The sequence below is a fragment of the Ursus arctos genome, unplaced genomic scaffold (genome assembly GCF_023065955.2).
Source record: "Ursus arctos isolate Adak ecotype North America unplaced genomic scaffold, UrsArc2.0 scaffold_7, whole genome shotgun sequence".
Taxonomy (NCBI): domain Eukaryota; kingdom Metazoa; phylum Chordata; class Mammalia; order Carnivora; family Ursidae; genus Ursus; species Ursus arctos.
The window spans coordinates 43,753,379-44,041,736 of NW_026623089.1; the positions used below are offsets into that span (position 1 = coordinate 43,753,379).

At 37.9% G+C, this 288,358-nt stretch overlaps 1 protein-coding gene and 1 long non-coding RNA gene across 2 annotated transcripts; one reads left to right on the forward strand and one right to left on the reverse strand.

The window, feature by feature from the left end:
- Positions 1 to 57,963: 57,963 nt before the first annotated feature.
- Positions 57,964 to 179,617, forward strand: LOC130543019 (uncharacterized). Its single transcript, XR_008958018.1, has 3 exons — positions 57,964 to 58,131; positions 88,863 to 88,927; positions 179,465 to 179,617. It is a non-coding gene; the product is annotated as an uncharacterized LOC130543019 (long non-coding RNA).
- A 7,680-nt stretch (positions 179,618 to 187,297) lies between these two features.
- Positions 187,298 to 209,920, reverse strand: NRG3 (neuregulin 3). The gene is made up of 4 exons (XM_048219024.2): positions 209,733 to 209,920; positions 209,355 to 209,469; positions 198,206 to 198,333; positions 187,298 to 187,957 (listed from the first exon to the last, which is right to left on the reverse strand). The coding sequence occupies exons 1-4, from the start codon at positions 209,918 to 209,920 to the stop codon at positions 187,375 to 187,377; spliced, it is 1,014 nt and encodes a 337-aa protein (XP_048074981.1). The 3' UTR covers positions 187,298 to 187,374.
- Positions 209,921 to 288,358: the final 78,438 nt, after the last annotated feature.

A 288,358-nucleotide genomic window follows, 5' to 3' on the forward strand; every position in this document is an offset into this window, starting at 1 on the left:
CTTCCTCACCTTGATAATGAACATGTACAAAATACCTATAGCTAACATACATGTAAGAATGAGAAATTAGATGCTTTCTTCCCAAGATCAGGAACAAACAAGATGATCTCCTTTATTACTCTTTTTCAACAGGAATGTTGTAGCTACTAAAATAATACAAGAAAAGTCAAAGTTAAAAATGCAGGGAAGAAAGTAATAAGAATGGCTTTGTTTACAGATGGCATGATTGTCTATATAGAAAATTCCCAAGAATCAACAACAATAACAGAATACTTGGAACTGTTAAGTGACTATAGCAAAGTCACAAGATACATTGCTAACATACAGAAATCTATAGCTTTCTCACATCTGCAATGAAAAGCTAGAATTGGAAATGAATAAAACAATGCCATTTAAAAGAGCACAAATGTAATATACAGCTATAGATCTCACAAAACAGGTATAAAGTCTATGTTCCGAAAACTACAAAACACTGACAGAAACGTCAAAACCACAATGAAGGGAGAGGTCATCTTTTTCCATGGGTGGGAAGACTCAGTATTGTTAACATTTCAATTCTTAGCAACTTCATCTAATGAGCAATCTCAACCAATATCCCTATAAGCTATTTTTTAGCAAACTGATTGACAAACTGATTCTAAAGTTTATTTGGGAAGGCAAAAGACCTAGAATTATCAACGAAATACTAAAGAGAATGATAAAGTTGGAGAAATCACACTACCTGATTTCTTACTCTGAAGTTACACTAACTGAGATGATGTGGTATTGACAAAAGGATAGACACATAGATGAATGAAACTATATAAAGAGCCCAGAAATAGACCCACACAAATAGAGCCAACTGATCTTTGACAAAGGACTAAAAGCGATTCAAGGGAGAAGGGAGAGTGTTTTTAATGACTACTCCTGGAATAGTTGGATGTCGACATGAAAAATCAAACAAAACGTTAACTTTGTAACAAAACCTTTATCTTCCACAAAATCAACTCAAATGGATTATAGGCCTAAATGCAAAACACAAAATATAAAAAATTCAAGAAGAAAACATAAGATAAAATCAAGGCGATACTTAGCTTGGCAATGAGATTTTAGGTTTAACATCAAAAGCATGACACATGAAATTTTTAAAAATTGATAAATTGGACTTTCTTAAAATTCAATGCTTCTACTCAGAGAAAGTCCCCATTAAGAGAAAGAAACAATAAACTACAGATAGGGAGAAAATATTTGCCCAAAATATCTGATTATCTGATTATGCCCAAAATATGCAAAGCCCTCTTAAAACTCAACAGTAAGAAAACAAACCACCCCATTAAAAAAAGTAGTCAAAAGATATGAATAGACACTTCACAAAAGAAGATATCTAGATGGCAAATAACTACATAAAAATATTCTCAATGCAATTTGTCATTAAGGAGTTGCAAATTAAAATGAGATATGACTACATATTTTATTAGAATGGTTAAATCAAAAAATCGAACAATACCAATGGCTGACAAGGATGAAGAGCAACAGCAACTCTCATTCATTGTTGGTGGAATTGCAAAATGATACAGCCACTTTGAAAGATACTTTGCCAGTCTCTTACATAGCAAGACAGTACTGCCATCTGATTCACCAGTTGTACTCCTAGGTATTTACACAACTGATTTGAAAAACCATGTACACATGAAGACCTGTATATGAATATTTATAACAGCTTTATATATAATTGCCAAAATCTAGAAAACCAACATGCCTTTGAATTGATGAATAGAAAAACAAACAGCTATACATCCATATAATGGTGTCTTATTCAGAAATAAAAAGAAATGAACTATCAAGGCAAGGTAAACATAGATCAACCTTTAATATATATTGCTAAGTGAAATAACCCAGTCTGAAACAGCTACATGCTATGTATTTCTAACTATATGAAATTTTGGAAAACACAAAACTATAGAGATAGTGAAAATATCAGTGGTTGCCAGATGTTTGGAAGTAGGAATGATAGATAAATAAGTGAAGCATAGTGGATTTTTAGGGCAATAGAACTATTCTGTATAATACTGTAATTATGGATACCTGAGCTCATGCATTTATGCAAATCCTTAAGACTGTAAAGTACAAAGAGCAAACCTTAATGTAGACAAATATTCAGGGTGAATTTGGCAAAATAATCTGTGTTACCCATTTATGAAACAACCCTACTTAAGGAGGTATATTTTGGGGTGGGGGAGTTGCTGACCTAAGTAACCTTGGAAATGATGGGGTCTATAAAACTAAAGGCAAAAGTAACTGTACATAAAGACTGTACCCTAGTTGATAGAGTTGTTTCCCACAGGAATATGGATTAACAATTCTGTATTGCTATACATGTATACTGGAATTGAACAATTAAGCAAGTGGATGAATGAGGTGGGATCCAGACTTCTCACTGTTGGAATAGGAGTTTACAGATAAGCTAGGGGAAGAGGCTAGACTGATCCATTGTTAATGGATTAGATTTACAAACATCGATATGAACTTATGTCAAGCTAAATATGATTACAGTTACATATAAAAATGTTATAGATATGAGTAGATATGCAAGTTAGTATGCATGCATAGATTTCCTTGCTCTGTCACTGAGAGGGCCTAGTAGCAACAACCATACCTAAGCCCAGATGTAGTTTCTAATGCCATAGCCCAATAAAAGGAACCAAGGATCATTGGATAGATGACTGATTCTGGCATGGGGGCAGGAAATATACAACATAAGCCTGGAGTATTTTATAGTGCTAGAAAGTAAGGAAGTGCTCAAAAAGAAAAAAAAAATCCACGATGATGAGGATTTTTCAAAAGGAGATGGGGGCCAAATTAAAGAGGCCCATTGGAAAAGGTAGGACAAGTTGAGCAACAAAATTTGAAAACAGGATGAGATATAAACCAAAGTATAAATTTTATATATATATATATATATATATATATATCCATTAGTCCATATAGATATAAGTAAGTGATTGGATAAATAAATACATGGAAGAAAAGAGACAAATTTCACATGCAACAGAATCCCAAATAATTTATGTAAGTATTACACCTGCTCAGAGATGGAGCATAACTCCCCATTCGTTCAGTGTGGGTTGTGCATAACAATATCTTCCAAAGAGTACAATATGAAAAGGGAAGAAAGAGTGACTTTACGATGGAGAAATCTGACAAACACTATCTCAAGTTAAGTGATCAAGGTTAATATCAATATCCGTAAGTCAAATTGATAGTATATATTCCTGATGTGATGTGATGTAAATGGCATGTTACAGCTGTAGTCTTATTCACAGTAAACCATAACCCCCATTTAATCACAAGAAAATCATTAGACAAATCCCAATAGAAGGACATTCTACAAAATACCTGTTCAGTGTTTCTCAAATTTTTCAAGGTTACTAAAAAATAAGAAAAATTTCAGCAACTATCGCAAGTCTAGATTTGCCTAAGGAGACATGAAAAGTAAATTTAATGTGATACACAAGGAAGAATAGAAAAAGGACATTAGATAAAAACTAAGGAAATCTGAATAAAGTAGGAATTTGACCAATAATGTATCAATATTGGTTTATTAGTTATAACAGATGTATTTTACTAATAAAAGATAATAATAGAAAATTGGTATAGAACATATGAAATCTCTCTGTACTGTCTTCTCAATTTTTTTGTAAATCTTAAACTCTTTGAAAGAATACACTATAAAAAATGACTTATTACCAATTTCCACAAGAACATAAAATGTTAAGTGCTCAAAATATTTAAATATCAAAAGAATTTGTTATAATTTCTGACACAGGTGTTAAAAAGTATATACAAAATATATTTGGAGAAATTAAGTTCTCCACATTCTAATAAGTATTTCTATAATTCAAGGTATTCTTGAAAATCGAAATATGTAGAGGGAAACTTTTAAAGAGGTTGGGAATCCTGTGCATTTTCTTAAAGAGAGAAATAAAGATTACCAAGAGTAGTTTGTTAAAATAGCAGGTGTACATATACACATATGTGTGTGTGTGTATAGCAGGTGTACATACATATATACATATATATGTATTTTATGTATACATGGATAGATGGATAGATAGAATGATAAATGAAAAATAATTTAGCCCCTAATATCCTAATTTATAGCAAGGCCATGTTTAATATTTATCTGTCCTACTTCAGAGGTTTGGAGTTACTGGGCTCAGGGCTAGAAAGTTCCAGAAATGGGCTTTTCAGAAAACCCAACCTGACAATAAAGCTGTTTCATTGTTGTTACATCTTCTTTCCTTCCAAGGAGTATTAGAGAAATCTATATAGATCCTGCCGTGAAGAAGCAGCTTAACCTTGATCAACATAGTTTCATGGCTGTTAGTTGATAAAAATATTTTGTTCCTGCAACTGCATAGACTTGCTTTGAGGATGAAATGAATATCACATATACTATATATATATATATATATATATATATATATATATATATATATATATATATATAACATATATTCATATATAGCATATATTTGATGAACTGCAAGAAAAGAATCTTTGAATTCCCTCTAATTACTATCTTTTTAAAAATTTTATTGATTTATTTGAGAGAGAGAGAGCGCACATGAGTGGGAGGAGAGGCAAAGGGGGAGAGAGAGAGCAAAAGAGGGAGAGGGAGAAGGAGACTCCTCCCTGAGCAGGGAGCCCAACAAAGGCCCCAATCCCAGGACACTGAAATCATGACTTGAGCCGAAATCAGATGCTTAACCGACTGAGCCACCCAGGTACCCTTCTAATTACTATCGTTTTCTCTTCTTTTTTTTAAATTCTAATCTAGTTAGAATGATCTAGAAACTGTAATCTCAGGCATACTTTCAAAATATTATTAAAATCATGGCACACCTAGAAGATAGTATAGAACTAATATTCCAGGCTTTTTAGGATAAATACACAAGCTTCCATTATCCTAAAGGACCTAGAGCCTCTGTGCCCCAGGCCAAGACCAAGTAGAACGAAACAGTATCTGGGCACACCTGCAAATCAGTCTTAGGTTCCCAGCATGCTGAGGCAGACAGGGTAGTAAAATGCACTCTGAATACCTTGAATTTCTCCACCCCCAGGCCTTCAGTCAGTTCATTCTCTACCTACACTGTCCCCCTCCACTCATGGCATAGCACTTTAATATCCAGAACCCAACTCCAATTTTCATTTTTCCACGTTTCTTCCTGAATACTTAGCCATGCATGCTTTCTTCATTTCCTAAATTTCCATAGTATTTGCAAACATCTCACTAATTAGCTCTCATATCTTGACGAAAGTTTTTATTTTTTGTCTTTATACATGTTTGTGTTTTTCCCCAACAAAATAAAACTCTTAGAGGAGAAGAAAGCTTGTGCTTATAAATCTCTGAGTTCTTCATGGGAACTTAGCCTATAGCAGAGACAAAATTTTTTTGAGAATGTTATTTTAAATATAACCTCACTACCTTAAACTTGTAGCTGTGTGTGAAGAATATTTCAATGGATCCTGGTATCATTACCTGTGAACGGAAGTAACTGGCCTATATGGATTGTGTATGTGGATTACAACCCTGCCCTCGACCCTTGCTCCAATAAACATCAAAAGGTGCTTTTTAAAATTTCTGTCTGCTGAAAACTTTCAGCGTACCTGAGTAATCAACCGTTTTCCCAGTATGACTTTTATCAGAATATGTGGTTCTGATTTTCTGGATGAGAGGTGAATCGTATGCTATCACATGTCACAAGATTGTCTTAATATGTAAGATCAGGTAGGATAGAGAAGGAGATATTTTACCTATTGCCTAGAGTGCCCCGAATCTGACAAATGAAGGACATGGCAAGTTGCAGATTAAAGTTATGACAAAATGGAAATAGCAGTATGGGATATGCTTACAACATATGGTCGTGCATCTTTCCAAATTAAAAAAAAAAAAGGAAAAAATAGGGCAAAACCATAGCATTTAGGAATTGGAATGTGGAAATCAGCCTTCATTAGAATGACAATCTGAGACTTTTTTTTTGTTGAAGTACAAACAAAAAATCATATTAGCATTTGCAGCATGAAATGTTATTAAAACTAAACCAGATGTTACATTCATATTCAAAGTTGTGAAGTCTTCTTAGCAGTGACAGCGCATTAGCAAACAAAGTAAAATAAACAGTATGATAATGTTGGAATGTTGGGCTTGCTGCCAACAGAGGTAAAACATAATCTCAAAGAAAATCACCCAGAATAAGGAAACCAGAGAAGACTCTTGCTGATATTTAACTGAGGAAATCTAGACAGATGAAAATATAGATATGGCTCCAAGAAGAATGTTCTCTCAATTCATAAAGATAAGCCACATTGGGTTTTATTCATTTGTTTTCTCTTATAGATGATCAGAAATAAAAAATTCTCTAAATGAACACGTAAGAACAATTAGAATGCATTTTATGAGTTCAAAACATTGAAATACTTCGTTTCTTTATGGCACTTTGTTTTTGGATATATGTACCACCTGAATACACCTGGGGCAAAGCAACCTAGGGAGAAAGAGGAGGACTTTGGCATCAAATCTCATTTCAAATCATGATATAAAATGTAATTGTAAGGTAAAATCAAATCTGAGTGTTCTCATCCTTAATATGGAAATAATAACTATCTTATAGTGTAGGATGAGGGTATCTGAAAATTACATAATGTATGAAATGTGTCAAGCCAGGCCCTGGCACCCAATAGACAGACACTAAATATTATCTGTCATTTTATTGTTTTGATTACAAAATCATAGCCAGAGAATGAAGAGTAAAAGAACCAATTTAGCAGACAGAGATGTAAACACACAAAACAATTTCAGTGGCCACCAAGCTTCCCTGAGTGCCCCAGGTATCCCAGTGGGAATGCCTTCTCCTGGAGCTAGCAAGCCCTCAAGGGACCAAAGCTGGGTTATGTTGTTTTGTGAACTGATGCCCCATTTTTTGTGTGTTGTATTTGGAAATATTTGCTAGCATTGTGTGACATACAATATTGAATGCTTAGCAAAACAGTGCTTTCATATTGAAGTTAAAATCCCCTTATGCATATAGGGTTGGTACATGAATCTGAGGGAGATTAATGAGAAGCAAAGCTGATTGTCATGTATTATCATGCTGTATTCAGAATTCCCCTGTCCCCTCTATGGCTTAGTTATGGTGCCAGGTTCATCATGCCTGGCTCTCTCTACTGCTGGGTAAAGTTGTTTCTCAGGAGACTCTTCGATCTTTTATTGAAATTGACGCTTCTCTGGCATTCCCCTCCCTCATTTCAACTGATGAGTAAGGGATTTATTTAAAATTTCTATTTTAATCATCCACACCAAGAATATGACAGTTATAAGCCTTTATGTAATTAACAACATGATACATAGCAACATTGAAAGCCTACACTGCTAGATGTACAAAAAAACATCATAATTGTCCTAATATCTGATACTTCTGGAGTACTTACTAAATGTCAAGCTCTATTCTAAGTACTGTATTTGTATTAATGTATTTCATCCTCCCAATAGTCCCATGAAGCAGACACCTATCTTACTCCTATTTTCAGCACAAGGCACAGAGATGGTGATGTAATTGATGACTGCAGGATTTTGACACAGCCGGTCTGACTCCAGAGCTTGCTGTCTGAGCCACTACGTTATGGTCTAGTCATAGCACAACCCTTCAACACACCACAGTAAAATCAGCAGAGCTCACCAGAGATCTCTTCTGTTCTCTTGCCTTCCTCAGGCCTCGTGCAGTTAGGTGGGGCTATGTGCCTAGTAACGGGCAGAGGGCAGAGGTGTTGGGTATCACTTCCAGGCTGAAGTACAGAAGAGCAGCATGTCATTCTCCAGCAACTGAGAAGGCTCTGTGTTCCAGATGGAGTGGCCACAAGAACGTGGGGCCTCTCGGTCTAGGGCTTGAGTGGCCGGGTGCAACTGAGACACACTCCAATACATATACGCTATGTGTATAGAGATGTGGCATGAATAAGAAATGAAATATTAAGAGATTATTACCTCAGTGTAGCCTCGCTTATGCTAAGACACTCCTTACTCTTGAAGCAGAAGAGCGAGGTTCTTGTCTCATGGAGTTGAAGAATGAATCTCACAGACAAAGGAGAGGGAGTAAAGCGACAGAAATTTATTAAGCAAAGATACAGAAAAAAGCTCTGAGGAGTGGGAGGGGTCCCGACAGGGTTGCCACTGAGGACTTTTACGGTTGGTCTTTGATAGAAAGCTAACCAGAGAACTTAAATCTTTTTGACTTTTCTACTAGCAGCACCATTGATTAAGGACTAGTGATAACATCTTTAATGGCTTACTTCTTTTTAGGGTCTGGTTTTTTCGGTTGACCACAGGAGAAGGTCATAAATAAGATTTCCCCCGCAGACACCTAGGGCAGGGTGGTCTGGTGTGTTCCCTTATCTCTGGTTTCCTTACACCTCCACATTTTTGGGATTTCTGTGAGCCTGATCCTGGAGCTCCTATTTTTCTCTCCCTACCTAGCCCTGCCTGTCCCTTTCTCACTCTTGGAATTGAAAAACTCTTTGAATAAAACAGCACAAGCTTCACTATTTGTCTACCTGTCAGTCAACTTTGTATGTGCAAAACAGAACATACGTTATAAATATCTATGAAATATCATCTGACCATAATGAAAAAAATAAACGAATATAAAAGGACAACTTCTCAAGCCCCAAAAGAAAAAAAATAGAAATTTTAAACCAAAGGCAACAAATTTAATTTCAAGTACATTATCTGTTCTGTTGAAGAGAAAGTGGAAATAAGTTGGATGTAGGACTTTAGCCTAGCATATAAATAGACTATTCTGGATCTAAACTCACTTTCAGGGGCGCCTGGGTGGCTCAGTCGTTAAGCATCTGCCTTCAGCTCAGGGCGTGATCCCCGCTTTCTGGGATCGAGCCCCGCATCGGGCTTCTTCACGGGGAGCCTGCTTCTTCCTCTCCCACTCCCCCTGCTTGTGTTTCCTCTCTTGCTGGCTGTCTCTCTGTCAAATAAATAAATAAAATATTTAATAAATAAATAAGTAAACAAACAAACAAACAAATAAATAAATAAAAAACTCACTTTCAGGGGCACCTGGGTGGCTCAGTTAAGTGTCTGCCTTCGGCTCAGGTCATGATCTCTGGTTCCAGGGATTGAGACCCCTGTTGGGCTCCCTGCTCAGCAGGGAGTCTGCTTCTCCCTCTCTCTGTGCCCCTGCTCCTCCATCCCTGCTCCTGCTCTCTCAAATAAATAAAATTTAAAATAAATAAATAAAATCACTTTCAATCTATTGTTACATATTTTTATTGATTTTGAAATTTTGACATAATTTTTTTAATTCTGCAAACTATTCTTTTTATTATTACTTTTTTTAACAGAATATTACTACATTTATTGAGTTTAATACCCTCTGTAATTTCTCTGAGGACACTTATCAGAATTATTTAAAATCCCATTTGTTCTTAGCAGAATTTCTTTTTTTTTTTAAAGATTTTTTATTTATTTATTTGACAGAGATAGAGACAGCCAGCGAGAGAGGGAACACAAGCAAGGGGGAGTGGGAGAGGAAGAAGCAGGCTCTCAGCAGAGGAGCCTGATGTGGGGCTCGATCCCATAACGCTGGGATCACGCCCTGAGCTGAAGGCAGACGCTTAACCGCTGTGCCACCCAGGCGCCCCCTTAGCAGAATTTCTTATGTCCTCCAGAGTCAGGTGTTAGTTTGTTCATTTTGGTTTTTCTTGTTCATTTATGCTTTTCTTAATTATCTATTGATCTTTGATTTATTTCTTCACTAATCAATATCATCTGATTTATATACATAGAAATTCTTCAACTTTTTTTTGGGGGGGGGTCTTTCAACTTTACCTCCTCCTGTTTTTGACACAATTTGTGAATTTATTCTTTTTCCAATACCTTTTTTGTTGATCCAGCGTCATTTGGGGAAAGAACAAATATAAACATTTATGCTTAGTTACTATCTTGATGTAGAATTCTGCTTTTGCACTCCTTTGGGTTGAAATTGATCCTGTTTTATGGCCTAAGGTTATCCTCGACTGATTGATGATTCCAGCCCATCAGTTCAGACCTCACACCTGGATCCTCAGTCATCAACAGTAACAGGTTAACTGCTGGATTCTAATGAAAAGAGAGCACCTACCAGTTTAATTTAGTGATGCCCCCACTACTACCACCAAATGTACCAGGATGCGTTTTGCTCTGATATCATTGCCTACACATTTTTTTGTAATTGAAATATTAGCTAATAGTCTCATTTTTTTTCAATTTTTATTTGAATTCCAGTTAGTTAACATACAGTGTACTATTAGTTTCAGGTGCACACTACAATGATTCAACACTTCCACACAACACCTGGTGGTCATCACAAGTGCCCTCCTTAATCCCCATCACCTCCTTCACCCATCCCCTCACCCACCTCCCCTCTGGTAACCATCAGTTTGTTCTCTATAATTAAGAGTCTGTTTCTTGGTTTGTCTCTCTCTTCTTTTTTTCCTTTTGCTCATTTGTTTTGTTTCTTAAATTCCACATATGAGCAAAATCCTATGGTATTTGTCTTTCTCTGACTGACTTATTTCACTTAGCATAATACTCTCTAGCTCCATCCATGTTGTTGCAAATCATTGCCTGCACATTTGCCTATAGAACCGAATAAATGTCTGTACAATTAAGCTACTGCAGCAACTCAGGTTTAAATTTGAATTATTGGTTTACTATCTTCTTCATTGTGTATAATTTGCCGAGAAAAATGACACCCTGACTGTGCCCTTTTTCTTGTTTTATAAATATTCATTTCTTCCTGGTGATTTGAAAAATGTTGAAATGAAAGTTTCAAATTTTCCTGGGGGGGAAAAATGACAATTTTCAATTACTGTGCTGCTTATCACAAAAGCAGTTTCATTTGCCTGATGGCTTCATTGACTGGTGTCAGGATAATGCCAAGCAGAATGTTTTGCTAGCTTAATGCCACCCACAGAGCTAGACAAAATATTGCTTTTCGCGTACTTTACAAAAATAGTAGCTATTAATTGTGCCGCTCAACCATAAACTGATCAAGCTAGAGAAAACAAGAAATGTGGCATTTACAATTTAGGAAGCCACTTTCCTCAGATTTTTAGTCATTAATTCAGTTTAAATCTTGGACTTAAGAATACTTATGAAATTCTTTTAAGTCTCCTGATTTACTGAATGTTTACTTTTTTGCATATCAGTGAAGTGAAGGTCTAAAGAGGCTTGAAGCTACTGACTGAGATTTGCTACATCATTATAACTGAATGTGGTGTTTTGTACCCACGTTTAATGTATTAAAAATTAAATTAAGGAATGGGATTCAAATTTTAACAACGGTTGGACATAGTCATAGACAGTTTTCTTCAACAAGCATTCATTGGTGTTTTTGCCAGGTCAGACACTGTTCTAGGCACTATGAAATACCAAATGGTAATTTCAGAATTATGTGTATTTGTTTTAAAGCAAGACCAGAGAGGTGCCTGGGTGGCTCAGTCAGTTAAGCATCTGCCTTCAGTTTGGGTCATGATCTCAGGGTCCTGGGATTGAGCCCCACATTGGGCTGCCTACTCAGTGGGGAGTCTGCTTCTTCCTTTCACTCTGCCCCCCCCCCAACTGATGCTCTCTCTCTTACTCTCTCAAATAAATAAATAAAATCTTTAAAAAAAAAAAAAAAGGCAAGACCAAAATTTAAGTTGCAAGGATAATGGTAAAATTTTCTAGAAAAGCATACCCAGACTAGATTGTGAGAAAACTTCAATGCAAGGCCCAGGGATGTAAATACAGAAGGAGACATGTAGACAGCACTCAGGACAGTGGCATCATAGTCCGTGCTTTAGAAATGTCGTTTTGGGGCACCTGGGTGGCTCAGTCGGTTAAGCATCTGCCTTCGGCTCAGGTCATGATCCTGGAGTCCCGGGATTGAGTCCTGCACTGGGCTCCCTACTCAATGGGGAGTCTGCTTCTCCCTGTGCCCTTCACCCCACTCTCGTGCCCTCTCTCTTTCTCACTCTCTCTCTCTCAAATACATAAATACAATCTTTTTTTAAAAAGGAACTCATTAAAAAAAAAAGAAAGAAATGTCATTTGGTCACAATTTGAAGGATGCCCAGGCATGGGATGCGACTGGATGGAAGGCGAGCGGAGGCTGCAGTGGGTTTATCATGTAATAGTGAACCCGTGCATGGCGAGCAATAGCAAACATGGAAGGGTGTGATCCCAGTGATCTGAGATCGAGCCCCACATCAGGCTCTTCTGCTATGAGCCTGCTTCTTCCTCTCCCACTCCCCCTGCTTGTGTTCCCTCTCTCGCTGGCTGTCTCTATCTCTGTTGAATAAATAAATAAAATCTTTAAAAAAAAAATAGCAAACATGGAGGCAAAAGAGTTTCGCCACTGATGATTACACTGAAACAGAGACAGATGAATAGATCATTGTTTGGAATCACAGGGCTACGTACAATGTGCCTCCTGAGAACTTATTTACATTGAAACTTATACTATCAGACTTGTTGACACTCACCCTTCAATACTAAGAGCCGGTTTTCCATGTAACAGAATGGAAAGATAGATAAATATGGCAGTTATCATAATAAGGGACCCTAAAAATAATTCTAGTTGTGGTATTTATAAACACAGTAAATTAAAATTAAAATTAAATTAAATTAAAATTCTGGCTATGCCACTGTAATTATTGAACCTCAGGCAAGTTACTTAATCTTTCTGGCCTGTTTCTTCACTTTTTGAAAGGAAGATGTGCATGTGAACATCATAGAATTGTTTTTAAATTTAAATGTAATATGTGGAACACATAAGGGGAGATTCTCGCAAATGATAGTGGCTCAAAATTTTAGTCATTGTTATGTAGACAAATGAATTTGAAAGTCATTTTATGATACCCTATTTTCAATTCAACTCCTATACAGGATTGCAATGTATAAAAGAGATCGAAGTAAAACTTAATTTCTATTATAAGTTCAGGTGTATGATTTTTTTCTTATTCTTGAGTAAATTATTGCAGACAAATAGAAATCCACATGGACTCTGATATAATAGTATTTGGCATAGCCCACTTGATTGCATGAAGTTTGTATTGAAGTTTTTAAAAATAAAAATAAAATATTGATGAATAAGTGAGGACAAGTTACAATAAAATGTTTGCAGAATCCTGGAAGCATTTCTGAGGAATTTTGATCTTGTCTGGAAGACCACTATGAAAAAAACAAAACAAAACAAAACCATGAATACAGTAAAACCTTCATCACCCTCATTTTGCAAACAGGAAACACCTTGAGAAAGAATAAATAAATGACTTGCTCAGATTGGCAGATTACTGGCAAAGCCAAGACTTGTCCTGTTTTGTTCTTGGAAACATGTAGATAGAGCAGGTAGCAGAATACTCTTCTGATAATTAAGGCATATTCCTTCAAGCAGCACCTTCTCTGTATCTTCAGCTTTGCTCTCCAGACCCCTCAATTGCTATTATCCCCATTTCATCTTAGAAAATCTATGGAGGAGGTCATGAGTGATGTGAGCAAAAGCCACAGAAACAGAAGCTCCCAAAGGCAGGATTTTTGTCTGTTTTGTTCACTACTGAACCTCTAATGCCTAAAACAAAGTCTGGCTCCTTACCAACTTCTTATATTCGTAGAATGGGACTAAGGGGTAGATAGGATTTCCATTAAAATAATGATAATAAAGATAAAGATATTAGTAACAATAATGATATTAATAGTAATAATAAATATCTGTCCAGCAATATTCTAAGCACTATATATATATATATATATATATATATATATATATAGACTCATTTAATCATCTCAGCAGACCTACAGGGTAGTCATTATTATTATCTGCATTCTACAAATGAAAACTTCAAGGATGTAAAGTTTAAATCATTTTTCAAAAATTACACAACAATTGAGTGGCAGGGCCAGTATGAGAACAAAAGAGCTTGGCTTTAGAATTTGCTCTCAAAACCATTAGAAAGTGATTCCAAGATAATGTCTGAAGTTTCATTTTCCTTCTGCAGATTTTCTGTTGTGTCAGAATAAGACTATACATGACATTGTGTAAGTTTTATATAGACAGCACAGCCAGAGGAAGAAGGTCGCCTTCTTCCAGAGTAAGGGCCAGTCTCTGGAGGAGGGCTTGGCATGGGCATCAGGACTAAAACCAGATCTGGCCAGAGATGACCTGAAGTGGGTGATTATCTGGCTGTGGCGCTTTTAAGCAAATTACCGATTATCTGGTGCCTCTCCCTTCAAGAGGTGAAGCCTTCCTGTGCTCAACTTGAGTGTGGCGGGACTTCGTGAATCACTGGTAACAGGTAGAATACAGTGCACTGATGGTATGTCACTGTAGAGATTGATTTAGTTTTGTGGCTCATGTCTTGGACTCTCTCTCCAATCACTTGCTCTCAGGGAAGTAAGCTGCCATGTTGTAAGTCTTGGAATGACTTACAAGACAAGGAACTTAGATATTCAGCCAACAGATGGTAAAGAACGGAGACCTGCCTGCAACCACATGAGTGAGTTTGGAAGCAGGTCCTCCAGCTCCACATGACTACAGGCTGGGCCAAGAGCTTGACTATGACCCCTGAGAAACCATGAGCCAGAACTAGCCATCTAAGTTGACTCTAACCCACAGAAACAGTGAGATAATCAATACTGTATTAAGATGCTAAGATTTGGAGTAATGTTTACATATCTATAGATAACTAATATACTGACCTAAGTTATCCAGGAAAGGAAATGTGTAACAGGAGTTGAAAGAAGGCAACGTTTTTTGTAGTGTTGGTTCGTTTCATCTCCTTGATCAGTTTAGTCTTGCCACAAAGTATGAACATTCACTTCCTAGAAAGGGTCCTTATCAGTCTGCAATTACATAAAGACCCCCTAGGAGGATCTTTATCCATGCCCCATACAGAGTTTGATATGGGTACATAAGAAGCATTTTCTACTCCATTTACTCTATTTATTGAAAACTCAGAGGCCCAAACCATACTCATCTTAGTAATTATTTTCCAATTGGGCCATTAATAAAGGGAAACAGTACTTGCTGGTCTGGGAGAAGACTAATTGAGAGGGGGGAAAAGAAATAAACAAATTAGAGTTGGTAATTCTATTGTGATAAAATGTCTTAATGGTAAAATTACATTGTAAAGCTGGGTCATATAATATCTGAGGGAGGCCTTTTAGTGTACATTGAACATTAAAATGCATTTGTATGTGCATTTTAATTTGATGAATGGTGACACCTTCCCATTCAAAATGCCAAGTGGTAGTTGACAAAGAGTTCAAGAGGGACCGAAACAAAGCAAAAGGAAAAAGTCTGTATAAAACATTTTGATCCCCCATCAGAACATGCTGAGGCCATATTCAGAAACTCTTACTAAGGTGCCCAAATAAAGGTCTCCCCCCGCCCCCCACAAACCAGAAGCATTATGCATTCTATGTATGCAGCCATAGAGAGAATTTTTTTTAATCTTAAAAATATTGTATTCCAAAGTGTACTGGCAAACTTAGGTCCTTGATGATAGCAGAAAGAAGAGAAAGTATTTATTTTTCTGTGATTCCATTTGCATGTAATGATAGTGGCTTGGGTGACAGCAATAGTTATAAAGGCTGTGAAAAGTGGAAAATCATTGATACTAGGGTGTTTTTGAAGGTAGTTGACAGACTCACGATCAGATGCAGAGCATGAGACAAATAAAACCAAGGCTGAACTAAAAGTTTCACCCGAGGAATGAGGATCACTAGTGCTATTAACTGTAATTGAGAACACTAGCAGATGAACAGGTTAGGTGATGGTGATGGACAGTGAGTCGGGAGTTCTATTAAGATTTCATTGTTTGTTTACACCTAAGTATAGATGTCAAGGATGCCGCTGGATTTACAAATCCATAATCAAAGGAGACATTGTCATTGAAAATATAAATTTGGGTATCATTAAATTGTAGATAGTTGTGGTAGCCAACCTCCACAAGAGCCCCAAATAATTCCTGCCCCCTGGTATTCATGGCCTTGTTTGGTCCCTGCCTTCATTTTACCAAGGTTGATCTGTGTGACTAATAGAATATACAAAAGATGGTATGTTACTTCTGAGATGAGGTGGTTGTATTAGTTAAAGTGCTTTAGAGAAATAGGAGAGAGAAGGAGAAATTCCTTTAAGAAATTGGCTCATGCAGTTATAGAAACTGGCAAGCCTAAAATCTGAAGAGTGAGCCAACAGGCTGGAGACCCAGAGAAGAGCTTATGTTGCAGTTGGAGTCCAAAGGCTGTCTGCTGGAATAATTCCTTCTTGCTTAGGACAGGTCACTCTGTTATAGTCAGCCCTTCAACTGATTAGTTGAGGCCCACCCATGATGTACATGGCAATCTGATTTACTCAAAATGTACTGATTTAAATGTTAATCTCATCTAAAAATACCCTTGCAGAAAAAAAAAAAAAAAAACAACAGAATAACATTTGACCAAATATCTGAACCCTGTAGTCCAGCCAAGTTGATACATAAAGTTAACCATCACAATTATAAAAGACATATGGCTTCTGCTTTGCTCTCTCTTGGGTCACTTTCTTCTGGGGAAGCCGGCTGCCATATTATGAGGAAACCCAACAGCCCTGTGAAGGAGAATATGTGGCAAGGAGCAGAGCCTTTTGCCACATAAGTGCCATCTTCAGAGTGTGTCCTTCAGCTCCCATTGAATACTCAGATGGGTCAGCTATAGTCCAGAACTTGACTACGACCTCCTGAGAGAGCCTGACTAAAACCACCCAGCTAAGTGGTTCCTGAATTTTCTACCCCTCAGAAAATGTGTAATATAATAAATGTTGTTTTCAAACTGCAACATTCTAGGATAATTTGTATGTAGCAATCAATAACTAATACAGCTTTGGCTGCCAGAAGTGTTTAAGTATTAACTAGTACTTAAAATGTGCAGCAGTTTTGGAATAAGTCAGCGAGTAGAAGTGAGGAGGGCTGATGAGGGTGTTCATAAAAGCCTGAAGAGCCTTGAGGAAATTTTGTAGAAACATCATTCCCCTTGAGGAGGCTGTGATTGATGAAAAGGGAGGAAAATCTCAGAAACTGGAGCAAAGGAGATCCTTTTATAGTGGCAGAATGTTTAGCAACACTCTTCCCTACAATAACAAGGAAAGTAGAAGATGTGCCTACTGAATTTTGTGATGTAGCTAAGATTTCCAGCCGGACTGTTAGAGGTACCACTTGTTTTTATCCGGCTGCTTAAAGTAAAACGTGAAATGAGAGAGAGAAAGTAACAGGAGGACTGTGAAACGTGAAGGAGCTGGGATTTAAAGGTGTTGAACATTCCCAGGTTCTCCAGGGGGAAAATGATGCTAAAATTAAGAAATGGCTTCTAAACAATGCTCCACCCCCCGGCACTACGAGGAAAACATGCGCTAATGGTGAAACCTATGGTGTGACAGTAACATCTTTTGTTAAGACCTCAGAAAAATCAAAAGTGGTGCAACAGTGTGGCGCCTGGCTGACTCAGTCGGTAGAGCATGCGACTCTTGATCTTGGGGTTGTGAGTTCAAGCCCCACATTGGGCATAGAGCGCACTTAATATAAGTAAATAAATAAATATATTAAAAAATTTTAAAAAGTGGCACCTCCGTGTTTCATTCTGTCAGACAACAGGTCCTCCACAGAGCTCATAGATACTCTTAATCAAACTTCTAAGTGCAAATCAAACTTCTAAGAAGCTGAAAGGCATTCCTCAGATGGCTCAGGATAAACCCAATGTAGAGAAGAACTTACCTCAAAGAGGCATGTAGGTATCTCTTTTGTCTAACCTGTGACAGGATGACTTACCTGTTTAGTTTCACAGGTCTTCAGATTTAGATAGAAATTGTACTTAAGGAGATGTACTTAAGGAATTAAATTCAAAGGGCACCATTTATACCTGGGCCTAATCCCTGCCTCCTGGTGTTCACAACCTTGTTTAGGCCTCTTACACATTATATTGAGATTAATCTGTCTGAACAATAGAAAATGGCAAGTCTTGATTAGGTCACTTCCACGCCTACGTTCTATGACATTGAAGCTTCTGCTGAGTTCTCTCAGGATCCTCGCTCCGGGGGAAATGCAGGTGTCATGTTGCGAGGATGCTTAGGCAGCACTGTGGAGTACCCTTGTCAAGAGGAACCAAGGCCTTCTTCCACCATCCAGGAAGGAACGGAGGCAGGTCTGTTTCCAAGAACCACAAGAGAAAGCCATCTTGGAAGCCATTGCCGGTCAAGACTCCAGATAAGCTCTGACATAGCTGACAGCAGGACTGTAACTTCATGAGAGATCTTGAATCAATACCATCCCCCAAAGCCACTGATGAATTCTTCCCTCTCAGAAACCATGTGAGATAATAAATAATTGTTGTTTTAAGTTGCTAAATTTGGGGTAATTTGTTACACAGCAGTAGCTATCTACTATAATGGTATTTAAAGCCATTGCTCTGGGGAGTGCTCCTAGAAAGTAAAGGTGGGTAGAGAAGTTGTGTTATCAGGGATGTGATGCCTGAAGCTTTCTGGAGTTTATCAGGAGCAGGGAGAAGATACAGTTACACAGCTTTGGCAAATTACTGGCATTTATTTTCCCAATCCATCAAATGGAGATAGAGCAGCTTATAGTGATGTGGGTAAAGATTAATGAATAACATTTGTAATGTGTTTAATATAGTGTGAAGCATTATAGAGTCTCAATTAGTATTTTCCTTCTTCTTTGTACCCTACTTACCATAGTTTTAGGTTTTCATTCTCATTAACAGAACAGGATCTCGGATGTCCAGATGAGCATTGTGAAGTGTGTAAAAATTTCAGAATTAAATTCAAATTAGGCTGACTATGCTTTTTTTTTTTTTTTCAAGATTCTTTATTTATTTATTTGACAGAGACAGACAGCCAGCGAGAGAGGGAACACAAGCAGGGGGAGTGGGAGAGGAAGAAGCAGGTTCCCAGCGAAGGAGCCCAATATGGGACTGGATCCTGGAAGCCGGGATCATGCCCTGAGCCGAAGGCAGAGGCATAACAACTGTGCTACCCAGGCGCCCTGACTGTGCTTTTTTAAAAATAACTTCTTTTCCGTTTAAATTGGTGCATTCCAAAGCCTATTTTCCAAGGACAGTAAGATTGTTATCAAAACATGCATCTATTAGAATTATATGTGAGAAATATTGCTAAGGAAGGGGCACGTTAAGGACTAAGCTACAGAATGATTTAGGTTTTACTTTTTGTATTATTCATATTCATTATTAGTCTGTCTATCTGATTGTTGAGAAATTTCTATTCAATAGTATATTTTTTTCTAAGTATAACATTCTGGGAATTTTTTAAGCAATGAGAAGTTAGAAGCTATCTATTCAAAGCAGATGGGTAGAAAATGTATTTTCCTCAGAAATTATTTGATGTCACATTTAGAAATACCATACAACTGAAATCCAAGATTGACCATCAGGCATCTGACAATTTTCATCCTTATCTGCCAGTCAAATGCTTCAAAAACACTTAATGATCTCACATTTCATAACGTACTGGCAAAATTAGGTTCCTATTGATGGGAGGAGAATGCAGGGAAATTATTCTTGTTTGACTCCCTTAGAATTTCGGAATGAGGTTTCTATAAAACTGTTTCTTATATTGTTGTGAAATAAACATTATGGACACATCACAAATTCCGTTTTAGACAATGATGCTTATATTTTGAAAAAAGTAGGCTCAAAAAATGTTTAAATCTTTTTTATACAAGCTTTCGTGGAAAGAGAAATGTAACCTTGTCAGGGTAACATTCCGCATCTTAAAAGGAGAATGTGTCCACCACGTGAGCATGGCACATTTGCACCGCTAACACCGATGTTGGAGTTACTTTTTATTACCCTTTGCTCCTGTTGCTTTTTTAATCCACTTCCCTTCTTCTTTCTACTGCTACTTTAAGCATGTGGAAAATATGATCATTCACTTTTTGCTTCCTAAAATGTAAATTTCATTGATAAGAAAAAAAAATGTTTAATGAGAAAAGAATAGATATCTTTTTCAGTGTTTCTACATGACCCTGGTTCAGTTCCTGAAAACAGATTTTGAGATAGAGATTTATGTTCAAGAAATTTATTAGAGATTTTCCAGGAACATACCTGAAGGGGGAAGGAAATGAGATTAGGCAGAAGGGTAGGTTAAACTGTGAAGCAGGGTAGCAGAGGCATTCTGGAGCTGGATTTGTTCTTCCTATTTGCCCCAATAATCCTTCATTGATTAGTCATTGGAGGCAACCTGCCCCTAAAGAGGAGCATGTAAGCCTGTAAACTGTGGAAGTGATGGAATCTGTTTGTACTGCCTCAAGAGAGCCAACTGCTAAATATCCAAGAATTTTGCAAGCTGGTTATTAAACTGTTGATACCTTGAAATTGGCCATGCTGGGAATATTTATTTCAGAGCTTTGGTTTTGGAGCACCAGTTTACCCACACAGGACTGGTGTATTCTTGGGCAAGGTGGTTTTCTTCAGCAGAAAGTAATGTCCAGAGAGATACTCAGCTGAGAGCCATTAGCAAGCAATCCCAGAAGCCAGGAAAATAAGTGTCCCAGTCATGAAAGGGGAGACTCGAGCAGTGCAGCATGACATAAAGTACACTTTACACCATTCATCACCCAGAGTCATGTGCTTTGTGTAGTAAGTTCACACCATGTGAGAAACATCTCTTCAGAATTCCAGGTCGTCTCTTTCCCTTGAGTAATTTAGAAAATAAAGGTTAGTTAGTAGACCTTGAAGCTGCAAATTGTACTCATCATCTTCCTTCCTCTCTCTTTTACAATCCCTTGTAAATTCCCCTTATGCATGGCTAGCACCTCTGCTGGTCTAAGAGGCATAACTGATTGGGGGGAGACTTATCTCCATAACTGGGAACTCTGTCCATGCATGGCTGCTATACTTCCATTTACCATCCAAATTAGGTAACAGAATACTAAATAATTCCCAAGTGGATCATGTAAGTACTATCCCTGCTCCCAGGGATAAAAAAAATATATATATATATATACCCCTACTGATGGATAAATAAATTTATCATGTACTGCTAGTTAGGGCAAATTACCCCTGGAAGAATGTTGACTCCTTTCTTTGCCTCTGTTCTCTTAGCACAAAGAATCAGGAGAGAGTAGGTGAAAGTTTGAAAATAGATTTGAATGGGGCTCTAATTATGTCCTCTGGTAGAAGTGTTACTCCTCTGGGAGTTAAGAGCTCTAGATTCTCAAAGTCTAAAGTAATAGAAAACAGAAGTACAAATTTCCAGGTCACTTGGGTGGCTCAGTCAGTTAGGCATCCGATTCTTGATTTTGGCTCAGGTCATGATCTCAGAGTTGTGTGATTGAGCGTCACATTGGACCCCATGCTGGGTGTGGAACCTGCTTAACATTCTCTCTCTCCCTCTTCCTCTGCCTCTCCACCCCCCTAAAAAAAAAAAGAAAAAGAAAAAAAGAAGTACAAATTTCCTACATGGGTTATTGCAAATCATAGTAATTAAGGCTACTCTTATTTCTATCCCCTTAGTTGCTATACTCATTCATTATACTTACTGAAGACCTCTTATACTCACATCTCCAAGTTGGTACCGCAGCTGGGTCAGGACATCAGCCTCGGGGTAGTTTCGTATGTGATATGAAATCCATGGACATGTGTCCACTGATATATCTCCTTTGGTGTAAAGTTGATCACTTGGTCTTTTGTGTTATTATGCAGGATTCTGTGTTGTACATCACACAAAGATACTCTGATATCTTTGGATAGTGTGTTAGCGAAGGCCCTATAGGCAAGAAAGAAAAATCCATACCCAAAATATATGCTGATTCTAGTCAGAATGAATGGCTGTCTTCAAGGTAGCAGGAATCCAATGTAATAAACTTGCCACCAAAAAGCCTTCCTGGCAGATAATATTTTATTAAGGTCTTGTGTGGGTTTGTGTTGTGGCAGGTTCAACATTTAGCAGAAGTAGTAGCTGTATCAGGCTTAGGGAGTTGGAACACATGCTCTTGGGACCATGTGTGTCCTGTATCTCTGATACAATGGCTACTCCACTCATGAACTCATGTATTAGGAATGACGTGGTAGATGACAAGGATTGACTGATGCCCTGACTCTTGGTGATTCAGTACTTATTCCATTGAGTTTGTTTTCTAGTGGGAATGAATATACAATACAAAGTATTTAAACATTGTTATCTTCTAGCTTTCTTCTAGGCCCACAAAAATCCAGCCAGTCTGCCATTGCCTGTTAGTCCATTTGCATTCTTAACATGGACTGCTTCTCTTTCCACACAAAGTGGGTAACCAGATGTCTGAAGCTGGCCTTTTTCTACTTCTACCAGCTGGCCAAAAACAATTCTCTCATGTGCTTTCAGGTAGATGCTGGGAAAGAATCATAGGTGCAATATTAGCAAATAATATGGAGATCTGGCCTATCTGCTCATGTAGCTGTGCCACCTTACTCATATTATATCTGAATATACCACTTTCATATTACAACACATTGCTCTTGAGCTCATCAGCCTAGGACCTCATGAATTTGACAGGATACCACTATGGCCATGTGGTCAAATGATGCCCGTGGTCAACATTTTACTGTAATGGATCAGTAGCAGACCAGCAGCTGTTTGTCAAATGGTATATAGTTCTCCATCGCAGAACAGGAACTTGCTGCAGATCCTCAAGGGTCTACTTGTGATTCTTCAATTGGGGAATTTAGTAAATGTTACATGGCATCTTTATTAATTGTACCTTTAAATTCGTGGCACCTTTTACTATTGCAAAATAGTGTAGAAATTTCCCTATAATAACTAATTCCCTAATTATAACTCACCTCATATACATAATCATATCACTATCTTTCATAACCATTTATCAAAACTAAGAACTTAATATTAGTACAGCACTACTAAACTACCGACTTTATTCAGATTTCACCAGATCTTTATAATGTCTTTTTTCTTTGTTGTTGTTCCAGAATGCAGTCCAATAGATCAAATTGCATTTAGGTGTCAGATCACCTTATGCAAATTAAAACCACAAGTTAATGAACACACGCCTTATAAAATGGCTAAAATGGAAAACAAAATTCTAACAATACTGAATTTTGACAAGAATGTAGAGTGACTGGAATTCTTGTACATCCCTGGTGAAAACTCAAAATGACACAACTTTGGAAAACAGTTTGGCGGTTTCTTATGAAGATAAGCACATTACCTAGCAATCTAACTAACTCCTAGAAATATGAAACTATATGACCACACAAAACCTTTCCTGGAATGTTCGTAATAATCCCAGATTGGAAACAACTCAAATTCCAGCAACGGGTAAATGGGCAAACAAATGGTGGTACATCAATGTAACAAAATACTGCTCAGTCAGTAATAATAACGACCTAATGACACATGCGTAAACATGAGTGAATCTCAAAATTCTTACACAAAGAGTATATATTATACAATTCCATTTAGACAACATCCTGGGAAAGACCAAACTATTGGAACAGACATTAGGACAGTGGATACTATGAACCAGAGGTTGGAGAAGGGGACTGACTGCAAAAGGAAGGAGGAAATTTTGGGGAGTGAGGAAAACATTCTGTTTTTACTGGGTTGGTGGTATTTACATGACTGTATATATTTGTCAAATTTGTCAAAATAAAACTGAATACAAAGGTCAATTTTATTATGTAAATTATAACACAATAAACCTGACCAAAAAAGAAAAAAGCAAAGAAAGATGTAGTTATCCACACCTATTGATTAGATTTTCATCCCTTAAAATTAGAGTATTTCATAAGAAAGCTTAACAGATCTTAAGAAATTAACAATTGGAACAGGGGACTACACTAAAAGCAATTGGCCAAAAGCACATGTTTGCTCTACTTCTCTGCCTCCCTGAATTACACAGACTTTTCTTCAAGGTTCCCAAGGAAGTTCATGCTCTTAGAGCCAGTAATTCTATATCACTAGCCCATGGAGGACCCCAAAGTGGCTGGTATCTAAGTTGTTTTATTAGTCAGATTTTTTCCAGCTCTAACAGTTGTAGTAAATATCTGTTAGGGTCAGGACCACTCCCCTTCTGTTCATATTTTGATCCTATTGTTAGATGAAAGATTCTCTAAGTTTTCCCATCCATGCATACAGTGAGCTTCCTATCCCCACTACTCCTTGCCCAAGAATACTGAGCAAAATGATATTTCTAAATTGCAGTGACAGAAGTCCTGATGAACCTGGCTTCTTTTTGTGTGTATGTACTCAAATGTGCCTCCTGACCCTGACATTTTATCTAACAAATATTAAATTAAAACTCAAAAGTAATCTCTTAGGTTGAGGGAGATCACCTGCTGCTGCCTGGCATTCTATGCAAGAGGCCGTACTCACAGATGAATACCATCTGAAAGGTATTTAAGAATTTTAAATTCAAATGGCATTATTTATAGGGCATCATATAGTATGAAATTCTGAAAGTTCTTTTGATAAATGGAAGAAAACGAGATTGAAACGAAAGTGAATAAAAAATGTGACATATTTGAGATACAAACATCTTGAATGACCAGGTTTGTCCATGTTTGACATCTCATGATGATTGCAATATGAATAATCTGTAGGTTTTTAAGCCTTTATAGAGGATTTGATGCCTGAAAAACTGGAAGCAAATCTCTCTGTGGTAAATTTAAACATGTTTTAATTGTGTAAAGTCACGTACTCTAGTAATTAAGAGTTTGGGTCTTATAGTATCACAGACCTTCATTGAAATCCTAATTCTGCCATTTTCCAGTAAGTGACTATGGAATAGTCATATCAAGTCTCTAAATCTCAGTTATTTTCTCTGAAAATGGGGCTGACAAACACCTAACAAGATAAGCGTAAGATATGCTTATCTTTTATATGTTATCTAACAAAGACAGCATAAAACACATGCATCTAGGGAGGAGCTGGCTCAGAACGAATGCTTAAGAAGTAGAAATCAAATTTTTATAATCATTAATACTATAATTTTAAATTTTACCTGCAAACCAGAAGGATGTGCCCATTCAGTTTTCAGCTGTTCATCTGGTAGGTCTGAATACTTTTGTTTGTTAATAAGTGTTGGTGGATGTTTTTTATTCATAAGCAAACACTCATTTACATCACCTAGATCTACTCAAAGGAAAATAAAGGTTGTGTCTAGTGAGAACAAACATCTCGATATTGAGACTATGGAAGATGAAATGTTCATACTATAAATATTTTATTCATAATGTATTGAAATCAATGTAAAAGAGCATGAATGAGTTATTTGTCAGACTAGCAAAATTAAGAGAACACAGAATAAAAATGTGAATTGTTAAAATTGCTTGAGTAACTGCTGAATCACAAGAAAATATTTTTTCTCTCTCCCAGTCCATCACATATTCAGACTACGAGCCCACAAACTGGTTATCAAAAAGAGGCCTCCATGTATTATAATATCATTAGAAATTAAAGAAAGTTATGAAAGGTCATTTTCTTTCTTTCTTTTATGGTGTTTCCTTTAGCAAAATGTAAATCATGAGTGTTCAATTTAGTGTTTTCATCTGCAATGATTCTTTGAAAATCACTAGGCTTACATGGCACATACAGGAGGAAATCTTCCAATTAAAGTCTATATTGTAGGATGACAGTATAAACAAAACAACTAACCATATGCCTCCCTATCCTGCCCCCATTAAACTTCACTTATATTTCAAGGAAAGGTTTTTCATTGGATGTATTTTACAGGCCAAGACTTCAAACATTTTCCCAATAGCAGAGATCTAATAGAAGGATAACCTTAACCAAGGGCTAATTTACACCTCTAACTTACCAAGAACTAAATAGAGGATATTCTCAAAGAATCTTGTTATACTTTTATTTTGTTTAAATTCAATTAAATAACATATAGTATATTATTAGTTTCAGTGGTAGAGTTCAGTGATTCATCAGTTGCATGTAACACCCAGTGCTCATTGTATCAGGTGCCCTCCTCAATGTCTGTCACCCAGTTATACACATACCCCTATCCCCCTCCCCTCCAGCAACCCTCAGTTTATTTCTTATAGTAAAGAGTCTCTTATGGTTTGTCTCCCTCTCTGACTTATTCTTATTTTATTTTTTCCTTATCTTCCCTATGATCCTCTGTTTTGTTTCTTAAATTCCATGTATGAGTGAAATCATATAATTGTCTATCTCTGATTGACTTATTTCACTTAGCGTAATACCCTCTAGATCCACCCACGTCATTGCAAATGGTAAGATTTTGGGTTTTTTGATGGGTAAGTAATATTCCATTGTGTATATGTACCACATCTTCTTTATCCATTCATCTGTGGATGGACTTCTGAGCTCTTTCTATAGTTTGGCTATTATGGACATTGCTGCTATAAACATTGGGGTGCAGTTGTCCCTTCAGATACACTACATTTGTGTCCTTTGGGTAAATACCTAGTATTGCAATTGCTGGGTCATAGCGTAGCTCTGTATTTTAATCTTTTGAAGAAACTCTATACTGTTTTCCAGAGTGGCTGTACCAGCTTACATTCCCATAATCAACAATGTAAAAAAGTTCCCTTTTCTCTACATCCTCGCCAACATTTGTTGTTTCATGACTCATTAATTTTAGCTATTCTGACCGGTGTGACGTGGTATCTCATTGCGGTTTTGATCTGTATTTCCCTGATGCCAAATGATGTTGAGCATTTTTTCACATGTCTATTGGCCATTTGTATGTCTTCTTTGGAGAAGTGTCTGTTAATGTCTTCTGCCCATTTCTTTACTGGATTGTTTTTGGGGTGTTGAATTTGATAGGTTCTTTATAGATCTTGGATACTAGCTTTTTATCTGATAAGACATTTGCAAATATCTTCTCCCGTTCTGTGGGTTGTGTTTTGGTTTTGTCAACTGTTTCCTTTGCTGTGCAAAAGCTTTTTATCTTGATGAAGTCCCAGTAGTTCATTTTTGCTTTTGTTTCCCTTGCCTTTGGAGACATGTCTAGCAAGAAGTTGCCTGGCCGAGGTCTAAGAGGTTGCTGCCTGTGCTTTCCACTAGGATTTTGATGGATTCCTGCCTCACATTTAAGTCTTTCATCCATTTTGAGTTTATTTTTGTGTAAGGTGTAAGAAAATGGTCCAGTTTCATTTTCCTAAATGTGGCTGTCCAATTTTCCCAACACCATGAGAGACAGTCTTTTTTCCATTGGATATTCTTTCCTGCTTTGTCGAAGATTAGTTGACCATAAAGTTGAGGGTCCATTTCTGGGTTTCCTATTCTGTTCTATTGATCTATGTGTCTGTTTTTATGCCGGTACCATACTGTCTTGATGATTACAGCTTTGTTATATAGCCTGGAGTCCAGAATTGTGATGCCACCAGCTTTGGTTTTCTTTTCAACTTTTCTCTGGCTATTTGGGGTCTTTTCTAGCTTGATACAAATTTTAGGATTATTTGTTCCAGCTCTGTGAAAAATGTTGATGGTATTTTGACAGGGATTACATTGAATGTGTAAATTGCTCTGGGTAATGTAGATAGACATTTTAACAATATTTGTTCTTTCAATCCATGAGCATGGAACATTTTTCCATTTTGTGTCTTCCTCAGTTTCTTTCCTAAGTGTTCAGTAGTTTTCAGAGTACGGATCCTTTACCTCCTTGGTTAGGTTTATTCCTAGGTATCTTATGGCTTTTGGTGCAATTGTAAATGGGATCGATTCCTTAATTTCTTTTCCTTCTCTCTCACTGTTAGTGTGTAGAAATGGAACTGATTTCTGTGTGTTGATTTTATATCCTGTCACTGTGCTGAAATCCTGTATGATATCTAGCAGTTTTGGGGTGGAGTATTTTGGGTTTTCTACATAGATATCATGTCATCTGCAAGGAGTGAGAGTTTGACTTCGTTGACAATTTGGATGCTTTTTATTTCTTTTGGTTGTTTAGTTGCTGAGGCTAGGACTTCCAGTGCTATGTTGAGCAACAGTGGTAAGAGTGGACATCCCTGTTATGTTCCTGACCTTGGGGGGAAAGATCTCAGTTTTTCCCTGTTGAGTATGATATTTGCTGTGGGCTTTTTGTATATGGTTTTTATGATATTGAGGTATGTTCCATCTATCCCTACACTGTGAAGAGTTTTATTCAAGAAAGGATGCTGTACTTTGTCAAATGCTTTTTCTGTATTGAGAGGAGCATATGGTTCTTGTCCTTTCATTTATTAATGTAGTATATCACATTGATTGATTTGTGGATGTTGAACTTGCAGCCCAGGAATAAATCCCACTTGGTGGTGGTGAACAATCCTTTTATGTACTATTGGATCCTATTGGCTAGTATCTTGGTGAGAATGTTGGCATCCATGTTCATCAGGGATATTGGTCTATAATTCTCTATTTGGTGGGGACTTTGTCTGGTTTGGGAATTAAGGAAATGATGGCCTCATAGACTGAGTTTGGAAGTTTCCCTTCCATTTCTATTGTTTGAAACAGCTTCAGAAGAATTGGTATTAATTCTTCTTTAAATGTTTGGTAGAATTCCCCTGGGAAGCCATCTGGTCCTAGACTCTTGTTTTTTGGGAGATTTTTTATTACTTCTTCAATTTCTTTGCTGGTTAGGGTTCTGTTCAGGTTTTCTCTTTCTTCCAGTTTCAGTTTTGGTAGTTTATATGTTCCTAGGAATTCATCCATTTCTTCCGGATAGCCTAATTTGTTGGCATATAGTTGCTCATAATATGTTCTTATAATTGTTTGTATTTCTTCAGTGTTGGTTGTGATTTCTCCTGTTTTATTTATGATATTATTTATTTGGGTCCTTTCTCTCTTCTTTTTGATAAGTCTGGTTAGGGGATTATTGATATTATTAATTGTTTCAAAGAACCAGCTCCTACTTTCGTTGATCTGTTATACTGTTCTTTTGGCTTCTGTTTTATTGATTTCTGCTCTAATCTTTATTATTAGGATTTAAGCTTTATTTGCTGTTCTTCTTCTGGCTCCTTTAGGTGAAGGTTAGGTTGTATATTTGAGACTTCTCTTATTTCTTGAGAAAGGCTTGTATTGTTGTATACTTCCCTCTTAGGACTGCCTTTGCTGCATCCCAAAGGTTCTGAACTGTTGTGTTTTTATTTTCATTTGCTTCCATGAATTTTTAAAATTCTTCTTTAATTTCCTGCTTGGCCCATTCATTCTTTAGTAGGATGCTCTTTAACCTCCATATGTTTGCATTCCTTCCAAATTTTCTCTTGTGGTTACGTTCAAGTTTTAAAACATTGTCATTTGAGAATATGCAAGGATTAATCCCAGTCTTTTGGTAATGGTTAAGACCTGATTCGTGAGCCGGTATGTGATCTATTCTGGAGAATGTTCCATGTGCAGTAGAGAAGAATGTATATTCTGTTGCTCTGAATATATCTCTGAAGTCCGTCTGGTCCAGTGTGTCATTCAAGGTCCTTGTTTTCTTATTTATCTCCTGCTTAGATGATCTGTCCCTTGCTGTGTGTGGGGCTTAAGGTCCCCTACTATTATTGTTTTATTATCAATGTGTTTCTTTAATTTTGTTATTAATTAGTTTATGTTATTGGCTGCTCCCAACGTAGGGACATAAATATTTACAATTGTTAGATCTTCTTGTTGGATAGACCCTTTAATTATGATACAGCGTCCTTCCTCATCTTTTATTACAGTCTTTGGTTTAAAATCTAAATTGTCTGATATAACAATTGCTACCCCAGCTTTCTTTTGATTTCCATTAGCATGATAGATGGTTTTCTACCCCCTCACTTTCAATATGGAGGTGTCTTGGGTCTCAAATGAGTCTCTTATAGACAGCATATTGATGGATCATGGTTGTTGTTGTTGTTGTTTTTAATCCAATCTGATAACCTATGTCTTTTGATTAGAGTATTTAGCCCTTTATATTCAGAGTAATTTTTGAAAGACATGAATTTAGTGCCATTGCATTACCTATAAAATCACTGTTTCTGTGTGTTGTCTCTGTTCCTTTCTGGCCTTTGTTGCTTTTGGGTTCTCTCTTCACTTAAAGGATCTCCTTTAATATTTCTTGAAGGGCTGGTTTAGTGATCACAAATTCTTTTAGTTTCTGTTTGTCCTGGAAGTTCTTTATCTCACCTTTTATTCTGAATGACAGCCTTGCTGGATAAAGTATTCTTGGCTGCATATTTTTCTCATTTAACACCTTGAATATATTTTAGTCCTTTCTGACCTGTCAGGTCTTATGGACAGGTCTACTGCCAGCCTTATCTTTCTACTCTTGTAGTTAAAGGACCTCTTGTCCTGAGCTGCTTTCAGGATTTTCTCTTTATCTCTGAAATTTGCAAGCTTCACTGTTACATGTCTAGCTGTTGACCTATTTTTACTGATTTTGAGGGGAGGTTCTCTGTGCCTCCTCATCTTGAATGCCTGGCTCCTTCCCCAGATTAGGGAATTTCTCAGCTATAATTTGCTCAAATATACCTTTTGCCCCCCCCCCTTTTCTCTTCCTCTGGGAACCCAGTTATTCTAATATTGTTTCACTCATGGTATTGCTGATCTCTCAAATCCTCCCCTCATGATCCAATTGTTGGATCTTTTTCTCAGCTTCCTTATTTTCCATCCATTTTGTCATCTATATCACAGAATCTCTCTTGTGCCTCGCTTATCTGACAGCTAGAGGCTCCGTTTTTGTTTTTTTTTTTTTATTGCATCTCAGAAATAGTCTTTCTGATTTTGACTTGATGAGATTTTAGTTCATTTATTTCTCTAGTAAGGGATTGTCTAGTGTCTTCTTTGCTTTTGCTTTTTTGGGGCCCAGCTAGTATCTTTATAATCGTCGTTTTGAATTTTAGTTCTGACATCTTACTTATATCCATATTTATTAGATCCCTGCCTGTGAGTTCTGACTCTTGTTCTCCTTTTTGGGGTGATTTCTTCCCTCTTGTCATTATGTCCAGAAAAAAAATAGATGAAAGTGAGGGAAAATATAAATATAGCAACAATTACACCAGAAAATTTTACATTACACAAATCAGAAGAGAACAGAAACCAAAAAGAAAGAAAAAGGAAAGAAATGGTAATAAAATCAGACAAGAAGCTGAACAAAACAGAACAATTGACTAGATCCTGGGTGTATTTTGGTCTGTTTGTTAGAAGAAACTAGATCCCAAAATAGGCAAGAAAGAAAACCTTACATAGATAGAAAAATGTAGTTGAATACAATGAAAGGAAGCCAAAAATGAAAGATATATATATAAACTGTAAGTGAAAAAATGAAAATTTAAAGGCTTAAAACAATAATTGATAAAATAAGAAAATAGATGAAAAATGTAATAAAATATAAAATGGGAGGACTAAAGAATAATTAAAAAAACATGAATGCTATATACTATTTTCCCCTAGCACTAGTGTTTTCAATTCTGTATGATCAGTAAACTTTTAGCCAGATGTTCCTGCTGGTCTCCTGGGGGAGGGGGCTGTTGCTCTGATTCTCAGTTGTCTTTGCCTGGAAGGAATTGGCACTGCCCTTGCCAGGGGGCCAGGCTCAGTGTAAGCAGCTCAGGATTGCTCTATGTGGCTTTTGTTCTCTGAAGGCTTTCAGCACTGCTTTGGGTGATGGAAATGAAAAAGAAAATGGCTGCACCTGGATCTCCAACCCTGGGAACAGAAATTTCACGCCCTCCCACTCCTCAGTGTACCCTCAGGGAAAAGTAGTCAGTTACTCCTGTCTCCTTGGTTTCTGTCCGAACTCTGTGTTTACCCAGCCTGTGACTGAGCATTTTTATCTCAGGCACATGACCCCATTCTGAGTCTACAAACTTTATGGACTCTTGTGGTGTGCACCCGTGCCACTCCTCCTAGGGGAGGGAGGGGAGTCTCCCATGGTTCTGCGGGTTGCTGGGCTGCTGCTTGCTGGGCCCCTGCTTGGAGAACAGTCACCCATGCAGTTCCCGGTTTATGGCAACACCAAGCAGAAAGCCCACGCCTGGGCTTGCTGTTTGCAGCCAGCTTCCCTGCTCTGATGCTTGGAAACTCTGCCGCACTCAGGCACACCCGTTCTTTTTTGTGACCCCAGGGATTCTGAGACCACACTGTCCCACCTAGGATTCCGCCCTGCTTTGCCTCCTGGGCGCCTTTCAGGTAAACTTCTAAAAGTTCTGATTTTGCCCTCCGCTGTGTATAACACTTTCCAGTAGCTGGCTTCCAGAGGCTCCCACCTGCCGGGGCTTATATGGTCTTGGATTCATGTCTCCGCACCTCCTACCTTGCAAAAAGTGGTCATGTTTCTATTTGTAGAATTGTAGTGACTATTTTCTCAGATTTCCAGTTGATTTTGCATTTTCAGAATTATTTGATAACTATCTAGCTGATTTCCAGGGACCAGACAAAACTAGGATCCCCTACTCTTCCACCATCTTGGAGGGTCTCCCCTTGGTATGGTTTTTAATCTAGAAAGGCAAGGGGCCAAAGGAAAGGACAGGTGGAAAGAAAAGCACTTGAGATCCCTCTTGGCACTGCTGATGGGTAACACTGGCATGTTTGTACTTTGGGGCAGCCCAGGGTTCATGTGGCATCCTCAGCTGCAGAAAGCATTCCTCAAATGGAGATTCTCTCTCTTGTGCCAGCAGTGGACCAGGAGGGACGCTGTGCTTCTGGTCAAATGAAAAAGGCATGTAGAGAAATCATGCCAGCTCAAAGATTTTTTCAATAAGAGTAGAAGTAAATATCCTAGCTAGGCTGCCAACATAGCCAGCTAATTACAATCTTTCTGGACCTCAGAACTCACCACATATATTTTCATCAACCTTCTGTTGAGCTTAACGTCTGATCAAAGGTTACTAACAGAAACTAAGTAGTACTGAAGGGGGAAAAATGATAAAGGAAACGAATCCACTCAGTTTATGGACAAACTCATAGGTGATCTGGATGGATAGCCTGTCATTCAGAATGATCATATAAACAGAAGCTGGGATTAGATCCATGGAAAAGTCCACATCAATAAGGAAGGAGAAATATATAATTAGCAAGATTCAAAAGAATATATATGTGTATACGTATCTCTGTTCCCATATCCATATCATGTTTATCTGTATATTTTCATGTATATGTATATACAGATCTATGAATCTATCTCTAAACCTATCTATAAAAGTTGGTTACCTTATACAGATTTTGTGTACTGATGAGATTTCTTTTTTTTTTTTTTTGAGATTTCTCAAAGTAGACTTTATTAGAGAAGGTTATGTAACACAATTTTAAGACTATTAATAAAAAATACAGAGACAAATGCATATCAGCATCAGACAAGATGCTTCTAGGTAATATTCGAATGGGATTTATCCTTACAGAAGGCTAGCAGCAAACTCATGTGAAGGAGGTAGTGTCATGCATGTATGTGTGTGTGTGTGTGTGTGTGTGTGTGTGTGTATGTGTGTGTGTATATGCATGTGTGTATATTTATGTGTGTGTGTGTGTGAATATATACACACATTTTTACTTATTGCCCACTCAAGTCAGTAATTTGTGATTGCCTACACACTATAAAAGTAGATCTTAACACTGTTTTTTTCTTGACTTATTCCCTGTTGTTGTTGAGACATATTTTAGGACAGGAAATGACTTCACCACAGGAGCCTCTTGCATTTAGGATTTTCCTTGCAGAGATGCAAGAAAGCATTGCCCCGTCATCTGGCTTTAGTACATTTTTTATTTTCTGTTAGAAAGAGTAAAGAAATGTCAAATAGCCAAATATGTTAGCCCCTAGCCACTGCTGTGTCCCCACATATGGATTTTCTCAAAGCAAAATATAAAAATGGCTGATGCTTTTAAAGTAGGATTGGCAAACTTTTTATGTAAAGGGTCAGATAGTAAATACTTTGGGCTTTGTGGGTTACACAGCTTGTGTCACAACGACTAACTGCCATTGTAGGACAAAACTCCCATAAACAATGTGTAAATGAATGAGCACTGCTGTGTGACAGAAACAAGCAGCGATACAGATTTGTCCCTTAGGCCATAGTTGCTGACCCTGACTTAGCAAGTATATGGACTTTATGGTACTAACTTTTTAAAAAAAGGTAACATGAAAAGACACAATTTTGTAGGGAATTGAAGTTTTTTGTACTGGAATAGAGAGGAAATTTAGATGATTAAAGAAAAGAGTACTCTAATCCAATAATGAGAATAATAATTTTTTCTTTAGAATCACTTCAGAATTGACACTTCAGGGAAATTAGCTGTGTTCCAGCTATGAGGTTCCAATACTTGACACCTTTGTCTCAATTTGGGAAATCTCTAACGAGTCATCCCAGTTCCAGAGTTCCTGATGGGAGCAGATGGTGCCCCCACCATGACTGAACTGGAGGTCAATTTTTCCCTCTGTCCGATCCGATCCTTCTTCTTTCATTTCTTTTAGGATTTGTTCTCAAGTATCCACAAATCACTGTCTCAAATTCTATTTCCAGGGAGATGTACCTAAGATAATCATCACCCAGCTTTATAAGTTAGCATTATTTCTTATTTGTTTTATTTTTATCTATTATTTTTTAAAGATTTTATTCATCTATTTGAGAGGGAGAGAGACAGATAGCACCAGTGGCGGTGGGGGGAGAGGGAGAGGCCAACTCCCCACTGAGCAACGAGCCTGACACGGGGCTTGATGCTTAAACGACTGAGCCACCCAGGCGCCCCATCTCTTATTTCTTTTAGATACGTTTTTTGTTTTCATTGGAGAATTAAATGTCTTAGCTATAATTCAAAACTCTTCCCTCTCATTATCTCTACAGAAATTCTCAATCTTTAATTCAGTGTTTATAATTCCCATGAACATTTTGGTATTTTAGTATATATTTAGGAATCCATAAACATTTACATAGTAATTTTTACAGGTATTTAAACTCTATATGTGGTACCATAGAATACACTCTGCAATTTGATTGCTGTTTGTGCTGAAAATTGTTTTTTGAGATTTGTATTTGCTGATATAATTAGCTCTTTAAAATGTGTTCTAAAGCAAATATGTCAAAATATTGATAGCTGATAAATTTTAAATGAAAGCACATGCATATCTGGCATATTATTTCCTGTATATTTCTTTATATTAAATCTTGTGAAGTAAACATTTTTATAAAGGAAAATAATAACAGAAATCGACTATGTCCCTCCTCTATTCCTGTCTAGTCAATAGAGTCCATTTTCTATTGCCCAAAAGCCTTTTGCCCTGTGACTCAGATTGACCTATCTAGCTCCATCCGCAGCTGCATGCTGGCCTGCTCCCTTGCTCTGGCCCCTCATTGGCCTTATATTCCACAGAAAGATAGTCCTGAAAAATGCTCACTAACAAAGGTACTTTCTGGTCAAATAACTTGCTAACTATGTAAGCCATAGGCCCCTTCCGGATGTGCATTCTCCATATTAAAAGGTGGCAAGAAATTCTACAGTAAATAAACCTATTTAACTATTTAACTGGTATTTCCCAATTTTCTTATTTTCATGAAATTTTTTGGCCTCAGAGCTCCTAATAAATTACCCACAGAACCAGTGTCCTGAGAACACACTTTGCAATCACCACTCTAATTATATTTTGTCTGCTCCTTGTCCGTCCTCAAACATTCCATGAGTTATTGTGTCTTGGTGTTTTGCCCTTTCTGGTACCTGTGTTGAGGATCTTTTTTTTTTTTAATCCACCCAATACAGTGCTTCTTGTCCTTCTAAAACAATTTGATACGTCACCTCCACTGCATGTCCTAGGAAAGGCAATCAGTCCCTTGTCCAGTAGAAAAGATCCTTAATTAATTAGAATCTTGGCTCCTTGAAGGCTGGGTCACCATTAGCCCTGTTCACTCAGTGACTGACCAGTACTTAGCACATAGATGGAATTCAGTAAATGTGTGTTGAGTTCCTAGTGGGCAGATGAGTGGCTAAATATGTGTTCTCATGGAATTAATGCACGATTGTCATATTTTATTAAAAGCATCTGTTTAAACATCCCTCGCACTAGACTGCACGTTCCTCAATGGCAGGGATTGCGCCTGACTTATGTGCATCTGCACTGCTTAACACCATGCCTGTCATGTCACAGATGCTCAAGAAAAGCTATTTGAAATTCTGGAAAAAGAAGAGAAAAAAATATAGAAGGAATCCAAAAAATTTATATGAAGATCAAGCCTGAAATGTTCTCCCAAAAACGTAATGGGGGAAGAAGTGAAAAGAATCTGCTTAGAACAGCTTGCCTAAAAAACAAACGAAAAAACAAAAGAAAGAAAGAAAGAAAGAAAGAAAGAAAGAAAGAAAGAAAGAAAGAAAGAAGAAAGAAAGAAAGAAAGAAAGAAGAAAGAAAGAAAGAAAGAAAGAAAGAAAGAAAGAAAGAGTTAAGAAAGAGCTAGCCAATTTCAAAATAAATGTGTATAAATTATCTTTAACTCTTTCATGCAATTTTCTTCCTTTCCCATTGCTCTTGTTTTTGCATAGAGAGAGTGGCTCTTAAAGATGAATGAATCAGAGGACCAAAGGTCAACTCTCAGAAGACACTTTATGAAAAATACTGAGTTTGTACAACATATAGGCAGCTTTCAGGTTTATAACAGTCTGGCCTAGCGTGAAGATTGCCCTCTCTCAGAGGCATAATATATTCAGGGCATGGATGACTTCTTCCAGAGAGGGGAAAATCCCACAGTCCAACAGTGAGTAGGAGCAAATGTGTTTAGAAATTATATAATTAGCTAACTTGTGATTGTTCAGATTGTCACTATTCTTATTTACTGCTCTTAGTCAAAAGTATGTTGGTTCAAAAATTCTCTCTGGTAACTTCAGCTTCATCATACTTCATAATTCTTTCTTCTTATACAACTATTTCATCCACCACTTCTACTCCTGGAACCCAATACTGTGTGGCAGAAACATTCCCTTGTATTTTCAATCTCCTGATAGAATTCTTTCTCCAACTCCATGCCTTTAGAAACATCTTCCAAGAAGATGTCATTCCTCCACTGCTCTCTCAAATAGATCACATGCATATCACACACCTGTCATAACCTAGAGTAGAGGAGTGAGTTTGGCACCTTCATCCATTGTGCTGTTTTTCTGGACCACCTCTTCTTCGTATTATGTAATACTCTCTACTGCATGCCAGCCTGCTGGAGCAGTGACTCCCTCTCTGTATTGAAGCCAGCTATTCACTCCAGTCTACTTCTCTTAGTCTTTTCTTCCTTCATCCCTGCCCATCCCCAGAGACTGAAGTAGGAGCTCTTCCAGTGTGCTCTCATAGAGCCCTGTAATTTTCCAAGAATGAATCAGCATATGGTTCTGAATCCACTTCTGTGTATTCCTTAGTGAAGTATAACTCCCTGAGAGTAATTACTGTCTTTATTGTTGTTGTTGTTGTTGTTGTTGTTGTTGTTATACCCTTGTGTTTGGCACAATGCCTGCCCCCAATTTTACGCTAGTAAATATTTGTTGAATAACTAAACTATTACAGGGTACAGGGCAATAAGATCTGGGTCTCCATCTTAAACATCGTTAATGTTGTTGATACTTTTCACCAGCAGTCCTCAGGTCTCCATAAAGCTTTCTAATTAATACTGGTTGCTGCGTTTGCCCCCTTTTTGCTCATTTATATTTGTCAGACAGCTCATCATGCTACATGATTCTTTTTTTCCCACTAACTTCCTGGCTCCTGGTTCAAGTTCTATGTTCTATCAAGGGTGAGCTGTAAGTCTTTAGGTGAGTTAAGGGAGAATATTTAGGTAGATAACTATTCATTCTGCTTGGAGAGGACAAAGAACCAAGTAAGCTAGAGACTTTTTGTTGTCCCTGACCACTTTAGAGAGATTGCTGCCTAACCCCACCAACCTGGTATGTTATCACATCCCAACTTCAGTACTTGAGCACCTATCAATGGACAGGTCACTTCACCCTAAACTCATACTTATGGGACATTTGTGTTCTAATTTGGTGCTGGATGAATAACCAACAAAATGGCCCCATATTAAGAAATTTGGTTCATAAAGACTGTTGGGTATCTTCCTCAATCTCACTGCTCCTTTGAGATATTACCAAATCCACATAACTTCTATCATTATCCATGTTACTTTCTATAAACTTCAAACTCTTATGCTAATTCCCAATTTGCCCCTTCTCTGTTCCTCACATCTGCTTATTCAGTGTTGAGTTCAATCCTTGGTCAGCACTTATAAAGTCACCAGTCCCTATCAAAGCTTACTGCTGATAAAGTCAGCCCTCTAAAGCATCCCTTCCTTCCAGTATCCCATAGATTTCAAGCCATGTCTGCTTTACTTGAAACTTACCTGGATTCTAATGAACCTGGATTAAACTGAATTTCAGTTAAAATCTTATAATTCAGCATTAATTCTTACTTATAATTTTGTCCCAAGCCACTGTGAATCAAAGTAAATCAAATCAGACACTCCTAAATTGAAGTTATTTAAATAAAGATACAAGGAGCCTAATTTACCATCTACTGCTGTATTCCCAGATGAGATATATGCACCATTATCACTTGCACCCTCTAAAGATATGGCAATAAGTATTTCATTCTCTTGACCTATCCCTGATCACACAGGGTCTACCCAATCATTTGTCTTGGAGAGAACTAAGGAGAAAAGTAAGGTCCTAGTTTCCTTTCCAAATGAACATTCTTAATACCCATATTCACAGTTGTACCTTGCTACGAGGCAACTTCCTAGCTAGACACTGACCATTCTCCATTGCCCTCATCTACTCTGCAGGATGGACTGATGGTTTCTATTGTGTGGTCCAAGAAGAACCCCTTGCTATTTTGTTGCAATGTCTGCCTTTATTTTTCAACTCTGGCAGGCAGAATCTGGAATCTCTTTAGTTTAGCTCCTTCATCACCCTCTTAAGAGGGCATCCATGGATGGTAGCCTCATTTGTCGTCAGTTTATCGAAATATTTTATTTACAGTGCTGTCTGTATATGGCCTTTTTTTGGTGCTCTCTGCATAGTATTTGGTAAAGAATAATATTATGGTAAATATTTTCCTACATATATCACATAAGACAAGAGCATATATACTGATAAACCATTCTACCTAATACAATTGTTCTTTTATACTACCTGAGCTGCAGATCATATTTTCCTCAATCCCTTCTTGAATTACTTGGCTCTTGTTTTTACATTCAGATGGACCCTCCTTTGGGACTCAGTGGACTTAGTCACATATTCATGTTCTGTTCTACCCCCTGAAATATCAAGTGCTGCTCTATAAAATTCCTCCCTGAACAACTTGTTCTTTGATTCCCAGAATATCAACACAGTAATGTTTCAAAGCTGGCTAAGATATAAATATGCACCACTTATATTCTTAAAAGAGCACCACTTATAAAATAAGGGCTTTAAATCATTATCAGGGGAAAGGAGCTGCTATTCCAAAGCTGAAAACTTGACTACTTACTACATTTAAGCATTCTGTATAACTCATATAATGACCAAAGCATCTTTACTAGTATAAAGATGTTGGTGTTTTGTAAAACCTAGGTGATAAAAATGTGCCTGGACAAGTCATAAAAGAAACAAACCAAAAAAGAAAAAATTGTAATAGGGGGACCTTGGGCATATATGGAGTGTGATAAATTTCACATATTGCATCCCAACACAGGGAGTAAGCTCAGTGTTTTTTATATGAAGCCACATTAATTTGAACTCAGATATAGTTTTGAATTCTGGCTTTCCACCTAATAAATTATATGACCTTGGGAGAGTAATTTAACTTCTTCAACCTAGAAAACAAGGAGTGGTTAGTCTGTAAAAAGTGTAACAGAGTTGGTGTGACTGTCAAATAAAACGTTTTGTGAAAAAAATTTAGCAGAGTAGTTAGCACATGTCAGGTGATCGATCATCATTAACTTTCTATAGTACATTAACTGCAAGAAGAAAATCCTTTAATATATTTCTTAGAAGATATCCTTATTAGTGAGAGAATCATTAAAAATAATAAAATAAGTATATGGGAAACATAAGCAGAGATAAATGCATTGATGAGAATGATGCCTCCACATAAGGCACATTTTTCTTAAGTCACTATAAAGGGGGATGAATTTCCCATTATTTCTACAGAATAGTCATTTATTCAAAACTATGGAATAGTAGAAATAGCAAAACACACAGAACCAGGAAGCTTAAACAAGTCCTAGACCTCCTCTGTGGTCTTCCTCATCTGTAAAATACCTAACTCACTGTTGTCTTGAATGGGAGTTAAAGATATCAGATAATAGGTGACAGTTCAGTGCAAAGCACAGAGTACTACAAGCCCATGGCATCTTTCAGGCAATCCATCAGCAAGCATTTAACACGTGCTTCCTAAGGGTTTCTTCTGGATTTGGTTCTGGCAAGCATTTTAGGAAAAACACTACCAGGTAAAGGTTCTGTAATTTCAACATACTTTGTCCATTGGAATACCTGATTAATGGAAAGTTAAATAAAAGTGTAATAACTGGTGTTTATTAACCTAGTGAAATACTAAACAAAAAAAGCTGGCACTTCAGAGGAAGGGCAGTTACTCATGGCTGGAGTGCATGGATGTGTCCTCATCCCATTAGATGTTGAAACATGAAGAGCTGCTTATGGGGGCTTATGCTGAAAATGTCTTTTCATTTGAGATGTTTTCTGGAGTAATTCATGTTTTGCAACCTCCATTTTGTGTCTAACCCATACCTCATCCAAAGTGATCATGGTTTTATTTAGACAGCTTTAATTTTCAACATAGTGCTTTAATACTTTTTCTTTCTTTTCCTAAATTAAAAAACAAAACAAAGTCGTTCAGAAGATCCATAGAATAAAAGTCTGGTGATATCACTTCCCTATTAAAATCAATTGATGTAATAGCAAAAGAATCATCAAGGAATGCAATAAATTTGGCCAAATTTGGGGCGCCTGGGTGGCTCAGTCATTAAGCATCTGCCTTCGGCTCAGGGCGTGATCCCAGCGTTTCAGGATCGAGCCCCACATCAGGCTCCTCTGCTGGGAGCCTGCTTCTTCCTCTCCCACTCCCCCTGCTTGTGTTTCCTCTCTCGCTGGCTGTCTCTATCTCTGTCAAATAAATAAATAAAATCTTAAAAAAAATTTTTGGCCAAATTTCTCTCCTGTAGAGACTCTAAAGGACTGCTTAAGAAATCCAAGCCATGCATGTTTTTCAATGCTTCATAAAAGACCTACAAATATTTTTCGAATGCCATTGGGCCCTTGCAAGATTGTCCAATCTCCTTGAATCCCTGCATAAAAATAGACAGCAACTGCACAGTGAAACCGAAAACACGCAGGCAACATTTACAACAAAACTACATTCCTCTCCAGGAACTGAAAAATATGCCAGTAGCCACAAGACAGGTATTGCACCTCTCTTTATGTGAGAAGAAAACAAAAGAAGCAAGGAGTGTGGCTTCTTTTGGAACTTAGAACAGAAGTGACCTTGAGGAGGCAACAGATGTTCTCTGTAAAACATAATGGGCCAACTTGAGAACAGCAGCTGCCACAGGCAAGGGAAGGGGTTTGCTCTCCACGGACTGGGTGAGTGCTGGGGGCCTAGGGTAAGAAGTAATAAAGAAGTACAGCAGCCCAACCCCCAAGGCTCAAAATAGACTCTGTAGGGATCCATGGTGGGGGGTCCCTTACTGAGCAGAAACCTCTGGGAGTTGAATTAAATTAAGCAGGATAGGACAAGAAAGAGGAGACATGAGAAGATCTGCATAAAAGTGGGAAAGGAAAACACAGAAATCCCAGAAAGCAAGGCACAGAAGAGGGAGCTCTGTGAAGTTAGAAAATCTTTCCTGAAAATTTTGCTTCCTTCTAGAAGATCAGAAAAAATAATTTCACCTAAAAATCCAGAAAAGCTTCAAATAGCCATAGAGCAAATGAAAGTTTATTTCTCTCTCTCTCATAAAATAATAGAGATACTAACAGAAAACACACTCATATTTGGAGTAATGAAAAAATGTCAAGCTTAAATCTCAATAGAAGCTCTTGTAAGAAAAGAATGAGAATCAGAGCCAACTAAGTTCCTTACAGGCCAAGGGGCCATACTACACAGATACACCCATAAAACAAGCTAAAACTGTCCCTGACTATTTCAAAATGAGCTAAAAGACATTAAGAAAATACAGGACATGAAGGGAAAGTATGAATAAGAATTAGCAAATGCACAAATAGGGTACTGAACTCAGGAAAGAATAAATAATTACATCAGCAATTAAGATGACTCTGGAAGAAATGGAACAAAAGAAAGGAAAAACAAGATAATGTCTTAAGAAATGGAAGATGAAAAGGAATTTTTTAATTAAAAAGAAATCAATCAATAAAAAGGAATTGAGACAGTGATAAATACCAGTGATGAGTAAAAGAGATTGCCCTAGAAATGATAGCCATCTCTGCAAACAAAGCCAAAGCAAGAGAACAAGAATGCTTGCTTGAAATTTAAAAGGAAGGAAGGAAGGAAGGAAGGAAGGAAAGAAGGAAGGAAGGAAACAGATTTGAAACTACATATTGACAAACTATAACATAAACCTGAAGACCTCCACCTAGAAATAGCCAAAATCAAGACATATTCTGATAAAATCACTGGATTAAAAATCATCATAATAAGCCTTTTTTAGAGCAGTTTTAGGTTCATAGCAAAAGTGAGCAGGAGGTACAAAGAATTAGCCCATCTTCACACAGGTGCAACCTCCCCCATCATCAGCATCTCACCCCACAATGGCACTGATGAATCTGCACTGGCACATCGTTATCACCCGGAGTCCATGGTTTACATTAAGGCTCACTCCTAATGTACATTCTAATGGGTTTTGACCAGTGTTACATGACATGTATCCACCATTTAGTATCATACAGAATAGTATCACTGCCCTAAAAATCCTCTGTGCTGTTTACTCCTCCTTCCCCCCAACCCTGACCACCACTGACATTTTTACTGTCTCCATAGTTTCGCCTCTTTCAGAATGTCATATAGTTGGAATCATACAGAACGACTGGCTTTTCAGATTGCTGTCTTTCACTTAGTAATATTGCCTTTAAGTTTCCTCTATATCCTTCTTTTTGTGACTGGACAGTTCTTAAGACTATATAATGTTCCATTGTCTGGATGTACCACGGTTAATCTATTTACCCACTCACCTACTAAAGGGCAATTTTTTGCTTCTAAGCTTTGACTGATGAGTAAAGCTTCCATAAACATTCATGGCAGGTTGTTTGTAGGTATGTTTTCAGTTCTTTTGGGTAAATACCAAGGAGCACAGTTGCTGAATCACCAGGTAAGACTACATTTGGTTTTGTAAGAAACTGCTAAGCTGTCTTCCAAAGTGGCTGTACCATTTTGCATTCTCGCCATCAGTGAATGAGAGTTCTTCTTGCTCCGCATCCTTGCCAGCGTTTGCTGTTGTCAGTATTCCAGATTTGGACCATCTTAATGTTACTGAAACCCAAGTTTGACTGCTTGCTGCTTGAAAGCCAACTCAAGAAACAAGTCTTAGTTGGAAAGTAAAGTTGGCTTTATTCAGGAGGCCGGCAACCTGGGGAGATGGCAGACTGATGTCCAAAGACCATCTCTAAGATTCTAGGTTAAGGAGTGGGATTTTTAAAAGGAAATTCAGGGTAGCAAACTACATACATATTGATGAAAAATGTATGCCTATTCATGAGGAAAGATGGAGCGTGTGCATTAAGCATACATATATGTAACATATAGCCTGTTTTTACTTTAGAGTGGAGACTTAACATTAGAAACAGGCAAAAGTGAGCTCCTGACATCAGGAAATTATCTTAGGACAAGGAGAAGAGGCTGTCGGCATAGTCTGAGAGCCAGTATAATATAATGGGGTCTTGGGCTCCTTATCTCAGGTCAGGAATACAGGGCCTTGCTTATTCATAGGCTGGAATGGTATCAGTTGACCTTGAGTCTACTTCTGCAGAGGCAGCTCATGGATTTGTTAGTGGGGTCTGAAAAGATACAATATCTGATTAAAGAGGAACAGTTTTCTGAGAAACAAGCCTTAAACTTTCTGCTAGTTTCAACCTCATTAACCCTTTGGGCATGGTTGCATGAATAGGTATGTAAGTGGTACTTCATTGCTGGTTTACTTTGCAATTCCATAATAACATATGACGCTAAACATCTTTATATACGCTTATTTGCCAACTGTACATCTCCTCACGTGAAGTATCTGTTCATACCTTTTCCCATTTATTTAATCAGGTTGTTTTTTTTATAGTTGATTTTTAAGAGGTTTTGTATATTTTGGATAACAGTCTTTTATCAGATTTATCTTTGCAAATATTTTCTCCAAGTCTCTGGTTTGTCTTCTCACTCTCTTGCTGTCTTTTTGCAGAGCAGAAGAGGCTTATTGATTTTATGTATATTTTCAAAGCTAGCTTTTGGTTTTGTTGATTTTTCTCCATTGATGTCCTATTTTAAATTTTATCAAGTTCTTCTATAATTCTTTTTTTCTTATTTTCTTCTCCTTACTTTAATTTGTTCTTATTTTTCTGGTTTCCTTTTTTTTTTAAGATTTTATTTATTTATTTTGAAAGAGAGTGAGTGCGAGTGGGGTGAGGGGCAGAGGAAGAAAGAATTCTCAAGCCAACTCCACACTCAGCAAGGAGCCCAGTGCAGGGCTCCGTCTCACAACCCTGAGATCGTGACGTGAATCAAAACCAAGAGTTGGACCCTTAACCAACTGAGCCATCCAGGTGTCCCTTATGTTTCTGGTTTCTTAAGATGGAAGCTTAATTACTGAGTTTAGAACTTTCTCCTTAATTAATATATAGATTCAATGCTGTTAATTTCCTTCTAAGCACTGCTTTCACTGCATCCTGCAAATGTTGATCATTTGCATTTGCATTTTCATCTAGTTCAAAACATTTTAAAATTTCTCTTGAGAGTTCTTCTTTGACCCAAGTATTATTTAGAAGTAGGTTGTTTAGTCTCCATGTATTTTGTGGTTTCCCAGTTATCTTTCTGTTATTTATTTCTACTTTAATTCCATTGTGATCCAAGAGTAGATTCTGTATGATTTCTAGTATTTTAAATTTATTGATTTTTTGTAGCTTAGAATGTTTTCTATCTATGCAAATTCCTATGTGAACTTGAGAAGAATGTATATTCTGCTGTTGTTGGATGAGTAGTCTAGCAAGCTGAAAACTTTCCCTCCAATATCAGGAACAAGGCAAGGATACGTTACTCTTCCCAGTTTTATTCAACACAATTTAGAGTTCTACCCAGAGAAATAAGATAAGAAAAAGAAATGAAACACATCTAAATTGGAAAGGAAGAAGTAAAACTGTCACTATTTACATATGACATGATATTATATATAGAAAACCCCCCATCAAAAAAACTACTAGAACTAATAAATGAATTCCATAAAATTGTAGAGTACAAAATCAATAAAAAATGTGTTACATTTCTATACATTAATAATGATCTATCAGAAAGAGAAATTAAGAAAACAATCTCATTTACAATTGCATCAAATTCAGTAAAATAATAGGAATAAATTTAACCAATGAGGTAAAAGACCTGTATGTATATTAAAAACCATAAGATACTAATTAAAGAAATTGAAAAAGACACAAATAAATGGAAAAATACTCCATGCTCATGGACTGGAAGAATATTGTTAAAGTGTCCATATTACCCAAAGCAATCTATAGATTCACTGTAATCCCCATCAAAATTCCAATGGCATTTTCACAGAAATAGAACAATCCTAAAAGTTGTATGGAACCATTAAAGACCCCAAATAGCCAAAGCAGTCTTGAGAAAGAAGAACAAAGCTGGAGGCATCATGTGTTCTGTTTCAAACTCTATTACAACTGTAGTAATTAAAGTAGTATGGTCCTGGCATAAAAACATAGATCATGGAACAGAATAGAGAGCCCAGAAATAAGTCGTGAATATATGGTCAAATAATTTATGATAAATGAGCCAAGAATAGACATTAGGGAAGGGACAGTCTCTTCAATAAATAGAGTTGGGATAATTGGACAGCCACATGCAAAGGGATGAAACTTGACTACTATCTTGCACCATACATAAAAAGTAACTCAAAATGCATTAAAGATTCAAATGTAAGACCTGAAACCCGAAAACTCCTAGAAGAAAACAGGTGGTAAGCTCCTTGACATAGGTTTTGGTTTTGATTTTCTGAAATCTGACACCAAAAGCAAAAGCAGTCAAAGTAAAAATAAATAAGAGTGACTAAATAAAACTTAAAGCTCATGTACAGCAGAGGAAACCATCAAGAAAATGAAAAGGCCACCTGCTAAGTGGGAAAATGTATTTGCTAATCGTAATCTGAGAAGGGGCTAATATCTAAAATACGGAAAGAACTCATGTTACTCAATAGCAAAAAAAAAAAAATCTATTTAAAAAAATGGGCAGAACATCTGAATAGACATTTTTTGAAATAAGACATATAGATAGACAATAAATACATGAAAAGATGTTCTGCGTTATTAATCATCAAGGAAATATTAATCAAAACCACAATGAGATATTACCTCACACCTGTTAGAATGGCTGTTATCAAAAAGATTAGAAATAACAAGTGTTGCAAGGATGTGGAGAAAGGGAATCCTTGTGTATTATTGTTGGGATTGTAAATTAGTGCAGTGACTATGGAAAACAGAGGTTCTTCAAAGAATTAAAAATAGAACTATCGTATGATCTAGCAATTCTACTAATGGGTATTTAAAGAAAGTGAAAACAGTAACTCAAAAAGATATATGCACCTCCATGTTCATTGCAGCATTATTTACAATAGCCAAGATATGGAAAAAACCTAAGGGTCCATCAATAAGTGAATGGATAGGGGGCGCCTGGGTGGCACAGTCGTTAAGCATCTGCCTTCGGCTCAGGGCGTGATCCTGGTGTTCTGGGATTGAGCCCCACATCAGGCTCCTCTGCTAGGAGCCTGCTTCTTCCTCTCCCACTCCCCCTGCTTGTGTTCCCTCTCTCCTGGCTGTCTCTCTCTGTCAAATAAATAAATAAAATCTTTAAAAAAAAAATAAGTGAATGGATAAAGACATTGTGGTATGGGGCGCCTGGGTGGCTCAGTCATTAAGCGCCTGCCTTCGGCTCAGGGTGTGATCCCAGGGTCCTGGGATTGAGCGCCACATCGGGCTCCCTGCTCCTCTGGGAGCCTGCTTCCTCCTCTACCACTCCCCCTGCTTGTGTTCCCTCTCTTGCTGGCTGTCTCTCTCTCTGTCAAGTAAAAAAAAAAAAAAAAAAAGAAATCTAAGTTTTCTCATTTAAAAAAAAGACGTTGTAGTATATATATACAACGGAATACTTTTCAGCCATAAAAACTGAAATGTTGCCATTTGTGACTACATGGATATATCTGGAGGGCATTATGCTTAGTGAAATAAGTCAGAGAGAAAAACAAATACCATACAATCTTTCTTATGTGTGGAATCTAACTCAATCAATCAATCAGAAGCTCATAGACGCAGTTAACCAATTGGTGGTTGCCAGAGGTGAGGGGTGAGGGGGTGGGAGAAATGGATGAACTGTCTTGGTGATTTTTTTGTTTGTTTGTTTGCTTCTTTAATTTAAATAAATTGAATAATAAGGGGGAGAAAAGATGTCAGTTAGAGGACAACAGCAAATATGCCGAGGAAGGCAGAGCAGAAAGCTGAAAATGACTTAGGGATTTCACTTGGTTGAGTCCCCAAATGAGCCAACTCTACAACTGGTCTATCTTCAAAGTTACTGTTACTTGACATAAAAAAATTCAATACATAAAATAATATTTATTGCATAAAAAATATAATTTGTGTTACACAGCACAAAAAAGATCTGTCATCCTTATGCAAAAATTCAGAAAACATTTTGCCATGAGGCCTTCTTTAAGATTCTGCTAGAAAATGAACTTCAAACTACCAAAGTGACTTGAGAGACATCAGCATAAAAACTGATGGTGAACAGGGGTGCCTGGGTGGCGCAGTTGGTTAAACGGCCAACTCTTGGTTTGGGCTCAGGTTGTGATCTCAGGATCGTGATCTCAGGGTCATGAAATCCAGCCCCACATTGGGCTCCTTACTCAGCATGGAGCCTGCTTCAGATTCTCTCCCCCTCTCCCTCTGCCCCTCCCACTCGTGCTCTCTCTCTCTCACACACATAAATAAATAAATCTTTAAAAAATGAACAACTGATGGTAAACGTTAAATATAGTTTCCTGTGCAGCTAAATAAATCAGGAGTCCCAAGTACCCTGGAGGACACATGTTCCTGAACATGTGAGTATTGACAATCATCCCTTTCAGTGGACAGATCTACTTTTGCAGCCTTCCCATGAAAGCCACTTGCCCTGGCTTTCCAGCCTTCAATATATATTTAAAAAAAAAAAAAAAAAAAAGACGATGAAGAAGAAGCAAAACAAACCAAAAGAAGAAACAAAGCTATAATTAGCTGTAGTTTCAATTAAATTGCTTCACTCAGGTCCTTTCATTCAAGGTCCTTTGAAAAGTGAATACCAGATTAGATTTATTGAGCCTCATGTCTCCTGGATCATACAATCTAACAATCCATAGACAATTTTCTATGACATATCTAGACTTTAAAAATAAAAACCATATTTACTGTCATTTTGGCATTCACCTAGGTCAGTCAGGTAATGTCAGAACTCAAATACACTTTCATTATTTTATAGAGACTGTTTTCTGCTCTCCACTTTTTCTTACTAAGGAAGAATAAGTGAAAGTCCATAATTCAGAGGTTGAAGTACATCAACAGTGCTAATCTGGTCAATTTAGAAATAAAACAGGACGTATGTGAATCTAGTTAATGTAAGAGGTGATAAAACATATCTCCTTATAATGAAAAAAGGCTCGTTTTGGAACATAGGTAAAGTAATATTTTATTTTCTGCATTATATTTCTGATGTTCGTGTAGTTCCCTAATCAAGGCTCAAAAAAGTTTAACTGCCCCTTAATAGTATAATTTCGCCCCCCAGTATATATTTTGAGGCCTCTCCTTAGTATGATGGATTAGTGATTTGATATTTTAAAGGAATTAGGTTCTGGCCTTCATTCGATAAGCAACCTCAGGCTGAGAGTTGAGAAATTCCGAAGAAGAGAAAAATATGGAAAATTGGGGCTTAGCTAGCTATTGTCGTATTAGCTACCTCCTGAGCATGCTCAAAAAGGAGGAAGGGAAAGTTTTCAGAATTTCTTTCTCAGTGGTCCTCATTGGCTAAGCCTCCAGAATGCCATGGGCACCGCCATTCTATCACCTCGAGAAGAAATGAGCCCAGTCCTGGGCACACTCTGCACGATGTCCTCCGCGGGTTCTGATCAGCTTTGCTGCGGCAGCATCTCAGTGAGTGCGCTGCTTGATCAACAACAAACAGAGTAGGAAGAGGTAAACAGGCAATTAAAGAAAGAAACATTGAATGTAAGTGGATCTGGAACGATACACAGCTTTTGATGACCACAGGTTTCTTTGCACTTTCATTTATTCACACATCCATTTAATGAACATTCATGAGTGTCAGTGATAAACCAAGGACTACTATTGGTGCTAGGATTGTAAAAGAGGATAAGCTGGTATTTATTACAAAGGAACAATAGTATGCATGGGGCAAGGGTCAAATGAAGCATATAAAAGCAGAGAAAGAAGCAAAAAGTACAATTATGCTGAGTTCTAATGGAGATATTTTAATACACTCTTTCAATTTAATGAAGTCATAGCTTAAGTCAGTCTGCTGGGGTCTGGAAGCATTTCACAGAGAAGGTAATGTCAAAGCAATGAGGTAATCTTCGGGATTAAATGTCATTGGACATAGGAGAAAAGCCTCAAATCACAGTGAACTTTACAGAAATGTATTTCTCTCTCTTATAAAATAATGAAGATAGCAATAATAGAAAACACACCAATATTTGGCTTGCTATGAGCCAGACACTATTCCAGCACTAACACATAATACCTTCTTTCATACTCAAATCAACCCTTTGAGGTTGGTGATATCATTGGCCTCATTTTAAAGATAAGGAAATTGGGGTACAGAGAAGTTAAGTAATTTAGCAAAGGTCACACAGATCTGGGATTTGAACCCTGACAATCTGTTTCCAGAGTCAGATGTTGGCCCTCACTTTCCTGTACAGGATGTGATTTTGAGGGAGTGAAAGAGACAAAAGCATGACATTTTTCTTGAAGCCTCAAATTCTACTGCAGCATATGGACATACTCAAAACTGTGTGATTGAGATCATCTCTCAAAGAAACAAGAGGCCACATTTTCTCAATGTGAGAAGCGCAGTAAGATGGATATCATGGCTGGTGTATGTCCTGCTGGATCCTTGTAGAAGAGCATCAAAGGGAAAACAAGATGCTTTATATCATGAACACTGTCACCATGTCATAAAATATGTATTCTGCCTCTAATGCCTATTAAATCGGAAATAAAGAGATTCCTGGTCTTATAAAATGGCACGATTTGGCAGAAATTTTAGAAGTTTCAACACTTAAATTTAGCAAGTAAATTGAAGGAGGGACAGAAGGAAATCTCCTCCTTCCAAATCTCTAAGCTTAAAAAACAATTGGTACGTTTGTGGATGAACATCTGAATATTTTACACCAATAAGTCTGCCCCATCGAGAGATTATTCCAGGTGGGGCTGCCTGGGGCAGTCAGTGTTCAACTGGTAAGTAAAAGTTCTGAGTATTAGTCATGTCTGCGATGGAGAGAAGCTCTAAAACAAACAATAAAATGGGCAAAGAGCCTATCTTCTCAAGCGAGGCTGCAGAAAACGAAAGTCCTTTCAATGTACCGTCTTAAACATGGGAGTCATACGATATCCACGGAGAGAGGTAGAGATGGGCTCAGCTACTTGTTCCCACCCACCCATCCCAAATTTAAGTTAATTTCCTGTCTAGTATTGATCGTGTTAGCTTCAGGCAAGTACACATGAGAACTTGTCCCTTTTTCATTAAGTGGGGTTTAATAGTGCTTTACGAGAATAACTTCTGACGGGAAATGAAATGGCAGGCTCTATATTTATGTGCAAAATGCCATTTAAATAACTCAAAATGGGGGCGCCTGGGTGGCGCAGTCGTTAAGCATCTGCTTTGGCTCAGGGCGTGATCCTGGCTTTCTGGGATCGAGCCCCATATCAGGCTTCTCCTCTGGGAGCCTGCATCTTCCTCTCCCACTCCCCCTGCTTGTGTTCCCTCTCTCGCTGACTGTCTCTCTCTGTCAAATAAATAAATAAAATCTTTAAAATAAATAAATAACTCAAAATAAGTACTTAAATACCTAGAGATATTTTGCAGAAGTGAAAACGTATTGTGGTGGTTTGTACATTTTATATGCTCCTCTGCAAAACCCATGTAAACTAAGGAAGAAGTTTTCTTTGATGGAAGGCATAGCTACCTTCCACTGATGACGCAGCGGGTAGAGACACAGGCAAATACCGCGTACCCCTTCTTGCGTACCCATTCTTGCTCTGGACCTGTACGTGCAGATTGCTGCTGTCTGCAGATTTCTTTCAGGCTAAATCTTTTGAGATTGCAGATTGCATACCTGCTATTTTCTTAACCTTAGTCTTATGAAAGCTCGTGAGAAATGGGATATAGTCATTAGTGTACAGCAATTGAAAACACTGAGATGAAGATGTAATTTCCACCAGTGGTCTGGACAAGGGTCTATTAGGTCACTGGTTCAACTCATTTTACAAGTGCGAAAACTGAGGCCCAAAGAGAGAAAGTGACTTACAGATTGTGGGTTTACGCAGAAGATAGCCAGTTCCTCTAACTGTTTAATGAGGGGGTAGATGTATATTTATTAATGCAAAACTGATTTCCACAAAGATACGAAGTGGTATGTTCATTATAATTCTGGAAAGATATATGTATCTCAGAATCTTTTTCTGAGTACTTCTTTCTTCTGAATGTAGTTTTCAGGTAAATATTTTATGATTTATTCAGTTTTGCTTGTTATTTTCTGATTGTTAGTAACAAATATGCATTACTGGTGTAATGGAGGAAGACAAATATATCTGGATATTGGTCTTCTTTATTAGCCATGAAATTAGCCAACGTTATAATGAGGTTAGACTGGCCAACCAGACGAGGCCTTTGTATGAAACTTTGGAAAATCAATTTGCATGACTGATGTCTAATAAGGCTTTGCTTGCAACTGGAATGTTCCAGAGGGCAGAGAAGACACTAGTGCTTTGCCACTCAAAGTGTGGTCCACAGAATAGCAGCACGAGTATTTTCCCAGAGCTTGATAGAAATGCAGAATTTCTAAACTCAGCCCTACCAAATCAGAATCTGCATTTTAACAAGGTCTTGACATGTTTCATACACACATGACAGTTGGAGAATCACTGTTCTAAGCCAAAGCATAATTCCCATTTGCATCAAATCACTGAGTATGAAAAGGCATATGGAGGAAAGACTTGGAAAAAAGAGAGCACAGCATATAGAACCAGAGAAATAGAAATTAGTTATAGGAGACTTGGGGTATGCTTTTAACCTAGCCCGGACTATATTTCTTTGTTTGACAGTTACCTTATTTGTAAATGGGGTTAAGAGTGCCTATATTGGGGGCACCTGAATGGCTCAGTTGGTTAAGCTTCTACCTTCGGCTCAGGTCACGATTCCAGGGTCCTGAGATCCAGCCCAGCGTCAGGCTTCCTACTCAGTGGGGAGACTGCTTCTCCTCTGTCCCCTGTTCATGTTCTCTCTCTCTCTCTCAAATAAATAAAATCTTAAAAAAACAAGGGTCCCTATATCGTATGATTACTTTGAGTATTCATCGCAGTAATATGTGTGAAACATGCAGCAATGTACATGACATGTTGGAGATAAGGTCTCATTAATGCCATTTTCTTTCTCCTTACCTTGAAAGTGTAAGAGCACGTTTGGTGGCTTTATAGTCCTGCAGCAAAGAGAGGATATTAAAAATATAACTAAAGAGACATAGTATGTTGCTTCGGGCTATAACCCTTATTTTCAGATTTTATTAAGTGTCTAGCAGTCAGTTTAATACAAAGTCTTGTAGAACTCAGATTTGGCAAGAAGGGCTTGGATACTTTCCCTTCCTAAAAAGGGAGGTAATGATGGGTTTTAATTGTAACACAATTAGAGCTTTTGATATCAAATTAATTTTCAGTGATAGTGTTAGTCTTGGCAGAGAGGGCAGAATTTATGAGATTAAAGCCCCATGAGTATATGCACATACTCATATAGCTTTTTATGCAAATTGAAATCCCTGCTTCATTTTCCAGTTCTAGAATCAAAGATTAAGGATAATAAAGCTTTTTAACTTAGCTAAATTAGTTAAATGCATTTTATTACATCAAGCCATACTTTATTATAGCCCATACCTGGCAAATTCTCTCCACTTTAAATAATTATTCACAAGATAATAATTTCATGAAATTTGTTTATACAGAAAATATGGAGACATGGTCCTAAATTAAAAGTACAGAGTTTTAATAAAATTTTGAGCCTGTATCTTACCTGTAACCATCGAGGTAATTAAGTCCACATGCTTAAGCTAGCATGAGTACTGAAACAAAATCTTATTTTTGTTGGTTAAAAAAACATATTTTTGCCAATAAAAGCAAGTGTTTTGGAATAAAACAAAAACAAATAGAAATGCATTTCATGTTGAACGAGCACAATCAACATGTGTCCAAAATTTAGATCCTTCTATCAAGATAGTATTAGTGTCATGACAACTACAATGAAAATGTAAAGCCAATAATTAAAATAAATATTGACAAATATAATTTGATATAATATTAAAGTATATACTCATCTGCAGTGGAATAGATATTTTTAGTGAAGTTGCCATCGGGACACAGCTGGGTAACAAGCATGAGATCTTTGAGATTTTTTTCTCCTTATAGAATAATAAAATGTTATTTTTGATTCGAATGTTTTTTTTCCCTCATCTCTTCTCTCCTATATTTAAAGAGCTAATACAGTCAGTCACACATAGCTCAAAATTCAAAATGTGTGCATTTATACAGTGCAAGTCTTGTTCCTACCCTAGCATCACACTCACAAACTTCCTCTCCCTAAAGGCAGTAATAAAAACGGCATTGGTTGAACTGCTTTTAAGCGCTGGACACTCTCCTAAGCCTTTTATTTATTTATTTATTTTAAAGATTTATGTATTTGGGAGAGATAGAGTGCCTTCACTTGCGGAGGGGGGCGTGGGAGGGGAGAGGGTAGGGAGCAGAGGGAGAAAGAGAATCTCAAGCAGACTCCCCACTGAGCGCAGAGCCTGTTTTGTTGCAGGGCTGAGGATCCCACATCTGAGATCATGACCCGAGCCAAAATCAAAAGTCAGATGCTTAACCAACGGAGCCAGCCAGGCATCCCTGTTCTAAGCCTTTTAAATCAAATGACTCCGTTGGTGCTCAAAACAACACTATCGGTAGCGAAAGTCATTTGCCGTTTCCCAGATAAGGAAACTGAGGCTCTGTGTGGTTAGAGGCAACTTTACTCTAGGACTTACAACTGGTAGTGAGAGTTAGAACTGGAGCTCAGGAAGTCTGGGTATAATGGTACAATGCCTGTGTTCTTAACTACCTACCTCCTAACATACTATCAATGCAAATAATGTGTCTTACATTTCCTTTCAAAGAAACACATATAGGAGTAGTTACAAATGTTAATAAAATTTTACCAATCTTGCCTTCTGCCTGTAACTGTTTTTAGATATTTAATATTATTGCTTAAAATACTTCCTTATTCTTTTATTTTTAAGTGTTTAATTGAATATGGTTTTATTTGTTATTTTATCTTATGTATTTTATTGTTTGTATCAACCAGTTCTCTATGGATGGAAATGCTTGTGATCCCTAGTCCTCCTGTTACCAATGATGTTGCAAAGACTATCTGTACACTTACCATTTTGCATGCAGGCAACTGTAACTGGAAGATAAGATCCCAGATGTAGATAGGCTGAGGCAAAATTTTAATTTGCATTCCCTAGAGATTTGAATTTTGATTCACTCCATAGAGATTGTACCAATTTTTACCCCCACTAATAATATATTAAGCTTTCTGTTTTCCCATATGCTGACGCACACTGTGTTATAGAAGTATTGGGTTTTTACTGGTATTATAATTTTTAAAATGTGAGGTATTTTTAATTATTAAAATTTAACTTTTCATTTAAAAAAGATAGAAACACAAGTGTTGCAAAAAATTACTAAATATCTGATATACACATCACCAGTATCGCTCTGATATTAACATCTTACATAAACACAGCACAATTGTCAACATCAGGAAATTAACATTGATACAAAATGTAACTTATATATCTTTTCATACCTTTTCAAAATTTCACTGAATAGCCTACTGATGTCTATATAATGATGTAGGATTAAATTCAGGATCATACATTGTGCATAGTTGCTATGACACCTTAGTGTCCTTGAATCTGAAAGTTTCTATATCTTTCCCCCCTCCTTCTTTTATTACCTTGACATTTTTAAAGAGGACTACCAGATATTTTTGTATCATGTTTCTAATTTTGGCTTGCCTATGTCTCTTTACCACTAAATTCTGTGGTAAGAATACAGCAGAAGTAACATTGTGTCTTTCGTTGTATCACAAAGCACATGATGTGGGCTTTGTTCTGCTACTTACAATGTCAAATTTGATCACTTCCTTCACATGGTAACTGATAGGTTTTCCTCGGTATTGGAATTCCCCCTTTCCAGTTATTGAGTATTTTCGGAGAGATGCTTTGAGACTATGTACATATTTTTAAGTCATGCATTCACTCACTAATCTTAGAATCTGTTGAAGCTAAATGGTGATTGCCACCATTCATTCCACATCAAGGAGCTGGAATTCTATAAGGAAGAGTTTTCTTTCCCCTCTTCTTTATTCAGTGCTTATTGCTTGATTGAGTCCCTTGTTCATATCAGTCTGGACTCATGGAATATTATATTATTCTATGGTTAGTAAATCATTCTTCCCACTATTTCTTTTGTTGCTCAAATAGTCCCACATTCGGCATTTCAGACCTTCTTTCTTTAGTCTCTGTGGACTTTTAACATGGCCCCATTGTTTTTGAGTCTTTGTTTTTCTTGTATCATCAGTGGGAGTAAGCCGCCTAAATTTTACTTTCAGTCAAAGTTTCTAATCTTTTGTCCATTTTTCCATTTAGTTGTCATTTTACTTATTGATAGGAATTCTTTTCTTAATTAGGCAATTCATTCCTTGTAATATGATTTGTGAAATGTATTGTAGTTGATCATTTATGTTTTGACTTTTTTATGTTTTTGCATTCTTAATTTATTTTTAATGTAGTAAAATCTACCTAATTTTAAGACTTCTGGGTTTTGTTGTCATAACTGGACAGGCCCTTTCCCACTCCTATATTATAAAACATTTTTCCCTGTACAGTATGTTTTTCCTTTAAGTATACTTACAGATTTTCTTATCTTTACATCTTTTCTCCCATTTGAAATTTCTCATAGTATAAGATATTAGTTATATATGAATCTTTTTTTTCCCTTAAATTGTTATTTTGAGAAAAAACCCACATTTATTATTTAACTCATCATTTGCTAATTTTTTAAAAAATTCTATACTTATAGTAATATTTTGTATGTATTTGATTTTATTTCTTCCATTACTTTATGTCTGTGACTTTGTATCACACTTCTGTATTTTGTCTAGTTTAGTAATGCATTTTAATACACTAATCAGGTAACCTCTTGTCACTTACCTTTTTCATATCTTATTTATTTTTATATAAAATTTAGTTTGTATTTGTTAAGTTAAATATCAGCTATTATTACTGAGATCACATTAAATTAGGAGGAATTAACATTTGTACGGATAATAGTCTTCTTATTCCAGATCATGGTAATTACTTTCTATCTGTTCAAGTCTCTCTTTTTGAGTCTTTCAAGAACATTTTATTCTTCATATCCAGAGAATGTATTTTTGTTAAGTTTATTAAGTGGTATTTTTATTGCTGCTTAAATTACTTCTGAAGGGATATTTTCCATGGTATGCTTTTTGTTTTTGTTTGTAAAAAAGAAAATTTGATTTTTACATATGGATTTTATACCTGGAAATCAATCTGAGTTTCTTCACTGTAACTGCTTTTACCCTTTGAATCATGGGTTTTTCAATTGTACATTCACATCAGTGGCAAATTGGGGAAAGTATGATTTTCTTTCTCATTTTCACATGTCTAATTTCGTTCACTTGTCTGTCTACAATGGCTAATGCTTTCAAAATGCTATCATAATTATGGTAATATGGCCATTCTTGTCTTAGAATTCTAATGAGAATGATTCTAATAGTTCCATGATTTAAAAAAAAAGAATTTGGGATTGAGATAGCTGTATTTCATCATGTTTAAAGAACATCCATGTATCCTTACTTTTTTTAATCGAAAAAGGATACTAAATTTTATCAAAGGCCTTTCAACATCTATGAAATGATCTATGTCTTTCTCCCATCATCCGTCATTAAGGTACAATTAATAGGCTTTTTCTAAATGCTAAAACATTCTTGCTGTAATGGAATCAATTTCACTTGGTGATGCCATAGTATTATTGTTTTAATATGTGGCTGAGTTGTGTTTGATAATATTTAGCATTTTCATTAATAATCTCAGCAATGTTTGGTCTGTTTATAGTCTTTGCTGGATTTCGATGTCATTGTAAGACTAGATTCATAAAAGAGACTTACATGGTTTCTTTCTTTATATTACTGAAAGATTTTTAATAGCTTTGTGATTTTCTGATCTATAAAAGTATTGTAAAATTTCCCTGAGAAATGTCTGAATTTGCTGATTGTAGATAGAGAGATAATACTTTCACAACTTTTTGTTTGTTTGTTTGTTTTTTAGTGAGTGGTTTATAGATATTCTGTTTATGTTGGGGTCAATTAATCTAGTGAAAATTCCTTTAGGAGGAGGAGTTAAGATGGCGGAGGAGTAGGAGACACCGTTTTCAGCCGGTCCCCCGAGTCGAGCTGGATAGGTACCAGACCAGCCTAAACAACCACGGAACCAGCCTGAGACGCAGGAAGACGCATCTGGATCTCTACAAATGAACATCTCCAGCGCTGAGTATTGAGGTACGAAGCGGGGAGCCATGAAACTGTGCACAGATATCGGAAGATAAACAGAAGGGGGAGGGAGCCGCCGCGTTCGGGCGCCGGGAAGCGGTAGCCACTTGCACGGGAGAGCGGGCGGGCTCGTGGTTGGCACCCGCAAAACAGCAGACTGAGACCGTGAGCCGGGAGCGCGGCCACCAGGCATCTCGCGGAACACCGGAATCCCGGTGCGCTCACTGGATCCAGACTGAGACCGGGAGATCCGGGAGCGCGCGCGGGGCGGCTGGCGGCTGGGGCTGGCGGCATTAGAAACACAAAGGACAGAGACGCGCCGGCCCTGGAAGTGAGGGCTGGGACGCCGGGTGTGGGGCGCACATCCCGGACGCTGCAGGGTTGAGCAGCACCAACAGAAACAGAGTTAAAGTGGCCAGAACATTAGTAGAGAACAGGCCGCAATCCCTCTGTTCTGTGACAGAGGCTGAAATTTGGCCGCTGCTGCTCTGACCCTCAGAAGAGGCACAGCAAACCGCCAGGGAAAGCCGCCAGAGAACAAAAGCCTGGAAAAACCGGCTCAGGGAGTGCCCATCCCCATCCCCCCTCGCAGGGGACGCGGAGACTCTACCCAAACATGGCTGCCTGAGTATCAGCATGGCAGGCCCCTCCCCCAGAAGGCAGGCTGAAAAATCAAGAAGCCCACAACCCGGGCGCCTGGGTGGTGCAGTCATTGAGCGCCTGCCTTCGGCTTAGGGCGTGATCCCGGCGTTCCGGAAAGGAGTCCCTCATCGGGCTCCTCCGCTGGGAGCCTGCTTCTTCCTCTCCCACTCCCCTGCTTCTATTCCCTCTCTCGCTGGTTGGCTGCCACATAAATAAATAAATAAATAAAATCTTTAAAGAAGAAGCCCACATCCCTAAGATCCCTATAAAACAAGGGGCACGGCCTGGGACCCAGTCAATAATTTGGGCTCTGGAAACCCCGCAACCTCTCCTCATCAGAATGACAAGAAGGAGAAGCCCCCCCCAGCAAAGAAAAGACAGTGATTCTGTGGCCTCTGCCACAGAAATAATGGATATGGATGTAACCAAATTATCAGAAATGGAATTCAGTGTAACTATGGTCAAAATGATGAGTAGAGTTGAAAAAACTATTAACGAAAAGGTTACTGAGAATATAGAATCCCTAAGGACAGAAATGAGAGCGAATCTGACAGAAATTAAAAATTCTATGAGCCAAATGCAGGCAAAACTAGAGGCTCTGACGGCCAGGGTCGCAGAAGCAGAGGAACGGGTTAGTGAATTGGAGGATGGGTTAATAGAGGAAAAAATGAAAATAGAAGATGGTCTTAAAAAAATCCACGCCCACGAATGTAGGTTACGGGAGATTACTGACTCCATGAAATGATCCAATGTTAGAATCATCGGCATCCCCGAGGGGGTGGAGAAAAACAGAGATCTAGAAGAGATATTTGAACAAATTGTAGCTGAAAACTTCCCTAATCTAGCAAGGGAAACAAACATTCGTGTCCAAGAGGCAGAGAGGACCCCTCCCAAGCTCAACCATGACAAACCTACGCCATGTCACGTCATAGTGCAATTTGCAAATATTAGATGCAAGGATACAGTATTGAAAGCGGCCAGGGCAAAGAAATTTCTCACGTACCAAGGCAAAAGCATCAGAATTACGTCAGACCTGTCTACACAGACCTGGAATGAGAGAAAGGGTTGGGGGAGCATATTTAAAGCTCTTTCAGAGAAAAACATGCAGCCAAGGATCCTTTATCCAGCAAGGCTCTCATTCAGAATTGATGGAGAAATAAAGACATTTCAGAATCGCCAGTCACTAACCAATTTTGTAACCACGAAACCAGCCCTACAGGAGATATTATGGGGGGTTCTATAAAAGTAAAAAGGCCCCAAGAGTGATACAGAACAGAAAGTCACAGCCAATACAAACAAAGACTTTACTGGCAACATGGCAACATTAAAATCATATCTCTCAGTAATCAGTCTTAATGTAAATGGTTTGAACCATCCCATAAAGCGCCACAGGGTTGCAGATTGGATAAAAAGAAATGACCCATCCATTTGCTGTCTACAAGAGACTCATTTCAAACCCAAAGATGCATTCAGACTGAGAGTAAGGGGATGGAGTACCATCTTTCATGCAAATGGACCTCAAAAGAAAGCTGGGGTAGCAATTCTCATATCAGATAAATTGGATTTTAAACTACAGACTATAGTTAGAGATGCAGAAGGGCACTATATTATTCTTAAGGGAAGTATTCAACAAGTGGATATGACAATTATAAATATATATGCCCCCAACAGGGGAGCAGCAAGATACACAAGCCAACTCTTAACCAGAATAAAGAGACATATAAATAAAAATACATTAATAGTAGGGGACCTCAACACTCCACTCTCAGAAATAGACAGAACACCCTGGCAAAAACTAAGCAAAGAATCAAAGGCTTTGAATGCCATACTCGACGAGTTGGACCTCATAGATATATATAGAACACTACACCCCAGAAGAATACTCATTCTATTCTAATGCCCATGGAACATTCTCAAGAATAGACCATGTTCTGGGACACAAAACAGGTCTCAGCCGATACCAAAAGATTGAAATTATCCCCTGCATATTCTCAGACCACAACGCTCTGAAATTGGAACTCAACCACAAGGAAAAATTTGGAAGAAACTCAAACACTTGGAGACTAAGAACCATCCTGCTCAGGAATGACTCGATAAACCAGGAAATCAAAAATCAAATTAAACAATTTATGGAGACCAATGAGAATGAAAATACAACAGTCCAAAACCTATGGGATACTGCAAAGGCAGTCCTAAGGGGGAAATACATAGCCATCCAAGCCTCACTCAAAAGAATAGAAAAATCTAAAATGCAGTTTTTATATTCTCACCTCAAGAAGCTGGAACAGCAACAGAGGGACAGGCCTAATCCACGCACGAGGAAGCAGTTGACCAAAATTAGAGCTGAAATCAATCAAGCAGAAACCAGAAGTACAGTAGAGCAGATCAACAGGACTAGAAGCTGGTTCTTTGAGAGAATCAATAAAATTGACAGACCACTGGCAAGACTTATCCAAAAGAAAAGAGAAAGGACCCAGATTATTAAAATTATGAATGAAAAAGGAGAGGTCACGACGAGCACCATTGAAATTGGAAGGATTATTAGAAATTTTTATCAACAGCTATATGCCAATAAACTAAGCAATCTGGAAGAGATGGAATCCTTCCTGGAAACCTATAAACTACCAAGATTGAAACCGGAAGAAATTGATTCCTTAAACAGGCCAATTAATTATGAAGAAATTGAGTCAGTGATAAACAACATTCCAAATAACAAAACTCCAGGCCCGGACGGTTTTCCTGGGGAATTCTACCAAACATTCAAAGAAGAAATAATACCTATTCTCCTAAAGCTATTTCAAAAAATAGAAACAGAAGGAAAGCTACCAAACTCATTCTATGAGGCCAATATTACCTTGATCCCCAAACCAGGCAAAGACCCCATCAAAAAGGAGAATTACAGACCGATTTCCCTAATGAATATGGACTCCAAAATCCTCAACAAGATACTTGCTAATAGAATCCAACAATACATTAAAAGGATTATCCATCACGATCAAGTGGGATTCATACCTGGGATGCAAGCGTGGTTCAATATTCGCAAATCAATCAGTGTGATACATCATATCAACAAGAAAAGACTCAGGAACCATATGATCCTCTCAATCGATGCCGAAAAAGCATTTGACAAAATACAGCATCCTTTCCTGATTAAAACCCTTCAGAGTGTAGGAATAGAAGGTACATTTCTCAATCTCATAAAAGCCATCTATGAAAAGCCTACTGCAAATATTATTCTCAATGGGGAAAAGCTGGAAGCCTTTCCCTTAAGATCAGGAACACGACAAGGATGCCCACTCTCGCCACTATTATTCAACATAGTACTAGAAGTCCTTGCAACAGCAATCAGACGACAAAAAGGGATCAAAGGTATTCAAATTGGCAAAGAAGAAGTCAAAATGTCTCTCTTCGCAGATGACATGATACTCTATATGGAAAACCCAAAAGAAGCCACTCCCAAACTATTAGAAGTTATAGAGCAATTCAGTAACGTGGCAGGATACAAAATCAATGCTCAGAAATCAGTTGCATTTCTATACACGAATAACGAGACCGAAGAAAGAGAAATTAGGGAATCCATCCCATTTACAATAGCACCAAAAACCATACGTTACCTTGGAATTAACTTAACCAGAGACGTAGAGGACCTATATTCTAAAAACTATAAATCACTCTTAAAAGACATTGAGGAAGACATAAAAAGATGGAAAGATATTCCATGCTCATGGATCGGAAGAATTAACATAGTTAAAATGTCCATGCTACCCAGAGCAATCTACACTTTCAATGCTATCCCGATCAAAATACCAAGGACATTTTTCAAAGAACTGGAACAAACAGTCCTTAAATTTGTATGGAAACAGAAAAGGCCCCGAATCTCCAAGGAACTGTTGAAAAGGAAAAACAAAGCTGGGGGCATCACAATGCCGGATTTCGAGCTGTACTACAAAGCTGTGATCACAAAGACAGCATGGTACTGGCACAAAAACAGACACATAGACCAATGGAACAGAATAGAGAGCCCAGAAATGGACCCTTGGCTCTTTGGGCAACTAATATTTGATAAAGCAGGAAAAAACATCCGGTGGGAAAAAGACAGTCTCTTCAATAAATGGTGCTGGGAAAATTGGACAGCTACATGCAAGAGAATGAAACTTGACCACTATCTCACACCATACACAAAAATAAACTCCAAATGGATGAAAGACCTCGATGTGAGACAGGAATCCATCAAAATTCTAGAGGAGAACATAGGCAACAACCTCTACGACATCGGCCAAAGCAACCTTTTTCATGACACATCCCCAAAGGCAAGAGAAACAAAAGATAAAATGAATTTATGGGACTTCATCAAGATTAAAAGTTTCTGCACATCCAAGGAAACAGTCAGAAAAACTAAGAGGCAGCCCATGGAATGGGAGAATATATTTGCAAATGACACTACAGATAAAGGACTGGTATCCAAGATCTACAAAGAACTTCTCAAACTCAATACACGAGAAACAAATAAACAAATCAAAAAATGGGCAGAAGATATGAACAGACACTTTTCCAATGAAGACATACAAATGGCTAACAGACACATGAAAAAATGTTCAAAATCATTAGCCATCAAGGAAATTCAAATCAAAACCACACTGAGATACCACCTTACGCCAGTTAGAATGGCAAAAATAGACAAGGCAAGAAGCAACAATTGTTGGAGAGGATGTGGAGAAAGGGGATCCCTCCTACATTGTTGGTGGGAATGCAAGTTGGTACAGCCACTCTGGAAAACAGTGTGGAGGTCCCTTAAAAAGTTAAAAATTGAGCTACCCTATGATCCAGCCATTGCACTACTGGGTATTTACCCCAAAGATACAGACGTAGTGAAGAGAAGGGCCATATGCACCCCAATGTTCATAGCAGCAATGTCCACAATAGCTAAATCGTGGAAGGAGCCGAGATGCCCTTCAACAGATGACTGGATTAAGAAGTTGTGGTCCATATATACAATGGAATATTACTCAGCTATCAGAAAGAACGAGTTCTCAACATTTGCTACAACATGGACGGCACTGGAGGAGATAATGCTAAGTGAAATAAGTCAAGCAGAGAAAGACAACTATCATATGATTTCTCTCATCTATGGAACATAAGAACTAGGATGATCGGTAGGGGAAGAAAGGGATAAAGAAAGGGGGGGTAATCAGAAGGGGGAATGAAACATGAGAGACTATGGACTATGAGAAACAAACTGAGGACTTCAGAGGGGAGGGGGGTGGGGGAATGGGATAGACCGGTGATGGGTAGTAAGGAGGGCACGTATTGCATGGTGCACTGGGTGTTATACACAACTAATGAATCATCGAGCCTTACATCGGAAACCGGGGATGTACTGTATGGTGACTAACATAATATAATAAAAAATCATTAAAAAAAAAAATAAAATAAATAAAATAAAATAAAATAAAATAAAATAAAAGAAAAGAAAAGAAAATTCCTTTAAAAAGGTGTTCTATTTTTTCCTGGAATATCAGTTGCTTTTGCAGAGTTGAAAAATATTATTTCTTGTCAATATTTTAATTTCCTCCAAATATGGTGGTTTACTCCTCATCATTTGTTGTTTTTGTATTTGTATTTTCTGCAAACCAATAAGGTTTGCTCAAAGCTTCAGTGTTCAGTTTATTTATTCTGCCGTTTTCCTTGCTTCTAATTGATTACATTCTGCTTTTATCTTTATTGAATCCATCCTTGTATCTTCCCTTTGTTGTTGTTTTCGTTTTTCCTATCTTCAATTAAAACTTTATGCCTTTACCTCATACTTTCTGATATGAATGGCTTCCATGATTGCTGCTTTTAGGCATTCTACAATTTGGTTTTACATTTTTTTTAAGTTATTTCAGAAAATTTTCCACAAGTTCCAGATTTTAAGGACTTTTTTGATATTTGGTTTTGTTATTACATTCTGGTTGAAGTTCAGTGTGATCAGAGAATACTGTATTATTTCTACTTTGTATCCATGGAGGCTTTATTTGCATCTTATTATTTGCAAACTTATGAATATTCTTTTATAAAAAGGTATCATCACAGTTTTCGAGGAACAAAGTTCCAATGTTTATACTATTTTAAGCTTTTAAATGAAATTTAGACTCATTTTGTGAAATTCCAAAATACACTTTGTGATTTTTTTAGAAAGATTAAATGGCAGATAATTTCAAGATCAATTGGTAGATAATTTATTTTTCATAAAGTTTACTTTTTTTTTTAAAATTTAGGAACATTACCTTTCTCTCTTATTCAAAATTTGTTTTACATTTCTTAGTGAAAGCCTTTTCTGTTTGGTTTAGGGGTTTTTATAAAGTCTGTTTATTTTCTTTTAAGGATTAGCTATGGTATTGGATATCATTAAGTTTCATAAAAGCTTTAAATGAAAAAGTAAAATGAGAAACTATAATCATAACATATATGCTTAACTTTTTGTCACTTTTCATGTATACACAGACATACGCAGACATATACATACATATTTTTATTTATTACATAGACTTTCTTTGTATGATTTTACCATAAATTTGTTAAGTCGATCTCTACTTGATTGCCATTTAGGTTGTATAATATTTTGTTATTATGAACATTCTAGCCAAATAGAAATGGTCGTATGTGCAAATATATAAATGTGCATGTGTACAATACACTCATACTCATATACAGAAAGTGCCAGTTTAATTCCAATGACTCATTTCTATCAGAAAAAAAAAATGCCTCTTCTCGGAATGCACATTTAAAATTGATAGCATGAAGAACATGGACACTTAGTGCCACATTGCCCCCAAGATACGTTGTATTTTGAAGTAATGTACAAAGTGGATCTGTTTATAAGTGGTCCCATTTCTTTTTCAGCCCTCCTGTAATCTCTTGGAATGAATGTATGTGAGGAAATGGAGTTTAGAACAGTGACACAGATCCCATCTCTATATGGCACTACCTATGGTGCACGTGACTTTTACATTTTAAAGTAGCTATTTTTATAAGGCTACAGCAAAACACTTGCTTCAAGAGTGTTTCTTCACAATATCTCCAGCAATACAAAGTCCTGGAAAAATGTCCGCATCAAATCAGCTACATCAAAATGTTCTATTCTGTCAATATCAATAGTCACCATTGTTGGTGTTAGCATTTATTATGGATTTTCTTTCCTCTGTGATGTGCTTTGCATTTTTCCTGCTTTCATCATGTACTCATATCATAATTAGAAAAATGCACTGTGAAATTGCAAGATTGTAAAGACAGAGTCTAGAGATACCATAGATGAGTAGCCACTGGTGAGCTGTGACCTCTGTAGCCCCCACTACCCACCAGTACTCTGAAGGGTGATCTACTTAAGTTGGAGGCAAATCTGGTTCTATTTACCTAAATATCTCTTTAGAATAGGGCTGCCTGTTTGGAGGATTGTGAAGACTTCAGATTGACTGAGTTGGCACACAGGCTAATATTTGTTACCCCAATTCCCAACCTCTCTGAACAGCTGAAATACAATCTTCATAGTCTGGTCTCATCTATGATTCCAAAACTCTTTGCCTCTATCACAGAATCTCCCAGCCAGTTCTCATACTGGACAGGTGCCAATTGCTCAGGCCTGAGAAGAGGGTCACAGGTCTGCTTCTCTTATAATTCCTCATTCAGGCTCCACAGAGAGCTCCCAAGAGGAAGAGTTTGAGAAATGGTTGTGAGTAGCACGTGAAATTTCACTGAGTGGGGTACATGGCAGGTAACACGAAAGCTCAGACATCTGGGGGAATTATTCAGTGAAAATCAGAAGGTGTCTTAGGTACTTTGCAGAATTTACTATTTGCATCCTGGACAGTGACTCCCCTATCATATATTTATAGCCACCACTCTGGATTTGTCTTGTGGACATGCATGTTACTCTCAGACACAGGTGTCAAAATAATCTGAGCAAATGGTGAAGGAGGGTGTTGTGTTGCTTCTGAGTTGTGCCTATCACGAAAAAAGGGAAAGACTCCTTTTGCCTTAGGATATCAAAATGTCAGGCTGTAACACCTCCGACTGTTGTTGTTACTCACTGAACCCACACACGAAAGAGGGAAATGCACAGGGAATCACAAAGAAGGGAGGATTTAGCCTTGATAGAGGATATTTGGATTCACCTCAACTTCAGACCCAGCACAGGCTACTGTGGTCTTCTAGGGAGGATGAGGTATAGATGGCCCCTCCCTCATAAGCTGACTAGAATCCATCTTTACAGACTTCTCTCTCATCTGGCCTCCACTTCCTGTCTTTTTCCACTTAACACAAGAAGTTCCAGAGAGCACCTTCCTGACCATGGCAGCTTTAAGCTTTCTCTTTTTGTGGGGGTGGGGGGGGGGTAGTTTACATCCACTGTTCCTCTACACAAAATGTCTTTTTCCACCTTGTTCTTTTTGAAATACCTACTCCTCTTTTTTTTTTTTTTTAATAATGGTGAGATTTGGTAATATGGTCATAGTAAATACACAATGAGATAGAGTCTTCCTTTAATCCAAACAACTTTTTGAAGTATTGATTTTTTTTATTGAAGTATAGTTGACATACAATATTATATTCGTTTTAGGTACACCACAGTGATTTGACAATTATACACATTATGAAACGTTCACCACGGTGAGTGTCGTTACCAACTGTCACCATATGAAGTTATTAAAACATTTTTGACATATACAACATATATTTCCTATGCTGTATTTTTCAGACTTGTGACTGACTTCTTTTATAACTGGAAGTTTACACCTCTCTATCCCCATCACCTATTTTGCCCATCCCCCCCTCCTACCTCCCCGCTGGCAATTAGCAGCTTATTCTCTGAAATACCTGCTCATCTCGAACATACAACATGACAACTCTGGTTGCTTAGAAATAGAACCTGAGAAAGGGATTGGTTGCACATCATTTATTAAAGGTGCCTTTTAGGGAAAATCTGTAAGACAGAAAAGTGGTGGAATGAAGGGGAAAGATTTGAGCAAGGAAATGGTCTCAGGTAATCTAGAATGTCCTGATGGACAGGGACTCTGGATCTCTGTCTCCACCTGAGCCAAGGGGTTTGGTGTGTTTTATTCTCAGAGCAGTCAACCTTTAGCTGTGGGATGCCTCCTGGGTAAGTTGGCGTCCAAAGGCTGAGAGAAGTGCTCCAGAGAAAAGGGACAGTTGTGAGTCGTTAGCATCAAATATTGATAGCAGCTGTCAGATGGTGCACCGCCTGGTCAGCAGGCTCTGGGTAGGACATTAACTGTGTTTTTTTGTGTGCTTACTGTGATCTATCATGTGTGGTACTGCGACAAGCAGATACAAGAAAAAAGTTAGTGCAAAAAAAGAAAAGGAGTAGAAATCAGTCTCAGAACCAGGTTAGTTTTCTTTTTGTTGTTTTCATAAAGATTTCCAAAGTCAGCTACCATGGCCATTACTTGAAAGTACTTTAGTCACAGTTCAGCATTTTTAATTTGCATTTTATAAAAATACATATTTTCTCAATTAATATCCTCCAGGTAAATGGAATTCTGCCTTTTAAAGTGCTTTAGACACACTGCATTTTGTTTTCCAACTAAAAATAAATAATCCATTTGCAGCATTTTTCAAAGAATGCTTGGTTGTATTTTCCCCAGATATCTCAAAGCAGTTCCTGGTAAAATTCCACCAAGACTGAATAGGACAAAAGTTATTCCAATTTCACTAGATGGTATGCCTTTTTCAAGATAGACCTAAGGCACTAAAGTAAGAGGAGATGGATCATCTTCCTCAGATATCTATTGGTTGATGAAAACAAAATTCATATGGATTTCCCAGGAACCTGTCCTGGGGTTTGATAATCACATTAACTGCTGAGAGGGCTAGAGAAATGGTTCAATATCTACACATTCCGTATTTCCCCCCACATCTTCAAGAAAATCTTTACTAGCTCGGTGAATACTCTCTCTGGGTAATAAAAGAACAATATCCTAAAGCAAAGAAAGATCTTAACTCTGTCACTGTCCCCATAGGACAAAGCTTATACGCTCAGCGCAAACACAGCTTGGACGGCACTGATAAAAAGGGGCAGTTTTAGAATCAGGAAATAGGATCCTTAAAGTGTTACTCATTAAAATTATCGACCTCTGAAGATAATTTCCAAGTAGAACTCTTCCCTTTTGTGCCTTTTCCACCAAGCTAATCGTTAACTGATACTAGGTCCCCTGGTTTCTTCCTTGGATGTACACGCAGGAAACTGCAAGGGCCACTTGCAGGGAAAAGGAAGAAGGCAGTAATACCTGCTTCTAGTGAGTTTTCTGCCTTTTAGATACGAAACAGCTTTACAAACCAACCACCACTCTGAGCTCCCTCTGCATTCCACTAAACAAATGCAAATTAACTTTTTTGTCATTATTGGGATTCGAAATCCTCCGGAGACCAGAAAATACCCTGGGGTCTCATAGAGCATCAACACTGTGGAGAGTTCCCTCTGTGTGTGTGTGTGTGTGTGTGTGTGTGTGTGTGTGGTTACTCATCCTCCTTGGAAACTCTTGAGGTAAATTTTATTTCACTATGTGCCATTTCACCACTGCTGCCGGTACTCCTTTTGAACCATATTTGTGTTGCAGGCTTCCTTGGGGATGCTCCGACCCCTGTGTCCTTGGTCCGCCTCTCCCTGACCATTACATTTTCAATACCTCTGAAATCTTGCCACCTTACCAAAGAACTGCCACCAAAGAGTTTGTGAGCTGTCCCCTGCCCTATGATGCTCCCCTGGGCCCTCACCCCATCTCACTGCAGCAAAGAGCCACTTGCTTCCTGTTTCTCTCAAAAGGACCCTCTTCTCCATAAGTAACAGTCTCTTCAATGAGCATAGGCTTTTACAAAGGTAGGAATGTGTATTGACTTCAAAGTCTTTTTCCTCTTCCACCCTGAAAAAAAGAGCAAGATAAGAGTAATTTAAAAATAGGGGCCCCTGGGTGGCTCAGTTGGTTAAGCATCTGACTCTTGATTTTTGCTCAGGTCATGATCTCAGGGTCATGAGGTCAAGCCCCACATCCTGCTCTGTGCTCAGAGGGGAGTCTGCTTGAGATTCTCTCTCTCACTCCCTCTTCCCCTTCTTTCCCCCCTCCGCCTCTCCCCCAGGAGCTTGTGTGCTCTCTCTGCTCTCTCAAATAAATAAGTGAATCTTAAAAAAAAAAAAAAAAAAAGAACAATTAAAAAATGAAAACCTGCTTTAAAAAGTATGAATTTAGGGAATGAGGTGGGAATGGGGTAAGATAGATTGGAAAGCGAAAATACAGATAGACAAATATTGGTCCCTCATATGTCCTCTTATCTTGATGAAAAATAAAATACAATAGGTTACTTTTAAAAATTATCAGTTATCCAATTAGGGGAGGAAAAAGCATAATACTAATTTGGTTTTATATCCTTCTAACCATTTGTTTTCCATTGCTGGAGGAATATATATCAGTGCAGTGCAAAATGGAGTGCAATTTGGCAAATATCTGTCTAAATTACAAATGCTCATGCTTTTACCTGGCAGTTCTGCTCTAGTAAATTCATTTTGCATTTCAGACCAATACTAAGGGAAGTATCTGTAGAGGCCGCTTTTACGCAACCAACTTGAACAATGAAAACCTGTGAGGAAGGTAGGAGGGCCTACAATGACCCCCAACCCCCTGGCTGGATACAAATAGATCCATTAGGCGACCAACCTCAAAATATCCATTAACCCTAGCTGACCAGTGGGTTAATTACACCCAGACACAGGTACCAAAAAAGGGAATTTCCATATGTTCCCATACCTCTTCACTCCCCCCCTTAACTACAGCCCCCCCCCCCCCCCCCCCCCCCCCGCCTCCCCACAGTCTCTCCTTTGCTGTCTTGCCCGCTGCTCCCTTGTGGTGTATTCAATACACTTCTATCTCCTTTGTTCTACTTCGGGTGAATTCCGTCACCTCTGGTGCAGCCAGCCTCCACCCCATCGGGTCACCCCACATTTGGTGGCCACCCAACCCCCCAGCCCACAGTATCTACAAGGATATACAGTGCAGCACTTTGTTGAAATAACAAAAGTTAGAAATACCATCAACAGTCAGCCAGTTCAGAAAATATGGTACATCCATATAATATAGTACTTTGTAGCCGTAGAAAAGGAGAAAGCTCTTCATATACTAAAATGGAGTGCTAGCAAGACATCAAAGCAACGTTTTTAAAAGTCTGGACTTTAAAGCTGAATATTCAACAAGGGAAACTTAACCTCTCTGCGCATCATTTTTCTTTTCTTTCTTTTTTTTTTTTTTTTAAAGATTTTATTTATTTATGTGACAGAGAGACAGCCAGCGAGAGAGGGAACACAGCAGGGGGAGTGGGAGAGGAAGAAGCAGGCTCATAGCGGAGGAGCCCGATGTGGGGCTCAATCCCATAACGCCGGGATCACACCCTGAGCCGAAGGCAGACGCTTTAACGACTGCGCTACCCAGGCGCCCCTGCGCATCATTTTTCTAATTTGAAAAATGAAGATGGCGATACTGTTCCCCTCTTAGGGTTGTTGTGAAGATTGTATGAATAAATACTTGAAGAGGACTTAGAATAGGAGCCCACATGTAGGGGCACCTGGGTGGCACAGCGGTTAAGCATCTGCCTTCGGCTCAGGGCGTGATCCCAGTGTTCTGGGATCGAGCCCCACATCAGGCTCCTCCGCTGGGAGCCTGCTTCTTCCTCTCCCACTCCCCCTGCTTGTGTTCCTTCTCTCACTGGCTGTCTCTCTCTCTGTCAAATAGATAAGTAAAATTAAAAAAAAAAAAAAAAAAAAAGGAGCTGACACGTAGATTAGTCCTATTTACCTTCCTGAGACAAATTAGTTGGGGGGGGGGAGGGCAAAACAATGTGAATGGTATGCTTTTATTTATGCAAAAATGGGAAATAACAAGGGCACATTTTTACTTTTGTTTGCACGTAATACATTGTGAAGGTTATACAGAGAACCATTAACCCTGATGTTCACGTGGGGAGAATTGGATTGGAGTGAAGAGGAAAAGAAACTTTTCGATGTATGCCCTTGTATGCATTTAAAATCAAGAATAATGTTAATCTGTTGTCTATTCAAAATTAAATAGATAAAAATAAACAAGAAGTCCTTCCCTGCAGCAAATTTAGAAAAAGTTCACGATTTATGCTTCTAATTCTTTCGCCGCTGTATGAGGGAGCGGTTTTTGCCAGCCGATGGAGATGAAAGTCCCAGATGTCTGTTTGGTCTTCTTTGAGCCCACACTGCTGTTGTTAGGGTGCCTCATTAGAGCTTCACAGTGGTGGAAATCAAAGCTCCCCTGTGTCCTTTGCTGGTGAAGGTGGAGGTGGGGGAACAAGTTTTATAGGGTTTGGTTGGTGAAGATTAATTGTTATCTAAGAAGGGCTAGCCTGCCCCTTTCCTGTTCTTTTGCTAGAGAAAACAGTCTTTCCCTAAGGTGGTGGTGGTGGTGGTGGTTCCCACGTTGGCATTTCGGGCTTGGCTTTTTCGGCTCCAAGTCTGGGCTATCTGAGGCCAAAAGAAAATACAGGGAATTCGCCAGGATGTCACTTTTCACATCCTGAGGTTTCTAGCTGGTCTGCCTTCTCTTGACCTTTCTGAGTCTTCTTATTACTGTTTTAAAGAATGTCCAGGGTTTTAATTGTATTTATCATGAGGAATGTGGGGGAGTATGCCTATACCATCTTGAAAACAGAAATCTCATGTATTTTTAAAATATCTTCATTGATCAATTTCTTATTATGGTAAATCCTGATAATTTATATTTGTGGTGCTCTTCTGATTTGGCTAATTTTCCAGTATATTCACGCAACAAATTATTCTGAATAGGAAAACCATTAACATAGTTTTGACATGACATTGACATGACAGAATATGTATTCAGCCATCTTACTCAACCGTGATAATTCAGTAGGATTCTTTAATTTTCTCAGATATCCTGGGAATATTTTTTTTCTGTTGATAGAGACTATTATCTTTTCTCCTAAATAACCCAGTAGTCAGTGATGTGGGAAACAAAGGCAAAAGAAAAAATTAAATTTCCTTACTACTTAGTCCCACTGACAAGTCCTTGAAATAGGCAGAGTGACCCTCTGGGAGCTCAGTTCCCGCAATGTCGACACTTCGCTAGGAGCAAAAGGCCATCTTGCTTAACATTGTTCCAACCCCGAGGATCCTGGGAGTTTACTTTAAACTAATGGAAATTCCTTTGGAAACTTCCTTTGTCTCTACCCCACAAAATACATGTTGGCAGTCATCCTCCAAGCATATGGCTCACCAGACTACATCCGAAGGGTCTCACTGATGTGGGGAACAAAGGCAGAAGAAAATGATTGAATTTCCTCACTACCTATGCCCACTGACAAGTCCTTGAAACAGGCAGAGTGACATTACTCCAGGAACTCAGCTGCCTCAATGTTAATACTTTGCTAAGGGCAAATGGCAATCTTAGCCCAACCCCCAGGATCCTGTAAATCTACTTTAATATATAAAAATACCTTTGGAAACTTCCTTTATCTCCAACCCCCAAGATACATATTGGCAATCACTCCCCCCCAGGCACATGGCCCACTGATATACATCTGAAGGGTCTCAGGACTCAGGTTTTATTAGACAGTAATAAATGACCTTTTCCCAGTAATAGTTAGCCTCCTCAAGGTCCCAGAAACCTTGCTTCCAAAATTCCTTAGAGACTTTCACACTATCTCTAACCGCCCCCCAACTTGAAAATATATAATGGACCACTCCTCATGACCCTGGTGCAGCTCTTTCTGCCCACGGGTCCTGTGCTTTAATAAAACCACATTTTTACACCCAAGATGTCTCAAGAATTCTTTCTTGGCTGTCAGCTCCAAACCCCAACATTTCCACATCAGTCAGGTTTTTGAAGTTTCTGTTTTATTTCATTGCACTGGAGAAACTACAGAAGAATGTTAAATTATTTTAATAATGCCAAACTATTCCCCCTAATTTAATCAAACATTGTGTCACTTCCTCGTCTCTCCTTCATTCCCCAGCCCACAGCAATCAGCAGTCAAATCCTATGATTAAGGAAACTTGCCATCCTAATGTTTCCACATTCAATGGGCCTTTTTTCTTTTTTTTTGGTCCTGAACTTACTGGTTCTCCATGCTTTAATACACATTCATGGTCAGTCTTTTTTTCTTGAACCTCTCCACCTTTTTATCTAGGAAGACCCTCTAGCAACTCTTTTATAGCCCGCTGAGTTAATTCCTCTTCCAGTCTGCAACCTTCACACATTGGTTTTTATCAGGGTCTGCCCATACACCCCTGCCCGTCTCCTCCATCCATGTGCTTTTCCTTACTTTGCAAATGTCTTTGTTGAACATGGTTAAACTATCATTGGTATGCTGAAATATATATATGGAAGTCATTGACTTTTTTGTACACAGGAAATAAAATTGACCATCACCACAGCAAAATAGAAAATACACAGAAGTTAGCATAATAAGAAATAGACAATTCCAGATCTCTTGCCTCAATTCTGACATGTATGCCAGCTATATAATATCCCTCCAGCTGGCCCAGATGTTCTTACACTCAAAATATCCAAAACTGACCTCTCATCTCATGCACAACCCCTTACCTCCTCTTCTACTCTTTCTTTCAAGTGGTGGCAACCAAGTGTTTCTAGTCAATTCTATTGATGTAACTCATTGCTAGTCTCCTGAGGGAATGAAGGCACCACCATCTGAGGCCCTCGCTCTGGTCATGTTGCTCTGTCTATGCTGCCTAATGCCATCTGCTAGCCTCAAAGATTAGGTTGGAGAAATGGAGTCTTCTCACATTAGAAGACTACTGGTAATACCTTCTGTTGCTTGTACTTCTCTACCACCTGAGCTAATACATGAGAATAGATTTGATCAGACAGAGGCATGTGCCCTGACTTAACATTTTCCATTTGTCTAAGAAAAAAGAGGAGGCTTTAAGCCTCTCTCCTGGCACCTGGAGAAAGTGCCAGGTCGCAGGGGGACAACAGTTCAGTGCAATGGGAGCATCCATAAAAACAGGTATTGCAGATGTGGTTTCAGCATTCATGGTTATTCTGAGGACAGTAGTCAAGGCTTCAGTGATAGAGCAAGGAGGCATTTATGTTTCTCCCAGGGCCCCAAAACTCTTCCCTTCTACTCTGTCCTGCCTTAGCCTTCATGCAGGTTGCTGCCCACTCCATGGTAGAAATAAGCAGCAAGGACAGGGGGAGAAAGGTGCTAGAGGTTCACCTGGGGTATATGTGGAGGGATGAGGTTAATGCTTATTCCACAAGGCCGACCCAGCTGGAACTCTAAGCAGAAGAGTGTAGTCAGTAAGAGCACAGACTCTGGAACCCAGACTCTGAAAACCACACCACTTGTGCTCGACTCACCTCTCTGCTGTGTGATTTTTGGTGAGTTACCTAAACTCTGAGCTTTGGTTTTCTCACCCGTAAAATGTAGGTTATTCTAGGACCTCTGTCACAGAGTTGTTTCGAGGATTAAATGAGTTACTCTGTGTAAAGCATTTACAGCAGTGGCTGGACATGTTCAGCTCTTAGAAGCTTTGGTTCTTATTTCCGTGGCATTGGGGCTTCTTTGCTTCCTGATTGATGGGCCAAAGAGAATAGTGAACTGTCTTGGAAAATCAGCCTCCTTACATTTTTTCTTCTCACTATAATTTGTGATTTCAAGAATCTAGAGACCATTTTGGACTGTCCCTTTTCCCTCTCTCTCCACTTAGACTCCTCATATTTCCAAGCACGTATCCTGCTGATGTTATGTCCTCAATCAGTCTTTCTTTTCTATGCCTTTTGCTCCTATTCTATTTAGGACTTCATTGTTGGTCATCTGAATTACTATTGTCACTTTCTTTAATCCATTCCCTTCAAATCCATCATCCACTTAGCAGAAATTCTGACCAGTTCCTTTCCCTTTAAAACCTTTCGCTGGCTCCCCATCAGCAATATAGTGAAGTCTAGGCTCCTGTCTGTGGCACATGAGGCTCTGCCCATCTCTTCTCTCCTGTCTCCCCTCTTGTCTTACACTCTGTCCCCCAGCAACACTGAGCTGCTTGTCGTTCCTTGCAAAAACCACGCTGCCTCTTGCATCTGTAGTTTTCTCAGGTGTCCGTGGCAATGATGAAATGGATTGAGTCTGTGTGTGTTTTCATAGGCAGGGATAGAAGTGTAGATAGGAGGGTGCTTTATGAATTTTTAAAAAATATTTTTATGTTTCTTTTTTCTTTTTTTTTAAGAGAGAGAGAAGAAGACATAGGGAAGAAGGGTTGAGGGAAAGGGAGAGAGAGAGAATCTTAAGCAGGCTCCACACCCAGCACAGAGCCTGACACGGGGCTCAGTCTCATGACTCTAAGATCATGACCTAAGCCGAAATCAAGAGTTGGACGCTCAACTGACTAAGCCACCCAGGCACCCCTGAATTTTTTAATTAAGTGTAAGATGAAGAGACAAAATGAAGCACCATCCTTTCAGAATACCCTTGAAGTTCAGTCTCCCAGCTAGGTTAGATGCCCCAGCTCTGGGCTCATTTATCTTTACTTGTATTGTTGCGTTATGATTATGCTAGGCTGACTGACTTGAGAACATGGGGTCTCCCACACCCCATGTGGGGGTATAGCATAGATTTTCAACTAAGAGTGGGGAGACAAATGAAACTCAAATGACTAAAGAATCTTAACCACGACAATGACCGGAAGAATCTTAGCACATGTCCCCAGCAATGGAATACCTATTCGTTTTTCTGTATTTTCTATTTACTATCCAAGTAACAAAATGAGAATTATATTTATTCTGTATTTTTTTTACTATCAAATCTGCCTCATCTATTGATTACTCACAAATAAGCTGTTGATATTTAGCACATGAATGAATTTTCCCACTTGGTCATTGTGTATAATGAAAATGGTGTGCATCTTTAGTAAAGGAGGGGATATTCTGGGTTCTATTTTAAATAATAAAGTCTTAGAAGTAATCACATTATAAATCATAGGAAGAATGCTCAAATGTATTAGTAATTAGAAAAATAGAAATGGAAATGTAAACATAATGATATATTAATTCAGTCTTAATAGTTTGACAAAAATTACAGTGCTCGACACTACCACATGTTGGCAGAGATGTGGGGATATAAGAACCGTCAAGTATGTTTGGTGCTCATGAAGTCTAGTGCAGCCAAGCAGGTTATATACTTTACTCGAAGTAAATAGTACGTGTTCACTGTGAACATGCCCTTCTGCTTCTGTATATATAGCTCTCTATATAATAGACAGGAGTCTATTAGTGAACATGGATAAAGACATTCAATGTTTCTGTGTCTTTGGTGGCAGAAATTTGGAGGCCATCAAGGGGTCTGTATGGAAGAAGTGCATAATAAGATACCATGCCATAATCAACACAACATGCACACAGGCACCAGTGTGGGTAGACCTAGAACTCAAAGTACTGATTGAAAAATGTAATGAGCAGAATGAGATCTATAGCTTAGTGTCATTTATGTACCCCTCCTTGCCTCAGTTTCCTTATCCGTAAGGTTTGGATAATGATAGTACCTGTCTTACAGGGGTTTTGTGAGCATTAAATGAGTCAATGCATGAAATGCAGTTAACTAAATGCCTGGGACATAGTAAATGCTCTGTGTACGAGATATCACTCATCTGATTTTTATTATACAAATTAGTGACACATGCAATCAGTACACAATCTCACATTTGACATAAATGCATACTAATAAAAAATGTGCATTAAATCCTTCAGATTTGTTGCTTGTGGGAATGAGGGTAGGAAATGGGGTTTAAAAAAAAGAGACATTGCTATGACAAGAGGAAGTCATGTGTCAGGAATTGAGGAATATGATTAAACCTTCTGCACCTGACTTCCCAAAAAAGATAAAAAGAACATATCCAAAGGGTTTGTTTCTTGAGAGCATGTAAGTAAAGGCAATTTCTGCTGCAAATGAAATAATGCCCCTACAAGTGACTTAACAAATAGAAGGTGTTACTATCACTCAAAACAAATATTTGGACAGATGACTGGATTAAGAAGTTGTGGTCCATATATACAATGGAATATTACTCAGCTATCAGAAAGAACGAGTTCTCAACATTTGCTTCAACATGGTTGGCACTGGAGGAGATAATGCTAAGTGAAATAAGTCAAGCAGAGAAAGACAATTATATGATTTCTCTCATCTATGGAACATAAGAACTAGGATGATCAATAGGGGAAGAAAGGGATAAAGAAAGGGGGGGTAATCAGAAGGGGGAATGAAGCATGAGAGACTATGGACTATGAGAAACAAACTGAGGGCCTCAGAGGGGAGGGGGGTGGGGGAATGGGATAGACCGGTGATGGGTAGTAAGGAGGGCACGTGTTGCATGGTGCACTGGGTGTTATACGCAACTAATGAATCATCGAACTTTACATCAGAAACCAGGGATGTACTGTATGGTAACTACATAATATAATAAAAAATCATTTAAAAAAACCCAAATATTTGGAGATAGATAGTCCCACTGTGAGTTCAGTTCTCAATGATAGCACTCTTCTGCCTCCAATCTTTAAAGCCCTGGCTTTCACACTCTGATTTTGCTATCATGGTCATAATAGATGCCATATCTCAGAGTCCAAATGGGAGGGAAAGGAAGGACTCACTTAGAGCATCTCTTTCTTTTAACCAAGAGGGAAACTTTGTCAGAATGTCCACCAACAACTCAGACTAAACCCATTACTCAGGATGGATTAGTCACAGTTGTGAGGAAAGGGAAATCTACTATCTGATGTGGACAGCCCCTCTGATGGAATGTTGACTCTTCCTATGAGGCAGAAGGGATTGGGAATGGCTGCTGGCTAGGTCCCCAAGAGCGTCTGCCATATAAGGAAGAGGATATGGGATGTATAAAAAGTGGGTTGACCCTAAGCTTCTTGAGTTAAAATCACCACTTTACCACTTACAGGTCTTCAACCTTGTGGAAATAATTCAACCTTTCTGTGCCTCATTTTTCCTCATCTGTGAAATAAAGAATAATAATTCACCTCCTGAGTATGTACTCAATAGATGTTAGCTATAATTACTATTAGTAATTATTTAAGTGATCAAGGGACCGGTATTCTTTTGGTTCTCCTTTAGGATCCCAGGATTGTCCCTTACCTCCAATGGTTATCCTTTTGTACTAATGTTCTTACCTGGGGTGATATTGCCCCTTAGGAGATCTCTAACAATGTATTTTTGTTGTCACAATTGGTAGGGGGCAGAGTCCTATGGGCATCTAGTACCAGATAGAGGCTTGAGATGCTACTAAATATCCTACGGTGCATAGGACAGACTCCACAACAGAGAATTATCCAGTCCAAAATATTAATACTATCAACACTGAGAAACTCTTTTATGTAAGTACCTGAGTCTCAAATAGGTTAAAAAAAAAGAACATTTTTTAACCACCTATATCAGTCATCATTTTTTGCCTACAAAATGGAGTTAATGTTTCCTTCTTATAGCATTGTTGAGAAGATTAAAAATCCAACATGTGTACAACATGCCAAACAGAGTGAGTTAACAGTTCACATCACTGTGGCTTAGTTTCTTCAACTATAAAATAATGGCTTAATCATGCTTCAATGTAATGTCCCTTGAGATTAAATAAAATATGCTTAAGGGAAGTTCCCAGCACACAGTAGGTAACAGTATCAGTTGCTTGCTTTCTTCTCTTCTCATTAATCTTCAAAAGACAGAACTTTGATCCTTTTAGGTGATTAGGTAATTAAGGAGGTACTGAGAAAAAAAAAATTAACAATGCAACCTAAATAAAAGGGATCCCTAGAGCCGCGAAGTTCTTTTGCTCTTCAGTTGTGACAAGATAGCACTCATGAATTGTATTAGATCAATTAGGTTGTAGTAAAAATTTGTACATCCAGTTCCAGAATCAGAAGCATGTATTACAAGAAGGGGAAAAAAAACCGGTACTTATTCTGTTTTTCATTTGATTTTTGCAAGGTCATTACTTCTTTAATGGCATTTATGAAAATTTGTAACATGGAAGTTCCACATGCTTACTGGTCAACTCACTGTCAACACCATCATGCATATTTACTAAATAAAACCCATATTATTTATGTAATGAGTCTTGGTAATAAAACAGCAACCAGTGATTCATTTCTCTGCGTTATTTCATGCAGTGCACTTTTGAGATCTGAAATATGGAAAGCATCTTCTTACAAAAGGAAATCTTACAGAGGAGAAAGGTACTGTCAGTGTGCAGGTTGAAACCAAATGAGACCTGAGGCTAATAAAAGCTCTGAAGCTTGACCTTGCAGACATCCTCACACCTTGCATAGTTTCCAACTCAGACAAGGCCTAATGGCCAACATAAACCATGCTCAAATCCCGTTACCACTTAAAGATTTCAAAATTACCACCCAATAAAACGGAAGAGAACCCGTGCATCCACATGTAGGAAATAAAGATAATAATTGGGTAAAAAACGTGTTGGTTAGCCCTGGGTGGGGGGCATGGAGGGCCCAAGGCAAGGCACCAGATGTAAGCAGTAAAATGGAAGAGAAAAGCTCACTGTGACCATTCTAATTGCCATGGACTCAAGCCAATAGGGTTAATGAAACCAGCCAGAGCTTTCAGTGTTTTAATTTTTGTGATTTGTACTATGTTTTGTCTGCTTTTTATCTTCCATAATGATTACGAAAGCAGACATCCAGTAAAACAAGGAATATGCAAAGCACAATAGAGTACATGGGTATTAGCCAGCAAAATAAATACTAATGATTTCTTTTTTCCTTCCTTTTCTGTTTATCTCTAGTGTTAGAGAACTTACAGATGCCACCAACCATCATCTCTTTCCATTTTTAGATACATTTTTCTCTTAAAAATTCTGCTTTATATTGAGCTACGACACATTTCTTTTTTTTTGTTTTTGTTTTATTCATTGGTCCTATTTTTAACCCTGGAGTTCGCATGACAGACCTTGAGTAATTTAAAGAAAACAATCCGTACTCTCAGTACCTCAATTTGTCTCTTGGCTAAACATTTCTATTCCTTGTGATGTGTCGAGTTTCCTTACTGTTCCAACTGTATTCTGTTGAAATTTTTCCAGGTAGCTGTGAGTTTTTTAAGAGAGTCATACTCTGAAGTAAAAGCAATATTTTAAGGGTGGCCTGAAGCAGCATTTCTTAATTCTGACTGTTCTAATCACTGGAAGGTCTTGTTAGGATTCCAATTCTGACTCACTAGGTAGGGTGAGGCCCTAGACCCTTCATTTCTACTAAGCTGACCTGAGATGCTAAAGCTGCTAGTTAACCAACAACTATTTCAGTAGTGATGGTCTAAGAAAGCAGAGTAGAATATGTTACTTTCCTCATTCTGAGTACTGTTCATCTGTCAACGCAGCATAAGACACGAATTTGTTACGCACGTGAAAGAGCCCCATCACCTTTCCTGTTATCTGTCGAGAGTATTTTTTTCATTTACTCATTCATTTTGTTTTAGCCCTATTGTATGTTCTCAGAAACATAAACATTACTCTTCAGGAAAATAGAGCTCACCCTCCGTCGTTACTCCAGGCAGCCCTTGAACCCACCTGCTCACTTTGCCACTGGTGTCAGTTGGCCTTTAAATTTTAAAGCAAAATTCACTCTCTTCCTGCACTGATCTGTTATCTCCAAGCAACACCATACACCCAAGTGCTCAAGAACGAAAATTTGGAAGGTACTTAATATTTCCCTCCACATTATATCCTTAGTCAATGAATTTATTGCCAAGACCTGATGATAGTACTTCCCAACCACCTTATAGCATTACACATGCTGCAGATGTTAGATTAAGTTGCTTTCTCCAAGGAACCTCCTTCTTCTTCCTTATGACCCACATCCACAACCACATCAACACCCAAATTGTTGGCTCCTTCCCCTCATTTCTCAGAGATACCCATGTTTCATCTCTCTTAATCTTAGCATATTTATGATTGTCGAGGCTTTATACATTCATTTTCCACTATCACTGCCAAGACCAGCAGAGTCTAGAACAGAGAAAATGTCTAACAAGAATCTATTGAAGGGCCAATAAATATTGAAAACCTGTGCTTGATTTAGTACTGTCTGTCTGTATCTAGGTGAATTGCATTGACATTCATTTGGAATGAAGCCTAACTTTACTTGCTTATCACAACACTTATTTTGCAGTTATAAGTGCTTTTCTATAAATGGAGATCATTAAAAATGATTTTTTTTCTATTAGTATGTGAAATCTTTTTAAATGGTGCTTTAACCTGAATAGTGTTAGTAGATAGCATTCACACATAAAATCTTTCACTTGCTTGTAACTACAAAAATAAAACAATAATCACAGCCCAGCATATTCCAGATTTTAAAAGATTATGATGAAGCCCAGTTTTTATTGAGACATGGAAGATGGATGACCGACATCATTTTCTGGAAACACTTTATCTTTGCTCTCACTGAAAAAAAAAGAAAAAAAAAAAGTTGTGCTGTCATCAGTTGTCCATGAAGATTGTGAGCCAGGAGTTAGAGTTAGATGATCCACTATCCCAGTCTGCCCAAGACTTAGGAGCTTCTTAGAATGGGGGACTTTCGGTGCTAAAACAAAGACAGTCTTGGGCAAACTGGAATGGTTGGTCACGATGGTCAGTGTTGGCTAGATCTGGGATCTACCTCTTCTAAGGCCCACCTAACTCCAAAGTCTGTAATAGCCAGGTCTGTTAAAAGAAGTCACAAAAGCTGGGGTAGCTGCTTTCTAGATACAAAGAAGAAATGTGATTTGGCAAGCATTCTTGGCCAATCTGGACCTTCTAAAAGATTGATTCCTTCTTACTTTATATTGGGCTCATTGCCATCAAAGTCCAGCCATAGTGGAAAGACACACTTTTTTTTAAAGCCAAAGACTTATTTTCTTCTATTTATAAAGAACCAGATTCTATCCTTTTCTGTAATATCAGCCATGGCAGCCATCTGATGGTAATAATTTAACCATCTGCAACTGCAATCATTTAGTAAACTGTTCGCAAAAAATAAACCATAAAATGAAATGCAAATTGGATGAATTCAGAGGCACATATTTCTCTAATTAATATTGCTTCCTTAGGGAATTATAGGTTTCTTTTGGCAACATTCATTTTACTGAACTCTTCTCTGAAAATGCCATTTAAAGAGTGGAACATTAAATTTTTAGAAGGAAATAACATGGTTTCTTCAGAAATGTCTCCACCTTAAGTCTGTAGCTTTCAAAACAGTGTTCTTTTAAGAAAAGAAGTTTACGTACAGGGTCTGTTCTCAAAAGAGAGAAAAGAAATATGGAACGGCTTCCTAATGCCTAATGGATGAAATTCAAAGTGTGTAGTCTGGTTTTCAAAGGCTTCTTGAGGTGGTGTGGAAATAACCATTCCAAAGTCTTTTCACCGTCTCCCTGGAAATTTTCTCCAATTCTGCCTGATGTGCCCACTGTTCTTCAGAGACTGACAGCACTATGTCTTGCACATAGTAGGAACTCAATAAATATAGATTGGATGGATGAATAAAGGTTGTAGAAATAATTGGAGTCAAGATTTTACTCATGAATTATTGTTCCTTATAATATATTATAATTAAAATATATTCTTTTTTCTGTTTATATATGCTTATATATGTTTATATATGCTCATCTTTTTGACTAGAACTTCTCTGATGTCTTTTAGTTTGGACATGTTATCATTTAACAAACTGTTTTTTTAAGTGTTCATACATATGGTGTAGGCTAAGTGCTTTTTAATTACTTTTAATCATGCTTCTAGCCCCCCATTTAGACCTTAAACCTCTTGAGGGAAATGTCCAGTGAATGCTGCTGAATATATGCATATCTTGTGTTATTGCACTTTGCTTTAATGGGCTTTGCAGATACTGTGTGTTTTTTACAAATTGAGGGTTTGTGGCAACCCCAAGTCAAACAAGTCTATTGGTACCATTTTTCCAACAACATTTGCTCACTTTATGTCTCTGTGCCACATTTTGGTAATTCTCACAATATTTCAAGCTTTTCAATAGTATTATATTTGTTATGGTGATGTGTGATCTGTGATCTTTGATGTTCTTATTGTCATTGTTTTGGGGTCCCATGAACTGACCCCATATAAAACAGCAAGCATGATCAATGAATGTGTGTGTTCTGACTGTTCCACTGACCAGCTGTTACCCCTGTTCTCTCCCTCTCCTCAGGCCTCCCTATTTCCTGATACAGAAAAATATTGAAATTAGGCCAATTCGTAACCCCGTGATGGCCTCTAAGGGTTTGAGTGAAAGGGACATTTACATGTCTTTCACTTTACATCAAAAGCTAGAAATGATTCTTAGTGAGGAAAGCATGTCAAAAGCTAGGCCTCTTGTGCCACACAAGTAGCCAAATCATGAAGATAAAGGAACAGTTTATGAAGGAAATTAAAAGAACTACTCCATTGAACCCATGAATGATAAGAAAGACTGTTGCAAAACAGTCATATTGCAAAGATGGAGAAAGTTTTAGTGGTCTGGATAGATCAAAGCAGTCATGACATTCCCTTAAGCTAAAGCCTCATTCAGAGCAAGGCCCTAACTCTTCAATTCTATGAATGCTGAGAGAGGTAAGGAAGCTGCAGAAGGAAAGTTTGAAGCTAGCAGAGGTTGGTTCATAACGTTTAAGGAAAGAAGTGTCTTCATAATGTAAAAGTACAAGGAGAAGCAGCAAGTACTAACATAGAAACTGTAGCAAGTTGTCTGGAAGATCTAACTAAAATAATTAATAAAGGTGGCTATACTAAACAGCAGATTTTCAGTGTAAACAAAACAGCCTTGTATTGGAAGATGTCATCTGTGGCTTTCATAATTAAAGAGAAGCCAATGCCTATCTTCAAAGTTTCAAAGGACAGGCTAACTCTCTTGGGAGGGGTCATGTAGCTGATGACTTGAAGTTGAAGCCACTTCTCAGTTACCACTCTGAAAATCCTAGGGCCCTTAAGAATTATGTTAAATCTACTCTGCTTGTGCTCTCTAAATGGAACAAACAAAGCCTGGATGACAGCACATTTGTTTACAGTATACTTTACTGAATATTTTAAGCCCATTATTGAGACCTACTGTGAAGAAAAGGAGATTCCTTTCAAAAATTACTGCTCGCTGAAAATGCATCTGGTCACCAAAGAGCTCTAATGGAGATATTCAATGAAATTAATGTTTTCATGGCTGCTAACATAACATCCATTTTGCAACCTACGGACAAAGGATTAATTTTGACATTCAAGACTTATTATTTAAGAAATACATTTGTAAGGCTATAGCTGCCATACATTGTGATTCCTCTGATGGATCTGAGCAAACTAAATTGAAAATTTTCTGGAAAGGATTCACCATTCTAGATGCCATTAAGAACATTCATGATTTGTAAGAAGAGGTCAAATATCAGCATCAACAGGGGTTTGGAGGAATTTGATTCCGCCCCCCATGAGTGACTTTGAGAGATTCAGGGCTTCATGGAGGAAGTACCTGCAGATGTGGGGGAAACAGCAAGAGAACTAGAATCAGAAGTGGAGCCTGAAGATGGGACTGAATTGCTGCAACCTCATGATAAAAGCCTAGGAGATGAAGAAATGCTTCTAATGGGTGAGCAAAAAAAAAGTGGTTTCTTGAGATGAAATCTAGTCCTGGTAAAGATGTTGTGTAGATTGTTGAAATGACAAGAAAGAATTCAGTATAGTCCATAAACTTGGATAAAATGACATCAGAATTTGAGAAGATGGACTCCGATTTTGAAAGAAGTTCTACTGTGGATAAAGTGCTATCAAACAGCATCTCAAGCTACAGAGATATTACTCATGAAAGGGACAGTCAATCAAAGTGGCCAAGTTCACTGTTGTCTTATTTTAAGAAATTGAGACAGCCATCCCAACCTCAGCAACCACCACCCTGATCAGTCAGCAGCCATCAACGTCACATCAAGACCCTCCACACCAAAAAGATTATGACTCCCTGAAAGCTCAAATGATGGTTAGCCCTTTTTAGGAATAAAGTATTTTTATTAAGGTATGCACACTGTTTTTTTAGACGTAATGCTTCTGCACACGTAATAGACTATAGTATAGGGTAACGTAACTTTTATATATACTGGGGAACCAAAATATTTATTTTACTTGCTTTATTGTGATATTCACTTTATTGCAGTGGTCTGGAACCAAACACACAATATATCTGAGGAATGCCCATGTTTAGTTTTATCCCAGATATCATTGCCAAAATGGCAGATTATCTCTGATTCTCCCCCTGCCATGTTCTACTCTGTCACCCTTTTCCTTTTTCCTAGCTTCAAAATACCCCAAACTAGGTCTTCCCTTGCCCAAAGGACTATATGGTGAATACTTGCCTCTCTCTACTCTTTTCCCTGTTTTACTCCCTAACTCAAATTCCTGCTTAAATATCTAATTGCTACCAAAAAAGTAGAAGAATTTGATTAAATTATCAAAGTGCTCACCAAGGTTAATGACACACCTGGAAGTATTTTCATTTTTAAAAGTCCATTATTAAACCAAATACATGTCTGTACAGTAAATTTCAAGTACTTGGAATTGATAGTTTTCAAACAGTTTGATGCAGTTTGAATGTACGTGTGTGCACATGCGCTCATGCTCTCTAAGGGACAGATATTTCTCTTTCATTAGAAAAGTCTGAAACATCAATAAGGATTAAGAGGCGGTGAGAGGGCATGGACCAATAATGGCTAGTAATAGAGAAAAATCTTAATCGAAGCTTCAATTAAGTGGATTGTTAGTGGTGAGGAGCAAGTTTTGCTACATCTTGCTTTTATTCAAAAGAGAGAAATTTAAGGGAAGAAAATAACCACAGGAAGATCCTTTTTGAATTCTCGGGAGTGCTCTACGGAGGTCAGAATATATTCACTTAATTGCCTACATTTTCTATTTCCCAAGTTCTGACAATTGGAGTAGATGTCCTAAATGATGACCCTGAACCCCAACATGAGCTGTAATGATGAGGCAATGAGATAATGTGGGTGAAAGCATTTTGTGAATTATAGTACACTGTGCAAATACAAGGAAGACCTTTTAATGCATACCTATCCCTAAAAATTAGTATTTCTCTGTAAAATTGTGACTCCCTCTGTATGGAATTATTTAACGTGGCTAGATGGCCATATTTTAAGAATGCTATAGAAAACGTTCCTTAAAAGGTCAGAGGTCTGCCTAAATCACTTCCATTATTCCTTCCATCTCTGATTTTTCGTAATATATTATAACATTAGTGGGAGAAATACTATTTCAACAATTAGCCTCTTGAACATGAAACAAATGTAATTTCTTTGATAGCACCCCACCTGCTTTCTGCCAAGAGATTTAGTCTTGAAACTGCCAGGTGACATGATCTACTCCAGTGAATTTCCATCAACTTGGGATGTATAAATCAGTTTCAGTTCTATGCTTCTCCATACCTGATACTCCCTTTTCACCACTCACTGATCTCTCCTAGCCATCAAGTGGCCACCACTGCCAGTCATAACAGTGAGCACTAGGTCTGGAGGGTTAGCTTTCAGGATTGGCTCTCCAGAGGGAGGAGTTCCCTGAGTGCTGGTAGGGTTCCTGGTGCTAGGCCATAGCTCATGTACCCATAGCACAGGAGATCCTTGATACTGGTGGAGATGGATGGGTAATGGTGGGCTCTTTAAAAACAGACTTATTTCCTGTTTAGCTCCCTCTACTTTAGGGATCATTTGAGAGATTGAGATGGAACTTCATTGCAGCTCAAGACAAGCAGCCTATCATGGCATTTCTCTAAAGAACCTCACTTTGTCTGGTACCCAGGGCTATATTCAAAATAGTACTTCAATTGGTATGGTACAGATACTAACAACCAGAGCAGATAGATGGTGGCCAGAGCAGTGGAATGGAGTCTGTGCCCATTATAACCCTTATGTCATGGCTCATGGGAAGTCCTCTCAGAATGGTGCTAAGGGAGGGGTTGGGTAGTGGGAGACACTCAGGGCCTGTGGCAGCTGCTGTTTTTCTGTCAGAAGGATTTCCAATTTAATAACCAGTTGAGATATACTGGGCACCAGCTAGGTATTAGTCCTGCCAATACTCAGGTCATCTCTGGAAAGATGATAGCTACACATTCCCCACTGCCATTCACAACTGCAACCCTTGGGAACCTTTGGTATCCCCCTCCATAAACCTGTGAAGGACAAGAGCGGTGGTCTGGGGACTCACTCTAAAGATTGCAAACAAAAAGGGAATTACAGCATAGGCTAGTTTCCAAATCCCAACTTCTCCATTTACTGTATGACCTTAAGAAAGTTACTTAATTGTATCTCCAGTCCATTATTTATGAAGTCAAAATAACACACACATATGGTGTTATGAGATTATATTAGTTAATATGTATAAAGTAATTAGAATGGTGCCTAGTACAGTAAATACTGTTAAAGTATAAGCTGTCATTACTTAGTCACTTTTGCCCAAAATTATGAGGAGTATCTTTGAAACTACTAATCTCATACCTTTTCTTGTAACTAGTACTGTAGACTCCCTCATACACATGTATACCTCTAAACCTTGATGGGTTCCTCTTGTATTTCTTTTATATCCATTGTTAGCACCTAGTCCAGTGAGGACAAAAAAAAAGCCAAGATTCTATACTGCCTTCATTTCCATATGCCTTCTTTTAATTCTTCCTTTTAAAAATTTATATTGGTATTCTTCAGAAGTTTGAAGTCTTTTTCTCTTTTCTGGAACAAGGGATGGAAAAAGTTCCGTTTCACTGTGACTATATGACAATCTAAATCATCTCATTCCCAGAGCAAGGCTAATTAAGTCTCGCAGTAGAGAGGGCCATTGCACTGAATGGTGCTCTGTCTCTATGAGAAGGAAGACTCCGTCATGTAGCCTTAGAAGGATGAGTGTCAACAGTGAAGTGGGGTGTACAAAATGAGGTATCCATTCATACTCATATTAATGGAAATTTTGGCTCCACGGTTCTCTGCCCCATGCTAAAGCAATGTTCTCAATCGGTCAATTGATCTCTTCCCATCTTCTTCCACCACAGATCTACAAAATCTTCATTCTCCCAGATTTTTAAATAACTGGCAAAGTCCTGGAGTGAAGAAAGAGGTAAGAGATGCATACACTCTAATTGTAAGCACTAGGAAAGAACCAATTGACCTAGATCAGTAATAATACTTGAGAGGGAACCACCTATGTGGATACTTACCCATGTCATGTATGAGTTAGAGAAAGAGAAATTACTGGAATTAATCTGCTTTTGGTTCCTGTAATCCTAAGTGTTACTAGTTTAAATATGAGCTATTGACTCCTATCAATTGTACTTTGAGGTGGGAGATGACAGAAAACATCAAGCAAATCTGATTTTCTTGGTAGGTCTGGCAAAGGTTTGGGGAATGTGTTCACCTTAAAAACATAGCATATGAATATTCTTTGTGACTTTTTTTCAGCTGTTGTGTGTATTTCTTCCACTGCATAAAAAAATATAGTACATTTCCAGTCTACTGTTGGGCTAGATGTTTATTTTGATTATCATAATAGACATGATATGACCAGGTTTCTTTGTTGTTCTTTTATCCAGCTCTGAATGGACCAATACCTATAAACCCTCCCCCTCCCTTCTATTCTGTGAGATGTAACATGGTACAATCTGTCACAATTTGAGTCCTGAGTTTCCTGAGCATCTATATACTGATTCCTTGTTTCTGGATGTGGTACAAGAGTCATCCTTTGACTAGAAAAGCAAATTTAAGGTAGAATTTGAGTGGTTAAAAGTATAGGAATAAAAACATTAGGTTTTTACCAAAAGTATTGATTCTCATATTAGTTTCTCTCTCTATGTATAATATATATGAAAACATAACATCTACAAATAGACAATATATATGAATAGATAATATATACATATATATACATATGTAATATACGAATATATGGATATATTTATATATATGAATATATTTCATTCTAGGTCATATAATTATATGTATATAATTTTTTAACCTACGATGACTCTTATTCTGGCTCTAAGCCTAGGATGCCTCATCTATGGAATGTAGTACTTGAACCAATTTATTACTTGTCATCTTCTAGCTCTCTAAGTTCTATGGTTCTATGCATCATGGTAAAGTATTAATTTTTTCAACAACCAAGAAATGAAGTTCTATCCAGCTTCGTACATTGTGAGAAAGTTGTAGATGCTTTACCTCCTTTCCCACTCTACATGGTATATATAAATATTTCGTGAAAACCACCAGTTGCTGAAGAGACAGTTCATTCTGATCATTCGTTAGTAGTATTTGCTCAATGTCATAAAACTTAGTGTTTTATACTGTTCAAACAAGGACCATTTGGTATGTTATTTTGATGGGGATATTATAACATTTTTGTTCAACGAATCTATAGGAAGATGCAAGGGCTCATTGTTTGGGGCTCAGTACAGTCCTGGCTGACAGTTCCCTTTATATAGCAGTGTATCAACTTAGCATATTAATGTACAATTCATAGATTTTACCTCTCTCTTTCTGGTTTATTTATACTCTTGAATGTCTACTCCAGATTATAATTCTGTCCCTAAATCTCAGGGTCATAATGCATGCCAACTGCCTTACTATAAATCAAATCTACAAAAGCCAGTTTTGTTTAAGGAGGGTTTTTGCAGGTTGGACAAGACCTTCCTGAGAATATTTAGACTACACAATATGGAACAATGGGTAATGGTTGATCTCAAAAGGTTTCTGAATTCTTTCTGCTATGATTTATTTGGTTGCCATAACACCCTATAATAATCATCTCTATAAATGAGGGAGGAAGAGAAGGAAAGAAGAAAGGGAAGGAGAAAGGAGGAGGAGAAGAAGGAGGGGGAGGAAGAGGAAGAGAAAGGAAAAGGAAGAGGAGGAGGAGGAGGATAAGAACAAGAAGGCTTATTATTTTTTTCAAGAATTTCTTGTAAATGAGTGGACTGGATGACAGTTTAACTGAAACTCCTGAGGGATCCCAGAATCCTTTGATGGAGTTTTGCACTCCAGGGACCAACCATTCCAGAGGAAACAGAATGACAAGACTAGATTGATGAAGAAGCTGAAGTTCAATCGAGTATGTGGTCAGCATGCACAGTAACAGATCTTTCCTTAATGGAGGTGTTATTTATTCATCCCATAAATGCATATTATGGAACAAAGTAACTATTCTCCTTTTCGCTTTTTAAGATTGTCAGCTGTGGTGCATTTGGGAAACATGCAGCCCTGAAACCAGCAAGCAGATCAGTGCTAGATGATTTTCTTACCCAGCGAGTTCATATTTCATGGTACTTTTTTTTTGTCTACCCAAAATGGCTGGAGAATGGATAATATTAACAAAATGTATTTATTTTTTAACAAATATTTCCTGAACACCTCCTACATACCTGGCACTGTCAGAGAATAAAGTTATCCCTAACTTGACAATCACAGTGGCAATGGATGTGATGACAAATTTTATGTCAGCTTGCTTGAGACATGGGGTGCCCAGGTATTTGGTTAAACATCACTCTGAGTATATTGATGAGGGTGCTTCTGCATGAGATTAACACTTAAATGAGTAGATTGAGTAAAGCAGATTGCCTTCTCCAATGTGGGTAAATCTCATCCCTTCAGCTGGAGGCCTGAGGAGAACAAAAGGCCGAGTAAGAAAGAATTCTCTTTTCATCTGGCTGTCTTCAAACTGAGACATTAGTCTTTTCTTGAACTCAGATGGGTACATAAACCATTGGCACTCCTAATTCTCAGGCATCAGGTTTGGACAAGAACTCCGGCTTGCAGACCACAGGTGGTGGGTCTTCTCAGCTTCCATAATTAGTTGAACCAGTTCCTTATAATAAATATCTGTCTATCTATCTATCTATCTATCTATCTATCTATCAATCATCTATCTATCCATCATCTATCTATCCTATTTGTTCTCCTCCTCTAGAGAACCCTGACTAATACAATAGAGAAGTGCGGATATACACAATCCTAACCCTATATCAATTATTTGTGAGTTATGCGATAGCAGATATAAACAGAGTGCCTTGGGAGCACAGACATGGAAATGAATGCTTTATTTGAGGGGTCCATTGGGAAAGATTCATAGAGGAGGTGACATTGAGCAGGCTTTTTTTTTTTTTTTTTTTTAATTTTTCTAGACAGAGGTGGGATATTATGTTCCAGGTACAAATATATGAGCCATCCATTTTATCCATTTCTTCAAGGAATGATGAGAGGTTCAGAATGGTTACATTTTACACCCTATAGGGAAATATCAGAAAGATGCATCGGGCTTTTGTAAAGTGAAAGGACCGTATTGTATTCCATAAGGAATGCAAGGCATACTTGAATCTAGTCAAACCAGACCTGCTTTTTTGGAAACTGAGCATCATTGCTTGGTTGCCTAATTTACCTGTAATGAATAATCTTGTTTCAAGTTCCTAAGAATTCTGTCTTCTGTAAAATATTCCCCACCTTTCCCTACTCAAACTCCTATCATTTTTTTACCTGGATAACTGTAAGCATCTTCTGTCTCTGCCAACACCTTGATTTCAGTCTTGAGACACCCTTATGAGAGGACCTAGTTGAGCATTTCTAGACTTCTGACCAACGAAACTGTGAGAGAATAAAATTATATAGTTTTAGCCTGCTCAGTTTGTTACAACAGCAATAGAGAATTAATCCACTACTGTCAGTTTTATGTAAGAAAGTTTGTGTTGTAAAAGAAAAGTAATGTATGGGGTGCCTGGGTGGCTCAGTCGTTAAGCGTCTGCCTTCTGCTCAGGTTGTGATCCCAGGGTCCTGGGGTCAAGCCCTGCATTGGGCTCCCTGCACAGTGGGTCGCCTGCTGTCTCTCTCCCACTCCCCCTGCTTGTGTTCCCTCTCTCACTGTCTCTCTCTCTGTCAAATAAATAAATAAAATCTTTAAAAAAATAAATAAAAATTTTAAAAAATGTAATTCTCAATGCGAGCACATTAGGGAATATAGCAAAAGCCTGGGCCAATGGTAACAGTATTTTGGATTATTGTAGTGGGAGTAGAAAAACAGAAAATTGTCGGATTTGAACGTTGGGAAGAGTGAGCTTCCAAGCTGGTGGTAGATCATATATTCTAGGAGAGGAAAAGTAACATGTCCACAATTAGTCTTTGGAGTCAAGCTTAAGCAACTGGTAAATGCTGTCTTCAGCCAAGGAGAGGGGTACCCTCTAGGGAACATAGGCTGAGTGGGAAAGATTTTCTGCCATTCAACTGACTGACTGACTATATATATATACAGTTATATATATATATATATATATATATATATATAGTTATATATATATATATATATATATATATATATATAGTTATATATATAGTTATATATATACACACACATACACACACACCTATATATATATAGATATATGTAGCTATACGCAAACACACATGTATAAAATTTCTTGAAATTTCTTGAAAGAAATGCTGTGTTTGTGGGAAAAAATATACCCATTTAACTTTGCAAATATACCTCTTCTGAACTATTCACCCGATGTTCTTTATTTTTAGCTATAAAAACGTTCCAACGCCTTTTTTATATTTCAACCTCTGAAAATTACAGATTTGCCCTTGGTTTTCTACAAAAATTAGCAACTCTTTAAATTCATTTACTCCATTCAGAAGTACATATCTTCAAACTAATAACCAGGGGAGATTAAATATATTTTTTTAAATATTCAGGGTGACATATTTATCTAGAGAAATTCTCCCCAAATACATTTACCTGTGGGAAATGTAATGGGAATCAAGCCCGGGGAACTGTGTATCAACCATGGTCCAATTATCCAGTTTTCTGAGTTGAACAGTTTAGTGCCCGTCAAAACATGAGACTATTTCACTTGGCTTGGCATGGCTTGGTTTGGCTTATAACAATAACAATAATTAATATAATATAATATAATATAATATAATATAATATAATATATTAATGACAACATATTATATAATATATTATATAATTAATATATAATTTTATTATATATAATTCACATATTATATCCTATAAAGTGATATGCTATATTAATTATATCATTATAATATTATCTTTATTATACAATATTAATTATATGTGAGACATGTTATCTATTATATATGAGATACATATATATATGAGATATCTATGTTATATTAAATGTTTTATTGGTCTTAGCAGTTCTTTCCTTTTGCCATTCTTTCCATTGATTAGAGACCCTTGGAAATGGGAGAGTGTAAGGTTAAGGGAATACTCACTGGTATTAGCTTTCATTTGAGTCATGCATTGATTTGGTGGTTGTATGATTTCGGGAAGTGATCTCTCTGTACTTCAGTTTATTCATACATACAATGGGGATAAAATAATAACTAACTCAATGCATTCTTGCTTAGTTCTAAATGAGTTAATGCATGCAAACCCTTAGCACAGAATTTATCACCTAGAAAGCATTCGGAAACATTTTTGTAACTATCCTAAGGATTATCTGATCAAACCTATTTAATTGACATATGAAGAAATTAAAATACAGATGGTGAAATCTTTATGCATACTCATACTCACATGCACTAAATCTGGGTTGCCTGAATCCTAACCGAGAACACTGAGATACCAGGCTGCTAATCTATGCCTTTGTTTGTGCTTGAAAGTAGCGCGAATCAGAATCACCTGGAGCTGAAACCCAGGTTACTAGGCTCAACCCTCAGAGCTTCTGATTCAGTAAGGGTTCTAGCAAGTTCTCCGATGCAGCTGCTGTGCTGACTCAGGCATCACATTGTGAGAATTAGTGCCGTTGAGGCAAAGAGACCAGTTGAGAGTGTATCTCAAAGTGTGCTGACATCAAGGATTTAAGGGGTGAGATAGATCAGAACTTAATGACCTATGGGAGGTGGGAGAGAGGGATGAATGTTGAGATGGCTGTTTTGGACGGATAGGAAAATGTTATTAATTTCGATTAGGGAAACAGTGGGAGTAATGGTATGGGAGGTGATTGTGGGCTTAATTTAAGATGGGCCAAATGAGGTGAGGTGCATGTAGACTGAAAAAGAGGAAGAAGCGCTAAGTAATCAGTTAAAAATTTCAATCTCTAACTTTGGCAAAAGCACTGAGCGAAGTTAAAGCTTGTAGTTGTGTATATATGTGATCATTGAAAGTGTGGAAGTGAAGGAAACTGTGTATACACGGAAAAAGAGGGGTCAGAATATGAAGGTCACTGTTGAATAGGAGCACAGAGTAGGTACAATGAGAGACTAAGAAATGTTTGTCAGACACAGAATTAGGGGAGAGCAGTAGGGTGAACGTCCAGACATGAATTTCATGAAGATCTTGGTCCCCATAAGCAGAAACTGCATCTTAGAATACGGGGGACGGGGAGGGGGGATTACATCTATATGACTTTAGGGTTTCAAAAAATTCATGGGATGGAAGCCAGACAGGAGGTGACATGTCCTACCAGTGATTTTGCTAGGGAGCTGCGACAGCTTAATTAAAAGAAGAAATTAGATTATGTCCAACTCTGGATTTACTCCAAAACTCCAGTCACAGTCTCATTTGCCTACTGAATCTCTCTCCTTGGATGTCTCACATTTAAGGACCTCTTGAGTCTTTCAGGTCGATGTTACTTAAAAATTGAAAAGGTCCACAGATAAACTGATTATTTGAGCTCATTCGCAAGCTGACAATGGCATGGAACGTCCAAACCGGAAATCTGAAAACACAAGTAGGCTTTTTTCTATCACTATCAAACCCCAGTTCCTAATGATTACCATAATGATTCTGCCACTCTAGCAATTATTATACCCATGTTTACCACCTGCCTGATGCCACCAGCTTAGTTGGATTTAAGTATGGCTTGTATTTCTGCAGTTGTCACTCACCGTGTTACTCTGCTTCTAACTCCAGTCCCTTCTAATCTGTCAATCACACAGTTGACAAGGTGATCTTTCTAAAAGGGAAAACCCGCTGCTGCCACTGACCTTGGGTAAATTCAAAACGGTTTCACCTATCCTACAAAGTCTTCCTTTCCTCCCCAGCTTTAGTTTACATTACAATTCCTTTCACAATGTGAACTACTTAAAGATAAAAATAGTTTCTATACTACAATAAGAGCTGATATTTCGTTTCCACTGTGTCATAAACTCTGATAAGTACTCTTTATACATTATAATATTTAATCCTTAGCGTGTCCCACTGTACCCCATTTCTGCCCCTCTAGGCCACCAAACAAATTAAGATCTCAGACACTATTCCTAATGCCCAGGCCCAACTTAAGTAGGGCCATCCAGAATAGATAGCCAGGTCTTAGAAGCTTAGACCCAGTTCTATTATTGATTAGGACTTAATGGAAGGCACAATTTGGGAAGCTGGCATTCATGTCTATCATCTCATATTCTGGGGTCAGGCTAAAAGGAAATATCATCTAAAAATAATATACCAGTTAGATGAGAACTGGAAGAGGATTTGCATTTTCAATTCTGTGAATAAATTTCAACAACTTTTGGTATTATGCATTTTTATTGTAGATGAAGAAATAAACAGGACATTTAGGTGACTGCACAAATATATATAGATTAAATAGGATTCAGACAGAGCCATTTGTATGTTTTTATAATTTACTTTTTATGGTTTTCAATATTTTTTAAATTGAGTGAAAATCTAATTGTGAACTACATATATCTTATGAGTATAGTACAATGAGCTTTGGCCCATGTAATCCACATCCTAATCTTGATTGCTATTACAATGCTTGGTCAGAAATTTTGAAGTCAGGTAGTATAAGTCTTTTGTTTTTCTTCTTCCAAGCTGTTTTGTCTAATTTAGGTGATTTGTATTTCCATGTGAATTCTAGAATCAGCTTGATAATCTCTACAAAAAAAAAAAAAATCCTGCTGGGATTTTCATTGGTATTTCGATTAATTTAAAGACAAATTTAAGATAATTGACATCTTTATACTATTGGGACATCCAATCCATAAATATGGAGTACCTTCTTATTCAGTTAGGTTGTCTTTAATTTCTATTAGAACTGTTTTATAGTTCTCAATGTAGAGTTCTTTAAAGTATTTTATTAAATTTATTCCTAAGTCCTAAATGCTTCTGAATATTATATATTTAAATTTCTTGTTATAAATTGTTTATTCATAATCTATGGAAATATGATTGATTTTTATATATAATTGGTGTTGTATATTGAGACCGTGTCTTGTAATATTGCTAAATACTAGTCCCCCCAGCCCTTTTGGATTCCTTGGGATTTTCTAAATACACTATCAAATCATTTGCAAATAAAAACAATTTTATTTCTTCCTTCCTAACTGTAATTCCTTTAGTTTACTTTTCCTACCTTACTGAACTAGCTGGAACTTATGGCACAATGTTGCATAAAAGTGATACCAGTAGACGTTTGTTTTCTCATTATTGATCTTAACAAGGAAAGCCTGCTGTATTTTGCCTTAAATATAGTGTTAGCTATAGGCTTCACATACCCTGTTTCAGACTGAAGAAGTTTCCATTTAGGAAACTGAGATATTTTATTTTGAAAGCATGTTGAATTTTGTCAAATGCTTTTTCTGCATCTTGTTAGATTATCATATGATTTTTTTTAACCAGTTAATGTGGATAACTACCCTGAATAACTTTCCAACATTAATTATATTCTTATCATAAACCCTACTTGATTATACATTTTGTATCCTTTTTATGTATTGTGTAATTGGTTTTCTAATATTTTAAGTTTATTCTTAATCTATAGTAATGAGGCTGTTAGGTCTATAATTTTTGTTTCCTGTAATGTCCATTTTTGGTCTCACAGTTTCACTGGTCTTATGGAGTAGGCAAGTGTGCTTCCTCCTTTATTTTTCGAAGTAGTTGTGTTAGGTGGGCATTATTTCCTTCAACACAATTCACCAGTGAAACTATCTGTCCCTGGAGGTTTTATGTATTAGAATTTATTTTAATTACAAATTTAATTTCTTTAACAGATATAGCGCATTCCTATTTCCTATTTCTAGGTGTGTTAATTTTGATAAGTTGTTTTTAAAAATTCTGTCCATTTCTTGTAACTTTTTGAATTTATTAACATAAAGCTGTTCATGATATTCAAGCATTATCTTTTTTATTCCTGAGGAATAGTAGTATCTTTTATTTCTAACATTGCTATTTTGTTTTTCTTTATCTCTTTCTTCATCTGTCTTGCTTGGAGGCTTAACAGTTTTGAACTCTTTCCAAAGAAGGGACTTTGCAGGGGGTGGGGTGTCTGGGTGGCTTGGTTAAGCTAAGCATCTGACTCTTGGTTTCTGTTAAATTCAACTTCTGAACCTTCTAGGCACTGGTTTCTATTATCTATTTTTTGTTGTTATTTTGATTGTGTTCACTTTTTCTGCATCTTTTTACATATTTCTAGCTCTCTATATATCTAATTATATATTTTATGCTAAATACTGAAATACGTTGTAGAATTATATTGTTTCCTTTAAAGAACATTATTTTATATTCTGGCAGACAGTTGTATCCCTGGCTGATTCTTTTGGTTGTCAAAGTCTATTTTTGTTCTTTGTTAACATTGCAGAGGTCTCTTTTGGTTTTTTGTTTTGTTTTGGTTTGTTTGTTTAAAGATTTTATTTATTTATTTATTTGACAGAGAGAGAGAGAGAGCTAGTGAGAGAAGGAACACAAGCAGGGGGAGCGGGAGAGGAAGAAGCAGGCTCCCAGCAGAGCAGGGAGACAATACGGGGCTCGATCCCAGGACCCTGGGATTGTGCACTGAGCCGAAGGCAGACACTTAATGACTGAGCCACCCAGGCACCCCTCTTTTGGTTTTGTTCTTAGAGAATGGCCCAAACTCTATGACATGTCTCCAATTTCCAAAGATTATGACCTATCTGGAATTGTAACTGAATGGCCAAGGCCACTGGAGTCTCTCTGCTCTGGCTGGAGCACTGAGCTTTCAGCCTCATAGAATCTCCTTTCTTCTGGGCTTAATGGAGTATTGCTCTGTTCATACACAGCCCAGCAGCTTTCAGCTCTCCTAAATCCTGCCCCACAAATTCTGACTGCTTCAGCATTACAGAAATCGAATGTCTTCTACCTCCATTTAACAAAAATGGCCCTCTACTTGGGCTTCTCCACCTTGCAGCAGAGTAGGGGAAATACCCTTAATTAGAGAACAGGGCAAATTCCTGAGCTTCTTTTAAGAATTACAGATACAGGCTTCCTGCTTTTTCAATGTCATCCATGAAAATAGTTGCCTTGTTATGTTTTGTCCAGCTTTCCAGTGTGTATGGCAGAAGGGCAAGTTCAGTGCCAGTTACTGAGCATAGCTAGAGGTTGAAGTCTCCCTCAAGCAGACACAGTTGACTTCAAGTAAATGGTTTTCCATGATACGTTCCAAGAACTGTCATCTAAGCCCTCCTAGTACTTCAGACTCTGAAGACTCTGGGAGAAATCTGTTCCCTTGCCTTGTCTGGCTTTTAGAGGCCGCCTGCATGTGTTGGCTTTGGCTCCTTCTTCCATCTTAAAACTAGCAGTGTAACATCTTCAAATCTACATCACATCATTCTGACACTCTGCTTCTGCTTTCACATCTCTTTCTTTCTCTGACCCTTTGGCCTCTCTCTGTTAAGGGCCTTTAGGATTCTATTGAGCCCAGCTGGATAACCAAGATAATATCCTGTTCTCAAGATCCTTAATCACATCTGCAAAGCCCTTTTGCCACATAAGGTAACATGTTCACAGGATTTGACACCATTATGACAGGTGGAGATAAAATGAGCACCCAAACCAGGAATGTAAAGAGTCACATTGGTAAGAATGATTTGGCCTCTTTTGGTGATTAAGAAGAAACTAGATAAGGAGGTTCCTCTTCACTTATTTGAATCTTTGCACAAATGTTTCTTTTCTTTTTTTTTCTTTTCTTTTCTTTTCTTTTCTTTTCTTTTCTTTTCTTTTCTTTTCTTTCTTTCTTTCTTTTTATTATTGGGGGGGATGGCAGAGGGAGAGGGAGAGAGAGAATCTTTAAGTAGGCTCCATGCCCAGAGCAGAGCCTACTGTGGGGCTCAATCTCATGACCCTGAGATCATGACCTGAGCTGAAATCTGAAGTCAGACGCTTAACCGACGGAGCCACCCAGGTATCCCCCCTTTTTTTTTTTTTTTAGAGGTTTCTGTTTCTTTCTCATTCCTTTTCAAATAGTCCGAATCAGAGACTATAAACCTATAGGTAATTAAAAGAAAAGAAAATAAAAATCTTCATATGTAAGTTCCCAGGCTCTGGGCAAAAAATACATCAGCAGTAAAACTCCCAAACTATTTAGATATTGAATGAGAGATTTTGATGATTTCTAGCTGGTCGGATTTAGAACTATTCCATTGAGCAGCAAAAGCATATAGGCACCTTTACTCTTGTTTCCCAAGTTTCTGGAAGCCTGTTTGAGTCTATTGCCTTCCTCCTGCTTATTTCTTATAGAACCTAGTTGTCCATCAAGTTGATATGTTATAACCTTACCAGAATTTGTACTATATGCATGAATGCTAATGATCCAAAGGAATATGAAAACAAATGAATGCATCTAGTTGAAACTATACAAAAATGTATATGGCCATCGATATGGGGTAGAAATTAAATAAGCAGAAGGAAAATATGGTAGGCAGCAGATATTTTCTGATTTTATTTATTCATTTAACTTTTAAGTCAAGAATTCTTATTGGATTCCTAATACGTATCTTATGTTATGATGGGTACTAAGGAATCAGATTTTAAAAATACAACTTCTACCTTAAGGAAGCTGGGCAAATTGGCAGACAAGACAAACAACAACAATTACAAAATATATGACAGTTGTTTATGAAGGCTTTCACGTAAGGTATAATTGTAAATCAGAGATAGGGCTTTTAATAAAGACTGATGCGTCATAGGGCTTCCAAGTAAAATTAAGTCTTAACGAAAGTATAGTGGTTCTTCGTGTAAGGTTAGGGAATGATTTGTGAAACAGAAAACAGGGAAGTACAGAAGTATGGAGTCAAATCGACATAGAGATAAACTTGGGGAAGTGTTTCTCATTGAGGATGACTGAAAAAGGCTCTGTGTGGTGAAGATTGGTAAAATGACACTCTCAGCCAAGAAGAAATATAGAGAATATGTTAAAAACTTGGGTTTCGAACTATTTCCTTTAATATTAACTACCGACTTTTATAATACATAAAAATAATCAAAGAAGATGGTTGCTGAGTATTAGAGCCATGGCATCTCTGTAGCTCCTTAAATGGGAGGTAAGCTCATGAGCACATTCCTTTACTCCTCACAGTACCTTCTGCACTGTCTTGGAGCTACCATTGCATCTTGAGCCATAAAGATTTTCATTTCCTTCCATTGGACTGATACCAAGGAAGAACAAATTCTTGAAGCTAAGGAACACCATTTTGATGATGTATTCATATTTAATTTTAAGTTCCGTTTAGAAGTCATGTGGCATTTTCTACTTATTTTATTGGATCGAACACAACTCCTAGTATCCAGGGGGCATTATCAACATTCACTTATTCTTTAAAATGCCACTCTCCATTGGCAATCTCATCTCCCCACCTGCAAACTAAATATAAAGTATTAGGAAATGAAAACTTTGTTGACTGTGGTAGCATGAATTAGTCATCGAAGGTTTTCCTTGAAGAGTGGAAAGAAGTCAGCCTTTAGAGTCAAACAGATCTGGTTTGCATCCCCGCTTTGTTGGTTTGCCTCCCAGCTTTGTAACTTTAATATATGACCATCAGCTGATCATTTCACTTCCCTGAATTCCAGTGTCTTCATCTTTGAAATTAGGATAATAATGTCTGCCTTGTTTAGGTATTGTGTGGTATGGAAACAACATACGGACAGCATGTAACACTAATTATTAAGTGGCAGCTATTATTATCATTATGGTCATTTTCCACATTGAAGAATTTAGTCTCTTTCCCTTAAAAAGTATTAATCTCTAATCCCCTTTATAAAGCATCCCCATAAACTTGAAGGAGTGGGCAGTCACTGAAATAATTACATGCATGCACTTTCCTTCTGCCAGCTATTCCTAGTGATTAAACATATTTGCATATGCAAATTAAAACACTGTGTACTCATTACTTTAAATATGTTTTTCATTAGGTAAATGAAATGCTTATTGAAGATGATATAAGGCTAAAAGCAGAATATTGTCAAAACAAGTTACAGGATGATTTTTTTGAATTTATTTTTTAAGTATGGCAACACCACTTTTACTTTTAACCATGTTAGATAGATAAATAGATAACATAGTTAGATAGATATTACCTATATTACCTGGTTAAAAGTAAATCAAATATATATAATAATATTTATTTTTTTCAATATCTTTTGTCAGTATATATACTAGTCTATAACTAAATTCCACTAATAATTATGGTTCTTCTAACAGCATTATAGATGTGATTTAAATTTTCTGTAATGCCATTCTAATTATAAAAGAAGAAATCAAGTATTTTCTCTTATGCTTGACCACAGGATAAAACAGAAAAATAGACAAGGTCAGAAAATGCCCTCTTTGAAAACTGAAGCCAATAAAATTCTATTAAAAAAAAAAAAAGTACAAAATGGGAGGGCTGCCTGGCTGGCTCAGTCAGTTAAGCATCTGCCTTTGGCTCAGGTCATGATCTCAGGGTCCTGGGAACAGAGCCCTTTGTAGGACTCCCTGCTCAGCAGGGAATCTGCTTCTCCCTCACCCTCTGCCCCTCCCACCTACTCATGTGTGAGCACTCGCTCTCTCTCAAATAAATTTTTAAAAGATGAATAAATAGTACAACAAAGTATTCATCTACACAGCATCTCCACCAAAAAGACTTGAAAATTTCCCAAATGTTATCAAAATAATTGGAATCGCTAGTTTTCATTGACTCTCTCAACACCTCAGTCAACGTCTCCCGTACTGATTCTATCTCAACATATGCACGCTTTCATTTACCTTCCTTATTACTGAAATAAGCAAGCAAAATTGTCTTCTGGTTTCCCCTCCTCCCAGGTGACTGCCTGAACTCTTTCCTGATGATCTTCTATATACTTTCATATATAAATGCTGGCCCTATGTTCATGCTTTTCTGTCTTCTCAGCTTTCTTGGAGGAATCTACATTAACTACTTCCCAATTTCCCATGTCTCAACCAGAAGCCCTCAACTCACCTGTGCTCCTCCCTTTTCCATAGCTTTTCCCATCTCCAATCTAAACCATTCCATACTTAATGACCTGTTCTGGTTGGAGAATACAGTTGTAAAGAAGAACCAATTGTTCCTTATTAATTTAATTTATACATTTAATGTGCCAAGCTCCACACAACTTGCTTTTTATTGTTGGTTATGAGGTTGACTGCCTGTTGTGGGGTCCTTTTTTTGGGAGTTAAATACCCTCATGTGCAGGCCACATTATCCTGCTAATAAGGGTCATCTTTTTTTTTTTTTTTTAAGATTTTATTTATTTATTCGACAGAGATAGAGACAGACAGTGAGAGAGGGAACACAAGCAGGGGGAGTGGGAGAGGAAGAAGCAGGCTCATAGCGGAGGAGCCTGAGGTGGGGCTTGATCCCATAACGCCAGGATCACGCCCTGAGCCGAAGGCAGACGCTTATCCGCTGTGCCACCCAGGTGCCCCAAGGGGTCATCTTCTTGGAGTGAGTCATTTTCTAATGGTGGTTCCTTGGACTTTGCCATTCCAGTACGAGATTATCACAGCCATACCTGAGAACACTAAAGATTTCATGTAAGCAACACACATTAAACAGGAAAAAAAGGGGAAAGGAGATGAGAGTCTCTAGATATTCATTAGAGAATGAGAGAACCAGGGAGAATTTAACGGTGTCCTCTCAAGCAAGATGCCATCTGAATTCGCACCACCATTCCCTGCCCCTCACTGCGCTGCTTTGTTTGCTCCATTGATATTTGTCCTCAACCATGTTTTAAAAGGCTGTTGAAATTGATTAATTATGTAATATCTGAATCTCGTGAGTCTTTCACCTTGGATTTCTCACCTGGGAAAAGAACATCTGGTTTATTTTTCCTGTCTTTCATTTCTCTCTCTCTTTCTCTCTCTCTCTCTTTCTCTCTCTCGTTCTTTTTGTTCCTATTTTTTTTCTACTTTTCTCTCACCTAATTCTGCACCATCCCTTTCCTCTGAATTTTTAAATTCTGATTTGACTTCAGTCTGTTCGGGCATTAAAAGCTGTAGTATAAGTGCACTACCATCTCAGAAGCTTTTATTGTCCTTGCTGCGTGCTCCGGAGCAAAGGCAACACAAAGTCGGACTAGTGTGATATTTGAAAAACAAATATGGCATATCACAAAGGATACTATATATGTGCTATTATTTCAAGGTCTCTGTAACTTCTCTATGGTGGTTTTTGGTTTTTAATCCCAAATAACTCAAGTATTCATCAAAAATATTTTGGATCTGTGTAGAACTCTAAAGTAGCCTGAAAGTTCCTAGGGAGTTGTTCTGTTCTTACTGAATTCTCATGAGGACAATATAAAACAGGGGAAAAAATTGGAAGCATCTCCCAAAATGTTTTGGATGGAGCAAAGTTGTACTCTCACAGCCTCAAACAGGTAATATGAGTTCTGTGCATTCCATCTGGAGAGAGGGTGTGAATCTGTGAATGCCTGATTCATAGTGCAGTCAACTTGCTCAGTGCCAAAGGCCCACAAAAGACCACTCTGCATGAAGGGAGTTCGGGAGATTTCTTGGGACAAATGTCCTGGAAGTGCAAATACACAGATCATGCCAGTTCTTCATTGTCAATATACATTAAAGTCTAGGTCCTCTGCCATCACTAATTCTGGAAATATACTTATTGAAAAAAAACTCATCCTAACTATGTCTAAGGCTCCCCAGAGATGTTGGATAATTTCTTGTCCTCACGTGAGTCTCTCTGCTTATAAACATCACTTTCTCTATTCTCCAACATTTTGGTGACAATGCAAACAAGGTTATAGCTAACATCCTCCAGAACAGAAAGACTTCAAGTGGTACTATTGAGCTCCATGTTATTTCCAAGAACAGGAACATTTTGGTCGGCTAAAACTTCTACCTGGGATTTTTTAAATGATGGCAATTTTTGCAGAGGTTAAAATCACAATGATCCAGATTTTCCCCTTAGGTTTACATCTCACTCCTCTGTGAGGTTAGAACTGATGCGTAAATAGGTAGAAATTATCCAGTAGGACAGGAGATCCAAAGAGAAGGAACACAGAGAAAAAGATTTATTTGGATGATGTAGATGCCAGCCAGAGCCCTAGATGAGAAGAAGCTTGCAGTCCTTCATGTAAATTTTCCCTCTAATATTGATTCTAAATGTTTTTGGGTGATTTTCATCATGTATTCCTTCTTTCATTTATTCAGTCATAATTTATTAAATGCTAACTCTGCACTAAGGACATAAGGATGGGCTCACTTTCTATAAAAAGCTTATAGTCAAGGCATCAAACAGCCACTTTATCAAACACGTAGACTGTTGAGTCAGCCAATTACTGTAAGAAAACAAATGGCACAGTCAATTTAGGGTAATTTGAAGAGGGTTAGTTTACAAAGGGACTATTTATAGAGGTGCAGTCAGGGGGAAAACAACACTGATAGTTCAGCCCGCTGCAGCCGAGATAGTTGTTATCACCCAAAAAGATGAGAAGAATAAATGGTGAACAGAAACAGAAAGTAATAATTCCACAGAGGAGGCAACCTTTAGAAAAGCCTTTGGTCAAGTAAAACAAAACAAAACAAACAAAACAGTCCAAAATAACTTTGAAGGAAAGCCAGGGAATAAAAAAAGATGTCATTCTTCCTCACTCTCCTAGAGTGACTCTCATTGACTGAAGCAAACCAGAAGAGAGAATAAGAAAGCCCATCCATATGTCTGTGCAAGGCTATCACCTAGGAAGTGAGCTGAAGGAAGAAAAGTGGAGAGTAGGTCTGCAGTGCAAGCGAAGACATCCGTTATAGTTTACCCTTGTACTGCATAACACCCTGTCTTTCCCTTTGTCTGGAGACAAGTTTTTAATAAAAAAAATATATATATATATAGTTAAGTTTCTGTTCCAGTGAGGGAGAGTATGGTCGTCCCAAACTGTACCACTTTGGCATATGGATATTTTTGAGCTGAGGGCAATTAGGACCCAGTAGACTCAGGAAAGATTCTGGTTGTTGTTGCTTTGTTTTGTTTTTTGTGTTCTGGGGGTTTTGTAGTTGTTGCTTTTTTCTTCTTTAACCTCTTCTTTAACTGCCTGAAAGAATTTAGATAGAGGGCCAAAACTAGAGACGGCTTTTTCTATCAGCAACTTATCTGCATGGCATGGCAAACATTTGTTTACCAAACATTTTTTTCTTCTCACCTTTCTGTGAATTGCCTTCCTCCCCTCTGAAACCCCAGACCCTTCCCCCCTTCTCCTTAGCTAAGGATGGCAGATAAGCCTCAATTGCCTGACTGTCTTTGAGCTTCTCATGTCTTGGTGGCTCCTGTACTTATGAAATTAAATTTTACTTTTGTTGAACTTCTTGTGTCAAATTAATTATTAGATGAGCCAAAGGGCCTAGAAGGGGAAAAAAAGAAAAGTTTTCTACCCCGACATCAGCCTCTACATTGTGAGATGAATCAGTTTGGTCCTACTAATACCTGAAACTTAAATCGTCTACTACTGGTGCTCTTGGCAAAACATCGTGGGGGGCGAAGGGGGAGAAAACGGTAATAGAAACATTAAGTAACATAAACTGCATCTGCTGTATTTAGTGCACAGCTCTGTAGAACATATATTTTATTGGGATCACATACAGCATCATATATCAGAAACATCTGTGTATGTTGCTGCTAAAATATTAAAGAAGTCCACCACATACTTCTATCTCTTTCTTTATGGTGTACAGAGCAGGGTTTGGCAACTTATCTTTTACTCTGAAAGGGATATTCCATCATGCTCCAGACTACTACCTCCTTTGCAATGTTATCAACATGACAGCACCCTTAACTTCCTCTGGGTCTACTGAGTCTATCAGTAATCTATCGCCTAGTAATGCTACATAACAAATAACAGCAAACTATCAGGGCATAATACAACAAACATTTCCTGCTAAGTTTACAGATCAGCTGGGGTGGCCCTGCTTTCACCTGTGTCAGTGTGAGGGTGTCAGGTTTGAAGGGCAGCCCCTGCTACACAGCTATCTCATCCTTTCCCTGGTATTTAGTGTGTCAGTGGGGGCATGTTCTGGTGATGACAGACGAGCAAGATACCAGGGAGAAGCACACAAGGCCTCTTAAACTGTAGGTCAGAACGAACATTCTGTCATGTCTGCTGCCATGCCAGGGTAAGGGATGTGGTTGAGTCTAATGTCAACAGGTAGCAAAAAATAGTCCACTTTTATGGAAAGAACACAAAAGTCACATGGCAAAAGGCTTAGAAAATAGGAGGGGTAAAAATTTGGGACAATGATGTCATCTACAACAAGGATCCAAAGGGTATATCATGTCATCAGTTACATGGACCAGCATTAAATTCTATGGGATGTCAAGAAGATTGAAGTCATTGCAGACTACATATGACATAGAAGCTGGGATGTTGAAATAGCTCTGGGACATGATAAAAGTCATGTACTGCTGTCTCTGCCATTAAAACTAAAAGTACTACTACATTTCTTAAATAAGATCTTGTAACTTTTATGGTGGATAGGCGATTTCTTCCTCTACTGTTTAATCTAGGCTATGTTAGGGTCTAACCTTTCTTATAAAGGAGAAGCAAAAGGATGATACAGGCAAGCTTGTAAGGCAACCTCCCAGCTCTAGAGTTTGGAAAGCTCTTTTGCAAGAGAGAGCTGCTTTCCTCAAATGAGGAAAGAGCTGCTTCTGCCAGAAGAAATTTTACAGAAAATTTTACAGAAAAATTTGGAGACTCAAGCTTTCAGCTTTATCTACATCTGCCCAAATATCTCCATCTCTTTTCTCAGAATATCCTATTTTTTCTTGACTTAGTTTGAAAGACTTGATGAGATTGACTTGGTGCAACTTTCATCATTATTGCGTTACTGTCTGCAACTCTTATGCCCAGACCGTGGACTGGATCTAAGTCATTTCTGTCATGTGACTGCAGAAAATAGGGGTTTGTCAAAGCTACCATGGAGCGCTCAAGTTTTCGTACGTATTTTTAGTTATTTGTAGATTTTATTTTCTCTTTGCTCTTAACAGTTGCTCTCTAGCATTATTAGAAAGCTTATGATTCCACAAGTTTATAGTTTCTATTCTTGCCATAGCAGCTAATGATCCCATTCAATGACCCTCCAGTACCTTGCCTTCTACCTGCTTTGCATCTAATATCACTACCACTGATACTGTGATTAATCATGATGTAATTATACGCACTAGATAATTAATATCCCATTTCCTCCTGTACAAAATAGATTAACTTTGTACCCTCAAATATATGATTAATTAAAAATCAAAATCTCACTTTAGAGATCCGTTTCCTGAAGCCTCTTATGATACCCATTACTGTATCAGTCGAGGTCTCAACAGAAAACAGATGGCATATTCAAATTAGGATCATTTTTTCAAAAGTTTGTTTATAAGATTGTGGTAGATTTAAAAGGGTTATCAATTCTTTGAAACTCCATTTCCACTCTCTTTGACTTTGACGATTTGAGTTCTGGGCCTAGCCTTTGAGAGGACGAGCAGCTTCTATCTTACTTTATCCAAATCCCAGACCACTGTTTAAGAAGTAATGCTAGCCTGCAGGAAAGACCGCATAGATGCTCTGAGACCATGTCGAAAGAGAGACGGGCTCAGGCAGTCCACCTTTCCAACCATCCCAAAGTGTTGGAAATGTTAGTGAAACCTTAGACATCCCAGATAAGAATAGTTACCCGGTTAATACCACTGGTTAAAGTCACGTGGTGCAGAAGAACAGGCCAGCTAAGCCCTGCCCGAATCCCTGACCCACAAAATTGTACAGAATAACATAACAGTTGTTTGAATCCACTAATTCTGTGGGTGGTTTGTTATGCAGCAACCAGTAAGAGGAACAGATTTGGTGCCAGGAAACGGGTCCCCATCCTGTCAAAAAACAAGCCTATGTTTGACATTGGCTTGGAACAATTTGCAGAATGGAAGCTGGAAGTCGCTCAAGAGAGCCTGTGCAAGTTGGGAGGGCTTCATGGAGGCTGCTAATGAAGGCTTGGAGGACATAGGAAAATGTTTTTAAAGACTGAAGGAAAAAAGACCCTTGTGACAGGAGGTAACTGCACTTTGCCATTGGGAGCATGGAAAATATGCAAGGTATTTCACATACTTGTGGAGGCTAGAAAATCTAGAAAGTGGTAACTTGCATTTTCTAGCTACCTATGAGAAGGGAGGGTTTTAAGAAGAGAGAGAAACTAAGAGGAAATTTTAGTTTTTAGTTTTTAAGCAGAATTTAGAAAGCATGTAGCTTTCTAAAGCATAAAGCTTTCTAAAGCTTTCTAAAGCTCTAGAAGCTTTCTAAGCTCTAGAAGTAAGAACTGGCCTCAAGGCAAAATTCCAATCCGGGGCATTAAAGGATGACCTCAGGGTAAAGATAAAATCAGGGTGTGGCTCTAAGACCCTTATTAAGACCATAAAAAGACTTAGCTTCTAAGAGTATTACAATTATGCCATATAGGTGGCTTCAGGGATAAATGAGGGCTTCTAAGAATACTAAGCACAGTGTTCCTGCTGTGGGTTGAACTGCGGTCTCCTCAAATTCCTATGTTGAAGTCCTAACCTGAAGTACTTCAGGAGTGTGCCTTATTTGGACATACTCTCTTTACCAAGTTACAATGAGGTCACTACGGTGGTCCCTAATCTATTATGACTGGAGTCCTTATAAAACAGATAATTTGGAGACAGACTCACACACAGACATGTGAGTGTCAAGGCAGCAATTAGAGTGATGCCTGCATAAACCATAAACACCAAAGATTACCTGCACACCACTGAACACCACTGAAAGTCAGGGGAGAGGCAGGGAACAGACTTTTCCTTACAGCCCTCAGAAGGAACCAACCCTGCCTTGATCTTGGACTTCTGGCCTCCGGAACTGCGGATAGTAAATGTTGTTGTTGAAGCTACCCGGTCTGTGGTACTTTGTTAAGACAGCCTGGGCAAATTAATAGAGCCCCACATCAACCTCACAGGGAGCCCAGGGATAGAAAAGGTTATCTGTGAGAGATTTGTGAGCGCAGTGTGTCTAATGAAGTGAGTTACAATTTGACAAGAAAGGAAGCCAAAACATTTTTTAAATGACTCAGACTGGAAGGGACAGAGACAGAACAAAATGAAAAGAAAGATCTATTAGGGGCAGGTAGGTAATAAGCTGAGTTCTCAGCTGCAAACACCAGCCATTTCTTATGGGAAAGGATGGGTGATTCACAGGGTGGAGACAAAATCCACAGGGAACCCTCCCCAGGAATTGGGACTGAGCCTTAATTAAGAGTTGACCAGATGTGCCCTGCTGGGTTTTTTGAAATTATTATGGATCGGTTAACTGTTAGGTGCCTTCCGTTCCCCCTCTTTTGGAATAGAGATGTTGATTATGATTATCGTGGTGTTGGTTTGCTTGTTTGTTTGTTGTCACCCCATTGTAAGTTTTGACATGTGAGTAGAAAACATCTATTTTTCCTACTAGGAGGAACCACATTCAAAGAACTGCACTCAAGGAGTTTCCTTTACCTGGGCCTAAGTGAAATGAGGAGACCCTGAACTTTAAGCCAATGTCAGAATGGGATGAGACTCTGGGGCTCTTAGTGTTACCAGTCGAAAGAGTGGTGGGCAGCAGACAAAGTTTATTGAGCTATAGTAAAGTGATAGTACAAAGCTCTGGAAGAGGGAGGGGACCCGAGAGGGTTGCCACTAGAGTTTCTAAGTCTAGGGGTTTTTATGGGCTTGTTGGCAGACTGTTTTAATCTGATTAACCCTCCCTGAGCCTGTCATCCAATCAGGTTTTTGTCACGTGGAAAAGGGTGGAGGGCTCCTTCTAGGGTGGGTGTAAAATCCTCTTAAGGGTGGTTTCCTCTTACAGTGGGGGCCCCTTGTCCATGCTTGCTTTCTTCCAACTATCCTTCATCATTAGAAGAGGGTGAGAACATTCTGCAGGTTGTAGGAATATGAATAAATTGTGGCCAGAACATGGACTGAGGTAGGTTCGAAATGGCCACACATACTTTGAGATAACCGCCGTTGAAAGGTGAGGTCTTTTCCCTTCCCCTTGAACCTGTGAACCCTGTGACTGCTTTGACTAAAAAACTCGATAGAAATTGCATGTTGCCAGTTGGTAGGTGAAAGAGACATACAGGCATCTCCTTCTATATGCAGCATATATAATATCCCTCCCTTAAGTGTGAGTAGGACTGTGGATATGATAGGTTATCACTCTGGTGATTCTATTACATATTGAGGGGAAGGGATTTTGCAGATGCAATTAATACACCACAGAAGTTGACTTTGAGTTAGTCAAAAGGACACTATCCTGGGTGAGCCTGAGCTAATCAGGTAGATCTGAAAAGGGAGAGGTCTTTTATGAAGAGATTCAAATCATTAGAGAAATTCTCTTGCTGGTTCTTGAAGCTGCAGCGAGCTGTGTTGTCAGCGGGCGTATATGGCATGAGACGCACGGCACGCAGGAGCCCCTGAGTGATAGTCGACAGGAAAACAAGACGCTTGGTGCTATAACCACAAGGAAGTGAATTCTGCCAAAAACTTTAATGAACTTCAAGAGGATCCTGAGCCTCAAATGAGACCCCAAACCCACCAATATCTTGATTTCAGCCTTGTGAGACCCTAAGCAGGGAACCTGCCATGCTGTGCCTGGACCTCTGACCTACAGGTCTCTGAAACAATAAGTTTGTGGGGTTTTTTAAGCATAAATTTGTAGTAATTGATTACACAGCAATAGAAAATGAATATTGATTTTGACATCAAAATAGGTTGCGGCTGTAACAAGTGCCTAAAATATGTTAGCAAGTTTGCAACTAGGCGATGGGTAGACACTGAAGAGTATTGGAGTGAATTAGAGAAATTCTCAGGTGCCTTGGACATACTGTTAATAAAAATATGGACATTAAGGATGCTACCTGTAAGGATTCAGAAGGAAATAAAAACATTACTGGAAACTGAAAGAAAAGGACCTTTGTTATGTAGCATCAGTAATCTCCTAGAATTGTTCCTGCAGCTATGTTGACAAAACTCATAAGTGATGAGTGAAAATATATAACTGATGAGATTTCTAAGCAAACTGTGGAAGATTCCACCTGGTTTCTTGCTGCTTATAGTAAAATGTGAGAGACATAAATTGAAGGAAAGGTTATTAAACAAAAAAGAAACAGGACTTAATAATTTTGAAAATTTTCAGCCTCTCTAGGTAACAAAAATGCTAAAAATAAAATGCCAAAAGTAAAATAATATTGCCAAGAGTATGGCATAATAGTATGGCTGAATGTTCTGTGTTCTTTTATATGATGGTCAATCGGGTGGCCACAAGAGGAGACAAGAGGCTCAGGAAAACAAAAGCTTATTATATTTGCAGGTCCTAGAAAGAGGGTCACCACATGCCACACAGGGTCACAGGGGAAGCACCAGGTTTGAGTCAGGTGGCAGAATGGAGGAGCAAGGGGGAAGTTTAGGTCAGAGACTTCATTGGGATTTCTGCAGGAAAGGTAAGGCAGGACAGAATCAACATCTTACGAGTGACTCTTTGATTAAGTCCAGTGGACTTTGGGCTATATGGGGTGGTCTCCAGGTGCCTGGTACCTGGCCCTAGGATGATAAAGCAGAGAAATATTGTCTGCTGGGGTATAAGAGCCAGATAGAGGAGGCTTGGCTCTGGAATGGTTAGATTGCATATAAAAGGCATGCTCCTTTGCTATCTCTAAGAATTAGCAAGCCCTGGGAAGGGAAGTCTCTCCCCAGCCAGAAAGATTTTTAAGATGTCAAAACATCACAATATATAGAAAGTAAAAAATATAAACAGTACACTGAATGTGTGACTTTACAACTTCCTGCTAAATCTCAGAAAGATAAAAAAGATTGGTGGGTGTAGCTGTAGCCTAATGGAGTGAAACCCAGTAAAATCCATTGAAGACTCCAATGTACTTAAGAAATTTTTTTTCAGCAGAATACTGCTAACTTAGATTGAAAGGGACAGACAGAACTTGAAATGAAAGAAGGCTTCCAGACCCCCCAAAATTTTATTGGCAGTAAGCAGGCTGATAAACTCCATTTCCAATACTTGCTACTTTTCAGGGAAAAGGATGGATGGCTCAGAATGGAAACAATGGCCCAGAGGGCAGAGCCTAGAAACCCAGAGGATTATTCTGAATCTTTGAAACTGAGTCCAAAAAAATCCCACCATTGCCCAGCTGTATTACAGAACTTCCAGGAACCAGTTGCTCCTTAGCACCTTCTATTTTTTCCCCCTTTGAACTGGAATATCTGTAACTGTTACCAAACACTCGTCTCGCCATTGAATGATGAGAGTGTTAGGGCTACAGAATGTGTCTCTTTAGTTTCACATATCCACAAATGGAGAGAAACTTTGCTCCAAAAGCTGAATTTAATGGATTACTTATTACCTGGAGTTTCATATTTACCTGATTTAGATGATGAGTTCTTGGACTTTGAGTTAATGCTGTAATGAGATTTTTGAGAACCTTTGGATGGGATGTGAATATATTTCTCATTTCAGAGGGATAGAAATCCTTGGGAGGGCTGTGATAAGCAAACTTCTAACACAGTCCCTAAGATTCCTCCCCTTTGGTGCACATGCTTCTTATAATCTCATCCCCTTGAGTGTGGTTGGGACACATGAATATGAAGGTAGGTTTGTTATGTAGCAGTAGAAAACTAATAAAGCCAGACACTAGTCTCATTTTTAAGAAGACTAGTAGCTTTTTTCTTGATCCAATCAAGCTGTATAAGAGAGAATCTCTTCAAGCCATGTATAATCCACCATGTGAGAAATCTAACTACCCTACTGGGAAGACAAGGTGGAAATGCTCTGAGAACACATGGAAAAGGGAAAGGCCCATCCTCGCCTACCCTTCCAGCTGGCCTTACCAATGCTCCGGGGATATTAGTGAAGCCCTCTTAGATACTCAGACTAGTCCATATTCCGCTGAACACCACCAGATGAAGCCAGTCAATGCTACATGATACAGAAGAATTGACCAGCCAAACCTTGCCAGAATTCCTAACCCAAAACATTATGAGGAAAAGTAAAATGTTTGTTGATAAAGTCACTAAACTTGGGAGAAGTTTGTTATGTAGAATGGATATCTTGAAGGGGGGCTGTTTATAGAAATAACAATATGGGGGCACCTGGGTGGCTCAGTCAGTTGAACATCTGACTCCTGATTTTGGCTCAGGTCATGATCTCAGGGTCCTGGGATCCAGCCCCAAATCAGGCTCCATGATGACTTGGAGCCTGCTGAGCATGGAGGCTGCTTGAGGTGCTTTCTCTCCCTCTTCCTTTGTGCCACTCCCACTCTCTCTCTCTCTTTCTCTCTCTCAAAGAAAAAATAAAGGAAGAAAGAAATAAGAATGTGGCATGATCATAAGACATAAAGCCATAACTCAAAACTAGTAACCAGGAGATTTATAAAAGTACTCTGCTAAAGGGATAGGGGAGGAAGATTTAGTGTAGCCCTGTAGTGAGTGGTCATTTATAGGAGACCACCTTGAATGAAGTACTGATTTGGGACTGAAGATTATGGTTAGTCCAAAGAGGAATCCATGGGAATGAAACCCCTGACCTTATTCTCTTTTCTTCCTCTGGTCTCCTGTCCTGGCTTCCAATTAGTACTTCCAGAAAGTACAGATTATGACAGTCCCTTGTAATTTATACAAGTTAGCCTTCTGGGGCCAACATGAGTAGTAGATGTGGAGGGAGTATAGGGATGATACTTACCCCACCTTGTAATCTCTACTGTGATAGAGGCAGACACAAGATGTGTGAACATTAAAGATCAATGAACGCATCTCAGGGACTGGAAATTCAGTGGGCTTTCCTGAGGAATTGTTGCTTGAAAGATTGGTAAGCATTCAGTAAGTGAAGAGTTCAGGAGGAGACAATTTATAAAAAGGGAACAGCAGGAAAACCCATGGAGAAAAAAATAAAGATACCATATTTTATTATAGTTCTGGGTAATTAGAGTAGAGCGATTAGCAGTAGCATTTACCACAGCACTCCATTACTATTTTTGTTTATTGCTAAATCACTTATTGATGAAATAGGTTGAGTGTCAGTTTTTCAACAATCTACCCCATCCCATCTGTCATGTAATTGATACTTTCGAAGCTGGAGCTTCAGCAAATGGAATCCTTTGGGGACACTCTTGCTCTTGCTATGATACAGACACATTTATTTTATCTTCCTCCCTTTTATAAAGGGTTTATTGGCAAATCAACATTTATAAAAAAAAAAAAAAAGGAAAGGAAAAACAGCAGGATTCAGTGGGACAGAAGGTTGATAGTGTGATCAGAGATCCAGCTAGGAGTTGGGTAACAGTTTATTATTCTGGACCTTTCCAGCAGAGCAGCACTTGTTAAGGGGTTTTTGTTGGGTCTCTTTCACCGTATTCATGAGATCCACTTACTGAGCAGGATGGCAGGTCCATTGTCACAACTGCTGAGCCCATGAAGCAAAACAGATATTACATCTGTAAAATGAATGCAGCAATCACAATTTAATTAGGTCCCCTTTCAAAAGATAAAGTTAGAAAAAAAATTGTTTTTTCTGCACCAGGGTACTGATGTGGAGGGACACAACAGGAGATGCCTAGTTTGTTGAGCCAAAAGTATGAAGAAGTGATCTGTGTTTGTAAATACTTCACTTCACATGCAGCTTCCGTTAAAAGCCATAAAGTTTCTACATTCTGCCAGATTTAATAAACACTTCTGTCTAGTGTCTGTGGTCAGATGCAAAAAGGCAATGGATTGCTTATCTGCTTAGGGGCTATTTTCTGTCATCTTCTCTCAGCTGTTATGGGTCTCCATTGGCAAGAAGCCAAATATTCAGCATACATTTATTTGTAGGACAAAACAGTTACAAAAGGCCTGGCCTGTCAACACAATGACGGTGATTGCGCCCTTAAAGAGGCAAATTGGGGTTGTTCTGGGTTTGGTCTTTTTGTTTGTTTTCCTTTGGTTTTTTTGCTGAATGACTTTAGCTGAGAGCACTGAAAGAATTCTTGTATAATGCCCCGAGGAAAGTTTTAAAATTTCTTTACACATTTCCTCATATTTAAGCATTTCTTATCTCCCCAGACATTTAGAATATCTTTATGCTCACACCATTTATCATTTGAAAGAACAACATGCTTTTATCCCTCCCACCACTACAAGACAAGAGCAATGTCTTATGTTATATTAGTATTCTGGTAAACAAATTCAACCATAGAATACATAGAAAACATAGAATACATAATGTACAAAGCCAAGTTATCTTCACATACCTCCCCACACATGGGCCCTCACCTTTCTCCAGAGATGACCACCATCATCAGTTTGGTGTGAGTAGAGCGGCTCTGAATAGCCCTGAAAGCTTGCTCCCTTCCTCCTTATGGTGTTTATTTAGCTCAGCCGGTCTTAGCCAACCCCAAGAGAAGTAGATATTAACATCAGCTGATGAGCTCACGAAGTTTCTCCTTTCTAAAAAGACTATTGCTCCACTGGGAGGCTTTCGTTGGGATCTGTTGTTTGACTAGATGTTCCGTGCAAGGCCTTCCAACTTCCCTACAAATTTGTGATGTTATGGGGTATAGTTCTCTCTCCCGGATCCCTTCCCACGAGGCATCAATGCCAGGACTAAACAAACCTTTCTGTGGGAGGTTCTGCCTATTCTTTTTCCACAGTCAACTCCACATTTATGTTTCATGGTCCTGGATATGTGTCTGCATAAAGTGTGTATTTTTTCAAACATTATCCATACCATTTGTAGCTATCTATCTGAATCTATATCTATATCCAGCCATAATAGTGTAAAAGAATAAATAATGTTATTATGGTTTTATTTTTTACATACATGGACAATATAACATAATTTGTATTCCCACTAACTATGTAGTGGGGCATCCTACTATATTCACATTAATCATCATTGTGATAGTTTATATTTTTTCCAGCCTGATGAGAAGAAACACACACACATCAATTTTTGCATTTTCCTGGTTGCTAATGAAGTTGACCTTATAGCTTACTGGACGTCTTATTTTTTTCTGTGAAATTTTCTTTCATTCCCATTGATTATTCCTTAATAAGATTTACTAACAGTGGAAATAATGTGGCTAACAAATTTTCCCGAAGTCATTTATTTGCTAGAGCATTTCCCCTCACAGAATTGAACTGAGTGTTGTCATATGATGCATTCTTTCTTGTCAGCAGATATATTTTTCTACTCTTTGTTCAGTATACTCATATATTTATCCATTCTTGTGCTAGTGCAAGAACGTTAAAATTACTCCAGCTCTTAACATTTTCATATCACACTACTTGCCTGACCTTACTGCTCATCTTAATTTCACAGCATCTATAGAGTTTCATATACAGTATAAGTAGAACCATCCGAATTTCTCAACTATTTTGTTGAGATTCTTATAGTGATTGAAATAATATTCTTCACAAGAGTAGCATAATTTTCTCTGTTAAGGTTTTACATTGTTCTATTTAATTTACTCTTATCTAAATTTTTATTGTAGCTATAATCATTTCTTTTCTTTTACATTTTCAAATTGGTCATTGCTGATATATAGTATAGATATATTTACTCTATACAGTGTCCAGGCATCCTGTGATAATAATTATAATTTTCTATAAAGGTAATCATCTTCTCTTCAAATAATGCAATTTTTCTTATCTTTTTGATATTTATCATTTTTTATTTTTCTTTTTTTCTTTTCTTATTATATTTGCATGGATACCTAATACTAAAAGAGTGGTGGTAATAGCAGTCATTCCTGCTTTTCTTTCCATTTTGATATAAAGATTTTATACAACTTGGACAAAATATTTTTTAAGAAATAATTTTTAAACCTTTGGTGAAAAGTAAAGTTGAAGTGTTCCTGTGTTCCATATCCAAGCAATACTTTGTACTCTCCAGTTCTCCCAATTATTTTCAACTGATGAATTTAAAATTTTATTACATATTTCAATTGGTCATAGATTTAAATATAAAATTTCTAAAAGGAAACATGGGGAAAAAAATCTAAATAACCTGTATTTGGCAATGAAAGTTTAGATAAGACATCAACAAACAGCACAATGTGTAAAAGAAAAAAACTAGTAATTTGCACTTTATAAAAATTAAAAACTTTATCTTTATGCAAAACATAGGAAGATGAAGAAGTAAACCACACAATGGGAGAAATTATATATAAAACATGTATCTGTTTAAGGTCTTGTATCCAAAATATATAAAGAATTCTTAGGACTTAACAACAGGAAAACAGCAATTTCATTTAAGAATACACAAAAGATTTGAAGATACACCAATCTAAAAACCTGACAACTTCAATTGCTGGCAAGGATTAGCAGCAGTAGGAACTCTCATTTAATGCTGGTGGGAAAGAAAAATGGTGCAGATATTTTGGAAGACAGTAAACAGTTTCTTACAAAGCTAAACATTGTCTTGCTACATGACTTGACAGTTTTGTTACTAGGAATTTACTCAACTGATTGAAAATATGCAAATACTCAAATGTAAATGTTTGTAGCAGCTTTATTCATAATCACCCAAAATTGGGCATATCCAGTATGACCTTCTACAGGTGAATGAATGAGCAAACTGTGGTATATCCACATAAGGTGAATATTTTTCATCTTACTTGCAAGCTACTAAACTAGACTGCCACATTTTCATGGATGCTGATGGAGGATCTAAGATTCCTGGTTCGAAGACAAAGGATTTCATTAGTCATGGCATGGCGTCATCATGAGCTTCACATTCACGTTGGTTCCTCTTGATCTCAGATGTTATCCAGGCAACACAGAGCTGCTCAGACAGATGCTATGCATGTAATGAGTTTATGTCACAAAGATTCTTAAGCTCAGGAAATTCAATCTTTTAAAACGAGATGTAAAACAAATGGCCCAACCTTTGCCCTACCTGGAGACTATGTTTTAATATGGTGGATAGCAAATGAACCTACTGGTAGATAACTATATTTCTATCTGATCTCTATATTGGCATGGTTGAAAAGGTGTTTGGACAAAACCTGTCCGTGTCTCTGCTCCTGAGATTGGAGAAACATGAGAGACCCATGGAGAACTGACTCAAAGCAAATAATAATTTAAGCTTTAAAAATATGTAACCTTTTCAATTACTTGGGCTTACAATTACACTCTAATATTAATCCATTCCTTCATTCCTGGGTTAACTTTGACTTTCTTACTTTCATTTCTAAGAAAACTTGCAGAATGAAATATTTATTTCTGGTATGTGATATACTCATTTATAATAATAATTTTATTCTTTTATATATACATTTAACTTGTTATTTTAACTCTATTTTCTCAGATACCAGTTTTGATTGCTAAGGTCATAACCTTTCTTTTGTTTTATAATTTTAATATTTTGTGATTTCTTTTTGTTGTGTGTTTATCTTTTATTTGGTATTCTCTGTTTCCCCTGTTTTCAAATTATATATATTTTTTCCAACCCTGACCACAGTAATCTTGAAGAATCAATATGTGGCTTATACTGATTAACTTCTCTTGCCTTATTTATTTGCAGTGAAAAATCCCCATTCTATTTGTGTGTTATTGTCTGCCTTTATTGTCTGGTGCTCACAACTTTTTTTTTTTTATCCTAATGCAACAATCTATATTGTTTCCTGCTTGCTACAAATTGGGGAGGAAAAGAAATTCACACTTCTAGTTTCTTTGCATTAATATTTTATTTTATTTTTTTAAGATTTATTTATTATTTATTTATTTATTTATTTATTTATTGACAGAGAGAGACAGCCAGCAAGAGAGGGAACACAGGCAGGGGGAGTGGGAGAGGAAGAAGCAGGCTCCCAGCGGAGGAGCCTGATGTGGGGCTCGATTCCAGGACTCCGGGGTAATGCCCTGAGCCGAAGGCAGACGCTTAACGACTGAGCCACCCAGGTGTCCCTGCATTAATATTTTAAACCACAGTTTTAGACATTTCTACTCCTGAATATTCTTATCATACATACTTTCATATATGTACACACATCTATGTATTCTGATAATTATTAGGAACTTAAGGTAAAAAGATAAGTCTTATAATTAAATCCAGCATCATCAAGACTGTGATAACATTTTACATATATTTGTATTTTCTATATTTTTTCAGTCCATGGTATATATTTAATAATGAAATTCTTTTTTATTATATCTACATGAAAAGCAAAGGTGGTAGGATCAGTAGCTTCCTCCTGTATAAAACAATTTATTCTTAAATCATATTTCCAATTCTGGAAATACGACAATATATCCAGAGAAATATTCATACTAGAGAACACATAAAAATTCTGTATGAAATATAAAAGAATATCTATATCAATATCATTTCCATATCCAGTCTACACACAGAAATTTGTATCTGTAGATAGAAATTCCTCAGTGGCTGGAAACAGAGTTTGAATTTGGAGAGGTCACATTTCTGCTGTGAATAACCCTACAGATGTAGACTAATCAATGATGGCTAAAGCCAATTTTTAACATCTACAGAAGGAGGGCTGACAAATGTGTTAGGTCTATACAGAGTGGTATTTCAAATTAGAGGTCTTTGAAATATTTGAAAGACACCTGCTTCATTCTTAGTTTTTGGCAAATGGAAAGAAAAGCCAAATCCAAAAATGTGACTCAGTGTTCTTGCAATGTATCTGACAGAAGCGAAAACAAATACTATATTGAAGGGCAAACTTTAGGCCCACAGGGCCTTCTTTGAATTTCATTAAACAAAACGCCAATCGGAATGAGCTCAGAATTTAAGGGAATTCTAAGGCCCCTGAGGAAACATGGTACCATAGGCAAGAGTCAGCAAAAATAACCTGCTGAATTGTGCCTGCAAAATCTTGAAATTGACTTTATCAGATTTAAAATATAAAACAATGAAATTTAGGGGCGCCTGGGTAGCGCAGTCCTTAAATTTGGCTCAGGGCGTGATCCCGGTGTTCCAGGATCCAGTCCCACATCGGGCTCCTCCGCTGGGAGCCTGCTTCTTTCTCTCCCGCTCCCCCTGCTTGTGTTCCCTCTCTCGCTGGCTGTCTCTCTGTCACATAAATAAATAAAATCTTTAAAAAAAATGACAGTGGCAGGATTATGATCCCCTCTATTAAAAATAAATAAATAAAAAATAAAAAAATAAAACAACAAAATTTTATAAGAAATTGTCTTAGTTCATTTAGGCTGCTGTAACAAAGTGCCACAGACTGGGTAGCTTAAAAGCAACAGAATCTTTTCTCACAGGTCTGGAGGCTGGAATTCCAAGACCAGAGTGCCAGCATAGTCAGGTTCAGGTGAAGGCCCCCTTCTGAGTTGCAGACTGTCTTCCATGTAGAAGATCTGGGGAGATCTGTGGGGTCTCTTTCATAAGAGCATTAATCCTTTTCAGGAGGGCTTCACCCTCAGGACTTAAAAGCTTCCCAATGGCCCCACCTCTTCATACCATCATACTGGCCATTAGGATTTCAACGTATACATTTTGAGGAACATAAATATTCAAACCATAGCAGAAAAAAAAAGACAGAATCAGAAATATGATTAATGAATAAAACACTATCAACTCTGAAAAGGGGACTTCTTTTTAAAGAAATATACATTTCCTTTGAATGAAAAAATATTGTTGAAGTTATAATTATAGACTCAATGATTATTTTGCAACAGATTAAACATAGGGAGAGTAATTAAAAATCCAGAAAACTGGCTTGATTATCCATAATGCAACAAGAAAAACTTGTGAATTTGAAATAGAAATTAGGATATATAAATGGGAGAATGATAAAGTCACACTTAGCACCAATTTGATTTTCAGGAAGAGAAAATAGAAAGAACAGAGGATATATAACTATTTGAAAATGAAATGAATGAAAATTTTCCTTATTGAAATTTGCTAATGAGTACTAGGCAGAATAAATGAAAATAAATACCTTAAAGTGATAAGTGAGTGGATATATTATAATAAAACTGTGAAACTCCAAAGAAAATGTCGTTAAAGCAATCACAGGGAAATAAAATTTATACAGACACAACGAGCTTCCCAATAGCCTCATTAGAAACCAATAAATGGAAATAATAGCTTGAAAAGACTAAGAGAAGCAGTTATTTTTTAGAGATTTGGGATTCTATTTTGTGTCTATGCATAAAAGCAGATAGTTTGATTACAAGTAACAAAAGCACACATGCTCCATCCTAAGCAAACAATGAGCATTTATTGCAAGGATGCTAGGATGTTTCGTGAAAACTCAAGAGCCAGCATGTACAACAGGCCTCCAAAGGAAACAACCAAAAATGGGGAGGGAACGTTAGCAGCTTGTTTCATTCTCTCATCTTTCTTTTGCTCACTGGCTCTCTCTGCTCTGCATGACCATGGATGATCTCAAATGCTCTGTGAGTATTGATTTTGGGTTTACAAATAAATTTTAGCAAGTAGATGAATTCATAAATATGTAATTCATAAATAATGAGGATCAATTGTATAATTCAGTCTCAGTATTTCATGTCCTCTGTTGCCTTGTATATTCTCTTGAATAATGTCAAAGAAAACCGTAGGTACTCAGTCATGACCTATGACAATTTTTCTCCCTTACCTTTACTTTTCTACATGTCATTCACTACATTGACCTCATTAGTGTTGGATGAACCAATATTCTGTATTGCGAACTTCTTTCTGGCAAAAAGAAGAGAATCAGCTGCATATATGATTCTTTTTTTTTTTTTTTTAAGATTTTATTTATTTATTTGACAGGACAGAGACAGCCAGCGAGAGAGGGAACACAAGCAGGGGGAGTGGGAGAGGAAGAAGCAGGCTCCTAGCGGAGGAGCCTGATGTGGGGCTCGATCCCATAACGCCGGGATCACGCCCTGAGCCGAAGGCAGACGCTTAACCGCTGTGCCACCCAGGCACCCCTGCATATATGATTCTTACACCATCACTGTGAAGTTCACTTTACATCTGTTTGGATTAATATTAATTAACTTAGTGATACATATGTTTAAGAAGACATGACTTAATATGAGATATAACCAATTATCTAAAACAGTGGAACAGCTTATTTCCATGTTACATTTATTCAGTATATTTTCCGTTGTGGTGACTTTTTCTTTCTTTTTTTTTTTTTTTTAAAGATTTTATTTATTTATTCGACAGAGATAGAGACAGCCAGCGAGAGAGGGAACACAAGCAGGGGGAGTGGGGGAGGAAGAAGCAGGCTCATAGCAGAGGAGCCTGATGTGGGGCTCGATCCCATAACGCCGGGATCACGCCCTGAGCCGAAGGCAGACGCTCAACCGCTGTGCCACCCAGGGGCCCCATAGTGACTTTTTCTATAGCTGTTTTTACTGACTACAGCCTCCAAACTTTGATGCAGCACTTTAAAGTTTAATTTCATCTTAATCATGATGAACAAATTGTCCCTTAATGATTTTCAAGCCCCAAAATTTGCATTAAAAAGTCTCATTGACCATTGGAAAGTAATGTAGAGTGTGCTGTCATTAATTCTTAATTGTGGCTTTGCAAAAAGAGTAATGGCACACAGATTTCCGCCTTTACAAAAATGTGTACGTCACCATTAAAGAATAAATACTGGGGTGCATGGGTGACTCAGTTCATCGAACGTCTGCCTTCAGCTCAGGTCATGATCCGGGGTCCTGGGATTGAGCCCCACATTGGGCTCCCTGCTCAGCAGGGACCCTGCTTAGCAGGGACCCTGCTTCTCCCTCCGCCTTTCCCCTACCCCACAACCCCTGCTTGTTCTCTCTCACTCACTCTCTCTCAAATAAATAAATAAAATCTTTAAAAAAAAAGAATACAAAAAATTATCCATTCATTATACTCAGGCTTTCCTCAATATAACTTGTTTGCACTTGTATTTTTAAAAATAATATTATAGAAAGTTTACAAAATAAAGGAAAAAGTTACCCATGAAGACATATTTGGGGATGCCTGGCTGGTCAGTTGGAAGAGCATGTAACTCTTGATCTTGGGATCATGAGTTTGAGCCCCATGTTGGGTGTAGAGGTTACGTAAATAAAAACAAAACAAAACAAAAAATGAAGACATAGCTATACTTAACGTTTAAGAATATCACGAAAAGTATATAATTTCAAAAGGGAATATAAATGAATATAAAATGTAATATACCATCAACAAAGAACGGTTTTTTGTTTTTTGTCTTTTCCCAAAATCATCAGTTGCATATTTTATGTTAAAATTAGGACTAGTCAACCCGGGGAATGCCCATTAAAATTGCTAATAAAATAAATTATCAAAATCTGTAGAACTTAATATTAATCAAAACTTATTCAACTAGATGAAAAGGAAACAAAGTTATATCTAAACAGATAGTAAATTCATTACTTATTGGATTTATGGGGAGATGGTCAATAATTTCATTATTCACTGATTATATGGTTATTACCTTAAAAAAACAAAGAGATTGTTTAAGAACATTATTATATTAAAGTGAGTTAGTGTCTGGTTAGAAGATAATCACGTGGAATCATGATTGTGTGATACATGTCCCAGCAATAACCAGCTAGAAAATAAATGAAAGTAAATGAAAGAAATTATAATAGCTCTAACACCAACTAAAAGTATTTTGAGATACCCATACTGAGAAATAAGTACTACCGAAAAGAAAAATCCACACATATTCACAAAGATAGTAAATCAGAGTCGTGAAAATGGGAAAGCACAAGTTTAGCAGTGAGATCAGACATAGGGTCATATTTCCTTGGTGAGTAATGTCAGCTGTCCTACAGCTTTACTTTTTCTTTTTTTAAAGATTTATTTATTTGTTTATTTTTACACAGAGAGATCTCAAGTGAGGAGAGGGGCAAAGGGAGAGAGAGAATCTTAAGCAAATTCCCTGCTGACTGGAGCCCACCAAGGGACGGGATCCCAGGACTCAGATCCTGACCTGAGCCAAAATCAAGAGTCAGACATTTAACCCACTGAGCCACCACTTAACCCACTGAACCACCCAGGCACCCCGTCCTGCATTTTTCTTAAGAAGTCTGTAAGCAAGCACATCAGAGAGCAAAATCCGATAGAGAACATCTTAAGGCTCTTTTTTCCATGTTCCCTTCCTGCACTCATCTTTCTCTTTTCAAAGCTCTCATGACCACGTCTTCTCCACACCTTCATTTTTTTTTCTCCCTGACACCACTGTGCTCAATGCATTTCCAATATCTCGGAGATGTACTCTCACACCTGATCTGGTAGTATCTCTGGATATAATTGGCAACCCCTTCCTTCTGGTGTTCCCAATTTTAATTCCTAAGTCTGGTAAGTAATACCTATTTCTTTCCATCATGTACTCTCTCTTCTTCTTCTTCTTTTCTTTTGAGTAAAAATCATAAGCATATTTCAATGTCAACATATAATCATCTGTCATATGATATTTTAATGGTATAGGGACCCTCCATTGTATGAATATTTACTATTACATCTAACCAGTTCTCGGTTGTTGAAAAATTTGAAGTTTTTCACTACTACAAATAACTGTAAAACAAGCAGCCGTGCAGTTAATTATGCTAAAAGTTTGACCATACGCTTAATTACTTCCTAAGGATACATTTCTAGTAATTGAATTTTTGGTTCATTGTTTATACATATTGTTAAGGCTTTTGATACACATTATCAAATTACCCTGCAGATAGTTTCTACACATTTAAATTCATTCCAATAGAGACTGAGTGATAGTTAAAAAAAAAAAAAAGAGAGAGAGTATCTCATAGTTATTTAATTTGCATTTCACAATAAGGTGTGAAATTGTTTGATCACTTTACTTTTGCCAAAAAATGGAGCGAGTTATCTTCGCAACGTTTGTTGATTATAACAGTTGAAATTGAAACTATAACTACATAGTAGGTATACACGAATACACATGTACCCAAACACATATAATATTTCCTATGCATTGAATAAACACACATGTACACACATATTTCAAATCACTGGCTTGATCACTTGAAAAATCAAAAGGCAGATGCCTAACTCCTATACAATAGTATTAACCACATAAAGCAGTGTTTTTCCATCTGTTTTCAAGCCCATGAGTGGTTTGTGTAATGAATATGAGAGCTCAAGATCAACATTTTCCCAACCACTGTAGAATAGAACAGAATGAAATATATCTGTGAGTGTATGTTTCCTTAGTAGTATATAAAATGTGTTTCTTGCTGCAAGTTGTGATCAAAAAAGTTTGAAAGCCACTGATACAATCTGTAGCATTAAATGTGCTAATGCATATAGTGAGCTTTCTATAAAAGCACTACGAAAAGCACTAAGTACCTATTTTTTTTTAAGTATTATGATCATTACACACAGGCATTTGTGTAAGGCTTTTTAAATGAAAACATGCATTCTGATATATACATAACAAACCTCTTTTTAGAGCTTCAGCACTGATGACTTCTACAAATAGTTGGTCCCTCTTGAACTTAGGGCTTCACTACATGCTCTTTGAAAAAGTCTTGTTTCTGTTAATTGAGTCCTGCTTTATGTTAAGGTTGTGAGGATAGGCTTATGCAATCCATAACACCCAACTACTTACAGGTATAACTGGAGGCTGGAAAGTCTCCTGTGTACCACTGACCTTCCAGAATGGTCATAACTATTCACAAGAGCCAAACTAGCACAATTCTCCTCACTTAAGTCCAAGGCTTTTACCTTGATTTAGGAAGAAGCAGAGATCAAAGAACAGGTGTCTCGGTAATTTCAAGATGCTTGAGTAGCAATAAATCATAAATATTCATATTCTTGAGATAACTATAGACATAACTCATTTTTCTAGTTAATACTATTCTTTAAAAATACATATTCTTAATCAATTTAGGAATTAGAATTGTGAGCATTTTGCCCTTGGAAAGGATGTGTCTTCCTATTGATATTCCTAATTTAGATTTAAATGAGACCATCCATTTTTCAATGATTTGATGCTAATAATCCTTTGCTTAGGAACAGGCTTAAAATACATTAATTCTGCATTCTTAACTTGAGTATCTACCACATGATAAATGGTTTACAAAAGTTATGCTCATTAATCAAAGGCCCAAGGCATAACCAAAGCAGGAAGTGTGGTGATGGGCAATTTGAGAACCACTGGAAAAAAATGGCTCCCTCTTCTAGTCCAGACCATCTTCTTAACCAGAAGGGTGTTGATCTATGCAGTAGGGATCCTTAAGAGGTATCGGAATATAACTTAGAAAGCCCTGCATGATCAGATCACTTTTTACATCTCTATTGCTAATTCTGGCATTTTATTCTCCCACAATCATGCTCAAGTTATAATCTATGATTCCAAGCTTCTCGAATGTTTCTTTTTCCGTCTTCCTCTGGATCCTAACTTCTGCTTTTCCCCTATGCTGAGTCTATGTCTCTGTAGATGTGAGACATGTCCCACAAGTGGTATGAGAAACCATTTTAGCTTGATGCTCAGATAGAGCTTTGACTATTCCTGTATCACAGTATAAGAAAAGTTACATATCTTCTTTTTTTAATAATATTTATCTTGCTATATTAGTCACCATACAGTACATCCCCAGTTCTTGATGCAATGTTCCATGATTCATTACTTGCATATAACACCCAGTGCACCATGCAATATGTGCCCTCCTTAATACCCATCACCGGCCTATCCCAATCTCCCACCCCCCTCCCCTCTGAAGCCCTCAGTTTGTTTCCCAGAGTCCACAGTCTCTCATGGTTCATTCCCCCTTCTGTTTACCCGCCCCTTCATTCTTCCCTTCCTTCTCCTACCGATCTTCCTATTTCTTATGTTCCATAAATGAGTGAAACCATATGATAATTGTCTTTCCCTGCTTGACTTATTTCACTTAGCATAATCTCAAACTCAATACATGTGAAACAAATAATCAAATCAATAAATGGGCAGAAGATATGAACAGACAATTTTCCAATGAAGACATACAAATGGCTAACAGACACATGAAAAAATGTTCAAAATCATTAGCCATCAGGGAAATTCAAATCAAAACCACCTTGAGATACCACCTTACACCAGTTAGAATGGCAAAAATTGACAAGGCAGGAAACGAATGTTGGAGAGGATGTGGTGAAAGGGGATCCTTCTTACACTGTTGGTGAGAAAAGTTACATATCTTCTGATTAGATTGCATCAATGAGAAAGGCTCACTTTTATACTCAGTGAATTTATTTGTTTGCCTAACATTAAGATTGCTAATATCCCCTTTTAAGTGGGACAGAAAATCTTAGGTTCAGAACTTTCTGCAGGAGGCAGTAATTAGCTAAGATTTAATTACATGTTTTGTATCAATGTATTTGTTTTCAAAGATACCTCTGTCCATAATACATGATCTTGATTTTCTTCTTGTGAAATTGATATAAATTTGTCTTTTAAAACAATTTAAATTTAAATTCTGAAAACTAAGTTCATAAAAATAAGCATTCGGTAGATAATATTAATGGATGTATATAAATATGGCAAAAGTCATGATCTTGGTAGGTATACAAGTAAAGTTTTGGGAACTCTGACATAAAATATTCTTCCCCACACTCTTTCTGTATCTTCAGTTCTCGTCTGAAATATCACTTTTGTCAGAAAGACATCATTGACTCTCTAAAATCTGGTTCCATTACCTCTTTTTGTCCGGGAGGTCTCCCTCTCTTTCTCATCTATCAAATGATTTATTCCTTTATTCTTCAACATGGCCTATTTACTTATCTTTATCCCCTGTATCAAGTTCTGTGAAGGTAGTTGTCATTTAAAATGTCACATGATAAATATTTATTGAATCATTGAATATAGAACTTAGATGAACAAGCACTTAGGCTGTTAAAAGGGTGGAATTGTTATGATTAGTTTTCTAAAACATGGACTCTTTTGCTTTTTTTTCAAGGCTTAGTTCTTCCTTTTAAGAAAAAAAAAATTACAATTAATCTTGAGATAAAGAGGTTGTAACTCTAGACTCAGTAAACAGTGGGTATAAAAGGAGGAGGCTAATTCCAGGCTTGACTTACTGGCTGGAAGGGGATTCACAATATTCCATCAGCTTGAGTTCACAAACTCAATGTTTGGTTGAGCTGAGTCACTAAGAACCCTGTCATACTAACGATGTGGTTGGGACTGGGACAGAAAAACAACCATTCGGTAGATAATTAGTCTCAGAGTTTTTGCAATTGTTGTTGGTATCTTGCTGACATTCTAGGCATGTTAGACATCCATGAAAAGAAGCCTGATCTAGGGTGGGTGTGACTGTGAACAGAAACTTATAAACCAGGGCTATGAATAGAAATGAATGGCAGAGATTTAAGAAATCCCTAATTTGAACAGGAGTGTGATGGATGCTGAGGGAGTCAGTTAGCCTGGGTAATTGCATTCAGAGAATGTCTGTTATTGGAGAGATGACAACTTATCAGTCAGTAATTGAGAATTTGATTAGCCAATCAATAATTTACTACCTTAACTGTCCATAAAATATTTCATTGCAAGATCTTAAATGAATTTTGAAATTACTCGTGCTAATTAAATTTCTTTCTTAGGCAGTGCCTATGAAATCATAATATTCCTTTATTACAGCAAACTAAGAGCTATTTAAAGAGAAAGGCCACTGCACAGAGGGAAAAAAAATATATGGTACATTTCATGCACTTAATATATATATATATATATATATATATATATATATATATATAATTGCAACATATAAATCAAATTACTATTGTATTTTGCAACATAACATATCTCTTAATGAACAGATTATCCCCACAAATATGTGGGTTTTTTTTAATTCTCAGGGTATTCAAAGTTAAAAAAGGTAAGGTGTGGTTTTAAGAAGCCTAATTTGTCACCCAATGGAACCACTATATTGATGAATATACTGAATTTGCAATTGATAAGACATTTGTGGACACATTGTCCAATCACAAATATTAAAATATTACTCATTTCCAAACTAAAACGAAAAAATGGAGCAAACATGGAAATGATACATGATCCCTTATCATTTTAGAGATAGGTAGAAAGTTGTATTCCCTCATTCATTCAACAAATATTTATTGGGACACCTGGGTGCTCTGTCGGTTAAGTGACTGACTCATGGTTTCAGCTCAGGTCACGATCTCAGGGTCTTGAGATCTGGCCCCGTGTTGGGTGCCGTGCTCAGAGGGGAGTCTGCTTAAGATTCCCTCTCCCTCTGCCCCTCCCCCCACTTGCACGTGTTCTCTCTCTAAAATAAATAAATCTTAAAAAAAACAACAAATATTGATCAGCACATGTATTATGTACTATACTATGTGGTCTCTACTTCCTTGGAAGTTTTGTTTTTTGTTTTTATTTTTTATTGGCAGTTTAATTTTTCTATACTTATTTTGGAACATGGGTTCAAAGGAGGCCACTGTGACAGAGACTGGTAGCTGTGTCTCTTCTCAGCACACACTTGGACCATATTTTCCATTCTCCCCTGTAGTTAGATATGACCAAGGCACAGAGATGTCGACAGTGGAGTGTGAGTAGCCGTGATAATGCCTGGCCCGTGAAAACTTCATGTTCTTTCCCCTCTACCAACTGGATACAGACAATAAGTCCTGGGAGATGTAGGATACTGGATCCTTAATCATTGAGAAGTGAATATCTCATCAGCAAGAAGAACCTCACCTTTGTTAGATGGAAAACAAAACAAAACAAAGCAAAACAGAAAACCCTGAGCTCTATTTAATGCTTTCTGTCACTTTGGGCAATTGTGTAATTTTTCTCCATTTAATTTACCTCATCAGAACATGAGATTAGGGGCGCCTGGGTAGCGCAGTCGTTAAGCGTCTGCCTTTGGCTCAGGGCGTGATCCCAGCGTTGTGGGATCGAGCCCCACATCAGGCTCCTCCGCTAGGAGCCTGCTACTTCCTCTCCCAGTCCCCCTACTTGTGTTCCCTCTCTCGCTGGCTGTCTCTCTCTGTCAAATAAATAAATAAAATATTAAAAAAAAAAGAACACGAGATTAATAATTATAGCCACCACTTAATGGTTGTTGAGAAGAAGAAGGGGGTTTATACATGTGCAGGGATTAAACTAGGCCCTGATAAATAAAGAGGTTTGGCTATTTTTATTCCCATTTCTCAGAGGATCCTTAAGAATCTAAGAGGAAAGCTAAAGTGGACTCATGATGTTACACAATGAGAAGTAAAATCTCCCACAATCTTGGACTGGTTGGCTGGAGCAGGTGGGACATATAAAAGAGGTATAGGATCAAGAACATGCTTTCCGGGGGCGCCTGGGTGGCACAGTGGTTAAGCATCTGCCTTCGGCTCAGGGCGTGATCCCGGCGTTATGGGATCGCGCCCCACATCAGGCTCCTCCGCTATGAGCCTGCTTCTTCCTCTCCCGCTCCCCCTGCTTGTGTTCCCTCTCTCGCTGGCTGTCTCTATCTCTGTCGAATAAATAAATAAATAAAATCTTTAAAAAAGAAATAAAAAGAACATGCTTTCCGGTAAGAAAGCTGACAATATACCAAGCTCCTCGTGTGATGCTGTAAAATTCTCAGTTCACCATGGATCTCTATATTTCAAAGATTGTCTGATATGGTTATACCTTTCTGAGGGGAATAAACTCCCCACAATTCCTAGAAAATCACACGTTCCTGTAAAGGAAATAATACAAATGGCAGCAGAGAAAAAAAAAGAAGAACAAGGGAAGGAATTCAAGGGGAAGAAGGAAAAATTGCCTCAGCAGTGGCAAAACAATGAAGAGAAAACTTGAAATCCTGAATCCTTCAGGGAAGGGACAGAATTGAGGTGTCACGGGAATCCAGAAGGTACAGCAACAACCCTTCTTCCCTTACTTTGTCAGGGTCAATGAACTGGAGATGTATTTTTGGGGGGACCAACATGTATGAGCATTACTATACCCGTGTCCACTAGTCAGAGAGTTGTGCATTCATGATGTCTATGATACTACCCACTATGGCAGGTATAATTACAAGAAAGAGGAACATTTAACATCCATCTTGAGATAAATGCTGGACTGCCTTATAATAATTATGTAGATTTACTTAATACATATTTCCTCAAGATGGTAACCTTAGGTCCACAAAATAGAAATGTTCTTATTGTGCTCTCACTTATTAATTTTTATATACGGAAGCAAAGCACTTTAAGAAATTTTCTATTAACCACTTTGACAGCACTTATCTGAGTGATCCTGGTTCCGGGAAGTCAAATGAAATTTTTGTATTTCTCATTTTCATTTGACTGAAATCCTTCTAAGTATTTCTAAGGACTATCCTCCTGGCTTTTTAGATCTTGCTATGACAAGTTTTCCTTCTAAGAACTGGGCATTCTTGCAGATTCATGTTCGAGAAGAATCAGAAGAATGGGAGGTAAATGGGGAGTGGTGAGAAGCGCTGGGCTTGAAGACAGCCACCTTGGATTCGGTGTTCAGTTCTGGCCCCAACACAAGTGGTTAAAGTTACTGCCCCACACGCTGACTTTGAAGTTCTCATTTAAAGCAGGTGGGGGAGGCTAGGGATGTTACTTTTTACCCAGCAGCCTTCAGTGTCCTTCTGAAGTACTGCTCCTCTTTCATCTGATGGGGCTCTCGAATACATGAGGTGAACATGTGACCTGAAGGAAACAAATCAGAATCAGCCCTGGGATTTTGCTTCAACAATCAGAAAGGAGGTCCTTCTTCTCTGGGATGTAGTTGCTCTGGCAGTTACCTAAGCTAAGAGATGCTTCTGGTGGTCTTTGCCTGAAAATGAGTTCACCACAGATGAAAGCAAAGCCAAAGATGAATAAAGTGAAATTATGTCGTCATGAAACATTTGACTTCCTAGAGCCAGCTCTCCTTTGTCTACAGACCATTTGGTTACATCAATGATTCTCCGCGTGGCCCCCAGAGCAGTAGCAGCAGCAGCACCTGGGAACTTGTTAGAAATGCCAACTCTCAGGCCCTAACCAAAAACCTATTGACTCAGACTCTCTGGGACTGGGGCCATACAGTCTGTGTCAGAACAAGCCCTCCGGGGGATTCGATGCCTGTTAAAGTTTGAGCACCCAGGCTTATGTGAATCTCTGTACTTCATTTGCTTTTTAAATCTCATATATACCCAATATCTATATCTAATCAATCTATCTATCTTAACAGAGAGTCTATTCCCGATTTAGCATGCCATTCATACATTCACTGGTTCATTTGACAAAATTGACTAAGGTCTTGGCACCTACAATATGTCTCCAGAGGATGAGAATGAGAAATAAATGAGAAGTTTTCTCATTTCAGGGAACTTGCAGAATATAAGAAAAGTAGGACTAATAAATATTTGAGCTGCCACTCTTCTACACCCATGACAGTCACTCTTAAATAAATGATTGTCCTAGTTCTTCCCAATAAAGTACTTCAGTCAGGCAATACCAACCAAAGCAGAATTGGCTCAAGATGATACACGAGCCCTCTCTGGGAATGAGAGAAAAACAAACCATTTTATTATTAATTTTTAATATAACATATAAATTGTATTTTGATATAAAGTGGTTTGGGTCACAGATACATGTATAAGGGAGCTTCTCAGTGTGAGTCAATAAATTGTTGGTTTATCTTCTTGGAACAAGATGCTTTATATTTTATTACCATTATACACATATATATCTTCAGAGCACTGAGATGTTTTTTATTTGGAATTGTATTTCATTTACTCAAGGAACTTTTAGATATGTGTGATGTAGAATAAAATACCAATTTTACAGATGTGGGTATTGATGCCAAAGAGAAGGCCACTTGCACCTATATCCCCTGCACACTCACTGCACTCCAGGTTACCAATGGTATGTGGTGTGATAAAACTTCTAATATGAATGCACTTAGAAGTCCCAGAATGAGGGCATAGAATGTCAGGTCTTGTAGATCAGGTCAAGAAGATAGTCATTATCAAGGAAGTGGAAAGTGTGGGTGGGACACAACGGGTATAACATGACCCAGTTTGTACTTGGATAAGACCATTCTGGCTAAACAGATTGAAAGACACCAGAGTCAAGGACAAAAGACCCGTTAAGTGCCTCCAACTGCTAACTGAAGAAATAAACAGTCACTATATAAATGAGTGACTAACTAAATGAAAAGAGTGCTCTCTGCTTTTTGTTAGACATTTTTTTGGCAGGAGGAGTGGCCAGTTTGAGCTTTAATTTTTTAAAATTGTAACATCTACATTCTCTCTCCATTGGACAGGGTCAGAGTGGTATCTTGGAAGGTACTTTTGATTCAGTGGTTCTTGAGAGACCAAGATAGAACTTAGGGCTGAAGATGCAAAAGGAAGAAGCATCAGAATTGTCAAAGAGGTCTCTTAGTTTCCTTCATAATTGTCCAGTCCAGCTTCTCACAACTGACGTAGTAAAGGAAAGGGGCGGGGAGACTACAAACAAATAAGCAAAAAAACCGCACCCTGTCCTGTCCAGGAAGAAAGCTGTGTTTTGAGTGTTAGGTACCCATGGGAGAATAGAAGGCAATAGAACATAATGGTAAGACAGTTAAAGATGGCCACAGGAGTTAAACAGAGGCCAATTACAAAGTGAATTAGGTTTGTGTTTCCTCTGGAAATGATGCCGCAGCACCAATGGAGTAAGCTAATCTCAGATTGCCAGCCAGACTGTAGGCATTCTCTTTGACTCTATGAGGTTTCTGTCCCGGGATCATCTATCTCTTCTTTGATATAGGGATTCTGCTTGAGAAAATTGGAGAAAACAGACAAAAGTGGAGAGAAAACATGGAGATTTAAAAAAAAAAAACCCACTAAGGGTCATCCAGTTCTGTTTCATACCTTGGATTTACCAACAGTTTCTTAAATATGATGCCAAAAGCACAAACAACAACAACAACAAAATAGATAAGTTGGATTTCATAAAGATGAAAAAAGTATTCATTAAAGGACACTGTAAAGAAAGCAAAACTATAACCCACAGAATGGGAGAAAGTGTATGTAAATCACAAATCTGATAAGGCTCTGAATTCAGAATATAAAGAACTGTAATAACTCAACAACAAAAGACAAAACAATAGAAAAAGATGGGCATGTAACTTCAATAGATATTTCTCCAAAGAATATATAAAAATGACCAACAATCACATGAAAACATGGTAGCATCATTAGTCACTAGAGAAATGCAAATCAAACCACAATGTGATGCTGATTCAAATTCCCCAGGATGCCTATAATAATAATTTAAAAAATAGTTAACAAGTGTCAGATAGCATGTAGAGTAGTTGGAAGCCTCATACATTGCTGGTGGGAATGTAAAATGGTAGATCTGTAGAAAACAGTTTCGCAGTTCCTCAAAAAATTAAATATAGAATTACCATATGACACAGCAAGTTCACTCTTGGGTATTTACCCTCAAATGGAGGTGGAAACAACCCAACTGTCAGTTGATCAGTGGATAATCAAACTGTGGTATATCTGTACACTGAAATTGTGACCATAAAAAGGAATGAAGAACTCATACATGCCCCAATGTGGAAGACTCTTGAAATCATTGTGCTAATAAGCAAAAGAAGCCAGACACAAAAGGCCACATTTTCTGTGATTCTACTTATATAAAATATCCAGACTGGACGAGTCCATAGAGACAGAAATCAGGTTAGTAGTTGCCTAGAGTTGCAGAGAGTGACTGCTTAATGGGTAAGGGGTTTGCTTTGGGGGTGTTTAAAGTGTTCTGAACCTAGATAGAGTTGATGTTTGTATTCACATTGTGAATATACTAAATGTCACTGAGGTGTATTTTTAAATGGTAAATTTTGTCATCTGTATTTTATCACACACACACACACACACACACACACACACACACACACACATATACACACAAATTATGAGAAAGAAAGTCATCTGGTTTTTAAGACCAAAACTGTGAAGGATTGGAGATGCCCCCCCCCGCCCACCCCCGCATACTAACAAGTTAGACTTCCAGTGTTTTGTATATATTCTCACAGACACAAGTTCTCTACAGAAGGGAACAGATCTTTTTATTTACACACAGAGTGAAAATAAAATAATTGCCTTACTCCTCAAATTCCCATGAGATGATGCAATAAAAGCCAAATGTCACCTGAATAAGCAGCGGGATTTTCACCACAGGCAAGGGATTCCAAAATTTAAAAACTCAGAGTGTATATAGAGCTGCTGGCATACCTGCCATTCTATTTTCGTCTCTGGAGATAAAGACAGAATCCTTATCTTCTACTCTGGAATGTAAACAAATCCTCTCTGGGAGAGGAGAGAAAGATCTCTACCCTAGCATGTAAGCAATTATCTCAGGGGAGATTAAAAAAAAAGAGGAAGTCATCTGTAGACTTTATTACTCTTAGAATGGAAGCAAAATAGCTCTTGAGAAAAAAGACAAGTGTCCTGAGTCTATCCCCCTCAGAATGTGAGCGAATGACATTCTTTGTCTTTATATCCTGTCAATTTCCATAATTCAGAGAGCCTGGACCATTTTGGAACATAGGGAAAACCAGTTAGAACTGTCTTTCAGCTCTGGTAAAAAAAATAAATAAAAGCTGTCTAATCTAAAGTTCCATTTTGGTTTCTTTCTCACTATGCATCCCTCTTTTCTGTTTGAATACTTCCAAGAAACTCATTACCCTCTGGAGTCGCTTGCTGTATCTTTGAAACAAATTAATCTTTAAGACAGGTTATGTGCTGGATTCTGAATATACTTAGGTCATTGAGAGATAAGGGTTTGTTATATATAGAATATAGATATATAATAGTATTTTATATATAGATGAATAGTATTTAATACCTTCTAATATTTACTATATAGACAAACAGTATTTAGCAGTTTATGGAAACCACTACTATCATATGAAATTAAATTAATTCCTAATACTATACAAATTTTTACACTACCTCCCAGTTTCATTTTACAGTCAGTCAATTATTTGATGAACTGTAATGGTTACTATTCTTCAAATTTTTGTTTCCATGCTCAAAGGGTAACAAAGAGTCTTAGACAAGTTTGCTTTGAAATCTAGCCAAATATAATTGGCTCTGAAAAGTCTGGCCCAAATGCACATTTCAGCAAATTTCTATATTAATCAGCCTATTTTTAATTGTAAAGAGTGAAGAGTGGTACTGTACTAGAAGACAAAACAAGACAAAACCATTTAGTAAACAGACAACTTGGGTCATAAGAACTTTTAATAATTCAGGCACTTCTCTTTAATGCTCCATTAAAATGGAGGTAGGGTCTGTCCCCATAAATTGAGATTAGAATTGCATGACAAATGTTTGGAATTCAGAATTAAGATTTTAGATCAGAGAGTATTTACAGAGCCCTTTCTTGCCTCTGTGATATTTCCCCTACCCTAAAGAGAAAACAGAATGTATTAGGAGCTCTGTGTGCCATAACTGAGGACACCTTTAAATGATGATGCATCACATAGCTGAACCCCATTTGTTCTATTCCAATCTTAAACTTCTTTAACATGGGAAGGAGAGAGATCTCTTTCTAGGATGCAGAACATGTAAGTACCATCAAGGTAGGCCCGGTTCGTGGCCCAGACACTCCTCTTCTTTAAGTAAGTCAGTCACCTTATTAAGGTGGTAAAAAAGGGACAGAGATTGTCAGGGATGAGGGGACGCTTGCACATGACAAGTGAGCAAACCAATTAGAATGATTTAGTCTAGATTAAAAGAGGTGAGAAGGGCCTTGATTGAAGTGTGCAGAATCATGATGTGTATAATAAGAATTGCTCATACTCTTCGCTCTCTGGCCTGTAATCATAGAGTAATACAGTCATAGTGACCTGCGATCACAGAGTGCTAATAGTTCATTTATCAGCTCTTCTCATAACATTAACCTTTTCCCTACCTTATTGGCATGAGACATGATAGTAAATGTTCCAGTTATCTTCAAAATAAGAATGGACAGGTTTAGTGGGACAGGGAGTTGGACTGTTTTTAGAGGGAGGAGATAACTTTTATAATATGAATGCACATTTTATACCCAGTGTCCCAGATCAGAGACTAACACAGTCATTTGAAGAAGGAACTATGCTCCTTTGGTAAGAAAGTTACAACCAATCATTCTTTTTTTTTTTTTTTTTTAGATTTTATTTATTTATTTGACAGAGAGACAGCCAGCAAGAGAGGGAACACAAGCAGGGGGAGTGGGAGAGGAAGAAGCAGGCTCCCAGCACGGAGCATGGAGCCCGATGTGGGGCTCGATCCCAGGACCCTGGGATCACGCCCTGAGCCGAAGTCAGACGCTCAATGACTGAGCCACCCAGGCACGCCTACAGCCAATCATTCTTGAAAGACTGGGGAGTGAACTTATGATTTCAGCTAAGTGGGGTAAAAGCTATACACATAAATCCCACTCCTTCATATGCATTCATGTGCCAAAATTCCTGAGGAAGGTATGCAAAGTAAGACTTGCAACCTTGAACGCTAACCAACAACATTGACCAATCATTTATACTCTGATTATTCACCTGCAAAATGGGAAAATTACACCTGACTTGCAGAGGCATTATGCAGATGAAATAAGAAAAGTGCCAAAGATAATAAGTCAGTATTCTTCCCACTGTCTTGAAACGGATTGCTTTTCTTATGGCACCCTTTATCATCCCATATATCTTGGCTTTAAAGAAACCCCTCAAAGGAAATTTTCCTGACCCCCTCACTAAGAGTTCTCCACCATATTAGGCTCTAATATTACACCATGTGTTTTCCTTATGGACCAGATCAAAATGCATGACTATATAATTTTGTGATTACTTATGTTTTGATCTCTCCTCTACTAGACTATAAGATCCATGAGGGACTAAGACTACATCTGCCGGCCTAACTAATGGATTTCAATCACATTTCTTTTACATTTAGGTGCCCAGTAAATATTTATTGCATGAATGAAAAAGTTTATTAATTATAAGTAAATAGCCTTTTAGAGGAGAAAACACAAAGACATTCAACAGAGCTGCTGGCAAAATGAATATTTTTAATAATTACTCATGGGAGGAAAGGGACAAAGCTTAAGGCATAAGTCAAGTCTTAGGGGAAAAGGTAGTCCTCATGTGTAGTGTTCTTTTTTTCCAACCTAAAAGGCATGGGGGAAAAATCATGTTGAGCCCCAAATTGGTTATTTTATAAATAGATACTCCACTGGAAAAGGTGTTATGAAGAGCTTCCATATCAATGTAATTAACTTATTGTCTGTATGTGTGTGACTATCTGAGGAAGAGGAAGTTTATCATCTATTTACTCCCTTTACCAGGGGAAACTCCTAGGAGAAGGAAAAGAAAGATAGGTAACACAGTCTAATATCTATAAAAGCCCAATAACTGGACCGTGAGCAAATAGACTAATAATATTTGTTAAGAAAGAGGGTCTTACCTATTGAATAAGGAGGTCCGTTTTTTAAGGATTGCTTGTAATAGAAGCACAGGAAGGAAGAGGGGGAGAATAGGAAGAGGAAGAAGAAGAAGCCCGGGTATAAAATGGGGATGATTCATAGACTAATTGTTTTCTACTTCTGTAACTAATTTAGAGACCTGAGGTATTCTGGACCAGTGAGTATGTGTCCAGTGAAGAAATTTTAAAAAAGAGAGAGAAAGCGAGGGAACAACTGAGGAATTGCCTTGATTTCCTATACCTATGTATGCTTCCTCTGAGTTTCTTGATTGTATTGTTGAGATTACTAAAGGTGATGTTCGGGGTAAGATTCCTCATTCATTTGAGTCTTATTTGACATTGGGTGCTTTATGTTACCTCACTATCTATGACCCACTTCTGTCAAAGCACATTCCAACTAGAGATGTCCATGTGCAATATTGACTCTGGCCCAGTAGGCATTAAAAAAAAAAAAAAAAACCTCTGTGGGCAAGAATTCCACAAACATTTTGCTTTCTTGACAAAAGGAAACATACTACTCGGAAAGTATATTTGACTCTTGCATTTTCCTTTTCCAGGAATGTAGATATGATTCCTATAGAAGCCGGACCTGTTTTGTGACCACAAGAACAAAAATTTAATAAAATCAAAGAGTTTAAAATAAGTATTACTCTTGATATATAGAAGGTGCTAGAATAATGTCATCAACCACAAAACTGTAGAATTATTGTTTAGGATAAGCAGATCTCTATTCAAGCTACTGTAGCCATTTTTGGTTACTTGCAATGAACAGAAAAGTATTTCTAAATTATAGAGTACCTATTAAAGTGACAGAATCATCTCAGTTAATGTTTTGGAAGATCAAATAAATTTTGAAGTGTTATAGAGACAAAATCTCAATAAATCCATGTGATTGTTCAGAAACCCTTAACATAGTCCAGAAGTGTATAGTAAAAGACATACCCAAAAAGGAAACAGTGGTTTTCTTAACTGTGTATTTCCAACATTTTTATCCACTGAATAAACTACTTAATCTATGCAATCCGTCTACATGGAACTTATACTATATATTCCCTATGCACATACATATATTGAGTTTCTGTGAGTTTTCTCAGCAAGCTCAAGAAAAGAAAAAGCTCTCAGAGGGAACTTTTATCAACTCTTGATTTTCACATTAATTGTACTTCACGGGACAAGGCCATGTTTTTCGTCTAAAATTTACTTTTTGTTCCACAACTACTTGAAAATTCCAGGATGCATCAGATAACTTTCTCCCCCCCCCCCACCTCACCCCACTTCATTTCATTATGTGGATTTGGAATCAGAAAAATATCTGATTCAATGGTGATTTGACCCATATTCCTTTATCCGTTGTTGATTAGTTTACTTATGTCTAAAATGGTGGCAAAGAGTCCTACCTCACTCCTATTTTAAAGATTAAAAGAGAACATCCATTTACAGAGTATCTTTTTCCCTTTTGTACTTACTGATAGAAATAAACGCAAAGTTGGTAGCCGAACTCATGAATTTTGACCTGTGATTAGTACTTAAGGTTTCCATTGTTCACTCAAATGGGAAAAGGGGAAAGGTCAAAGAATCAGAGAAGCATAGGCCGAACTCCATTAATTTGTAAGTAACTGAATCAAAAGAGAAATGTAAATGGCGTCCCCAAATGACTTCATCATTATCTTCTTAGAGGTATAAAAGTCACACTGTCTTTTGTAGTAGGCAGCATTTATATGGAAATGAGGGTGGCTCAAGAAGCAAGAACAGTATGGCTTTCTGCCTGGATGTACTGACCCTAAAAGCTCTGTGTAGGGAGCTCTGTGCACATGGTCACTGAAACTTCAGATGAGACCACAGTTATGTAATCACAGAAGAAGTGGCCACTGGGGCTCTTACCTGGGGATCATGATCAGACATAGGATATATTCAGACATGCTCGGAAATGCACTCTTCCCGCATAAGGGAGTACAATATAAAGAGCACAGTGTAAAGGGATCTCATTAAAAAAAAAAAAAAGCTGAAAATAAATTTTCTGGCTTTTGGAGTACCTAGATGTATGGAAGGTTCAAATGAGAAGAGATATTAGAAGTCATAAATTCAAAAGTCTTCATTTTACAAATGAAAAGTAAAGAGTCCAATGAGAAGTAATAACATAAATCACATAGAAAGTAGTTAATGGTTAGCAGGAGAACCTAGGTATCCTAACATATAGCTCTGTACTGGTTTTACTTTCTTTCTTACCATTATGTTAGAATAGTATCCCTTTCTAGGTGAATGTTAAGCCATGGATAAACGCTGGAGGCAAGAAAACACCACATATGCTTCTGGAACAAATAAATAATATCGTAAATAATATTACCTCTATGAGATGGCTTTGCAAGAAGGATAGAGAATAGAGGACTTGAATTTGCTTAGTATTATAAATGGAATATGTGGTCTTAGAGTGGCAAGCCACTAGAAATGTTTAATATCACTGAGCTGATGCCCTACTGCCACTCTCATTTTGTGTGTTCCTCTGGCTTAGGTTTAGCTTTGATTTTCTGAGCCTCTTCCAGCTTATTTGCAGAGACATCAGTCTGCCTGATTGATCAGTGTGCTAACCCTAGTTCAATCTTTGTCAGTCTTCACTCAACATTTCTGAACCTCTGGGTGATTTCAATGATAAATCTTCACAACCACCTAGAAATTGGTAGCCCCACTTGAATTAGTATGAGCCTACTCTAAGTGAAACATATTCACAAAAATATGTGAAGACCACAACTCACTTGGATCAATCTCAAATTTATCAACATACATTAGACATTATACTTTGATCCATGCTGGTTCCACAACTTGGATCTCCACTTGAACATTCGTTACCAATCCCTAACTTAATTATCTTCTTTCCTTAAGAATGTCACTGAAGTCTTTCCATGGTCCACACACACTATGGTGACAAGTAGTGATGATATTGTATGGTATTCTGCTCTATCATAATAGCTTTATAATTCTTCCAAATAAAGCCAATTTGTTCCGGGGGGTGGGAGTGGATAATTCCAACTACACTCTTTGTATTAATTAACTTCCTGTTGTTATTAAGGACTTCTGATGATATCATGAACTGTAGGGCAATGATTATTTCCTAATATCTAGTCTTTCTTAATAAGTTTTTTCCTTTATAATAGTGTTTTGATTTAAAGGCAGTGATATGCCCAACTAAAAGTCTACATTTCCTAGCCCCCATTGCAGGCAGGCATATCTGTGTGCCTAAATTCTGGCCACTGAGAGATAAGAGGATATGAGATCGTTCTGACTTGAAAGAAGCTTCTTAAATGGGAAGAGAAACTGGGAGGAAGAGTTATTATTCTTGGAGGATAATGGACATGCATGATACATAAGTGCATGCATACATACAGACTTCCAGAAAGCAAACACAGAGGAATCAAGAAACGATAACAAGAGGGTATCTTAAGAGACTAGAACATGAGGCCAGACTGTGGGCTAGCCCAGGCAGTGTCTACATGGTTTCCCAGCTGGCTGTGATTAGTGGATGACTGGGGACTAGGAATGCTTTCCAATTTCTCTTTTCCTGAGGGGATTTTGTAATATGATAATCCTAGGCTCCACCCCCTATCATTGTATATTGAGTGAGTTGGACAGAGATAATTTGTATCTTAGCTTATATAGGTCACTGGGTCACTAGAACTAATGAAGACATCACAGATATTGAGGAGATAAAATTTTGAGGTTGCTATGTATGAAGAAAAAATTTCCCCAAAGGCACTGATTATGGCAGACTTTGCTTTAGTTTACAATACACAGTATTTCCTGTTACCTCCTTACTAAAACTCTGACCCCCGATGACTACAAATCCATCTTGCTATCGCTGGGGCTACCCAACATCAGACAATTTTTCATATATAGAAAAAAGGAAGCCACTTTTAACTTTCTTTTCTGTTACTAAGAATTGCAATTATTTTCGTACTGATACTACTCTGCATCCAGTGTTCTTTTCATCTAGAGCAAGTTCTCATATTCAACCATCTTTGTAAGTATGTGAGATTAACTACTTCATGATCATAATTCCTTGTGCAGTTTTCTTTAAGTTTTAACATACAGATACACACCTGTTCCTACCTTGATAAGCTTTGTCACAAATCTACTAATTAACCTATTAAATTATTACTCTATTAGTAAAAATATGGATCAGTGTGTTCCTGAAATAGAGGATGAAAAAGAATAAGTCAGTCAGAGAAAGACAAATACCACATGATTTCCCTCATAGGTGGCATTCAAGAAACAAAATAAATAAGCAAAGGAAAAAAAGAGAGAGAGAGACAAACCAAGCACCAATAGGTAAATTTCACTGGGTAAAATGTTTTGTGTATAGCATTAGGAATTGCTATAAAGAGCAAAGAACATATTATCAAGTCACTGGTGTAAAACAACCCTAAGCGTTCATGTGATTTTTTTTTTTTTTCTAGTTTTGCTTTAGACCCAGGTAAAACCTTCATCATATACGGAAGATGGCAAATTAGTAAAAGGTGCATTGTCATCTGTGGTTGACTGCATGCCATGTGCTAAATGCTCTTGTTATTTTCCTCTCTATATAGATTATTATACCAAGATCAAGAGATCAAATCACTTCTAAATTTTTACACATCCTGTAATGTTAAAACTGGAATAAGAAAGCTATTTTTTCTAATTCAAAATTAGAATTCATTGTTTTTACTACTTCAGATTTATTATAGAGGATAGTGATTGTGGGGTATTGCTAGGAATAAGAGGGCTGGCACTTTCTGGAGGGACTGAGACCAAGAACTAGATCTGCACCCTGAGGTGGGGCAGGAAGCAGGTGATTTGATCAGATGAGTTAAATATGTGGAAGATGCTCCTGGAGGAGATCTAGTGTGCCAGGGAAAGTTCTCAGATGACCACCATGATATCCACCTGCCGGTGTTTCAGCCTGGATAATCCCCTCCCCCTGAGGTTCTGGGAAGAACCTGTTATTTTCTTCTAACCATAGAATATGGCAAAGATGATGGGAGGCAACTGCCTTGGCTAGGTTACGTGATGCAGCTAAGGTGAGGGGATTTCGCTCCCATGATTATGTTGAGTTATATAACACTCTGTCTCGAGAGACTAGAGTAAGAGACGCTCCTTCTTTCCTTGAAGAAGCCAGCTGCTGTGCTCTACAATGCCTATGGAGAGGGCCATGTAGGGAACTGTAGGTGTCTTCTAAGGTCTGAGGGCCTTGTACTATAGCCACAAGAAATGAATTCTGCCTAAACCTGTATGAGCTTGGAAGCAGATATTTTATGCAGTCGAGCCTCCAGCTGAGAACACAGCCCAACCAACATCTTGATTTCAGCCTTGTGAAATCTTGAACAGAGCATCCAACCAAGGCATGCTCAGACTCCAGCACCAAAGAAACTGTGAGATAATAAATATGGATTGGTTGAAGCCACTGAATTGGTGACTTATTACAAAACAGTAGAAAGCTCATACAACTAGTGAAGTGGGTAACACTGAGAGGCCCAGTTCACTGTTTCTGGGTAACATGACAGGAAGAGGGTACTGGCTGGGAACTCTTTTCTGGAAGGACTAGAGTGCTAGATTCTAAATAAATGACCTAAATAATGACTCAAGAACAATGTAGGGCTTGAATTATCTGCACAAGGGCACAATACATGGGTATAGATTAATAGTAAAGCAGGCCCAAATGAGCACATTTGTTCATGCATTCAGAAATATCTACCAATGACATAAGTAATGATAGAGAATAAATGAACTAGAAGAGAGACCTGAAGAAATTACCCAAAATGAGGCAGGCAAAGGAAAGAAGATGGAAAATATTGAAAATAGGTGAAAACATACTTCTCACTCTAGACCCATGAATCATTAAGTCTGGGGTAGGGGTGTGGCAATCTGCTTTCCCTCCAACTGATTCTGATGTCTACTACGGTTTGCAAAACACCCATAAAGATGAAGAGAGGTAAAAGGAACACATTTTGACTTTAAAAAGTGATAGGTTATGAAAACAATGGTCTTAATTTTATTATTCTTTTATCTTTTGGCAACAATATAAAAAAGATAAAAGAATGTATGCTCAATAACTGTAACATAGAAAATAAGAGCACACTTTAAACTTTGTTAGACGTTATAGACTAGGGCACCTAGGTGGCTCAGTCGGTTAAGCATCTGCCTTCGGCTCAGGTCAAGATCCCAGGGTCCTGGGCTGGAGCCCTGCATCGGGCTCCCTGCTCAGCGGGGAGTCTGCTTTTCCCTCTGCCTCTGCTCCTCCCCCCGCTCATTCTCTCTCTCTCTCTCACTCAAATAAATAAAACATTTTTTAAAAAAGTTATGGACTAAACGTTCATGTCCCTCCAAAATGCACATATTGAAGTCCTAATGTGATGTTATTTGGAGCTGGGCCTTTGAGAGGTAACTAGGTCATTGGTAGTAGAGCACCTATGATGGGATCGTGTCCTTACAAGAAGTGAAAGAGAGCTAGCCATTCCCAGTATGTGAGCATACAACAAAAGGATGACATACAGGACAAGGCTGTAAACCCTCACCAAGAACCTGACTGAGCCGGCACCCTGATCTTGGACTTCCAGCCTCTAGAACTGGGAGAAATGGATTTATTGTTTAAATCAAGCAGGCTATGGTGTTCTATTATAGTAGCCCAAACTGACTAAGACAGAGGTAGAGAGAACCGGTTTGCAAGTGAGTCTGAAGAAAAAAAATAAATAAAGGATATGGGGAAGTATTGAATTTTTACCTTGTTTTAATGTCACACTGCCATAAAGCCATTAGATAATCTATATAAAGCAACCATTTTTCTTTTTATGGTATTCGTAGCGTAAGGGGCATTTCATTTTATAACGACTCTTTCCATTTTAAAATATCACTGCTCTCTTGGGACCTGAAATTTTTATTCTGCAGATTTTTATTTGACACTGTAGTCAAATAGCTGCATATTCTTTGATGTGTACCAGAATAACAGTGGATTAGAAACTTCCCAAACTGCAGGCATAATTAATGAGTACAACTGATACAATATGTAAAGTCAAAAGAGTGGATGCTTCCTCCACGCATCCTGGCCAAGAAAATGTCAGACTCCTTTTGTTTCAGAGCTTGCTAATATCAAAGATTACAAGTACATCACCTCTCAAATAACTTTTAAGTGCTGATTTTTGCTTTTTAATATGTCAAATACTTCTCGCATTTTAAAGGCAGTCAGTTTTGAAGATACATTCTAAAATCTTGAAATTAGGAATCAGATCCTGGCAATAAAGTTAATCAGGTGTTGGAAAGTTAAAAACTGGAAAAACTTTGCATCATTAAATTCATAAAACTACTTTTATAGAATTTATAGAAATACTTTTTGAGCACCTGGATGGCTCAGTTGGTTAAGCGTCTGACTTCGGCTCAGATCATGATCTTGGGGTCTTGGGATCAAAGCCCAGTCCCAGTCTCCCCACTCAGCAGGGAGTCTGCTTGTCCCTCTGCCCCTCCCCCTACTTGTACTCTCTCTTTCAAATAAATAAAAATCTTTAAAAAAGATTTTATATAAATACTTTTTAAATATTAAAAATCAGAAGACCTGCATTTGAAATCCTTTCTGTGACATTGAGCATTTTAAATATTAGAAACTGATGCTCTTCCTAAATCTTGCTTCATTTGGAAAACAAATATTTTACAATTTCCTTAATATAGACCCCTTTTGAGGAAATATAATTCTATGATAACTTTGCTTGTATGGTTTATGGACTGAATTGTATTCCTCTCCCAAATTTATACGTTGGAGACTTAACCCCTGATGTGACTCTATTTGGAGATAAGACCTGTAAGGAGGTGATAAAAATTAAGTGAGGTCATAAGGGTGGGGCCCTAATCTGATAGGACTGGTGTCCTTATCAGAAGGGGAAGAAACACCAGAGTTCCCTCTTTCTGAAAGCACCAACAGAAGATCAGCGCGAAGGCCCTCTCTGCAAGCTGAGGAGAAAGGTCTCACCAGAAACAAACCTTGCTTACACCCAGATCTTGAACTTGCAACCCCAGAACTGCTAGAGAGAAAAAAAAAAAATCTGTTGTTTAAGCCACTCAGTCTGGGTCAAGGCATCCCACACCAACTAATACATGTGGACAGACATTAATGTATCCAGAACAATGCCTGGTACAAAGAAGGTGCTAAAAAGATACTTATTGAATCAAGGAATAAAAGCAGAGGGTGTTCAATACTCATACAACCACAGATGTCCTGACTTCACATCTCAAGGATATATTTATTTTCTATAGTAGCCAATCCATAAACATCTAAGGAATGGCACTTCAGGCTGTTTTATAAACTGTGCACATGTGTTTTTTTTTAAGTGTGCAACTATGCTTATGTAATTATGAAGAGTAAATTCTTACAGTATAAAATGTATTTATATTGCATTCAAAATATAAGTAAGATAAAATAAGAGTAAAATAATCACCCTTGACCCACACTGGGTTGTAACAACAGGGCCTCACTGCAATATTGTTTCAAGTACTAGAGCGGGACCCCCAGGGCAAAGCCCTGTTTTGCCAGGAAATAGACAGCAAAATGATTTAAATATATCCGCCACATAATCAATCTTAGGTTCCAAGTTTTTGGTGACGTTTATTGAGCCTCTTTTGGGACCAAATACTCATGAATCATGGTTTGCTCAAGAAAATATTTTAAGGATTTAGTACAAGAAATTAGGTACTTAAATATATTTGTATGGGATGATATAAAGGTCAGTAAAAACCAACAACAATCTCAAGGCAGCAAGACGTTTACAGATTCTTCTTTGTGAGCTCATGTTTTGATTAATATCTCTTTTAAAACCTCCAGCTGACTTATGAATTTACCCGGATACATTAATTTTCTCTTTCACCGCCTTGCAGTCTAATCCCTATGATGTTGTTTCTACCTTCCCTGGTAGTGCTACCTGGCAGTTTTCTGAGAAAACGTTAGTATGTCGTTTTCCTCTTCAGCCATTCCAAGTTGTTCTCAGTCTCTCGTGACTATTTCATTGCCTCTTTCCTCCAAAATTCCCCCTTCTCACATTTAAACAGAACTAACTATACATTTCCCCTTAATATTTCCTGATGTTGATATGGTATGTATCATTCTCAACTTTTTTTTAAATAATTTTTTATTATGTTATGTTAGTCACCATACAGTACATCCCTAGTTTTTGATGTAAAGTTCCATGACTTTACTTGCGTATAACACCCATTTAAAGGGCTCATATCATGCTACTGTCTGAATAAATTCATAATTTATTTATTCACAAAAATATATGATGAGAAAAAAGTCAGATTACAGTCAATGGACATTTGATGCAGAGCTATTTTTATGCGACATATGTCCGAGGCGCACATGGTCGTAGCAGCTGTGGTGTGATTCCCATAGTAGGCTGTACATGTTTCTCAGTCCTCGACCACATTGACTGAATTTCCCTCTCCATTGGATGCTTAAAATCTTCGTGCGTAGTGGGCAGCACAGCTAGTACTTTGTTTAATTTACAAGTGAGAAAACAATACATTACTTCATAATGATGGAAAAATGGTGAATCCTTCTCAGACATACTGACTCCAAATTTAGTAAATTTCATTTAGACATATTTCTATTAGCTATCATACCACATATTAAATATATATGTATATACTGTATGTGTAAATATATATGTGTATGTACATATTCTAACTTGAAGAAATGTACAGTGCAAGAGACACTGAATGTAATACAAAGAGTGCCATTTACAGTGACACAAAAACTCACTAATGCTCTGCTAGGAAGTTAGAACTTAAAATTTTTTTTGATTCAGCCATACAATGCAAGAAGTTTCCAAACAGAATATTAGTTTCCTTTGTTATAACAACTCACAGAGAACTCAAATCATTAAATCCATTATCTATAATCCACGATAGACAAGATTCTAAAATCGAGAGATTAAATGATTTGTTAAAAATCATAAAAAATTTGGGGCTCCTGAGTGGCTCAGGTGGTTAAGCATCTGCCTTCATCTCCGGTCTTGATGGTCCTGGGATCAAGCTCTGCATTGGGCTCCCTGCTCAGCGGGAGCCTGCTTCTCTCTCTGCCTCTCTCCCTGCTTGTGCTCCCTCTCTCTCTCTTTCTGTCAAATAAATAAATAAAATCTTTAAAAAAAAATTGATGGCGAAAGCTAGACTAGAACCTGCCTTTAAAATACAAATCTTTGACAATTTCACTACAACGTATTTCTTTGAGCAGAGGAAAAGTTAGTCTTTTTCAACATCAGTAAACTCTTATGATGTGCAAAACAAGCTCAATGAGCCATTGGTAGGAAGTGGTACCATTAACTGAAATGGAAAAATCTAGAAGAGAAACATGTATGGGGTAAAAAAAATTTTTTTATGGACATATGGGAATACATAAGAAAATCAAGGTACTTGTGTATTCCTATTAATACATTCCTCTATGCAATTGTTTTCTTTTAATATATTGAAGAGCTATCTTCCTGAATCAAGACATACAAACCCACTTTCTTTATAATATTTGCATGGTATTCCATTATAAGAATGTGCCATAATAAATTTAAATAGTTTCCTATTTATGGGAAGTTAGGTTTTATTCAGATTTTTGTTAATATAAATAATACTGCAGTGAAAATCCATGTTCCAATAACTCAGCATACTTTCGTAAATATATCTAGCACATTACTATTGGTAGCTTTATTTACATACCATAAAATTTGCTGCGTAATGTGTGTGATTGAGTTTTGACGGATGTACTTTGTCATGTAACCACTGCCACAGTCTCGGTATAGCTCATTTCCATCATCCCAAAAGTTTCCTTGTGGTACTTTGCGGTCATTCCCTTATCATTTCCTCTGGTACCTACCAACTACAGATCTGATTTCTGTCACTACAATTTTATGTTTCTATAATTTCATATGAATGGGATCATAGAGTATATATTCTTTGATGTCCTTTACTTAGAATTCTGCTTCTGAGGTTCAACTGCTTTTCCTGTATTACACTAGCTTGTATGTATGTATCTATCTATTCTGTTTTATATATAATATATAGTAATATAGTCTATTATCTATAACCTAGTCTATTTTACTGTGGGTCATCGTAACTTTTGGTTGATCAAAAATTGAGCAGAGGTTGTGTTCAAACACCTCGCGCTAGTAAGGTTTCCAGTCTATGCTGATTGATCTGTGGTGTTTGCTGGAAAACAAATGCAAACATAAAAGTCTATTCCAGCTTTAACTTTCCACCAGTCTCTCTCACTTTTTGTCTGCATAGGCATGTGGGTTTTGTCAGCAAGGATGTGTTGGTGCCCTGGGCCCTGTCTGATCTCTGTTGCACGTGCATACTGATCTCAGTCAACCTGGGGTATCCACTGGAGCTTAGCAAGCCCACTATGGCCATCTCAGCTCCCAGAGCTCCCTGTTTAACCCCCAGCTCCTCCATTGTTGTGTTGCTTTCTGCCAATTAGGCCTCTAAGCCTTTGGCTCTCCTTGTCTACCTGCCACTTTGCCACCTGCTTTGTTACATTGTTATTATTTAGTTAGTTAGTTAGTTATTGTTTCTTTAAAGAGAGATAGAGAGGAACACAGAACTTTCCAATTAAGTTTTCTTTATGACCCGTGGCATGTTTAAATTTTCTTCATATAGGTCTTATGCATTCTTGGTAAGTGAGTTCCCAATCATTTTATATTTTTGGTTACCATATAAAGGGAATCATTTGTTTTCTCATAACATCATATTGTATATTAATCGATCAAGAAAACTCCAAATATAAAAGGGTAACGTTTCAACAATGGAAAGATCATTATTTTCACAACCCAATCCTCTTATTTCTTGCTTATAAAATACTTTAATTATAAGCCAAAATCAAACACAACTTCAGAATAAGGGTAATATAAACTCTATTCAAATGTCAGAAATATTTTATTAGGCATTTAATTTCCTGTTTATGTTTTTATCACATTGCCTTCAGAGATATGGGTATCAGGACTCACCTTGAACAGGGAATGATTTTCTTTAGCATACACTGGAGTTTGTCAATGGAGACTAACCATGAAACTCTACCTGAAATTGAACCCTCGCATTTAACAGATGAGAATTTTAAATATTGACAAACAAGGATATAAGATCACAAAGATAGAATTTTAGTTACAAAATAATTTTGAAGACTACAAATTCTTCTGCCCTTCAAAGCACAGTTTTATTAATAATCATAAAATATAAGAAATAAGATTAAGAAACAAAAGAGGAAATTTCTGAATTTCCTGGAAGCCAAAGCCAAACTGTAACCACAAGCAATTTTGTATCAGTCACACGTGCATGCATGTCTGCACACATTTATTTTCTGTTTCACACCAGGAATGTTCTCCACTTGCCTCTATCCTCTTGTGTGTGTTTCAGGGACTGGTATGAAAGTCTGAGAAGTACATTTCCCGGAATTTATTGCCAGTACTTTCTAGTTTGCATTCCATCATGGAGAGTTCCTGCCCTGAGATTTGGAAGTCGGATGTGGCGGAATCCGCATACCTGTAACTTCACTGCCGGGTGTAGACTTGGGCAGTGGGCACACGTGAGGCTTTGCAGCAACTTCCCCAAAATTTAAGGCGAACCACCTGCTTCAGGACTGCAGGATCTGGTATCCTTGAAGAGTCATACAAGTTCTTGCTGCCCTGAAACTGAAACCTGGGCAGTGAGTGTGCTGCTCATTGTTGGGGTGCAGCTACTCCCAGCTCAATTTATTTTTATTTCTATTTAGATTGAAAACTGAGCCTTTACACAGATACTTTGATTTCCTATTCTACACAATAGAATTGATTCTAGTTTTCTCTCTTTTTGTATTTGTACTTCCTCACTCAAACAATGAGGAACGCGACTCCCAATATCCCCGGAATATTTACTTGTTTAATCAGACCCCCTTGTCAGGCTCGGACACTGAACCCTGAGTTACTCCAAAGCTGCTTCTCGTAGAGCTGCCCGTCCGCCCACTCTTGGGCTCCATCCTCCTGCTCTGGGCTCCCTCCCCTCTTCCCTCTATGGAGGGCCCCCAGCTCTGCACCCTGGCTCTATCACCCCTCCTCCTAGGGCCACACCTGGGGAGTTGGCCAAGGGGGAGAACAGAGGATTCCCTTAAGAAACGCTTTGGGAATAATTAATCTTTGTTTCCTCACCCAATTCTCTCCTCCCCATAAAAAGGACATTCTCTAACTTCAGTGGAATAAATTCTCTTTTTCTAACATCTGTATTCTCCCATGGCTGACATCCCCTCTGATGGAAGGCTGTATTTGTGTCTTTACAGGCTCTATCCTGTCATTCTTCTCTGACTCGTTAAAAGTGGAATGTCCTAGTTGTCTGAAATAGAAAGACAATTTATAAAAATACTAAGGGCCAGGGGAACACTGCTGCTAATATTTAAAGACATAACTTGCCACACATTTTTAAGATCATTTAGTCTTTACACCAACTCTGTAATATAGGAATTATAGTATTAATTTGATAAACGAGGAAGCTGGCAGCACTCCCAAGGTCTTACAGTGCATCTGTGGTAGAGTTTGATTGACAATCAGGTCAGCCTGATAAGAAAGGGCTCGCTCCTTGCATTACGCTATGCTCCCCAGATCTCGGTTTCTTCAGCCTGCATATTACAGGTTCCAAATGAATTCCTCAGGGTCTGCTTCTTAAATGAACTCGATATTGATTTGTTCTCTATCTACATAATGGGGCTAAGGTCATATATAAATGTATTCTTATAAGGCATCTTATGGAAGGATTTCTACAAAAGAGAATGTTATGTAAATCCTCACTAAGATTACTAATGTCCAGAATTCATACTCTGGGAAGGGTAAAATTATCCATGGAGATGAATGGTTATCAACCCAGGACCAGAGAAGATTTCTGAAACATTTAAGACATACATGCTTTTCGTGAAACATGTCTGTCAGATTGGACATTTAAATTATGGCAATTAAGGACACTTGCACTATTTAAGAATAGAGATATAAAACAACTTTTACTCCCCCCCACCCCGTAACATGAGTTCAGGGTCCCTGCTGAGCCTCTTGAATGCCCACTACCAGATATTTTTAACTATTTAGATATCCTTTTTTTTTGTTAAGTTATGCGCTATCTAAATATTCTCTGTTCATGCCTTAGCAAAAAATCTTGTGTGATCTCAGTTAAATACATCAGCCTTTTTACCCATCTCTTCTCCTAGCATTCAAGTTCCAAAATACAGAGTTTTGCTTTGTTTATACACAGTTATGACTACAGATTTATACAATCCTATTTCTGGTAAAAGATAAATGTTACCTGAATTTAAGAGTTGATACTGACAGACAAATAACAGCTACAATTTGTTGTTATTACAAACACAAGTTATTTTTTATGTATAAAACTAAAGTATCCTTTAATTCTGAATGTCGAGAGCTATGTATGAAGACTACAGTTTATGCACACAGACATTGGATTCAAGTAACAGTAGGTTTGGGACAGTATGCTGAGTCAGCCTGCCAAGGGTAAGTGTGATTAGCTCACAGCAAACAAGGGCAAAGGCTCAGAGTTCTCTAGAAGTCTTGGTTTATCTTACATCTCCGCACATCTGTGTGTGCTGCTTCCTGAGTCTGAAATGTTATCCTTCCCTTTGCATGAAAAGTGAATTCCTAAAAGTCCTTCAAAACTCAGATGCAAAGTCATAAATTCTTCCTTTCTTGCCTGACCTCTGCGGTTAACCCTCACCTTTGACTCTCACCACATGCGTCTCCTAGCACTCAGAATGTTGTACTTAATTATCTGTCACTTGTCTATCTCACTAGATGATGGTAGAAATTTAAGTTGTGCATTCAGATACATTCTCTTATGAATTTTTCATTTATTCACTTGTTTAACATGTTATCTGTTGAGCATGTATTTTGATGCAGAAACAAGGGAGCAAGGTTTGAGAAACAGACAAGGAGTCTAATCTGAAAAGTCTTATATGCCCTGTCAAGGATATGGGGTACTTTTCCTTATCCAAAGTATGATGGAAGCCATTATGTAAGAACAGAGCTAGGAAACCATTGTTAGTTTTCTTGAACCATGTGAGTTCACATCTTGAGGGTCAACATGACTTTTGAGCCTCCTGGATTGGAGGCTACCTATATCCAATGTCATCATCGTCATCATCTTGGTAGCAGTATAAAAGGGGTAATACTTGTGCAAGAGAAGCATTTAGCCACCCCAGGACAAAGATTTTTAAAAATGCATAAGACAGAGTGAATGTGGGTGGTTCAGGTTAAGTATCTGCTTTCCGCCCAGGTCATGATCTCAGGGTCCTGGGATGAAGCCCCACGTCCAGTCCAGCTCCCTGCTCAGCAGGGAGTCTGCTTCTCCCTCTCCTCCTGCTCTCTCTCTCTCTCTCTAGAGCACACACACTTGCATAGTATCTCTCTCAAACAAATAAATACAGTCTTCAAAAAAATTTAAAAAATAAGGATCTCTGTCCTTAGATTTCAAAATTTTTTTATTTTGAAATAATTTTATCTTTGTAAAGTAATTGAAGATGCTAGAGAGAGCTTTCATATACTGTTCACTTAGTTTCCTCTAATGTTAACATCTTCCATCTTAATATCTGGTACATTTATCAAAACTAAGAAATTAACATGTGCATAGTACTATTAACTAAGTTTTTCTACTAATGACCTTTTTGGTTCCAAAATACAATCCAGGACAATTTGTGTATTAATTTTCTAGGGCTGCCATAACAAAGTACGACAGACTGAGTGGCTTAAACAGCAGATATTTTATTTTCGTAGAGTTGTGGAGGCAAGAAGTCCAAGATCAAGGTGTAAACAGGGTTGATTTCTTCTGAGGCCTCTCTCCTTGACTTGTAGATGGCTGTCTTCTCCCTGTGTCCTCACCTGGTCTTCCCTTTCTCTGTGTCTGTGTTCTAATCTCCTCATTTCATAAGGATACCAGTCATATTGGATTAAGACCCACCCCAATGACCTCATTTAATCTTTTTAAAAAGTTTTTACTTAAATTCCAGTTAACATACAGTGTACTATTAGTTTCAGGTGAACAATATAGTGATTCAACACTTCCATACAACACCCAGTGCTCATCGCAAGTGCCCTCCTTAATCCCCATCACCTATTTCACCCATCCCCCCCCCACCCACCTCCCCTCTGGTAACCATCTGTTTTTTCTCTGTAGTTGAGTCTGTTTCTTGGTTTGCCTCTCTTATTTTCCCCTTGGCTCATTTGTTTTGTTTCTTGCATTCCACATATGAGTAAAATCATATGGTATTTGTCTGTCTTCGACTGGCTTCTTTTGCTTAGCATAATACTCTCTAGCCCCATCGGTGTTAAAATTGGCCAGATTTCATTCTTTTTTATTGCTGAGTAATAGTCCAGTGTGTGTGTGTGTGTGTGTGTGTGTGTGTGTGTCTGTGTGTGTGTCTGTGTATCTGTGTGTGTGTGTATCACCTCTTCTTTATCCATTCATCAGTCGATGGACACTTGGGCAGCTTCTATAATTTGGCTATTGTAGATAATGCTGCTGTAAACATCAGGGTGCGTCTGTCCCTTTGAATTAGTATTTTTGTATTCTTTGGGTAAACTGCTGCATTGTAGGGTAGCTCTATATTTAACTTTTTGAGGAACCTTCATAGTGTTTTCCATAGCAGCCGCCCCAGTTTGCATTCCCACCGATGGTGCAAGAGGGTTCCACTTTCTCCACATCCTTGCCAACACCTGTCGTTTCTTGTGTTCTTGATTTTAGCCATTCTGACAGGTGTGAGGTGATATCTCATTGTAGCTTTGATTTGCATTTCCCTGATGAAAAGTTATGTTGAGCATCTTTTCATGTGTCTGTTAGTTATCTGTATGTCTTTGGACAAATGTCTGTTCATGTTTTCTGCCTATTTTTAATTGGATTATTCAGTTTTGGGGTGTTGAGTTTTATAAGTTCTTTATATATTTTGGATACTAACCCTTTATTGGATGTGTACTTTGCAAATATCTTCTCCCATTCCACAGATTGCCTTTTAGTTTTGTTGCTTGTTTCCTTCATTACCCAGAAGGCTTTTATTTTGATGAAGTGCCAGTTTATCTTTGCTTCTGTTTTCCTTGCCTCAAGAGACCTATTTAGAAAGAAGTTGCTACAGCTGATGTCAGAGAAGTTACTGCTTGTGTTCTTTTCTAGGATTTTTATGGTTTCAGGTCTCACATGTAGGTCTTTAATCCACTTTGAAGTTATTTTTGTCTGTGGTGTCAGAAAGTGGTCCAGTTTCATTCTTTTGCATGTTGCTGTTCAGTTTTCCCAACACCATTTATTGAAAAGACACTCTTTTTCCCATCGAATATTCTTTCCTGCTTTGTTGAAGATTAATTGACCGTGTAATTGTGGGTTCATTTCTGGGTTTTCTTTTCCATTCTATTAATCTACATGTCTACTTTTGTGCCCATACCATACTGTTTTGATTACTACAGATTTATAATACAAGTTGAAATCCAGAATTGTGAATCTCTTGCTTTTCTTTTTTTTTTTTTTTTCAGAATTGGTTTGGCTTTTGGGGATCTTTTGTGGTTCCATACAAATTTTAGGATTGTTCTAGCTCTGTGAAAAAATGCTCTTGGTGTTTTGATAGGGATTGCATCAAATGTGTAGGTTTCTTTGCATAATATAGACATCTTAATGATATTTATTCTTCTAATCCATGAGTGTGGAATGTCTTTCCATTTCTTTGTGTCATCATGAATTTCATCAGTGTTCTATAGTTTTCAGAGCACAGGTCTTTCACATCTTTGGTTAGGTTTATTCCTACATATCTTACCATTTTTGGTGCAGTTGTAAATAAGATTGATTCCTTAATTTCTCTTTCTGCTGCTTCATTATTGGTGTATAGAAATGCAACAGATTTCTGTACATTTTGTATCCTGTGACTTTACTAAATTGGTTTATCAGTTCTAGAAGTTTCTTGGTAGGGTTTCTCAGGTTTTCTGTATAAAGTATCATGTCATCTGCAAGTAGTAAAACTTTTAATTCTTCCTTGCTGATTAGGATGCCTTTTATTTCTTTCTATTGTCTGATTCCTGTGGCTAGGACTTCTAGTACTATGTTAAATAAAAATGGTGAGGGATGCCTAAGTGGCACAGTCTGTTAAGCGTCAGGCTCAGATTGTGATCTCAAGATCATGAGATCGAGCCCTGAGTTGGGCTCTGCACTCAGTGTGGAGTCTGCTTAAGACACTCTTTCCCTCTCCCTCGGCCCCTCCCTCCCGCTCACAGGCTCTCTTTCTCAAATAAATAAATAAAATCTTTTTAAAAAGTGGTGAGAGTGGAAATCTCTGTCTTTATTCCTGACTGTAGAGGAAAAGCTCTCAGTTTTTTCCCATTTAAGACGATATTAGCTATTGGTTTTTGTATATGGTCTTTACTATGTTGAGGTATGTTCCCTCTAAATCTACTTTGTTGAGGGTTTTTATCATGAATGGATGTTGTACTTTGTCATATTCTTTTTCTGCACCTATTGAAATGATCGTATGGTATTTATCCTTTCTTTTATTAATGCGATATGTCATATTGATTGATTTGCTAATGTTGAAGCACCCTGGCAACCCAGGAATAAATCCCACTTGAGCTAATATTCTGTTATAATTGTTCGTATTGCTGTTATTATTTCTCCTCTCTCATTTATGATTTTATTTATTTGGGTCCTTCTCTTTGCTTTCTTGGTAAGTCTTGCTAGTGGTTTATTGACTTTGTCAGTCTCTTCAAAGAACCAGCTTCTAGTTTCATTCATCTGTTCTATTAATGGTTTTCATTTGTTGTTGTTTTTTTAGCTTGTATATAATTTATTTCTGCTGTAATCTTTATTATTTCCTTCTTTCTGCTGGCTTTAGGCTGTTTGTTGTTCTTTTTCTAGCTCTTTTAGGTGTAAGGATAGGTTGTTTATTTGGGATTTTTCTTGCTTCTTGAGGTAGGCCTATATTGCTATATACTCTACCCCCCACTTAGGGCCAATTTTGCTGCATCCCAAAGGTTTTGGACTGTTGTGCTTTTATTTTCATTTGTGTCCATGTATTTTTTTTTTTTATTTCTTCTTTGATTTCCTGGTTGATCCATTCATTTTTTTAGTAGCGTGGTATTTAACCTCCATGTATTTATGGTTTTTCCAGCTTTTTTCTTGTGGTTTCATAGTTTCTTCTAGTTTCATAGTAATGTTGTCAGAAAACATGCATGGTATGACTTCAGTCTTCTTGAATTTGTTGAGGCCTATTTTGTTGCCTAATAAGTGATCTATTTTGGAGAATGTTCCAAGTGCACTTGAAAAAAATGTGTATTCTGCTGTTTTAGGATGGAATGTTCTGAATATATCTGTTATGTCCATCTGGTCCACTGTGCCATTCAAAGCCCTTGTTTCCTTGTTGATTTTCTGTTTGGATGATCTGTCCATTGATGTAAGCGGGGTATGAACGTTCCCTACTATTATCATATTATTATCAATTATTTCCTTTGTGTTTGTTATTGTTTTATGTATTTTGGTGCTCCCATATGGGGTGCATAAATATTTACAATTGCTATATCCTCTTGTTGGATTTTCCCCTTTATTCTATAGTGCCCTTTTTGTCTCTTGTTCAGTCTTCGTTTTAAAGTATATTTTGTCCAAGATAAATATTGCTACTCTGGCTTTCTTTTGACATCCATTTGCCTGGTAAATGTTTCTCCATCTCCTCACTTTAAATCTTTTAAGAATTTTTCTTTATCACTACATTTTGCAAATTTAATTACAATATGTCTTGGTGTGGGCCTGCTTTTGTTGATTTTAATGGGAGTTCTCTGATCACCCTGGATCTGGATGTCTTTCCTTCCCCAGATTAGGGAAGTTTTCAGCTATTATTTTTTCTTGTCTTTTCTTTCTTTTCTTTTTCTAAGGATTTTATTTATTCACTTGAGAGAAAGTGAGACAGAGAAAGCACAAGCAGGGGGAGAGGCAGAGGGAGAGGGAGAAACAGACTCCCCACTGAGCTAGGAGCCTGATGTGGGGCTCCATCCCAGGACCTGGAGATCATGACCTGAGCTGAAGGCAGATGCTTAACCATCTGAGCCACCCAGGCACCCCATCATCTATTATTCTTTCAAATAAATTTTCTGCCCCCTTTTCTCTTTCTTCTTCTTCTGGGATTCCTTTAATACGAAAGTTATTACATTTGATGGAGTCACTGAGTTCCCTAAGTCTATTCTCAGTGTTGTGTAATTCTTTCTCTCTTTTATTCAGCTTCATTGCTTTCCATTGCTTTGTCTTCTAGGGTCACTAATTCATTCCTCTGCTTCTTCCAGCCTGCTCTTCATTGCATCAAGCATGTTTCTAACCTCATTTATTACACCCTTCATCTCTGATGGATTCTTTTTTTTTAAGATTTTATTTATTTACTTTAGAGAGAGATAGAGAGAGTGTGTGCAAGCGGGGTGGGGGGGGGGAGAGACAGGGAGAGAGAATCCCAAGCAGACTCCACGTTGAGCATGGAGCCCAATATGGGGCTCAGTCTCAGGACCCTGAGATTGCGACCTGAACCAAAATCAAGGATCAGATGCTCAACCACTGGCCACACAGGTGCCCCTGATTGATTCTTTTTAAACTCTTTTATCTCTGTGGTAAGGGTCTCACTGATGTCTTCCATTCTTTTCTCAAGCCCAGTGAGTGTCCTTATGATCATTGCTTTAGATTCTTCATCAGGAATATTACTTATATCTATTTCATTCTCTGGCCATGGCCTCATCTTGTTCTTTCATTTGGGATAAATTCCTTTCTCCATTTTGTCTCATTTTGTCTAAGTCTCTGTCTGCTTCTCTGTGTTAGAAAAACCAGTTATATTTCCTGCTCCTGAAAGTAATGGTCTTATGAGTAGTGCCCAGGGCACTGGTGCTTAAGGTGGTGTCTCCAGCATGCTGGGTGCACTCTGCCATTGTGTTTTGGCTGCCCTATGCATCAGGCCAGTCATCTTCAGAAAATCTCCTTGTCTGCTATGGGCAGCCTTGGTCCCTGGCCAGAATGTGGCAAGTTTTAACTAGGTGTGCTCTGGACTGCTTGTTAAATGAGACCTGTCACCACCTTCACCAAAATGTATTATCTGTAAAACTCTGTGGTTGGGAGACATGGTGTGGGCAGGGGTTTGTGCTGGTCTTCTGGGGGATGGGGGGACAATGTGCTGGGACTGAGGCAAGCTTGACTGAGAAGGGAAGTCCCACCAGACTGCAGGGGGGTTGGACTTGGTATAAGCAAGTTAGGCAGCCAATGTTGGGGTATGCTGCTTCCCACAGGTGGCTCTGTGTTTATGCTGAGGGGCGGGGGAGGGAAATGGCACTGACCAGCTCCTTTGTTTCTGGAGAAGTATCTCAGTGAATGCTGCCTCTCAGGGACACAGTCTAAAAAGAGTAACTATCTCCCCTCTGTGTGCCCCAGGCTATCTTCAGATCACTGTTTGCACACTGTCTGCCAGGGTTGTTTGCCTGCCTTCTCTCCAACAGCATCACTGTGCCCACTGGGCTCTATCCCAGTCAAGCTCTCTGACCTTTAAAACTCCAGGCATTAAGCCACCCTGGTTGCAAGAACTCACCAAATTCAGCTCCTCTCATTTCTCAAGCCAGTGGCTTTGGGGAAATATTCTCCTTGTACTTTGCCCTGTGTGCTCCTCTCTCTCAACCACACTCCCCTGCAATCACAGCTCCCTCCCCTCCACAGCACCTGTGGTCTCTTTCTCCCCTGAATCACATCTCCGCACTTCCTATATTCTTCAGTGTGGCCTCTTCCCTCCCTTTAGTTATGGTGTTTGTTCTGCCAGTCTTCAGGTTTATTTCTGGGGCACTGAGGATGATTTGATAGTTATCTAATTTTATCTATGGGACGAGGGGAGCCTAGGACCCTCCTTCTCTGCTGCCATCTTCCTGTCTCTGACTTCATTTAATTTTGATGACCTCTTTCAAAGACCTATCTTCTAAAACAGTCACATTCTGAAGTGCTGAGGATTAGCAATTCAACATATGAATTTGTGGGAATGCATTTCAGCCCATAACACTTGGTTTTATTTCATCATCATATCTCTTTAATCTCATCTGTGACAGTTTCTCGGTTGCCCCGCATCCCCCACCTCCCAGGTTAATGGTTTTGGGAAAGAATACCATAGAGGTGAAGTACCTTTCTCATCACATCCTTGGGGTGGGGTCACATGACTTATGACCTTGACCCTGATTGTTAAGGTGATATCTGTGGATATCTCATTCTAAAATGAGTTTTTCCTCCTTTCTGTAATCAATTCATTAGAAATGACTCACTAAGTCCAGCATCCACACTAAAGAGAAGATAATTAAGTTCTACCTCCTAGAGGGAGGAGTGTCAAATAATGTGTAAAAATATGATAAAGCCACCAATGTCATTAATAAATATTATGGGAGAAGAAACTTGAAGCTCTGCAAATATCATTTGTCCTTAACATTTCACCTTAATTCATATATTCATATATTTTGATACTATTTAGTGACAGTCTCTTGAATAAAAAAGGGGAACCCAATCTGTTCTAGGGAGGCAAGTCACTGAAGATCTGTTGTCAGCAGCCATACTGAAGCTTACGTAATGTAAGGGGATCTCTTTAAGAAAGAGAATACAAAATTACTAGTGCATAATTTGGTACTAAATAAAATCCATTTTGAATGAGGAAAAAGAATTGCAAGCATTTATTGGCGTTTCAGATATCCACATTCCTTTCTTTGGGGATTTCTTTAAACAATTTGTCAGAAATGCTTATGTAGAAATGCAACCTAATTTCTTCTTTCCAAAATACTGTACTACTCTTAGGAACTGGCCTCCCTTACTGGAGACTTGGCATGTGAGGGGCCTTGAAGCTTAAGGTTTAGGCCCCTCTGCCAATGATGCTTTATGGGATAGAGATCTCAAAGTGACAAAAGCAAAGCAAACCTAAAACCAAGATGCAATTCCAAGTCAGATTTGTGCAAGGACATAATTAAGTCATCAAAACTACATATACATGAAGTAAAAGTGGATATCTGAATGAGGGGAGGTCAGAAATGGAGTAAATACAGGAATCATAATGCCTGGGAAGGAGGCAATGGGATAATTGAGTCTGGATTAAAATATAAAAAATGGGTCATGAGAGCATGCCACAGAGGCAAAGGAAAGGAAACAAAGACACAGGTACTTGGTGTGTCCTTGAATTTCAAAGTGTACTTCTGAGTTTGGCTCTATAATCAATGCATTGATTCCAAAATGAGGTGGTAGGGAAATTGCTACTTAAAATAAACATTAACTACTAAGCTTTGGTCTTTTAGGAGAGTGGAATAATTCATATTGAAGTCAGGTGGGTTTATTGTCTTGGAAAGAAATACATAGTCTCTTTAAGTATAGAAAATAAAGATTCTAGGGGAGGGATAAATTTCTCTGTAGAACGAAGAAACAAAAATTTTGAGTTTTGAAGGGACAGACTTGGAGAAAGAGAAGAGTTTTATAAAGGAGGGTTTAAAAAGTATGAGAGAGAGAGCAAATATAAAATATGAAATTAATTTAAAATATAAAAAATGGGTCCCTCACACGTAAGGTCTCCAGTAAGGACAGCCAGTTCCAAAGAAAAGAGACAGAGAAAAGGGGAGACAAGGAAAGTGAGACAGCAGGAGACTGACACTATGTGAGAGGAATGGAAGCCAAGAAGAGTCTTAGTCACTTGAGAACATTCCTGTGGCAGCAAAAGGTTAATAAGTCAAGCAGAGAAAGACAATTATCATATGATTTCTCTCATCTATGGAACATAAGAGCTAGGAAGATGGGTAGGGGAAGAAAGGGATAAAGAAAGGGGGGGTAATCAGAAGGGGGAATGAAGCATGAGATACTATGGACTCTGAGAAACAAACTGAGGGCTTCAGAGGGGAGGGGGGTGGGGGAATGGGATAGACCGGTGATGGGTAGTAAGGAGGGCACGTATTGCATGGTGCACTGGGTGTTATACACAACTAATGAAACTTTACATCAGAAACCAGGGATGTACTGTATGGTGACTGACATAATATAATAAAAAAACCATTTAAAAAAAAAGAGTATATTAAAAAAAAAAATGTGTTCTTAGAATAGAGATATCAGAGCCTAATCCAAATTTCCATCCTGCTCTTCCTTGTAATTGTTCATTGTTCCCCTCAAACTGTAAGTAGAAGTGACCCATACATAATCACCTTGTGTAACAAATATGCCAGGGGAGTATAACATGGGTGAAGCCGTGCCCAGAAATACAGGATCATCAAATGTCAGGAAGAGAATAATAATGTAAAAGTTGACTCGAGGTGACCAACTGTCCTAATTTTCCTGGGACCAAGCGATTTCTTAGGACATGGGACTTCAGTTCTAAAACTAGAACCGTCATGGGCAAATTTGGACAGTTGGTTACCCTAGTAGTGTGTACCTTTAAGCAAAATTTATTTACTTGCCTTAAAAGAATAATAGAGATATCTATCCTTATATATGGATAGAGAAGAAGAAAGCCATATATTGAAAAAGATAAAGGGAAAAGACAAGAGAGAATTATACGGAGAGAGGGGAAGAGTCCTGCATATAAATGTCACAGATATTTGTATGTTTGTATGTATGTATCTTTCTATGGGTATATTCATACATGTATCTCTCTATGCGTATGTAGATATTTTTAGAAGAGGAAAGAGAGAAGGAGAGAATGATCTTAGCTTCAGTCCTCACTTTGACACTTTATATTTAATCTTTGGTAAATCATGAATTATTTCTGAGCCTTGGTTTCCTTATCTGTATAGTTTCTTTGTAGGATTGTAGTAAATATGTAATATAATATGTATATGTTAGCTATTAATTATATAACACGCAGAGCACAAGAAAATTTTTATATTATATATTTTTATTATCTATATATACATATAGATGTATATATATTTAATATACCAAATCCATCCCATATCATTTGTTGCCAAGGTCAAAGAGAAGTCCATCACAGCAATTCTTCTGTGCTTTCCTTCTTTTTTTTTGGCTTATACATGAAACCTGCTGTGTATCAAATCTATGAAATCATGAGAAAGGCCTAGGCTTTAGTCCTCTGAAATTACTATTGCCTCTTGTTACATGATTTCATGGAGAATGTCCTACCAGTTCTCAGAGCACTGTGCACCCAGGCCCGCTCTGCTGACCTTATGTGAAGTACTGGACAGCCAGGTTAAGAGTTGACAGCTCATAGATAGCCAAACAGCTTTCACCCAGCCAAGATCCTGGCTCCTGCAGGGTGTCCTGTGGCAGAAAAGTACACTGCCGCCTCTTGTGGCACCCACAAAATCCTGGCCGCCTTCTTGTTCAGAGAGCTTTTTATCACCTTGGCTGCCCCCCTTGCAGCAAAGCCTTCAACACGTGCCAACTCACTACTGGAGTTTGTCCTAATCCCTTCAGAAGCCAGAATTCTGAAAATTCTACTCAAGTGAAAAACGAAACCCAGAACTCAAAGGCAAAACATCTGATGGTCTCTTGACAGGGCAATTTTATGTGCTATAAACACATATTTTGCTGATGAATTTATAGCAACTCCCCCAAGGGTGATGCAAATTAATAATTTGTGAATAATTTATCCTCTACTTTTAGTACTGTTATAAAGTAGATATTCAACACAATTTTAGTAGATTTTTCTTTCCAACCCCTGCACATAAAACATATCCAGAACTATTTCTGCTTCCTCTGAGAACTGACTAATGAGATACTTGGGAAAGAAAAAATGCTGCCTACATATCCATTAGTGAGAACAAGTTTTTAGTCACCTTAATGGTACTGATGATATGTAATAATTAATGCAGCCACTTACGGTGATTCTTTAAAAGACTTCTCAATTCCGTTTGAATTTAGCACCCATTCTAACATGGTGTAAAAACAATTTCCTGTTTGGAATCCATCTTTGTGTCCATATTCAAGGGAAAATATTGACTTCCTAACACCCAGGTAATTCCCAGGTAGTTGAGATGTTGTCAGAATTGGGAATTACAAAAGGAATTCTAGGAACAAACCCAAGATCTAGAAAGTTTTAATATCAGTTCTAACTTGTTCGATATTCTTGAGTATGTTCATTTTAGTTTCCTGGTAGACACCAGTTTGTTTTGTTAATTTTCTGCCTTCAAGTTATTTTGCAAGAACACCCTCACAAAAATATAAGAGGCAGTAGTCTGGGAGTATGGAGAGACAAGTTCTTACTGAAATCAGAGCTTAGAAATTAGAAGGATGTTTCTTCGAGATAGTAAGTGTAGACCCACAGTAAGAAGGACAATGTGAGGGTTATCTGCTCATTCTCTCTTCTGAAGAAACTGCCTCTCATCACCACTGCCCCTTCTACAGCAAACATTTTGTACAATATAATCTTATGGTGAGCATCTAACTCCCAATTACTCCCTTTTCCAAGAATTTGGAAAACTCAGTTTCGAGATAGGGTCGTATACTCAATGGAGCAGATGTACAATCTCAGAAATGGAGGCAAGACATCATCAGCTGTTGTACTCTCTCCAGGGCAGATGAAGTTGTTGGCACAGAGAAAAGGGAGGCGCAACCTTCAAAGATGGCTTGATAGCGCTAGTGGTTTTCCCTACATGCCTCCTGCCCCTTGTTCCAGGCTTTCCTATAGCCCGGTTGCATTAATGCCTTGGGTTCATGAGACATCCCTGCATGATTATAATAAATTCTTATTTGTTCAGCAGTGTTTGAGTTAGAATGTGTTAAGCTGAAAGCGAAAGAGTCCTGCCTAATACATACAACTGTTGCAGCAAAGGGAGCACCAGCACCTCTGTAATTGCTTATCAGGTACCCTTCGCTTCTTTCAACCTCAGTTACACACATTCTTCATCTAGGCATTAGCGTCAACACCTGAAGTTATGAAGCTTTGACCTCCCATGTCTTACCCTCAGACCACAACCTCTGACCTGTCCAAATGTTTTGTACCCATTTCTATAGCTTTTGATTTCTTAGAAAATTCCAGACCCTTGAGAGGTCGTAGATATTGGAGTCAGACAGATCTGGGATTTAATCTTAGGTATAAACGAAATGATTTTGGAAATAAAGTTGTTCAACCTTTTAAGGCTAAATCGATCCAGCTGGCCAGGGGGAATAATACCAATCTCTGGGCTTGGAAAGCATATTCAGCGAGATGATGCTTTATGCAGCAGAGCATCTGGTACATAGTAGACACTCCATAGACGTCACCTACGCAATTCTCATGTTGTTATTGCTCTCTCCATTTTTCTTCAGTCTTCCTGGTTTTTCTTCCTTACCTAGCCGGTTGTGGATGCACCAGTTGTGTGCACATAACTCATATTCTCAACATCAACTCTTGCGGTCCAGTCCTTCTGTCTTAATTATGAGAGAAAACTCAAACACGGGATGCATTTTCCAACTATCTTCTCTCCCTTCTACTGCTCTCCCATGAAGATTCAGATTGACAGCCACTCCAAGTCTGTGGTCTACAAACTCAGCGTGGTTTCTAGAATTGCCTTTAAATCATTTTATTTGATCATCATCTCCCATCATTCCTCTCAATTTCTATGTGAAACGTTTCCTGCATTCCTTCAGACCTCTGCCCAACGAAGCTACCTTACTTTCCACAAATCGATTCATTTAGATTCACTATGAATGTAATTTTACCACCACATCACATTCTAACATCTACATTCATATCCATTCTCTCTCTCTTTCATCAGTCATGGAGAATGATGTGTCTATTCTCCCACTGCAGGCTGCTACTTCCACTCTTCCCAATAAGCCCATCCTTTCACCTCCTCCAGACGTTGCTTTGCATTAGTCTTACCTTTTATTTCCTTCATCTTCAACCTTCTATCTTCCTGCAGGCTTCTCTCTACACTAGCAAAAATTCTCAGGTAATTCTTATCTACATATATAAGCTAAATTAGTTAGCCTCTATCTTCCTGCAGGCTTCTCTCTACACTAGCAAAAATTCTCAGGTAATTCTTATCTACATATATAAGCTAAATTAGTTAGCCTCTATCTTCCTGCAGGCTTCTCTCTACACTAGCAAAAATTCTCAGGTAATTCTTATCTACATATATAAGCTAAATTAGTTAACATACTTTTGACTTCAGTAATATAATACTGAAATAAAAGGGATTTAACCGATAAGGAGTGTTGTTGTTGTTGTTTTTCTTTTTTTAATTTCATAGAGTAGGAAGCATGAGGATAAGGGTCTTATCCTAAATATAGAGAAGAAAGCTCTAAGGCATCTGATTTGCTGGCACTATGAAGCCTCCTTAGCAGCCCTGATGTAGGCAATATTTGGTGGTGGTGGGTGCATTGCTCCTGTTTTGAAAATGTACATGCAATTCCTGACTGGTGCAGGAATTGAGATCACTGTGACAGTGTTTTCTGTAGCAGTATGTCTATCTATTGAGCCAGTGGGTATTCTAAAGTTAGCTGAGATCATCCCAGACCCAAAAGGGCATTCTTGTTGGGAACCTATCTATACTGTTGGAGAAGAACAAACAAAATTAAGAATATGCAAATGCAAAATCAATTGATTATAATCATTTCAGGCCAATAATTGCTCATGACCAATCACTCACCAATGAACAATGAAACTCAAAATTGACTGAGATTAAGTTTTCACCTTTGACTTTACCAGTGGAAGGGTGGCTCATACCAAAAATTAAATTTGGTTTACAAGGCAGAAATACTTATAAGGCAAATTTTGAGGAATATCCGAGGTTTGAATTGAAAAATGTACCTACTATTTCTTAAAATGGAAATCTAATAATCCTACCTTTTAAAACATTTTAAAGCTTTCTCATTCCTTCGGAATACAGTTCAGATTCCTGACATGGCCAACATAGGTAGTATAGTTAAGGGTGTAGCAGAGAAGCTCTGAGTTCAAATGATGGCCTCCCTATTAACATATGTGTCCTTTAACTTATCTAAACCAGATACCCATGAACACCTCTAAATTTCAGTTTCTTGTGAAGTGGGGATGAAGAGTACCAACCTCACAACATTATGAAAAGATTAAATGAGATAATCCAATAAAAATATAGCAAGTAGACAAATAGTCATTAATGTGATTCACAAAGCATTTTCAGTTCTCCTGGAAACATGACTGGCTTACCCTTCCTCAGTACCCTGTAGTTACATGCAGCCATGTGGCTTGCTGAGGTCAAGAAAAGTAGTTGAGGTCGGTCATATGTGTAAACTTTTGTCAAAAGTTTGAAGAACTAGGGTGCAATTTGTTATGCCCTCTTGTCCACTGTTACGATGACTGGCAATCCCTCAAATGGTTGCTGCTCTATCATCACGGGTCTCAGAGACAGACAAGAATAAACTGAGCCCCCAATTGAGCTAAAACACACATGAAGCATGGGTGAGAAATATGCCAGTGTTGTCCTAAGCCACTGAAATTTTGGTGACTTTTGTTAGTAGTGCATAACCTAGTACATGCAACTAGTGCAAAATGGCTAAAAAATATTTGAGCTATTGTTGCTGTGATAGTGGCCATCGTCATCCCTGTCAGTATCATCATCACCCTCAATATCATCATCATCATCTTCTCCATCATCATCATCATCCTCATCCACATCCTCCTCATCATGATGCCCTCTTTCAGCTGTTCTCTTCTTTGTAAAATCTTTTACCTTTTGTCTCTCTTGCCTCTTCTGCTGCCTCAGCCATGACAGTCTCTATTTTCTTGATTGATGCTTTACATTTAAGGTTCTAATATTGGATATTTTCTTTTTTTTCTCCCTGCTTGGATCCCTCTTCTTACCATCTTTAGCTAACAATAAGAGGTTCTTAAGTTAAACTTCACTTTCTCTTAATAGCATTCAATGACACTTTGGAATTATTGGTCTAAGCTCTTTTGCTATAAAGCACTGTCGATTTTTCCTACCAGATCTTTTCTCTCAGGTTTTATTTTCTTGTAAAGCGGCACTCTTATCTACCATTCCTAAAGTGAGAAGCCCAAGAGTTATCCACATTTCCTTTCTTTCCCTCACTTCATATTAAGGAAGAATATTGTCTTATTATTAATTAATTCTATCTGAAAAACATATCTTTAATATACCAACTTTTCCCATATATCCCATATCTCGTGTGAGTCAAGCAACCATCACTACTCCTTGGAACACAAAATAGTCTTTTTATTGGTCTACACCTTTCCAACTCTTGTCTTCTTCTACCCTATTATTTATATAGTAACCAGAGTAATTGGGGGGAAAAAACCCAACAACACATAAATCTGTCATGATGTTTGCTTCCTTAGGCCCTCTGTTGTCTTTTTCATGCCTTGAACTAAAATCCAAACCCTTACCATATCTGTAAATCTCCACTGTGATCTAATTACTGCCTGTTCTTTAGATTTACTTATCTATTTGTCTGCAGCCTTACTGGCCTCCTTTCTCTTCCCCGACCTGCTGAAGTGCATTCCTATTTAAGACCTTTTGTGTATGAAATTTCCTCTACCTAGAATAATACGCCCTCTACTCTTCATATGTTTGAAGCATACATGGGCTTATGTTTCTTCCCAAGGGGGGACTTTGAATAACCATCTTCATGAATGGGTGCCATGTCACCTCTGCTCTCTGTTGTGACCTGTTCGTATCCTTCATGACACTTATCACCACACACACACACACACACACACACACACGTTTCTCTATTAATTTTGTTATCTTAGAAACTTACTGTAAGCAGCGAAGGTTGGGACCATTTCTATTTTATTAACCAATGTCTTACCAAGTTGTTGAATGAATAAATGTTGGTCACAATTTCAAAGATCATCATATAATTCTTGCAAAGCGTTAATTGTTTAGAACAATAAGGGAGGAATTCTTAAACTCTGCTCCTCAATATTACCTTTATTACCCATATAACAACATGTCAGCTATCATACATAGATTACCATCACTTTCAAGTTATCCCGGCTGAGAAGCCACCCATGCATTCTAGCTCCAGAGAGTATGGGACTGAAAACAATTTGAACTGTGAGTTAAAACCAATGAATTCCAGTCTAAAAATGGATCTTCAGCATGTGAAACAGCAAAAATGAATAATATGCTCAAATTCTCTGATATTTAAAATTTGAAAACAACATTTAAAAATAGATATATACTGGGACAGACATGGGTAGTGCAATTCTACCATCACATGTGTTATGATGATTTTGGAGAATGAAAAAGTTATTGTTGAATCCCCCTAAGGTCATAAATGATTAACATCCAGATTTGGGGAGTTGGAAGAGAACTTAAAGATTATTTGAGATAAAACATGAGAAATTCCTCTGTAAATATAAGCTAATAACGAATCATTTTCTTTTCTGTCATTGTGTAATTGTTTTCCTATGCCCCGTCCCACCAACCACCATCTCTCATCTGGGTTACTCCATCCACCTCTCATCAGGTTCTTTCATCCATTCTCAACACCCAGAAGCCATTTTCTACACAGAAGCTAGAGTCATCTCTTTAAGAAAATGTGAGTAGATTCCTCCTCTCTCCTTAAACTCTAATGATGCCTTATTGCACTTAAATTTAAATCAAAACTTTATACCATGTCTTATGAGACCCTATATGACATGGCTGTGGCAGCCTATCCTATATGACCATCTCCTTCAACCCATCCTAGTTAACTGTTGCAGACACTCTGGCCTCCTTAATCCTGCTCTAGGTTGCCAACCTTAATCCCACCACTCGCTATTTCTTCTACCTGGGTTGTCCTCGTATCAGGTCTTGACTGTGTGATTCCTTTTCATTATTCAGTCCTGTTTTGTCACATGTGGAATTCCTCAGAGGTGGCTTTTCCAATTACCCTATCTAAAATAGCTGCTTTCTCTCCATTCTTACCAAGCAACTCCCCACTTCCTTAGGTTTTTTAATAACAAGTTGAAGTTATATTATTTAATTGCTTATTCATTTATTGGTGGTCTCCCTCAGTGACTTCCAGCCCAATGAAAGTAAGGAGCTCATCTGTTTTGTTAACCACTGTATCTACTGCTGTTAGAACTTGACCTCACACACAGTAAACACCCAATAGATGCCTATGGAAGGGAGGGAGACGAGGGAGGAAGAAAACACATGAACATGTTTACATGTAGGGGACATATGTGTGGAGAATTTTGTTACCTATTGTGTCTCTCCAGTTTCTGCACAGGGAAATACTTGGTCACCACAGTTTTTAAGGGAGAAGTGAGTAGGCTCAGGGGGTGAAGCCAGTGCTCTCTTCCTCACCGTATGGAAAGCACCATGGTGAGCAGCACAATATTTTTTCTCCCCTGTCACATGGCTCTGCTCCTTGATGACTGATCCCCCCGCTGCCCTTTCTGGAGTCAGACTTCACATTGTCAAAGGGTATAAATACACATTGTAGCTTTGCTTCAGAGAGCAGTAATAATTAATGTCATTTTATTGATGATGAATAGAATTCTATGAACCAGCTCAGTATCACATATGATTTTAAAGATTTTTTTTTAACCACCCCAAATCCATTCTTAGCTACTAGAATGTCAAAAGCTTATACAGCTCTTCCGTTTGCCAGGGGCCAACAGTTTTCATGGATGGTTTGATGCTGGGGGCTATCTGTCAAATATTAAATAACGGACAAAGTATGCGTCAGCTTCCTGAGTTGGAAAGTGACAGACAAGAAAGTTGCCATTTGCTCCTGGGTATAAGGGAAATGAGAAAGAAATTGTTACAGCAACTTGGTGCTGTTGAGCAAATATGTCTAATCTCTGGAAAATAGGAAGCCTCGGGGGAGAATATAATAATATTGTCCTGCTTCTTGTTGCCTCCTCTATAACAAACACTCAATTGCAATGCAGAGGAGCGGAACAGAAGCCCCAGTTAATCAAACCAGAGAGGCATGCCAAAAACTAAAAGGCAAATCCCTTCAAAGAAAACACCATAAAACAATGTACTAATTAGGATTTGTAAGGATGGGAACAAAGCCATTACTTTTAATGGACTATTGAAATGGGTTCCCCAAATTGGACTGTTGAAAATTATATTTAACAAATTTTCTTAATATAAAAGTAAAACATGTCTGTCATAAAAAAATAGAACATGTTGAAAATTCTATAAAATTCTCAACATCTTATTACACATAAATAACCGTTGTTAATATTTTCATATTTCCTTCCAATAGCTTATATTGAGAACATTTTCTAAAGCAATCAATATTCTCTCAAAGCATGGTATTTAATAATTCAATACTAGTGCATCTTATTGTCATATTGTAATTTGATTGTTTCTCTGTAGTTGTATTTTTGGGTATCTTTCAATTGCTATTATTAGGTTTGTTTTACTGTGTATGTATATATACACGTAGGAAAAAGATGGGAAGGAACACATGATATATAAATGTATTACTTGTGCTATACAGTTGTAATTCAATTTTATTCTATACCTTAAATTCTGTGTAACACTGAGAACAAAATCGAAGAATATTTTAACTTCATAGGATTTAATAGAATTTTATCATTACATAAAATATCGTTAGTTGTTTAACCATTTGGCTTTTTTTTTTCCTTTATAAATAAAGGCATAGTGAATATTCTTATACATGAATTCTTGTGTGATTTTCTATATGAAATATTCTAGCCACAAATAACTTTTATGTATTATTTTTAAGATCTCTTTAAGACAGTAAATTTTAATAATCTATTTTGTGAACATTAATCCAATTTCATTATATATATTTTTATAAATACCAAACTAAAAATGTATTCCTATAAATATAATTCAATTTTGAGTTTTCTCTTTGCTTCTTTTTCTAGAAAGCTCTTCCAACTATATTTCTTCTGGATCATTTATGGTTTTATCTAGTACATTTAACTCTTTAGTTCAACAATATTTCATCATAGTATATGGTATAAGGGAGGAACCTATATTTCTTTTTTAGTTTAGCCAATTTCCTAGCAACTTTTCTTAAATAAGGTGAGCTTAACTTATAATTTATTTATTTTTTAACTTCTAATTTAAAATGTTCTGAATTTCTATTAGTTTTTTTTTTGTTGTTTCCTAGTGTGTTTCTGGGCTGTCGCTTATGTTTCTCTTCTTTCAATACCTGCATCAACTCAGTAAGATTTAATAATTTTAACATTATAACATCCTTGATTATGTACTAAACTCTCCCTCATTTTTTCCATACAGTTTCATTTTTCAAACTGGTTTTGGCTATTCTCATCCATGTGTTCTCCAAAATATTCTTAGTATGTCTTTCATTTGGCTGCATTATATTTATGAACGAAACTGCAGAACCTTGACAAGTTTAAAATATGGAATTTTCCCACTAAGAGGAAAATTATATTCTCATTTATTTAAGTCTTCATTAATGCTATTTCATTTGCCTCCTCTTAAGTTTATTTTAAGGTAATGTATATTTTTGTTAATACTGCAAATCGGATCATATTTAGCATATGTTTTCTAGCCATTTATTCTATTTTGTTTATAGGCTTACTGCTAAGGTCATTTACAGTATCATTCTGTTGACTCTTGAATTCTCTTTTGGATCATTATGATTCTACCTCTGCTATAGTTATATCTATTTTCTTATTCTTTTCTTATTCCTAGATATTGCTCATTTTGTTAATTTAGTTAATAGTATTAATAGTGAAAGACTGGCCTTGTTCTTTACTCAAAGGGAGATGAATCTAATGTTTAATTGCCGTGTCTCAAACTGATGATTGGCTTTATGTTGTTAAGGAAGTGAATTTTTTTCCTCTAATTAACTTAATGTTTTATTCCAGATTGGAAATTGAAACGTATCTGATTTTTGCTATTTATGGAGATAAATCATGTTACTTAAAACACTAATATTGAAATATCTTTAAATTGCTGAAATAAAACTTATGCTATCATGGTGATTTCTTTTTTTATTAATACTAGTATAATTCATTTGCAATTATTTTACTTAGATGTTTTCATACATATTTACAAGTGACTTTGGACAATATAATTTTCCCAAAGACAGTTTTGCCAGATAATAGTGAATACTATAAATGTTTATAGATTGATAAAAGGTTTTGTGATCCAAATATTTATCAAAAATAGAGCTAGCTGTCTAAAGGGAGAGATTGGCTGAACTCCCTCTTCCTTGCTCATCTTTCCCACTTGCTGTTTATGGTATCTGACCCAACGGTTAAAACCAGGTGGTGAGGAAATAAGAAAAAGAAGAAGAAAGTGAACAAGCGTAGTTACCACCCTTTGAATGAGGCAGATGAAAAAAATATAAAAGCTTTCTTTCGGGGAATACTTTTTTGGGGGTTTGCTGGAGACCCTCTGCTTGACAGAGCCGATGCCTCCTGGTGGCTATGACCTCTCCTTAGCCCTGTCCCAATCCCACAGACTGTTGGGTCCTCTTGCTGCCTCAGGCAGTCCTTCCTGCTATCGACCCTCACAGGGGTGGAGGGAACATGTATCTTTACTCTGAGACAAACACATGGATCTCCTCTCCTCATGTCTGTGTGTCTCCTCAATCTAGCAATTGGCAGGCAAGCTTCAGCCAGAATTTTGTTCTTCCAGTTACTCAGGCTAGAACTTCAAGGGGTCATATACCATGGGCTCACGGGAGGTTCTCTGAATGCCCATGTGAGCGGAATCCATCCTTTCTCCATTTGAAAATTAGAATGGCACAGAATTCTGTCAATTCTCTCAGAAGGAGCTATCTCTCCTTTCAAAGCTTACATTTTTATAGGCAGGAGTGAGTGATGGCTAACATGGCAGAAATGGCTTTAACATTTAATGGCACATCCTTCTGAGGTGATCTAAAGATTAATCAAGAAAGTAGAGGGATAAGGCGCCTACCGCACTTGTCTCTCAGTCAAAATTTGGAGAGAGAGAATCACATTTTAACATCTTGTGGTGTGTATGTTTGTGTATAAATTACATATTAATTACATAAGATGTAATTAACACATTTTATATGTGCATATGTACTTACACATTATATATAGACATTTAAGTACATACACACACACACACATATATATATATATATATATATGTATATATATATATATATATATATATCTCAGTATATAGATATGAAGAACTTACATACAAATCTATATGGACCTGAAAACTCATTGTAAGTAATTAAGTAATTCTTGGAAGGAAACAAATTTTTTTCTATTTATTCCCCCATTTCTATAACTCAAATTCTCCGTTTTTAAGCCATTTGGTACATTTTATTTTCCATGAAAAATCCTAATTTTCATTGAGATTTTCATAACAATGAACAAAGACTTATTTATACTGTCCAACAATAATTTAAAAAATATTTTCCATATTTGTGATTTATATACTTTCTTTTTGCTTTCTGTATTTATTTCTCATTTTAAAATTATTCTTTTCTTAACTTTGTACATTTCTTTTTATTTTTCAAAGTGTTATTATTTCCGCTCTTTTTCTTATTCCAAATATCTAATTTTCTGCCTTTACATAATTTCTTTTATTTCAAAAAATGGATTACATTATCTCTAGCTTTCTCAGTTGAATCCTTAAGTCAACACTTCTCTTTTTTTTAATGTTGAATTTATTTAAGACTCTGAGGGTTCCAGTAAGTACAGCTTTAGCTAGTTTAAATATTCTTTTATGTCTTGCTTTTTATTTTCTAAATTTCCTTTAACTGAATTTTTGATTTCCTCTTTAGAACAGTAGGATTATTTTTGTTTGCTTTTATAACATTAAAAATGTTTCTATTTGTTATTATTTTTAAATTCTGAAATAACATATGTTAGGAAGGAAGAATAAGAAATTAGACAGCTGTGTTTCTAAGTCCGATCCTATTGGAGCATAAATTTACATTTATCCAGTTCTCCTGTTTACCAGTTCTGTCAAATTTTAGTTCTGCTTTCATTATTTCTTCTTCTGTAGAAAAAAGTTCCTTGACTTGCTTCTTTATATAATGTTTGTCTTTTTAGTGAGTCTCTGCCATTGCCCTTGGTTTTTTATTTCATCTGTGAGTATAAATTTTCTTGATATAATAGTTGATAATTTCTAAGGTGCAACATGAGAGCAAATCTCATTTTGAAAGGAGTCATGACTTCTACATATTGAAAGCAGTATGTTTGGCCTTTGTTCTTGCCTGCAAATGGCTTCACTATGCTCCTGGTGGGATATTTTATAATCTCTTTTCCTTGACTGTGCAGAGATTCCTCTAGGGCTTGTGTCCATCTAATAATGGTGAGTGTAGGATAGATTGAATGTATCTTCATTTCTTCTGTTGACCATGTGTGTGCAAAAACAAAATCTTTCTTTCAGATCTTAGGCTGGAGGGATGATTAGTATAGATTTATACTAATGTTTCAGTGATATGGCACCTTGCAGTGAAAGAACAGCGAAGTAGAGTCACACAAGGCACCAACTCTTGCTCTGTTGAAGCAGATGACCTGAGGACTATCATTATGTACTCATTCTTCACTTAATGGGAACAGTGGATGTAGCCAAGGCCATAGGTATGATCTCTCTGGTCTTCTTGCCACTGTTACCTGTCATATTTGGGAGGAGGAATAGTTTTGGTAACTATCTGATCGCTATATTTCATATGTGAGAATTTCAAATAACCCACAAAATTGGATGTATAGAGTCCCACTCATTAGTTCTGTGCTCTGCCCTCATTTTTAGCACTTGTAATATGCATTTGCTGGATTTAGTGAACTGAAGTCAGGATCATCTTCACTTAGCCTTAGAGATTCTACCCTATCATGGACATTTGAACTATGATTGTAAGAAATTCCTCAAGATAATAAGATTAGAAAATAAAGGTATGTCTGCATGAATTCTGGCTGGAAATCCAGCCCCTTACAATTTGCTATCTGTGAAATCTCAGGCAAGTTTCTTAACTTCTCTGTGCCTTGACCTCCTCATCTTTAAAATGGGAATTATGTGCATACCTACTTCATAGGGTTATTATGAAGACTAAACAAGTTAATATATGCAAAACATCGAGTGCTGGGCATATTCTCAGTTCTTTATAATGGTTTGCTTTTATGTTAATGTCACTCCACCTCAGTTCCAAAGCCGATGGCAATTTTAAAACCATCATCTTATTTTTAACACTTAGTTTTTTTAATGTGGATTGGGAGAGGTGAATGTAGTAAGCTCTACAGAGGTTTCTCTAGGGCTTATGTCTTTTTACCCACCTGTTTACATTAGCAAATATGGTGATTTTGGTGATCAAAATCCCTCAGGGAACTCCGCCAAAAGACAGAATTAATACTGTGAGGGAGCCTAATATCTTTGTCTGCCTATACTTAGAAATATGCTTATGCCAAAAAAAATTAATGCATGTATGTATACATATAATATTTAAACATTGACACAAGTAAAATGTAGGTAAATTTAAAAAATCATTTGAATAATACATGTGATAAATGTTTAAAGAGCTCTTGTGTGAATGTTTCATCCATATAATGTCACCATTAAAAATATGTGTAATATTTTACTAATTGAGGAAATTATCAGAGACCATGTGTAAAGTTAATAAAACAGAATAAAATGTTTTAAATACAGGATGACTCCAATTTTGTAAATGACATATGGTGTCTGTATATTTATTCAATTAAAAATATTGGAAGGAAATATACTCAAATATTAATAATGGTTATCTCCTGGTGGTGATTTTTATTCCTCTTCTTACATATTTTATGTGTAAGCATGTAACATTTTTCTAATTACAAGTTAAAATTAAGCTTCATTAAAATGATGCTTTCTGATGAGGCCTACACCATTGTAACTACAATGTGTTTTATTGCTATGGAAAGTAAATAAGCAAACAAAAATTCAAGTAATGTTAAAATTGTGTCTATTAGCCACTTCTAGAAATTGAGTAATGTCTAAAAATAAATTTCCAAACTGCTCAAATGGAGACAGTAAAAAGATCAGTGGTCGAAGGGGTTAAGGAAGAGGGAGAATGAAGAGGTGGAGCACGGAGGATTTTTAGGGCAGTGAAAATACTCTGTATGAAACATAATGATAAATAAATGTCATTATACGTTTGTTGAAACTCATAACATGTACAATTACAAGAGTGAACGGTAGTGTAAGAACTATGGATTTTTGGTGACTATGGTGTGTCCATGTAGGTTCTTCAATGAAAAGAAATGTACCATTCAGGTGGGGGATGTTGATCAAGAGGAGGCTATGTGTGTGAGGGGGTGGAAAGTATACGGGATATTTCTGTACTTTCCCCTCAATTTTGCTGTGAACTTAAAGCTGCTCTAAGAAAGTCAAAGTCTTATTTAAAACATAGTAATAAAATAAAGTAACTAAAAAAGTTACACTCATTGACCCAACCATATAAACTTCTTGCAGTGAATAACGGGAAATTACCTAAAGGAGTAATTCATAACCATTGAAGTTCACACGTTTCTTTGCTAACTTTATGAAATTTTTAGTTAGAGACCTTTCTGCTCCACCAAAAATAATGCACATACTAACCTATACACTAGCACAGCTTACGCTTTCAAGTATTTATAGACCCTATGAAACTTGTTCATGGACCTGCAGTTTCTCCTTCCAAAAGAAAGAAAAAGTAATGTGTATTCTATGATACTAATTGTGGAGTTACTTATGGTAGTGAATAAATCGAAGCAATTTGAATGTCAAACAATAATAAAATGTCTAAACAAGTCATAACATAGGAACAAACTGGAATTTATGTAGCCTTTAAATTAAATGTTTATGAAGACAATGTATTACCATGGGACAGTATGATGTATTATTTTTAAAATTATAATGCAACATAGCAGGAAAATAACAATGAAATATGCACATATGTGGAAAATAAGAAAATCTACAAAAACATTGTTCAGTATGGTCTTGGCGTTGTTGAATTCATGCTGATCATTTTCTTATTTTTCACACTTTTAGTGACATTAATTTTAAAATAAGATTAAAAAAAGCAAAGCAAAAAGGAAATCCGTTAAATCTAACTGTTGTGCAAATGTTCGTGGCATCAGGTGTCTGTCTCTACTTTCTTACTGGAGGAAGGCCTCATAGTAATACTTCATTCATTTTTTCAGCTGGAATGGTCGGAATTTGCAGGACAAGCTACCTTATCACTGAAGGTAATTTTTTTTTAAACAAATGAATAACCCATTTCTCAAACTCTATGGTATACTTTTCAGTTGTTTAGGTTTTTGATCCAAGGAAGGCTGAGACTTCTTCTTTTTTGTGTGTGTGTGTCTTCTAACTTACTAGTGTTTTTACTGATGAAATTATACAATGACTGGATTTTGCTTTAAAAATAATACTGCAAAGAAGAAGAAAAAGTGGAGGATGACCCACAGAAACAAAGCTGGTCACATAGTGATTGAACCTGTTTTTTTTTTTTGGGGGGGGGTTGCCTTAATTATTAACTTACTTCAGTAGGCTCTTCTCAGATGCTAAGAGTACCTGCATCTCTAAGTTTCCTAAGGCATTCCAAGTGAGCTTGCCCTTTCCTGTACTGCAGTTCCATATATCTGTGCCACACATTTTAATTTCGGAATGTGTTGGCATCTGTCTCCATATTTGAATCAGTAGCTTCATCTATGTTTAGCTTAAAATATGGAACATTCAGTGAAAACCGTCAATAAGAAAATAAGAATGCATTAGTAGATAACGATTTTGTTCTATATTTTTTCCCATCTTAAACACAGATTTTCATAAATTTAGTGTCAAGTTGAAAGAAATGGCAAAAGTGGAGATTTTAGTATATTTAAATGTTTGAGCTCAGTAGGCATAATTAATGCCTACCGGAAATTCTAAAATATGAACTGTTATTATGGAAAGAGTCCAATTTACAGAGAATTATTTAAAAAAAAATTATTTTGCAAAGCATTTACCTAATATTTCTTTACATTATTTTAGCCTTAGATTTTATTTTTAGTTGTTAGTATTTTACGTGAAGCCTTTAAAAATGTTGCTATTGGTTTATTTTTTATTCCATGCTTAAAAGATGATCATTTTATTTATTGTTTTGTTCTTTTACATAAATCGATGGTTTTCTCTTTCTTTCTTAGAAAACAGAAAATACTGTTGTAAAAAAACAATAATAATAAGGTTGAAAATTCTGTTAATAATATTTGGAAAATTAAAGAGCCTTGGGCTATGTCTATGTATGAGAAGGTACTGGGTAAAGTCATGAATCTTGTTATCACTTACATTGGAAACATTACAAGTTTAATTCTCCACTAACACAACTCAAAAGAACAAAGCTGTTTTTCTCTACAAAATCACATTAGTCTCTCATCTTAGCTGAGAATTCCCTGTTTAATAAACGAGAAGTAAGATAAAAGTAACACGCAGTACGAACCCAAACTAAGGGAATCTGAGCGTCCAGGTTCATCAAAGACAACGAGAACATGTAGCAGAAAAACAAGAGTCCAGGATTCCCTCCACAGATGAAAACTTACATGACAAGGCAAGATTATTATTAAATTGATTAGTAATATCGTTATTTTTAATAAGAAGTGTGGTGTATTTCCCTGAAATGCAGTGCCACATATTGTAACCAAACTTTACTGGGGTGCCAAGGGACAAACAGCTAGTATTATTTCCCATGGTCTTCATATCTACTCCACAGAGTAGAGAACAGCATTTTGGAATGTTTTCTTGGAAGGAGAAACATATACACTCCTAAGACAAAATTACTATCACAGGCACAAGAGATTGTTTCTGTTTAAAAAAAAATTTTTTTTTAAATAACAACTGAAGATATTCTGCTGACCATTTGGTATGTATTCTTCTCTGTGTGATTTACATTATTTAAAATATGGTCAAATGAGTTAATAAAATATATTAATTATGAAGACTAGGGAATTCATTTTTCATTTAGATTTAATGTGTACAATTGCATACTTGAAAAAATAAGAGGGAATCAAGGTATTTCCCTCAAATTATCTTTAAGATATACACAGTGGCCACTGGTAAATATGTAGAGATTTTAAGGTGAGTACTATGTTCTTCCATTTATTCCAGTTTGAAAGAATATATCTATTCTCCAGACTTTTTTTTTTTTTTGATAGACAGGATTCCAAAGCAGGCTGTGTAGAACAAGCCTTAAAAGAGAATCACTGTATTTTTTGCTGTCTGCATTTCATATGAAACATATATGAATCCAAGGTCATCCACATCATGAGAATTTGGACACATTTGAGTGAGCTGTAAGAGAAAACTCTAAGGAAAAGGAGGACAACATTGAATTTTAACATACTCTGTGTGTGTGTGTGTGTGTGTGTGTGTGTGTGTGTGTGATTAAGACTTTCAACTTCAGTTCATTTCGGAAAGGACAATATCAGGTATTAATGTACGGTGGAAGAAGGCTATGTGAATGGTTCATCAGACCTCTAACTACAACAACAAGTTTAAAAAATGTGCGTTTTTTTTCTATTTTGATTTTGTAAACAACTACATGGAATCCTTATAACTTTAAAAACACAACACAACTTAATGAGGTTACTGTTTTGATTCACCAGTTTTAACATTCTGCAATTGTTTTATTGAAGACTAAAGAATTCAGACTTGGGATCTTGATGAAGAAAAATTATATGTAAGAATTAATGCTAGTCAGGATGCTATTGGAAGAGCAAACAGATATTGATTTGTCAGAAACAGCAATTAAAACCAAAATTAAATAAGTAAACCCTGCATTTTTTTGTCTGTTGTGCCCCCCCACGGGACAGGATTATTTCCGACTATAATGTGAACGTGTCCTCAGAGAATTTATTCACTTGGAGGGTTTGTGTTAAGGAGTTTGATGTGCAAATAATTGAGAATATAAAGAAATATCCTGTGTATCCAGTGAGAGTGTGTCATTGCATCTGTGAGAGGAGAACATCTTCAAGGTATCATGCCTTCTCAGAAGAGCTCCTTACTCTGGGTTTGACAAAGATTCACAAAGGATACACTTAAAACAACAACAACAACAACAACAACAACAAACAAATCCGCAGCAAATTTTAATCCAAAAATTTGGGGCGAATTTTGATGCTCAAGCTTTGTAGTTAGGTATTTTCTTGGCCATCCTTTATTCTTTATTACCTGTCCTAGATAAATTTACTTTAACAATGACAAAAGTGATCCTGTCTATTTCTCTATGGAAATTAAATGGAATATTATAAGTGTAATATATAGAGGTTGATATGCAGGTTCCAATAATTGTTGAGTCTTACAAGACGTAGCTATTAACCCTCCAAGGAGGTCGTGAAATGATTGGATGACAAATGACCAGGTTAAGTCTGAGTTAGAGTGATTGGATAACAGGGTATTATTTGATTTGGAAGGAAATTGAAGATGAACTAGATCATCCCCCTTATTTGACAGATGGGGTCATGAAGCTACCAATAGGTATAGGTAAGTCACAAGCTTTCACAAAGATGACTCTCAGCATGAATTGTTTGCCATCATACAATTAATTATTTCAAAGGCAACAATACCCGGGCAATCAGTGTTTATGACAAAAAGTTTTCAAAGTACTAGAAGCCCGTTCTCTAGTTTATCAAGATGGTATCTGGTCACCTCTGCTACCATCTGCACATCTTCACTGAGGTATCCAATATTAACATGTAATATTCCCCCCACCACCACCACTCTGCCTTGACCTCAACTCCTCACTAGAGCCCATGGGCTCTTGAAGCCAAAGGTGCTTGTGTAGGCACCTTTGGGAGAACTTGTGTCTATATTTGTAAAAAATATATTTAAGACCACTTTATGCTATAGGGACAGCAATCATATATACCCATAGTTTAATCTTCATGTCTAAGAGATAATCTAGCAGAGATTTTATTCCAGGGTCTTGTGAATTCTCCAACCCGAGGATATTTCTGCTTAGCTAAGAAAAAGAAAGAACTGAAGAAAACGCTTGTGTTATCTAAACATTGCCAGTTTGGCTGAGCTCTAAATGATTTGATTTCATTGACATTCACTTAAATATTTGTCAAATTAAGCAAAAATAAAGCTAACAAAATAATCAAACACCTACATTTAATTTACGTATTTTATATATACATATACGTTTAGATATGTATATACGTGTATGTGTGTGTGGAATCACAGTAGAAAACAGATAATTATAAGAAAACAAGGTGGACCTAAAGGAATGAATTTCTTCCTTTACCCTCACTATTTCTTTAAAAGGGAAAGAAAAAAATAAAAGAGGAAGAGATAAAGCTTATTTAAAGGCATCATTTCCCACAACATATTGGGATGCATCTAAAATTGAGAACAGCCCAGAAACATTGTGCTGATCTTTCCTGGATGAAGACTGAATTTCTGAAGACTAACGTACAAACACAGTAGAGATATGCTATCATCAAATACACTGTACTGAATCTATATAATCGAATAATAATAAAAAAGTATTCTTTATATATAAAATGTTTCCCAGATACCAAAAGATCAAATAAAAATCCCACCCCTCCTGCTGTGTTCCTAAGTATAGTATATACTCATTTGGGAAATGTTTCACAGCACTTGTCTCAGGGCGATATTTTCTGGCTTACAGGGCTGGGATCAAAGGAACCAGCATCTCCCCTCCCTTAGGGAGCCATGGTTTCCTATAGCACCATACAGCAGATGGGTGTGCATGACTGCTGCATACATCAAGCGTATTCTGGTGGAGACCTGGTTATTGACAGCCTTCGCCACGGTCGCCAGAGGCCTCACTTAAATTGTAGCTGTCATTCAATTTGGAAGCCAATGGGCATTCTCTCAAAGTCAGCTTGGCCCTACTTTTCTCTTTTTGGTAGGTCTGATATGCTAATATTATCAAAAGAGATTAATTTGTGAAGTCCTAAAATCAGCACTTTTCCTCCTCCAGAAGACCTTGCTATTGCTACTTAAGAAATGATGTGAATCATTGGAAATGTGATAAATTTACAAATATTTAGTCCTTGGCCCATAGCAAGGCAGATACTGGGTTAGAGTGTAAAACATAGAGCACTGAATAACATACATGGGAAAATCGGAAAGAGAATTTGGATGCCAATTCTCCAACATCATTTCTATTATTTCTCATTAGCATAAAATTGGTCATATATTTTGAACAACAGCATTCCATAGCATCTTAGAATAATATATGCCTTATATAAAAAAAAGACTAATCAGAAAATGATTCAGAGTAAAAAACTCATGAATGACATTCATTCTTCAATAAGTAACTAATATGCAATTTACTTAGTTACAAATCTCCAAATATCTATTCACATAAAAAAGACAAGGAAAATGAAGCAAAATCAAAGGTGTCTTGTAGAAATAAGCACCTCTCTGTAGGCACATGAGCTTGAAGGACAAGGTACCGATGGCTCTAGGTGTTTGCCATATTAGATCACCTTTGAAAGTCTTGATACTATCAGCACTTGTCAGCTGGTGCCCAAAGATGTGCATTTTGAGATTGGGCCCTTTTCAAAGGAGAGCTTCATATTCCAAAAGGAGACAAATAACCACTGAAAGAGTCACGAATACCTATTCTTTATGGAAGATTTTGTCTTGGTTATCAATTAGGAAGTAACTGTATCTCTGAACTTTACATCAGACTACCAGTGGGTGTGCCCGATATTGGTTCTACTTAAAAAAAAAAAAAAAAAGAAAAGTGGGGGTTGGATCAGGGCTTAAGTTTGATTGATAATATTCAATCTTTTCAGCGTGAATAATATAGTAAAATAACTGCTGCAAGTCACCTAATGACTACCTCCTAATTAGGTGAAATGTGTATGAATCCTTTTGGTATGCCACAAGGAACCTTTTGATGAAAAACCCAAGAAACAAGGTGGAACTTCAACAGACTTGTGAGGTCTTCCAGTTAATGTTTGATAATAGTGATAAATTTCAACACAGTAATATATTGGACTATGCAACTTAGGGGGGTCATGTACCCTTGCCCCAAAGATACAATATTTTTAAATGGGAGCCTAGACGGTCCAGACATTAAAAATTTGTGATAATCTTTTAAGAGTCTAACAACATTACCTCTATATTCAAAATAATGTAAGTATAATAGGACAATTAATGAATACCAAAAACCTTTTGTTAAATGTAAAATGCATTCCTACCAAAGTGTTTTCAACATCTGAGACCTTGAAGTTCCACTAAACAGTGTTGGTAAGAACACAATGTTTTCCTTCCCTTGCATGACATTATGTCTATTATTAAAGAATGTTCTCAAAAAGCAATTTGCAATGTATTTTCAACAGAAACAACTTAACCTCAATAAGAATTGTATATATTCAATATTTGATTCAGAAATAGTTACATTCCCTTTCAATGTAATGTGACTTTTCCACATGGAAATTTTAACCAAAGTCTTCCCACACTGCAGTAAAAGAAATCTTTTATATACTTTCAAATACTGTGCCTTTTTATTTAAAACAGTGTAAACATAACAACTCAACACCACCAATAATCGGAAAAAGACTGGTTATGTGAACACTAATTTCCTTGAATGCCCCATGAAAATAAGGGTAAATAAAACAGACAAATCTTCAGGAGAAGTTTCAGTTCACCTTAGCAGTGGTAAAAATATTGCTTTATTCCAAATGAACATACAACACAATTTACTGTTCTTTTGGGGGCTTCCTGTGAACTGAAAAGTCTGGGCTTTGTGATTTCAACAATTTATTCTTTCCATATTAACCACAGAAGCCAATGTCTTGGTCCACAAATAGTAGACTTGCTACAAAATAAATAGTAACGAGGATGACGAGAAAGCAAAGGGTAACTGTCAATCTGATAACTGGCTTGTGTAAATCATTAAAGTATGCATGATTCCAAATAAACACACATCCTCAACTCGCCTTGTGATACTGATATCATTAATGAGCCAATAGTTGTTCCTCTCAAAAGTATTCACACTAGAAAATGATCTTGACGTTGTCAAGAGTTTTATAGGACCCCGCCATGCAAGTGACCTTGGTTTAAGAACTTACTAACTGAACTTTATACTTAGTGGATAAATTTAAAGTGAACAAATCTGAGAGGGAAACTTTTTTTCTGAATATTAAATTCCCTGATGTTTCAGAACAAATTTTAGCAAGCTTAATATGCACACACATGCACACACATACACACATTGAACACATTTGCATACAGCATACCTGTGCTCGGAGCGAGCAAGCCCATACCGACACACGTTTGTGTACGCACACGCGCACACACACACACACACACATACACACACGCGCGCGCACATACACACAGGCACACACACTGAAAAATGCTCCTTTGGAGCCCCTACACAATCTCAAAGAAAAACACTTCTATTCGCATGATTTTAGTGACACGACATTGTGATTTTTCTCATCTCTTTTTCTATAATAATTTCCTTCACACCTCCCTCTGAGATTCTGCGCCTTCAAATTTCAGAGGGAGCTGGCACAGACGAGTAGCTAAGACTGCCCCCGATTACTCCTTCTATCTCCTGTCCTCCCCCTTCCAGAGTCTTTGTGCCATTCTTCAAAAATGAAATAGAAAACACTACATTGGTTGACATGACATCACCTGTGAGGAGGCTGTCGCATGAATAGAAATTTAGGGGTTGGGACAAGCAAGCCAAATGCAAGGGCCACCTGCTCACTGGCACATCCGCCCTCAGGATACAGCTTGTCTCTTTGAAACCTGGCCAGTGCTTTTTTATGAGGACACTGGTGCGGTGGGGCTGAGGGTCTGAATCACCCACATCTACTAAGAGCCAAAAGAGGCCGGTGTTGGGACTAACTGAAATTGTATTCAGAATTCTACCCAAAAGCTTTAGTTGTAAGCTTTATCCCTCCTGAAACGTTTCTTTCCCTTTAAAAAAATATTTTGTTAAAAAACAGTATGATATGAGGGCGATAGACTATTTGGTTTCTTCTAAGTAGATGCTCTTAAATTAATGCATATAAATAATTTGTGTTTAATTTCCTCTCTTTTTCCTGTTGAGCAAAGCATAGAATGCACAGATTCCCTCCATCTCAAGTCACTTGGTCAATGCGGAGTCTCTTTGTATTTCATTTCTTAAGACAAATTGTGCCTCTCGTTCTGATTTGGCCGTGGGGCTCAGGGGGAGAAAGGCTGTGTTTTCACTTGCACTGTCCTCGGTTTCTACGCTGGCCAGTTCGTAGTCCTCTGACCGCCTGGCATCGGTCAGAATTCGGATCTGCTCCTGGACAGTTTCTAGCAATATTTTCACTTCTTGTTGTTCTGCTATAAGACAATCGCTGACTGGGATACTCACATTGACAATATCAGCAGAGTAGGAGTTTTTGTACCATTTGATGCTTTTGACTTCAGAAATCCCTGGCATTTGCATGCAGGTTTCCTCTAGACCCACTGAAGGGATGATGGGCACGGAACTGGCCCGCGTGGATGAATAGCCCATCAGGTCTTTTTGATCCAAGCTATTAAAATAGGAATTTGTCTCTCTTGAAGGCAGTTGCATATTTATGGATGCATTTTGTTGGGTTTTTAAACCAGTGGAGGAATACCTGAAAAAGAAACACGGTGTGACATATTCTGCTTTCTGCTGTGCCTCCTTAGAGCAATATTCAGTCAACAAAGCACTTCCACATGCACCATCTCACTGAATTCTCACAGCAACCCCATGAGACGGATAATATGCTCCCAGTTAAACAGAGAAGTAAACTGAAGCTCAGAGAGGTGAAGTGACTTGCCCAAGGTCACACAGAAAATAAGTGACAGACTGAGACTCAAACCCAGATCTTCTTACTTGAAGTCCAGGGATCTTTCAACACACCACAGCTGTATAGGCAGGTGGGGTATAGTCTTCCTGACCTCTATCCTAGAATACAAAGTAAATGGGGATTGAGCAGGTAAGTGTGGCCTTTCCGTAGTGACAAACAGGAAACCCATAATGGCATTACTCCACTCCATCCATGTGACCACCCTCTCAGCCCGGGTTTAGTCTGTAGACTCGTGGCCACACTAGTTGGGGGTGATCAGAAAGCCCAACATGAAGCATCAAGGTGCTATCGTCCTGAGTGTTTCTGCTTCACACTGACTTTGGGGGAACCAAATCCAAATTTCATTGGCTCTCTTCTCTGAAGAAACTGCCTCACTGCCAGCCAGATTGCTGAGCCTACAAATGGGAATGGAGGCGTACAGCTCCTCGCCGGGGATGAACATGAAGTGAGCTCCATTGGGCCTCTACCAATATGGCAACTTTCCTCACATGGTTTCTGCAGCCACGTAAGGTAGTTCGCTGGTGCACGGCAGTAGCTTGTCAAGAATGCCAAGGTACCATTCCAGGTCATTTGAATATGCCAGGATCTGGCTAGCCCTCTTACTGCCTGTTCAGAGCTGGTGAATTTTCCAGTGCCAGAGATGGGGCAGGTATGTTGTGGATTCACAGAAAATGTGGTTTGGGGTCCTGAACAGTAGTCTCTATTCTCTCAGTTATTTGTCCTTAATTTAAATGTTAAATGAAACACCAAATTTAAGCATAATCTAAACATAGCCACCTTCCATATAATAGGTCTTATTCCCCTTGTCTTGCATTATGATGTAAATAACGATCATGTTTATAAGTGGAAAGAATAATTGCAATGAAGTGTCTTGCATACTAAATAGAAGTCTTTATTGTAAGGACACAATCAGAGAAATTTAGGTCTGTCTTTCCATCAGACAGAAAAGATGAGGATCCAACTTAGGTGTCTTTATATCTCCATCCTGTCTTACTATGCCTAGTACAGAGTTGGCAATCAATAAATCCTGATCAAGTGGATGCATGAATACATGAACAAATCTTCAAGGTAAGTGCTCCCTTTATATCCCAGTTAATGTCCATTTCAAACATCATAACAGCTGACATTTGCAAAATGTTTTTTAAAAGCATGCTTATGTCTAATTACCTCATTTAAAATTTTAAAAACCCGTAGCTTATTTATTATTATTACCATGCAATGGATGAATAAACTAGATTAAGGGGCACTCAAGTGACTTCCCTCAAATTATACCTTTGGTAAGCAGCAGAGGAACAAGTTAATCCCAAATTGTCTGACTGTAATTCTTCTTATCAAAGCCAGAAATGAGTGGGCATCCTAAGGTGCACTACAACACCTTTTTAGGGATGTATAATCTTTTTACAATTACAGTCTAATTGTATAGTCATGTACAAGGAAATTCCCTGGGGGATCTTACACTGACTTTCACTTAGGTGTTACATGGTTGAAAATCTGACCCTAAAGTTTCTGATCAATGACTTAATTGCAACAAGAAAAAAAGGGGCATATGTCATCCTGTTAGCATCACTGATATGCATAAAGAGAGACGATGTTGCTTATCACATTCACCAATGGCACAAAGCCAAGAAATGTAATTGGGATAAAACTGTATTCCGCATAGGTATCTTCTGGGTGTATCAGTGGGTAGAATCTAACAGGTTGAAATGTGATGGTGACAGGTGCAAATTCTTATGTCAGCATCTAAACATTCCTTGTAAAACTGCTGGGTAAAGGCATAAATATCTCAGAGGACTTGGTAAATTGTAACCTCAATACTACATTGGCATGACGACGATGTAATCAAAGGCAATTCAAACCAAACTTGGGGCAGTCTTCTGAATAACGGACTGGGTGAGAAAGAGGAATTGCAGTTAGCTTATGTGTCACCTTGCAAGTCAGGAATGGGGCACATGGCTGGCAAAAACTGAAATCTAGAATGTTACCATCACATGGAGATGACTTCGAACAATTAGAACTCTCCAAAAATGTGATTTCGTTTTATATCTGACATGATTTTAAGTCCCAGTGCTATGACAAGCTCTGCGACATGTGGGAATACTGACCTAGGGGGATTCCTCTGGGGACTAATTGAAGTAATGCCTCTGGGCTATTTAACCAGAGACCTCTCTTCCTTCTCAGAGTTGCTATGAGGGTCCCAGCACTGGTATTTGAGTAGAAGCTATAGACCACTCTCCAGAAGTTTAAGTGAGAGCTAAATTTCTAATGTGGTTCTGGATTAGAAGACAACTCGGAGTTCTGTGTCCCTTAAGATTCACTTACTCTTTCACAAGTTTGACCCATAGCTTGTCATTCAGCGACTTTAAAGTACCAGTTTGAGCTGTCCTTCCTCCAGAAATCACATGTGCATTTTATTTGTCACTAGGGGAGTCAAGGCATCCTTTTAAAGGATGAAGGAGAAGTTCCAACAGTTAGTCACTTGGTTTGGTTCCCGGGGACTCAGCGGTCGGGTCAAGGAATCTGCGTTTCTACAGGGGACTCCAAGCCTCAGGTCCTGGTGCGTGTGGCATTGAAATCAACTGGCTAACTTGAAGAAATCTGTTTTTCCCTCTGGAGCCATCCACGTAGCTATTCCATTTACACATCACCATCCATGAATGTGATTTTCTTCACATTTCTTTCCTGGTTTAGTGGTTCATTTAGTCAGAAAGGCCAGTATTCAATCTCAGTCCTTTTTTTTTTTTTTTTTTTAAAGATTTTATTTATTTATTGGACAGAGAGAGACAGCCAGCGAGAGAGGGAACACAAGCAGGGGGAGTGGGAGAGGAAGAAGCAGGCTCATAGCGGAAGAGCCTGACGTGGGGCTCGATCCCGTAACGCCAGGATCACGCCCTGAGCCGAAGGCAGACGCTTAACCTCTGTGCCACCCAGGCGCCCCTCAATCTCAGTCCTTTTACATGGCTATGCCACCCTAGGTTGGCCATTTAAACTCTGCTATCCTTAGTGTGCTCATTTTTTAAATTCGTGAAGGATCACTTAGGTCTGTGAAGTTGCTAGCTGAGTGAGGTAGTATTCTGTGCGGTTTGGAACCCTTCTACTTTGGAGGTGGCCATCTACTTCTGTGATTCCATTCCTTTCTGTCCTGGCATATGAATACATCAGTTTGGTTTGCCTGACAAACCCTAGTTCAGAGCTCTGGAAGCCATTGCCACCCTTGTCCCAGGTCTATCGGTCAGGGGTGACGCTCCTGAGGAATCTCCTCTCCATCTCATTCTTTCCTCAGATATGTGCTGGGTTCAAGCTGGGCTGACGTAAGTGCCGAGGAGAGAAGTCACATCCACCAGGAGCCTAACTAGCAGACAGCGCCCACACGCTTGATAAACAAGCAGCAGATGGCTGATAGCTCTTGTAAATTCATTCACTCCCCCTCCGGGCTTGGGCCAGATTTGAAGAGGGCCTTTAGCTGTGAAATTCTATTACCAATCCCATTTCCAGTCCGGAGAGACGGTCAGTCCCCCAGGAGTGGAAAATAGCTGTTTTCAAGAACTGAGAATGAGATTGCTCCCTGAGATTCATTGTGCTGAGCGCACAGTGACTTCGAGTCACCATTTATCAACATCAGGGGCATATCACACACAGGAAAATACACGTGGCCAGCCAGCTGCAGAGAATAATCCAAACCCAATGATGATTGAACCAAAACAAAACTACTACTATGCAGACAAGAAGTGTAAGTCTTCCAGGAGGTGAAAGAAAAAGCAGTGCTTGAACATGCGTGGAAATCTGAGCCCCTGAAGATTTGTGTAGGGAGGGTTCAAGCCTATGCGTGGCACAGGCTCAGAGCATCCTTATACCTGGGACATATGGGGTGAGAGCCATAAAGTGCCCAATGAAAAGAAAGACAGCATGGGCTGGGTTCTCTCCCCACCCACAAAATCTCTGAACTTGATTTCCCCTCACTCATTCTCACCCATATACATATTCCTAAGTAACAGACACTTTTAGTGATTTAAGAATCACTATCTGTGCTTAGTGATTCAAGAAGAAAAGTAATTATGAAACATGATTAATTATAATGAGGGGCTAAATGCAAGCCTCTTTTTGATACAAGGCAAAGAGAAATGCAAACTGCTTCTTGACTTGCATTATACATTTTGGACAACGTGGCTGTTATGCTGAATTTGCAAACTGTCACCCCAGATCTGTACCAAAGGTATTTTACAGTCCGTTTGGAATTGCTTCAAAATTACAAATGTCTTTCTGAAGAAATCTGTTGCTGAGTTTTGTCAGACAGGGCATTGCTGTATGTGTATCTTGCCAAGAAGAAAAGGAAAAGGTAAGGCTCTGTGATAGATGTCTCCTACCTGCTGTGGCCCTCAGTTTGATACAGACAGTCTGGAAAGATCATCCAGGCCAAAGCAACATAGAAACCTGGCCTGCTTTATCCACAGTGATAAAAACCAGATGTAACAAGAACCTGGCTTGAGTGAGGAAATGGATTCCTGACATTTCTGGAATAAACCCTGATTGCATTGCTCTTGAAATTAATAGTTCTCTAACAGTTCCCGTGACAAGAAATGCTAGACTACTTCTCTGCTTACTATGTGTCAGGTCCAAGCCCTTTACACGTGTAATTTTTTAAAATCTGCCCAACAACCCTTAGGAAGGTGGCATTATTTTGCCCAATTTATACATGAGAAAACTTCAGAAGATAAAATTTTTTCAAGATGAGATGCAAACTCCAGTCAGTTTAAGGAAGGGCTACCATGTTTGATTGGGCGATTTATGCCAATTAGGTGAATGCAGGCTCACCCTACTCCACTCCATGCCATGAGCCCTATGAGGGTCTGCGTCCACTGGAGGAAAGGGCACCTTTGCACTGCAAGAATGAACAGCAGCCCTGGTGTCCAAGCCCATCTTTCCACACCTACACCACAAATGAACCTAGAAATCTGAGTTTAGCAAGTTGTACTTTGACAATATGCTGTCAGTATTGACTGAGACACGTTCAAGAACACTCTGGACAGAAGTAGATACTATGTATAAATTTATATACATTACAGGTGACTGTCGAGGGTATTGATCAGAGAATTGAGTAATTGTTTTTCAAACCTAAGAATGAGGGAACACATTAGTCCTCCTAAGAAATCTCTCTTTTTCTTTTAAATCAAAAACAAATCCCCGGTTGTTTTAGCAACTATATAATATACCGCCTAGATAGCTACGCACTTACTTGCTCCCTAGTGTTATTTTTCTGTCTCACATTTCCCCAATATCTATTTTCATTGTACCTATTCTTTTTAGTTTATCTTTTGTGGAACAAAGATAGAAGTAAGCATTCATAGACTATTAATGACAAAAATCAATGAAGAAAACCCCAAGGAATATAATAACTCAATTTAAAGTTTGAGCATTCATGATACCCTCCCTAAATTCCATTGCTTTTAAGACCTACCCTTGACAAGGTATCATATCCTGGTCTGGGATCCTTGATTCCTCAAGTTGCTGATATGCTGGTCCCACGATGCCACCCAGCCTACTTCGGGGCGAGGGGGGTGTTCTCCTGAAGGCATTCCTATGGAGCATACCACTCCTTTGCCCTGGGCTGCAGCAAGAGGAGAGATTCCTGCTGGGATGAAAGAAAACCAACAGATTGATCCTAGCAAGAACCTTTCATGTGGCTGCTCCAACTTCCCAAACACTGCCTTTTCACTCCAGGTACTCCAATTCTAGATTAGGCTTTCCATCCATGACTGTAGAATATCTGCTAGGAGGAGACCGGAAGTCATTGAATCCATTTACCCTTGTAGGAACTGAGACAAAGAGAAGTTCCCATGTTTCTGGCTTTCTAGTCTGGAGCACAATGTACTAAAACAATAGCAGCTTTCCAGCCAAAGATAAGAGGTGGGCTTAAGGAATTCTCAAGCTCCTCGTTCTCAGCCACCCTCATTATCCAGGATACAGTAGCTATCTCTCTAATAAAAATAAAAATGGCTTTGTTATTAGACACTGACAAAAACTAAACACAGGAACTCCGAAGGGATTCACGGGGAAAAGTTCACTTGTATTAGTGGTAGAATAAATAAACCTCATTTGAGTTGGCATCCTCTGCTTAACATATGTGCTAAATTCCCAGTTCACTACCTCAAATTTTCATCAATATTGAGAAACTAAATTGGTTTTCTTTTGAATTTGCTTTTAATAAACGTCTGATTATATATTTTCCTTGGCTCATACATCCAAATACCCAAATAACCATGTGTTTTCAGATGCCATCACAGGGCAAAAGGCATAAATGGGATATATCTTAGGTGACGTTGAGATTCCTACACAGATCATGCCGAGCAAAAGAGCTAGACTCTTTATATCAATTGCTAATTTGACTTGTTACCTATCCCATACCCATTTCCATCTTCAGCCCACTGAATGTACCCTACAGCCATGGGAAACTGGTAAGGAGATCTCTGTTCCTATGTAGACATTCCATCTGATGCCAGTTTATGTGGTCAAACATGTTCTGCGGTGTTCGGATAACAAGTGAAGTTAGAGTCTTTTGCTGTATTCTCATTTATCTCTAAAAATACCAACAAAGCCACATAGAGAAAGATGAAAAACATTTTCAAAATTTCAGCAAGCCTATCAAGCTCTAAAGGGACCAGTCTCCCAAAGTAATTTTACCCATGTCACTACATTATTTGGAGTTCTGGAACTTTCCCCCCTTCCAGCAATATTACTGTTATTTCTACTTAATAGATACAAAAGAAAACATCTCAAATATTATTTAAGATCAGAGTTCGAGAACCTGAGATTTGAGTGCCAGTAGACACTGCCATATTTTTGGCAAAGTGAATGATCAAAATTTACCTTCTTCAAGCCAACATTAACTTTTTGAGTTTGTGCAAACAATAGGTCATACCTTGTAACATCGTATACCTTCATTCTTTATCAAAGTATTTCTTGTATGTCGACAACATAGGACCTCTCGTTAGGTCACTAAGGCCACAAGTTTAAAGAGTTCTAATAGCTATTTTTTCCCCTCCCTTCTAGCCTCTATCTGTATTATCCAGAAGCTCTTACGGAGTCTGTGGGGTATTCAGGCTTTGGTGCTAGAATTCGCTGCATCTGGGGTTGTGTCTCAGGTCTGTATATTGCTAGCACATGACAATGGGGTAAGTATATCTACCAGTCACAATCCTGAAGAGAAAGAGATGATACTCTAACTTGGGTCATTGGGGGAGATTTCACTATTTACAAAGGTGTCTTCAGTGTTTGAAGGGAAAAAAAAAAGCCAACATGGGGTACTACTCTATGTCGGGACAAGTAACCACAGAAAGCTGTTACTGTCCCTGTAACTGAAGGGACGAGGGCAAGGGAAACTACCAGAATGGAGAGAGAAGGCGAGTTGTAAGGAGAAGACTACCTGGCAGGCACTGTGGCCGCAGGAAGAGGGACGAGGGACGTAGCTGAGGCGAGCAGGGAGGGAGGGCACAGAAAGGCCAGGACTTCAGTCTCCTCCCATCCTTCCACCTCCTTCCTGTGCTTTGTATTGACAGCAGACAAGAGAGCCTGCTGCTCTTTCAGTGCACAGGGCAAGGCAGAAAAAGGTAAAAACTAAATATGGGTAGGAGAGGTGCCAAAGTGAGGTATTAGCATGGTGCTGCAGTATCTTCATAGGACTGCTGTGGGGCTAAAAGAGAGAATTATTCATGGAGCCTGGCAGGGAGTAGGGGCTCAGTGCAATGAGTTCCCCTGACTCCTCCTCCACACCTGACAACTCAACTCGAAGGCTAAAACCCTGATCTTATTTCACTCTAAAAACCTCCCATATGTGCTGTCCATAAAAGAGTTATATTGCTAAAGTGTAATATAATAGGTATGACATAACATAATAGATTTTTCTTTAAAAAGCAAGAGGATTGTTTTCCCTTTGAACTAAACATGAGAAATAATGGCTTTGAATTAATAGCTTTGTTATAATGAGTTATCCAAATAAGTCATGTTTGCAGTGCACGAAAAAGAAATTAATTATTCATAGCTAGCCAAACTGTCACAACAACAAAGTCTTCCAGTATGAACTAGTGACCCATCTTCAAAAACAGTTCTACACCTATTGATCAATCAACTATTCAAGCCTTCTAACCCAGTGGCATTCGGGAACTTATGGAGCAGTTTGCAGGATAGATAAATCAGCGACCTGGTTATCAATCATGAAAACGTTTAAGTCTACTGCATGTTTTACAAAACAAAAGCTATGATATATTAAACTATAATTTACAAAGTTCGAAGAGTGCTTTATAAATCAACCCTTGCCTATCTATCAGGACACAATGTATGCCAACAAATACTGCAATGTCGCTGAACCAAACAAAAAGGAAAATCTCTTAAAGACATCCTTATTTAATTTGTGAGTGGTCCTAGAAACATAGCAGAAGCCAAGTTTAAGAGGGGGGTATATGTCAACGAACAAGGAATAGGGTAGGGTATTTGCAGCTCAGCTATCTTAGAAACTGTAATTCTTTTTTATTTCAACTTTAAAACATTGATGGCATAATACAGTCCTAGAGTAATATTATACATAATTATTTTACTTGACTGGATGGGACACCACTTCAACGTGTTATAATCAGCAGGAGAAAATGTTGTTTTGGAGCAAATATCCATCTTATAAAAGGCTGCTAATTTTGGACTTATTTACCTAATTAAAAAACTTCCATTAGATCCAGTGAACTAAAATGCTCTTTTAACAGGGAAATATCTGTAAATGCCTCAACTGATATAACCCCAAACTTGTAGTTAATAACTGAAGCAATAATCCAACAGCCAAATATATCTCAATTCCAAGTTGAAAATATTTAAACCATTAAAAAAAACTTTTTTGCAAAATTTTGGTATCTCAGTCTCTACTCACATATAATGAGAGAAAAAAAATCACTATCCCATAATGAGGATTAGTATACAGAGAGACTGAAAACCTCCCAGTAAATGGGGCCAGCATCAAGAAAATCCTTTTTTAGGGGACTCATTGAGAGTCAAGGAAGAAGATAGTTTCCTTGTATAATGCATGTTTCTGTCATGGAGGTTTTCAAAACATTGCCTAGGTATGTGAAAAACAAGGGTCAACAATATTTATCTGTCATTGTTGGGGACAACTGGTGGCTTTTTTAAGGTTTTTTTTGGTAAGTAATGTTATATTCCTTTCAGAGATACAACATAATGATTCTGCAATTCTGTGCAATACTTGATGCTCACCATGATAAATGACAACTCTTATTTTGTACCTTCTCCTTTTTTGAAATTTTAATCTTTTCATATATATATACACATATATATATTTAATTTTAAAATACTGTACTTCTCACTAAGAAAAGGATGCTTAAATCACTGCACAGCTTCCACAAAGACTGAGGCTATTACGTTCAGAGGCACGTACACACAGCCATCAGTCCCAAACTTTGGCACTTGGTTTAGAACAAAGACTGCATTTTCGGAGTTTCAGATTTTTTTATGTGAAATGCAGCACGTGACTAGAGGATGCTGAAAACCTTGCTTGGCCTCAGAATGTTATGACATTTATAAGATAACCTTATTTTTGGCTTTCTCCCCCAAAGAACCAATTTCTATGGTCAGCTTGCAGAAGAGTGCCACCCCACTGGTAGCAGATCTCATAAACCCAAGGAGAAGACCTGCCAAGCTTCCTCCCCCTGGAAAGTTTTCTCTGTGTGAGAACCATGTTGGAAGACCTGGAGCGTGTCACATCAGCTGCCTAGGGAAGAATTAGTCATTAAATTTGCAGACGGTGCTAAGGCAGGCTAGGCAAAATCATGTTCTTAATAGTTTTTCAGAATGCAATTGTTTCATTCACTGGTCTGTGTCTGCAGCTTTGATGGGTGTTGTGAATAGTTCCTTCAGGCTTCTTACAGGGGCATGGCTGCCTGCCGTTAGCTTTGGTTTACGTGCTGTGAGCGGCTTGTGCATCCACTCCATGGAGAGCTACAGGGGAAGCAAGAGCAATCATCTCTCCTGAATCAGGCTGCCATTCGTTGGCATGTGTTGCCCAACGTTAGACGGAGTGTGAACGTGCCCATCCCCACCATGAGTAGCTACCTGTACCTGTGGTGTTTGACAGACTGGCTTCCTCTGTCAGGAGAAGGGACCTCTGGGAATGACTGGGGGCCGGCAAAACTTGACTCCATCATTTTCTCCAATGCAGTCACAGGATGCCTTTCCGCCTTTGAATACTGTGGGAAACCACATGCACAGAGATGAGCTGGAGGACAAATTAGGAGAGGAGGGCCTATAACACTTAGCTAGATATTGAGAAATTACTGAACTTGCCAGGAATTTGTCCACTGGGCACCTGATCAGGAGAATGATAGAGACATCAGTGGCATCCCATTTCTCCCACACTGAGTATGGTCTTTGTCCTTCCCCCAAACTCTCTCTGCTTAGATAAGGTCCATCCAGGAGGGTTCTTCACTTGAGAATTTTAAATATGTCTCCTCATTTCAGTCTACACCCATGGCACACTGTGCCTGACAGGCAAAAACATAAGTATTTTTTATTCAATATACATTTTATATACACAAAAATTAATTAGTAGCTGGATTACAAATAGTAGGGATTCGATAAATAGTGATTGAATGAACCTCAGAACATTCTCAGAATTACAAGGATATTAATTCAGAGTACCTGCCCTCGACTCTCCACCATTCCTCTCCTTCAGCCTTTGCCAAGCAATTACTGGGTTTAATAAGAGAAATTTGTGAGCTTTTCCGTTTTTATAGGTAGTAAGCCTTGGTTTCACCTTTGACTATGATATCTTATAAGGCTCAGGAGCCTTTGTGAAAACCTATAGAGTTGACACATTAAGAAAAACTTTGCCCCAAGGGAAATATCACATGGCATCTTAAACAGGCCGCAAGTTGTTAACTTTGATACTCCTGGGACACACAGCTCTTGAACAGGCAGCAAGGGTAGCAGGTTTCTCTTCTAGAAACTCTAGATAAAAACTACCCTGAGAAATGACAAATTTAGAATGCTAACCATTCCAGAGAAAATTTTGAAATCTGGATATTCATATCTAATGCATGAACAAGAATTTTACCAAAGAATGAAGACAAATATGCAATATGTATATGAAAAGGTGTACAACTGCATTCACTGTAAAGGGATACAAATCAGAATAGAGAAAATTAAATTTCAAGATTTAGCAAAGGTACAGATTCAAGAAAATTAGAGTTGGTGCTAATATACTGGGGGTACAAATTGCCAATGTGTTCCAAAATGTTAAATATACACTCTTTGATCCAGAATGTTACTTTTAGGACTTTACATCATTAATATGATTGTAAAAATTCAAAATAATATCATCACTAGAGTATGCCAGTGGTACAATTTTTAATAACGAAACAAAATAAATATAAAACAAAAACAACTGGACACAATAGAAATATTCACACATAAAAACTACACAACCATCAAAAAGAATAAAATCAAGGTACGAAAAAGTATGCATAATATAAATCCATTTGCATAAATAAGGAAAATGCAGTAAATAGATAATACATATATTACAAGTGTATATATGTGTATATACATATATGTATACATATACACACACATATATATTGTATGTACATGTACGTATACATTTTTGTGTGTGTGTTTGTGTGTCTGTGTGTTTCCCATGCAGCAACACAGGATGCAGATGAAAAAAATAAAGTATTAACTGGATGTTATCCTTGGGGGAAAGTGTATCAGTGAATACGGGCTATTGAGATTAGGCAAAAATGTCAAGGTGATGTAACTAACCTGAAGATTGCAATCTCTACTGTTTTCTTCTTAAGTACTTCCAAAATAAACCACATAGGGGCATAATAATCAAATGTCTTGAAACACAATATTTTTTTTTATAATAATACTTTTTTATTATATTATGTTAGTCACCATACAGTATGAAACACAATCTTAATTCTACAAAATGGACTCCGAGAAGCAGGTCAGACATTTTGCAAAATGGAGTAAACTGACACACAAAAAAGAAGATATGGAGATAATTTGGAAAAGGTGGCTATTTTCAATAATCCAAAATTACAAAGATATAAAAAATGATGTAAATACTTCCATGTGTGCTTTTTTATTGACCAATTAAAGTTAATTATTACAAACCATCCATTGGTTTAGAAAAGTGCATCAAGTAGACATGTAACTGTAATATAACTCAACATTCTGACTTTCCATCTGATCTTCAGCTTCTATAAAAGACCGAGTAGGGGTTTGTTTGTTTGTTTTTTAATACCAATTTCTAATAAATTGGTTTAGAAGACAAGCTTGGATGCCTGGAATGTTCAGCTACAGAAACACGTGAGATGATCTGGAGACATCTGTGGTAAATGGGAGGCGATAAGTCTCTGCTCCTGCAGATGTCTATGGGGGCAACATCAGCCAAGTGTTTCTGGAGCATCTAGATTTTCTAGAGAAATCACTGAATCATTAAAAGTCAGCAAGTCATTCTTTTTTTTTTTTTTTTTTTTTTTTTTTTAGCAATGTATGTCAAACAGCCTAATTATGTGTTGGGGCCATTAGTTCCGAGTCTCTGCTTTTTTTGGGGGTGAGGGATACCAGTCAGTTTTTATTTTTAATTTATTTTAATTCTAGTGTAGTTAAAATACAGTGTTATATTAGTTTCGGGTATGCAATATAGTGATCCAACAGTTCCATGCATCAAGATAAGTGTGCTCGGGGCACCTGAATGGTTCAGTTGGTTAAGCGTCTGCTTTCAGCTCAGGTCATGATCCTGGAGTCCTGGGATTGTGCCCTGAGTCAGGCTCCCTGCTCAGTGGAGAGCTTGCTTCTCCCTTTGCCTGCTGCTCCCCCTGCTTGTGCTCTCTCTCTCAATCTTGCTCTATCTCAAATAAATAAAATCTTTAAAAAAAAAAAAAGATAAGTGTGCTCTTAATTTCCATCACCTGTTTCACCGATCCCCTTACCCACCTCCCCTTTAGTAACCATCTCTTTGTTCTCCATAATGAAGAGTCTGTTTTTTGGTTTGTCTCTTTTTTTCTTTGTTAACTTGTTTTGTTTCTTAAATTCCACATATGAGTGAAATCATATGGTATTTGTCTTCCTCTGACTTATTTCACTTAGCATTATACTCTCTAACTCCATCCATGTTGTTGAAAATGGCAAGAGTTTATTCTGTTTTATGACTGAATAATATTTCTGTATGTGTGAGTATATATAGATATATCTGTTTTGTGGGTATCTCTCTCTCTCTCTCTCTCTCTCTCTCTCTCTATATATATATATATATATATATATATAATCTCCCATATCTTCTTTATCCATTCATCTATCAGTGGATGCTTGGGCTGCTTCCATAATTTAGTTATTGTAAATAATGCTGCAATAAACATATGAGGTGCATATAGCCTTTGCTTTGAATAAGACTTTTGATCCTGAAAGTTAAAAGGCTTTGTTCAAAATCCTGGATGAAAGTTTTGAACAGAATCAACCTCTGATTTGTTCTTCCTATTCATAGTATCTATAATAGATACAATGTTCTAAATCTTTTCTTTCAAATGATTGCATTGTTGTTATACAGTTGCTTTCAATTGTACTATTTTGGTCAATTAACACAAATTTATTTTCAAAATTTATTATTTTGGATTTTTCCTCTCTCACACAGACTTTATGAGAATCATTTTCATTTCAGTGGCCACATTTAACATGAGATTCAGGTTTAAGTTGCTGTATTCCTATCCAGGGTTGGTTGGAGTTCTCAGGAGAACCCAAAGACACAAACAGAGACAAAATAAAAGACACTAGTGGATTTTAAAGCACTTGGCATCTACAGCTACAGCAAACATTAAATGAAACCCACTGCTAACCAGATTAACATAAAACCTACACTAAATATCTGTTTACCTCAGGATTACCCAATGTATCATGTCTACCTTTTAACAAAGAATTATAAGGCATACTCTCTCTCTCTCTCTCTCTCTCTCTATATATATATATATATATATATATGCAAAATAAGCACCACAACTTGACTCAGATACCACAGAAAAGTTGGGATGATCAGACATGGAATTTAAAATAAGCACGATAACTATGCTTAGGGCTGTAAAGGGAAAGGTAGGCAGCATGTAAGAACAGATGGGTAGTGTAAGTAGAGAGATGGAAACTCTAAGAAATACTCAAAAGTAAATCTAGATATAAAAAATACTGTAATATAAATGATGAATGCACTTGATAGGCTCATGATTAGATTGGACACAACCAAGGAAAGAATCAGGGAACTTGAGTATTAATCAATAGAAACATCCTGACATGAAACACAAAACAAAAACAGTATTTAAAAAAAAAAAAGAAGAGAAAAAAGAAAGGAAAAAATGAATGATAAAATTGAAAAACTGTTGAACAATTTCAAATGGTATAACATATGCATAATTGGAATCACTGAAGGAAAAGAAAGAAAATGGAGCAGGATAAATATCGGAAGTAATAGTGACTGAGAACTTTTCAAAATTATGGACAGACACCAAACCATAGATACAGGAAGGTCACAGAATATCAAAACACCATACAAATGGCTAACAGACACATGAAAAAATATTCAAAATCATTAGCCATCAGGGAAACTCAAATCAAAACCACACTGAGATACCTAACCTTACACCAGTTAGAATGGCAAAAATGGACAAGGCAGGAAACAACAAATGTTGGAGAGGGTGTGGAGAAAGGGGATCCCTGTTACACTGTTGGTGGGAATGCAAGTTGGTACAGCCACTTTGGAAAACAGTGTGGAGGTCCCTTAAAGAGATAAAAGTTGAGCTACCCTATGATCCAGCCATTGCACTACTGGGTATTTACCCCAAAGATACAGATGTAGTGAAGAGAAAGGCCATATGCACCCCAATGTTCATAGCAGCATTGTCCACAATAGCTAAATTGTGGAAGGAGCCAAGATCCCCTTCAACAGATGACTGGATTAAGATGTGGTCCATATATACAATGGAATATTACTCAGCCATTAGAAAGAACAATTACCCAACATTTGCAGCAACATGGATGGGACTGGAGGAGATTGTGCTAAGTGAAATAAGTTAAGCAGAGAAAGACAATTATCATATGGTTTCACTCATTTATGGAACATAAGAAATAGCAGGAAGATCGGTAGGAGAAGGGAGGGAAGAATGAAGGGGGGGTAAACAGAAGGGGGAATGAACCATGAGAGACTATGGACACTGGGAAACAAACTGAAGGCTTCAGAGGGAAGGGGGGGTGGGGGATTGGGATAGGCCAGTGATGGGTATTAAGGAGGACACATATTGCATGGTGCACTGGGTGTTATACACAAATAATGAATCATGGAACACTACATCAAAAACTAAGGATATACCGTATGATGACTAACATAACATAATAAAAAAATATTTTAAAAAAACACACCATAAAGGATAAATACCAAAAAAATCTACATCACAGCATATCACATTCAAACTGTATTTTTTTAAAAAGGAAAAAAAAAAATAGCAAAATAAAATAAAATGCTGAAATCAAAACCAAAGAAAATAAAAAAAAACTGCTTTTAGAAGAAAAAGATTAACAAATACACTGGAATTCTAACCAGACAAGAAAAGACAGGAATGAAATACTTAAAGTGTTAAAAGAAATAAACACCAAACTGAAAATATATCTCTGGTTAAATTATCCTTCAAAAAGAAAGGAGAAATAAAGACTTTCTTAGACCAACCAACAAACTAAAAACAGGAAATTCATCACCAGCAGACCTGTCCTGCAAGAAATTTTAAGAGAAGCTCTTCAAGGAGAAACAAAATGTTATAGGTTAGAAACTCAGATCTACCCAAAGATGGAAAAATGCCAAAGAAGTAATAAGTAAAAGTAAATTAAAATATTTTATTTTTCTTATTATTAATAGATCAAGTTGAAAAAACTGTTCAAAATAATTATGTATTGTCGATATAGTATATACACAAATTAAATGATTGGCAGCAATTTTATAAAGAACAGGAGAAAAGAATTGGGAATACCCAGTTATAAAATACCTGGACTAACCAGGTATTTGAAAGTGGACTTCAATTAGTTGTAAATATATATTATAAAATCTTGGGTAACCACTAAAAAATGATAAAAAGAAGTATAATTGATATGTTAGAAGAGGAGAAAAAATGGAATCATACTAAATAATTAAAATCAGAGAAGGAAGAAATAGAAAATAACAAAAGAAACAAAGAACAGGTGCAAAGAACTGAAAATGGTTATAAATACAGAAGATATTAATTGAACTATATCATTAGTCACTTTATATATGAATGGTCTAAATACACCAATTAAAAAACAGAGATTATCAGCATGTATGAGGAAAAAACCCAACTATACCTTGTCTACAAGAAACCCACTTTAAATATAAAGACAGAGTTAGAATAAAAGTAATAGAGGAGGTAAAAATATATCATGCTAACACTGATCAAAAGAAAGCTGGAGTAGGTATAATCATTTCAGACAAAGGAGACTTCAGAACAAGGAAAAATTTTAGGGACAAAGAATGATTTAAAAAGTATCATTTACCTAATGATAAGGGGCCAATTCTCCAAGAAGATAAAACAGGGCTTAACATTTATACGCCTAGCAACATAGCCTCAAAATACAGAAGGCAGAAACTGATAGACCTCAAGGAGAAATAGAAAAATCCACTATTATACTTGGAGTGTTCAACACCCGTCTATTAGTAATTGACAGATTCAGCAGTCAGGGTATCATTGAGGATATAGTTGATCCACATAGCACTTTCAAATAACTGCATCTAATTGATATTCATAAAATACTTCTTCTAGAGCGGTAATCTTCACTGTTTTTTTTTTTTTTTTTGAGCTCACATAGAACATTCATCAAGATAAATCACATTCTTGGCCATAAAATACATCTTAGAAATGTTTTAAAAAGATTTTTAATTTTTTTAGTAACCTCTACACCCAGTGTGGGGCTCAAACTCACAACCCTGAGATTAAGAGTCTCATGCTCTACTGAAGAAATTTTTAGGAGATAGAAATCATAAATAGTATATTCTCAGACCATATTTGAAATTAGACTAGAAATCAATAAGAAAAAGATAGTTGGAAAATCTAAAACTATTTGGAAAGTAAACAACATACTTTTAAGTAACAGAAAGGTCAAGGAAAAGAAACGAGAAATTTTAAAATATTTTTAACTAAATGAAAATGAAAATACAACTTATCAAATTTGTGTTAGGTAATTAAAGCAGTGATTAGAGATAAATTTACAACATTAAGATCCTATATTTGAAAAGAAGAAATATCTAAAATCAGTCATCTGAATTTCCACCTTAGGAAAATACAAAAAAGAAGAGTAATTTAAACCTGAAACAAGCAGAAGAGAAATAATAAAAATTAGAGAAATAATAAAATTGAAAACAGGAAAATAGAGAAAACCAACAAAAGCAAAGTTGATGCTTTGAAATGATCAATAACATTGATAAATCTCTGGTCAGGCTAACCCAGAATAGAAAAAAAAAAGAGAGAAAAGATTATCAATAACAGAAGTGAAAGAGGCCATCACTACTACTCCCATGGACAGAAAATGGTTAATAAAGGACATTATGAATAACTGTATGCCTTCAAATTTGATATATTAGTTGAAATGGACCCATTTATTGAAAGACATGTGATCAAAATTCATGCAAAAGGAAATAGGTAAACTTAATCACCCTGTATCTATTAAAGAAACCTACCTATTAACAAAATAAGTATCATTTCGGAGATCTGGAGATTCCAGGAAGGCATACAAACTCTGCTAAAGGAAACTGAATTATAAATATATGAAAACGTTAGTGGGAGGTGGGGACTAGGGGGCATGCTGTCCTAAGTAACTTTGGAATCGAGTGAAATCTGCAGACTAAAGGCAAAAGTACTGCACAGAAGCAGATACATCTTTGATTTGTCTGCTGAGAGGGCCTGGAAACAAGGACACACTCAATAGAAACCTCCAGAAAACCTGTACTGAACTGACGAAGTATGTCAAAATGACACAGGGACCAACTGAGAGAGCTACCAATGGCCACAGCTGAATGAAGTTGATATAAAATAAGAAAAATTATTTATTGAATTATAACTTGAAGTATAAAATAAGAATCCATGAATTCATACTCTTAGATCAATGATGAAATTAATAAGTAAGTGAGGAACAAGAGATCAACTCTTTGCAGTAGCATTCCAAATAACTTATGCAGATACTCTGCCTTTACAAAGGGGGAGCATAACTCCCCATTCCTCAAGTGCGGGCTACACAGAGTCACTTCCTTCCAAAGAGAGCTCTATAGAAAGGAAGGGAAGAGTGAGATCACCGTGGAGACTCCTAGCAATTACTACGTCAGGTGACAAAGTAATCATCAACAGTGTTAAATCATATTGATAATGTGCACTTTTGATGAGTGATGATTTGGCACTTTATCTCGGTTCTCTTTCTCCCCAAACCCCATTCATTACTCCGATCGAATCATGAGAAAGACATCAAACTAATTCCAGTAGTGGAGCACCTACACAATACTTGACCACAACTCCTAAAAACTGTCAGAGCCGCTAAGACAAGGAAAATCTGACAAACTGTCACAGCCAAGAGGATATACGACAACCAAATGTAATGTGGTATCCTGGATGGAATCCTGGGACAGAAACAATTAGGTACACACTGAGGATACCTGAATAAACTCTGGATTTGAGTTAGTAACAAGGCATCACTAGGGGTTCATTAATTTTAACAAATGTACCTTGTTAATATACGATGCTAGCAGGAAAATGAGTAGAGTGTATAGGGGAACTCACTGTATTATTTTTGCAACTGTTCTGTAAATCTAAAAATGCCTTAAAAAACAAAGTCTACTTTAAAAAATAAAAAAAATATATATTTTTTTAAAGCAAAAGATACATACCCTAAAAAAGAAGCAGAAGAAGGAGAAGAAGAAGAAGGAAGAGACGAGGAGGAGGAAAAGAGGAATTTAGACTATAGGGCTATAGGCCCTCAAGGTGCAGAATCCACTCAGCAAACAGTCGGCAACAAATCTCCTTAAAGGTAGCTTAACTGACCACGGTTATAGCCTTTGGACATTTTTATGCTTTATGCTGAAAGCATTTCTTACGGTTCCTTCCAAAATTTAGACACTTCCATCCGTGGGAGGGGTTCCGGTCTGCATAATTTTATCCATGAGATAATATCTCCAGTAAAGCTGCCCGTCTGGCCCTTTCCAGTAACATTTCTGTGCACGGTCACAAGTATGGTAGTTGACTCCATGTTCTTTCCTTGCATTCATACAGATCTTGACTTTCTGCGTGTGTACCTGTTTTATTAATACCTCATTCGGTATAATGTACAAAATGTCACTTTAATACCTAATAAGGAGAGGCCACGGTCCATTCACTGGTCCTTTCAACATGAGCTAAGTTGATTTCCTTTTAAACACCCACAGAGGCCCTGCTCAGTACTGTTATTTCTTGGGGAAGCACTCATCCCAGTGAGTGGCCTTCCCAAAAGCCCATCTTGTGGGTGCTCCTGGGTGCTGAGGACCTCCACTGTTGTTTACACCATCACCTGCCTTGCTCCTAACACAGTGCTGATGGTGCACTGAAATCAACAGACATGTCAAATGAAGCAGGCTCATGTTGGAAGGAGAGCAGCGACATTGTTTCCAGGTCTGCCCGAGGCACGCCGCCGGAGTCAGAAGGTTAAATGGAAGTGTGTCTGTGTTGGAAAGCAATGATGACAGAGCTGATAATCACCTGGTCTGCAACCCCAGGCAATAAAGGCAGGAAGGAGGATATTTTTAAAGGGTTTTAAATGTCTGTCTCTCTGCATTGCTCCCAGCTCCTCTATGTCTGTGTCAAATGTTCTTTACTGGAAGTCTGACTTAGGAGCCCAGAGCATGGTGAAAATGAGTGGTTATGGTATATTTTAAAGCGTGATTTCTGATGCAAGTAATTAAAAACAATTTGACTGCTCTTGCTGTTAGGAACTTTGTACCATATCCCCAGCAGGAAGAACGATACTGATTGCAGTCAAACGTCAACCCATTTCCATGGAACAAAGGTACCCTTTCTACACACGGGTTACAGCAAGCACTTCCCCTCACTCCCACCCCATATGACCCACCTTCTCACCTCAACCATATGCCCCTCTCAGCCAGGGGGACTGAGCACATGCCATCATTCCCTCTTCTGAGAGCTCTTTGCCTTTCTTATATTGCCAGCTCAGCTCCCAGACCTGCCTTCTAGAAGCTCTAACAGGACTGTTCACTATTGACCGGAGGCCTTGGCAGATTCGTTTGTGGAATTATCTATCACCTACAGTAATCAGTAAGCTCCTTGAAAGTAAGGACACTGTCATTTTGGGTCATCATTATATCCCTGGTCCTTAATGCAGTGCCTGGTCCTTACTAAATATTTAATATATATTTGAATAGATGAAGGTATGCATCTATAGTGAATCAGTAAGTGAGAATTTGCTCTATACAACAAGAGATCAAGTTTTAAACTAGAACTATTTAAAGTTAACATTGATTCACGCTATAAAGAAATTACCTCTTCTGACCAATCCCCTGACAGCTATCTGACGAACTTCAACCCACTCCCAAGACTCAGTTCGTGGTAGGTCACCTACTTTGGGCAGGATTCAGTTCTCCCCCAGACAACCATGGATGTCCTTTTCCATTCTCTGATAGCTCTGTGACTTCACGTATCTACATTAGAGAACAACTGCTGTATACTATTACAACGCTTGTTTCTATCAAGAGCCTGTGAGCCCCAGGAGGTCACGTTCCATCTCTCCTGTTTGTACTTTGTAAGCTCTTCATACAGTGCCCGGCACAGAGAAGTGTTCAGTAAGTATTACGGAATAAATGGATTCCTCTCTCTACCAATTAACCAGGCTGTGTTAGGATTAAATTCTTAGGACTCTCCTAATGCGTGCAAATATTATCTGCCAATTCTTCCTCATTGAATGTTACTCCCATAAACCTATCTTTCCTGAAAGGGTTCTTGAAAAAAGGGTGGGAAGGAGTGTATAATTTTATTCCCTTATTTTTCACTTAGGTATATATTCTCTTGATTTTAAGAGAGAAGGGTTCATCTTTCTTTTAATGACTTGTCATTCTGCTCCCTGAACCAGGCTGAGAAGTGTCACTCAGTATGGAGGTTATAATGCTAGCTCCAGCTCCCTCTCTCACCCAGGACACAGTACATGAGGTCAGTTCATCTCTCCGAGTCACAAATGCTTCACCTGCAGATGACGGTAAGGCGCTAGATGCTTCTACGGAACTGCCAGGGCTAGTTCGGCAGCCTCTGAGTCAAGTGTTTCCAGAGTATCATGTTGCTTCACTGGACTAGGTGTTTCACATCTTGTTAAATGACTGTAAAGTGAAACCCTTCCCCATGAATGTTTAATGAACTTAAGGGAATGCCAGATGCAGACAATTCATTTGTTAAACACTGCAATTTGCGAAGAATTCCAAGTAGTTAACCTGGGCTTCCAGATAAAATAAAGACAGATTTGCCTGATACGGTGTCCGAGCAGGAAGTTTTCCCTCCCAAGGATTCGAGTGTACCTGGATAACCCATCATCCTCTGCGTAGTAGAAATAATGATGGAACACCTGCGCTGGGCATTCAGAATTTCCTAATGGATGCTCTATGCAACTGGAGCTTGGACTCTGGATGTCCTCACTACTTTTGATATTTGGGTAGGATAATTTTCCGTTGGAGGGAGGAGGGCTATCCTGTACACTGTGGAACATGTATCAGCCCTTCTGCCCTCTGCTCATAGATGCCTCTCAAGTTATAACACTTTGCCAAAAGTTCTCTGGGGCAACACTGCCCCCTGTTGAACCACTGAGTTATAAAGCCATGTCTGCCTTTCTGCTACTCAACAGGCAGTCTGTCAGAGATAAACTTTCTCAGGCTTTGAGTCCCATTTCCCTCTTCTGCACACAGGGGGTGTAAATTAAGTCGTTGCTGTTAGGACGAAATGAGGCGATGTATTTATATCATTTAGCATGATTCTGTGTATGTACTCAGTCTATGATGTTTGCTATTACGATGATCGCAATTTCATTTATCATTGTTTGCTTTTAACACTGACGTCGGTATTTCCTTACAGATCTTGCAGGAAGAAAATAAAATAGAGACCTACAAAAAAACCCCCTAATTTGCTAAATTTTTTTCAATACATTTGCTTTTTCCAATATTCAAGCAGAAAATTTGAGCCCCACCTCAGATTACTGCTTGCCCTCAGACCAGGGCTACCTGGCTTCCAGCTGCCTGGATGGTCTCTATACTTCTCCTTGCATATCTTCAGCATAAAATGGAAAGAGAGCAAATGCTCTTAAAAGTTTCTGTTCCTTTCCAATGCATTAGTGATATATATTCTCCATTACTATTTCCTCCCATAATCTACAACATGAAAAACTACAGTCCAATTGTTACTTGAGTCTTATAACAAAAGTAGGAGCGAGAGTATGAACAGGGACATAACTCACCAGACTGAACATCTGACTAGAAATATATGGGCTGAGATTATACTACATAGTCAAATAGTTAAATGTAAATTTAAAGAAGTACCATGTTCTCCTATTAAATTAGCAAAAGAAATGTTGACAAAGGTATAACAAAGCTGGTAGCGATCCACATTGCTTTCTAGCACTTAAATTGATATGTGCCTCTGGGAAAGCAACTTATTTACTCCAGTCTAGTCTGGTTAAAGAGACCCGCTCAGGCGGTCCCTTGGGCCCAGGCAGGCAAAGTGTACGGTGCTATGTCAAGCCTACACGTGTCTCCCCAATGCACCTCGCTCTCCTTCTTCACGGTCCTTACGAGCCTTCCTTTCCTATTGATTCTCTGCCTGAACTCCCAGCCCAGCCTAAAACTGATGATCCCTTGAAATGTATTGTCCTAGCTGACCACACACCAACTCAGAGGAAAAAAAAATCCTATATATACTCTCTTTATCCCAAAAGGAAGAATATAAAAAGACACTTTCCCACATCTTATCTTGGGCCCTGTGCGAATGATCCAGTTGAGCCCACCCTCTGCTTCCCTGGCTCACATACAAAATGTGGGTATGGGTGAGCCGGAGAGGGGAGGAGAGGGAAAGAAAAAGAAAAGAAAACCCAATGTGCCCCCAAATCTTTCAAGTGTTGCAACCCCTACACCGGAGGAAAGGCCCCTGACCTGCCTTTCTTGGAGCAATTACTTGAAAAAGGCTTATAAATGTAAGCTGCCCTTTGTCATTTTGAGATGTAGATTTATCTCCTACAACTCAGGAGTTTCTTTCTCAAGGACCTGAAAGCCAACTCTTCGAACTGTAATTAGGAAGGATAGGACCTCTGTCTCCCCGTCTCTGTGGAAGCACAGAATCCTAAACTCCGAAAATCCTCGTTGCCAGCTAACAGACGCAGCTGACTAGTACACTGACCAACTCTTTCATTTTTCATTTCCCTGACTCGTCACGCCCCCGCTGACTCCTCTCCCTATTCCCTCATTCTCTCTTGAAAACAACCAGTCACCTCTGTACAAATTGAAGATGAGTTCAGTTCATGCTGGACCTTCTTCCATAATGCAATAATACATTACTGATTAACATCCGTCCTCACTATCTTAACTAGTGGCTTGTTTATCGTCGGCAGGTCCAGTTGCTAAGGAATTGAAACCCCCCATCACTGCATTTGTGTTAGGGTGGTGAGATAATTCTCAGAAATCATTAGCAAAAGCATCCCTTCTGTTACAGAAAAGAACAGTCCCCACATAACTATGATTACAAGTTTAACAAAACTTTGCTGGGAAGCGATTCTGATTTATGAATTCCACACTAAACATCTAAGTACATCTGTTATGCATAGCAAATGGTGACTTTCTGGGTAATGATTTTTTAGAATCACAAATGATGTACAAATTCCCAGTGATTTATGCATTTGGAGGGGCATGAATATGTCCTGGGTGATTGCCTATTCTACTCAAATACTAGGTTTATACCACGGCCTTTGTTCCTTCCTTCTGTGTCTCAGAATCTGGAAGTGCCATCTTCTATGGGGGCAAAGAATTTCTACCCTGGGAGGAATATTTCAGGATGTCTTGGATGATATTTGCTTGTCTTTAATTAAGTGTTTTGCAATATATCTCAGAAATAATTAAAACAACTGTAGAAAGAATGTAGGATTCAAAGAGCTCGTGTTTCAAGTTCTGCTATCTATTTAAGGTCTGGTATTAGGACATACTGACTGTAACTTTGACATCTCTCAAACCCCTTACCTTGAAGTTGCTTGAATATAATACACATTCTCAGGATTCCATGGCTTTCTTTCTTTCTTTCTTTCTTTCTTTCTTTCTTTCTTTCTTTCTTTCTTTCTTCTTTTTTTCTGTTTTTCTCTTTTCCTTTGCTCTTTGACTAGCTGATGAACCTTTCACCCATCCACCTCCCTTTGGTTTCCTCTCCAATCTATCGCAATGTCAACCATCTCAACCCACATACCCCCTCTGGGTCTGGTGTCTGTATCTCTTACCACAGGTAAGTTCCCATCAGGTAGGGAACATTGCATCCCTGGTGCCCAGCACAATTTCCGACACAGAGTAAGAAGGTAATAAGTTATTATAGTACAAACAAGGGAAGCTTTTTTTGCTTCCAGAGATTAATTTATACTGCAGATTGTAATCAAAAGCTGAGATTTAATTTTTCTCTGTTTCAACCTGTACATCTGCACACACACAGAACTGCAAGATGATTTAAGGAAAAATCTACAAAGTACTGAAAAAAAAAAAAAAAAGACAAGTCTGATCCCAAGATGCCCATCCCCTCCGAACTGGAAGCACTGAGGTGGGCTGGGGGAAGAGAAGTATAGACGGGTAACTTACACTTTGCAGCTGGACATGATTTTTCACCAAGTTCTCTGCCTTTGCCACTGTGCTGGATGCTTTGAGGCTGTAGTTTTTACCATTTTGCGGTTCTTTCAGCTGCTCTTGAATTTGTTTAGCTTGTTTCCTGCAGGTTTAAATAAACAAACACATAACTAGTTGCATCAGTTTATTCTATTCATATTTTGGGGGTTCATTCATTCCCAACATCTATATTTGTCATTTGTTAAAGCTGGAAAACTCAGTTAACAAAGAAAATCCTTCCTTTGTTTTCAACCGAGCAACCGCATTAGATAACTTCTAATCTGGAGAGAAGCTGGTTTTATCCATCAACATCCCGGGATTCACACCCAATGGTGCGCCAAAGTCAGACAGAAGCATAATGCATCATCCTGGCCCCCAGGGAGGCAAGAGGTTCCCTAAGCCTTAGTGCTCAGCTGTAAAGGATTAGAAATGCTCTGAAGTAGCCAGTGGAAAAATTTGAAGCTTGGACCTAGCAGCCACATATAACATAGCAGCAAAGTTACATCTCTATTTGTTACATTTACATTTCCAAACATGTGTGGCTTAATGGCATGGCCTGCATATATTCCACGAGTATATTTCCTCTTCTACAATTTAGAAACAGCTCATTTATTGTTACCATTAGACCCGAATGTAAAGATTTTTATTTCTACTTTGTAAATAATAATAAAAAAATAGTTAACTTTTGAAAGAACACCTACTATGTGCCAAGCACATTTTAACTGTTTTCCATATATCGACTCACTTATTCTTCACGATAATTCTGTGTGATGAGGCATTAACCTATCCTCACTTAATATATGAAGAAACTGAGGCACAGAGAAGTTAAATAATTTTTCCAGAGTCCCATTGCTAGGACGTGGTGGAGCTGAATTTGAACCCAGCCCATTTGGCTGAATACTCTGTACTTTGAGCCACCACTTGGGATGGTCAAACCACGTGCCCATATTCCCACAGCTTCTCAGTGGGAAGATTGAGACTATTCTCGAGTTTCAGACTCTGAGTAAAGTACTCTTGTCTGCATATGTGGGTGACTGTTGCTTAAGTCATACAATGGCTACACCAGAAGGAAGCAACAAATTACCGCCTTATGAACTGCTCTCTTCCAAGGGCTTTATAGTAATTATCTATCAGCGGAAGACTCGGTACCCAGAAACACACACACACACACACACACACACACACACACACACACACACACATTGCAGAGTCATCCCGCCCACCCCAAACATTGAACTCTTCCCAAGGTCCCTGTCAAGGATAGAGCCTTTGGTTCACTATGTGCACTGTCTCCTGCAGAGAGCTTTTCCTGAGAATGGGCTTGGGTATCAGACGGACTGTGATTTGAATCCCAGCTCTGCCACCCATCACTTTGGCTTTGATTTCCTAAATCAAAAGGACTGTTTTCCTCAATATCTCTGAGCCTCGGTTTCCTCATCTGTCCATGGTGTCGTAAAAGCTAACTTCCATGGATACTGTGGAAACTAAATGTGAGAACACCTGTAAAGTGTTGATCTGCTCCCCTTCCCATCATTTAGCAAGCTTAGTTGTATGGGCAGATCCTAGAGAGGAATGAGAACACTGGCTCAAAGATATTGTATTAATTGCATCTCTCACAAGCAAGCGACAATGTTGGCTCCCGGATTTGGAGGCTCTGAGCATCATTAACTCCTTTGAATTTACAACAGCAGTCATGTAGCTCTGTTTGTTACAAAGTTTCTTTTATCTTTTCAATTGTTTGGGGAGCATTTATCTCCAGTGCTTTCAGTTGCTTTAATCCAGTTGTAATAATCTATTTCCTAACAGCTAATCTGTAGCCTATTGTTAAAAATAAATCTATCATATCAGCATTTTATGAAGCACATTATAGCCACAAAATCCCATCCGGGATTCATTGATGAAGGAAACAGGAGATCCGGAGGTTCTATCCGAGTAAATTATCGTGAGGAAGTAAAAGGGGGCTTGTCACAGAGTAAGGATCCAGTGACTCTCCTAAGGATTAAATAGTAGAAACATTAACTCTCTTTTCAGTAATTCTGTAATTCAGTGTATGGGAAATGCTAACTTCTAAAGGAATTTTCCTCATAAAAATGTGTGACTGCAGTTTCCTAAACCCTTTAATAATTTGCTTTCCTTTACTGGCTTCTCACTCAAGTCCTGACTCACTAATATTCCAGGATAAACAGGCCTTTCTTTCTGAACCAGCCTCCTTCTCTACCATCCTTACCCTGTCCCAAACACGCATGTTTTTCCTCTTTCCTCCCTCATCCAGGAAATGGGAACCAGGACACGACAGGTGTCTGATTACAATACCATTAGCTCTCTCGCAAGAGTCAATGCTCTGGGAAAGACAAGATAGGGGCATTGCACGCTGGAACCCTACTAGCCTAACAGTGTCAGTGTTAACATTTTATAGTTGGTGGAGTTTTAAGTTTCTCTGGTCCAGTTCATCAAAAAGAAATGACATGGAAGTTGTGGACTATCAGGTATCACAAGTCTGCTGGTTGGCATCATTGGGAGTTGTTGTGGGATGGGCTGAAGCGGCTTGAGAGGGAGACAGCATGCAGGATTTTTATTAGGCGAGGCTCCTTGGATCAACACCTGTGGAATCAAAGGAAGGGAAGCAGGGCTGGGTTGAGGGAGAAATTGGAACATAATGCAGTCTCAGGGAAGAGCTCAGCAAATCCCTTAGAGGGCTCTGAAACCAGCATGGCCTTGCACCCTAAGTTGGGGTAAAAATCTAGGCCTTCAGAGCCTCACGTTGACCTGTCATTGGAGGTGGGCTATCTCAGGTCAGAGCAAGGCAACTTTTATCATCTTTGTTTTAGCAACTGGAGGACTAAGATCTTCACTGCTCAAGAGAATCAAAGCTGCATATCAGAGCATTCACTGCCTGTCTTCAATGGGCTTTCCTTGGGCTAAAATCTTTGACTTCGGAGGGTGATAACCTATTGTCAGGGCTGGTTTTTACTGGGAGCACCATTTTTCTCTTTTCCTTCTGTTTTTCCCAGTTGTGATCATTATTTGTCCTAACTTCTGTTTCCTGGAACATCTCCTCTCCTATCTCAATTCCTTTTTTTTTTAGAATTGAATTGTGTCTTGCACTTCCCAAGTCTACTAAGAACTCCTACAGGCAGCCTCACACTTCTTGCCCATATGAGTTGAAGGTAAAAAGAAACCTAGAAGAATTTATAGTTGCCATGTGAGCCCCATCAGCCAGATTTGAATAGCTCAACTAATAGTTCCATTAACAACCTACGGGACTATATGGGCTTGTTGGAAGTGATGAGAAGAAAATTTCTTTCATTGTGTCCTATAGGGTTGTGGAGGTTCAGTTCACTCAGAAAATCCTCTAAATCCAAGAAGGTGTTGATCACTTCTACCTCATCATGTTATCTGCCTTCAAACTTTCACCTGTGAATAATTTGCTATAATATTCCATGTGGCAAGGTCATGCCATACCAAGGGTCCCAAGACAATGGACAAAGGACCAGAGTGGTGGGATCTGAGGGATTATGGGAAATAAAATACAGATGATCCAAGGGAATGGGAGCTTTTGGGTAACTCCCGATTTTCTCTGGCTAGGAGGTATATATCCCAGTCTATAGGATGCTAGCTCAAGTACATTTATTTAAAAACCAATGATGGAGAGTTCGGAGAATTCTAGAAGACTTGGCACTTCCAAGATGAAGTCAAACAAATGATACACATATTAACAACCTTATGGTATGTGTGAAAGTAAGGAAAAATCGAGGTAGAGTCTGCCTACGCTATTATCCCTGAGATCTGGGGATGGGAATTAGAATTCCAGGAATGGGTGGAAAGACACATGTGCCAGTGTGCTATAAAAATTTGCATTGCTTTCAGCTATATAGATTAGAAGCTTCGTGTGAGGTATAGCACTCTTCTCAGGCAGAGAAAAATAAAGGAAGACCTACCTGGAAATTATGCTAGAAGGAAATACACTCTAGGTCTCTACTGAGAAATGTAACTCCACTTGGAAAAGGCTTCAATTTTTATTATTACTTTATTATTCTCACATTTTCTTATTTATTTGATTTTTAATAAAAATGTGTCCCAGCTGGGCAGGCAGAAAGACAACATCCTGATTAGTGTTCCTCCCCTGGCTCAGTTCTTGGAGTCCCCCATAATGAATGATGTTGCACAGTGTTTCCATTAAACCCCGACACCTCACTGAGCCCCAGGAGGAGGTGTTCATCTCAGAGCCCACATGCTGCCTAGGGAGGGAGAGACTGACAGCCGTGAAGATGGAGGTCCTCGAGTTATCCAGCTGCTCTCCATTCTTGTGATTGTCATAATCAGTCTTTCCTTTACATGTGGTACAACTACAAATTATACTCTAAAAATAAGTGATTAACCACCACTTGATGGTAATTTGCTTATTGTTAAATACACAATTTCTTTCCTGTACACAGCACTTGCGGGGAGACCCTTCGAACGCCCTGCGGCGTGTGATTACCCCTCTCGTGCTCCAGTGCGTGCACTTCACTCTGTAGTTAGCCTCCAAGTTCCAGGGTGGAAAACCGGAGGTGTTAACCATAGCAAGCCTTCATTATTTACTCTTTGGAACACCATGCTGTGCTTGCTACACTGTTATCCCATTAATCCCTAGCAAATTCTATAAGGTAAATATTGTTTTCGGCTATATTTTACCAAAAAGGAAACTGAGGCTGAGGGACTGGATGCAATTTGCCTAATAATACATAACAGGCAAGTGGCTGCCTGGTGATCTGAATGCAGGTGTGAGTGACGCACGTAAAATCCTGAAAATACGCCACATAAGCTCCCTAGAGGACGCACCAAGCACCATGGGCTGTACCAGGCACGATATTCCTGATTCACCCTAAACAGTTTCGCCTTCCATCATCTAGCGGGAGGACCGTGGGAGCCAATGTGGTAGAGTCGTTTCCAGCATGCAATTTCAACAAGGACTGTGGAAATTCAAAGACCCCATCTGTGTGGCTTTGACAAATTAATATTTTAAAATTAAATTCCGTTATTATTTGAAAAATGCAGCAATAAGGAACAATTCCAATTGTTTTGAGGATTGGGGGATAATACCTGCGAAGCCCAGTCTCCCTGACAAAGAGTAAGTTCTCAAAAATGAACACTAATAACTGTCACAGCCAAGAATTGCCTAGGATATGTGACAATTAAATATGATGTGGTACCCTAGATGGGGGCCTGGATGGGGGCCTGGAACAAATCGCATTAGGTAAACACTAGGGATATCTGCAAATATGAACTTCGGTTAGTAATACAATATGAATATTCATTCATTGTGACAAATGCAACATACTAATATAAGACATCAGTATTAGGGGAAACTGGGTCTGGGTTATATGAGATCTATCTGTACTACTTTCACAGTAATTCTGAAAATCTAAACCTATTCTGAAATAGTTCATTAAAAAACAATAGTTACTAATTATGGATTCATACCAAGTTTCCATTATTTTTTAAAATCATAATTGCTGTTCTTTTTAAAGATCAACATATACAACATGCAGACAGGTGTCATGGACTATATCTGGAAATGGACCCATTTTTAGAAGAGCAAATGGGTAGACAAATATAGGTCCAATGAAAAGCAATTACACATTGGCTTGCATTTCACACAAGCTGTAAGAATAGAATCTGTGCCAACTTCTTAAGGCTTGCAACACTTAAATAAATTTCCATAAATAAAATACCTTTATCAAAGTTCACTTGGAATAAATATATTTGTATGTATATATAGGTATGTGTATATTTTATTATACTTTATTAGTCAAAATTAGTGCCTTTATCAGCAGAAGTTTTGGGTTCTTTTTTTTGAAGTTAGTGTATCTATTTATGTAAGTAATTTCTGTACCCAACGTTGGGCTCGAACACACAACCCTAAGATCAAGAGCCACATGCTCTTCTGACTGAGCAGCCAGGTACCCCAGAAGTTTCAATTTCTTAGCAGGGAAGTATATTCGAGACATGCTTACCAACTAATGAACCAAAGTAGATCTTATAGTATTCATATTTCATATTTGGCTGAAACCTTTAGGGGTATCAGGTGACAATACTACAAAAGGAAAAGTATTTGTTTCCCAGAAAAGTCTAGATATTTGTTGATAATACTTAGGTATACACCAATGGCCCCTCTGTTCAGAAGTGTTAACCCCTTAGTGACAGGCAGACACTGAGCCTTTCCTTTTGGCAGGTAATCAAAAACTGCAAAGAACATGGAGTGTTCATGATCACAGAGAGGAATGATCACTAGGTGCACCAAAGATAAAACACACACACACACACATGCACATGCTGCATATACTCCCCCCAGTCTATAAAAGATTCTAAGTCATTCATAGGTGTTTGATGGACCCATTTGCACAAGATCCCTCTGCCTGGAGCACAGACTGTAAAGTTAAAGAAAGACAAAGTGCTTTCTCTGAGAAGTAACCTTTTAACACTTGAGAGAGATGGTCTTACTTGCTTTTGAAGTAGAATGCTGCACAGAACATGCCCACGATGACAATTCCAAAGATGATACATGAAATTGACAGCACCTGCCTTTGATAAACTTCTTCACTCTCTGTGAATTTGAAAAACAGAATTAGAATGGATGTTAGAAGGGCACAATTTCCATCCTTGTACTTCTGAGTTGGCAGGAGCTTTTCAAAGCAAACTTTTTTTGTCCCTGTCATGAATAGGAAAAGACGAGGAAGTTATTATGATTCAATTTCTTTGCAATCATCTGCAGGCTAGCTGGTTGTTATTTTTTGTATTTGCATGGTTAAAACACACTTATACATAGATATCAGAATTACGAATCTTATTATCAAAAGACATTCCATAAATTTAGCACATACTGGGACATATGTTTTTGAAATTATGGTGGGGCCCAAAATAATCTAGAGAAACAAATGTGTCCGCCAGAATTTTTCTGTGCCAGTGATGACTTCCAATTTATTTTATGTGATACCGAAGCCACTATATTTTCTGATTTGGTCCTCGGCTGTCTGTCTCCCATTCATCCATCCACTACTATGATTGACGTTACTAACGAAAGAGAACCTCAATATGTATGTGAATATTTATTCACCCGTTCTTGACTTCCTCAATACCAATGATCTGGCACAGTAATTTCAACTTCTATTACCAAGGTTTTATATCTTATCGCTTCTTATCACAAAAAAATAAGAATTCAAAAATAAGCATATCACTTTTTTAGCCATTACCAGTTACACTCTCAGCTCATTTTTGAAATATGTTTCTAGAAACAGTTCTTCCAGCTCATCAAGACCTTTTTATCTACAGATCTCCTAACTTTCTATCTGTTAATGATCCTCTTGTCTTCATTTTCCTTCTTTACACAGCAGAGAGACTATGATCCATGATTACAGTCATTCACTCTCTTGGAAATACCCTCAACTACTGATCTCCTTCTCCTCTCCTTTTACCCATTTGGCAGAATAACTGCATACAAATCCAAGAAGCTGCCTTTTTCATACCTTTACCTTGAGCAGCTCAGAATTAGAAGAGAAGATTATACAATCAGGAAAATGGGCATCAATAAAAGTTGACAATGGCATTACTTAAGTAGACATCTAATAGTGACGACCTCATCAGCTTGCTTCTCCATTTTTCTAATGGTTACCCATACCTTCTCCATACTACCAAACATCTGACTTACTCTCCCTCACTTTCAGATCTCCCATATATGTTATAAAGAAAAGGAAATCTGAATAGTATAAATCATCTCTACTTATAACGCAAAATATACAAAATTCTCAAATTTTAAGGTGCATTGGAGTCACCTTGAGAACTACTGAAGGACAGATTGCCACCTACTTTCTCTTCCAGAGTTAATGACTTAGGAGGTATGAAGTGGGGACAGAATATTTGCATTTTTAAAAAACTTGCAAGGTTTCCAAGGTGATTCTGATGCTGCTGATCTGTGAAATACACTTTGAGGACCACTAAATAGAGTAAAAATCTTCAGAACATGCATCAACCATGTAAGAATAGGGGGAATTTTTTGTTGTCATTAATGCCAACATGGTATGGTATCCATTTTGGACCTTCTAAATCAAAATCTTTATTTAAAAGAAAGTTTCAGGTATACTGCATGCACACTAAAATTAGAGAACGATTCAGTGGGGGAAAGTGTTATATTTCTGTCAAAGACTAATTCCTTTGGATTCCATTGTCTTCTATCATCTTGGAGTCTTCTCATCACTTAAAATTGAAGGGAAGGGAACACATTACAACTCATTCTATGATACCAGCATTACCTTTATACCAAAACCAGACAAAGACATAAAAAGAGAATAGCATATTGACATATGTCCCTGATTGACACACAAAAATTCTTAACAAAATTTTAGAAAATCAAATCCAATAAGATGTTAAGAGTAATACATCATGACCAAATGGGTTTTATACAAGGAATACAAGGCTGGTTTAATATTTTAAAATTAATCAATGTGATTCACAATTTTAATCGTCAAGAAAAAAGTATTTAATTATCAGATGAGAGGGAAAAATTACTTAACAAAATATAACATTCATTCCTCATTAAGACTCTCAACAACTAAGAATAGAAGGGAACCTCCTCATCCTGATAAAAAGTATCTATAAATAATCTATACCTAATCAAAAAAGATAGGATGCTTTTCCCCTAAGATCAGGGATACAGCAAAAAAATCTACTTTTACCACTTCTATTTAACATTGTACTCGAGGTTTAGTCAATGGAATAAGGCAAAAACAAATTAAAGTCATCTTTAATGGAAAATCATCTTTGTTCTCAGACTATATGATCACCAATGCAGAAAAGCTGATGGAATCTACAAAGAGCTAGTGTAACTAGTAAGTAAGCTTAGCAAGTTTTCAGGATACAAAGTTGCAGGATGGACAATACAAAAATTAAATGCATGTCTATTTAGTAGCCACAAATAATCAGAAATTGAAATGAAAGTATCATTTACAGAAGCATTAAAATACATATAGTACAAAGAGGTAAATTTGACAAAAGATACACAAGGTCTACACACTGACATCTACCATACATTACTGAGAAAATTTAAAGAAGACCTAAATCAATGGAGAGATATATCACGTTTATGAATTAAAAGACTCAATATTATTAATATGACACTTCTCCCCAGTTTTATGGATAGATTGAGTGCAATTCTATTCAAAATCTCAGGAAGCATTTTGCTGTTGTTGTAGAAATCAACAAGATGGGGCGCCTGGGTGGCACAGCGGTTAAGCGTCTGCCTTCGGCTCAGGGCGTGATCCCGGTGTTATGGGATCGAGCCCCACGTCAGGCTCCTCTGCTATGAGCCTGCTTCTTCCTCTCCCACTCCCCCTGCTTGTGTTCCCTCTCTCGCTGACTGTCTCTATCTCTGTCGAATAAATAAATAAAATCTTAAAAAAAAAAAGAAATCAACAAGATGATTCTAAACGTAATATGGAAATAGAAGAGATCTACAGTAGCAAAACAACTTTTTCATAACCAAGAGAACAAAAGTAAAGTAGTCAAACTACTTTATTCCATGACTTATAATAAAACTATAGTAATCAAGGCAAGATGGTATTGGCCTATTTATAGACAGAAAAATCAATGGAACAAACAAAAGAGTCCAGAAATATATGCAAACATATGTGGCCGGTTCATTTTTGATACAGATGCCAAGGCATTAAATGGGGAAAGGATAGTTAAAAAAAAATCACATTGTTGCAATAGTATAGCCATATCTACTAAAATGAACCCCGACCCTAACTTCATACCTTATTCAAATATAAGTTCATGAGGAATAATAGACCTTAATACAGTATTTCATGCTATTAAACTATGAGAAGAAAATGTAGAAGGAAATCTTAGTAATCATGGGATTGACAAAGATTTCTTAACTGTAACACAAAAGATACAAGCTATGAAATTTTCTAAAACAATAAAATGAACTTCGTCCAAATTAGCAATGTTTGATCTTCAAGACCATTATGAAAATGAAAAAATGAAAAAGGAAAAAAACAACCAGGGCCCATTCTAGGAAAAATATCTGCAAGATACTTACTCAACAGCAGACTGTGTCTATAATATAATATATAAGGATCTCTTATTATTAATAGGAAGGACAAACAACCCAGTTAAAAAATGGGCAAAATATCTGAATGGACACTTCTTCAAAGATATATCGATGGTAAACACATAAAAAGATGCTCAACATCATTAGCAACTGTAGAGCTGAAAATTAAACTATGATGGGATACATGGCATCACTCTTAGAATCACTAATGTTAACGGCTGTATTCTCATGTACTTCTGGTAGAAATGAAAAATGGTATAACCACCTGAAAAATAGTTTCATAGAAAGTTGAGTACATACCTACCTTATGACACAGCCATTCCATTCCTAAGTATTTACCCAAGACTAAGGCAAGCGTATATTCATTATGCACATAAATATTCACAGCAGCTTTACTAGCAATAGCAAAAAAACAAAAAACAAAAACACCTGGAACAATCCAAAAGCCCATTAGCAGGTAAATGAATAAACAAATTGTGGTATAGCCATATAGTGGAATCTCGCTTAGCAATAAAAACGAATGAAGTAGTGATATAAGCAATTCTACACATGAATCTCAGAATAACTAGGTTGAGTGCACTAAGTCGGACAAGAGAAAAGTATCTGTTGTGTTATTCCAGGTATATAAAATCCTGGAAAATGGAGGGGCGCCTGAGTGGCTCAGTTGGTTAAGAGTCTGCCTTCCACTCATGATCCCAGGGTCCTGGGATCAAGACCCACATCGGGCTCAGCGGGGAACCTGCTTCTCCCTCTCCTCCCCACTAATGCTCTCTCTCACTATCTCTGTTGCTGTCTTTGTATTTCTCTCTCTCAAATAAATAAAATCTTAAAAAAAAAAAATCCTAGAAAATGGAAACTAATCCATAGTAGCAGAAAGCATGAGTGGAGAGCTGGGGTCAGAAGTAGGAAGTAGGAAGGAGTGGAGGAAAGAGACCACAAAGTGGCACGAGGAGCCTTTGGAGAGTAATAGATGTGCTCATTGTCTCAAATGTGATGATGTTCTCATGATGAATACTTATGTCAAAACGTATCAAATGATAAATTTCAAATAAGGGCTTTATTTTATGTAGCAAATATAGTTGTAAGTATAGTAGCAAAATATTAATCCCAGGGGACAAAAGAATACAGGGAATATAGAAACACAGACAATATAAAAAAAAAACATGGTTGATACAACATTGTCCACCCATACTAACCAGTGTCTTTTTCTTCCACCATGTCTAACATTCAACTCTTTAGAGTCTCAATACATACTCTTCTCATTCTCTTTCCTGAATCTTATTCTTATATTTGTCCTTTAAATGTCTACTCACCTTTCTGGTCTCAAATTAATTGTCATTATCTCAAGAAACTCTTGCACTGCACTGTAAGCTTCATTGGTGCAAGGGACCATGTTTTAGTTGATCTATTTATTTGATTCACTACTATTTCCCCATCACCTAGTGTATTGCTTCATCCATAGTTGACAGTGCAAGACTTATTGCCTAGGGAATAAGTTGGGATTTCTGTCTTTGGAGAGATTTTCTGCTTTAAGCTGTGTACGATGCAGGAAGTCTCACCTGGGGGTGTTCTTCAGGTTTATTACTTCCCTTTTATCCACACTATGTCCTCCCTGGCTTCCCACAAATCCTCCTTCCCTGAGCGACCACCTGCAACTGACCCTACCCATTCCTGAGATCGAGACCTGGCTCCTCTCAGTGGGGCTTTCCCATCCAAACCTGGCCTTCTCACTGTGACGCTGTACTCACAAAGTCCTTTTCAAAGGGCAAAGTGTCATAAGGAAAAATGGTGAAGCCGTGTGTTCCCAGGCCTCAGAAGACACTGTGGCATGATCTCCAGACAGGTAGATACTCTTACAGTTCATTTTCTTTTCCATACCATCTACTTGCCAGCCCCTGGCTTTTTTGGGTGGTTTTCAGGTTGCCTGGTCAAGCTCCAAGAAGACACTCTGTGTGTTGGATTTGAGTATTGTTCTCAACACTCTCCCTCCCTACACTGGTACACTGCCTGGTTTTATGTTCTGGCCTAACCTCACTTGGTGCTGTTGCCAATTCATAGCCAGAAAACTAGGCTGAAGGTTGGCTCATGGACACAGAATTCCCCATACCATGACTTTCTGGGGTTCTTTCAATATGACCCAGAAGCTTCCAGAGCCAGCTGAAATGAGTCCATGACTTGTGATGTTCCTCCAACAGCAAAGTCAGTTGCAGTAATTCATCTTTTAATTAGGCAAATAGATACCAGACACAACACACCTGGATGAAAACCTATATGCACAGAGCCCGATTTCTTTTTCTTTCTTTCTTTTCTTTCTTTCTTTCTTTCTTTCTTTCTTTCTTTCTTTCTTTCTTTCTTTCTTTCTTCCTTCCTTCCTTCCTTCCTTCCTTCCTTCCTTCCTTCCTTCCTTCTTTCTTTCTTTCTTTCTTTCTTTCTTTCTTTCTTTCTTTCTTCTTTCTCTTCTTCTCCTTCCTTCCTTCCTTCCTTCTTTCTTCCTTCTTCCTTTCCTTTCCTTTCCTTTCCTTTCCTTTCCTTTCCTTTCTTCTCCTTTCCTTTCCGAGACCATGCACTGTATCTTCTCTTTAAATGTAACTATATATTTTGTAGTCCTTTTTCCTGCAGAAGTATACTAGGAAATAGTGATTTAGAAGAATTATCCCCTCTTCACTCCCATCTTAGGCTCTATTTCCATTTTATTCAGACTGAAGTATCAGAAAACAGAAATTAAGCCTAATTTCTGAATAAATGGAGATGGGCAATCGTGTGGCTCTGGCACGCTGTGGTTGATATTTTTAATTTGGCAAAATTTAAATTAAAGGGATAAAAAATGTGTCACCGAGACCTTGTTTGGGCATATTGCCATCTTAAAGAATGTCATCCATTCTATCCCCACATTAATAAGCTCATTAAATTTTCCAGTTGAACTTGGAAACAAATAAGTAGTTGTACCAACTATAGAGAATTTCATCTCAATTATTGTGAGTGGATGACTATAATGGAATAAGCGTGACTTGCATATGATAATCTACCCTACCCTGCCTCTGCCAATAAAAAGAATTATGAAAATGATGGATAATAACACCCATTAAAACAAAAAAATAAGACTATCTACTAAACTGAATGATTTCCACATAAAATCTATGTACTGTTTTTGTTCTTATTTGAAGCTAGTCAAATATAGCCTGGGGAAATGCACAAAATCAATTCTGAGTTTAAATCAAGAGTGAAATTAAAACTCTCAAGACTGTGAGTGAATTTATAGACCCAGGTGTAGTTACAGCGATGGCACTATCAATGCCTTTGATTCATAGAGTGTTACACAAGAGCTAGCATGGGTGAGGTACAAGAAACAAACGGTTGGGAGTCTGGCAATTTTGGCTTTGACTTTAAATTTAGCCACTTTCAATATGAGTAACCATAGATATATTACTTTACCCTTATAAACTTTAATTTCCTATCTGAATAAAGGCAATGTTATGAAATACTGAGTGTAACAAGTGTTATAATAAGGAGGTAGATAATGCTACAAAAAAAGCATATAGTATGGAAAACTGACCTATTCATAGAAGCCAGAGATCAGAGATCTCAGATATCCTATTAGAAGCCCATCAGGTAAGAGTAGTGGGGATGGGGAGGGTGGTCCAGGAAAGGGAAACAGCTTGTGCCGAGCTAGGCCCTAGGGTAGGAGATAAAATGGAATGTTCAGGAATTGGGAAGTTATCTACTACCACAGGGCCTTTGTGCAAGTCATTTTTCTTCGCAGCTGAGTAGAACAACACAGAGGCAATGGGGACGTGGTATACAATGAACATGGCACCACAACAGCAGGAAGGTACTGAAGGATTTGAAAGGAGAGGAATGTGATGTGATCATATTTACATTCCTTTTATATGCAATATGCAGGAAAGATTAGAAGGAATAAAATGAATGCAGGGTCGTTTTAGGAGGATATTAAATCAGCTCAGGTAAGGTATGCTGGGTGTTTGTACTAGAGTAGTAACAACCATGGTGGAGAGAGGAGCGAACAGAAGTAAAAAGCACTTGTACTGAAAATAGTTAAGGGACGAGACTATGATGTTCGTAACTAAGTGGATTCTGGAGGAGGTTCAAACTCGGAAGGAGAGATAAGAAACTCAGTTTTGGACTTGGGGAGTTTTGAAAGCCTGGAAGATATCTAAGTAGAGATGTAAAGTAGACATTTAAATATGCAGATCGAGGCTAAGAGGAGCTGATAGGGTTCTGGACATTACTGTTTACGGGTTATGCATATATCTGCAGCCAAGTGTTTTGATAAGATGGCCCAGGAGAAAATATGGAGTAACAAGAGAAGAATGTCTAACAGAGAGCTTTGAGGGACTCCAAAATTTCATGGGAGGGCAGAGAAGGATCCTGCAGAGGTGATGAGAAAAGAACAGCTAGCCAGGCCAAGCAAAAAAGGAAAAAGAATGTCCTCCAAATAACCACAGTAATTAAACATGATAGTAACATGGAAGAAAATATAAAGGGTTTTTCTAAAAGTTCAGGCTATTGGATGCTTCTGAGGGGCCATTAAGATGACATCCTTTAATTTAGGGACATAGAGGTCACTGAGCAACTGCATGAGCTCTTCTGGTAGAATCACGAAGGTAGCCTCATAACCCTCTGGGGCCTCTGCCATGTATCTTTCATGTACTGTAAGGCAAATGCACCTTCTCCAAACCTGCCCTGTCTTCACCACTTCAGCCTGGATGCAGAAGCTGGAATTCTAGCCTAATTCCAGAAAGCCTAATTCCAGAAAGCAGTGAATGCCATCCTTGTAACTTGAGGCTACCCCTAACTTCGTTACCGAGACACTGTGAGGATTGAATGAGTTAAAACATACAGGGTGTTGCCATACCTAACTTTGAGTGCTCACTCAATATTAGGCTGAACTATATAAAATTGTCATGGGTGGGTGCCATAACTGGCAATAATTGGCAGTTTAATGTGCTTCTAATACATGGTACCTGTTATTATTATTCTATGGGATGTCAACATTGCTGCACTCCATTTTTAAAAACCCAGATTATAAAGTCATTTTGAAGGGCTGAACCAACCTTTGGTTAAATAACAATTGGTAAAGGGTGTTACCCTTGTTCTCCCTACTCCCAACCCTATTCCTTTTCCTTTTCTCTAAGGCACAGAACTCAGTCTTCTCTTTCTATAGGATCATTATTTCAGGCTATAAAGGTGAAACTAGGGAAAGTAACGTTTTGGTGAAGTTTCAGAAACTGACATTGGCCCAGTGGAAAAAATCCTTCTGGCAAGCAGCCTGGCCTGAGACTCTGGAAAGATCAGTGGGAGTCCATCTCATTCAGGGGACAGTATGGTTGGCTGGGGGTAGGCCTGGATGTAGACACCAGTTACAAGACACCAGCTGTCTTTATCCTCTCCCATCCACTGTCTTTACAAATAAAATGGGGAAAACATTACATAACTCCCATATTTGTTTAGGGATTCAGTAGGCGAGCACAGATAAAGTGTCTAGGAGAAGAGATGGCATATGATTGATGCACAAAATGCTGGTTTCCTTCCTTCCCTGTCTCCCCCCGCTTTTTTTCTAAAGCCAGTGTTCACGTTAAAAGTACGTCTTTCAAATACTCCACTTCTCTTATGGAAAGCTGGCCTTATCTATAGGCAGTCAGTGACTTGCTGTCTCTGGTCCCCACTGCCTGTGCCCTGTGCCCTGGGACCTGTACTGAAGGAATTTACTTTTATGTCATTTTCTTTACGCATGGTGCCTTATACTCTTACTCTTGGTGACTGAATTTTTCAGCTAGTGTTGCTGAATTTCCTACCCAGATGTTTTAGAGGATGTAATGCAAGCAATCGTCCTTGGGGCATGGGCTGTCGTTCACGGTCTCCCTCACATATACCCTTTGAGAAGAAAAGTGTGCTCTTTGTTCCCAGAGACAAAGAATCCTTGGAAAACTTGTAGGCTACAGCACTGTCTGCTAAACTAGACAGCTCACAGTTGAGGTCCCGGTGTGCAAAACTGCTTGCTAGAATGCTTTCGGAAATTGGAACAGTCTTTAGCATTCTAGAAATCCCTTCACAAAAAACTTGTTGAGTTCTACTACATAGAAAAAGAATGATACCACAAGAAAATCACAGCTGCAGCTTTCTTATACCATTTCCCTTTGGAGGGCTCTATATGGAGGATAGAGGAGTGGATGACCTCGATGAACTATCTCTGTATATGTTAGGGAATGGAAAATGTTCTAAAAGGTGGCTCCATGTCCCTTCTGAGAGGGGGCCCTAGGATTCCACTGCCTCTTGGGAAATTTTTCTTTGTATCACCAGTTTAAGTTTTGTCTGTAAGACACCAAACTTAAGCATGATTTCCCTAAAAGTGTGGACACCCAATAATGTGAGGCTTAAACATGGACAGACACACACAGACACAGAGACACACAAACACCCATCAGTCATATACAAGAGCACGTCATATTCAACACATGCAAATCAGACGCTATGTGATGCCACGACTAGGTGTCAAATGCAAGCATGATCGCTCTGATAGTTCGTTCTAAAAGCACGTATAACTATACCACTACGGCTCCTTCTTATCTAACTATTCATTATCGGAGGCCCTGTGGCTAAGAGCCTGCATAGACGAGCAGAAGTCACCACCATACAACAACATTCACTAATGATCCCACCATTTATGAGCTTAGTCCTTGCCTAATTCTAGTATTTATTTCTATTCATCAAGTCAACCTCATAATCTGGGTAGGTCAGTCCCTCCCTGATTGTAGGCCTATGACTTTTTTGGTCCCTATTTTAACTGGATTAAGCTTAAATGGATTTATTCCAGTATTAATTATTCTTGAAAGAAGAGGGCTTCCTGAATTTTATTCTTAAAAATCAACAAATGCTGAACAAAGATTAAAATATTAGGGGCTTACAAGGAACGGCAAATGAACCTTAATCAGGAAAGGGAAGAATTTTTAGAATGTTGGAAAGTGAGATTTGTGCTTTTTTAACTTGAAGACAAAAATGAATAAAGACTTAAAAGCTGATGACTACACTACTGAAGGGAAAAGCATGATTGCATTAAGGTAAACGGGGTCCTGAAGGGGAATGAAACGGGTACTCACGGGGAGATCAAAGAAGGCCAAAGACTGCCAGAAAACTGCTGGAAGCTACGAGAGAAGCAAGGCACATATTCTCCCGCATCCCTCCCGACGTCTTCAGAAGGAACCAACCCTGCTAACTTGATGGATACTTCTAGCCTGCAGAACTGTGAGACGATACCATTTCTGTTGTTAAACTGCCAGTTGGTGGCACTTTATCGTGGGTGGCCCCAGCAAACTAATACACCCATTGATCCATAGAAACTCAGAATACATACTATTAGGTCTGAAAATTCTCCAGAATTCCCTCCTACATCCCTATTGTATCTTTTCCATAACTGACTGTCTTGTACCAGAAACGCATGTATCTGTTTCCTTAGAGCACGGACTGTGAGCCCCTCAAGGGCAGGAATACCATCTTCATTCTTGGATCCCTGTCCCTGGCTCATGCTTGCCCCGCACAAGGGTGGGCACTCAGCAGGCCTTTGTTGAAGTCAATAGCTTCTGGGCTGGATGTCTAATAGCATTTTACCTGTTGGGCTTTTTGCCTGGTGGGGTAATAAAAGAGAGGCTATGCCTTCTTGGAGGGAGGTCCTTTTACCCGAAAGGTTTATTCACTTGCTCTGTGCAGTCCACTGTGGAAGGGCACCTTTTAAAATACTTTGAAAAAGTAAAATAATTACTTTATAACAAAATGTTGATATTCAAAATTATATTTTATCTTATTCCCATGCAAAATGCTTTTAGAAGTGCATTATCCATAAAATTTGATATTTAAGGGAAAATAACAGTTTAAATTCATAAACACATTTATTCTCAACCTGTAATTTCCTTTTCTTCCCCCGTGCTCTCCACCAAATAAACCTTCCCTGTAATAATCCCTTATCTCTCTCCCTCCTTTCCCAAACAGTCAGTTCTGGCTGACTATAGATAAGTGAATGCTATAAAACACATTTTGAAAAAAATGAAAGGCCCTGGGTCTTCTCATTGGTATCTCTAACATGCAGTGGCTTTCCAAGTGCTATTTCTCCCACAAATAAATTATAAGTAAAAAGAAAATTTCATCAAAATAAATCTCTTGGTGAGTTTTCAATGCTAACGTAAAACCAGTCTTTGGCTTCTGGCTTCTCTGTTAGAAGGTCTGTGAACTCCATTTTTCCTGAACTTGTAATAACCGTCCCCCAATCCTTACCTTTAACCCCAGTTTTTATCACTTAGGATTCACTGTTCATTGGTGAAGTCACATTCTACCAGCAAGACATGTGACTCAAAGTGATAAAAAATTATTTCCTTGGCAATGGGGAGAATCTGACCCAGTGGTTTATAGGAATCTTCAAGTGTTTGACCTATTTTGATAGAGTGGGAAGTCTAATCCTCTTAAACACTTGGAGCTTGCCACCCAGGTGAACATCCAGGCCCCAGGTGACACCCAACCCTCCCAAGTTGGTCTAATGGATCTCCACCTTCCTCAGCCAGGTAAGATGTAAGTGGAAGGAATCAACAAAGTCAGCCGTTTGCACAGCCGCTCAGGCTGACTGTTTTGTGGCCTTGGCACGTCTCATGCCCATGTTGAAACTGTCCCATCAGGGGCTGTCCTGAGGCAGGTTGGGTATCAGACAGCACAGAGGACTTGAGGCAGTGGTCTTCTACTCTGGCCTTACAGTAGGAATCCCTGGGAATCTTTTCAAACACACCTACAACTGAGCTCCCCCTCAGAGTGGGAGATCTGAATTTCTAGCCGTGGGCCTCTAGATTGGTACTGGTGCAAATCCAGGGCAGCCAAGACACGGAAAAGCAGCACACACACAGACACGCACACACAACGGGCAAAAGTAACTTTGATTTCATCCAACATCTCTAGAACAGTATCGTTTCCACATGGAATCTCTATAAAAATATTAACAAGATATTATGTATCTTGGCACTAAGTCTTTGAAATCCAGAGTGTATTTTATACTTGCAGCTCCTCTCCTTTTAGGCCAGCCACATTTCAAGTGCTCGATGGTCACATGCAGCTAGTGGTTACGTCAGACAGTGTCGGTCAAGAGGTAGAAAACAGGGATCTGCTCCCAAGCTCCTTCCCTAACTATCTATATGAATTTGGGCAATTTTATTGAACCTATCTGTGACTCAGTTTTTAAAGTGAAAAAGTGGCAGTGATCATAATACCTCCCTCACTAGATTACTGGAAAATTAGAGGAAATACTTTGTATTATGTATTTACTGAACACAGTGCCTGCTTCACTGAAAATACTCATAAAACGGATGTGGTTTCTATTATTATTGTTATTATTGGTGTCGTTGCTATGATTTTAATATAGCATGATAGAGACTGCTGACAAAATCCACAGAGAAAGCTGGGTTTGAGAGGTAGCATTTAAACCATTTGAAAACAAGTGATTTCTCCAAGTCCTCGTGTGGAAGAACAAAGAGGATGACTAAAACAATCATTGTAGTCAAACTCGTAGGTTTCAGAAACAGAGATATACTGAAGTTCCTTGAATTAACATAATGAAATAATAAATATGTTTGATCCTTTATCAACATTTGTGCTGATACTATTCAATTTAATTCATTTTATTGTACTACTTTTTTATTTTTAAATTTTTTTAGAGAGAGAGAGCATGTGTGTGAGTGGCAGTGGGGAGAAAGGGCAGAGGGAGAGAGAGAATCTTTTGTTTGTTTCTTTAAAGATTTTATATATTTACTTGAGAGAGAGGGAAAGAGAGAGCATGAGCAGGGGAAGAGGGGCAGAGGCAGAGGGAGAAGCAGACTCCGCACTGAGCACGGAGCCCAGTGTGGGACTCCATCCCAGGACTCTGGGACCATGACCTGAGCAGAAAGCAGACAGGTCACTGACTGAGCCACCCAGGCGCCAGAGAGAGAATCTTACGCAGGCTCCACACCCAGTGCAGAGCACCACGTGGGGCTGGATCTCACAACCCTGAGATCATGACCTGAGCTGAAACCAAGAGTCAGATGCTTAACCCACTGAGTCACCCAGGAGCTCTCGATTTAATTCATTTTAAATTTGGCTTCTGAAAATTTTATTGAAAAAATATATACACACTAGGGCTGGAAATAAAAGAGCCTGGCTGAGCCTTCCCTTTGGACACTTTGCCGCCCCCGCCCCTCCACTGCCTGCTTTGGTAACCTACCATCACCATTTGGCTTCCTCTATTTGCTCACAGTTTTTAGCACCCTAGAAATCTAGCTTGCTCACGCTCTTGACTGGCCACAGCTCTTACTCCTTCGAAGAATGTCCTTTTACTTTCTGACCCTGTTGCTAAGTGACCTGGTCTTTTATTTTTGCAAAATTCAAATGCCTGTCCTTTAAAATAAAATTCATATCAAAATGTAGCACATATATAAAAATGCATAATTGGGGCGCCTGGGTGGCTCAGTGGGTTAAGCATCAGATTGGTGATTTCAGTTCAGGTCATGATCTCAGGGTCATGAGCTCGAGCCCCTCGCCAGGCTCTGTTCTCAGTGTGGAGTCTGCTTGAGATTGTCTCTCTCCCTTGCCCCTCCCCCCACTCACACACGCTCTGTCTCTAAAATAAATAAAGAAATCTTTAAAAATGCATAATTCATAAATTTACAGCATGAGGAAATTTTACAAATGAACCTGCCTAGGTAAACACCCAGATCAAGAAAGGGAACATGACAAGTACCTGAGAAGAAGCTCATATACGTCCTCTTAATCACCAACTGCCTGGTCTATAACATAACCACTAACCTGATTCCTAACACCGAAGTTCAGCTATACTTGGTTTTGGACTTTATATGAGTGGAGTCATGTTATGTGTTCTTTTTTATATCTACCTTTTGTTTCTCAGTTATTCAATCAAGCCATTACATGCAGTGATGGCTCTATTATTACTTGTTAACCTGCTTTTGAAAACTTTCAATAGGGGCTCCTAAGTGCGTCAGTTGGTTGGGTGTCTCACTCTTGGTTTCAGCTCAGGTCGTGATCTCAGGCGGGCTCTGCACTCAGCGCAGTCTGCTTGAGAGTCTCTGCCCCTCCCCCCACTCATGCTTTCACTTAAAAAAACAAAAACAAAAAAAAAACTTACAATAAAGTCAAAATCATGGGCATTTTTGCCATGTTAGTGCCCATAGGTCTATCTCATCTTTTTAGTGGCTGTGTGGTATTCTGTATTACGGTGAAGTCCTATGGACATTTATACTTTTTCCAATTTTGTCTAATTACAATCAATACTATAATGAACTGCCTTGTGTACTTGTAGTGACTACACTTTAAAGAGCATATCGATCAACTGTACGGTGTGTAGAGAGGACCATGAGGAAGGAAAGGAAAGTCAGATTAAAGAAATGAAAGTATATGCCTGTGGATAACCAGGGATTCTAGCAGATACTGTTTTTCCTCATTCTGATATTTGGGGTTCCTCAGTCTGACAGCTCTCCAATTCTTGACCCAATGCAAATCTTGTCAATTAGCCTCACCTACCAAAACAGGGCCCGTCGGTTTTCTCAAGGAAAGGAGTGGTCTAACAGACAAACATACCGCTTTATTCAGGGACAGCGGATTCCCCCAGGTGTCTTTAATTCACAGATATGAATGGGAAATCCTGACTCATGAGGCCTATCAAAAAAAAAAAAAAAAAAAAAACCCAAAACAAAAAAACATAATGATACGTTCCCAGAGTGGAATATGAAGTATTAACATTAATAAGTCTCTAAGATAGACCTTAGAAGTACTTCTTAAAAAAAAACACAAAAACCAATAGAAAAAAAAACACTGACCGATTTTATAGACCCACTGCGATTTCTAGCCTTTAATACCGGAAATTGTGGTGCGCTAAAATGTTCATAGGCTCTGATCTCAGAAAGACATGGGTCAGGTGATCTTTTCATCATTTCAAAATGTGAGTTTTAAGTCTCATTTCTTTTTCCTAAACAAAGGGCAGTAGGGGGTAATTATTAACACATGATAATCTTACACTGCAGTTAGCGAATCTTTCCTTCCCAGGTAAGAGAAACAAGGGGCCATCCCGCAATGAAGGAAATGTGTTTCCAGCTCTGTAGTGATACCAACAGGGGTTTGGTGACAAGTGCACTCAGCAAGGTGTGAGCTACAGGATCCAAGAAGATGACAGGGTTGGTACCAAAGATAAGAACAATGATGGTTTCATCGAGGTGAAGGCAACAGAGGATACTTGCCACTTTAAGAATTAGTACAAGCGAAGAATCTCTGAAAGATGTGCCCAAACGCAAGATAAACCACACATGACCCATAGAAGTTATTTAAGCATCTGATTATAGCTGAATTAAATACAACTTTGAGGTCTCTAGAGAATTCTCAAGTCTCTGTGATGTGTGTGCATATAATCTTCAATAACAGTATGTAGTGCATTTAGGGTTATTCTATGTCCTACAGCCACACCGTTAGGAGCTGTTCTTGTCTTACAACAGTGCGTGTCCTAAGCTAGCTGCGGACTGCTGTCTCGCCCACATGCCCATTCATGTTTAGCATCAGACATTGTAATAACCATGTCTTTTCTTCTCCTTCTGGTGCTTTAACATCTGAACCTTGCTGATCCTGAGGGAGTCTCCTCCTAGGGTTAGTCCATTTCTGGAGATAGTAAGCAACTAATTCATGAACATGATTTCCAAATACAAACTAACCAATCAAGAGTTCACACCCCCAACCACTTCCTTTATTGGGCTCTCACACTTTGGACCACTGTCCACGGGCCCTCATCACCCCAGGGCCAGGGACAAATAGGGACAGCTTCTTTACCCAGAGTCTGCTAAACTTATTCAAACTAGCCAATTCTAGGCCTGCTTATACTGTTTCATGCATTGCTTCCTGTAAGACCACCGTAAAATGCTCTTCCCCACAGTTTCTCCTTCTCCTCCGGGAGCCTCTCCCAAGGGGCTTCCCATGGCATGGTGTGCACCCACTTCTTGAAAACTGTAACAAACTATCTTTCTAATGGTAGTTGTTTCATGATCTGGTGGCCTTACTATAGTTTACATTTTCTATTAATACACTATTTTAGACACAAGCTATTCAAATCAATGTTCTAAAAGGATCATGTGTCATGCTAAGAAATTGTAAACATTTTTAAAATATCGAAACTTTGCTTTTCTAAAGCAAAAAAAAATGTGCTGCTTAGATTCATCTAATAGAGTGACCATTACCCATTTAAATAACTCAGAAAAACATCATTTCTAAACAGGATTAAAATTGAAGATTGAAAGAAAGTTACCGTCTATGTTTATTGGATTTTCTCCTGCACCCCACGTCAGACACTGCTCTAGGTTTATACTTTGGCTATAAAGATAAGCAAGGTAGAATCCCACAAATCCTTTAATCTAGCAGGTGAGATGGACATATAAAAATAAATATGAAACAGTGTGGTGTTTCAGAGCTATGGGCAGAGTGACATCAGCAAGATGAGTAGTCCACACTACCCAAAGCAATCTACAGATTTGCTGTAATCCCTATCAACAATCCAATGGCATTTTTTACACAAATAGAAAAAGAATCCTATTTTCATTGCTGTTGCCAGAGGCACTTATGAGATAAAGTCATATAGAAGATAGAAAACTTAGGTATTTCAACTCAAGCTATTGTCACGGCACAAGGAAGTATCTGAAATCATTTCTCGGAGGCTATCAAAACTAAGTGTCCAATTCATATTCTATTAAACATATTTAATTGCTTACATCATTAAGGTGGAATTGAATAATATATATACTCCTTTCCAGAAAAGCTGGTCCTTCTGGAACAGGAAACATGAGCGTGGGAACTTAATCTGGAGATAGGGGTGGAAATAGTGCAAAACTGACTCCAGGACTATTCTCCATGGATGGGAGGGGGAATATGAAATGTATTTTGTAGGGGTGAAGTCGGGATTACAAAGCAAGCAGGCTGTCCTCCTAACTCATCAGTTCCAAACGGCCACTATATAGAGGGAAAACAAGACAGCGGCCACAGAGTGGGAATGGTGGCGGGACAGGTGGAGGAACGGAGGGCAGGAGGTGGATCCTGGAATGCAGGGGATTTGGGGATAGCCCTGGGATGCTGCCCATGGATGGAGCAGGAGCTAAGACCGTAAACAGATGGAGGCAAATGTCCAGCTATGAACCTGCAGGCAGGATAAAATACAATCATTTTTATCTTCATTTCAGAGATAAGGAAACTGAGGTTCAAATGCAACAATTTACAAGTAACAGTCACGTATGCTCTGCTCTATCCCTCATCTCCTCTTTCCCTACTCTCCAGGAAGCTGAAGGGGAAACCATGCATCTTCTCTCCGACACCCAAAAGCCTACCGAACAGGATTCCCGTGTGAACCGAAAGGAAGCAAAAGTAGAAACGTAAACCAAGAAAGTCTTTCATTAAAAGAAAAAAAAACCCAAAAAAACAAAAAACCCAAAAACCGAACATGTAGTCTTGGCCCACAAGGAGCACAAAATCAAATAGAAGAGGCAATGCATGTTTAAAAATGTAGTAAAAGAAGTTTCAAAAGAGAAATGGAAACTAGGGATGGAAAGTAAGGACATAGAAGCTTCTATTTAATGTTTAATGATCCTGTGGCAGGGACTCTGAGGAACACATAATTAGCTTTTCTGCCCATGTTCGAAGGTCTGGAGAGCACAAGGGACTTTCCCAAGGTTACGAAGCTAGAAGGTGAAAGGTAGAATCAAGAAACCAACCCAATTGTGTTTGGCTCCAAAGTTCAAGCATGTCTTGCTTCCTTATCTGCTCCATTCACGTTTATTTCACTAAAATCTTGGAAGTCATGAATGGTAAGTACCTCAAAAATAAGTCTGTTTTATAAAATAAAGGACGGATGAATCCATAAAGTCAAGTCACTAAGATTCCTAGCCTTGTTCATGGAACAGGTGTGGGATAGGAAAGGGAAATAGAAGATCAGGCATAGCTTCAAAATTTTTAGTCTGAATGAAAATGGGATGAGAGTGCCATTCTTGGAGGAGAAAGAGCAAACCCGTGGGTGGAGGGGATGTGAGGAGGGTGGGTGCTCATCCTTCATGGTCTGGGCTTACATGAACCAATGCCTTTTCTCTTATCTTCGCCTTGTACACGCTCTGCCCCAGGCCTGCTGCCAGTTCTCCGTGCTCCCCCTCAACTCCAGGTTAACTATAAATGTTGCTCCTTCTGCCTGGAATGTCCTCCTTGCCTCTCCCATATCATCCACCAAACTAGAAGGACATCATCTAGATCTCAGGTCTCCACGAGAAGGAAGCTCTCCCTCACCCTCTACCCCCGACAAATTTCGTGGGTGAGGCAATGGAGGGGTCGCCCTTGGATCCATTATCACATTACATTGCAATCCCTCTGGTAGTTACGTGTCTTCACTTTAATCTGCAAGCTCCTTGCACTTTGCCGACTGTTTCGTTTTTATTCTGCTCCTGTTTTGTTCTGTGTTGTTCCAGAAAATCTGGAAAAATAACATCACGTGAAGGTACCAGTTTGAACTCTGAACTGGCACGCACAAGAGACTGTCAGGACATCTGAGAAATCAGGACTGTGCATTCTTGAACCTGCAGGCAACATACACAATCAAGTTCCTTGGAGGGACCCAGCAACGGCAAATCACCCCACCCCATTACTAGGTTTATTCAGATCCAAACACACTTACATGTCTTTAGACTAGGATTACCCTGGAATTCTTACTATTCCTGAATTTCACTCTTCGATGGATGACTCTGTTTAAAATTTTTCTGTGAATTAAGTATCCCTTCTTAAACTTTACTGACATGGCTACCATAGTAGGTGTGTCATGACCTAGCCTATTCCATGTAACCACTATTACCTGGAATATGGCAAGGAAATCACTACACTAGGAAACAAAAGCAAAAGAGATATGCAGGATCTAACAATAACGCCGAAGGGATAGAAATACCCTGTCTTCTTTCTTCTTTCCCTCAATGTCCCTGCCACTCACACAGTTGATTACCTTCAGAAAATGTTCACACAGTGATATTTCTGGATGAAACCAGCAATTATGAAAAATCTAAGATTACAGGGAAGCTCATGCCCCCAAGGAAGACATGTGCAGAAATTACGGATCTCCTGTTGCTATCTATGGGTTGAGACAGCTCAGGGAGGAGGTCCACACGTGCTGAAATACATCAAAGTCTTCCCCCCGTCTGACGCACAGCAAAGGTTCATTTCTGTTAGAATCAAATACCACACTCATCACTTATGACAGCTAGCAAGAGTGTAGTCAACGAAAGAAGAAAGGCAAACTTGTAAAGAAGAATTTTTGGAAGACTTAGAATAAGTCATTCACAGCTGGAATAAAATTCATCCAGTAAACAACCCCAGAGGCACTGTTCACAGACTTACCACCTGGGGAGAGAAATCTCATACTGGGGATTGTTTTAAGGTTTGTTTTCTGAAAGGTAAAAGGGTCTTAGCACTGCCCCCCACGCCCAGTACCTAGAAATGACAGCCAGGTTTTGGATACAGTGGCTCAAGAAATAACACCTTTTTTGGAGAAAAGAACACAGTTAAGAGAGTTGTCAAAAGCAGAAGGTACTATATTTCCTATATTCCCCCACTCTACTCCTGTCATTATCATTCGAGCATCTTACAGAGTTGGCAGGAGAGAATATTATAATTCTGATTTTCAGCAGAATGTCTGTGCCTAAGCAGATATGCATGCTTCTGTGACAGAAGTGCCATTCTCATCATTTCTAGGAGAAAACGCTCCATTTTATAATGCTAAAATTTTCCCCCAAATGCATGCATTTGTTGATGATTCCGAGGCATCAATTCTCTTTTAGGCAATTTCTGTTTTGTCTCCACTTAAGAGATCCTGTGAGGCTTCACAACAGAGGAACCCCCATGCAATTCTGTGAAATAAGTCATTCTCAGGACTCCTGAGCTCTGCCATACGGCTGACAAGGAAATACAGAAGTGTGAAATGAGCAGGGGTGGGAGGGAGTGTGGGCACTGCAGGGGTGCACTGGGAAGAATCAGGGGTCAGCAAAATATAGCCCACAGGCCAAATACAGCTGGCCAGTCTGTTTTTGTAAACATCGTTTAGGGGACCGCAGCACCATCCATTTGTTGATGTATTGTCTGTGGCTTCCTTTGCACTACAATGGCAGAGTTGTGCGGTTGCAGCAAAGAATGCCAAGCCCCAGTATTTACTCTTTGGCCTTTTATAGGAAAAATGTGCTGATCCCTGGATAAGTAAAAAGAAGTTCAGTGAATAAAAATTACTTTGTCCTGAGAGATACAATAAAAATTTAAATAATGTTTGAAATTAATATTTCAAAAGACTTTTAAAAATTTCTAAAACAGTCCCTTAAATTGTCACAAGAATAATTTTAGTCCATTTACTGTGCTGGGGAACCACGGAGGCTGCCAGCCCATGGAAGCCAACTTCTTCAGCATCTGCTCACAGCCAAGGCCGATATGATTTCTGTGACTAGAGCTCAGGGACTCCGTGCCTAAGGCAAGAACCTTGAGGTCCAGGGAAGGCAAGTGAGCAGGTGCAGTTGGGGTCTTGTGAACTGTTCAGGCACAGAAGCTCTGTTACAGTAGTGATGGTGCTGAGGAGTCGGGCCAACTAAGGTCTTTCCCAGAAAACTTAGAAACCAGAAGGAGAATGGAGGTCAGTTGGAAGTAGGGGCAAAATAGAAAAGACAAGGAAAGTAAGGGCAAAAGAGACCAAGGACAGTGAAGGCATGTGAAATGGATGTCCAGTCCAAAGGGGCATCCACCCAGAATTCTTCACAAGTCACGAGAGAAGTATTTTCTGACTGCTGGAGCCATACCTTAATGTTATCCCAGACTCTGCGAAAGAAAACCGTCAAGGCAAAATCCTTGTTAATTTTAGTTCTTGTTTCTCCCTTCTTGCCTTAATCGATGCCCCTGCGATGTTTTTGCTTTTGTTTTTTAAGCAGGCTCCACACCTAGCACGGAGCCCAACTCAGGGCCTGAACTCACAACCCCGAGATCAAGACCTGAGCTGAGATCAAGAGACTGACACTTAACTGACCCAGCCACTCAGGTGCCCCTCCCTGGGTTTTTTAATTTTCATTTGTTTTTCTGTCTGTCTCTCTGTTTATTTGTTTGTTTTAATCAAAAGAGTTTGACACACAGAGATTGGAATGGGAACAACTTTCTATCAGGAAATAATTACTGGACTCACAAACTGTATCCAGGGCAAAATGGCTTGCCCCCAAAAATATAAAGGAAAGCAGAGAACAATTTGGGGGGTGTGATACTTCATGGCCATGTCTAAGCTCCTATCACTTTTTAACAAGCTTTTGTTTCTTCATTTACCAGAATGTTCCATAAGGTATTTAGAGCCTGGAGACCTCCGCTATAAAGCCGGCTGGTGCAATTTGGTTGTATCATAGTACTTTAGAGTCAATACTATGCTTGAAATATAAATGGATGAATGTCTTTTAGGTAGAAAATTTAAAAAATTTCTTCCTGAATCCTTGAATCCCTTGAAATGCTCTAGCAGCCTGCTCTTGCTTGTCCTGCCACCCTCAATATTTTTGTTAGCCTGGAGTGTCTCCAAAAGGGGGCACAGCAGCCCTCTCCCTGAGAAAGCCTAAGGCGATAGAACATATTCCCATTTCAAGCTGCTGGTTCTGCACCCGTGGAGTTGCATTCTCACGGCTCTGACCAAGCAAGGAATGATTTCATTTTCCTAATGACTCACAGACTGTGAATATCTGCACCCACCTTTCCCAGCCATCGGCTGGAGCTGAACCCTATGCTGACTGGCAAGAAATAACTTTTGGCTTGGCAATCTTCTCATTTCTCCATTGTTGGAACTTAGGAGGTTGGGAAGTGGCTTCAAAGCTTGCTTCTTCATTGTCCCTATTCTATGTGTAGTTGTGCCTCTATGAAAAGGCCCCCTGACAACATTATCAACGACCACTATAACATGAACATTTCTTGAGCACTTACAATACAAAGCTCTTTATAGCTACAAAGTCTTTTAGCCTCTTCACAGTTCTGGGACCATTATTAACCCTATTGGCACTTGAAGAAATTGAAGCACAGAGAAACTAAATTATGCATTCAGGTTCAAATAAAAAATAAGTGATCATAGATAGTCCGGCACTAGAGCCCATGCTTTTAAGCTCCTCATGCTATTGTCTGGAGGGAGAAGAAACATCCTCGTCCTGTACCTCTGTAAGTAGAAAATCAGTCTTTGATCAAACCAAAATAATGATGTAGCAGTGGTGTCAGACAGACCTGGGTCCAAATACCAATCCTATCTTGGATTAAGCAACGTAATACTAAAGGAATCCCTTGTCTTCTCCCAGCCCCAGGCCTTCATCTGTAAAATAGGGGTGCTAAGGCCTTGCACGCACAGTTTCTGTGACATAATAAAATAAAGGATGCAAAGTCCCCCAAAATAGTGTCTGATACATAACGGGTAATCTCTCAAAAAGTAATGCCTTTCTTCTTCCTTTCTGCTCTGATGGAGCTCTTTTAACTGTGTGCTTATAGAAGACCTTTCTATTATCTCACACGGAAAAAAAAACCCAATCTCATTCTAAACAGCTAAGAACTCTCTTGAAAATCTGAGGTGCTCATGACCACTAAGAACAGCTTGGACCCATCAAGATGGAGATTAGTTTCACGAGGCATAATCCTATCTTCCACACTGTCTTGAGTTAAAGTGAACAAGCTTCAAATATTTAAAATCTTAATTATGCTAATAGGCTGCTTTGAATGCTAGTGGCCTGGAAGAAGGAAGGAATATTCTATGTAGTATCAACCTAGAATTTTTAATAGTATTTTTTTTTAGGTCTGAGATATTTTATTTCAGTACAGAGAAGACTTCAAAAATCAGATATGGTCTAGTGAACATATAATATCACTTCATGTGCCTGATGTTCCCTGTCTTTTGCCTTTTGCTTATGGTGAACCTATTGGATCCCAAGGTCCCCCTCAGCTGCTCACCACCACCACACAAAGCGATGGGTCCATTCTGATCTAGGCTTGGGAGCCCATGCCAACTAAACTTAGAGGGCACAAGGGGGCACTTAGGGAGCACTCAAGTTATTGATTCATTAAACACTGAGCCAGAATGTTAATAGTCCGGCACTGGTCTTGGACCATGCCACTGAGATGCTAATAAGAAAGTCCAATTGTTCCTCTCCGGTTTTGGTTCATAGGGTCCCTGCCTGATATTTATTCAGCACTTTCTAACTTGCAGTGAAGAGAAACAGATTTTCCCAATGATTTTTCCTCACCATCCATTTCCCCATACCATTAATAAGCCTGCATGTGCACACGCACACACACACACACACACGCACGCACACGCACGCACGCACGCACACACACAGGTGAGGGTGAGGGGAGGGAATGGAGAGAGAGAGTGAGATCCTAATCTTCAATCCATTTTTGCCTTTTAAGGTCTGTTAAAACCTACTTAAATTAAATAACATTTATTTTAAAGACTTTTTTGGATGCTGACTGTCTGATCTTCTGGATCTAGGAATCTTTACTTTCTTCCCCATTCTTTCTTTTTTTTTTTTTTTTAATTTTTATTATGTTATGTTAGTCACCATTCCCCATTCTTATATATATTCATTCATATATTTTTTCTCATTCATTCATGCATTCATTCATTTATTCAAAAATTATTTTTTGAGCACCTACTATGTGCCAGGCATTGTATTAGGCATTAGTGGTAACTGTAACATGAATAGAGTCCCTGCTTTCACAGATTTTTCCAGGCTAGTAAGTGGTAGAGACAAAATATTTGGTGTAATGTGAAGACCTGTAATAAGTATACAAGTCAGGCTTTGGAGACAGGGTTTGGAAGGCTGGGAAATCGTTCTGTAAGAAGTAATAATCTTCAGATGATTCTGAAGGGACAGTGGAGATTAGGTGGAGGATGAAAGATGGAAGGGGCAGCTGGTAAGTGGAGAAGGGAACAGTGGGGTGTTCTAGACGTAGGAAACAGCATCTGCAAAGCCCACAGTGAGAAAGAGAACATGTAATATTAAAAGAATTGAAAGTCATTCAGCACAGCAGGCAGACAAGGAGAATGGCTATAGAGTTTGAAGGAAGTGAAAAGACCATATTTGTATTTTAGAATAATTTTGTTCTGTGGAGAATGGATTGGAAAGGGGCTGACTGGAGACAAATTTAGTAACCTGCTACTGTTGCTAAGTGACATTTTTCCGTTTAGACAAGTGGTTTCAAGGTAAACCAGAATGGAAACTCTGCTAGAGGCTTAAGAACAATTGAATCAACTGGATTGGCAAGTTGGACGGAAGAGAGAGGAGGGGTCAAAGGTGAACTGTGGATTTGGATTGCGATCTGAGCAATCACATGGATGATGGTGCCATTCACAAAGGATGGGCGGGGGATGGGATGAGATGGAAGGGAAATGGTGAGTTCAGTTTGCCCATGGTGAGTTTGAGGTGCTTATGGGACCCCTGAATGGAGATGTCCGCTAGAAAGTGACATGTCCTATACTTGGCACTCTTTTACTATGGTGACATTCCAGGACCTCCTGTCCTTCAGCATTTCCCCAAGACACCAAGTACACAGCTGGGTCACATTTGTTTATGATTATGTCCTTCAGACAACATACTCTGTCTGCAAGACAGCATGACTTCTATCACCTGGACCTAAATCTCCAGGACCTGGTGGTCCTCACGCTTAGGGCGGATTTCTTACTTCCAGCAGGAACCTGATACACAGGACCTATAATCATTTCACAAACAAACAATTTCTCAAAACCAATCTGATGCTAGACCCCGCTCCTGAGATACAGGCAGAATCAGACAGATAGCCTTAGCATAAGAGATACTGAAACAGTTTGAAGAACTGAAATATCTGATCAATTCAGATGGTTTTAAAAGCTATGATATTTCAAAGTCACTATACTCTCAGGCTGCCTATTTAGAAAAATATCATGTACAAATTACATAGTAAAATCCCTATGAGGCTGCCTAAGGATGAAGAGTAAAATAGTTCAGCATGAAAATTTCAAAACTGAAAGCATAGTTTTATTCAATGCATAGTAGGCACTTGGTTAATATACAGAAAGTTTAATGAATGATAAGTCAACAGGTCCACAAACAATGATAATGTTTTACATTTGTACTGAAATCCATAGTTTAAAAAATATTTCCATGTCCCTGAAATTACTTAAGATCTCTGAATCATATTTCTCAGAGTCCATAGTCTCTCATGCTTCGGCTTCAGAGGGGAGGAGGGTGGGGGAATGGGATAGACTGGTGATTTGTAGTAAGGAGGGCACGTATTGCATGGTGCACTGGGTGTTATACGCAACTAATGAATCATCGAGCTTTACATCAAGAACCAGGGATGTACTGTATGGTGACTAACATAATATAATAAAAAAATATTATATATAAAAAAAAGATCTCTGAATCATAGAACTCCAAAAGTAGTTGCTACTTTCCAGATCATTTGGGCAAATGTTAGGGAATCCCATATAAATGGGAAATCAACTTATCAACATTCAAGATAACTTTTGCCTCAACTAAACCACATTATCTAAAACTAAATCTATTGGGAGCCAAAGAAGATGCAGAGTAAATATCTTCCCATCTTAATTGGTTGAGTACTGCTGCTAAATTTTCTTCATATATTTATTTTTAATAAAATTCAGGAGATGAAGGAAACACACTGAATTCTTGACCAAACAAAAAAGCAGGTGAAATAATGATTTATGTTTTTTTCTTTCTCCTAATCGTAATTTTTAAATAAATATTTTATTTTAGATTTCTAGGGTTATTATGAAGATAGTTCAGAGGTCATGTGTTCTCCACCCCCAGTTTTACCTATTACCTTACATTAATACAGTATATTTGTCAGTAATAAATGAGCTGATACTGATGTAATCTTATCTTATTAACTTAAAGACTATACTTCACTCAGATTTCCTTTTTTTTTTTAAACTAATTCCCTTCCTCTCTACCAAGATCCCATCCAGGATGCCATGTGATATTCAGTAGTCATGTTTCCTTTGGTGATGACAGTTTTTCAGATTTTCCTTATTTTTAACGACTGATAGTTTTGAGGATGATTTGTCAGGTATTTTGTAGAATGTCCTTCAGTTGGGATTTGTCTGATGATTTTGTCATGATTACACTGGGGAAATTTATTTCTGGGAGGAAACCACAGCACTAAAGTTACCATTATAATCATGTCACATCAAATGACTTATTACTGTTAATGTTTAACCTTGGTCACCTGACCTGAGGTAGTTTGGCAGGTTTCCCAACTTTAAAGTGACTCTCTTTTATCCTCCTTTTATACAGTAATCTTCAGAAGGAAGTTATTATGTGCAGCTAACGGTTAAGTAGTAGGGAGTTTTCTTCCACCTCTTTAAAGACCGAGTTCGCTACATAAATTATTTGGGAATTTTCTGCCAGGGATAGTTGCCTATTCTCCACATTTATTTACTTGGTTATTTTTTAGACTACTACAGAAGCAGAGACTTTTATTTTATACATTGAATTACAGTCCAGTACAACTTTATTTTCTCTATATAATTGTTCCAGCTTTGGCAACTGGGAACTCTTTCTGATAGCTTCTGGAATGCTTTGATATACCCATATTGTTGTGGGGTTTCTCCCCCCTGAATCCTTGCTTACTTCCTGGTACTACAAGGTGCTCCAGGCCCATCTGGTATGTTTTCTGTCTCAGTTTTAGAATCAGTCTCTTCTCCCAGGAGCCATTTCCAATAAAAATAGGAAAATAGTATGAGAAACCAATATCTGGGTTCTGGGTATGCTTACAGTTACTGGGCATCATTGCTTCTAGGCTTTTTCAACTGATGGAGTAAAGATATGTATGCGTGTATACTAGTATACTAGCCCATGCATGTGTGTGCCTGCATGAATAAATGAGTATTTCTATAAATAACTATATATATATATATATATATATATATATATATATATATGTCTAAACATGAGTTTGTACTGACGTATCCAACTCTAATTTACTACCACATGAATTATACTAGCCTCCTCCCCTTACTCATTTGTAACCCCTCACTGCAACAGTTAGAAATCTGGCTTCCACAAACTACCATCTATTTACTTAAATAGTCAATTATACTACACATGCTTAGTAATTGCAGCACTGTTAACCCATACCTCTGTGGGGGGAGAAGATTTTATCAACTCGGCTAATAGTACTTATATACCATTCCTTTAGCCTTTAGTTTTACAGACTGTATTCAATTTCAATTATTTAAATCTGCACCTTGTTTCCCTATGTCCTTCAGTGACGTTGTTTCACACATTTGTAATGCATTTTGCTTCTTTTGCACATCCTATCTGGGGACTGTCCAATCTCTTAAATTATTTTTTTAAGATTTATTTATTTATTTGAGAGAGAGAGAGAGAGCGTGCAAAAGAGCAAGCCAGGGGGAGGGGGAGAGGGAGAGAGAGAATCCTAAAGCAGACACCCCACTGAGTGTGGAGCCTGATGTGGGGCTCCATCTCAAGACCCTGAGATCATGACTTGAGCCAAAATCAAGAGTTGGACACTTAACCGACTAAGTCACCCAGGCGCCCCTTAAAGGATTATTATTAATTTGCATACATTGAAGTACACTCTTTATGATAGAAAGTTCTATAGGTTTTGACAAATGCATAAAGTCATATATTTAACATTACAGCATCATACAGAATAATTACACAGCCCTAAAAGTCCCCTGTGCTCCAACTATTCATCTGTTCCTCCCTCTCCTCAGAACCCCTGGCAACCACTTATCTTTTTTATTCTATCTTTACAGTTTATCCTTTTCCAGAACGTCAGATAATTGGCATCATAAAGTATGCTAGGTGCTTGTCATTAAATTTGGAACGTTCTCAGCCATTACTATTTCAAGTATTTCTTCTGTTCCATTTTCCTTTGTGATTCTCGTATTCCAATTACGTGTATGTTACAACTTTTGAAATTATTCCATAGTTTTAAAATGTTTTGTTATTATTTTTTGAGTTTCTCCTTTTGCATTTTAGTTTAGGAACTTTCGATTGATTTATTTTGAAGCTCACTGATTCTTTTCTTGGTCATGTTAAGCCTACTGATGAGACTACTGAACACACACTTCAAGTCTGTTATAATGTGTTTATTTTCTGGCATTTCCTTTTTATTTTTTTCTTAGAGTTGCCCTCTCCCTTCCTATATCACATATTTGGTTTTGCATGTTGTTTACTTTTTTATTTAAAGCCCTTAACATTTTAATCATAACTATTTTAAATTCCCTGTCTGATAATTCCAACACTTGTGTCATATTGGAGTCTGGTTCTTATGCTTGCTTTGTCTCTTCACATTATATTTTTTATTGCCTTTTAGCACATTTTCTAATTTTTTGTTGAAAGCCAGTGATATTTATTATATATTAGGAGATGCATAAAAAAGGCCTCCATTGTGAAGATAAGTGTTCACCTAGCTAGAGATTGAGCTTTGTTTAATGTGTTCTTATAGGTGCCAGAGGTTTCCGATCTCTTGTGTCCTGCTCGTCTCCCCGCTGGAGTAAGGGTTTTCCTGAGTAATCTTCTTCACAAAAAAATCTGTATCTTTCAGTTCTTTCAGCTGTAATCCATTATTATTATATGGGGGCCCTGTTTACTGGTAGTAAAGTGTAGGGTTAGAGAGTGTTTCCTAGTCTGGGTACACTTCAACCTTTTGATGGGCCTATGGCCATCACAAGCATTGTTCAGATCTTTCTTGGTTTCCTGGAAGTAAAGCCCAGGAAAGCATGGAAGGCCTAGGACTACAGGCCCCCAGGAGTTTCTCATTCTCATGCAATCCGTCAAATTTACCATTGAAGTTTCCCTACCACTGTAAGGCCCTAGTGGCTTCTGTTCTAAGTAGCACCTCTCAGCTGTGATTCTCTGGATTACCAGTCTCTCCAGTTCTTAGCGGCACACAGTTGGCTAGTAAATCCCAGGAAAGTCACTGAGTTGCAGTTTGTCTAGTTTTTACTTGTTAGAGGATGGGAGTGGCAACTTCCAAGTTCTTTACATGCTGAATCTGAAATGAGAAGCTTCCCTATTTCCATTTTCAAAGATATTTTATATTCTCTATTCAGACCCATCTTTGGCTTTAGTACTTATCTGCACATTTTTTTTATTCCAATATCTCAAGGCAGCAATTGCAGAAATTTGTGTTTGCATTCTGCCAACTTTAGAATTTCCCAGAAGTTAATTCCATTTCTAACTGAGCAAACATCAAGAGATTCTCAACTAGCCGAAGTGTAGTCATATGTGCTAGAATGGGTATTAATACAAATTATGATATTCTGCACTTTATTTCAAAGTCCTTCAGAACTAGTGATGCATCAGCATCAAATACACTGACTGTGCCTTTTCTTTCCTACATGTGTATATAACAATGGCTTGTGCTTCTAGACATATTTTCCTAAAGACCGTCTGAAAACCATATTTTGAAAATGAAGAGAGGCAGTCTTAGAAGTTTTGTTTATATACAGGGGCAATTCGGTGACTGTGCCTGGGGGGAGTGGTCTCCATCATCACTCCCGTGTTTCCAATATGCTCTTCATTCTCTACACGAAATCACTGTTTGCTTATTTTACTCTCATGTCACTCAGTTAAAAAATGCCTAAAAACATTAATGGACAGCCAGCAGACCAGATTAGAAGCAGCCTACAGAAGAAACCGATTTGCTCACCCAGAGCCAGTCTCTGTGGATGACCAGTCTCAGGGTTGGTTGCAATTCAGCACACTGGTGTGTATAGCGTCAAGTATCTATTACCTGGGCCTGAAGGACAGTGGTAGTTTATGTCAATTAGATAGCTTTCCTGTTCTAAGTGTTGATGCTGCAGTAAGTAAATGAAGACGCCTTTTGAATTTTTCCCTCTTAACAGGAACAGACACAAACACACACACATATTACATGAGGCTTTCTGGGGTGCAATGAGAAGAAGCTTAGTGCGACCTAGTGAGTGGTTGAATGGCTCCTGCCTTCATGAATGCAATGACTTCAGAGACTGAGAACAGGCAGGGCTATTAGATAAAATATAGAATGTCCAGTTAAATTTGAATTCCAAATAAACAGTGAATATTTTTTAGTGTAAGTTTGCTAAATCTGATTGCCCCCTCATTCCCTTAAATCAATTCCAGCTAAGGGTCTAGGGTTTTCCTCTCTAAGAATTCAGCTTTCCTTGCCACATCAAGAGATCAAGTCAAGGGGCATCTGGGTAGCTCAGTCGGCTAAGCGTCCGCCTTCGGCTCAGGTCATGATCTTGGGGTCCTGGGATCGAGCCATGAGTCAGGCTCCTGAGCAGGGAGCGTGTTTCTCCCTCTCCTCCCCACCTGTGCGCTCTCTCTCACTGTCTCTCTCTCAAATAAATAAAATCTTTAAAAAAGAAAGAAAAGAGATCAAGTCACAATAATCCCCTCGTGGAAAAGAATCTCAAGAGCCGAGAAACACTCACTGGTGCATCACAGGACTTTCCCTGAGGGCCATGAAGACACAGGGAAGGCTTCTGTCACAGTGAAAATGAGGCTTACAGCCGTCTCTAACAGCAGGTCACAATGTCACATTCATTAATCAACTTGCCACATGACTTAGCCAAATATATTCATACTGCTATTGGTTGACTTTGGATGGCATTTTAGAGGCATGAAAAATAAACATCCTCTTGCTGAGAACTGACCATGTGCCAAATACTGTACTAAGTGCTTAAATGGTAGTACCCCAATTAATTGCCACAACAATGCAAGAGATTCATCTCACTATCTCCTTTGCAGCTGTGAAGTGAAGCTTCAGAGCAGTGAAGGAAAGTCACATAATTATACAACTTCATGGCTGAAATGTTCCAGTTCACTTCTTTCCCAGAGATCAGCTGGGTATAATGATTTACACTGAGATCGAGGCCTGGACCGTCAGACAGACCGCCCCTCTCCATCGATGGGGAGAACCAAGGCAGGCCCCTTGGAGACAGGGTCCTCAGTTCAGAAAGAAAAAGGTAACAGGAAAATCTCAGTGCCTCAGGTCTCACCAGCAATGGAGTTGAGATCTGAGCATCATTTAGGATGTGAAAGATCTCTAGAGTATCTGGAATATTCTTAAAAAGGAAGCTAACTTATTTCCCCAGCAACCCTCACATGTCAGGAGCTGTCATAAACGGCATTTATTTGATATTTTATTTAACCTTCAAAATAACCTCGTGGTTTGTGAATTTGTTGCACGCTTTATAGGAAAACAAGGCTCACAAAGATGAAAAAAACTCGCTGACAGGCTTCTGGTGAGGAGGGTTTTGAACTGAGATTCACACTCACGGCTGTCTGAATACAAAGCCCCTGCTCTTTCCCCATGTTCCACACTGCTTCTCGGAATGATTGCCATGTATAAGATATGGAAATGAAAAGTTAAATATTTATGAAACCTCCTTTGAGTGTGTACTCTTGCCAAGTTAAGTAGCTCAGCCATTTATTTTTACCTCTGTCACTGGTGATTAGAGTATATTTCAGGGGGAAAAATGTCAACTTTCAGTTTCTTCCTTTGCTATGACTTTAAAAAAAAAAGTAGGGAAAAACATATGTATATATTCTTTAATTTCAACCCAAGACAGAGGTGTGAAGCGGCATCGATGTCAAGGCTATGACTCCAAGCCCAGTTTACAGCCTAGCCCAGAGTCAGAAGTAGGGGATTCGTTCTGTTAAATTCAATCAGACAACACCAATGTCTGAATGTTGCTTTGAGAGTTTTAGTGCTCAGCTCCAAGACTTCCAGGCAGCAGGGATTTCAGCAATAGGTTATTTAGGAAGTCAATCTGGGATATCTAAGATGTTATGAAACACACCAGAAACGGCCTACCCGTGACCCTAAGCACCAGGAAAGAAGCTGGGCTTCCAGTGCTATCAGAAGAATTGGAGGCGGGGGGGAGGAACAGGTGCCAGAAAGGTAGCATGATTATGGTAGATGCAGGGAGATGTACCACTTGGAGATTAGCTAGCAAGTCAGCCATCCGTCCCCAAAACAGAGCGGCCTCTACACAGGGGTGGGACAGTACTCTCCTTAATGAGAGCCTGGCGTGTGGGGCATTCCTACTTGAAACTTTCACTTCTATTTAATTTGTGTACCTTCCTTGTGACGCAGTCTTCATAGTCACCGGTACCTGTTTTGGTCAAGATGTCATACTCTCACGGGAGTTACTCAGACCTTAGCCTGAGTTAGGAAGTGATAGGTCTGTGAGTTGGTTCAGCCCCCCGAGTACTATATTACGAGATCAGGAGCTGCACTGTAATTATTTCAGTTCTCCTCCAGTGGGCTAATATTAGGCCCACATTTAATTTTCTCCCACCTTATCAAATTCCTTACTGACAAAGTCCTTTGAAGCTCAATTAATTCAGCAATATGATTACATTCCCTGAGGAACATAGAAGCATCATTACTGTGTAGAAATGGAGATTTCCTCAGTATGGTCTACTGTTGGAATGGATCTTTGAACAGGAGAAATTCCAACTGTGATTTAAGGGAGGAGAACTTACAATTGTGCTGTTAGTTTTTACGGTTTAACAGTCCTTTAAAAAGAAGTCATTGTTAACATCCTTAGACTGTTCATGTTTACTAAATATGCATCTGTTTACTCACACCTCTGAGTGGAGGAGAATTTTTCCTGACTACAAAGGTGGGTGCTTTGACATAAGGTCTATAGGAATATTGTCACAGTGCTGCACAGAAGTTCTAATTTTTGCCCTATTTTAAAAAAACAATGAGAATAACAACAAATTATAACAGAGTTATTAAAATATTAGGGATGTTCTTTTATCCATTGTGAGGGCTTGTGCAAACGGAACCAAGACTATATATTGTTTTGCTTCCTTACCTCTATTTTTTAAAAGGAAAAGGAACCACTGTAATCTAGAACTAGAAATAGCTTTATTCAAGGGATCTCCAATACTACAATTTCATGACTGTCTTTTTACTGAAAATGTCTTTATTTCACAACAATAAGATAAATGTTTGTTGATCACAGATTCCAGATGACAGAAATTGAAATATAAGAAAAATTAGAAATGTATTTATATATTCCCTTATATTTTTGATAAAAAATGATCATTCTTCCATTTTAGGTTCAGTGAATATCAGTTAAGTTGAAGAAGCAGCCTAAAGTGGACTTCACACATTAACTGTTTAAAAATATTCAGATCTTCATATAACATATTTACATATGGGTTTATCAGATTAGCCAAAATCTCACCAGAGAAATTTTGTTATCTATTTTTTAGATTTTGAAGTGCAAAGAAATTCATTCAGTTATATTATCACCATAGGAATTAGAAGTTTCATCACAGGAATTAAATCTTAGGAGAATACACAAATGCAACATCACTGTGTGCTAGGAATATAGTTTATTAAAAAAGACATGAAGTTTGCTTTTTAAATTTTATGGCATTTATTTAAAATCTGAAATTCTGTGAATGACATTTCACTTCCTCATTGTCAAACACGTTTTTCCTAATTTTTATCAATTAATATTTGATATCAGGACATGTCCAGAGAAATTCAGCTTCCTCTCTGATATGTAAAAGACTTGGAAGTCATTGCTTTCATCCTCAAACAGAAAAAAAAAAGGCCAGACAAAATGAAAATGAACAGCTCTTCTTAGAGCCATCAGAGGATTGAGGTCATGGGGCTGCCCTGAAAATGGGAGAGATGGGTGAGTACAGAGAATCACAGCTTACTGGGATCAAAAACCACATGCTGTGGCCAGAAACTGTAAGAACACTTAAACAATAATTGATTAATAGCTGAAGACTGAGCATAGAGTAGCCAGAGAGATTAAAAACTCCTGGGGACACAGCCTTAGAGGGATCCTGGACAACTTGGTAGAGATTTCCCTCCAGGGGCCCCTCCAGGTTCTGATGATGAAGATTGGAGAAAAGTCCTTTCATGGATCTGAAGGGAAAAGTTACCATTTTAAATATTCCCATAATGTTCTGTTATCCTTAACACAGGCAGTCCTCAGAGGAAAATACTGTACCAGGGCCTAACGACCATGAGAAATATTCAACTCCAGTTCCTTCCAGCCTTTAACATGGGGAAAAGTAATATTCAATTATAGACTCCTCTAGCCTTCCTGTTTCACTGAAGGGTGGGCGGGGGGGGGGCGGTGTAGAGGCAAGAAAAAGGCTGAAATGAACTTGTGAAGGCCTTGGTCCAGAGGCACAGGCCCACTGAAAGCCTAGGATCTGATCACAGAATTATAGAATATCCCCCGCCCTCCACACACACACTTGATCACTCATAAACAGGGCTTCTGTATGGTAAGAGAGGAATACCACTGAAAGTACTACATATGCCAGAACTTAATTAGGAAGAAGTCTCTAGGGAAGCCCAAAGACAACAAAGGGAGACAAAAATGAAGGAACCAGAAGAAATTTTCAGCCTCTGACACCTGCAATTACAGCAAACATTAAACACAGCCTAGCTCCTACCCAGCTCGACATAAAAACTCACACAGAAGTCCTATTTACCTCAGTTCCTATTAGCTCACACATCATGTACAGCTTTCAACAAAGAAATTACAGGGTATGCTGAAGGAGAAGAAACCCTCAACAATCTCAAGGGACAAAAGAGGAATCAGAACCAGGTGTACATTTGACAGAAATTTTGAAATATCAGGAGTCTAAAATAACTGATTATTTGCTATTTGATATTCTGCTAAGGAATATAATGAAAAAATAGACAATAGGCAAAAAAATTGGTAATGTAGGCAGAAAGATGGAAACTCTAAGAAACAATCAAAAGGAAGTACTGCAAAACAAAATACAGATGAAAAATGCCTTGAACTTATCCATTCGAGGGAAAAAAATCAATAAGCTGGAAGACTGGCAGTAGGAATTTCACAAACTTAAATGCAGAGAGATAAAGAATTTTTAAAAGAACAGACTATCCAACAGCTGCAGAGTAATTTTTAAAAGTTGTAGTGCATGTAATTGGAATACAAGAAGGAAGGAGAGGAGGAAAGAAGGAAGAGAGGGAGGGAGGGAGGGAGGAAGGAAGGAAGGAAGGACGGACAGAAGTAAGGAAGGAAGGAAAAGCTACCCAAAACACTTGAAGTCATAATGGCTGAGAATTTTCCAAAATTTGTGATGGACAGAAAAAAACCACAGATCTACAGTAAGCATATCATCTTCCTTCTGCACAAATTCAAAGATAAAAACTCTTGAAAGAAGCCTGAGGAAGGGACGGAAAACATCTTGCCTACAGAGAAATGAGGATAAGAATTACATCATTCTTCTCTTCAGAAACCAAAAAAGCAAGAGGTGAGTGGAGTAAATATTTAAAATGTGGAAGAAAAACCAAACCAAACGAAACCACCACCAACCAAGAATTTTTTCTCAGACAAGCATTAAGGGAATTTATTGTCAGTAGAAATACCTTGCAGGAAATGTTAAAAGTTCTTCAGAGAAAAAGAATGGAGGTCAGAAAATTGGGTACACATAAGGAAAAGAAGAGGCTCTAGAAAAGAACAAATTAAGATAAATATATTTTTGTCTTCTTCTTAATTGAACTAATGGAAATCTGTTCAAAAAAAAGAATGGCAACAACGTATTAAATGATCTTAGCTTACGGATAAGTGAAAGGAATGACAGCAATATTACAGGAGATGGGAAGGAGTAACTGGGAACCCTCTAATTTAACTAACAAAATTAACAAGGAAATATAATCAATGTGCCGAGAGAGAGGACAAAATGTTATCACATAAAATACTTAATTAGAACCAGAGAAGGGCAGGGGGAAGAAGAAGGCAAAGCAGAAAGGAAAAAGAAAAAAAAAAAAAAAGACAACATCAATGAATAGAAACAGAAAATAGCTAGAAATAGGGTAAATATTCACCCCCAAATGTCAAAAATCTCTTTAAATATGGAGTAAATGCACCAATTAAAATAAAGAAACTGTGAATATACATATTAAAAAACATGATGCAAGTATACATATTTTATAAAAAAGCCACTTTAAATATAAAGAAACAGCTTAAAAGTAAAGGGATGGAGTAAGATACACCATGTTAATACTGATCAAAAGAAATCTGGTATACAAGACAAGGATACCCTGCCTCACCAGTTTTATTCAACACCGCTGTAAGCCCTAGCCGCAGCAATTAGGCAAAAGAAACAAAAAACAAACAAGCACACAAACAAAAAAAACCCACACCCAAAAAACAAAACAGAACAAAACAAAAAGCATCCAAATTCAAAATAAAGAAGTAAAACTGTCTCTATTTGCAGATAATATGATATTAAATATAGAAACCTCTAAAAACCCCAGCAAAAACTGTTGGAATTATGAAACAAATTCAGTAAAGTTGCAGGACAGAAAATCAACATACAACAACAGTTGTATTTTTATAAACTAACAATGAACTATTAGAAAGAAGAATGAAGAAAACAATCCCATTTACAATTGCATCGAAAATAATATAATACCTAAGAATAAATTAAGCTGAGGTGAAAATTGTGTACTCTGAAAACTACAAGACACTGATGAAAGAAACTGAAGAAGACACAAATAAATGGAAAGATATCCCATGCTCATAGATTGAAAGAATTCATATTAAAGTGTCTATGCCAAGCAATATACAGACTCAATGCAATCCTTATCAAAATTCCAAGGCATTTTTCACAGAAATAGAAAAAAAATTCTAAATTTTGTACAGAACCAAGGAAGACACTGAATTCCAAGCAATCTTGAGAAAGAAGAACAAAGCTGAAGGCATCACACTTCCTGATTTCAAGCCATATTACAATGCTATAGTAATCAAAACAGTATGGTATTAACATAAAAAAAGACACATAGATAAATGAAACAGAATGGAAAGCCCAGAAATAAACCCATGCATATACAGTGAATTAATTTATGAAAAGGAACCAAGAACATAGAATGGGGGGGAAATGATGTCTTCAATGAAGGAGTTGGGAAAACCGGACAGTCACGTGCAAGAGATGACAGTGGAGTGCTATCTTACACCACACACAAAAAATTACCTCAAAATGGACCTAAGACTTAAATATAAAACTTGGAACCATAAAGATCCTGGAAGAAAACATAAATTGTAAACTCTGATGTCAGACTTGGCAATAAATTTTGACATTTGACACCAAAAGCAGAGAAAACAAAAGCAAAAATAAACAAGTGGGACTGTTTCAAACTAAGAGGTTTCTGCACAGCAAAAGGGTGCCACGACAAAATGAAAAGGCAACCTATGGAGAAAATATTATGATTATCATATATATGATAAGGAGTTAATGTCCCAAATATATTAAGAATTCATACACTTCAATAACAATAACAATAACAACAAATCCTATTAAAAGATGGGCAGAGGAACTGAACAGGCATTTTCCCAAAGATACATAAATGGTGAACAGATACATGGAAAGGTGTTCAACATCACTAATCATCAGGGGCATGCAGATCAAAGCCACACTGAGATACTACCTTACACCTGTTAGGATGGCTGTTATCAAAGAGACAAGAGATAACAAATGTTGGCAGGGATGTAGAGAAAAGCCACCTTTGCGCACTGTTGGTGGAAATGCAGTCACGATGGGAAACAGTAAGGAAGTTCCTCAAAAAGTTAAAAATAGAACTACCACATGACCCAGCAATTGTACTTTTGGGTAAATATCTGAAGGAAACAAAATCAGTATTTTGAACAAACATCTGCATCTCTATGTTCACTGCAGCACTATCTGCAATAGGCAAGACATGAAAATGGCCTAAGTGCCCATTAGTGAGTGAGTGGACAAAGAAATGTGACATACACACACGTACGCACACACATATACACATACACACATATACACATACACACACACACACACACACACTGTTATATGTATTATTCAGCCATGAGAACGAAGGAAAGCCATTTGTGACAACATGGGTGAACCTTGAGGACATTCTGCAAGGTGAAATAAGTCAGAGACTCTAAGACAAATACTCCATGATCTCGCTTATATGTGCAATCTTAAAAAAGAACCCCCAAACCAAACTCACAGATACAGAGAATATACTGGTGGTTGCCAGAGGCAGGGGGTGGGTGGGTAGGTGGGTGTGGAATTAGTGAAGGTGGTCAAAAGGTACAACTTCCGGTTATAAAATAAATAAATAGCCTCAGCATGGTGACTATAGTTAATAACACTCTATTGTATATTTGCAAGTTGCTCAGAAAGTAGATCTTAAAAGAGAAACAACTTATAACTATGTGGTGATGGATGTTAACTAAACTTATAGTGGTAATTACTTCACAATATATACATATATTAAATCATTATGCTGTACACTTCAAAGTAATACAATGTTGTATGTCAATCATATCACAATAAACTGGAAAAAAACCTAATGATGGGGCCTCACCTCCAGAGTTTCTGATTTAGGAAATCTGGGCTGGGGCATGAGAATTTGGATTTCCGACAAGTTTCCAGGTGATGCTGATGTTGTTAGCTTGGGACCACACTTTGAGAACCTCTGAGCTAACGTCTGCAGCTGTGCTGGGCAAATGGGTGCTTCTAATTTTAGAAATGAGAGGGAATTCTGGGAAAAGAATCCCAGTATGGATAAGTGGATGATGGAAAGAGTAAAATTTATTTTTGTTTTTTTTTTTAATTCACTGTAGTTTACAGGGGACAAAGTTATAAATCAAAGAAACAAAAACTATTTTCTTATGAGAAGTATTTCTTTGAGCCCCTCACATTTTACTCAGTGTAGGCAAGCCTGTGGAATGATCTGGTGCTTCCACGGCAGCCCTTTTGAGGTCTTTGGGAAGACAGCGGATCCATGCAATAGTTACAGATTGGTTTAGAACTGTAGGGTAATTGCTTACTACACTGGATCCATCTTGTATAACACTTTACATCCTTTTATTCCAGCCTCTAACTGAAATTGTTGCTATGCCAATGAGGGCAGCCCAGGCTTCAAGCAGCTTCATGTAGGTGCAGCCTGACCTCCCCTCCCCTTGGTCCACTTGCATCTTCTTCCTGCCTTGAGTCTTCCCTGACCCCTTACATACTCAACTCAAAGTTTGTAATGCAAGAAGTTAATGCTAGTGAGACCATTCTTGACAATAAGGAACTGAGTTGATTAGAATAAGTGTTTCCCCTTTTCACTGTTAGGTGAACAGTTCTGGCTTCTCAAGTATATGGCTTCTCAAAACGTCCTATGGGATTGTTTGTCATCTATACAGTGCCCCACTACCTAACAATTCTCAGTACAAACTTTCAATTCTTAGCATAGACTTTTGCTCCTTCCTTGCTTACTCCACTCCCATCTTTCATTCCTGAAAATAAAAAAGGATTAATTTTAGACTAATAGACTTGAAAGCAAGAAAAAAATTGTCAGGAATAAAGAGGGGCATTGCATAATGATAAAAAGGTCAATTCTTCAAAAAGACAATAATTCTTAGTATATGTGTACCTATTAAAACCACATGAAAATACGTGAGGCAAAAATTGATAGAATGACAAGAAGGAATAAATAAATCCACTATTGTGCTTGGAGACTTGAGTACCCCTTTATCAGAAATGGACAGATCCACCAGGCAGAAAATCAGTAGCCTAGATGAACAACACCTGAACCAACTGGATCTCATTGACATTATTGAAGACTTCATCCAAGAACAGCAGAATATATATTCTTCTCAAGTTCACATAAAATAATCACCAAGATAGGCCATATTTTGTGTCATAAAACATATCTTAATATATTTAAAATAACAAAAATCATACAAAGTGTGCTCTCAGACCATAATGGAATTAAAATACCGTCAATAAAAGAAAGATAGGTGGAAAATCCCAACATATTTAGAGATTAAACAACACGCTTTTAAATAGCACATGGATCAAAGAAGAGGAATCAAGAGAAAATCTAAAAAACATTTTGAACTAAAAGAAAATGAAAATGTAACTAATCAAAATTTGCGGGGTGTAGAAAAACAGTTCTTGGCAGAAAATTTATAGCATCAAAATGCATATATTAAAAAAGACAATCTAAAGATCAAGAACTTAAGTTCCACCTTAGAAAACTTATATGCAACTAATGAATCATCGAACTTTACATCAGAAACCAGGGATGTACTGTATGGTGACTAACATAATATAATAAAAAAACATTAAAAGAAAAAAAAGAAAACTGCAAATGAAAAACAAATTAAATCCAACATAAGTAGAAGAAAAGAAGTAACAAAACTCAGAGAGGAAATCAATAAAGTTGAAAATAAGAAATCAATATGTAAAATCAATGGAATCAAAAGCTGGTGCTTTGAAAAGATCAATAAAATTGATAAGCCTCTACCAGGTTAGCTAAGAAAAAAAGAGAGAACATACAAATTACTAATACAAAAAAACAAAAGAGGGACCATTAGTATGGATCCCCTGGACATTAAAAAGATAATGAAGGGATATTATGAACAACTCTTTGCCCACAAATTTGAAAATTCATAGGAAATTGATCAAATCTTTGAAAGATACAATCTACAAGAACTCTCACAAGGAGAAGCAGACAATCTGAGTAAGTTACATCTGTTGAAGAGATTAAATCAATATTAAGCAGGTTTTCAAAAGAGAATGCCTATGACCTAAAGTTTGGTAATTCGTTTTTAGATATGACACTGAAAGCACAATCCATAAGAAAAACATAAAAAATTTTGACTTTATTAAAATTAAAAATATCTGCTCTGTAAAAGACATTGTAAAGAGAATGAGAAGTCAAGCCAAAGACTGGGGAAAACATATGCCAAACATGTATCTGACAAAGGAGTTGTATCCAAAATATACCAAAAGAAGAAAATCTCAAAACTCAACAGTAAGAAAACAACCCCATTTTTAAAAAGAACAAAAAACCTGAAGAGACATCTTATCAAAAAAAGGGTTTTATTTAAGCAAAAAGCATATGAAAAGGTGCCCCAAAACATGTGTCATTAGGGACCTGCATATTAAAACAACAATGAGCTACCACTACGCTCCCATTAGAATGGCTAAAGCTAAAATCCAAAAGTTTAAGAACACCCAAGGCTGGCAAGGATATACAGCAACAGGAGCTCTCATTCATTTTTAGGAATGCAAAATGGTACAGCCACTTTAGAAGAAAGTTTGGCAGCTTACAAAGCTAAATATAACCTAACTGTATGATACAGAAATTTTGCTCCCAGGTAGTCCCCAAATTTGTTGAAAACTTATGTCCATACAAAAACCTGCATGTGAATGTTCATAGCAATGTACGTATTATATTTAAGTATGATAGTAAATATGCATTATGCATTTGGTATAACCCACAGAATGCACATTACAAAGTCTCAACCCTAATGATTTTATGGCCTTTACTTATAATAACGTATTGATACTGGCTCATCAATTATAACAGATGTACCACACCAATGCTAGACGTTTTAAGAGGAGAAACTGTGTGTGTGTGTGTGTGTGTGTGTGGTGGAGGGAGGATTACACAGAAACTGTGCTTGCTGTTCAGTTTTACTATTAACCTAAACCTACTCTAAAGACTATTAATAAAAGGGTCCATCTCCTAAGCATTAGAGCTATTTAAAGATTCGTAACTCTAAATTAGTCAGGCATAAAAAAATCTTAATTGGCTGTGATCTCTTTCACCATAGCAATAATGCATACATCTAGGCTGACCTCTCTTACCCATGCTAAATGGAAAATTCAGCGGGCAAATCCCGCATCCTACCAAAAGAATGACAATCACTGCTGCAACAGGATTTAATTCTGCGCCACTAATAGAATTTTTAAAGTCAGCCCATCTGTCCAGGAAGCACTGAAACTCTTGTTGGACTTCTTTCTGTTTTTCTATGATGGAATGGCAAGGAAATGTCACTGTCATCACCAGCACTTGAGTGATCATGGCATCGCAAAAAAACTCGCCAGTAAACCTACCATTGCTACTGTTCTTCAGAATGCCTGTGTGAAATGCTACCGGAGGCCATTACGTCAAAGTCGAGGATCCATGTCTGGGCATGAGACGTTGTCTCTAATAGGCAACAGCTGAGACAGAATGAAATGGAGATCCATTTGCCTGGCAGTATACACTTCATAGGTATCTAGTGTGACATTAACAGAGAAGCTGAAATTTCATAACGTTCTGGCCATTTGTTCCAAAGTGAAGTCAAGTCTCACGAGGCTGGCGGTGGGCCTCCATTTCTGAGATTCGGCCGGCTGTGGGGCCTGGGGATACGGCCCCTCAGGGCATGTCATACCACGCTGGCTCCATTGGCTTCCTCCTTCGCCTGGCTGCCACAGTCCCTGTCCCTGAAAACAATCCAGATATTCTGGGACAGAGTCCAGCCAAACGCAGCCCTCTTATCTTCCTGGGAACAGAGAGCGTCTAGGCCTGGAGCTGAGCTCCTCTGCCTGACAGGAGATGCGGCAATGGTTCGGCAGGACTGAAAGTTCATCATCTCTCTCCACAGCACACTCATCTGGCTGCTTCTTCTTCCCTGGAAAGTGAGGCAGGCTGAAAGGTTTGCAGGTGAACAGCAAGGCGCCAGTGTGTTCTTCTTTAGAGCGCATTGATTACCATTTTATGTCAGGGTTGAGCAGTAATTACCACTAATGAACAACATGATAATCTGCAGCATAAATCACCAGTTCCTCAGCTTTACCATTTAACACAATGAATTAGAACTTGGCAGGTCTCAGTCTATCTTCCCTTCAGGTCAAGGGTACTGCAAGATGCAGGGGACCAAGGGGGCATTTCTACTCAGAGGAAACATTCGAGCTTCCTTGATATGAATCATGGGCATAAAGATGGACACACTTGTGGACTTAATAGCTGATGTCTTGGTCATCACTGAGACTTGGTCCTTCATCGTTTGGCAACTTGCTCCTCTCGAGTGAGTTGTGAACAGCTTACCTATCCGAGGACAAGTGGAGACAACCTCCTCATTGCAGCTTCTGCCTCTGACCTTGCACAAAAATGGGAATTAGCATTCTGGTGAAATATACAGACCTCTGAAAGTTTCTTGTGCAATGCTTTAGCGGGACTGAGGAAAGAAGCAGGACGGGTACCCCTGTTACTGAGAAGCTATTCCAAACCAGGGGCCGTGTAGACACTTAATATCTATAGTCTTCCTGAAGGGAGCTCCTTTTATGAGTCCATTAAGGATGAGAAATCTAGCCCAAGGAAGGGTTATGGCTTGACAAAGGTACATGTCCAATAAATGTCAGAAGTCAGGTTAAGATTTAAAGCTGCAAGTGTAACATTGCCCACATAGTTTTATCTACACGTTTAATGGTTTTATAGTTTTGCATATTTTCTCCACACATTAGACCCGAAGCCCTCCAAAGCAAGGGCTACTGTTCCTGCTTACTTTGTATTTATATACATACAGCACATACAGTTAGCACTTAAACAGTATTTGTGCAGTTAAACAGGAAACCTTCTGCGGTGAAAAAAAATGAATAGTCTATAAATGATAGACAGCATACTATATATTGCATATTATATAATATACATCACATATATTTCTATTCAAAAGCAACTACAAAGATTCCAGAGGCTCATTATATTAAAACACAGACTTAAGTTTAAGCAGTGGAGACATAATTTAAATAATTCATGATAAATTAATATCTCTTTTATTCCATTAATGCTTCTTAATAGCCCTCAGACAGACTACATCAACATTATATATCCCGATTAATACAAGATTTATCAAGATGTGAACTGACTTCAGAGGGAAGAAAACTATAATAGAATCCATGATTTCGAAGTGTTAAAAGTGGGATTTAATTAAATGTTCTAGAAAATTGAGAAATTAGAATGTAGCACCAACTCTACAAAATATGAATTTTACATAAGGAGATTTTTTCCCAAAATCTGTCTGTTTAATGTAATATAAATATAGTCAGGTATTACTTCCACCCCTAAAAGAAATCATGTTGAGAATTTATCTCCTAGCCGACTGGAGCACAAAGCAGACAAAGAGTCCCCGTGGTGTTGGAGGCATGACAGGTGGACGACACCCACAGAGAAGACTCCTTGTTGTTCTTCAGTAATGGGATCGAGAACATTTTCTTAGCTCTTGAAATAACTGAGAATAATGGAATGGTTAACACAGATTACTTTGTATTGATTGCAGTTTACAACTTTCTATGCAAGGCAGTCATTTATGTTATTTTCACCCGCATTGTGATTGAGAGGTAATAAAGTCAGTCTTTATTTCCCTGCCTTTTTTTTTTTTTTACATGTATAATCACCATCATGTCTTTCAAAAATTCTATGAAAGAACAAAGCCCAAGAACCCAGTTTTCCAAATTGATTTTGGCAGGCTTCTTTCTTAGCTCCTCTGATGACAAGGTGGTTTTACGGGCTTCACCTTTTCTAGAAGAGAGCCATTTAAGGGTAAGGAAAGGCTTGGGTTTTAGTTGATTAATGCTTGGCCTTGTGTATAAAAATATGAGAAAGCGTATTAGAAGAATGTTAACCATGCTAAGTGACAAAACCATGCTTCTTTTTTTTTTTTTAAAGATTTTATTTATTCATTTGACAGAGACAGCCAGTGAGAGAGGGAACACAAGCAGGGGGAATGGGAGAGGAAGAAGCAGGCTCATAGCGGAGGAGCCCGATGTGGGGCTCAATCCCAGAACGCCGGGATCACGCCCTGAGCGGAAGGCAGACGCTTAACGACTGCGCCACCCAGGCACCCCCAAAACCACGTCTCTTACTGAGTAATTTTCACTTTAAATTTTATGACTTCTTGTGGTCTCAAAATTCTGGTTGTTAATACAGAAACAAGCAAAATTTGTGATATATTTAATGTTCAAAATCCTGATGCTACATTTATATCAAGATGTTCGGCTATTTTAAAAAGACATTGAAATTTTAGATAAAGAGGGTTGAGTAAAAGCCACGTATAAATCTCATTCCTCAAAACCTATTGAAATTAATATTTTAATAAAAATCAAAAGTTCCCTGACAGCAATTGAACAAGAAATAGGGACTGTGCAAAGAGTAAGTCTTATGTCAAAAGGTTTTTAAATATTGCTGCCAAGAAAAGAAATACAGAATATGGATGGTATGGTGTGTGACATTGCAAACCCCATGCTCTCACCTCAAAGTCACTACTAATGACAGAAAAGAATAAAAACCTGAGAGTTTGCACTAGTTGCTCCACTCAGGTGTTCAGGAGAACATCTGAGGAAATGCTTTTAAGAATAGAAACCTAGCTATAGAGGAGCTCAGAATAGGTGGAAATTACCAGAGCAATACACTGAGTATGAGAAAGGAGGTGAAGCCCACAGGAGCAGGACAGGCACATGGCTGGTGTTACAAGCCATTGTTAATTTTGGTAAGATTCTGGTAAAGATAGTCTAGCCTTGACTCCTGACATGGGATACAAGAGGCGGCACAGTTAAGCTATCCCCTACTCAATTCCATTGCCCCCAGAAATAGAATATAAGAATGTAGATATAAGAAAATTAGCCTCTAAATGCAGCTCATGGAAAAGGCAGAGACATTACTGCTGTCTTGGATGGGGTCAGGAGAGCATCTCTTTAATTTCTGTAGACAAAAGAAGTTTCAGACAGAGCGACTCTTTAACACTCAAACGAAAAGAAATAACTTGACAACTGCTACACGACAAGAGTTTGTGCTCCCCTTAAATTCATATGCTGAAATCCTAACCCTAAATGTCATGGTTTAGTAAGTGGGGCCTTTGCAAGGTGATTAGATAGATCGGGCATAACCCTTACGAATGGGATTAGTGTCCTTATAAAAAAGACCTCAGAGGGGCGCCTGGGTGGCACAGCTGTTAAGCGTCTGCCTTCAGCTCAGGGCGTGATCCCAGCGTTATGGGATCGAGCCCCACATCAGGCTCCTCCGCTATGAGCCTGCTTCTTCCTCTCCCACTCCCCCTGCTTGCGTTCCCTCTCTCGCTGGCTATCTCTATCTCTGTCAAATAAATAAATAAAATCTTTAAAAAAAAAAAAAAGACCTCAGAAAACTCCCTTGTACTTTTCCCCATGTAAGAATATAGATAGAAGACGGCCATCTATGAACAAGGATTGTAGGCTGCCACCAGATACCAAATCTGCTGGAGCCTTGTTCTTGGACTTCCTAGCTTACAGAACTGTAAGAAATAAATGTTGTTTAAATTACCCAAAGTATGTTATATTGTTACAGCAGCCCAAATAGCCTAAGACAACAACTATTCAAATTCCATAGAGAAAACAAAGAAAGTAAAGGAGAATAGTGTCAGAGGAATGAGGGAAATCAAAATTCAGAAAGTAAAGTGAGAGCCAATTATGAAAGGAAATGTAATCGAAAGAAGAGAAGGGGCGCCTGGGGGGCTCAAATGATTGAGTGTCTGACTTGATTTTGGCTCAGATCATGCTCTCAGGGTCATGAGATTGAGCCCCACATTGGGCTCCACGTTGGCCGTGGAGCCTGCTTAAGATTCTCTCTCTTTCTCTCTCCCCACTCTCTCTTAAAAAAAAAAAAAAAAAAAAAAAAAAGAAGAGAAGCAAACTTTCCCCAAGATATTTGCACTATAGAAGAACTTAATAGGAAAAATATTTCAATAAAAACATAAAACAATAGAAACAATGAAAAGATAAAAACAATAAAAACATAAAACAATAGGTGTAAATTAAAAAAGGAGATTTTGGTACCAAAAGACTTATTTTATTTTTTTTAAAGATTTTCTTTTTAGTTGAGAGAGAGAGAGAGAGCAAGAGAAGGGGAAGGGTCAGAGGGAGAAGCAGATTCCCCACTGAGCAGGGAGTCCAGGGTCGTGACCTGAACTGAAGGCACACGCTTAACTGACTGAGCCATGCAGGTGCCCAAGACTTATTTGAGAAGCCAAACTTTTGAACAAATTTACTCATTATGTTGCAACAAAGAAAAAGCTTTCAATAATCACTGTCAGGGTAAAGGAGAAAAACATTAAGGCATTAGAGAGAATGGATAAGCAAGGAAAGAGGGTGGATTAAGGTAACGTATGAACAAGTGACAAGATACAAGGCCAATGTGATCAATGTTATGAATGTGATGAACATAAACACGATATAGACCATTTCTAGATTTTGCAGATCAAAAAACATTTTAGTATAAGAACAGATGGATATTTCTAAATTGAATAAACACCTATATCCTAACTTCCCTTTAAAAATGTTACTCACTAATGAATTCAAGCCAGTTAAAGTAAGGATTCAGGCTTGGAACACAATGCAATTTCTGTATTCTGAACTATGAAAAACACATGCTTATTATGCATACTATAAATTTAGATCATCTTTCCACATAATAGGAAAAATTCTCTTGAGGGGCGCCTGGGTAGCACAGTCGTTAAGCGTCTGCCTTCGGCTCAGGGCGTGATCCCGGCGTTCCGGGATCGAGTCCCACATCGGGCTGCTCCGCTGGGAGCCTTCTTCTTCCTCTCCCACTCCCCTGCTGTGTTCCCTCTCTCGCTGGCTGTCTATCACATAAATAAATAAAATCTTTAAAAAAAATTTTTCTTGATAAACTTTTGAATTGTTTAATTTCTCATATTTTTGTTTTTGTTTCTGTTAGAATTAGGCGATGACCAATCAGTTCTTCCATGCCTAGAATTATGTATCAGAAATAGTTTGGGCCCCTGCAGAGATAAGCAGGTAAGATATTTGCATTAATATCATCGTCACAATTGACACCCTCTGAGATTTTTTACCGTCTACTTCTCTGATTTCCTAGTATTTTCATTCATTTTATTCTCTAACATAGAGCTTCTCAGCCATTGCTATAGGCCAATCAACAGATACCGATCACCGACGGCACAGGAAAGTCTTGGGTGAGATTTGAGAGTTGTTTTCATCTCCCAGGCCTATCACCTCCAGCCTTGAGGTGAGCAAAATTACCAGAGATTCCTTGGAAAGAGGCCTAATCAGACGGGGGTCATCATGCCTCGGGGCTCTGGGGGAGCCTGCAAGATAAGCAACATTGGCTTCTGAGCTTGTGCAAGCAGATGTTCCACAGCCCATCACAGCAAAGGGCTTCAGGGGCTAATAATGCAGGTAAAAAGAAGCATTGAGTGCCACCGTGGTGAGGCTGGTGGGTGTGGGTGCTGAGGGAGTGTGGATTCGGCGAGGCAGGGTGGGACGGCCTATCCTGGCTTCACATACATGGGACGTGTCTGCCTGTGGCTGATACTCACGTTCGGGAGCATCCACGCTGTGTAATCGTCTAGCAGTCCAGTGACTGTACAAAACAGAGCCTCATCATTAATTCAGAATAGCTGATACAGAAAAGTTTTACTGAGTTACAGACCACTTTGTATTTTCAAGGAAATTTCAACACTGTATTTGTCAATGACAAAAAGGAAGGACTTTTAGCTTCCCAACTATAGTGTCAACTACTGTAATTTTTTTTTTAAGATTTTATTTATTCATTTGACAGAGAGAGAGAGACAGCCAGTGAGAAGGGGAACACAAGCAGGGAGAGTGGGAGAGGAAGAAGCAGGCTTCCAGCAGAGGAGCCTGATGTGGGGCTCGATCCCATAACGCCAGGATCACGCCCTGAGCGGAAGGCAGACGCTTAACGACTGAGCCACCCAGGAGCCCCGGCTACTGTAAATTTTTGAATGGTTGTAAAAGGAGTTTAAATTTGTGCTATTTTTCTGTCTCTGGTGGCATTCAAAAGTTTGAAGAGATTACCACTAGGGAGTACTTATGAGGAATGACAGCTAGTCATGCCCATCATAAAGTCTAATATAAAAAATAGTTTTCATGGTGGCAAGGTCAAGTTTTTCATTACACATTTTAGAAATCATGGAAGTAAAAGTTTTCTATAAACTAAGAAATTAATATCATCCTAATACATTGTTTTACTATCACATTATAATTATATGCTATAAAGATGGTATAAAGAATATTGTTACAGGGGCGCCTGGGTGGCGCAGTCGTTAAGCGTCTGCCTTCGGCTCAGGGCGTGGTCCCGGCGTTCTGGGATCGAGCCCCACGTCAGGCTCCTCCGCTGGGAGCCTGCTTCTTCCTCTCCCACTCCCCCTGCTTGTGTTCCCTCTCTCGCTGGCTGTCTCTCTCTCTGTCAAATAAATAAATAAAATCTTTAAAAAAAAAAAAAAAAAAAAGAATATTGTTACAAAACCCCATTCATATGGCTCCACTATTCTTCAGTGTGTCCCTTCACACCTTACAAATACTGGTTTCTCTGTTTCCTAAGAGATGACAAAGTGATTGAAGATCAATCTCAACATACTTCCCTACCTCTAGAGAAGTACTTGGATGCTCTTTGCATGAAATCTCTCGCCCATCCTGCTCCCTTTCTTTCACATTTAAGAGCTACTCATCCTCTGTGTCCCAGTTCAGGGAGGGCAGCCACCTTCTGTGCTGAATGATTAACGAGCATCCATGACACAGTAAGGGGGGCTGTGATCACCACACCACCATCTGTTCGATCATGGCTGGAATTCCAGAAATTCTGCTTTGCATGCGGAAAAGAAAGCAGTTAAAACACAAGCTGCAATGCAAAATGACAAACTTGAGTGGAATAGGGGTGGCAAGATACGTACAGAAACCAAAGCTACCAAATATCTGAAATCTTGTTTCTCTCATAACATAAATATATATATATATATGTTATATATGATATATATATGTGATATATATATGATATATATGATATATATATGATATATATGATATATATATCATATAATAATCATATATCATAACATATATATTATTATCATATAATAATGTATGGGGCGCCTCGGTGGTTCAGTTGGTTAAGCCTCCGACTCATGATTTTGGTTTAGTCATGGTCTCAGGGTCATGAGATCAAGCCCTGCATCGGTTGGGCATGGAGCCTGCTTGAGATTCTCTCTCTCCCTCTGCCCCTGTCCACCCCTTGCTAGGAGCACACATACACTCTCTCTCTCTCTGTCTTTCTCAAAAAAAAGGGATAATAAAGTATACCTCATCTTTTGTAAATAATTGATAATACACATGAAATATAAAATATACATGCTAACAGAATAATGTTACTAGAATTGGCCTCATCTATGTCTTTCAGTTGGTTATATCCGTCTAGATCACCACCAATCCATCTACGTATTCAGCTATACCAACAAATGTTAGGAGCTAAAGTGAAATGAAAAAGCTAATATAAAGTGGTCCACTTTAAATCAGATTAGGAGTTATCTTTGTGACAGTGTCTCTAAATAAAAATAAGTGCTATTTTTAAAAAATAGTGGTTACTAAACTGACCATGAATTCTCAAGTCTTCCAAAGTAGGAGGACTGACATTAGGGTTCTGAAGAAGTTAAACATGGGTATGTGCACCAAAGCCAAGTGCCTTTTGATTATACATGACTTTCACATATAAGTTTAGCCATCTGCTGTCCTATTTGACCTTATCTCACTGTGTTCAATTCACTGCTGGAGCTTAAGAAATTTTCACCTGTTCTGTCGGTACCACTCTGCTGCTGTTCAACTATCGGCCACAGGGAATCATTAAAGGCCCCATTATTCTTCTTGAGGAACATTCCAAGTGCCTGGCAGGAGTAGAGGTGAAAGGTTCATCATATAGAGAGCAGTGTCGGCATTTCTGAAAATGAGGAGGCCTCTGGGTATTTGTGTAGGAAGGATTCCAGGATCTTTAGTGAATTGTCTTTTTAGCTTCCATCTTTCTGGCCTCCCATCACCCCACATTCTAGCCCTATTTTCCACTGCTCTGAAGTTTGGGAACATTGTATCAACGGCTAGTAAAAGCACACACATACACACACCACTAAAACTAGTTTCTCATTTACTTATCCTTTCCCAGCTCTAGCACCAGCTGTATTTAAAAAAAAAAATAAGATGAAGAGGCCCAGCTCTGAGAGCCTGAACCGATCCCAAAGGGTATGGCAGCTGGCAGTGACAGCATGATAGTGAACTCACACACACACATACACACCCACCCACCCCCACCCCCCCCCCCACACAAACACACGCAGATTTTCAAAGCCTTTAGAGAGGCATGCTAAGGACAAAAAAACACAAATTTTACATAATTATAAATACTTAAAACTTGTTTGAAAGCTAAAGGATAAAGCCAAATAAATGTATGCTATTTTATGAAGATTATGAAAGATCTCTGACGTATCAAAGTGCCCAAAAGTTAATTTCTCTTTATATAAGAGAGAATGAAAAACATATTCATTTTAAATAAATTGAAACAAACTTTACAATTCATGCTCATAGACAGTTCTGGTATCTGAAACATTATCTGAAACATTTACAGTAACCAACTCCCATGAAGTTTTGGTGAAATCTATATTTTCCTCATTAGATTGGCTTTAGGGGATTATAGAATGTTAGTTTCAGACCTAAGATCTCATTTTGTGTTATCATGGTCAATAATACCAATTCATTAGCAAGAAAAACAAAACAAAGGCAAAATTCCATGAAACAAACAAACAGAAAAACAACTCCTTTAAACAAATCCAGTCATTAAAATGCTTGTAACTTCACATAGTCTTATCATAATAAAGGCATTAGCCTTTAGGATATGACGAGATTTTCTGCTGTTTTCATCTGAGTGACCTTGGGCACTTTGTATAATGTCTCAGGCCTCATTTCTTCATTTGTAAAATGGAAGATAATTACACCAACCCTATAAGATCATTGTGATTAGAAAATGAGAAAATGCATGTAAAAGACTGCGTGGATTATCTGATATTGTGTTGGTACTATTTATTATATTCTCACTAATAATTGTTATTCATATTTGGCTGGGGATTAGATTTTATTTCTCCCTGTATCTATATGGTACCAGTTAAAGTAATTCCATGTTTATTTTCAAAGAGATTACAGGATGAATTCTAAAATTAATAATCTTTAAGACGTTTATAACATGTATAGTTATGGCATATTAAATGCGGTAACATTTGAGAAAAATTATTTGTCAACTATAAAGTGTGTATGTACTTAATAAAAATAGTATTGCTATTTTGGTCATTAGAAGTTATTGCTATTTTGGTCATTAGAAGTTATACTATAGATGTAATCAAGTTGTTCGTCACATGCAATGCTATTAGCTTCACTTTACCCTCCTCTGACCTCAGTAAACTCTTCCACCCTACATTATTATAGCAATGACCTATCTGTTAGGATCTGAGGATATGTTTGATTTGTTTCGGTCCTCTGATAATTTTTTTGAAGATATTTTGAAACGTACAGAAGTTCCCCTACTTAAAAAGTCAATTCCACAGATATTTTCATCTACACCTTTAAATAGTAGCCATTGTCAATGACGGAGAGTATTATTTAGAACAAAAGTAGCATGCTAGCTTCTGAACTAGTACATATGGCTATAAGAGTGACAATTTTATTTTTAAATACTCTTGCATGTCCTCTCTGAATGTACGCAGACAAAACTATTGATCCTAAGAAAAGCAGAATTGGGAAACAGGTAAAACAGAGAAAAAAAAAACCAACCACATTTCTACAATCAAAGGAAAACCACTATTTATATGTTGATATATTTCCTTCTGAGTCTCTCTCCCTGGTCATATATTTTGTTTTTGTTTATGGTTGTGCTCCTATTGTAAGTACAATTGTTACTGCTATTATTTTACCTAAATTATAAGAGCCATTATCCATGCTCCTTTGGCCTCTGTACCCTTTTTTTTAAAGATTTATTTATTTATTTATTCGACAGAGAGAGACAGCCAGTGAGAGAGGGAACACAAGCAGGGGGAGTGGGAGAGGAAGAAGCAGGCTCATAGAGGAAGAGCCTGATGTGGGGCTCGATCCCATAACGCCGGGATCACGCCCTGAGCCGAAGGCAGACGCTTAACCGCTGTGCCACCCAGGCGCCCCGTGGCCTCTGTACCCTTTAAACCAAAAGCAGAAAGAGTCCTAGCAGGTGTTATGAGAACCCTAATTCATCCAGCATGAGCATTCAGAATTTCTAGCCAGAAATTAAAGAGGGACTTTTAAGTGTCCCTTATGAGTGAGAGAATTGCTCTCCTAATGGTTTTGATGCTTAGAACCTACAATCTTGAAGAGATATTATAAGTAAATTTATATATGTCCCTCATTTCACTCTTGAAGTAAAGACCAGAAGAGTTAGATCACCTACCAATAATTCACTGCATCCAACAGGTGAGATCCAGAGTAAAACTCATGGCCTATGACTCCCTCAGTGCCCCTTCCATTCAGGACCACCTCTAACACTTGGGAATTCTAATACAAGAGTGTCAATGGAGGCCCTAGGCCCAGAACCTACCCCTTTTCTCTTCTCATCCTGCTTCCTTATGACAACGGCATGTGTAAATGTGCTTAGACAATCAGTCTGCATGTCCAAGTTCATTCCAAATTTCGAGTCTAAAGGTGTGCATCATAGTACACAGTCTGCCCTCAGGAAGTCAGACTCGCTACAGAGGGTGACCTACACAGGCTCCAGAAGCATTTTGAAACCATCAGAATACAGAATCCTGGGCTTCTTGACACCTGGAGGGTGGTCTTGCAAGAAAAACATGAGCTCTATTAGGCACATCCTCTTGGATGTGATTTAGCTGGACTCTGAGAGAGGGATTTGAGAGTTGATCCCAGAAGTACTGTAAGACATGCAGAAGTGAGAAAGGGAAAAGAGGAAATACGTAAAGAGGGGTCGACAAGTAGTTTACCACTGCAGACATCCAGGGCAGAGACTGTGTGGAACGCATCTCAGGATTGTCCCGTGGTGGGCAAGAAGCTGAGGTATTTACCACCAATTATCATTTCTTATTGGTTGAGGATCCCTCTTGGGGCTTTAACTGTCTGGCACTTCTGGGTTCCCCTTCAGAAGGCTAAGCGAGTCTGCTATACAAGATTAGAAGCCTTTAAAGTGTGGTGCCCAGGGAGGGGGCTCTGGCTGCTGGGCTCGAAAGCCTCTACTGGATCTTCCTTTTTAGAGTAAGGGTTGAGTGGATATTCTCCACCATCTATCATTACAATATCAGTAATATACTTTAAGTCACCATATCACTTAAAATTAGAGAATGAACTATTTCTATCATTACCTTACACATTAAGCCAACTTAGTTACTTAAAAGCACCACTCACTCAAGAAACAAAGAGATCAGAAACAAGGAAGCCTCAGGTTTGTTTCTGCCACTTGCCAGTTAGAGTCCAGATGGATCTTTGTGTAGCTCTGTGAATTCAGTCATGGAGCAATACATTTTATCTTTCATCTGGACATTTAACCATCTTATGTCATTTAGCATTTAAACCGACTCGTATCAAAAATTATTCAGTTCTCTCGAGCGTCACATTATGGTTTAAGAACATCTATTTGTTTCTCGAAAGCTTTTTAACTCAAGTCTAATTAAAAATTCTGAAGCAAATATTCAGAACTTCCACATGCCGCTTCTTCTATGAGCACTGACGCATTCATAGAGTATACATTCACTCACATTTTAAAGACTCTATTTTGCTGCATTTCAATCAAGTCCTTTTTCAAAGATGTAAACAGCGCATTGTGATGGTAAAAGCTGCCCAAGCTGGTGATCTTTGCATTTGCCCTTCACTAAAGCAAATTTCATCTTGCCTGAGCAGATGGATGGAAATGGACCAAACTAGAGTCAGTGAAGGACCAGGATGATTTCAGCTGATGACTGACACCTGCTAATCATGAGTGTGGGACTTGGTGCCAAGAAGAATAAAGACTCCAGGTTTCTTTAAAATGCAATTCCATTTGCCACTCAGAGGCAGGGACTCCACTCAGCTCCCAGCAGGGATGGTTTCTCAAACTTAATGAATTTCATTCCTGCTACAATCCTTTGGGGAAGAAAGAGTCAACCTTCCATACTGATTACTACCCATACTGTTTGTTGTAAAAACATGACATTAAATCTAGTTTGAGGTTTTTAGCAGACTTACCAGCCACATTTAGAGGTACTAACTTTTTTGATTTTTTGAAAAGCAGCTGTTTTCTGCTATGTATATTAAGTATATGAAAGTTCACATGTATTTCTATGTAGGAAATCAAAACATCATTCCTCTCATTAAAATCTACTTTTAGATATCCTACAACTGTAAACAGACATTTCGTGGGAAATAAGACATGCACTCACAAATCCACCCACAACCCAGTCTCATCTTTTGTCAGGCACAGGAAAGTGCTACAGATCTCTGACCACTCCTGCTTGGAGCCTGGTTCCACCAACAGTGTGTTCTGGAACGTGTGCATCAGACTCTCTAAAGCTGTCTTCCTGCCTGTGAAGTGGGGATGGTTGGGACCTCATTAGGGGCTGTTATGAGCATTAATCTGTAGGAGCTCAGCAAGTGACTGTGTCAAGCAACTGGTATGTTGAAAAGGTCCAGAAAGGGATGCCTGCTGGGGGCTCAGTCGGTTAAGCATCTGATTTCAGCTCAGGTCATGATCTCATTTCAGCTCAGTTCACGATCTCTGGGTCCTGGGATGGAGCCTGTGTCAGGCTCACAGCTCAGCCGGGAGTCTGCTTATCCCTCTGTCCTCCCCCAGCTTATGTTCTCTCTCAAATAAACAAAGTCTTTAGAAAGAAAGAAAGAAAGAAAGAAAGAAAGAAAGAAAGAAAGAAAGAAAGAAAGAGAAGAGAAGAGGTCTAGTAAATGTCAGCCTCATTTCTTTCCTACCTTCCCTCATGTAAACTGTATTTGCAAAGTTCTAAACTGCTTCTTATCCAAATAGTTTCCATTTCTTAAACCTGGTTCAAACTCAGTGTCTTTACAGCCTTCTCCTAACACCCAAGCTTGGAAAAATAATAGCCTTGGAGCACGGGAGCACTTCCATGTGTCAGGCACTGTCCTGAGCACTTAACCAGCATTATCACGTTTAATCCTCCCAACATCCCTATGGTACAGAATAATTATCTGTACTTTTCAGATAAGGAAATGAAGTTCATCCAGCCAGTAAATAACAGAGCTGCAGTCCAAACCTTGGCTGTCACTCACCTTGTCCTCTAAAAATTCAGAGCTGGAGTTTTCTGGCATTCGTTTGAGAAATAAAACTTTACAGTGCTGAATTGCCTTCCATATTTGTCACACGTTGTCTTAAACTATTATTAAAATCTCTTCTTTAGCTTTTCATGCTGATGCCGTCTTCACGATGAAACTTCTCAGCAACAAAGAAAGTCAATAGCTGCTCTGCCTTCCTTCCTTCATTGGACAAAAACGTATTTGATGCCCATGGGATGTGAAAGAACAGTGCTCAGAGCTGGGAGCCCAAAAACAAATTACAAAGCTCCCTGTCCCCAAATTGTTCACAGTCAAGTGGGAACAAGATCCACATGTTAGGAGCAACCCCAAACGGAAATGCAATGATAGAAACAGGTTGGGTTGCTGCTGGAGCCTGAGAAAAAAGGTTGTGGCAATCCAGGGGAAGGGCTCCTCAGGAATCTTTCTCAAGGGACGCAATAGATGAATGGAGTCTTAAAGGAGAATACAAAAGACGAGAAGTGGCAGAGAAGCTAGAGGGTGTCAAGTGGAATGTAAAGGAGAAACATCCCAAAGGGGAAAATGGCATATTAATCTGAGAGCCCAAATCAGCTTATGACTGAGCACAAAGAAAATCGGAGATTTTGACACAAAAAGGCTTATGTGTACATTTAGCAGCTTGGTTTTTTATCCTTTCTGCTCCCATTGAATCTAAAAGGAATTGTGTAATTTAGACCTTTTTCTCTTTTTTCAGGTTATTTAAATTTTTTGTTATGAAATGCATTATGTATGCGAAGATATATAAAGGACAGGCATACAGTTAATAAAATACATAAAATTAACAACTGCAGATAACCAGTTTAAGAAACTGAATACCGCTAGTCTCTTACTGGATCATGTCGGCTTCTCCGCAGTCATACCCCCTTTCCCTTCCTCACAGAGATAATCACTCTCCTGAAATTTGTGTAAATCAAAGCCACATATGTTTCACCAGACAATTATCAACAGAAAATAACCTTACACCTGGAATATATTTTGTTCATTTTTCCCTGTTTATAAACTATACACACATGTGAACATTATATATGTATCTATAAATAAATAAACAAATTTTTTTTCTTTTAAGTTTTTATTTTAACTCCAGTTAGTTAACATACAGTATTATATTAGTTTCAGGTGTACAGTCTAGTGATTCAACAATTCCACACATCATTCGGTGCTCATCACAAGTACCACCCTTAATCTCCATCACAGATTTAACCCATGCCCCCACCCAACTTCCCTCTGGTAACCATAAGTTTGCTCTCTATAGCTAAGAGTCTGTTTCTTTTTTTTTTTTTTTTAAAGATTTTATTTATTTATTCGACAGAGATACAGACAGCCAGCGAGAGAGGGAACACAAGCAGGGGGAGTGGGAGAGGAAGAAGCAGGCTCATAGCGGAGGAGCCTGATGTGGGGCTCGATCCCATAACGCCAGGATCACGCCCTGAGCCGAAGGCAGACGCTTAACCGCTGTGCCACCCAGGCGCCCCAAGAGTCTGTTTCTTAATTTCTTTCTCTCTCCTTCTTTTTCCCCTTTGGTCATTTGTTTTGTTTCTTAAATTCCACATATGAGTGAAATCATAGGTATTTGTCTTTCTCTGACTGATTTCACTTAGCATTATACTCTCCAGCTCCATTCATGTTGCTGCAAATGGCAAGATTTCATTCTTTCCTATGGCAGAATAATATTCCTTTATATATATATATATATACATATATATATATGTATACGTATATATATGTATATATATATATATATTAATTCATTCATCGATCTTCTTTATTCATCTTCTTTATTCATTTGTCAATCGATAGGCACTGGGGCTGCTTTCATATCTTGGCTATTGTAAATAATGCTGCTATAAACATAGGGGTGCATGTATCCCTTCGAATTCGTGTTTTGTCTTCTTTGGGTAAATACCCAGTACTGCAATTGCTGGATTGTAGGACAGATCCAATTTTAACTTTCTGAGGAAACTCCATACCGCTTTCTGCAGTGGCTGCACCAGTTTGCATTCCCACCAACGGTGCAAGAGGGTTCTATTTTCTCCACATCCTCATTAACACTTGTTTCTTGTGTTTTTAATTTTAGCTATTTTGGCAGGGGTGAGGTGATATCTCAATGTAGTTTTGATTTACATTTCCCTAATGATGAGTGATGTTAGGCAAATTTTCATGTGTCTGTTGGCCATCTGGATGTCTTCTTTGGAGAAATGTCTTTTCATGTCTTGTGCCCAATTTTTTAATTGGATTATTTGTCTTTTGGGTGTTGAGCTGTGTAAGTTCTTTATATATTTTGGATACTAACCATTTATTAGATACGTGATTTGCAAATACCTTCTCCCATTCTGTAGATTGCCTTTTAGTTTTGTTGTTTGTTTCCTTCACTGTCCCAGAAGCTTTATATTTTGATGTAGTCCCAACAGTTTATTTTTGCTTTTGTTTCCCTTGTATTGGGAGATACCCCTAGAAAAATACTGCTACAGTTAAATACATAAAATACTAATATTTAGATTTCTCAGTGAGTTATTTACTTTATTGAATACTATTTTTTCTGTGAGGTTTATCCACGATGACTCACGGTTTTGCAATTCTTTATTTGGGTTACTGCGTGATACTCTATTGAATAGTTGATTACACCAAAACTTATTTATTTTATTAATTATGGCCATTTGCATTCTTTTTATGTTTTGACTGCTATGAACAATATCATGAACTTTCTTATACATCTCCTAAAGCACATGTGCAAAACTTTTTTTATGGTATATGAGTAGGAATGGCATTATCCTGCCAATAGTGAGTGAGATTTCCTATTGTTCCAAATCTAGTCAACACCAGACTATATCCAAATTTCTATTCTATTCTAATCTAGTTAGTCTAGTCTAGTCTAGTTAGTCTAGTCAAGTTGAGTCTATTTGAGTCCACTTAAGTCTATTTTATCTTGCCTATTGGCTGATGGTGAAATATCTCATTCTGACTTGTACACCATTTCTTAAACGAGAGATGATGTCAAGCATCATTTCACATATAATAGGTTATTTTACTTTATATCAATGATCATTTTTCTATTGGATTTTCTGCCATTTTTATATTAATCTGTAGAATACTAATTTGAAATTTGTTATATGTAGTGAAAATGTCTCATCCTAGTTTGTAACTGTTTTTTGCTCTTTTGTGTTTTGACATAAACAAGGTCTTCATTTTTATACAATAATTTTCATTAGGCTCTCAATGGATAGGATTTTTATGCCCTGTTTAACAAATAATTTCTTACCCCAGGATCATTAATTAGTTTGTTTTTATGCTGCTTTTTAAAAAAAATTATAAATTTTTTCTCCTATTTAAGTATTTAATAGAAGTATGAATTTATTTGGGGGTATAGAAAAAGAGGCATATCCAATTTAAATATTTTTCTATACAAATATCCAAATATCCTATTATTATTTATTTTATAGTCCATCCTTTGCCACCTGATCTGTAGTTGCCTCTTTGTCGGGATTCAAGTTTCCATATATGCTAGAGTCAGTGCTTATGGTCTTCCTTTCTTTCACTGATCTATTTGTCTGTCCATGCCACTGATATGCTGCTGTCTTAACTTCTACAGTTAACTCTTGACATTTGCAGGGGTAAATGCCTAACTTATTCTTCACATATGCTATGTCTACTTTTGCCCTCTTGTCCTTTTTCCTCAAAACTTAACAACAACAAAAACACCAAAACTGCCTCTTTTTATATCTTTTGTTAGATTTATTTGTAATTTATGTTATTTGCTTGTAAATATGTCTTTTTAAATTATGTAAAAATGTAACTGATTTTTATGTTAATGTTTTTTATCCAACAACTTTGCTAAATTCCTTATTAATTTTAATAATCATATGCAGATTCTTTTGGGTAATAGTATCATTGTCAAGTAATGACAAGTTTCTAACCTTCCTTATTATTCTTTTTCTTGTCTTACTGCACTGACAATAAATTTCTAATACAATATTTAACAAGAATGAAGGTCATGGGCACCTTGTCTTGTTTCTGATGCCAAAGGGACATTTTGCAAGAGGTCCCATCAAATACAATATATGTTAAGGATTTTTAAATGCCCTCTATCAAAAAGAAAGTTTCCGTCCACTCTTAGTTTGAACAGTGTTTTTTTATCATGATAGGCTTACTGATTGGTTTTGCTACTTACAAAATCATTGTTTTTTTTCCCCTACTTTGTTCCTTTAATATGGTGGATTATATTAGTACACTTACTACTAATAAAGCAAACTTACATCTGCATTAAACAAAAATTAGTCAAGTGCTAGGACCTTTTGTATACTTTGCTGGGTTTAGATTGTGCTTTCCTTACTTGTGTTGCTTTTGTTAGGTTTTAACTTTAAGGTTATGCTAGCCACTTAGAATAACTTTTGGAGTATTTTCTCTTTTCAATTTTTGAAGAGGCTAAGTTGGAATTATCTGTCATTGGTACATTGGTACATTACAAAGAACTCAATTCCAAAGTCAGCCGAGCGTGGTGATTTTTTTTCTTTAGGATAAATTCTTAATAACCAACTTTGTCTCTTTCCACCCTCTCTTTCATGTGATATTTTTAAAATATCATTTATTTCTTCTGTACTTTATATTATGTATACTTTTTAGATTTACTATGGCTTATTTTTTCTAACTTCTTATGGCAGAATGTTTGGCTCATACACTGAACCTTTGGATTTCTAATATAAGAAAGATCAATATATTTACCTCTTAACTTGGCATTAGCTTCATCCGGCCCATTTTGATGTGGAATATTTTTATTTTCTTCCTTGATCTAAAATTAATTATAAGTGTGTTAAAGTCCCTAATTATGAGAAATATAACTGGTCCTCTTTTTGTTACTGATTTTTAACTTGTTTACATTGTGATTAGAAAATATAGTATTCATAATATTCAATCTGGAAAATTTGTTGAGACTAGATTTATGGGCTAGATTTTTTTTTCCCATTATAGTTTCAGAGGTAGAATTTAGTGATTCATTAATTGAATATAACACCCAGTGTTCATTACATCAAGTTCCCTCCTTAATGTCCATCACCCAATTACCCCATCCCCCCACCTCCCCCACTCCAGCAACCCTCATTTTGTTCCCTATAGTTAAGAGTCTCTTTTGGTTTGCCTCCCTCTCAGTTTTCATCTTATTTTATTTTTCCTTCCCTTCCCCTATGTTCATCTGTTTTGTTGCTTAAATTTCACATACAAGTGAAATCATACGGTATTTGTCTTTCTCTGACTACCTTATTTCACTTAGCGCAATACCCTCTAGTTCCATCCATGTCACTCACTGCAAATGGCAAGATTTCATTCATTTTGATGGTGAAGTAATATTCCATTGTATTCCATTATATATATGTATATGTATATGAATGGATATATATATATATAACTTATATTATTCAGATGATATAAATTAATAGACAATCCAAAATTAGTAAAAACTAATTTATTATTAAATTATTAGAAGTAAAAAGGATAACAAGGTCACTAGATACAATGTCAATATATAAAAATCAATTGCACTTGTAGCAACAAATAGAGAAAATGAAATTTAAAAACCAGTATCATTTTCAATAGCATCAAAAATTTAAATGTCAAGGGATAAATCTAACCAAAATGTGCAAAAACCTCTAGACAGTAATCTATAACATTACTGAGACAAATTAAAGAAGAGTTAAACAAATGGAGAGCTATACTATGACCATGTATTAGAAAATTTAATATCTAAATATTTACCAATACTTTCTAAATCTATCTGTAGATTTAAAATAATTTCAATAAAAGTCAGAACAAGCTTTTTTTTTTCTTCCTCTATAAAACTTGACTAGCTGATTACACAATATATATGGAAATGCAAATAGCCAGGGATAACCAGGACACTAGCAGAAGCGTAAGTTTGGTTTACTTAATCTATGAGAAATTCAGACTTTAAAGCCGTAAAATACATGTTATATAAAGAGTCTAAGAAACTAATAAGAAAATGAGAAAATCCATTAAAAAATGAGTAAGAGAGCTGACAAATACTTCACAAACAGGTTATTCAAATATCAAAGAAACATGATGTGCTCAAAATATGCTCAATCTCAGGGCACCTGGGGGCTCAGTCGGTTGAACATCCAACTCTTGATTTCAGCTCAGGTCATGATCTCAGGGTCATGGGATGGAGCCCTGCCTGAGGTTCTGCCCTCAGCACAGAGTCTGCTTGAGATTCTCTCTCTGTCTCCTTCTGCTCCCACCCCCACTCACTCTCTAAATAAATAAATAAAATCTTTAAAAAAATGTGCTCAAACTCTCATTAGGAAAAGACAAAGAAGATACATTACCATAAAAAAAAATGGCAAAATGTTAAAACTAGAGACCATTAGATTTGGGACAGAATATAGAATAACAGGAATTCTTACAAAATTCTGATTGGAGTGTAAAGCAGTTCAACTTCTCCAGAAAAACAAATGACAAGCCACAAGACCACTACAACAAAAGAAGTTTGTCATCTATTAAATATGAAGATTAGCACATCTTATGTCCCAACCATATTAAATAGAAATGAATACACATTTATACAAAGATGGCTAACGAAATGTTCAAGGCAGAATTATTTAAATATTCTAAAACTAGAAAAAACCAAAGGCCAATAAATAGTAGAATGGATAAATTATATATTCATGCAATGAATATATATTCACATATGTATATATAATATACAATGAATCAGACTAAATTAAGCTATAGTGTTTGGTGGTAAAATGCTAAATGCAAGCTAGAAAATGGGAACCAAAGTAGGATATTGATTGTTTTTGTTTTTGAGGGGATAGAAGTGCTGTGATTTAGAAAGGGCAAGCAATTGGCTTTTATATAGCCAGTAGGGTTCTTTTCCTTGAGTTCTCTGGTTACATGAATTTGTATATTTTATAATAAAATGTTGAAGCTTCACGTTTATGTTTTATGCACTTTATATGTTCACAATTTTAAAAAGAACATTTTTTTCCTACACATAAAGGAAGTGAAGTTTAGAAAAATACAGCTTAGAAAGGAGATCATGTGTATTGCCTATATTTTCTAATACGATTTCCATAGCAACCCAAGTCGCATTCGAATAGAGTCTATTAAATTCACTTGGAGTATTGGCTTTCCTGGTTAGCTGTCAGCAGTCTCAAAATAGAAGTCCTTCAGACTGACAGTGATGTCACAAGCTATCTTTGTCAAAACAGAAGATCTATAGACCAGCAACAACTCCTCTAAGGCTGAATTAATTGCAGACGTTGAGGGTAGAGTGCGGCTCATCAACAGGACTCTTGAGAAAAGCTCCTATTGAGATTCCTTCAGAAGGATCGTTGAGCCATCTCAACGCACCCAGCAGCATGGCTGCTGTTTTACTGTTAACTCCACCTTCTAGCTCCCAAGAAGCAATGAACGAGAATTGCTTTGGTGATTTTGCAACCTTCTCAACCTCTCCACTCCCTTTTTTTCTATTTGGTTGTTTCTGCCAGAACCATAATAACACTTAAGTTAGCTTATAGGATTTTAGATCACGTTGAAGATTCTGTAAACTAGGATTGGTCCCTTAAATCTAGACCATTCTAATTCTGGAATTCCCATGAGCTCCATGCAAACAATTTGCCACTGGGTGACCCTGACTATGTACTTCAGTATTCCATCTGCCAAACCAAACTGTGCACATGAATACCTGAAAAGCATCTCAAAATTCTGTCCACAAATGAACTCCTAATATTCAACCTTCCCTCCTCAAACTTCCTTCTCTCAAGGTCTTCTCCATTATAAGAAGTAGCAACTACCCTTCTGGTTACTGGGTCTAAAGCTCTGGAATCATCACTGATAGCTCTCTTTCAAACCCAATGTCTGATTTATCAAGAAATCCAGCATACTTTCACCCTTCAATATAGATACAGAATCTGATTCAAGTTCACCTACTCCACTGCTGAAATCTTTCTGCAGGTCACCATCACGTCACCCCTGGATCCTTTCAACAGCCTCCACCTGTGTTCTGCTTTCCTCCTTGACAGCTGGCTTTTCTCAAAAAATCATCCATAAGACAGATTTGGTCTTTTGAGTGCTCTAAATTTTCCATGAGGTTCTTATTTCATTCATAACCAAATTCCTTGTAACTTACATGGACCTACTTGATCTGAGTCCCTATAATTTTTCTGACCACCTATCTTCTGACTGTTCCACTTGCTCCTCTGTTCCAGCCACACAGAACTTTTGTTCCTGAATTTGAGCTTTCCTCTGCCTGGAAAACGCCCCAGAAGTCCACCTAGCTTGCTCCTTTGCTCAATCTTTAATGCTACTTTCTCAGTGAGGCTTTCTCTGGGACCCTATTTAGATGATCACCATCTTGTCCTGACACTCTTCCCCTCTTCCCCACTTTTTTTTTCCTCCTTAGGACTCATCAGAGTCCCACATGTTTTATGTATTTGTCTTGTTTATATTCCATCTCCATTACTAGAGTATTAGCTCCACAAAGGCAGGAATCTTGGTCTGTTAATCATTCTGCATCCCCAGTGCCTGCACAATGATTGACATATAGTAAGTACTTGTACATTTTTGTTAAATAAATAAATGAATAAATATTTCCCCAAATGTACTTATACTCCAAGAGTTAACAGTTAATTGTTCCTTGTAAAAGGATTTTTGTGGTCAAGAAGACTTGGGGACCTTGCAAATTCCATTTCACCTTGGAGTTTCACAAAGCACATTGTCATATTATTGCATAAAAGAATTTATAAAACTTAAAAGCAAATGTTTAATTTTCTTTAACACAACATTTCTTCAAAATATCTGATTATGGAATTCTCTGATGTACATATGCAACCATTTATTTATTTATTTCTATCATTAGAAGGGTGTGTGTGTGTGCATAAAAGACCTCCTAATAACTCTAGAGCACATACCTTAGGAAATGTTATATTAGAATATAAAATTGAATTTGTCTCCAAGTTCAATTTCATTGAACCAGTCTATGCCTTTTCACAATTTCTAGTCATCTGGCTTCATTTTGTCAAGGAGAAAAACACAAAAAAAGAACTCTTACAAATAGTCTTTGGTTGCTGTATAATGATGCCATGATGTGTTTGTAGTCTTTAAAAAATCCATTATCCATAAATTTATCATTGCAAACTAAATTGTAACTTAAATAAACATGCCTTATTCAAAATACCTCAACGATGCAAACTGCCTTTGTAAAAATAACTGGAGTTTCAGCCAGGTGAACTGGGTTCAATTTCTGCCTCTACCCCCAAATTATTTGGATATAAGTTGTTATTACTTTGATTAAAGCTGTATGTTCAACAAGAAAGAATATATTTATTGATTCCCCACATGCTCAGTTTTTCACATAGTCCAGTGTCCTCCTTTGTGAAAGGGTGGCAATATTTACATCACAGAAGATTAACTGAGATGGAGTTTGTGCTGTAGCTGGCACAGTGCTTAGCACACTGCTGTTGCTGGGAAAATACTAGTCTCTTTACCTTTCTTTGTCTGTTTCAATACAGTAAATTTGGCTTTACAAAATGAGCTATAAATACAAACTACACAAAATACATCCAGATGAATATACCTGTGATTTATATGTGCCATGCTTTCACGCACATTTTTCTAATTACCTTAGAGCAAATTGTAAAACAAAGCCTTTAGTTGAAGCGCGTTTACGAACGCTGAGTCTAACAATCTGCTCTATACAGCAGGGATGGGAAAACTTAATTCAGAGCCAAGTTCTCTCTAATTTGTGTAAACTCTTTCAACCATACTTTTTGTTTATTTTAGTTTGGTTTTTCAATATGAAGGAATTTTAAACATCATCTTTGTAATTGTAGAATAATACTTCGAGTGTAATAGAAGACGATGCTAGGGTATTGTAAAGCCACTGAAGGTTACTTATGAAAATCCAGCCTTCCAACAACATTTAATCAGAACCTGCTACATCCTCGCCTCTGGGCTGAGCACAGGGGACCCAAAGATGTTGCAGCAGAGTGGTATGAGCTTACAGACTCTCCATGAAAGCGAGAATACAATATCAGCATCTGTAAGTAGGAACAACTGACTTTTGCTATATCATATCTTCAGCCGGAAGAAAACGGTGAGTGCATGAGACATTTTCCAAGACATTTCTGAAAAGTAGCAAGAGTTTCTGTGCTACAGCTTTTCTGTTAATTAGAATGGTTTTACAGAGGTGTTATCAAATCTCCAGGTTAATCATACAGCATCTTCATTGAAGAAGGAATGGCACTATGTAGCTATCTAGTTGTAAATAACACTGAATTAAAAGAATGTATAATCTGAATTGGCTGCCATGGAAAGGTAAAAACACTAAGGGTAGAGGTTTAAGAGTGCTCCTCACAGCATGTAGCCAATAAACGCTTGATGTTGATTCCCAGCTTCGCCTTTATCCGCTTGAGTAAACGTAGTCAAGTCTTAACATCGCTGAGCTTCTGTTCATGACAAATATAGGAATCTGGACTCCAGCCTCAAAAGTCTCAAAGATCCCCTTGACCCATGATACACTATGATGTTATAAATATTCATGGAAATATTCTGAATAGATCGATGGCACTGACAATACTAAACCTCAAAGTCCCCTTAGTGTGTTGGTCTGATTATTTCAATTTGGTAGATCAGTTGGAAAAAAGAATACAAAGTATTTAAAATGGTTTTCATTTCATGGAAAAAAACCTCAAAACATATTGACCCAATTTGAACTTTAAAAAAATGTTCAGACTTGCAAAAATACATCCCCTTCCTATAAAAGGGCTTTCAAATTCATATCTATGAAAAGTGTTGCTGGTGAGTTGAGATCCAAGAAAAGAAAAGGCACTTTTTTTTTTTTTTTTTTAAGATAAATGGGTAAGGGAAATTGAGGGCATATGAAAAGAAGACAGATGATGGAAGAAAAAAAAATCCACTCTTCTATGAAACAATGTTGAAACCAAGGAAATGAAATCATCTTTATTTCATGAAAAAATATCTTTGATAGAAAAATACAGAGGGATAGAAAAGCTTTTATGGCATTTTCAATAATAGATGTTCATACATATGCGTTAGCATCTGTGTGTGACAGAATCTCAAACTGAACCCGATCTTAACCACTTTCCAAGTTTAAAAGGGGGATCCATTTCCAAGTGACATCTCGTAAATTTCCCTGAAAAGACGTTCTATAATTCCTTATTGCTTCAAAGTCTGAATGTTACAGTGATCATACCGCAATTGGATTCCAAAATGTATTTCATTTTTAATTTTTTTTGACAAATTACACACTTCATATTTAGTGTTAACCACTTTAATCTCATTTTTACGTAAGTGGAAGTTTTACAAACTGAAGTAACTATACACTGGCAGAAACTGCAATGTGCTCATAATATATTTAATGAATAACAGTATTCTTGTCCAACTGCTGTTTCACTAATGGCAGCTTGACAGCAATGTCAGCCTCCTAGGATATTGAGTATAATAAGGCAATCTCTCCCTGCACCGTGCTATCACTGCAGCCCAAGGGAGACACGCTGCAACCCTCAGAGAAAACTCCAGCTTTTCCAAGGATAGTTCTTTTAATGCTCATGCTTCAGCTACTAGGACATCATCCTTTGCATCCTTTGTCATAATTCTATTTGAAAAGTCAGTGATTCCTCAGTAGTAAAATATATACATGGCCACCATGAAAGAAAAAACTTCAGAAAAAATTATGAGTAAAAGATTATTCTTGGACAGAAGCTTCATTTTACCAAATTGAAGACATTTTCCTATCATAACATCAAGCCAAAGAAAGAAGATTTTGAAATCTGCCCCTGTAGTTCTGAGTCCATTTTTACAACTAACAATAAATAGGAAAGAATGTCCACATCCGTCTCCGGGTGCCCTCACCTGTCAGTGTGCATACCTAAAAACCAGAAGGACTGAAAAAGTTTACATTATTGTAAGACACAACACACAAAAATAGCTATGTATTTTCTACCTCTGAGACAGAAAAATGGGTTAAAACAAAGGTGACAAATGCTAGAAGTAAATGTAAAGACTTACATTTTGAAAGGATATCCTTGTAAATCTGTTATATCAGAAGAGACCAGTAAAAAGCAATCTTAGACTAGTCCCCTAAAAGTGGCCCAAGATATTTTTGTTTGACTAGAGACTATATTAGACAACCA

Excerpts from the sequence above, each read along its gene's own strand:
- NRG3 (XM_048219024.2), bottom strand. The coding sequence starts at position 209,920 with ATGTTCCACAGTGTACAGGATAGCCCTCCTCCCTCCAACGGAAAATTA. Across the intron at positions 209,470-209,732 it reads GAGGATGATGGGTTATCCAG|AGGCTGCCGAACTAGCCCTG; the intron begins GTACACTCGAAT and ends CACTTGACTCAG. Across the intron at positions 187,958-198,205 it reads CAGTCTGTCAAACACCACAG|TGCTTTGTTGACTGAATATT; the intron begins GTACAGGTAGCT and ends TGCATGTGGAAG.